Source organism: Haemorhous mexicanus, chromosome 17 (assembly GCF_027477595.1).
Source record: "Haemorhous mexicanus isolate bHaeMex1 chromosome 17, bHaeMex1.pri, whole genome shotgun sequence".
In the NCBI taxonomy this organism is placed as follows: domain Eukaryota; kingdom Metazoa; phylum Chordata; class Aves; order Passeriformes; family Fringillidae; genus Haemorhous; species Haemorhous mexicanus.
In genome coordinates, this window is record NC_082357.1 from 6488525 (window position 1) to 6747682 (window position 259158).

The window sequence follows — 259158 nt, forward strand, 5'->3', positions numbered from 1 at the left end:
AGAGGGACTGGGCAACATTTAAAATATCTGTGAACCACTTTGAAAGTGCCTGTCATGTGTGATTTCTTCCTCAAATATATGCTTTCACCCTCTGCCTCTTTCTCTGGTGCATTTTGCCAGTTCAGTATATGGATTAAATCCAACCAAGTTATTAGTTAGGTTCTTGTTAATTAGCTTCTACATTTATAAGAATTCATCACAGTCAATATACATTCCTTGGGAAATGTTATTTCTCAATATAGTCATTGCTCCAGAAGCTTTCTTAGGAAGAAATTCAATTACATTGTACCATCAAATAAGCAAGCTAGGTATCAGAGATGGGGGACAAGACTGTGATTTACTCTAACATGCAAATATTAAATCATGGTGTGTTGTGGAAAATGAGCTAAAATCTGCTCCTGGCAGCCAAACCTCCTGAATTTTGTCAGTAATACCACTTTAAGGATGCCAGTTTGTGGCCAGGAAGGTCCCTTCCTTCATGTTTAAAACTGCTTTGTGGTTCTGTATCCTGATGCTTCAGAACTCTTGCAGCCTTTTGTCATTTTTCCTGTGTCTCTGTAGTAAACCTTTCTAGACTCTAGACCTCTGGTCTAGAGTCAGATTGAGCCTCTTGAGCTGAGTTAATAATGATCAGAGAGGGAATGAAAGCACAGCCTCCAAACCTCTTCTCATGCTGACTGGGTTGAAAATTACCTGGACAGAAATGCACTGCTGCATTAGTCCACTCTTTTCTTAGTCCCCAGAAACATCTAAGTGTAGCAACTTGAACAGTCCTATAGTGGGTAAATCCATGTCTTTATCAGCAAGATAATTTCAGCATAGTTATAAAAATAAGTGAAACTCTGTCAATACACATGTCTTTGTCAAAGTAACTCCTGTCTAAGTAAAGATACAGCATTTGGAGATTCTCTTTGTTCTTTGACTCTTAACCTTTACTTCTGTGTCAAGGAGGGAACTCTTTGTGACTTCATGGATGCAGCTGTTGGGGCAGAAGAAACAGCATTTTTATTCTGCTATGTTAGAGTTTATGTGAAGACAAAAGCTGTCTTGGTACTTTCTGGTGATCTTGAATATGTGCTGCATACATCTGGGAATGAGAGATGGCTGTTTATATGAGTGTGTTCCCTGAAAATTCGACTGAATTTTAAACTCATGTGTTTAATCTCTCAAATAAGGAGAAATAGAGGGAGTTGCAGCACCTGGAGTTGCAAATTTCCAGTAGAAAAATTGGAAGAAAGGTTTCAGACAAATGTTCACACACAGTTAAGGCAGTTGAGCTGATGGGGAGTAAGGCAGTCTGGTTGGGTGGTGCTCAGTTGTGTGTCTGTGTAGGGGGATAGAATATAAGAAACTAAGTGTAGAAAGTAATCTCACCCCTAAGGAGTTACAGCTGGGCCAATTATCAAAGATGAGGAGCAGGCCTGACTTTAACAGGCCACAGCTGTAAGCAATGAGAAGAAGAGTGCTATAAAAGAGTGGGGTGGCTGGGTGAGAAGGGAGCTGGAGTCAGTTGGCTGCTTTGTGAAGAAGGAAGAGTCAGTGCTCTGAGAGGCTGCCCATGAGAAAACACCAAGAAGGTATGAAACTTTTGTGATGAGGAGACAACAGTATGGAACCCCTGCAATAAGATGACAACATGTCTGCTTTTAGCTGAAGGATTTTACCATCAGCTTATCTGCAAATATCTCTTAAAATTATTACTGATTTTATAAGGTAAATGGATTGTAATGGATTTTATAAGGTAAAGTTTTTGATTATTAAGTGCCTTATTATTCAGACTTGAGATTTTTTTGAAATAAGTTGAAAGTTGCATGTCCTCAGTCACTCAACTCTGCAAAGCTGAGAAATGTTGTGCTTGTTGAGTGGAAAATACTGATCTCAGCATTCCATTCTCACTGTCTTGTCCCCAAATGAAGGTTTATATTTCACATAGGCCACAGTTTAATTTTTTTTTTTTTTGGCCTGTTTGGATGACTGCTAAGGACAGATGAATTCTTGGTCTTCATTTCTTAGTTCCAAAACATTTTTCTTAGCTTTAGTATGGAATAAACATCAGGACACCGGATGGGATAACAAGCTGTTATTTTACTACAGAAACTAATTTTGTCTTTTGGTTAATTGAATGAAGACATCTTTGTGTAAATTTGTCCTCATTTAGGGGTCATTTATTTGAAGCAGTTCTAAGCAGCTGCTTGAAACTGCATTGTTGATGGACCAGTGCATTGAGAAGGAAGAGGGCCAGACAGGGTCACCACTACAGAGGTGTTCAGAGCTGTCTCTGCCTCAGCAGCCAGAGCTACCAGAGATAGAAAAAGGAGTTTCTGAAGGAGGAGAGAGGCAGAAAACCAGAATGGTTTAGGAAAAAGAATTTCTAGTCTGCTGGGAGAGATGGGGTCTGCAAAGGAGGAAAGTAGCCTCACTCTTTCTCATAGCTAATTTGAGGGACAAGAAAGAAGAAACATAATTTTATAGTACTTTATATGAAATCATTACTTCTGTTCAGGTTATCAGTTACCTAACTGATAATACAAAAAGCTCATCACCTGTAAGAATATCAGATACAACTATCCATAGCCACACCTGTGTTTTAAGTCTTACTCTTTCTCCACCACCACATTATCCTATGCAAACCCAGCTGGTGATGTGAGAGGGGCGTAGCTAATTCGAGAGTTCTTGGGAACAAGATGTGAGCAGCTTTGCTTTGCTACTTCTCCACCGTGCAGTTCACTTGAATTTGCTTATCAGAGTTTATCAGCTTCAAGGCTTTCCTGTGAAAGTGGAGTTGGTAACCACTGTCTGTTAGATACCTCGTCATTGTTACGTAGCTGCCAAAGTGCTTTGGAGGGAGATAGGCTCACTCAGCTCGCTACATTTTGGTGAAAAGAGGTCCTGCAAGCCTCTCAGAGAGTTTCTGAGCAGATCTTCAGATGAGAGGAGGGAGGGATGCTTCTCAAATTTTGTCAAACCACAGATCTCTTAGAAGGATGGTCTTGGAGCTAGGCTTCCTCTTGTTTTGTCTGAATGTGCAGAGAAAGCCAGAGCTGTTACGGGAAATCAGAGGTGCCTTTTCCCTCGCTGTGTTTAGATCAACTCACACTGCACAGTGTGTCTCAGGCTGGTATCAGCAGGCTTCACCTGGGCTTCTGCTTAACAGGACATTGGACAGGTCCTTCCTGTTCCTGAGTTCACCCTTTTTAAACAGATTAGTGGTGTACTTGGGAAGCCTAATTCATGTTTGTAAAGTACTTTGATGTTGATGTTAAGCATTAATCTTTTTATCACCTTGTCATAACGAAATGTCATTAAAAGCATCATTCCAGTCTTACTCCTTGCTCCAGTTAAGGTAGTTCCTGCTGAATACCTGTAATTTTCAAAGCAAATACTTCTTGGTTTTTTGTTTGCACTATATCTCTGTGTCATCTGAACAACTTAAAAGCTATAAGAAAAAAAGTCTTGCTTCTAGGAATGTTTGATTTAAGATTTGATCTTGATGTGCAGTGGTTTGCTATTGTCCAGAATGATTAGTTCACAGGAATGGGTTTGTCTGAAAAGAAGCCTGGTTTCTTTTAAATTTAGGGGGGAAAAAAAAGTGGAAGGGAAAAAAGTCAGTATATTTAAACCTTTTCAATCTTTTCTGCTTCATAACAATAATAGTAAGGAAATTATTAACTCTCGTAGAAATCAAATTGAATGTGTGAGTCAGTCTTAGAATGTTGAAACCGTTTTAAGTATCCTTTTATACGTAGGGTAAAAGAAATGTGAGACTTAAGAAAGAGAGAGAAATTGCTAAGAAAAGCAATAGAGTTTGCCTTCAATTTAACCATAGCAAAATGATGTACAGACCACCTCTGTAAAAGTCTCAGGTATTAGTAGCACAATTATCTGGAAAAAAAAAAATGGCAAGAGTGGCATCATTTAAGACATGACAGTAAAATGCCAAGTCACTAAAAAGGAACACTTTTTATCTGCTTCAGTGGCAGCCTGGTGTCTTATCTGAAACTGATGGGAAGTGTAATCTGAAATAATGTGGAGGGGTTAGTGTAGGTGAGTAGATGTTCCTTTTTGTCATCTCTGAGCTGGGACATGACAAACTTTTCTCCTTTGCTCTGTTAGAGGGAAGTGTTATGTGTTAGTAGTCATGAAGAAATCCTTAACTGCTTGAGTTACCTTGTTTTCAGTGGTGTAACTGTTATCTCTGAGCCTAAGAACCTCCAACAAAGGTCAAATACAATAAAGAACTGTTTATCAGAATAATTCAGCAATCCCAGTTGGGCTGTCTCTTGCACAGAGGATCTGTCAAAGACCAGAAGAAGCTTGGTTTTGGTACAATTTTTCACATGGAGCCTGTTTGTTAGAAAGATTTATCAGGAACTAGCTGAGAACAACTGGAATGGGAATAGAAAGTCTGTATGCAGAAAGAAATAGATAATTCCTTCTGAAGCTTTTTTAGATATCCCAAAATGAAGAACCAGGAGTGGCCAGTAGTGTGGGTCCTATAAGGCACTACAACAATGAGACCTAACCAAGACTCACTCATTAAGTATTTCTTATAACAGTAAATTAAATATTCCCTGAGTGAATGAAGGGAATGTATCTGAGGGAAACCGGTCTGATGATTTCTCAGTATTTTCAAGAAAACAAATACAGAAGTCACTGCAACCTGGTGCTAGAATGTACCCTTGGTAAGATTTCCTCAGCTCCTTAGCTGATAATATACCATTCATTCTGGAAACTGAAAGTTCTGAGTAGTGCTGTGACTAACCTTGTTAATGTGAAACACTGAATGATGTATTTTTTTTTAATTACTTACTGACTCTGAGTTGGGTAACCAGAAGTTGATTCAAGAACTCCTCATTCCCCACCATGGTATGTCACAGATATCCTTGCTCACACTGAAAAGGCAACCAAAAACCAGATGTGAATTGAGTCAAACCCTGTTACAATGAGTTTACAGTGTGTAGGGCAGGTGTGTGACTTGTGCAAGGCAGTGGCCCTATTTTTCTGTTAGAGAGAAGAAAAGCATATCACACACTGATGGCTCAGAATGTACATGGAGTCTGTGGATGACTCAAGAACTGAACACAAAGCCTTTACTGATGACTAGTTTGAATTTCCAGTGGCAAGAGAGATTATATGTAATATCTGATCTTAAAATACATCTTCTAGACAAGATCTTTTAACTAGTATGTATGAGGAGACTTTTCCATGTAATGCTAGTCCTCAGAATAATATGATGACTAAATAGATGTTTTAAGAAAAGTAATAGGGCAAGCCCAGAATGATTGTTCAGCTAGTCTGGATGAGAATCATCTGGAATATTGCCTCGGCTATCAACAAGAACTGATAAAAGAGCAGTTTTGCATGGTTTGGTTACATGTGAACTATCTAAACCAACAAATTATTTGGGACATTAAATGAGAAAAAGCTCTGATTTCAAGCTTTTTGGTAAGAGAAAATGGGAAAAAATATATTTCAGATTTTTTTAATGGGAATATTTAATTCAAAAGTACATTAACATATTTCCATGCAAGCCTTCCTTAGCCAGAATTACTAGAAATCTTGCAAGAAGTTATCTCTTCTGCCCAAGCAAGCACAGACACAAGGTGTCTTTCAGAGTTCAGTAGGATGGCTTTTCCTCTGAAGAGCTATTTTGGGAAATGCCACAGACACACAGATTTAGCGCTGACTGGGGATTTGTCAGTGTTAGCTCTTGTCATTCTGCTTTACCCAAGGAGCTGTGATGTTTCTGAATTGCTTCTGGATTAAGGAAACAATAGGAAAGAAAACCACAGCATTTCTCAACTCTAAGAAATAAAGTTCCTCAAATGGGCAAATTTCAGAGTTGCACTGCAAAACTCTGCCTTTGTCCGTGTTTGAGATGTGTCTCAGGCTGGAGTTCTGGGGCAGTTACTAATTTACCTTTGTGATGGTTTTTGTTGTTTTGGTTTGGCTTGTTTTTTCTCATTGTAAGAAAGAGAACTTAAAAACATAATCTATCCCACCTGAAAGCAGAAAGCTGTGACATACTTTGACAAGTATGAGCTGGTCCTTGTAAAGACACTCCTGTGCTCTGTGGTTTGCATCTGCAGCTGTATCCAGCCTGCCAGGAAAAGGAGACTTGCACCTCTGCACTCGGACACTCCTTTGTCAGAGCGAGCCAGTTTTGGCCCATGGTGTGGAGCGTTCAGTTTTGAGCAATTCCAAATCTGCGCACAGGAACATTCCCTTGTAAGATGGTTTATTTTTAGGTGGTAGATCCAGTACACTTCTGTATGGTGAACCCAGAGGTTTTCTAGCAAGTCTAACCTGACAGGCAAATGGGAGCAGCTGCTCCTTGTTTTCTTAGCTTTCCTCCATTCCAGGAGGCTTGGGAGGTTGGATTCTCAGCTCAGTGCACAATGTGAAATCCTATTCTTTATATTAAAGCCGGCAGTGAAGAAAGAGAATAAAGTGGGAATCTGTAATTCGGCCTGGTTGACCCAAGACAGCAAACCAAAGCCTGGATGTGCAAGGCATAAAATAAGTGATGGGCCCTCAATGAACTTTGCAATCTTGGAGCAAAGCAAACAGCTTGTTGCTCCCTGCTGCTTCCAGAGTCAGTCTGGAACACGAGGCAGTGGGAGGGTGGCTGGGAGCTCTGCTCTCTGAACAGTGTGCAGTGGCTGGTTTGTAAAATGAGAGGAAATTTCTCCCTGTGCAAGAGTTACCACAGGGCTGAGCAGCATTGCAGCAAGGAAGAGGCATCGTGAATTGTACTACCTACCCTCCCAGGGAACTCCTGGACCTTTCTGCCACCTCTTAGGCTTTGGTTCTGCAGGTTCCAAGCTCTGTGGCTGACAGATAATCTTGTTTACAGCTCCACTGATTACAGTACCTAAGTTTGTACTTTGCACTTTCACTCACAGGACCTAAGTATGTAAGAGAGTATTTTGCTGTCTCTTTTCCTTCACTGAAGATCTGTTGCCTGCCATGGAGCAGCATATTTGGAGTGGTCCAGCCATACTGGAACTGCAGAACCACATTCCTGCTTCCATGGTTTGGTTGCTGGCCTCCAGAGTTAGATCCAGGTGTAAGATTTTTGTGGGAACATTAATTTCAACAGTTTTATTAATAGAGATTCTTTATTTGTGTTTATATTAGTGCACTAACTTGAATAGCACTTATATTTTTGCCTAGGGGTTGTGTATCATTTGGTGCTTGCAGGAAAATCTGCACAGCTGCTTCCACTAAAAATACTGGGTTTTTTTAAGAAGTAGATGAATTAGGATGAGCATCAGGACATATATGCATATGGACTCAGGAATATTCACTTTGTATCTCTGACTCCATGTTAATTCAACAAGAGCTAAAGTAGAAAGCCAAGAGAGGAAGTGGATCTTTACTTGGTGCAGGTGTTTGGTACAGAACACCACTGGCCTGGGTCACTACAGAATGGAGACCTGTGGGACTGATTTGGGAGCCTGTTCTGCCTGCACAGCCACTCTGGAGTCTCTTGGTTTCCCTTATGCTGCTCCAGCTTCTCTAGGATGTGGTTAATTCTCCAGCGTTGCAGTGTGGCTGCAGGGCAATTACTGTTTGTGTGAAACTTGAGAGAAATGGGTGGTTAAGTCTGCCTCAGATGTAATTAAGTCTGAAATGTCTCAGTGGTCGCATTAGAAACACTAATTTTAAGCTCTCTTATTGGTTTAGCCATTTGTTATATAAAGAGGCAAAGGATTTTTTTTTTTTTTTTGTCCTTCAAATGATTTTCTGTGGGAACATGAAAAAAACAGTTCTTCAAAGCATCAAGACAGTAATACCCACTGCAGACTCCCTGGCCTGCCAAAATAAATGAGTTAAGAAACCTCAAACCATTTTTTTCAATGGAAAAAAAATCTGAAAAAATATCCTTTTTAGTCCATTGGTGAAACAAGCCATGCCTGCAAACTCATCCTATGGGTGACTATTTCACTACCTGTGGTCAGGAGTTGGAATTTTAATGTCAAGTTAGTCATGCAAAAGCTTAACTTGCTTGCTCTCAGGACTGTATCATTCAAATACATTTTTCCATGCAGAAAATGCATGCTTCTGCCTTTATCCTGTAAATTTCTATGTCCTTGTTTATGTTGATACAATTCATTTTGGGTTGCATGTGTTGCAACCAGTTTTGATTAAATGAGATGGATTTGAAAGGACAAAAACATAAAATATACTAGATTGGGGGGAAAAAAGGTAGAAGTAGCTGATATGAAATTGTTGATAGGAGTATTTTTGCCATATTTGATCCAGCGAGAACAAATTAAACAACAGAAACAAATTTAGGTAAAGTAGGTGAAACGGTGTCCAGAACTAAAATACCATAATTTCTGTGTTTTGAAGGAGGACCAGAGCAGGGGGAAGTCTGATTGATGTATTCCTGGCCTTTGGACACAGTGCTTATGTGTCAGGAATGTGCTGGCTCCTGGGAGTGTTTGAGGATTCCTCAGCTGGGAAGAAGTCCTTGACAGAGGAGGAGACCTACGGGTAAAGAGACCGTTTCTGAGAAACGGAAACTGAGCTCCTCCCTCCCGCTGGCACGGCAGAATGAAAAGTGAAACTACCACTGTCCCTTCAGGGAGTTCGACAAAGATGACATAGAACAGCAGTTTGAGGTGTTACCCGAGTTGGAACTCGGATCTGGCTCAACTTTCACAGCTGGTTATTTAATTCTTCCACCTCTGGCTCCCTGCTAATGCACCAGGTGAGGACTCTGAACACAGGAATCAACAGGTGGTAAAAAAACCTGTCTGCAGACTGGGCTCTTGCATGCCCACCACTGAAACAGGTGAGGCTTTTCAGAGTTAGCTCAGTTCAAAATTGGGGCTTTTCTTAAACCACCTATGAAAAGGTATTCAAACATATATTCCTTTTTAAAGTGATGAATTTCCTACCAACAGAGGACAACAACAGACAGACCTGGATGGGTTAGGCTGATGCAATTAAGTAGTCTAATTTCCCCAGCCTTTGCATAAGTTACTTTCACTTTTATATTACTCTACATCCTGATGTGGTGATACCAAAATGTCCATTTAACACATGTTACGGAAGTAAACAGAGTTTACTGATAAAATATACAGAGTTGAGTTGAAGTAAACAGAATTGAGTTAATAATAGTCCAGCTAAAAGAAAGACAGCCCTACAAGGTATCTGTTAAGCCCATGTCTGTAATGTTGCCGATACCTTTGAGAGATTAATCACTCAGGTGGTGGCAGCTTCTGTTTCCTTTCTCTGTCAAAATGGAATAAGCTACTGAATATACTTCTAAGAAGACAGCACTACCAAAATAGAGTGAGATAGCAAGTGGAGTTACTAATTTCCAGAGTGTTCTGCACACCTGTGCCATTGCTTTTCCTGTAGTTCCCCTGTGGATCCCACACACAGTTCCTCAAACTTCTGACAAGTTTGGGTGATAGGACTGGTGGTGGAGCTTGGTTTGTTTTCTCCTCACCCTGTATTCACAGGGTTAACTCCCTGAATTTGGCACAGTAGACTTCATGGAAGAAAGTTTAAGGAATGAGTGATTTTAATTGATAACTAGATTGATTGCAAGGAAAATTATTTAGTGTTGTTTTTTTGGAATTTTTCCTACAAATGCTTGCCATCAGATGGCTGCATGACCATTCACTCAGCTGATAACTTAAATTCAAGACATGTCTTCAATGTAACCTCCAGAAGCTGAGAAAAGAGCATTTTTAGCTATTGAGGGGGTTTAGATAATAAATATCTGAGGAATCTAGCAAACAGACATATTAATACTCAGTATCGTCCCCCTTTGCACCAGCACTCAGCTTTTTTGGAAAGTGAAACAGCAAAGCAAAGGAAGCCAACTAAAGTCTGAAGCCAGAACAACTGTTGAAGCTTTTAGGAAAACAGCCCTTTGATATCTCTCACATCCCTGAGTTGTCCTCTGCAGCTTTTCTCACTGATCACCATCTTGCTTTAGCTGCTTGGTCTTCTGTGCTCTCACTTCCACCCTCTGTTTAGCTAATGCATTGACATGGTTTCACAGAAAGGATTTAATCATAAACCAGAAAGTGCTTGGAGCACGTGGCTGCTGTCACATGGATACAGACCTGCTTGTCTTGTGCCCCTTCCCCAGCCCGAGGCTGTTCTGCCTGCTTGGGTGGGACATGCTGGTACAGCAGCTGCACTGACCTGTGATGGTTTGGGGCCTTAGGCCTGCTCCAAGAAACAGGGCTCTGAGTGATCAGGAGGGAGGGGGTAGCATGGAATGGAGAAGAATTGAACTTTCATTTCTCTTTGGATTTTTGCAGGTTTGTGAGTGTGAATTGACAATGGTCTGGAGTGGTAATGCAGGAAAGGGAGAGGACAGAGTGAGGGAACTGTGAACTTCAGGGCAAACAAGGGAGGAAGCAGAACAGCAGGATTTAAAAAGACAATGTCTTATTGTTATATGCCAGTCAGGATGTGCAGGTTAGTGTTGGAAACATCCTCCTGTATGATCAGTGTGCCCAGAAAAGAGAGGAACAGGTATTGATGCATGCCCAACACATACTCTTTGAGTCAACTCTTTAAGTTTGTTTTCTAGTCACTGAAGATAGGTCATAGCATTCTTGGGAGAGTAACATGCATGACATGTACAACTTTCATCACTGAAGGAAAAGGCTTAATAGCAGTGGGAATAGTTATACATATTAAATTCCCTTCTAGGAGTAGAGTTCATTCAAGTTCTTAACCAGGAAAAGTTCATTTATGCTGTTTGCTCAGGCAGGCATCCCCTGAGTGCACAGTTTCAGCTGACCTGTGTAACCAATTACATGCCATTCTCTGACAGCATTTGTTCTTTATCAGCCCATAAAGTGTGGGCTTTCAGCCAGTGAAAACATTGGATATTTGGCAAAGCATTTATAATTAGTAAATGCTGTGGCAGAATAATGGAATCTGAGGTCTCAGAAATGATCAAGTGTATCTGTTTCCAGCCAATAACCCCAGGGAGACAACAAAATGGAAAGTGAAGAATACCAGATTGAAGGAGGTAGCATGCAGTGTTTGGATTTACTGCAGACTACCCAGACTCTTTCCAGAGTTTGATAGTGCCTGAAGACCTTGCAGAGAAGGGTGTTCTCTCCCCCTCCCTTGCCTGTGTTTAACAGGCATTGCCAAGCCATCTTGCCTGTACCATTTATTCCTTCCCAGTGCAGTACACTTTTGTGTTTTGACAAGAGGTCACTTAGGGAACACACTTTCATAGTCTTGAAATGGTTTGATATTGAGGACACAGTCATGTTGCTGAGAAGAGAGGCTGACAGAGGCTTGAAGTACACTTTCTTTCACCATTTATAAAGTGACAATCTCCTTCATTTATTTTGGCTGATGATCTAGGATGTTTGTAGCCATCAGCCACTTTCTGCTCTCAGGCAGGAGTATCAAGACATAGTTGCTTTCTGTCAACCATATTTTTGTTTTCCTCTCTCTTGGCATGCATTTGACAAGCATAATTTGGCACCTTCCATGTCTTACAGCTTGTTTCCTAAGAACTGGCTTCCAAGCTTTTGACATTTTCTGGCTAGGTGTCATCTTCCCATAGCAGAAATTCTTCTCATGTCAGTGTCCATTTGGTGTTGAGAGCCAACCTGTACATCTCAGATGAAAAGCTTTTCTGCACTCAAATTGGTGAGTCTAAAGATAAAATATTGCAGTGGTTCAGTTTATTACTGCCAAGTGAGTTGGCAGTTTTTAAGATTTTTTTTCTTATACTTTTTCTAGTACGTTGCAAAGGACTGAGGTGAGGACTTTGTGAACTTGTTTACTAGCAAATAGTGCTCATGTGACTGTGGTGAGGGATATAATCTATCTGAACTCTAACTGGAAGAAATGAAGTTCCAAAACACTTAATTTCTTCTTTCTTTGCCAGACATTTTTGTTACAGAGCCACATGAGCTTTACTGCTGGCACATGAGAGAGGTGGGGAGGGAGGGACAGGCACAGGACCACAGCATCCAGTCTGAAATTCACTTAAACCTCCGTGAAATCTTACTCAAAGCTCTCAGGATATCCCAGGTCAAGTGCCAGGCATGTGCTTTCTCTGAGCTACAGTCTTTGCTGCTGCTGCTCTCTCCTTCTTATCTCTACAATAAAGCCAGTCATTCACTTTGTGACTCCTTCATCTGTGTCCAGTTCAAAGGAACCCCTTCAGAAATATGATTTAGCCCCTGTCAGGAGTTGGTATGTGCAGCAGTACTGTGGGCTGTAGCTTCCTTTTCTTCGTTTTATCTATTATACAAATATTTGTATAGAAAGGAACAGGTAATCTGTTCTGTTCGTAGTCTGAAGTGCTGAGTGAAAGGTGCTGAGCAGATCTGTGGGATTTGCACTGAGGGATCAAAACTGTATTTGCAAGCAGTCCTTAATGCCATGATCACAGTATCCTTTCCATTTAAAATGAGGGCTCAGAACATATGAAATAAATTTCTTCTAAATGCCTGGAAGGGGTGTGGGAGGAGACCCTAGGGATAGTGGAGTGGAGATGCCTTGGGAGGCACTCCCCTGTAGATGTCCGTCAACTATGGCTCCCTCCCAAAGAGCTAGGAAGTTCTGCGGTTCCCCCTTCCCCATTGGCCTGTATGTTGGTGCCACCCTCTTCCCCTCATTTCATTTGTACACCCCCAATCACTCCACTCCTGCTCCTCCCCTGGTCCCCTATCCCATTGGTTCTTTGTACCCTAGCCCCTCCTATTTGCTACTATGTTATAAACCCTGTTCCTGCCTAGCTCTGGGCTTCTTGCCACCTGCTCTCCTTCAGCCTGGTTGCATCCCTGCTTCTCTCCTACCCACCTTGCCTAAGATCCTCTACTGCTCCTTGAATAAACCCGGTTGGACCCTTCGCAGAGTGTGCAGAGTCCTCCTTCTTCATCTGGTTGGACCTTTTTGAGCTACCTGGGATTGTGTGCGCGTGAGGTGAATCGAGGAGACAGCTCCCCTGGGAGTTGGACCACCTGCCCAGGATTCCCTCCAGCGGGAGAAACCTGAGAGGGTCATCTCATCCCCTCTACAGCAGCCTCAGATCCCGCAGCTGGCGCCCAACGTTGGGCCTGGGCAGTCATTGGCTCGTCCAGATCCTTGAGAGCGACTCCTCAGCGTGGGCACTCCGTGAGCAGCCGCGACGGGAAACAAGCGCCGTTTGGTTCCAGCTCCAGGGAGAGCAAACTCCTCGATTGTGCAGAGGACTGCTCTGCCTGGCCTGCTGACAACCCTCTGTGCTTCGCTGCAACTTCAGTAGCTCCGAGGGAGCATCAGCGACCCCGAGGGACCGGCAGGAGCCAGCCAGCCCCCGCAAGGACCTTTCCTTTTGCCCGGTGTTTCCGACTTGTTGGGTGAGTCAGTTTGCGCCAAAGGGCGCTCCACCTGGGCTCATCCTTTTCCTTTTCACGTTTACCTTGTTGGGGGGAGTTCGGGGAGATGGGTCTCAAATTAACCCACCCCGAGAAGGAGTTTTATCTCCAAGTTAAAACTACCCTGGTGTTGGGGAACATTTCTTTTAAAAAGAAGGAGCTTAAATCTTTTGTTAAATTTCTTTTTGAACATTTTCCTGAGATTTCTCAGGAAGATGCCTCTTCTCTTTCGTTTTCGGGAAAAGTGGGGAGATGCATTTATAATGAACAAGTTATAGGGAATTATCGGGCGGGAAAATTCAATGTTATTTTCGATCCGATTTTTAAGTTATTAAAAGAAAGGGAGAAAGGTTGGGGTCCCCAGTTCTCCTCCCCCGTGTTCCTCCCCACATGACCCTAAGCCCTCTTCCCCTATGAGTGGTACAGGACCCAGATCCTGCCCAAGGGCACAGGGTTGCCACCTGCTCCCTGCTGCTTCCTGCCCCACTCAGTCCCTACACTAACCTGGGACTGGCCACCCCAGCTTGCACTCTACCCTCACCCTCAATCCAAACACCCATGTTCCTAGTTCACAGCCTTGTTCTGTCCCCAGTTCAGGTTCACAAAATGGCGTCAACCTCGTGGTGCCCCAAAATGGCTTCCCTTCACCCCCTCATAGCTTTCCCGCCTTTTCATCGATATCTCCCGCCCCTTCGACAGCTCCTTCCACCAAGTCGTGTTCCGCCCCTACGTCGGGTCCCGCCCCTTCCAACGCGGCGATGACGTGTCCGTTGGGTTCCATCCCTCCTGCCTCGCTTGCGCCTCCCCTGGGTGGGCCTTCAGTGGGTGGTTCTACTCCCCAAGAGGGCTCCGCCCCTGAGCATGACGTCAGCCTTCCACCTGGCTACACCCCCTCGGGCCACACCCCCCGGTCTCCAGCCTCTTCCGGTTCCCAGACCGGAACCGGAAATGGGTCAGACTGGAAGGCAGCCATCTTGGATCGCCGGGGTTCCAGTCACCGGGACCCTCCGGTCAGCCGGAGGCCCCATGTCTTGGCCTGCGCAGTCTCATCATCCGATGAGGAAGGCGCTTGCTACACTCCTGGCCATACTATCAGGCCGGGTAGTAGCTGGGCACGGATCCAGGAAGAGGCAGTCAGGGAGGGAGACCTCGAATTTGCGAAAGACCTCGACCGGTTCATAGCTCCAGTCATCGTGAGCCGAGACGGGAACACGCGGTGGGAGCAAATCCAGTACTCAGAAATAAAAGAGCTAAGAAGGGCGGCCAAGGACTATGGGAGGGGTTCTCTGTATTTTAAAAGTTTACTAGACCTAACTTTCACGGGACACACCCTAATCCCCCACGACCTCTGTTATATAATGACGGCGCTGTTGTCCCCCCACTGAGTTCCTCCTTTGGGAGGCTCAGTGGAAAAACTGTTGAAACCTTTAATAGAGAAACACCAGGTGGATGGGCTGGGGAATGATGCTCTGGACGCCTTTTCAGGAGACGGCGTGTTTGACAGGCCCGAAGACCAAGCCGCTCTGCCGGTGGATGTTTTAAATGATATCAAGTTGGCAGCCCGAACCGCCCTCCTGAAATTGCCAGACAGTTCCACCCCACTACAGAGCTTCTCTTCCATCCACCAAGTAGTCGACGAGCCTTTTATTAAGTTTGTCGATCGGTTGCGAGAAGCCATCGAGCGCCAGGTCGACAATGTAGAAGCAAGAGATGAACTGTTGCGGAAAATGGCCATGACCAACGCTAACCCAGACACCAAGAAGGTGCTCAGGGCCCTTCCTCAGGATCCCGAGCCCTCCATCACCCAGATGGTCACCGCCTGCACCAGGGCCAACTCCATCGAGCACACGGTAGCAGCAGCAGTGAGCAAAGGTGTCGGGGAAGCGATGGTTGCATTGCATAACACCCAGTGCTTTAATTGTAAACAGTATGGTCATGTGTATGCCAACTGCCCGTATCCCCTGTCGGACGGTCGTATTTCCTCCTTTGTGCCCTCGCCATCGGCATGCCTGCCTTCTAACACCTCGCCACACGCGCCAAAGCTCCATCATTCCCCTCGGTGGCCGGGAAACGAGTGGCAGAGCGCACCGCGGCCCTGTGCGACGACACCAAATGGCAGGCCATCCCTCCCCACCATCCAGGAGAGCCCACTCCAGGCCGAATCATCTCAGAGGAGCGGAGCCATGAGGACGGACTTAAATACTTCCGAAGGACAGGGACATTAGATCAACGCCTTTGCAGGGTCCTCTACAGCTCTGTTCATGTCATGTTAGATGACGAAGAGATCGTCCGAGTCCCTGCAGGCTACTTGCCTCCGCCATATCATAATCAGGCTGTCGAAGTACTCCTTTTAGGGGACAACAAGCACACCCCCTTTGAACTCTCCATCATCCCCGAAGTCGTGACGGTGTGGCCGTACAACGAATTCACAGGGACAGTTGCGTGCAACTCTCCACCTTTTATGCTTTGCAAGCACGCTCCTTTTGCTCAAATGTATGTGCTCCCAGGACAGGACAATGATAAAACTAACCATGACGTTTTTTATTCCCCAGCACTTACTAGGGAAAGACCCAACATTAGCACATTAATTTCCTGGAAAGACAAGAACTTTGAGCTGACCGTGATGGCAGACACGGGAGCCAATGTCACCATCATCCCCAAGGCAAAGTGGCCCCGCGACTGGGAGCTGGTGCCCTCTTGCGGCACTGTCTCTGGGATTGGTGGAACAGTCAACTCTCTGCGGAGCAAGCACCTTGTCACCGTAGAGGGGCCGGAGGGGCAAATCGCAACGGTAAGGCCGTTCGTTACCACCGCGAACATAGCCTTACTGGGCCGAGACGTTCTGTCTCAATGGGGGGCTCGTCTTGATATCCCTGATGTCACCTGGGATTTTTAGCTTGGGCCACTGCTGAGCGCACCACCCCACCGCTTGTTTGGAAATCACATAAGCCGGTATGGGTGGAGCAGTGGCCCCTTCCTGAAGAAAAATTGAAAGCGCTCAACGAATTGGTTGAAGAGCAGCTGTGCCTGGGGCACATTGTCCCCTCCCAAAGTCACTGGAACACCCCAGTCTTTGTAGTCAAAAAACCAGGCAAGAACAAATGGCACCTGCTTCAAGACCTCAGAAAAGTTAACGAGGTCATTCAAGACATGGGTCCTCTTCAGCCTGGTCTCCCCTCCCCCTCCATGCTCCCAAGAGACTGGCCACTCGCAGTCCTCGACATCAAAGACTGCTTTTTTTAACATCCCGCTGCACCCTGGAGACGCCCCCAGGTTCGCTTTTTCGGTACCTTCCACCAACTGATAAGAACCGTATAAGCGGTACCATTGGGTCACCTTGCCCCAGGGAATGAAAAACAGCCCGATGTTCTGCCAGACTTTCGTTGCTCAAGTCCTTTCCCCAGTACGCAAGCTCTTACCCGAAGCTGTCATCTTGCATTACATGGATGACATTCTTGTATGCGCGCCGACTGAAGCCTACCTAAAAGCAGCATTGGACAAGATGGTGGTTGCCGTGGAGCAAGCAGGACTCCAAATTGCTTCAGACAAGATTCAACTCTCCAGCCCGTGGAAATACCTCGGCTTTCGGATCACTGAAAGGACCATCGTGCCCCAGACCCTTGCCATCCAGAACGATCCACGCACTCTACACGATCTGCAACAACTTTGCGGGATCATCATGTGGATCCAGCCCTTCCTGGGTCTCACGACAGAGGAAGTGGCGCCGCTGTTCAACCTGCTACGCGGTGACCGAGACCTCGTCTCACCTTGCTCCTTGACCCCAGAGGCTCGGACAGCATTGGACAGAGTTGCAGCCGCGGTGGAGTCCCGCCAAGCCCATCGAGTAGACCGGTCCCTTCCGCTGGAAATTGCGGTGTTAGGTAAGGCCCCTCAGTTCCATGCGCTCATTTTTCAGTGGGACGCAAATTCAAAAGACCCGCTCATTGTCATCGAGTGGTTGTTCCTGCCGCACCAGCCACATAAAACCATCACTACACCACAAGAGCTGGTGTCACAACTTATAATTAAGGCTAGGAGTCGCCTCCGGACCCTTGCGGGCTGTGAGCCGGCGTGTTTTTACTTACCATTTACCCTCGATCATTTGGACTCTCTCTTGCAGACAAATGAACATTTACAGGTCGCTCTAGATAGCTATCCCGGACAACTTTCCACGCACTATCCAAAACACAAATTTTTTAAAGACTCATTACAATTAGCTCCTCGACCACTCAAAAGCAACATACCACTCAAGAATGCTCTCACGGTGTTCACTGACGGGTCTGGGAAGTCCCACAAGTCAGTGATCACCTGGAGAAACAATGACACTGGGAAGTGGGAATCCAATGTCAGAACTGTTGATGGATCTCCCCAGATCACGGAACTTGCTGCGGTCGTGAGAGCATTCAGGAAATTCCAACAACCATTAAATGTGGTCACAGATTCGGCCTACGTCGCTGGGATAGCTGAGCGGGCAGAACATGCCCTGCTGAAAGAAGTCCAAAATGAAGAATTGTTTAACTTGCTCTCCGAATTAATTTGGTTAATATCCCACCGAGAGCAACCTTATCATATCACACACGTCCAGTCTCACACAGACCTGCCCGGTCCCATCACTGAGGGTAATCGGAGAGCAGACCACTTAGCCATGACAGCCAGCTCGAGTCCCACCTTGGGTGTCTCCCTCCACACTGTGCCGGACACTTTTCAGCAAGCTCAGTTGAGCCACAAGTTTTACCACCAAAATGCCCCCGCCTTGAGGCGGCAATTTAAAATCTCTGTGGAACAGACCAGAGCAATCATAGCGACGTGCCCCAGCTGCCAAGCCTTTTCCCTACCATCAATGCCAGTCGGTGTCAATCCCAGAGGCTTGGGGGCTCTTGAACTCTGGCAAACGGACATTACCCACTATGCCCCCTTTGGAAGGCTCAAATATATACATGTGTCTATAGACACTTTTTCAGGCGCTGTGTTTGCATCAGCCCATGCGGGACATGCTCAAACATTTTTACATGGCCTTCGCTACCTTGGGAGTCCCCAAGAACATAAAAACTGACAATGGTCCAGCTTACACTTCTAAACGATTCAAGGAATTCACCCAACAGTGGGGAATTTCCCACAACACAGGCATCCCTCATAACCCCACAGGTCAATCCATCGTCGAACGAGCACATAAAGAAATTAAAAGATTGTTAGAACAGCAAAATGACCCAGCGATTACCTCCTCCCGTCCTGAAAAGTTGTGCACGGCTCTGTATGTAATGAACTTCATGAACTGCTCCCAGAAAGAGCCCAATCCCCCCATTCTCAGACATTTTCACAATAACACCCATGCACAACTCAAGGAAAAACCTCCTGTGCTCATTCGAGATCCAGAATCAAAAATGATCGAAGGACCTTTTCCACTCATTACGTGGGGGAGAGGCTTTGCTTGTGTTTCTACAGGGTCTGGACCGAAATGGATTCCCGGCAGGTATATGAAACCATACCTTGACTGCACGCCTGAAGACGCCGCAGCCAACGAACAAGTCAATTATGCTCACCACCGGACACACAACTCTGCTTACTCCTGGAAAAGGAGGAAAAACAAGGGGACGTATCCAAACCTCGTTGCGCGAGTCCTTATAACGCGCCGATACATCCCTTCCACACACTGTACCCACGTATCACACGAGGACATACCCCCACCCTTCCCAAGTTATTGTCACCCTTAAAGCCCCTTCCAATTCACCACCTTCCCTTGTCACTACCTTTAGAGGTTGATCTCCCCAAGCCCTCCTTCCTTTGACTCTTCCCCACCTGACCCTTGTCCCTTTGCTCTTCCCTGCATTCCGCCCCTTTTCCCCTGTTCTTTTTTCTCTAACTATAAAGAAGGGGGAGGCTCGATAGAGCTATGGGGAGAGAAAGATGGGCCACTTGCTGGCAGTTGAAATGAAACTCATGCATGTTTTCTTTCTAGAACATGTTTTATAAAACCAGAATTCCCTCCATGATGATCCCGAGACCCCCCCTTGACAACACTGGTGCCACCAAGAATGCTGCCACAGGTGCTGCCACCATCTATCTCCTTCTGACTATCCAAGTGGCCAGCGGTTGGATCATACCGCAGCTGAAACAGAACGTATGGGTCACCTTAGCGAAGTCCCTCCAACAGGAAAATCTCTGCATGACCATGGGAAGTGTGGATGACCCACTCTCCACGTGTCTGGTGGGAATCCCCCTGTCACAAAATGAATATCCTTACGTAGGTAAGAAACCCAACCCGGCAGACTCCTGGGATGAATGGACGAGGATTTTCCCACAAGCACCACAGGAGCCCCAGGAATTAGATCTACTGGGCTCCACCAAAGCTAGTTTCTGCGTCACCTTTGAACACAGGGCGAGACCGAATTGGCAACCCACTGCTAAACCACAAAGTACAGATGTCTCGCCCCATGATAAACGATACAATGTGGCAGAATGGTGCAATTACACCAGCACCACACCATCCAAGTCCATGTCCTATCCCAGGGTGCTCCCATGGGGAGTGTTCCTCATCTGCGGCGACAGGGTTTGGGCAGGAATCCCCTCTAATATCAAAGGGGGTCCCTGCAGCCTTGGCCAGCTAACTACCCTCACCCCAAATTCCACCTTAATAAATAATTGGAAGAAAAATAAATTGGCCCGCCAAAAAAGATCCTTGGAAGAATTCGACCCCAACTGCGACAGTCAAATTTATAATTGGGGTACCACTAAGAGGGTGGCAGTGTCCATTTTTCTTCCTTGGGTTGCCGCTGCCAAGGCCCTCGGTGAGCTTTCTCACCTGGGGTGCTGGTTGAGTAAGCAGGCCAATGCCACGTCCGCCGCCCTATCCGACCTTTTAGCGGACGAGGAAACCACCAGACACGCCACACTCCAGAACAGAGCTGCCATCGACTTCCTTCTGCTCGCCCATGGTCATGGCTGCGAAGATTTTGAGGGACTTTGCTGCTTCAATCTATCCTCGCACAGCACCTCGATTCAATCCAACATTAAAGGACTGCAAAACCAAGTCAGAGACATCCAAACCGAGAAGAAGGCAGCCAACTGGCTTGATAGACTGTTTGGACAATGGGGTGTCCCTGAATGGCTGATTTCCATCCTGAAAAGTTTTCTATGGATCATCATCATCTTAGTGATTGTACTTACGGCAATTAGTTGCTTCAAGAAGGCTCTGCAGAAAAGTCTGGGGGAAGCTTTTTTAGTAAACAGAAAAGGGGGAGATGTGGGAGGAGACCCTAGGGATAGTGGGGTGGAGATGCCTTGGGAGGGCACTCCCCTGTAGATGTCCATCAACTATGGCTCCCTCCCAAAGAGCTAGAAAGTTCTGCGGTTCCCCCTTCCCCATTGGCCTGTATGTTGGTGCCACCCTCTTCCCCTCATTTCATTTGTACACCCCCAATCACCCCACTCCTGCTCTTCCCCTGGTCCCCAATCCCATTGGTTCTTTGTACCCTAGCCCCGCCTATTTGCTACTATGTTATAAACCCTGTTCCTGCCCAGCTCTGGGCTTCTTGCCACCTGCTCTCCTTCAGCCTGGTTGTATCCCTGCTTCTCTCCTACCCACCTTGCCTAAGATCCTCTACTGCTCCTTGAATAAACCCGGTTGGACCCTTCGCAGAGTGTGCAGAGTCCTCCTTCTTCATCTGGTTGGACCTTTTTGAGCTACCTGGGATTGTGTGCGCGTGAGGTGAATCGAGGAGACAGCTCCCCTGGGAGTTGGACCACCTGCCCAGGATTCCCTCCAGCGGGAGAAACCTGAGAGGGTCATCTCATCCCCTCTACAGCAGCCTCAGATCCCGCAAAGGGGGACTGAGAAAAGCAAAACATCTTATTTTTGAATCGCTGTATCCAGCATTGGAGCCAGCCGAGTCTGTATCTTCTGCTCTTCCTGATTTATTTCCTCCTTTGGAGCATGGAGGATGGTCTGGGGAGCGAAGACACTGGCTCAGTGCATACAGGGTTTGTGGTCCAGGGGCTCAGTTCCAAGTGCAAAAATCATCTGTTCTCAAATGCTCATTTCTGCACTAACATAAGAGATGTGACTGGGCTGTGCAGCTACATTCAGGCTTTTCCCTCTGTAGTCTGAGCAGTGTCCCTGGGTGTGTTGGCCACAGAGTACAGGCCCAGGGCATTTGAAGTGTGCTGGGTTACAGAGCACCTGTATGCCATGCTGCCAGTACATGGGCACTGGAGATGTCTGGCAGGTCATAATGAGTATTTTGCAAAACTAAATGCAGGAGTGGCAATATGGGCACATCAGTAATGCATGTGCTACTGATTAGAGGCCAGGTTTCTACCACTATGCCCATAAATTACCCTTAGCCTTCTTTTTGTTCCAAATGGGGTGAAGCTCTTCCCCTGGTGAGTACATGGCCCCATGCTAGGTGTTGTGATCTGCTATTTTATTTCCAGGATCTGCTGTTTTATTTCCAGGACTCGTGGCAGACTGGCATTGGCACACGCAGTGGGGAAGGCAGTGTTGGACAAGAAGGAATTGCAGAAGTTTTTAGCAGAGTAGTTTCAATACTGGCCCTTGGGCAGCCTCAGTACAAACCATATCCACGGAAATTTGCCAGAGTGACTTTGCTGCAGCTGAACTGATCTCAGCGTTGGGGGCTTTTTTGTCCAACCCTCTTTTCTCCCTCAGCACCAAGCAATGCTGCTTCCATGCCAAAGTTTTTCTCAAAACTGAGGGGAGATTTGTTTTTCCAAGAGTTTTCTTTCTTACCTACTGATTAATTTAAGGTGTACCTGAAGTGCTTCAGCTGTACCTGTACTGCTGAAGTGTCTTACAGCAGCTTTGGAATGGGAAGCCATGTGAGCTCTTTTGCAGCTGTTCAGAGCTGCGCCAGTGTTCTAGTAAATATCCCAGATGGTGTTGGACCCTGAGATAAGGTAGCTCAGTGCAGTCATGTGACATTTTATGAGACTGTTTCCCTTTCAGATTCTTGGATTTATTGCTGTTCCCCGATGCAGTGAATGCATCTGGGAAATTGAAATATAATTTTTATTCTCCAGTTTTGAAACAGAAGTAGTAATCCTAAATTTTCCAGTTTAGTTTAAATAAATAAAAACTTGCTTTCACGAAAGATAAAGATGGGCCTCTTCTGAGTTCAGCATGCACATTGTATTTTTTTTTTTTTCTTTTAAAGTTTAGAAATATCTACTGCTGTGGTATTTTCCAGCTAGCTCAGAATTTAAACAAACTTTGGTAGCCTTTTATTTCTCAGTTGGAAATTTCTGAATAAACCTTGCGTTGTCTGAGGCCCATCTCACACTCTTCCTTTTCCCTGCTGAAAGGTATGGCCTCCTTCAGTCTCCTTGAGGGAATGGATGGAAATACTGATATCTTCATAGTTGTGGGAGAAGACAGATGGAGAACACAGAGACAGAAGCACAGACAACTTCATCAAGAGAAGGTAGTAGATAACCTTTGACGTAAACAAATTACTGATAGGATATGGGGCAAAGGCTTGCTTGAATAGGGACAACCTTGTGGAAAATGGTTGATGTAGAATGGATCACAGGAGATCAAGTGCTCCAGAGAAATAAATACACTGGTGCCTAACTATAAACACTCTCCCCCTGCTAGACTGACAGCACTAGCATTAATTCAGAACTCTGTTATAATCCCACCCTTAGAACCAGATCCAAAGCCAGCATGCTGTCTAGAGAGCATTTAAGTCTTTAGCAATGAACCCAGAAGTGATCTCTGCAGTTAAGAGAATCTCCAGAGCCCAAAAATTGTTCAGCAGAATCGCACATTTGTGAGCACAGTTTTGAATTTAGGAAACCAAAATCTGTCATAATCTTCTTTCATAAACCTATACTTCTTATCCAGCTTGCTGGGGGGAAGGTATTTAAATGTCTTATGAAAATGAAAACCTCATCCTGTGAAAGAAAAACATGGACATAAATTATGTAAGAATTCTGATTTTTCAAGTATGAGCCAGGAAAGAGCAATTATGTGAATTTTATTCTGTGACAGAGTAAGATGATATTACTACCCATCTCCATGCTTTTTTTCTTCTCAGTTTTAACATATTTTGGGACAAGGTTAAATTAATATCTGTATAACATGTAACAGAAGGACAGTAGGGAAGTAGCTGGAGAACTTAACCTTATACTGTAATGGACAAGCAGGAAAGGTAATTGTGAATTTTCTGTGTATTCAGGTATTTTTTTCCTCTCCATTAATTTTTTGTTACCCCAGTAAAGTGAGGAACTACAAAATGAGGCAGTCTTTTAGAACTGTACAATTCTTCTGACAGTGATGCATTGGTATTTATGTAGGAACTATTTTACCAGAAGTACATATGATGGGGAGGGGAGGGATACATGCTATATTATTCCCTCACAGAAAAGAAAAATCAATCCATTCTCATAAATAATATGCAAAATTCTCAGGCAGGTCTAAATTGAATACACTTAAGATGTCACCAGGGTTCTAAGCCTCACTGGCCAGAGAGCTGGCTGGGGAAGAGTTTTATTCAGTTCAATTACTAGCAGAATCTGGGTGGACCTGATCACCCTCACTGTCCATCACAGCCTCTGGAGAGAGAACAGCTCTTTTCCCTGGATGACTGAACAATGAGTGCAATTTGCGGCAGTAAAACATTTGCAGGGTGTGTGGGGGGATGCTCCTACCTCCAAGAGATTAAGCAGCACAGCCAGGGGCATGGACTCTACTTGCAGATTTTCCACCTTCAACTGAAACAATGTCAGACTTGTGTAAATGCAGGAATTGCCTCCTTTAATTAAACAGTTGACATTGTTGTCATTTACTTAAACCTAAAAGAAGTTTAATGTGCCAAGAGCTTTAGTGTTCCAAGTAAAAATTATATCAGATCTTGTTTACTGGGGTTTGGAACTTTTACCTTGCAAATCCAATGTTAATTCCCCTCTTTTATATCTGCCTTTCCACTTTTCCTCTGTATTTGCAGAGCAAAATAACTGAGCTACAGATTGTTATGAAAAGGCCATATACAATGACTATATTTAGTTGTTTTAGACTTGAGTACATTGAGATGACAAAATGTCGACATTTTGCTTCTCCTGGATTTCAGTGCCCTTATCAGAAATTTCACTGATTGCTCCATAGCCTTGTTTCTAATGTTTGCTTTTAGCTTGCCTTCTAATGTTGTAAAAACCTAGGAGTTTAAATCCAGCAGTATAGAGGAAGTCAGTGCATCATAGGCTTTCCATCACTTGTAGTTAATGTTTCTACTGATTGTATGACTAATGGCCTGTGATGGCAAACTGGGAGCACGTGGGCTCCCTGTGCTCTGTGAGTTCAGGTGTTCCTGACACCACCTCCTTTTAGCACTGTCTTGTTTGATGGTTTAGTCTTTCATGATTGCTGAACTAAGATTGTTGCTATTGGCGCTGGTCCCTGAGTGGTTAATCTATTGTTTGTGAGCAGAAGTTGTAACACAGCCAAAGTGACGGGTCATTAACTTTTCACGGCTAATTAAGAAAGAGACCGCCCTCTGCCTTTTGAGTGATGAGTGCAGTGGGAGAGCAGCTCAGCTATTAACAGCAGACCTGACACAATTGCATCTTTCTGTGACTTTGCCCTGCATTTCTGAGCTCTTCCTGTATAAATTCCTACACAGATGTATTTTTAACTCCCTTTCTATCAGTATGTAGTGGCCAAGCCTCCACTTTCTTTTATTTCACGTGCTCACAGGCAGCAGCACATCCTGTGGCTGGTCAAGAGCTAAGTAGCTGCTGGCTCTTGCCTCCCAGGTAAGAGGAGATGGGTCATCCCAGACAAATCTAAGTGGAGCTGTTTGTACTTTTTCCTCTAAGATTAGATGAGCAGAGAAAATGAAAGGAGTTTCTTCTCTCTTCTCAACTGTGCATATTCAGAGGGCTGGAGAGAGTGGGTAACTCTGGTGTTTCAAGGTTTGCAGCAAACTGGATTAGAATCAACCAATCCATTGAAGCCTTCATGGCAGGAATAGGAGGCAGAAGAGGCACATTAACATGAACTATATTTTCTCGAAAAATCAAGACAAAAACCAGCGTGCATTGAGAGAATTCTGCTATGTGTGTCAGCAGCTGCTGGATTTAAAGCAAGGGAGCTGTTCCACTGAAATTTCCTGGCTGTCCCATGGAACCACAATTCTGCCTCCACTGTATTCTACTCCAGCTGCTTTTCTATCCTAGGCATTCTTTCTATAGTAAGCTAACACTTCCCTCCACAGTCCCCTCCCAAAAAAACCAAAAACAAACAAATCCTCCATCATTTTCTAGAAGCAAGTATGCTGCAGGTGGTTTAAATTCTAAGTGTCCTTCTATTCAGAAATTAAAGCCTTTTCCTTATCTCTGGGCTGACAGATCTTTTACTAATGGACTTTTTTTCCCTACAATAGAAAGTTTCTAAAACTATTTTAAAAGACTTTGGCAACTATTTCTGTCAGGCAGTAATTGAATAAAGTCTCAAGATGCTTGATGCTGCCCCTCCCTTTTCTTCTGAGGTTTTGTATGCATTGCTTTTTGCCTATAAATAACACAGATATCTGAAAAGGGAAACCTCTTTTGAGAGGAGATATTGTCATCTGGCTGCTACCCAGTAAGGCCCTATTGGCTGTAAGTCAATGTTGAGCTTCCCTAAGAACAAGTCTAATGTTAGTTTAGGCAAAAAACCAAACCAACCAAAAAAAAAACCCACCAAACATAATCAAAACCTCACTGTATTGTGTTTGCTGTTTAAAGGGAAAGAAACAGAGAATTGTTTATCTTCCTGTATAAGCAGGCATGGACAGACTTTAATGCTGCAGCCATAAACACTTCTCAGTTCCTTTATCCACTGTAAAACTGAGGATGGTCCTTTCTGGCAGGTACCTGAGAGCCAAGCACCAGCAGCCAGAGCACAGAGAGCAGTGCCAGGATTTTGTCTGTGCAGGGAGCTCCAGGTGCTGGGACTAAGAACTTCTCATCTGCAGAGCCTAAGCCTGCCTCTTCCTTGGCTCTGTGCTTCAGCTGCACCACCACACTTAGAATGAGGAGCCCAGCAGGCCAGAGAGTTTTGTGATGTTCACCTGTGGGATATATCTGTCATGCCATTGTAACTGTGCTCAAAAAGAATACAGCAGAAAACTTGTGTGCCTGTGTGCAAACCACAGAATGTTGACAAGTGTGTGTTGATGTCATGGTTGAAAACATAGGTGGTCAGCTCACTGCCACTAGTTATTTTTACTTGCCCATGCCTAGGAACTGAAATTGTGCAAAAGTCTGTTCTGGCCAGCTAGGCATCCAAAAAACAATGCCTACTTCCCACATCTTGTCCTGTTGATTTCTTAGTTGCATTCATGCTATTTTTCTAAAACAGCCTGATCTAGTTAGTATTACTTCATCACATATTTGGATGTGATATTAGGGTCACAAAAATAGTCTTTAAAAAGACTCGTGAGTTCCGAAACTCCAAATTAGACTGAAATGGTCACAATAACTTCAGGTAAATGGCCTCCTTACACCTTAAAAAGTTAAGAGATGAAGTACATCTTTGCCAGATGAGTTTTTTTCCTCTTCTCTGTCTAAATATAATTCAATGGTATTAGCACTTAAACAGCCTGAGTTTATATGTAAGTTATTCAGTTTGACACCTCTGACCTCTCCTTATTACATGGAAGCTTATCTTGGATTTTCAGTTACATATCACCATAGATATTCAAAGCTGGTTTTTCTGTTGTTACTTCAAAAAATGTGCGAGGAGCAAATGGCTCAAACCTATTCTCCAATTTAGACAGGATTCCAGCCTGAAAAAACACTGTAGTTTGGATATAGCCAAAATTTCCTTGTAAACTTAGATAATTGTTTCTGTGTTTCTGGAAACAAAAGGAAACAAACTTGAAATGAAATGCTAAACATTAAGTTGATAGTTAGGTTTTAATCAGGTTTGAGCATAGTCAAACAGCAGTCCTTGTTAGAACCTGAACCCCTTGTTCTCTGCCCCATATTAAACTTCAGAAATCTGAAGCACAAATAGCATGAAGTATGCACAAGAAAATCAGGTCAGTATGTGCATATGATGATTTATGCCTCGGTACTTTCAAAATCTTCAAGAGCTCTGTAATTTCCAGATGCCCCCTCCTATAGCTATCCAGAGCTGTATGAACTGCCACCTCCTTTCTCCCAGCTATGTCAACTTTGATCAGCTTTGGACTGTACCAAAGCCACTCATACTTTGCCTATATCTTGAACACAGCAGGAAGATGTACCCCCAGGTTCTCTTAGAATGTATTTTCCCACTTCTGGTTTGCATCAGGAGCAGGGGAGAAGGTTCAGCAGTCAGGTGCCATGGAAGAAGGAAATAATAGACTGTGATGAGAAGTGTGTAGAGAAAGGTAGGCTCATCCTCATACCCAGAAAGTAAATCTGTTTTAGGAGATGGTTTGGCTGTCACTTGGTGAGACTTAACATAAAAATACAGAGGTTTTCATTATTTCAAAATTGAAGCATTGCTGCTGCTTCCTCTTTTCTGGTTAATATCACCAAAGTTTCCTAGGAAATGTTTCACAAAGACAAACTGGTTTCTGTTTCTGCTCATTTTTTTTTCCTTCAGTGAAATAAGCAGTTATTAGTTGCTCAACTGAAGCATTTGGAACCATGAAAGTAATATCTAATTCATCAGAAGGTGAAATTTGGTTTTCTTAACTGCTGTTGTGCAATGAAATGTGACTGTTAAAGTCTTTGTAAGCAAATCCCATTCCAGGATAAGCAAATAGGGGAAGGCCAGGGAATTGTTGGAGGTTTAGGCTGTCTTTTCCTGGAATGATAAGGAAATAGTTTTCTTGTTAAAGCTGGTACAGCTCAGGGGTTTGTAATGGTTCATGACATGGTAAGGACAGTGCTGAGACAGAACCATGGAACGGGTCAGGTTGGTAGGGAGCACTGTGGCTCCTCTGGTCCCTCTTCCCTGCTCGGGCAGGGTCATTCCAGAGCACACAGCACAGCATTGTGTCCGGATGGTTCTGGAATATCTCCAGAGAGGGAGGCTCCACAGCCTCTCTGGACAATCTGTCCCAGGGCTCGGTCACTCACAGGGAAGAAGTTCTTCCTCGTGTTCAGGTGGAACTTCCCTGGCATCAGTTCCTGCCCGTTTCCCCTGTGCCATTGCTGGGCCCAGGGAGCAGAGCCCGGTCCCTGCTCTGAGCCCTCCCTGCCTACACTGACAGGCACTGGTGAGGTCTCTTCTCAGCCATCTCTGGAGGCTGAACAGCCCCAGCTCCTTCAGCCTTTCCTCACAAGAGAGGTGCTCCAGTCCCCTCATTCTCTTTGTCACCCTCTGCTCCTAGAGCGCCGTGTCCCTTTTGTCCTGAGGTACCCAGAACTGGACCCAGCACTCCAGATGTGCCCCAGCAGGGCTGAGCAGAGGGGCAGGGTCACCTCCCTGACCTGGCAATGCTCTTCCTGATGCACTCCCAGATCCCAAGGCTGAGCTCAGTGTAAGCATTGCAACTAAGGGAGGAGAAGAGTTCCCATTCTTCACAAAACAAATGGAAGTGCTCTGATTATGTTACAGTTCCCTTCAGGATCCTCCTGGCTCCAGTAACCTTCAGTGTTTGCTCTGGGGTGATCTTCCTTGCACTGTGTGAGCATTCCTTGGGTTCCCACAGCCTTTTAGTGGCCTCACAAATGCTCACGAGCTGTAATTGCACTTCCAGAGAAAAGAAAGTATTAATTTTGAGGCATGGACCAATTTTCTTCTGATTTTTTTCCCTCCCTGCTTATTTGGGATATTGGAAGGAAGCCAGCAGAAATCACAGAGAATAATGCAAAGGATGTTTCTCAAATTGTTTTTAGGGGAGAAGCTGTGCTGGTAAGACTGCTGGAGAGTGTAGAGCATGTCACATTGGCCTACATGAATAGGAGATCTGCATATGTGCACATTTCTCTCTTTTCAACAAAGCATTTTAGCAACAGCAATGATCAGGAGAACCACATAAAGTTACTGAGAAATTATTTGACTGTCATCAAGGATAGTTTTACTCTCCTTAACCTTCTTTCCTCAGTATATTAATTGAAAAAAAAAATGTTAGAAGAACATTCTCTTGAGTAGAAGCTGGTGGATATAAACTACTAAGCAAAGTCAGTGGGCAGCTTGTTGCAGGCTGTGTCTTGTAAACTTGATATTCCATATTCTGTTGAATTGTTTTTCAGGAAGGAGCCTTGAACTTGGCAGCAGTGGTCAAGCTGCTTCTGTTAAAGTTCACAGAAAACTTCCCACCTAGTTTTACTTTCAGTTATGCTGAACACTGTTAAGTGTTTGAAAGAAGTCCTGTGAATTCAACAGGAGTTGCTTCCCATAAGTGGGAGCTCTGGTATCTTGATAAAGTAATCAGTGCAAACTGTGCAATTCACACTAAGCCAAGATAGCTGGGAAGTTATTTGTGCTGGCCATGGGGCTTCCCCACCCAGCTGAGAGCCCATGCTTGTGTTCAGCACCCTGCTCAGTAAATTAGTGCTGCTTCTCTGCCACCCAGCGCCTTCATGATCCTCAGACTGTTATCTCTTATGCTACAACTGATCTATTAACTTGCCCCAAAACCATTCAGTCTGCAGCCATCCTCCAGCAGTTAGTCCTGTATTAAGTAATTGACTAAGAACAAGGAGAGTGTCCAGACAATTCCAAAGAGCCATTGTGCATTGTTAATAGAGTGCTGATCGTGCAGCACTTCAGACAGAAATTGTTCTAAGGAGACAAGTGGATGCTGCATCCTTAGCCAGCTGCTGCCTCACACCTTCCTGCTGCCACACAGCAGCAGTAAGGGATCCCTGCATTCCCAATGACCTACTTTTGTTGCAGAGGTGTTTTCCTGGTAAAGAAATTAGCAGATGGATGAGATTCCCCTGGAAACTAGTAAAGCCTGTTATCCAAACATTCATGGATATCTATAAGATTCTCTATGTACATATTTTTGGGTTCTCAGCCTTGACAGTACCCATAAGTATTTTAACTTAAATTCATTCTAAAGGCAATTGCATTATTTGGCTCTCTTAGGTTTTGTTTTGAGTACAGCAGTTTTCTGATAAGCTTGATAGAATCTTTGGCACCACCATCATAAAATCAGGATATAAAACACTTTGTGGTGTGATATGGGTGTTTGTTACCTCTCTTATGCATCTGCTCTGATGGAATTCTGTCTGTAGGCATTACCATCCTGTTTCAATATTCCCTACATCAGGCTGCTTACAGGTGCTTTCTTTTGGAATTAGCAGGGTTATGTCATATTTACTCTGGTGAGCTGCAGAGCAGGATACACTCCCAGAACAGAATGGAGAAACAGACTGGGTGGGATGCAGATCCTGGGATCCAAAGCTAAAATTCCATGCCAAGCCAAATCAGGGAGACTAAAAGGCTGTGGGGCAGGTTGAAAAAAAAAAGGGGGGGTGGTGGGGTGGGGGAAGTGTCCTAAGACAGACAAACTGTTGCTTAAAATGACTGTGTGGAACCACCCCCAGGATGCAGGGTGCCAGAAATACCACATTGAAAGTGGCAGGCAATTCAGAGTTACCAAAACAAGTCCAAAGCTTTATTGACTAATAACTGTATCCTACTAAAATATTTGGAATCTGTCACTGCTGGAAGCAGTTGTTGCATGGCAGTTGTCTGGGAAATCAAAGCAGTCCATGATAAATTGGTTCCTTATATTATCTCTGTCTTTGATAAGAGAGAACTATCTAGAGCAAGTCTGGAGGTGTGTAACACCCTCAGTACTTTCCATATATCCACCTTTACTGACTTTCTCAGAGGAACTTTTTCTCAGGCAAACTCTTTACAGTTTATTATATAACTAAAAAGAGTCTTCATCCCCTGGGAAGAAGCAATTTCATTGCAATTCTGACATCTTCATGACATAATAGTGTATAGCATATTAAGAGGTGTCATGTCCTACCACCCCAAGAGACTGTGTATTTTGTGTTACATAGGTCTCACACCACTTTTAGTGCACTGACTCACCAGGTTTTTTTATGTCTCCTGATGCCTGCTGGATGCTGCTGTCCTGTTAAATCCTGTAGCCTTCATCTTTTAAATTCTGCCTTCATCTACTTCATGATAGAAGCCACACAACACTGTGCCAAAAAGTGTTGTGGTTTCTAAAGGAAACAAAAGGAATTTTTATGCCTTTATCTGCAAATCTAGGAAACTAATACTCAAATTGTTTAGAAACTTTTGGAAATCACAGAAACCTGGCTGGCTTTCCTGCAGGAGGCGGCACTTTTCTCCTCCCAGTGCTGCAACAGGAGACAGATTTTGTGTCCTTGGCTTTTCTGCATTAGTAATCAATGCTGCCCTTTGCCTGCCACCTGCATGGCCACATTACTCTCCTTCACCCTGGTGTCCTCATGTCCCACTTTCCCCACTCCTTACTCATGGCATCAGAGAGCATCTGCCTCAGTCAAATGTAAGTAAGATGGCCACGTTTCTGTTAAAATTCTTGTAGGTTTTTAAGAAGAGTTTGAAGGAACCATAGAAAATTCTGATTACTCTTTGAAATTAGACTGAATTACAAAAAAGCTTCTCATTTACTGGTATGGTGCAGCATCAGTGCAGCCACCATAGCCATGCAGGGCTGTAAGGACAGAGCATTGCACTCAACCTCCTTGTGTTGAGTGGCATCACACAAAACAAGCATTTTCTAAGGCTTCTTGCCATGATTTGCTTTATAGCAGCTCAAATGTGAAACCTGAAACATTCCATTTGTGAATGAAACTTTCTGAAGGAGAGGTTTAGAAGTCAATGGAGAACTTTTTTTTAACATCTTGCACCCAAAACCTGGTAAGTTTTCTGAATCTCAGCATAGGTTGTACAGGAAAGAGGAACTTGGGATTACTAGAGAATTGGTACTAAAGAGTTTACTACAATGCTGAAAAGAGGTACATTAGGTCAAAACCTAAAATACTTACTTGGAATTTTTTGGTATTTTATGGCATCTTCTCAGTACATTTAGTGACAAGTGGTTTATTGTGGTATGTGTAGGATGAGCCATGATGTCTGTGTGTTGGTGTCAAAAGTTGCTGATGGCCAATGACTGAGCCTTCTGCCTCCAGAAACAAGGGATATGTGACAGCTTAACTGAGAAATTAAACAGAGTGGTAGAAGGGACATCCCAGGCTCTGAACAAAAAGGCTGAACCAAGGACAAATCTGGGGCTTTAATCATGATTTCTTACTGATTAGTACAGTAAAGGTTCCTGGGGAACAAAAGTCTGATGATTTATTCAATAACTGACTGGCCTGCAGTGTCTTTGGTTTGCAATGTACGAGTAAGTGGGGATGTAGAGAGAAGCAGTGCATTAATCCCTCTCTGCTGCCCTCCTTGCAGCAGGAAGAAGCCAACAATGTCAGTCGTGTTGAGACACTGCAGAGCACAGGTTAAAGAAAGATTGCACAGCAAGTCCTTTGATTCTTGTGCTGCATCTCTCAAAATGTAGCTGCAGAGCAAGGTCAGAGCCAAAGACAACTTCATCTGAAGAAAGCAGCTGTGTGAGGGCTGCAGGCCCCCTCCTGTTGTGTGACAGGGCCAGCACTGACTCAGCCCCTCCCCTGGGAGTTGGGAATGTTTCCAAGGAGAAATATGTGGAGCCAGTGCTTAGCTTAGCTGCTCCCATCTGAGAACCTCATCCAAACACAAATGTTGGAGTTATATTGGTTTTCCAGGCCAGCAAGTTGGATCTATCTCTGCTCTGATCTGCTTCAGTTTACTGCAGTCATTCAAGGACAAGTCTGACAGCAGCATAACCTGGCAGAGCTGAACATCAGGTTTGAGCATGGGGAAATACGGAGGTGTGGGAAGAAGGGAAGGTTGGGATGGAGCCTTTTTCCTTCACATTGTGAGGCTGAAAGTGACCCCCTCCTCAGAAACAGTGAATCAAGGCTTTCCAGGATTACTGAGGCTTCACTTCCTCCACATTTGTCAAGTTAAAGTTTTCATGTTGAGGGGTGTACAAATAATGCTATGAATCATTTTTCTTCATCTTACTGTTGTGCTCTTATGGATCTCCCACACTAACAACACACTCTGCTTTTCTCGCGGGCTCAAGGTTTTGAGCCCTATTGACACCTCTTCTGAGCAAGGAAAGCACTGGCCTCGCCTGCCACTCCCAATTCCTGCCCAAGTGCGGGGCACAGGATCGTCCTGGTTTCCCTGTGCTTTGGCTGCAGTCGGCAAGGAATGGTTCCTTTGTGGCAGAGCATAAAAGACTGAAAACTCCCTTCTCCTATTTCAAATAAAAAATCTGGCTCCATACTTTATTTTTTTAATGGATCCAAGCCCAAAAAATGAAGATTCTAACCAAGAGTCTGATAATACTCAGTCACCACAAGTAAGAGTAGGAACAATACACTCACTAGTAGTCCTCTGTGATATTCAGTCCCAAAAGACTGTGGCCTTTTCCTTATTTTTAACAAGCATATTTGTGTGCTCCAGACCTCATCCACAAGAATGAAAACAGCATCAGCTTAAATTCAGGTGGTGTGAGCATGAATGACTTCACCTAAAAAAAGAATCAAACCGTTTAGGTTTCAAAGCATGTTTTACCAGTTGGCTAAAGAAATCTCTCTTGCAGGGGAGAGAGAGAAGGCTTCACCATTCCCCACCCCATAACACAGGCACAGATCTCCTGTCATGTGAATGAAACAGGCTTGATGCCCAGATGATAGAGATCCCAGCTTTTTCAGGATTTTCTCTTGTATGAAAAGGGACTTTCAAAGCATCTATGTTTTTGCAAGGATATGTTATGTCACAAGCAGGGAGAAGAATTCTGTGTTTGTCCAGGCATAACAATGACTTGGCATGGGCTCAGTTCTGCTCAGCAGCTTCTTGTCTGGGGCAAGCCTATAAACTCAGGAGCAAAATATCTAATCAGCTGGTCCAACTGCTGTAGGGTGTTTTTTTTTTTAAAACTGTCTTCATGTTAGAACATGTGATTTGTCTTCTAAAGAAATAACATCCCCACCCTTAATTTGTGATTTAAGGACACAGAGACTGTGATGAGCCTTTTATAAATAGCATTCATAAAATCATTTACACATGTCATAACTGTGCTGGAGGTTGCCAAGGCTTTGCCCTCCTCTGGAAGGAAAAGGCATGAGATAGGGTTAGAATGTGCATGTGTTGTCACACCATAAGAGTGTTGATTTGTGGTACATTTTTTGCATCCCAATCACCTGAACAGCTGTTGAAAGAGCTACAAAGCTCCATCAGATGAGTTCATGCACAGCAGTTTCAAGGGCTGTGTGTGCAGCACTCTTCTTTTTTCACTTATTTCCTTTCTCAATTAAATTAAAAAAAAAAAGGAGGAATCAAGGGATAAGTGACATTGTAAACACTAAATGAGCAATATTTTGAAAACAGGAGTGCAAAGGAAACGAGCTCGGAAAGGAGCAGGAGGTTTACAACACCCTCTGTCTTGCTTAAGCCTGCCTGTGCACATGATCAGTGAAGGTAATGTGTGACTGAGCAGACACCCACAGCAGTGTGCTACAGGCCAGGGGTTAAACTGCTGCCAGCTAATTATTGGAGCAGCATCCTTTGGCAGTGCCAGCTGCAGGAGGCCCCTCAGTCACTCGTGCTGCGTTCTGCTGGCACTGTTCCAGCAGCATGCAGGGAAGATTTCCTTGCAGAGCTCGAAGTGCCTCAATCAGGCATCTTCCCTCTCAAGATGGCCCATTTCCAGCCCTGCTCCTGGTGCCCAGTGCCCTTGTAGCTGATGCGCCACGGAGACCTCGAGTTTCAGGAAAAGGGAAATTCATTTGGCATTCCAAGCATCAGTTTTAGTCCCTGTAGAAACAAAATATACTTTCCACCTTCCCAAAATACAAAGATTAGAGGCTGAGGATCAGTCGGGTTATCATTAAGCCAGGAGCTCATCAGGTTGCCTGAAGGGATGCTGGTGTGTGCCAGGTGTACCTGTTAATGGCTTTCCAAGGAACACAAGGGATCATCAGTGTCTGGAGGGGCCACCTAAGGAGTGGATCATTGACACATCTTTGCCAGGAGCTCAGAAAACTTTTTAGAAGTGAGAGCAGTGTTAGCAATAGCAGCTTCCCTGGAAAGGAAATTTAAATTCCTGTTAATCACATGTTCTAACACAAAATCTTAAGTACACCACATGCCTCTCCTACCCATGTTTTTCTTCTTCATCTCAGTGCATTGTTTTTCAGAGGCCAAGTTTTCCTAAGGCTACTTTTTCTTTGCTTTTTTCTTCAAGTGGATTGATTCTTTGTTTTCTTCTTGGAAATTGCATCACTTCTCCTAATCCCATATTTTTTTTTACCCTCTTTCTCTTTTCCTTCTCAAAAAGTGCAGCTTTTTGAGCTGTGAAAGTGCAGTATCCCATCCCTGGCACGCAGCATGGATGTGTGTACCCTAAGCTCTCTTTGGAGTCAGTGGAGAGAAATGAGCATTTTGAGGGCAGAAATGCCCTGAAGTGTGTTAGATTATGCTTTAGGTTGATTTGAAACACACCTAGATTCTTTAGTGTCCAAATCAATCAGGGGCATGACTACATATAATTAAATTTACATTTAACCCCACTCTTTGAGTAAGCTAGTGATGTGGTGAATGACTTGGGCAAGTCACCAAGCTGTAAATGGAATACTATTGCAGTTTTACTGAAGGCTATAACTTGGTTAAGTTTTATTTTGGCTACAGAAGGATTTGGCTTTGTGCAGTGCTGTTATCCTATATTACTTTCCCTTCTGTTTTAACCTTTGGACTCTTATGCAATAGGAAGTTGTGTCATTTCTTTAATTGGAAAGGGCTGGTCCAACATCTGCAGGCTCAGAGATCAGAGCTGGAGTTTAAGACCCCTCTCTTAAAGGCCAGAGCTCCTTTGTCCAGAGAGCAGCTAACCCCTCTCTCTCCAGAGGGATGCTGCTGTTTTGGGGAACAGAGCAGCAGGGGATGTTGAATGCTGTCCTCTTTGTTAAGGAGCAGTTTCTTTTCCTGGCTACACGATGGCACTAAAAAGGTTCACTGCATCAAAACAGCCCTCCAGCCTGTGACTGGTGGAGGCAGTAAAGGCCAGGGTCTGCCCCTCTGTCCTTGTCTCCTTGAGGGAAGGTGGGGAGAGGACAGCTGGAAGCATCAGCTGGTCCCAGAGCACATGAACTCAGACAAAGCACAAGGCACAGGTGAAGGGCTGAGCAGAAGGCTCAGCAGAAAGCATGCCTGGTGCAGTGGCTTTGGCAGCACTACGAGCTCTGAGTTTCATTATGGATTCATAACATTTAGTGATATCAAATTCTCAGTCTGTTTTCAAAAGTAAACTAACAAATTGCCCAAACAAAACCAAGCTTTTGTTGAGGAGAAATAACTGGCAAGTATAAACCATAAAATTCAAACCTCCAGATCAAAAAAAAAATTGTTGGCCAGCAGGATCCAAAGTTAATTCTGAAGTTGCACAATTTTATGCCATCCTATCAATTTTTAGGGTCCAATTCACAGATGATGAGCACCTCCAGGCCTACTCTGTTTTCTGTAATATTGAGACATATCAATATATCTCCTCATGGTATTTTCTGTCTCACTCCCTGCTTTATCCCATTTTTGATTGCATCTCAAATCTGAGGTCACCAGATGCAACTCTGCTTGCTTTTGCACAATTATTGAACTTCACATCAGCATAACTGAAACTCTTCTGCTATTTTCATCTGTTTTGTACCCAACAACATTAATATTCTTCATTTTTATATCCCACAGCTTTACCAAATTCTTTTGCCATGCAGTTCTCTGCTAGGTTTGCTTCTACCATACATTATTTCCTCACAGGAACATCTTGACTTATAAAAGAAAGGACAATTCATCCTTCATCCTTTGCAGGTTGGGTTCACAGGCTCTATAGGTTAGAGGTGCTGGTCATGTCCTTGAAAAAAAACCCCTGCATGTTCAGTTCCATGCATGACAGATGAAAGAACAGGATATCCGGTTATTAGGTTATTAGTTTTCTTAAACACTTCTTGGTTTTGGTACAGTATGTACCCAAGGGAACAACCTTGCTCAGTCATCATTATGGTGACAGCTTCCTCCATCTGCCCTCTGTGAAGGGGGGATCTGCAGGGACTCCCTATTCTTTGACTTTTCCCCAAAAGCCAAGAGAGATGTTCACTTTGATGCCCACAGTCAGGTGCTGTGCTGTTTTAGCAAGGTGCTATCTGGCTCTTGTATGATGGAGCACAAGCATGAAAGTGGTCTTCACCTGTCAGAGCATCAGCTTTTAAATAAGACAGGATGGTTCTGATGTTGTGCAGTACTGTGGGATAGCACTTCTCAGCTTGTCAGTTGGATATGCAGGACCTTTGACCCTTGTTGCCCTCAAGATTTACAACTTTCAATGTGTGCTGCTGGAAAAATCTAATGCTGTGATGGTGTGAAAAAAAATTGCATGAGAAAGAACAGCTTCTCAATGCAAACCCCTTTGGTTACATCTTCTCTCCTTTCACTTCCTCCTCACCAGCTGAGCAAAAGCAAGCAAAAACAGCAAGGACCACAAAAGCAATTGTAGCACAGAGAAGCTGCCCATGGTTCTGTTGTTGGCAGCTGAGCCCCACACAGCCCCTCCTCACTCTCTCACAGTGGGAGTTAGAAGAGTAAAAGTGAGAAAACCCGTGGGTTGAGATAAAGACAGTTTAATAGGAAATGCAAAAGCCCCATGCAGAAACAAAGGGATTAATTCACCGCTTGCCATGGGCAGGTGGGGGTTCAGCCATCCCAGGAAAGCAGGGCTCTGTCATGCCAGTCAAAATGCTGTCATTCTGAACATCCCCCCTTTTTTCTTCTCTAGATTTATGTGCTGAACATAACACTCATATGGTCTGGGATATCCTGTGGGTCAGCTGGGGTCAGCTGCCCCGGCTGTGCCCCCGCCAAGTTCCTGAACGCTCACAACCTCCTGGCTGCTTGGGTGGGGTGAGGAGCAGAAAAGGCCTTGGCTCTGTGTAAGCACTGCTTGGCAATAACAAAAACATCCCTGAATTATGAACACTATTTTCAGCATAAATTGAAAATACATACCAGCTGACTAGTCAAAACCAACACAATTTCTAGCTCAGTTGACTAGCAGTTCTTTGTATCAGAGCTAAAGGAAAAGCTGATGCAAAAGATGTTTTCTATATCCTCAGATTTTTGAGTTACAAGAACTAAAAATACATATTAAAGAAGAGGACATAGTCTGAAACCAGCAAGGATTGCCTAAATTTGAGGTAGCAAAGTGACCGAGTTTCCCATGTATCATTTGGGAGTGGGAATCAGGATAGGCTGTGTCTGTTAGTCCTTTCTCCAGTTATATTTGAGCTTGTGAGTCCAGTTTTAAACATCAGTAGTTAGTCCTGCTTGTGTAATTTACTCTGCTCATACTAATAGATGCCTTTCCTCTTTCCCATTTAATTATGTGAATACTAACTGTGAATATAAGTTTAATTATATAACTCAGGGCTATTTGAAAAGCTGCAGCTGGCATATGGAGGCAGCCTTGAAATCTTCTGTCCTGAATCAACAGCTGTTTTTCCCAGGAAACATTCCTGGAATAGAATACATCAACATTTTCCTGCAAGACATTTGGCTAAATCATTTAGCACACACTGCATATGGTATCTTTTACCTTATCTGTTCAGAGTGCTCTAATATCTAGTGAGCTGCTGTTGCCTGCACAGAATGTACTCATTTGGTTGAAATTCTTGTTAACATCAGCTGAGCTCTGTGTAACTTGGGAACAATCTGTGTTTCCTGTAGTCAGACCCTGCTTCTTGCGCCTCAAAGGCACTTATGCCCTGCAAGATCTATCCCACTAGGACAGCTGGTGGCAACCCTGTGCTTTTTTTGTTCCTGGATCTCTTTGAAAGAGGATGTATGGAATGCTGTTGTAAATGTGAAAATAGCTTTCAATTGATACCATAAATCATTAACAGAAAGATCCATTCCATGCTTATGCAGATACACAGCCCTGCAGGCAGTGAAGAAAATGTTCTTTGAATGACAGTCCCTGACACAGGAGGGGAACGCAGGAGTAAGAAGCATTAAGAAAAATTTGGGGTTCAGGTAAACAGTTAAAGCAAAGTATTCTCCCAGAGTGATTGAGTCTGAAGTACATAGAAAGGTCATTAATAACATGCAAAGGAACTTGCAGCTGCCCAGGATGTGGGAAAATAAATGTGGGGTTTTTTTCTAAAGATTGTATCTATCTTTAATTCTGCAAGTATAAAGCCCTTGCTTTGTAGTTTAAACAAATTGGTACCAAAAGTTAAAAGGAAAAAGCTGCTCTCAGGCAGAAGCATGCTTGCATAAGAGGAGGTATTTACAAAAGTATGAAGCTATAACTCCTTTTGGTTTCTACCTCTTGTACTAGAATAGCAACCATTATCTCTCTAAAGGCAGAAGTCCTTGCTCATGATTGTAGGGTTATAATGGAGTCCAGCAGCATCAGATGATTAGAAATGAACCGAGTTGGAGGTGCCTTAAGGAAATTAAGGTAATTCCTACTGGAATGGAAGTGAACTTCATATTGGGGCGTGTTCTGGTATAACTATTTTGACCAAGTAATGTTAGCAGTGTAAAGCTGGGCTTGATTAGACCAAAAGTTAATGTGGAAATTCATTAGTAGTGGCAGACCTTTTAGCAGTTTGTGCTTCGACTCTTGGTTCTTGCACAATTGTCTTTCTGAATTGTCACTTCATAAAGTTCATAAGGCTCAAATTCAAAGACTTAGAAGACAAGAACCTAATGTATTTTTAATGTACACAGACTTTTGATATACTTTTATCTTTGAGCCAATTCAGATGGCTTCATGTTTCCTTGCTGTTTTTCCCCCCAAGGAACAGGGGGGATTGTGGTCTGTTGCTGTGTTGGGCCTGGAATAAGCCTAACACAGGTAAGAGATTCAAAGCTGTTAAGACACAAAGCTGAGAGCAGGAAGATGAAGAGAAAAAAGTGTCCCACATGAATGACAAGTTTGTGCTAAAGTCTTTCTCTTTTCACCCACAACCAAATCTCTGACCTGCCCTTTGCCAGCTGACAGTCTTGTTATTAAAGGAGGGTTTGGCTTGAGGGTAAGACTTAAGATCCTGGGATATCTGAAGCCTTTCAAAACAACTTTGATCTTCACTGAGGGGGGTGTAAAGCCTGCTTTCCATACCTATTATCAACAAAAGAGTATAAGCTTCATAAACAGTGGGCAGTTCGCTGGTGTCATTAGTTTTAGCCTAAAACATTGGTCCTTAGCACCTTGCCTCTGAAGATCTGGCACAGCTGTCACACACAGGATTCCCCTCACCACACAAGCTGCTGCCTGTGTTTATCGCTGCTGGTCCTGGTAGGTGAAGGGCTGCAGGCAGTGCTGCAGTCCCTGCAGCAGTCCCTGCAGCCCGAGCAGGTGGCTCCTTGAAGCAGTGGGCACTGCAGTGAGGCCAGGAGCTGAGCCAGCCCACAGCTGCTGTGGGAGCCATTCACGGTTTGCTCTTGCCCACAAGCTCTGCTGTGTTCTGCTCTCCCTAGCAGCAGTTTAGGAAATGGATTTGGAGCCATGTGTCACCTCTAGCATGTGATCAAACTTGTGTCAAAATGTGTTCTGTGCTTAGAGCTGGAGCTCAGAACCCCCTCTCCACACACAATTTTGAAGGTTGGTTCTTGAAAGGAGAAATGTCTAAAAGGAGAAGAAAATGTTTTGCAGCTCTATGATTCTTGGCAGTGTCTTGCTTAATTGGACAATACGTTCAGCAGATGCCACTGAGCCAACCCCAGCAGGCTGCTGAATGAAATTGTGCTTTAAAATCCTGCAAACAGGTATACACATTTCTTCTGGTAGAGTTCACAGCAACCCAATATAGCATTCCAGAAATTCCATTTAACTACACTCTGATATATTTTCTCCACCAAAATCTTTTATATGTCCCTTACCTAATACCCAGCTGAAGTTTAAGGCAGTTCAAGTGCCTGTGCCCTTTTAAGTTTGGGCCCCCGTGACAGAATTGTTTTGTTAATCCTCTTCCAGGATTCTGCAGTGTACATGTTTCTTTTATACTAAAACAAATAAAGGACACTTTTAGAATAAAAAAATAATAAAATATTTATACTAAAATATATGTAGAAAGGGAATCCCTGCATGGTTCATAGATGTGACATTTTACTAAGTGTTCTTCAATCAATATAGGATTTCATCTCAGATCAAACCATACCTAGTAAAGGTGCCAAAGTAAACTAGAGATAAGAGCTTTTCCATGGCTGTGTTGCTATAAGACACTTCTTCCTTATCCATGGATTTTAATTTTTTCTGCACCTTTCTTATTTCCTTCTTGCCCCTGTTTTCACCATACGGGGTTGATATTCTCTTTCAGCCCCCTCTAGCCTTTTGCTCTGGGGTTCACTGCAGGCACTCCAAGCTCATATCTTCCCTTTTTTCTCTTCAAACATTTCCTTTTCATTTCTCTCAACCTATGTGTATTTCTCCTGCACTTAAAATATTAAAGTGGTGTCCTTTTAGATATAAGTTCACTAAAAGTACTGCATGTTAGTTTCATTGACTATGCCCTATAAAAAGCTGTTATAAATACAGCTTTTTCCAAAGGAAGTATAAACAAGAAGAAATTATCTAAGAAATATCTAAGAAATTGAGATTTATCAGATAGAAGTTTAAATATCCACCTATATTAAACAGACTCAGGAAACTGAATTGGAGTCTTTACCATGTGAGTGTTTTCATTTTGTGATTTATCAAAGCTAGACTTTGTGCAGGTTTTCTACTCAATGTGATCTTGATACTCTGAAGGTGTGTGGTTTTTGTCAGTAGGAGTGAGTGGCACAGTGCAGCCTAGAGTGAAAACAGGAATTGTGTTCAGCTTCTCATGGTATAGCAGCAGGATTTCCCCTTCTCTCCAGCATGCTTCCTGCTGCTTTTCCCAATAATTTTAACTACCAAATAAGGGCTATTCTGGGATATTTTCCTGAGTTAGTTAAGCTCAGTGATATTAAATTATATTTTCCTTTGGTGATGTTGAATTCTTTGCCAGCTCTTATATTGCTGTTCAATATCCCCTCCATGCCATTCATCCTGATTGTTGGTTCATGTTTGCTACAGCAGGAGTATTTGTTCAGGACAGGAAGGGCTCTGTAGTCAAGGGGAGTTTCAAGCCCCAGCTGGGGGATACCCATCTGAATGAGCAGCCAGAGTGGTGTGGCTGGATGGCTGCTGGGTGCTGTGAGTGCCCACCTGGCTGAAGGACTTGCATGGGGACAGGAGAAGTGTGCATGAGGTAAAATCTGAGGTCATTCACTTCCTGTTCCAGAATAAGTGAGTGACATGAGTTCTGGGGGGGACATTGCAGCAATACATTTCTCAATATTCCTGGTAACAGAGCTTGTATAAAACACTCTATTCTCTAATAATGAATCAATTTCCTTCTTCCCATAATCAACATATGTGTAATCCACCTTTGAACCTTGTTATTGCTGCTAAGATGTGGATTGTGGGTCTGGCTGTGGCCAATTCCTGTAATTTGTACTGCAGCACTGAAGAAACCTGTCAGGGGATGACCTGAGAAGAACAATACTATCAATAGTATGTCTGCCACTTTCCATCACACTGAGTCAGTTCCACAGAGGATACGTTTTTTCCAGTCTAGCTTTTTTTTGATCATAAAGCAAACTCTTGTTTCATTACTGAGAAATTCTGGTGCTTGAGTCCAGTGTTTCTTCTCTCCAACTAGTGAAAGTATAGATCTCCAGAAATGGATAAGTGTTAACTGGAAATGGTGATTAGAACAGGGAATTTGAATATAGGAAGAAAGTAAAATGTGAGTCAAAAATAAAGTACTTTTTTAACATTGGTGAAGGTGGCACTTAGTCAAAATGCTTATCTTTGAAACACTGGATGGCATTCAGTGAGGCAAGAATTTTGGATGTGGGCTGAAAATAGCAGGAATTAAGTCCTGATTCATCTTAGAATCTATATCTTAAAAACTTCCAACAAGAAGCATTTCAGCTCTGCCCCAGTTAGACTGGGCTGCAGAACACTGGGATGCATTTTGTTACTTTCCATGATGCAGTTACCTCCAGAAGTAGGGGGAATTCTCAGTATATAAATACTCTGCAATGAGATTATTGCTTAAAGAAAAGTTTCACATGTCTGGATATGCTTCAAAATTCCCCTGTATTTTGAGGAAGAACAGTGTAAATATGAATCATTATTCTTAGTGAACATCAGTTCTGGAAGGCTGCCAGATGAGGTGGCTTTGGAGTTCTGCATTTGGCAGAAATCATCAGAGACATTCTTCCTTAGTTTGCTGAGCTTTAATGGGGCTCTTTTGGAGCCTGGAACTCCTGCTCATTATCCACACACATCTGGGCTAAATAATTCTCTCACCAGATTATTTTCAGTTAAAGCACTCTGTCTCTAATGGATTATGGACACTGTAGAGTAATTCTGATTTGAATGAACAGACACCCAACAAGTCACTTACTGCTATATCTGTCTCTAGCTTTATTGTATTTCTGATCTCAGATCATACAACCAGCCTGTGTGCAGGCTAAAGAAAACTTTGCTCTTTCTTTCTCTTGTTTTCAACCCTGAGCCTTCTCCCATCTGCTTGACAAAGATGAAGTGTCTGTACTCTCCCTGGACACCTCATCTGGAATTCAGCCTCATTTCTCTGGACTTAGGGAAACATTGCTACAATAGCCAAGGCACTTGTGAGTCAGCTTTAGCCTGCTTCTATTCTGTCATTTCTTCCCATAGAAGACACTGCAAACCCAGTAAAATACCAGGTATTACCTGGGCAGCCAGGCAGCACCATAATAGGGGAGAGAGAGAGATCCAGGGTTCTTGTGCCTGCCACAGGGAGGGAGGGAAGGAAGGAAGGAAGCAAATGCAGTCCATGTAGTCATAGTAGTGCCATCATGATGAGGGTGTCTGCTTGCACAGGAAGGGTCTGTGAGGAGGAGGGAGTTGGGACAAAACCAGCTGCAGTTCTCTGGAATGGGGGAAAAACCTGTCTGGGGTTATGTAAAGGAAGAAATTGTAAAATCCAAGTTGAGTGACACAGCTGCTGACTGGTCCTTCATGCAGGCAGAAGGAAGGTTATAAAGAGGTCACTATGCAGCTGCAGCAAAGTTTTCACGTACCCTCAGCTGCAGTGTTCCTGTAGGATGCAACTGTCTCTAAAAGGAAAAGGATGCCCATTCTCTGATCAAGACTGATATGTATTTTTCCCTTATTTACCAACCCTAGAGAGAGAGATCCATGTCTAAATCTGCACTCACCAGGCCTTGGTTTTGTTGAAATTATGTGACATCCTGAAATGCCCCAATATGGACTGGGCCATTTTCACTGGGGTTGCACAGGAGTTTGGGATCCTCCTTGTAAAGAAAGTAGTGTTCAGGACTCTTTACAGTACAGGTTCTTCAATGAGAACATTTTTTAGCCTGGGAATGATGGTGAAGATTTTGTGGTGACTGTCACAAGGCAGCCTCTTAGCCAAACAGCACTCTTGTAAATTTTGATTGGTTTTGCTCTTTGTTTTCCTAGCTCTCTGCTTATAAACCCAGGTTTCCTCTACACAACAGCAGAAGACTCTGAGGGAAAAGGAAAGTTATAACAATGTCTTCTTAAAAATCTTTAACCAAAAATAGCTTGATCATAAATTATGTTGTGTCAGTGTTGCATTCAGTTATTCTTACTAAAAGAGATGAGACCCTTAAAGGAAAGTTTTTGATATTTTTAAAGACTAAAACATCTGTCTTTAGCTGCTATTTCTCCTCTTGAGAGTTCACTCTGATTACAGCAGATAAGGCAACAATCCACATTAGCTGATGGTAGGGGAAAAGAAAAATATTTAGCAGGGTGACTTCTGTGCCATGGACAGGCCAAAGGGACAGTTATGCCCGTGTGTGTCTTACAAGGACAAAGTAGAGGGGCAACTAGTTGCATTTATATTGTGGTACCACAATTCACCACAAAGTCATCTCCATTTGTAGTGTGGATATATATATATATATATATATATATATATATATATATATATAAAATTCCTAACTTTCTTTTTAAAAAAAGACCCACGATAAAACAAATGCAAAAATTTGCCTTGCTGCAGTCCTTTGCCCACAACCCTGTCACCGTGTTTCTCAGAAATGCCACTTTCAGCTTTTCCATGTGTCACTTATATTGTGAACTCCTTTAGAAGTTTATAGAAGTCAGCTTCTCCACAGTGCTGACAGAAACCTGGCTTGTCTCTGAAGTGATCTGGTATTTCAGATAACTTGGATTATGAGACCTCTCAGCTGTAGCACATTCCCTTTCAGAGCTCAGGTCTTTCAGTCTGTGCTGTTCCCTTCCAGGGAGGGACCAGGCCACCCACCTGCACAGCAGCACCAGGGAGACCACCCTGGATCGTCAGGGCGTGAGGGTCTGGCCCTGTCTGCTGGGAAAATCTGTTACATTATGTCCAGACTTTTGCAATACCACCTCTTCCTCACAATCCTGACACTTCTAGAGGAAGAGGGAGGGGGGTTTCCTGAGGCCTTTCATGTATCTGTCATAAGGACAACTTTCTTAAAAAGGAGTAGGATTACTATAACCCATTTACAATCCTGTTCAAAGCAAAACAGAAACTTAAATTACACATGCAGTTCTTCTGTTAATGAGAAGTTTGAGGTAATTTTGTTTAATTCAATGATCATTCGATAGGAATGTAATCCACTGACTCAGCTCTTTGTTTATTTAGTGTCTATTAGATGAAATACTTTTTAAAAGCTTTCTGAGTTTTCTTAGCCATGCCACTAACATGTCACTTGAATCCCTTGATAAAAACCCAATGTTGATCTAGACCAATGTAAAAGGCTAAGAGTGAAATGCTACAAAAAGGCAGCTTCTTTACTGGAAACCCTTCATCCAAGGGCTATTTCTGCCACACAGGCTCCAAGCAGCTGCTGCACACTATGACGTGATGATCTGAAAGGCTGTACTTTGGAGTAAAAGGAGCACTATTGATTTTCATTGTGAAGAGTTACTGAAACCGAGGAGGAAAAGGAGTGAGGGATTGTTAAGTTCAGGTAAAGTAAAACAGAGATAATGACAGCTGCAAGGAAAGCAAGTGGATGGGCAGCCAAAATGTCTGGCTGCCTTTAAAGCTGCATAATTCTGTACCAGCAAACTTCGGGGAAACAGACAGGTTTGTTTTCCAGGAAGAGATAATAATGCAGAAACCTCTTTCTTGTGGCTTTCTTTAATCACATGGAGGGATGGTGTTAAAAGCCAAACGTGTAGAGAGACGCTCCCTTTGAACTACAAAAGCACAACGAATCCCAGACTCGGTTCACTAAACGGGCATTTTACTGAAAGTTACAGTCACTTCTCCTGCTGAGCTGACCTCCTGTACCTCTTTTAAAAAACAACTGTTTTAGCAGCCTTTGCTGCTACCGTACTGTCACGACAATTCAAGTGTGCAGAGAGCATGTCACTGGAACTGACATCAATGTGCATGTGCCACATTGAATGCTTCTCTGCAAACATGTTTGAGCATATATGACAAGAGCTGTGCAAATCTAGTTAAAGGACTTTTACTAGCTGAGTAATCATTTCTCCAGAACTACGCCTGGGAACATTTTGTTGATGTACACCATAATATCCTCTTTCATTTCAGATTTGCTTCTAGTGCAGATTGAGCTGGTGTTTTTTGTGAATGTGTGGGAACAAATAAATCCCTGTTGTGTATTCCCTCAGTGTTTCCCAGGACAGCCGAGTTCTTTAGTGCTGTGCCTGCTGCATCTGAAGCTCCTCCAGAAAGCACAGGTGTGCCAAGTTCTGCTACAGGCAGAGACACATGATCGTGGCAGGGATCTCTGTGGCACAGAAGCACTTTGCTAGTCAGTGAAAAAGTTAATTTGTCCTGCCTCAGCCCTGCCAAGGGTTGATTCTGCTGCACTGAGTTGAGGTGAGGCTGTGTTGTAGCAGAGCAGTTGGTTTATGGCCCCTTTTGTTCTCCCTCTAGCCTTCATTAAATCCATGCCGTGGATTTAATGAGGAGTAACCAAAGCACAGCAGGCTCAGCACCCAGCCTTAGCCCACAGCCCCTGCTGCTTCCCTAAGTGGGAAGAACATCCTCCAGGGAGAAACTAACTACTGTCCTGAGGGGTTCCTCTCACAGAGCTACTCTCTTACCTCAGGTATAATTCAAACACCGAGAAAGTTAAAGTTTTAAATAAGTATTCTGCAGCAAGATTAAAGGACTTAACAGTTCCTGTGCAAGAAAATAAGCCTACTGGTCTAAAGCCTACTCTTTCATTTCAAGGAATCACCAACAGGCAGATTGCAAAAATTTTCCAAATTATAGTAACCAGCCACATTTTCTGTGGAAATAATTTTGGATTCCAGTAAGTTGAAAATTACTGTTGTTTTTTCCCCTCCTTTTTTCCTTCCTCTTCCCATTTTTCCAAGAACTCAGTATTGTCTTGTACGCCTTCTTTGAAGCAGTGATGATGTGTATGTACCAGTCATCCGAAGGAATCCTTGTGGTAGCCCCTGCATGTGCCTGCTGTTGGCCAAGAGGCTTTGGTCCTTTGTGCACTCAGAAAAGACTCTGCTATTTCTTCCTCTTCTGAGATCTAGACCTCCACAGATCATTGGAGATGTTCTCTCCCTTGCCAACAGCTTTTGGATCAAACACTTGGCTTCTTACTCAGCTGCAGCTCTCCCCTGAGAAGAGCGTGGTTTGTGTAAAGTTAACATCTGGTGACCCTACCCATGAAATCACAAATTAAATCCAATATTTGGGTAATTACCCAAATAAAACTGCCTGCTTTTCCTTCAGCCCCTCAACTACTTTTCGCACAAAAGAAATTTCTTATGTTTTAGGAAGAACTCTTTTTTCTTTTTTTTGAGATTTCTTTGAAAATCTGTTTTGTGGTCACTGTCAACTTTCTGCAGCAAATTCAGTGAGAATTTTGCCTAATTTGAAATATTCTTTGATTAGTCAGTGACATGTTTTTTTCTCTTGGGCAGTCTTTCATTTTACTCCATAAGTATTCAGCCCTAATTACAGCTATTTTGTTTTAGTTTGGGATTGTTGGTTGGGGTTTGGGTTCTTTGGTTTTTTTGCTATGAAATCTAAATTTTGTATTTAAAGTTTTAACTTAGCCCTCCTGGAGAATTAAGAGATAGTACATTTGTACTCAACTTTTCTTCAGGATTTTCATATCAGAAAGGCATTTTCTGTGACAAAATTAGCAAAGTCAATCACTTTACATGTTTTTTGTATCCTACATGTCACATTATTAATAGACTCTGAATTATTTCTCTCAGCTATGGGGTATGTGCTTTCAGTTCAGCATTTTATTTCCAGTCTGATTCTGCCAAACTCAACAGCAGGGTCCTGCAATAGCTGTCCAGTGACTCTGGTCTGGAATGAGAAGTTTGTCTTTTACTGATGTTCTGCATGATGGGTTTGCAAATTTTGTAAACAAACAGGACCTAGCACATCCCAGCCACGTGTTCCTGCTCTGCCTTGCACCAGTTCCCACATTTCTTGGACTTTTTTTTTAGCCATTTTTTTCCTTACTGTGATATGACTGATAAAATAACAAGTTGTCTTGCCACAAGAGCCACCATAAAGGATCCCCATAGGATTCCATGGGCCTGGAGAGAGGATGGAGAAAGGCCAGGTTCAGGGGGAAGCTGCTGGATTGTTGCAGCTGTCTGTGACACCACACTCTTGAGCTCTTTAAAAATGCTCTGTCTACATTGTTTCTATCATGCAAAATACATAGCCAGCAGCCTTCTAGTTTCTGGCTCACAAAAAAGGGATACAATTATGGAGAAAATCAGAAATGCAAAATATGGATTGCGACTGGTTTTACTTATCAGACTTGAGCAGTTTTCATTTAGAGCAATACCAAGAAAGGTTATTACTGGCTGTTAAGGGTCCCAGCTGCTTGGTCTAAGTCCTTCAGGTTACCTTTAACACTTTTAAAAGTAAAAGTAAGGTGAAGGGTGGGGACAACATAAACAGTATGGATGAGTCTGGTTTTTCAGAGCTTTTTTTAACCTGCTTACCAGTTTCAGCTTGGAGGATCAACCACTCAGTGACAGGAACAGACTGTGGGCACTGCAGTGTTTTTGTGGGAAGTGGAAAGAATTATCTGCTACAGCTAGAAAGAGGAGTAGGATCTGCCATGTGTGAATGGTTAAAGGAATTACCATACAGCTCCCTGGATAAAATGAGATCCTTTGTCACTTTCCATGAGTAAATGCATTTGCTCTACCAAGTAAGGACTTCAAAGTGTAAGAAATCACCATTTTAAGGAAAATCATGGAAATTTCACATAGCAACATCATAAAGAGTGAGCAGGCACCACTTTCCCAATGGTAACTGTTTCCATCATTACTTTCAAACAGTCCAGGAGTGTCTGCTTTTGTTCTCACTTACCTGAGTATATTCATTGGCCCAACACGTGTCTTTGTGTGCTCACACCACACCCACCTCCTCTGTTTCCCCCAGCCACTGAGAGTGTGTCTTTCAGCTGACACGGGTGCCTGGCACTCCTTCTATCAGCACATGGCAGAGATTCAAGCTTGCCAAGCAGTTACTGGGTGGCTGCATTTAGACCATTATCAAAATGACTAATGCCTGCTGAGAGCCTGAGTAGGCTGGCTCAGAACCAGCTCCTCCTGTACTACAGAACTTCTTACTCGTGCCAGTAACAACACAGGGTGATAAAGTCTGCCTGCCTCTGTCCTTTGCTGTCATCCAGCTGCAGCAAGTCTGTGCTTGCTCCTTCCGACTGGAAGGGACAGGGCAGATTCCACAACTTCTGTAACAGCAATTTTGGAAATCACACAGGAGGAGACACACAGGGAAATGCCACAGTAGTTTCCTTATAGATTTTACCTTGGGAAAAAGGGGGAAATCCTCCACTTTTACTTACGGGTAAGGGCGTGATCACCTTCCCCTACCACTGTATTTTCCAGCTTTTTGAGGGTGAAGGAGTCAGGACAGCCGCACTTGTCAATTTTTCCTATCTCTTCCTTGCTTACTTGCAGCTTAGTTGCCATGTTGGAGTTTTACAAGGCTTCTGAAGCCAGCAGAGGTTTTTTTAAGAGGGCTCCCATCCCCCAGATTGTCTGTGAGTGCCAATACTCCTTTAGTGTCATGGGTTTGAAAAGAAGGCAAATGGTAGAGAAGAGAGAATGACGTTGTGACATGATTCCCCTGTGTTGCCTCTGTAGAAAGTTCTCTGCAAAGCCCTATTTGTTAATGAAGAGCAACTGAGCCCCTTTCCACAAGAACTGTACTAGGTATTGATCAAAAATCCAACTATTAGAATTACACTATATTAATGGAAATTAATACATTAATTTCTCTCTGATTCCAGGCCAAAAATTTTCCCAAGAGATTCAATAATCAGATGTGAAAATCTTGACCCAGTTATGACTATGGCTTTTAGCTATGTCCTTTGGGATTGTCAAAATAAAACAAAGAAAAGAGCAAAATCCTGAAAAGAAATTTCAGTGTTACTCATATCAAGTGCTAAAAGTCAGAACAGAGGCTCTAAGCATCTGAGCAATGGCAAGTTCCTGAAATATAAGAGCTACCACATTCAAGTTTCTTATTGGTGAAAAGGCAAATGGAAGACTAATGTTCTGATCTGCAAACTGATTCTCCTGAATTAGGTCATGCACTTTCTGTCTGTGCAAGAATTGGTGAAGAAGCACTTCTGACTTTCTTGTACTCCTGAATTTTCTGTCAGTACTGATACCCTGTTTCTGTTGCTGTCAGAGCTACACAAGCATTTCACAGGTAGAACTGACTGTTATGTGATGGGCCACACAGTGAGTAAACCTTTGTACTGAAATCAAGACTCTTGTCTCGTCGTAGGAGGGAGAGCACCTGTTGTGTACATGTGTGACCCAGTTCTGCTTTTGCTGCCTCTATGATCCATAGCAAAACATCCCCTTCTTAAGCAGAGTTTTATGGAAGTAGTTAGTTCTTGAGAAGTTCTGCTTTTCATCCTTTTGGTCTTGGGAAATGGTTGTCTTAGGTGTATGGATGGGCTTGGCCTTTCACAGCATTTCACAATCCTACATGACAGTCCTGATGTAGTAGTTGTGTTTGCCAAGATTTTCCTTCCCTCAGCAGCCAAATAGACCCAGTGCCAGGAGTGGATTTGGTTTCAGTCCTTGCTGTGTCCCTCAGAGATGAAGGTCCTGCACTCCACAGGTTTCTGTGGCAGAGGGGAATGCCCTGTGGCCTGTGAAGGCTGTGCAACAGTGGGGCATCCCTAGGGCATCTCTGGCTGAGCAGGAGAGAGCGGGGGAGGTCTGCAAGCTGCTGTTTCAGTTGCTCCCTGTGCCTGAGAAATCCTGTGATTTAGTCATTGCTCCAGAAATATTTCTGGATTTTATTTTTTCACTGTTAAATTCTTATTCTGTCTCCTAACCACACTCCTATGCAGTTTCCAGATGCTTAATTTATTTTCCTGGACTTACTCCTGGGTTATCAGCTCCATTTCCTAAAGTGGCTGAGCCAAAGGTCACAAACTGGAGTATTTCCAAAGCAGGACTAGTGTTTGCTAGTCTGAGCTCCAAGTTGATCATATGAGTATATTAATTTCAGTAAAATTAGTAAAACTGAACCAGATTTTGAACATTGACTTGTTCATCTTCCTCAGACCTCTTTGTATTGAACTATATAGAGTAGAAAACGTGAATTGATTCATAAAGCAGAAACTGAGTTCAGTGGAAAGATGGTTGCTCCCCTCCCCCCCAGTCTAATAACATTAGAAAGAATTGTTTGGTTATGCTCTTTCCCTCCTCAGCCCTTAATTTTCCAGAGAATCATATCTGACCAGCAAATTTAGATGGCTGTGACTGTGAGATATGCTCTTTAACTGTGGTGGTGCTGATATAGTTGTTTTACAGTAAATGTGTCATTTGTTGTACATCCTGCATGGAATAGGGCATGCCACTGTTTGTTCTGTTTAGATTTTTAAACATTATGTCTGTTTAAAATTATATTAATAGCAAAAAAGATTACCACATGCAATTTAGCTATTAGTAGTTACCAGGAGGAGATAATATTTATGCCAGCTTTTTCATGGCAGGTCAATTGTTTTGTTAGCACAGGCAACAGTATATTTGCATTGTGCAAGTCTTCCTAAGAACTGAACTGTGCTGGAGAACAGGAAATCATGGGAAGCCGGATGGATTTGAATTAAAAGGAAGGGATTTGTTTTCCTTGTGTTTGAATGCCAGTGCCTGTTGCACTAATGATTTACTGTACAATCTTTACTTCTCCATGTGCAGCTTAACTAAAAGAAAAAACTGCAAAAAATTAAAGTGAGTGGACTGTACCTACTCTTACTTTGAATTTAGTTTCTTTTCTCTTAATTAGTGATGTGGCACCACATGGTCTCCTCAAGTCAAGACTCTAGATTCTCAACAAATTTTCAAGGCACTAATTTGAAGAACTTTCCGAGCTACTTTTGGCCAGAGCCATCCAAGTACAAATGTACAAATGATCTCACATAACCCAACAGAGAGTAGTTAAAATCCAGCCACTTTCTGTATGTTTCAGAACTACTGAGACCAAGCTACTTCCATAATCTGCCTGCTACATAAACACTTTAGGACTCAGACTGGGGGAGTTTCATAAATACTTTGCTAATGGTTATTTAAAAAGATGCTTCCTTATGAAGGTTCTTAAAAGGTGTCTCTTTCTTCTCCTTTTTTCCTCTTCAATCAGCACATTATCTTAATTGTACCCTTAATGTGGATTAAGCTTCAATAAAAGGAACTGCATTCATTTCACCTCTAGCACTAGAGTTGTTAAAACTGACTTGCAGTCAGTTCAAGTTTTAAAAATTTGGACTAACAGTAGCATAAATTGCATGGAAAATAATTGTCTTCTTAATAATAAAAGTCTCAATAAAGGCTCAGGCTTTCCCTGTTGTCAGTGGAAGATGAGCATTTTTGGACTATGCTGGATTACCTAACAGGCCTGAATCTTAGAGTTAGAGGTTTTAAATTAGGTGTAGAACTTTTCTGCACCTGGGACTCCATTTTTGCAATGGAAATTAGAGCTGGCGAGAGAACTTGTGAGGACCACCTGGATCCCCTTGCAGTTGTTTGTTCCTGTGCAATTCTTTCAAAACCCAGCTCATAGTTTATCTGGCTCTCTCAAATACAGGGCCTCCTTCCAAAATTTCACAGCCTTCCAGAATGCTTTTCTCTGGCATGCTACAGTCTTCCCATATTTCACACAGAATTTTTCTTTAGAAAGAAAATATTTTCTTCCAAAGTTACTTTTAAGTGCAGTTCTGTTGATTTCGCTAGAGGTTTAATTAAGCCCCTTTAATTAGACCCTGAAGTCCACTGGACCTAAGTTAAACCTGGCACTTGCTTCAAGCTGGCCCTGCACTTTTTGGGTTTTTTTTTTTTTCCACCAATGACCAACACTCAAGCTACAACATTCATGGAATTACACATGCACTCATAAATTCACTCAAAGCCTATTTATACCAGCTTGGAATGTGTATGTGGGTTGTGTTTACCCTTTATATACAATTGCCCTTGGACTTCAGCTGGGCTTATATTCAACATTAACAGATAATAATTGGTGTGCAGCAGTCGGCTCTTCCCCACCATGAATCAGAAGTTCATATCTGGCAGATAAACTGTAATTTTTTAAACTCCAGGGTGTCAGAAGAGATTGTTCTTCCCCACTAGAAATGTCACTGGCAAAAGCTATCTATCTGAGCTTTCAGGCCCAATGTATATTTTGGAATGATGTGAAATGTGCTGCATTTTAAAATCACCCTCTTCTTAAACCTATATTGAAATTACAAAGGAAATGAAGTATGTAGGAAAGCAAGGAGAAAATAAGATGGCTGAGAAAGGCAGCCCTGGACTGTGTAGTCCTCCCTTGATACTTAGTATACAGAAATAGCTTTACCTGTACTCTTCACTTGTGTCTTTTAATGCAGATTTGGAAGTCCTAGCTAGTTCAGGATCAGTGATTGAAATCATCACTGTGTTTACCTTGGCAGTAAGGTTGAGTATGGTCTTGCACACAGTGCATAAATTACACTTATTGGGAAGAAAGATCACATGGTTTAATTACTTCCAAAGCATAATAAAAAGATACACAGTGCAGACTGTGCAGTTCACAAGGATAATGTCTTCCTTGTTAGACACATTCGCTCTAAAGGCAGGTATAAAATAATACTTGGATAGATGAGAGAATAATCAGCAAGTATTTCTTAATACCTAGCTAGGCCTTTGTACTTCTAGTCCTTAAAGACTTTTCCTAAATTCATTTGTGTATTACAGTAAGAATTCCAGGACTAGAGCATGCACTGATAAGGAGGTGAATGCATGGGGAGGTTTGTATCAAGAGACTTTTATTCTACTGTCAAAAAGATGTGAAGTTTGCTGTTGTTTCAGCAGGGCAGCTGTGAAAGGACTAGAAAGAGAATAGGCCTCAATGAACTGAAAAAAAAGCCAAACCTCTCTTTACTGAGCACTCTATTACTGAGGCACTTGTAGTGCTGTGTAAGTGTCCAAAAAAAGATAGTACACATTCTGTAATGTGCTGTGAAAATCAGACTAAATTATCCTTTTAAAAGCTGGGGGGAGATTGCAAGTAAAGTAGTATCATGTATAGAATAATTTGCTGGCAGAGTTCAAAATGAAACTCAAACTACATAATGCAAGATTCCAAAATCAGAGGGCAAGAGGAAATTTCCTTGTTTGGAGTTCAGAGTCCTAAGCCTCATTTCAGTATCACTTCAGCCAAGGGCTGAATTTTTCCAATTTTCTTTTCTTGTCCTAAGTACTTGTGTGCCTAACTGGATCATCCTTTGTGCTTTACAACTTCAGTAGGCCCTACTGATTCACATTCTCACTGCTCCTGAAAGAAAAGCTGACCTCCTTTATTTGCATTTAGACTCCCCACAAAATCCCTCTGACCAGTATGTACATGGCTCCCATTCCTAAAATTCAAAGCCACAGTAGGCTACTCTTTCCATTTTGCATATTAGAACTTACCATGTGTTGCAGGTGTGTTCTGTACTAAGCTGGGTACTCAGAACTGTGTTGTCCCTGGCACAAAGTTGAAGACATTTAGTTTCACCAGTGCTTGAGACCTTTACAACTGCAACACACTAATTAGGTGAGATGTTCTTATTTAATTCCCAAGGACAAATGACACTGCAGGCTATTGAGAAATCCCTTAACAATATCCCTAAAAGACAATGTGACCTGGACCATGACAGCCATGGCCCTAAAGACAAACAGGGTAGCTGAGAAGGTCACCTACACCACCCTGTGATGGGCTTACTGTGTCTAGCTTCTCAGGCTTTAGAGGAAGCTGGAGGAATCACTGTCCCTGTGTGCAAACACTCATCTCTGAGCATACTTCTAGACTCTTGTTGCCTCAGTTATCCACTCCAGAAAGGAGTGAAGTGCTTTTTCAGTGAGGCGAGGAGTTACAGCAGCACATGCACACTGCAGCTGTTGGGAGTGCACCACAGCACTGAGTGCTCCAACACTCTGCATGAGTTTTGGGGTGCTTTAGATAGCTCTGCCCCCTGGGCCAGTAGTGATTTCCCTGCCAGGTCAAACATTTCTCTCAGTGTAGCCTCTTCTCCTTTTCTTTAGAGACCAGAAACTCACAGCTGACAAATCAGAAGAAAAATATTGGTTGTAAATGCCATTGTACACCTAAACCTTTGTAATCAGCATCTCTAGAGAAGAAAACTGTAGCAAACTCAGGATGAACAGCAGGTTGATGGTATGGTTATCACAGCTCAACCTGACACAGCCTCAGCTTATTCTGTGCAGCAACAGTAATGAGAAAATTTACAGTAGCCAGAAACTTGTATGAAAATCAAAATTATATTGTCAAATGTACTGGCCTGAGTATACTGGAACTGAAATTTTTTATTTAAGAAAGGCACCATGTACTTTGCATATAATTACACAAATATGGTGCATGCTGAACACATACAAGAGGTAACAGGCACATGATACATTGCAGAGCTTGGGCTACAGGAGTGTACTTGTGCTCAGGACTACTATGCTGTTGTAATGTGAAAAACTGTTGGCTGCCAGTTTTACAGACATTGACAAGAATTTTCTCCTTATCCTACAAAATCACTGTATTTTCTGCTTTTTCAAAACAAAAAGACCTGTATTTGCATTAGAGAGTGAATTATACATAACACATTTAGTCTTAGGTCAGAGTGGATTTACCGTTAATCGCATAATTGTTGACTGACTGTGAGAGATTAGATAAAGAATATTCTGTACTTGTAAAGGGAAGATCCTATCTCAACCTGAAAAAGGCTTGAGGTACTGCAATGTAGTTTCAGTTTATTTTAAACAGAAAGCAGTTGTATATAACACTCGTAAAGCTTTCATGGCTCACTTAATTGTATTTTGTATAGCTGGCCTTGCTGGGAACTAGGGAGAAATGTGAAGAAAAGGGTTCACACAGTGTCCTTTAGGCACCTAGTTGGCAGGTCCTAGCAGTTATGTAATTTTCTGAAAGCTTCTGATTTTAATCTATTTCAGCTGTTTAAATTAGCTGATGTGAGCAACTGACCTGGTGAGAGCAACTGAGAATGTGTGACAGAAAGCAAAATAATTTCTGAAACATTGTCAAAGCAATTTCTGAGCAGATTGTGTATGTAGAATAGATGCTGGAAAAGTCTAGCAAAAAGGTTTATTGTTTTTTATCTGGGCAGAGCTAAGAAAATAGCTACTAACCTTACTTGTTGGGTAGCAGATTTATCTCCCAAATTTATCCTAATGATAAGGTTAGAAATAATACCTATCCTACTTCAGTTTCATGAGTCTCTAGGATATACTAACTCCAGGTCAAGAAATAGCCAAATGAGACTGTTACACTGAGAATTACAAAATCTGTAAGCTTCAGTCAAGTCTGTGTTGTAACATTTTGGGGACATTATTTTATCTTCTGTTTTCAGTGCTCAGACTGGGAACCAGAAGTTGTTCAAATTCCAGAGAGGAGACATAAAATCTCAGCCTGAAAGTTCAATCTGACTCAAATTCCAGTAATAAATAGTTTCTGCTGTAGGGAAGTTGATTTGGGGAAAGTTTGGTTTGAAGGGCAGTTTCAGTTTGAAGGGCACAGGGTTGATTTGCAAATACTCTGCAGAGCTGCAAGGAACAGAGGTAGGAAATTGCACATAACCTTGTGTACATACAGCATCAAAACAGAGCATTCTCAGTCTGTGAATTTGTTGAGGCTCTATCAAGTAAGAAATCTTTGTGATGCAATCATAACTCTTGCATTTAATTTTAAAAAGATACTTACTGTTATTTAATAAAGCTTTCTGCAGAGAAGTTGGTCATTCCCTGGTAATTGATTTCAGTGGACCTAAAATTTTGCTACAGATGTTTGGATGGTATCCTCTGCATCCCTTTAGGAGTGATTACCAGATTTACCATTCTTTTACTGGGCTGGGAGCTACAAAGAATAACTGAAATTAAGAGTAACTGAGATTAAAATGACAACACAAAAGTGATCCTACTTTGCCTTGCTAAAAAGAACAGAATGAAAGAAACTGGGCAAATGGGGCTTATGGTGCAGCTAGTTATTTGTTTTATTCTGTTTGGCTGATATTCCATCTTCACAGCTCCTCTCATAGCTGAAGACTATAGAGAATTGTTTTGGTATGCACAATCATCTATCAATCTTGCCTTCAACAGCTATATCCAAAGCATGTCACTGAGCTGCAGACAGAGGGGAAATACTTCTGGCATGTGGGTAACTCAGCTGTCTGTCAGTCAGGAGTTTATATTCTGACTCTGGCTTTTGCTGCTTTGCCCTACTTGAGCAGTGGTTTGTGTGGGAGAAGTTGGGCTTCTCTTTACACTTCCTGCTGGCCCGTGTTTCTGTTATTCCATGGTGACACAAGGAGCAAATTAGACTGGGGTGTTGCAAATTTGGCTGCTGTACTGGGAAACAGCTGTGGATGAAAACTACAGAAACAGTGACAGGATCTGAATTATGCAGAAGTATGACAAGTCAGAGGCAATGAAAAGTCTTGAATGGCACTTTGTGGCAATTGGGCGAAACTTCCGGGAAACTTAGGGCACGGGCAGTTGTTAGCTTACACTTTGCACAGAAAGCCATGTAGAGTCCATAATAAGTCCCTGTTACACTGCCTTTGTCTCAAATCAGTGGAATCAATGAATGAATACATTGCTCTCACAGCTGTTGGCACTGTGAATGGAGGGTGGCAGGAGAGCCAGGACCTGAATGCCAGCCCAGCACAACAGAAAGGGCTGACCCTGGATGTGAGGAGAAGGCTCAGGAGGTGGTTCCAAAGAGGGCTCAGTACCAGCAGGGTGAAAAGTATTGATGTCTAGATATGGGCAACGTGTTGCCCTAGGGGACACTTTTTTTCTTGTCTGTTGAAAATAGCATCAGTGCTGACTGCAGCTGAAGCCTCATTTCTTGTAAATGACTTCAATCATAACAGAATTAGTGTGACCACACAGCCGTGCTTGGCGTTCAAGCTCCTCCTCCTGAGCACTCAGTAACTCTCCACGGCTTAAATAAACAGCTTTCTGGATTTCTACAGGTCTGTTAATTTGCTCTGCTCGTTAGTGTTTTACAGCTGTTGCATTGTATGTAATTGAACTACTCAGAAAGTAAAACGTGTTTCAGCCTAAAGGGTGAGGAGGCGTCAGTCCTGCAGCCTGTGCAGTCCCAGGAGCAGGGCTGGGTCCAGCAGGGTCCTTCTCAGAGCCCACCCTGCTGCTCTGAGCACACAGCCACACTGCAAATGGCATTACCTTAAAGCTGTTCCTTCCCCACTAACTGTAAATATTTCAGCCTCTTCTAAAGCACGGCTTTGCTGGGCTCCTGAGGCTCAAATTCTCCCATAGGCCTTTAACAGATTGACTGTTTACTTTTCAGCCACAGTCAGAAGGTCAGAGGAAAGAGCTGGGTGAGAGGAAGGGACTGGAATCACCACTCTTCATGTACTATTTAGCAGGAGGGAGTAAAATCTGCTGCATGTTTCTATTACTTCAGGTGCAGAGTACTGCAGATTGCTTATTTGACCTTGCTACTGCTTTATTAAAACTGAGGATGAGAGATTTGACAGCTGAAATTACTACAGAAATCTTCAGGAGATTCCTGCTGTGCTCCTTAGATGTGACAGCACCCTTAAATCAGTGTACACAGGCAAGCAGGCATTTAAGAGAGCCCTTCATTTGCTCTTATAGAGGGAAAGTCAGAGTGATATTGTGAACACACATCCTGTGGGGTCAGGATTTCCTTACTGCATTGGAGCAACTCATATATACCTAATAGAAGGAGGATCTGCCTGGCCACTGTATTGTATACTAGGGAGAAAGAGAGAAGGAAAGGAAGGGGAAGAAAAATAAGGCAGGTAAAGATAATGTAATCTAAAAATACAAGTCAGCTTTGTCTCCTCTTAAGAGACATTTTATACAAGTCTGACCTTCTTGTCCTTATTTATAGTTTTGGTTATATATTTTTTCTGAGTTATCCCATATTTGCATTTCATACTTAAGACAAAATGAAGATATTTTGGCACCTCATGTGGGAGGACATTTCTGCTAAACTTACAATAGCAATAGAAGAGAGAAAGAAAATGTGTTTCTGCCGAGAAGAAAATGAAATTGACTCAATTCTTATGCTTTTTATTCCACGCCTCTCAGTGGGAAGCCCCTTATTCTATATCTAGGTCTAGTTTTGGTTGGTTTTCTCAGAGGTAGCAGAGAACCATCTAAGTTACATGGTGCTTGTTCTACCAGAAATGCTGTCATGTGGGCACTCTTCTGTATAGCAGGGCAAGAGCCATTAGTTCAGAGCCTGAAGGGTTAAAAGATACTAGAGTGGAGCTGGGAAAAAAGAGTATGGGGAAGGGATAAGAATCTGCTGACAGCAAACCAGTCTGGCAGCCTTCACCCTACAAAGACTTTTTTTCCAATTTAACAATGCTGTTCACATTCAGGCAGTAGCTTTGCTCCAGTCTCCTATCTGCTGCATAGCACAGCATTCACTACTTCCCAAATTTATATCCTTGCAGCTGCTGTGGGAAAATGCATCATTTGACAACTAATTCCAGCTTTAGAATTAAGCAGAAATGCTTTCTGCTGTTTTAGGACTGATCCAAAGAACATTTTTAGGGAAGCAACACATCAGAAACTCATGTGATACTGCGTGTTCTTTTTATCTTTTTTTGTAATCTTCAATCCACTGAGTGATCCTTAGTCATGTCTGAGGAGGAAACCTATTTATTCCAAAGAAATATCAATGAAGTAAGAGCTGATTTGGTAAAGGATCACTATAGAACATACACTCAGTGTCTCCTAAAAGTGGCTTTATCTTTCAAAGGAATGTGAATTACAGTAGGGGGAGAGACCTTTTATCTCCCAAACTCTGAAGATTACTTCATTTACTTCTTGCAGTTCCTGTAAGCCCTGTAGATCTGGGCTGATAGAGTACATTTCTGTGAAAGACTCTGTGCCTTCTTTGAAGTGATTTGGTTCAGCTGTTTTTCTAAGTCAGCTTTTCATGGATTTCAGGAAATGCTTGGGGGAGAGGAGAATCCCCTTCTCATAATGCAGGTGACACTTTGCCAAATCAGGCATTTCAAGTCATTCACAGCTGCAGTTTCTGGGGGCACTGTTTTTGTGTTTGATGAGCAGATGGAAACAGAACAGTTAATGTAGTTTAACTTTCTCTGAATGCAATTTAGCCACTAGAAAATACAGCTGCAAATGTAGAGGCTTATGTTCTCTGGATCCTGTCATGGAGCTAAGTCACAGATTCTTTTAACATGTCAAATCTCTGCTCTGTAGATCAGGAGGAATTTAAGATGAGAAACATCTTTTTTATGTGTAAGGATGTCTGCACCTTTGCCATTTGTGTATGCAAATTTACAAAGGGAACTAAGCCATCATTTCCCCAATGCACCACAATGATACAGGATTCACAGACTTTTAAAGTGTGTGAAGAGCATTTCTGGACAGTTTTATTTTTCCCCACCGAGGAAAAATAAAACTGGGTTTTTTTTCATGGGGTTTGGTTACGTCAGACAGCAACGTCTTCTAGCTCAGGGTTTTGCACCTTTCCACAGAAATAAGGCAAACCAGTGTTGGTGCGGCTTGCTCAGCCAAGGGTTTGATTTACTCTGTCAAAAACTATGCACCACTGCAGGCTTAAGACATTGTCCCTGCTCTCATGGATTTAGGAGAGAGGTAGATTCCTGGGCAGATTCACCCTGAGTATATTTTCTACTTGCTTGCCCTTTTTTGTTGTAGGCTTTTGCAGGCAGGAATCCTCTGCCTGCTGGACCAGACAGACTAATTTGCTAGGGCAAAGAAGCAGGACCATGTGGAGACCTCTCTGCACTTACACACTCAGTTAAGCAGTTAATCTGCCAGCAGGATAGGTGCCAGAGCCTTTAAAACTAAAATCAGAGATGCTATTTTTTTTTAAAAACTGTGACAATAAAGTTTATTATGTTAATATCATTAAAAATATTATAAAATAGTAAAATATTCTGCTTGGCAGAAAAATCATGCCAGGGTTTTAAAACCCCAGGTTTGTGCAAACAGTTTTTGTAAACATAAGAAGTCAAGTGTTGAGGTTCCATCACAAAATACAGTAAACTGCTACAAAAATAAGTTTGCTCACTGTCAAACATAATTAAAAACCCAGGAAGATGGATTTTGTTACACATGTCTAATGTGTCCCTATACAGTTAATGCTGCGCTTATATCTGAAATGGAAAGGATTTCAGATAGTCCTTTAAAACGGGATTCAGTGGGATCTGATTTAAGTTCTCTCTTCCAAAAGTCTTCACGATGCTTTTCCGGCAGAGCTCCTGCAGTGGCTGCACCCGGACCTTGCGAAGGGGGGTAACCAGTACCTTCCTCGGGGAGCTTAGGTAATGTTCCAGCAGCTTAAAAAGACAGTCAAAAGTCTCTTTGCTGCCATCCAGGCTGAAACGCCCAGTCTGGAAGTTAATCCGGATACTGGTGGGCCCAGTTGCAGTCTTAACACTGATGGCAAAGAAGCAATTCTTTTGTGTGCTGTCCCTGATGAGGAAGGTGCCCTCGGGCTCAGACTTCAGCTTCTCGTGGGCAGCACTGACAGTCAGAGGCCCCCAGTAGAAGCCACAGGCATCCAGCAGGCTGCTGGCTCGAGTGATGCTACTGAAATCCGCCTGGGAGCGAAAGGTTCGGAAGTGCGTGTTGCCCTGTGCCTGCAGAGTGCCGGGCCGGCCGGGGCCCTGGAAGCCTCGTGCCTGTGAGCGATCCCGTGCCGGAGGGTCAAGAAGCCGTCGTGGGTCTGCTCCAAGACCATTATCTGCTGACACCTTGCTGTGCGCTACCATCCTACAGCCGAGAGCAGCGGATGCGGTCTTCCATAGCGTCAGCGGCTACGGCAGGGAGTCCTTCCAGCAGCTACTCTGAAATGCCAAGGAGAGACACCACGTGAGATCGATCCCCAGGGACAGGCGGCGGCAATCGCTGAATGAGCGACTCTTCCATTGATACACCTCCCCCCATTATAAAATAATTAAATATTCATTTTCCAGTTTACACCAGGCAAACAACTGCTCTCTTTTGGACAGGATTAGCAGCCTATCACTATGACAAACTCCAAAGCTACAAAAATATTTAGCAAGGATCATTAACAGCTACAGAAGATAAGTTTCCCTGCTATGAGCCCTTTTAGGGCCTAGCAACTCAAATGACTTGTCAATGAGAAGTCATCTCATGGACACCTTCTCCCATTCTCAAGTTTTTAAAGAACAAATCAACAAGGTTTTAGAACTGAATTACCTTTTTTTCTGCCTTCCCAACTATAATGTCAGAACTCAGCACACAATGTTGTTATTTGGTGCATGCATTGTGTGAAAAAGAGAAAGAGGATGAAGGCTGTGTTCCCAGATAATTGGGGAAGAGAGTGAGGTGAGGTTCCATAGTACGACTGAAGTGTAACTTGGAGGGGCAGCCTGTAACATGGTCAATTTACACAGTAATCCTAAAACTTCTTTCCTCTCTCCTGTTAACCTGAGGCTCAGCCATAAAAGGCCATTTCCATTCTCCCAAGTTTCCCTTGGGACGGCAATGCTACAACCTACTAGCTTATACAAATCAACCTCTGTGAACCCTTAAAGCATTACTCCGCAGTCTCTCTCTCTTTTTTGTATCACATGCACTCTAAGTGGCCCAATCTAAATTGCTTCCTATTGATATATCTTTCAACATGAGGGACTAAATTCATCCCTCGTATTACTTCAAAGGAATTAGCAGTGCTGCACCAGGAATGAGTTTGGCCTGAAATGTCTGCCTCTGACAGTGTGGTTCAATACATCTCCGCTGGTTGCCTTGACCTTACTGGCAAGCATAGATTTTAGGATTTATCCCTATAGTCAGATATAGATCTGCAGCAGCAGCTTGTTGAGAAACCTTGAAGGATTCTCAGAAATGAATCCCTCAGCCGTCTCACAGTTCAGGGTAACATGCTAATGAGAATTTCTAAGAAAGTGTGCCGCTGGATTCCTGTCTGTGCTAATTTAACAACTTGATGTTTAGTTTCATTTAAGTCATATTAATTCCTCAAGCACCTACGAGGGTTATAAAATCCTTAAGCTGGTAAGTAACAGGCTGAAAGTAGCATTGGGCTTGCTTTGCACAGCAGACGGAAACTGATGCCAGTTTTTCCAATTACTAAGCCAGGATTATCGCTCAGTATTTAAAGTTCAAAATTCAGTTTCAGGACACCCTGGGGAGAAATAAGCACTAAGCCCGCGATCTAAAAATCAAAGGCCTCCCTAGCAGAAGCCGTAGGGAGCCAAGCGAGAGTTCGCAGTGCCTTTCCAAAGCGCAGAGAGCAAACAGGGGACACGCCAGTCTTCGGAGCCCGAAAGCCAGGGCAGGGATCTGGGACAAGGGTGCCACGACTGCGGCGGAGCGGAGACTTCCGCGGGGTCCGGGGCCCGGCCCTGCCCGGCGGGTCCCGGCGGCGGCGCGGCCGAGCGGGCACTGCGGGCCCGGGGCTGCCCCGGCTCCCACCGCCAGCGCGGGGCCCTGCAACCCCCGCTGCGTGTTCCCTTTAGTGCTTGTCCCACTGTTTTACACCAGGCACAACAGGTCTGTGAGAGCACGGACACTGAGCCAAAAAGGGAGTGAAAAATGTATTAAAAAATAAAAAGAAAATTAAAGGGCAAAGACTCCCGAAGCCACCACGCTCTTGGCACATCTGGCAGGACTCCTCCGAAAATCTGAGCTCATCGGGCTGAGGCGCCCGAGCCCTCTCGGTGCACGTCGCTGTTGGCGCGGTCCCCCCGGGGCAGACACTCTCCCTTACCTCGGGGTGCCGCGGGTGGGGGGCGTCCGCGGAGCGCAGCACACGCTGCCAGTTCCAGTCCTGCTGCTAGTCCAGGTCCTGGCCCCGGGGGCCGGCCGAGCATCCTCCGGCGGGGGCCCTGCCTGGCGCCGCGGCGAGCCGGGGCTGCCGCGGGGCGGGCGGGCGAGCAGCACCTCCAGGGCTCCCGGCCTTTCCAGCGCACTGTGGCGGCGCATCGGGCCCGGCTTTTTATTTAACGCGGAGCTCGGTTCGGCTCCTCCCCGCCTTCTCGGAAACCATGCGGCCTTCACTTTCGCTTTCCAGTGTGTGGCCCTGAGCGCCGCCTCTGGAGAAAGCCCCATGGGCTCCCTGCACCGCCACTGGGGATGCTCTTCAACCTTTCTTCTTCTATCCGAGTACGTCTGGGTTTAAACTTTGGTGGTTTTTTTTTGTTTTGTTTTGTTTTGTTTTGTTTTTTTTTTGTCGGACAGCCCCGTTGGAGCAGGCGGTGGCCGCGGGCAGGGTCGAGAGGTGCTGCGGGGGAAATCCGAGCACGGAAGCGCTCTGAGGCCTCAGGGAGGCCAGGGGACACTCGAGGTAGGTGATGGATGAGGCTCTGATGGCAGCTGCCTCAAAACGGGAGGGGAGGGGGGAAATGGGAAGAAAAGCAAGCAAGCAACCACTGTGAGGAGGTTTAACGTGAAAATAGCTGCTCTCCTCAGGGCTAACAGGTCAGCATGGATAGAGGAGGTAAGAGGACTTAATATATAACTTAAATGTTAAAGAAAGGACAAAATATTAGACCAATAATCTCGAAGTGCAAAAAACATTCAGAGAAGCTTATGATTCTTACACTGAGAAGACTATGCTACACTGGGGTTTGAGTTCTTAAAGCAGAATTTCCCTGGGGTTTTCTCCAGAGTAATCAGAATTAAAAGTAGCTGTTCAAATCCCAGCTGTATTTATAACCTTGCCCACAGCCAGTGCGGGAGGCTTAGAATGCTCTCCTGCTCACCCAGAAGGAGATTTGAAACCTCAAATACCACACCAGTGTCTTATGTGCTCCCTTAGGCAGGCCCAGTAAAGTGTGTTTTCTTCCAAACAGGATGTTTCTTAAATAACCACCACCTTTTAAAGGCCAAGAAGTTTCCCTGTAGTTAACATGATGTTTTGTGACAATGCAAAGGAATTGTCTCTGTCAAGTGATTAAGGGGAGAGGGGCTGGCAATGCCTTGTTAGTTGTCCTTTGGGATGAAGTTGAGGGGAATGTATTTCTTACCATGAGACTAAATATTCTTTTCAAAATCCAGTGTGATCACAGACGGACTTAACCTGATGGCAATACAGCACCTTACAGTGATGTGCAGCCAGTGTACAATGGGTGAATCTTGACATTTCTGACGATGTTTTAGCCACCAAAATTTACTGCTTATGTTGTCATGCAGGAGAATAGTTGTCATGAATTTGGAGAAGCAGTATGCCATTAATTTTAAGACCTTGCACAGAGATTCACTTTATGCTCAGACTCCTCTCTCAAGTTTTGAGCAACAGAGCTTTAGTCAAGGTTTGGCATAAGCTGCTGGGGGAAGCTCATTTGCTTTACTGTGTAAAGCAAAGGCATGAAGGACTGGTGGAACTGAAACTTCCCTTAGAATTTGAACATGCAATATTGCCACTCTTTGGCACAGCGTGCTCCATGCAGGAGTAGATTCCATGGCTGTTTTGGATGTGGCACTGCTGGTGTTCACACAGAGGTAGCACAGCCAGGCCTTGCCCTTACCAGCTTAAAGTCTACTTAGGCAAGACAAAGTCCCCTTCCTCCCCCCCACTCTTCAAAGAAAAGGGTTTTGAAGTGCTTAACTCTGTCAAGATAAGGCAAATCAGAACCAAAAGTTCAGCTCGGAGCCTCTTAACTCCTCCCCCAGCCCCCGGGGCGCCCAGCGAGCTCCCTCCTTGCTGCTGCAGCCTTGTCCTGCCGCCTGTGGCTTTTGGGGCAGAGCACTTCACAGCTGTAATGCAGCACAGTGGGGAGCGCGTTTCTCACATGAGACAGAGTTGGCTGAAGGATGCTGTCGATGTGCCAGGAAAGCTGTTTCACTCTCATGTAATTTTTAATTTTGTAAGATCACAGGGGAAAGAAAGATCCTGCAGGTGCACATGCAGTCTGTCTGCCATGGACTGAGTAGTGCAGCTGACAAAGTGTCCATCCAATAAGTAGTGTTCACTGAGCAGGAATGTGGTAATAATATTCAGTTGCAAAGCTTCAGAGCTTGGCAAGGCTCGAATGGGTAGGTGAACTCCCAGTCACAGAGGAGAGTGGAGTGAACCTGCCAGCTTGGACAGCAGAAGCCAAGAGTGTCAGGCTGCTGCTTATGGAGTTTGACACCATCCCCACGTCAACCACAGTGAGAATGGTCCAGGGAGCTCCACGAAGTGCCTTAGAAAGGCTTGCCCAGGAGAAATGGGCTTCAGCTGTAGTGTGTGAAGGAGATTTGCACAGTGAGTGAAGTTTCTGTGACAGGAGTTGAGGGTTTAGATGTGAGAGTCCCACAAGTTGAGCTTTCTTGGGAAATCTTCAGTGTTACCCACTCATGCTTTGGTTTTGCAACTCTCCATTCCCATCCTCCCGTTTCCTTTCCTGCATCCTCTCCCTCGCCTCAGCAGTGTGCGCCTCGGGAGCAGCTCCGGCCAGCAGGATCCCACAGGTCACTGCACCCAGCAGAGGGCACTGCAGAAAGGGGAACAGAGCACAGCTGCTGCACAGAGCACACGGGGAAGGACTGAAGGTGAAAACACTGCTGCCAGTCCAGGTGATTCTGACCCGTGCTCTGGCAGCTTAAGGAGCACTTGCTGCTTTTTTCAAGGTGAATTAGAGTCTACTTGGTAAGTAAAGCCTTCCATGTGAAATGCCTATTTTTCTCCATGTGGAGAAACAAACTGTGTTTCCTTCCCTGCTGATGGTCTCAGGAAAGAAAAGCAAAATCTGGAGAGAAAATTATTGGGAGACATTACTCCATCTTCCTTTCTCCCTTGTTTCTAGAGAAGGAAAGTAAATGCTTTTGCTCTGAAGGTTCATATCAGTAAAACTCCAAAAGTTAGGATAAAGAACAAACTCAGCTTTAGTTAAAAATGAAAGTCCTTAGCCCTATTTTGTAAACATTGTTTGAAAAATATCAGAAAATTCACAGGAATTGCTGGGCATTTGTGCAGCAGGAGCATGGCTTACTGGCTAGAAACAGGACAAAGGTGACAGGGAATCTGTTTTGAAAGCACTAGGGATGCCAGGTAAGGTCTACCAGGAGGCAGCAAGAGAAAAAACATGGCTCTGAAGATGGTTTTATACTCCCACCTGGAGAATACTGTTTCTGTTGGGGATACGTGAGACATTTGCCTGTTGGTTAGTTTTCCAAACCCCACACTCTTAGCCCAGCTAACAGGAGAATAATGCAGGCAGATCTTCCTCTAGTTGTGCTCCAAGCCTTTCTTCACCCTCTGAAACCACCAGGAGGGATGAGGTTGTGATACTATGTGGGGTATTCCCCAGTATTAATTCCATTATGGGACATTCCACACCCTGCTGAATTCATCCCCACTGCAGGGATAGTCCTCCAGGAAAAAAAAAAAAAACCTCAGAAAACCTGAAAGGCTTAGGAAATCAGCAGGCACTCCATATTTTAGCTTTTTCCTAGCTTTTGAGAATAGAAGCAGACATTGATTCTGTTGTGAATCTGGATTAATGGACAGGCTACTGTGTCTGTGGGACAGCATGTTGTTTAGAGTTTGGTACAGGAAGTGGGTGATCAGTGTGGGAATTAATACAGAATTGCTGTTTTGCAAAAGTGGTTCAGTAAATAGAGTCATATTTGACTATTAGTCTTTTGAGGTTAGAGCCTCTTCTGTGCTGATACTGTACATGATAGCTCTTACATGAATGTGCTCAGTATCTAAACTGATCAAATCACCAACATCATCTTTAGAAAAGGGGAACTGAAGCACCAAGAGATTCAGTGATTTGCTTGAAGTCAGAGAGTGAGATAGTCTGCAGAAGGGCTAGGAATGGAACATAATTCAGGTCTTCACAGCCCTATACTAGAAACTTAACCACAATACCATCCTTCCTGTTTTAGTGGGTTTTGTTTTCTTCTCCAGAATCTGAATTTTCATTTAAACGAAACCCTTGAAATCGGAATTCTTTGATTTTGCAAGTAAATTAGACACCACACTGTCTCTGAGTCTGCTTTCAGATGCAGTGAAACCAGCAGCACTGAGCCAGGTGTGAACCTGTCACCCACTTTGATGAAGTGTTTGGGTTAGAGTTTGATGCATTTAAACAGGATGTGTCCAGGAGATGCAGCCATTGTGACATTGCCTCACACAGCTCCATTCCCATACTACCCAATCAATCATTTTCTAAGAGGTAATAAAGTGGGCCTGATGAACACAGCCCATCTTCTTATCCTTTCAGTCAACCCTTCCAGGTAAAACAGCTACAGCTGTGACTCACTTTACACTGGTATTAGTTATCATGCTGGGTATCACTGAAGAACAATGTGTGTCGGGCCAGGCTGTCAGTGACAGCAAATTTGTCATTATACCAAGAACAAAATACATTTTGAGGATGTCACCAATTTGTTATCAAGCCTTGATAAGCATCTACCTAGACAAGGGCAAGCCAGTTGGTACAGCAATAATTAATTCTGTCTGAACTGGAATTTGTGCTGTTCTGCAAAGAATGTCCAAGTCAGATCCCATCCATATGGGATGGATGAGAGGAATTAGTGGTTTTGTCTTCTGAAAAGGATATGCACATGTGTGCTGGCTAGAATGGAGAATTGTGAGGTTTGGAAGTTAAGCAAATTAAGTTTAATAGTGGACTAAGGCTGAGTAACAGCTGAGCCTCTCTGTCCCTTAAGTTCCTTTGAATAGTCCATGTTGTCTGAAGTATTTCACTGTAAGAGATTTAACTGCTATTTTTCAAATAATCAATAAATAGACTGACTGAGGCTATGAGAAAAGCTTCTTTCTCAGCTGGCTATTCTGGAATTGTTTATTTTGAATTATGTTAATTACTTTCTCTGGGTAGTTAATGCTGGTTTCCTTGAGCCCAGACTAAATGGATCCTGTCTGATGTTCAGTGGAAGTTCCTTGTTGATATTAACTAAGTCAAATCAAGATTCACATTAGTCTCATGAATTCAAATGCTGAGCACTTAACCACATGAAAATGTGGTTTGGTCTTTCTGCATTTCAGTAGTTCTTTCTTCGTAATTAGTTGAGTGGGGGGAAAAAAAGGGAAAAGTCTCAAATTGTTGGTAAAAATATTGTGAAAGGGCATATTGTGATGTTTTTTTCATCCAAATGACAAATTTGTCTTGCTGGATTGTGTGTGAGTGTGTCTGTATGTGCATAGTCCACAACTGTTGAAGGAACTTTGGATCCCTAAATATAATGTTGGTGCTAATTGAAGAGGTAGCAGGGTGCTGTTCAGGGGAACTGCAGCAATAAATACTGGGCTGGAGACATTAAAGCAGAAAAATATGAAGCTAGTTTGGCTTGCAGATACATCTGCTGGACTACAGAGCTTTCAGTGCTGGCTAGAGGAGCACATTTTATTTTTGGGCATAATCAACGCATGGGGAGATTTTTATGGTTGGGCTGAGGTAAAGGAAATGATTCAAGTGTTCCCTCATCTTTGATTCTTAGTCCACAGAAATTGAAGAAAATTAATTCTTAGTATAGTCAAATGGATCCAAATCTCAGTTCCATTTCTTTGAATGTAGAGAGATTCTACAGTCCAAATTAAAAGGAAAAAAGTGGTCTTGTTCTTCAAGTGAATAAAGACTGTTGTGGTGCTGTTACAGGAGGTAGAATTAGCACACTGGAAATTGAGAAATGAGAAGGTGATGGCAAAGCAGTGTTTTGCAGCATCTCAGCCAGATCCAGGTAGGCAACTCACTGAGGCCCTTTCAGATGATTTGGTTGGATTTGGAAAACTTGAAGCCATCAAGCCTGGATGACTAAATCTGAATAAATCACTGTTGATACTTAGAGAATAGATCTTCCATGGGCATGATATGCTGACCTCTGTATTCCTACTGTGATTGTAATCTACCTTCATTGACAGATCTTTTTTCACAGTTGCAGTCAATTCCCAAATCATAAACCACCAAACTCTTCTGATGATGGAATACATTTGGTTCTTCAGTATCTAATAAGTCCAATACCAAACAAACAGAAACTACTGAATGTGCACCTTTTATTCTACTGTACAGACTGGTCCAATATAGATTTTATTATTGGCTTATGCTCTTCAAAGTATTGAGGAATTATCCACATTTCTGTTCCTCCTCTGTCCCTGGAGAAAGGATAAGTCCTGATAGGTGGGTCAGTAGTTTTCTTCAGAGTACCAATATTAATTCCTCATTTGCCAAGAAAAGAAAAGGAAAAAACCCTACCATAATTGCTCTTGTGGAAAAATAATTGGATTTTTTTTCTTCAGACATTTTCCCTCTCCAGATTTATTGCAAACCTCAGCCAATTTTACATGTGAACTCAACAAGCTGAGTGCAAAATGGATTAGTTTCACAATGTTCCAGCTCCAGGAAAATTTCTAGGAATCAGGAGCATAAGCTGACAGTTTCTGATGAAAGATAAAAAAGCCCTTTAAATGTAGAATTTTTGGCATCTGATGTTAAAGAAATATCATCCAAGGATATTAATGAAGCATTTTCTAATTTTAGAAATATCTTTATAAGTTATATACAGACCTCATCACACAATACTTTTGGATTAATTAAGAAGAAATATTATGTTATGTAAAATTAGTGTAGCTTAGCATGCAGGCCTTGATGTCCTCTATCAGTAAATTAGATAATTAAGAATATGAAGGTGGGAAGAGTGCCCAGCCTGGAGGATTTCCTACAGGAGTTCTGGAGAGACCTCATGGAGTTGCTCTTGTAGGGAGGGTTTCTGTCTGTGGTGACTCACTTCTCCAGGGCCACTCTGTCCTCTGAGAGTGCAAGTAGTCCTGTTGTCACTTGTGTTAAACTGGAAATGAGTGCTGTGCGGGATTTCAATTGCAGATCTATTTCAGTTCACAATACGTCACAAGAAAATACTGGCAAAATTTCTGATAACAAGTCTGGAGGAAGCCTTACCCTTAATCACATTAATTGAATTGAGCTTGCCAAGATCACCTCCTAAAACTTACTGGACATGTGGGTAGTGACCTGTGATGCCTGAAACCACCAGTTTCTAATACACCTTTACTGACAGAAAAGCCTTTTGGAAAGGTAACTGGAGCTATTCTTACAGGAAAACAGTTTAAATTTGTACTTCTCCTTCACTGGAGTATGGACTGAGTTACCTCTCAATTTTTGCAGCTGTACCAAAACTGTGTCCATGACCTTCAGGATTTACTTCTCAACAAAATGATCTGTAAATTGCTGACACTGCAGCCTCATGCAACATAAATTCATACAGCCTTCAGGTAGTTGCTGATTTAGTCCATATCTAAGCTGAAGTTCCATAATTAGATTTCTCTAATCACCAGTTTAAAAATTCAGATTAGCTGTGTGATAAGTTGTAAAGAAAAAGCAGGTATAATTCTTCCTATGCCAAGTGTTGGAGTCTTTTCCCTCAAGAGCTTTCATAGGCAAATAGATACAATTAAGCACCTACTACAGTACCAGCAAGAAATACCAATAAATGTATGAATGTAAATTTAGTGTAAATTTAAATACTGTGCTCTCTCTCATGGCTTCCCATATAAATAGGTTTACATACTCTCTTCCTGGGTCTGTAAGAAAGGTTAAATTACCAACAGGTTAAATTACTACTTTTTACAGTTAGATCCTTTGTAATCCTCATGCACTGCTCTCCTTACCCTTGGCAAATGTGGAGCAGCTACAGACAAGGTCCTGCATATCCTGAGAGGTTTGCTGAGCTTCAGAGGCCAGCCAGACACCCAGAATTTCTGGCTACATTAAAAATGCCCCAGTATCTTCCCAAGTCCATGCTCAGAGTCTGTGCTCTGGTCAGGAGGAAATTTCCTCGAGTTTAGACTTTTTTGCTGAAGATTTGGCAGGAGTTTCATCAGAGCCCTTCAGAAGATTTCCTGTTCCAGTGGTGTATAAACACAGCAACAATAGGACAGGGGCTGTGTTCTTAGGAAGTGTCTCAGAAATTTTTTTCTTTGTTGTGCAAAGTAAACATTTTGTTCTGTAGTTGGTGCTGCTGTTTTATTAGGAATGTGATGGATGTGCTGTGGCTATAGGAGAATGCAAATGTGACTTCATGTGCAGGCTTGACTTCTGCATCCAAAATGCTGCCAGTGGCAGTTGGGCAGAGATATCCAAGAAGATGCTTTTAGAAATATGGAAAAGCAGGATTGCACCCACAACAGAGCAGTCCTGACCTTAGATCTACTGCTAAAAATAGCTTATTTTTGAAGAGATTAAGGACAAAGACATTTAAAGCTCTCTTCTAGATACACTTGCATTACAAATTTTGAATTAACTTAAAGGACACTGCCTAACTCCTCCAGTTTAATTCTGGCTTTTTATTCCTTGCATATTTTATCCTTCCTTTCTTATTGTCCCATTTTCCCCAGGACTGTCATTGATTGACTACTGGGCCAGAGACCAGGGGAGCCCCAGGCAGGGCTGCCAAGAGATCCCTGGCAGGTTCCATGTGTCAGGGCTGGAAAAAGCAGCTTGCCTGGATCAAAAAAGCCCTCACTTGTTGCCTGCTTATGAGCCATACTAAAAATAGCTCACCACTGATAATGGTGCATTGTGTTATTCCAGCAGTAAGTCATAGCATTCCACATTTTTACTTCTCTGTTTCTACAAAATTCAATTAAAAACTTGGTCCAGTACACACATACATACATGCATACATACATACACAAGAATGCATTTACTCTCAGTGGCTGCATTTACCATCAAAGTTGGTAATGTTTCCTGAAATTGGTTTCTGATCCCCCAGAAGGCTGTGGGTTTTTCTTCTTCTTTTTTTTTTCCCTTTTTTTTTTTTCAAAGGTTAATGTCAGGGAAACTGAACTACATAAATGAAACTGTAAAATATCAATTGTGTAGATAAATTGTGGCATCATAGGCATAATGTGTGTGTGACCTGCCTCCAGTTCCATGAATTCCAGTGAATTCCCAGTTTCCACTTGCAGGTGGCAGGCAGATCTAAGTGTGGCTATTTCCTGTTCATTTCGAGCCCTCTGTGGTTGTGATGGTGGGGGAAGAGTAGGAGGGCTGTGATCTGGGGGGGATAGGGAACCCCTGGACTGGAGCCTGGAGAGGTAAAACCCATTGGCTGTTAGGGAGTTGCACTCACTGAGTTGTTACAGGGCATGTATGAATCCTCTTCATGTGACAGACCTGCTGCACAAAATGCCAAGAGAGATACAGCCTGCAGGGTTTTGGCAAACAGATCATCTCTCATGATTCATGCAGCATCCTTCCTCTGCTCTGCCTATGATCTCTCAAATGTGACCTTCAAAGGCAGGGCTAAAGCTGAATCTGGCTTCAAAAAATGACCCACAAGCAGAGTTTTTTGCAGCATAAAAAAGAGAAAGTGATCCTGAGTGTCTGAAGCTGCCAATGTAGGTTGCCAAAGCAATTCTTGCAGAATGAACTGCATGTTTGTACTGGTTATTTAGAAACAGCCTCATACCTTGAGACACTGACAGTGTCACTGCCCACTTCCCAGAAGTCCTGATTCTAATTTCCATAAACTATTCTGCATACTGCTATATGCAGACAGAAATGGGTATCTTCTTGTTTTTGTTTCTTCCCTTATCTCCTCCCAGCTCCCTTCTCAGGGCTGGGGAAATATGACAGATGCCTGTGCAGGCAGAAGCAGATTTGGGAGGGTCTGTGCATTTTTCTGCTCTGGGTTTACCACACTGAGGAGCACTCCATGACTGGAGACAATTCCTCATCACTGGGGATTTAGTAACCATTCCCCTCTGAAAATGGGATTTCAGTGCAGTCATGAGGCTGTGCAGCGAGCCCATCACTCTTCCAGAGAATTGTTACCCCATTTCCTCTTCTGTTCTCCTAATTAGGAGTTTGCACTTCAGTAGAGCACATACCACAGCCTTCCTGCCATCCTGTAGCCTGCTACACACATCATGCTGATGGTACATGGTTACAAAGCCAAGAACTGAAAAACTGGGCAATATCAGATTTATATTTGCATATGCAACCTGAAATCTGCCCACTCACACGTGTGTGCACTGACTGACACAGTGGTGCTGGGGAAATGTGTGACCTCAACTCTCACAAAACTAGGACAGAATTGGCAGATAACACAAGGTGTCTCAATTTTAAGGGCTGGAGTTTGTAATTAGATTTTTTTATATGGTTTCCTATAGATAATTCTGTGTTTTACTAAGAAGAAACTTTGCTAGCATTTCAGAACAGTTTTTTTTAATACAAACTTGTTGTTTTAATTATGTTAATAGCCAAAAAGATAATGTGCTGCACGTGGGAGTGCAGGACTCTCCCAGGTGCTGAATGTGGAAATCATGGAGTCAAGGCAGGATAGGCTGGCAGAACTGATGTTCCCCCCGCTTTTCTTGATCTTGGAACTCCTGCTTTACTTAAAACTAATCACAAGACACCAGAAGTGTTCAAATTTTGAAGATAAGTGCTTTTGTGCTACTGCATCTGCCTGTGCTCACACACTGCCAGCGTGCTGGTTTCTAAACAGAGCTGAGCAATGCAGAGCATCTGTGCAGGTCAGGGATGACTCAAACAAATCTGAGTCAATGGAGAGGAGGCAGAAGGGGCAATATTTCTTCCATCTGAAGTGAATGTATTGAAACCTCATGAAAAACCAACGTTAAACATATGAGGCCTTTTGGAAAGTGTCTCTTTGCAACTGCATCCACAACATGTGGAATGATAAAATCATCTCCTGAGCTGAGTGGAATGGCAGAGCTGAAGGAGGGCTGTAAATAAAGTGGTAGGCGGTTTCCTGCTAAAACTCCCCTGCATGTCCAAGAACCCACTGTGACTCAGCCGTTGCAGTCACTGGGAACTCAGCACAGACACCCTTTTCTGGTTGGGTGGTTTTACTTCTCTTTTTGCACCATACCAAGAGGGGCTCCATTCATCCATGGAGGAATCAAATTGACAAATATGACCCATTACTTTTTATTGTCTTAAGGTAATGATCTCACAGTAGACCCAACAGGACTGTTAAGACTTCTTGTCTGGTTAGCAGTGACCCCCACCTACACCTGCAAAATGATGTGTCTGCTTGGATCTTTCACATGAAAGTTCTTAGGACTTAAATTCACATACTTTTACTGGGCTCTTACATGCATCTCTTGATGGCCTAAAAATCAAATTTTTCTTGCTTTCATTTCATTTGCAAGAATACTCAGAAATTACCTTTCTTCTTTTTTTTTCTAAGAGTTTGTGTGTAAATATGCTAAATAGGAGGCAATTATGTATGTTTTTATAATACATTTTCTAATGTGCCTACTGTTCCTTCAAAGAATTAACACATATGGAAAGATGAACTGAGCTGGAAGAATCCCATATTAAAGTAAAGCAGTAGCAATGTCTAGTAGTTTTTAGATCAGCAGCATCAATTCTCACTTGCACTAGAATATTTTATGTCTGAAGCAGTCACATGTCATTTTACTCCTCTGGGCTCATGGTTTTGGAACATTCTTTGCCATTGAAACAATGCTTTCCATTGTCAATTTTGAATTTGTACAGACAGTTGCCTTTCCATCTGAAAAGTTCTGTACACACACAGCTTTAAACTTGGCATTGGGAATTAATAAAACAGGTTTGGGAGATCTGCAGGTTTACATGAACTGACCTAGATCAAGCTGTTCTTTTTCCCTCTTCATCCATACAATATTTATTATGCTGCTTCTTTCTTTACCCTTCTGTTTCTACCTTGTCTCTTCCCCCCACAGTCCTTTTCCTTATTTTATTTATTGTACTCCCTCTGTGCTAGTCCCAGCTACTCCTTATTGGTTTCTTCTATAACAGTGCTGAAACGTTGTCCCATCTGACCTTGTTCTGTGTGAACAAATACCTATGGCCCGGGTTTAAAATTTACTCTGCTCTGTTTTTTTCTGCTTTCCAGACCAATGTTATCTCAGTGACCCTTTAATTTCTTTTTAATATGTCTTTTAGTTTCAAGACAGTCTGCCTTTTGCTTTCTTTCTCTCTGTTATATTAAGAATAGTTTGTACAGGGCTTTATCTTTTTTCCTTCTGAGAACTGTCTACTTTCTCCAGAGTTTTCAGTTTGGCATCTGAAGGTTATCTGTGGTTCCTTGTTAGTGAACTTCCTTTCTGGGAAGTTCAGCCTCCTTGTATTCTGACTCAAGTCATTAGCATCAAAGTACATTCTTCTTTTCCTTTCAAATTCCTGTAACTGCCCACTTTTCTCCTCTTTTCTCTTCCCAGTCCCCTCCAGTGCCCCCCACAGCAGTGCTCTGCAGGGCATGGCCTTACCAAAGCTGGGAAAGCAAATCTCAGTTGCTTTCCCTCAGCCAAGGCCTCCTGTGCTGCCCTCAGGAAGGCGAATCATGGAGGACTTGGTGTGCTTTGCAACCCTCCCCTCTGAAAAGCAGGAGGAGGAGATACCCGAGGAGCTGGGGCCAGGAAGGAACTCAGATTATTGCAGAGGCCTGAGGGAACTGAGGGGTGCTGGCACTGGGGACCTGCCACTGGAGAAGTGGGGTGAGGGACACAAAGGTCACCGGGTCCAAAGACAGGGGGAGCTGACATCGATGGGTGGCAGTGCTGGAGATGTGGCATGGATGAGGGCACTCAAAGGCAGGAGGGGCTGGGGCTCACCGTCTTTCAGAGCTGGTGCCATCAGCTGGGATTCTGGCTTGGGGACCTAGGACACACAGTGACCTGCCCCATTCCCCTTCCTCCCAATGAAGTGCCCTAACCCCCTTTTTCTTCTACCACAAATACCAGAAATAGTGTCAGTACATCGTACATCCACTTCCAAATAGGAGGGTTAATAGACGACCTGATCATTCTGATATCCACACTAAATGATAATTTTATTTCACCAGGCGACCAGAACTCTCCTCCTCCTCTTCCTCCCCCACATACTCTCATTTTAAGTACAGTACTTAGGGAAGATTGTGGGGCTACGTGGGTGGCGCCCCACAAACAGAGTGGGTGCTGAGATCCTGCCTTCTGAGAAGAGCTCACCAGAATGACCAGTGAGGGCAGTGAGTGGGCAGAGCCCAGTGCTGGGAGTGTTGCACCTCCCAGCATCCTGCAAGGTGACTCCTGCCTGTGCCTGTGACAGGACAGCCTGTCCCCACCTCAGGGAGGGAAAGTGCTGCACCCTTCCTTACTGGTCATGGTGAGTCATTTGCACCTTTTGCTACATCTGGCACGAATTTCAGTTTGAGTTACTCCTGTGCATCATTATTTTCAATATTTCCTTCACCAGAAGCTGGAGCCACAGAGGTGAAATTACATTTACCAGAATCTATCATTAAAACTGACAGCTGGTTCTCATTAGAAGTAAAAGAATCAGGTTTTGAACAGCTCTAAACAGTGCATGTGGAGTAAGACTGTCCATCAGAAATAATAAACAGAATATAATCCCAGGTATTCAAATGCACCTGCCTGTACTGTTCCCCTATCAGAGCTGAAATCAAGCAAGGAACAGTACTTGGGGGACAAGTCCAATTAACCATGAAAAAGAGGAATTTAGCAGATGACTAGCAAGCCTGTTTTAATTTAAAGGGAAATCTGTGTCACTTTTTTGACTCTTATCTTTACATAACATTGTGTGCAACTAAACACTAAGCGTTAGCTTCAGATGGGCTTTTGTACCACCTTGGAGTACATCCACACTTTTGGTCTCATCCATATTGTGAGGTTGCCAGTGTCTCTTTTGACCATCCAGATTTATGTCAATTGTTTATGGCCTCAAATAACTGTACTGCAAACTCCTGGACTACTCAGAGGACATGCTCTGCCTTCAAATACACACCTTTGTTGTGCCTTGGAAAACTTTCCACCAGGACTTTACCTTATTAGTACCTTATTTAGTGCCTTCTCTGTTTTTTTCTTGTGCATGTATTGAAGTATTTTACAGGGACAGATTTAACAGGAACTTTGCACACTGCCAGTCAGGTATAACTGCAAGGGTTTTCTGCTGAAATAGAAAAGCCACACTGAGAAATAAGGCAAACCAAGATAGCCAGAAAAACACTCACTGGAATTGTGTCTGTTTATATTTAAATCTCTTGTTTGGAGGAAGTTCTGTTTTTACCTATAATACTATGCAAGTTCCTACAAAAGTCAGTTCAACGTTAGTATTACTCAATTTCTGAAGAAATCATTTGGTTTTGTGTTTAGAAAACTTACTGCCAAGCCCCCTCTGCTGGAGGGAAAAACCATGTTTTCATCCCTGCATGCTGAAGACATCTAGTAAAAGCATTCCAGCTTATTACTGTGCAAGTAATTACAGGCTCAGAGTTCACAAGATCTTTACTACCTTTCTATTATTATCTATCATTATCTGTCATAAGTTATGCTTTAGAGAAGAGTCTGGATGATCACTGCAAATTTGTTCAAATTATTCCATCTGAATGAGTCAGTGTGTTGAAAATTCATCTTCTCAATTGATTCTTTTATCATGCAAGTTATTTTCAGTAGTGTCCACCCTCTTCATTCCCTGGATGTATCATTTAGATCCTTTGTCAGCAATCATTACACACTGTTAGAGTGAACTCACATAATACAGCAAACAGGAAACATTTGACTGCAAGAAGCGCCCATGCTTTTCCAAGGCAATTCAAACTGCAAAGATGTGCTTGTCTTTGTGACTGCTCTCTGCTTGTCTCTCAAGTGTGACAAGAGCAGGTCACTGGGTGAAAGACAAGGTGATGTGCTGGTTAAACCACACTTGTCATTGTGTATGACAAACCCTTTTGCAAGGACCAGCTTTACACTTACAGATCAGGAAATAGGCACAGCAAGGAAAGACAAGCCAATAGCTTCAGCATTGAATGAGAACATGGATTTCAGCCCTGCTCTGAAACACACTGCCTGGTGAACTTGTTCTAGTTAATTAGGCTAAAAGCCAGAAAAGAAGTGTGTCACAACATTGAGCATTGCCCAAGAAAAGTTGGAGGTTTCTGAGACAAAGTGCGGGACCTGTTTATGGTCCTCTGTGATGTACATTGAGAGCACTGAGTTTCTTTGAAAGGAGATCCAGAGCAGCCAGTGTGCCATGCAAACAGCCAGTAAGGAACTGTTGCCTACAGAGCTGAAGCTTTTCCTCCCCCCTTGAGACTGTTCAAAACTGGGTCTCTGAAGAACGGCAGTCTTTTAAAAATGGAGCAAGCCAAGAGAGCATTGCTGGGGCAGCTGATTTATACTTAGACCTCCTCAGAATGTGGAAAAGTGAGACTTGTGTCCCTGCTTGGCAGAGAGCAGTCAAACTTCAGTTTCTCCCTTTTCTTGCAGTTGTTCTAACAAGTAAGTAGCAGTCTCCTGTCACTGAGAGGGAATGAGGAGTATTTGTTAAGTATTTGGGAACTTAACATCTAGAGCAGTCACTTTGGCTGGGAAACACTGGATTCTGGTGACCCCTCTGAGAGCTGTTAACTTACTGCACATTAATCAGTTCTTAGATAAGCTACTGAAGTGGTATTTGAAGCTGAGACAGAAGTCAGTGGCTCACCTCTGTTAAATAAAAGCCCCAACCTGCAGGCCTAAAGGCAAGGCCCATTCTTTCTGTAGGTTAATGGCTCTTGAAAGCCTTTCTGTGAACTAAAGCAAGTTCACAGCTTGACCGGAGAATGTTTCCTTCTATGGGTTTGTGGTGTGAGGTATTTTAATCTAATTTCAAAATAAGCTTGAGAAGCATGTCCTTGAGTCCATGGCAGGGAGGGGTTTGAGCCTGATTCCCCAAACTGAAGCCTGAAGCACCCACATTCCAACAAAAGATCTTACTAGTAAACTGCTGGATAAAACAGAGGAGGTTGAAAAAATAATGATACTCCTTTAAGAAAATGTCTCTAATGAAGTCTCTGAAGGGATGAGAAATACTTCAAGCCTCTATTATTAGATTCTGTTGGAAAAAATAGTGACAATTGTTCCATAAACATCCAACTAGCAACACTGAGGGAAGGAAAACCATACTGAATTGGTGTTCTATGTTAAAAAATATTCTTTTAAAAATGTAATTGTATTTCAGATGAAAACATGAACTAATTAAAGTTTCCTAGAATATATTCTAAGTACAACATATGAGGTTAAATGACTATTCAGCCTTAGCTGCAGTAGCCAAATAAATGTTAGAATTAACAACAGGTTTGGACCAGAAAGAAGTAGCCCTGAGTTCTAGGGAAGTTAGAAAACCCAGCCCATCTTTGGAAACTGATGCCCAACAGGGCAGAGGGTTAAAAACAAGTAGTCTCAGTTCTCCTGTATGCAACATTTCCTGGCTGATGAAATGCAGCTGCAGTACCTCCCAGGTGCAAGTCATCTGTTGCTTTATCATTTCAATGCAATAAAGAGTTCCCTTTCCTTCTGACTGAGAAGGTTTTATTGCAGGGTCTGTGTACACTGAAGGAAGAAGAGAGGACGGGGGGTGCGAAAAGGTACCAGGAAGTGCTTCTGTCCCAAGCAGTAGGTAACCAGAGTCAGCTCTGCAACAGGAGGAGCACCATCCTGCTGAGGCATTTGAACATGCCTAGGTACACTGCAGAGTTTCTAGGACTGCAGTCTAGGGGTCTCATCCCACCTTCACAGGACTCTTGTACTTTTATGATCAGAGCTAACCTGCTTCCAGAGGCCAAACTGTGCCCCGCCAAGGTGTAGCACTTAGTAGAAGTGCTGGAAAAACAAGGAGAAGTTCCCTCCTGCCACTCAGTGGGATGTAGGACAGGGACTGACCCAGGAGACAACTTGTTTCTTTCCAGAGGCCTTTTCATGCAGAGCCTGTTCATTTCTTACCATTTGAAATGCACAGTCTGCCCATTTAGGCAGAGCTGCAACATGAAGATACAACTTGAGAGCTATTGAGCTGAGGCGTTATATACCCAGACATTTATAGCCAATATAAGCGTGTGAATGAAAAGCAGTAAATGAAAACCATGAGGGAAACTTGTTCTTCAGTACGAGCTTGCAAGAGACAGGTACCAGGAAAGATGAAAGCATTGCTACGAAGGCATATATCTGCTACTTTTCTGATGAAATAATAAACAAATACACTCTTTCCTACTCATGTACCAGGAATTTAACCAAGTTTCGTGTAAGATTACAGACCATAAACTATAATTTGAGGACATTACAAAACATGAAAAATGCTTGGAATTCAAGGACAGAAATTTTTACCACAGTTTATCAGTAAGAATTTCATGGCACTGCTCCTTTTATGACTTAACAATTACTCTTTTCAAACGTTATCAGTTCACAACACTCCACAGCTGTGTGACGGAAATTGCAGAAGTACTGGTGGAGCTTTACTGCTTTACATCTGGGAAAGGCAGCCTTTAGAAGGAAATGCATCTATCTGTTGTACAGATCAAAAGATGAATGAGAAAGGTTCTCCAGCTACTTTCAGTTCTGTTTTCTTTGGCTGGAATTTTTGTTTTCCCCAGACATCATGTGTCCAGCCAGAACCCAGGGTAGCAGAATGACATTTCTAAGAAACAGAAAGGAAAGTTGCCACAAACAAAAGGGACATTCACCTTTCAGACAAACACTGCCAGTTTTGAGTAAAATGTGGCACTATTTAAATGAACACTCCTGTGACTGCAAACTTCAGAGATTTTCTTTATAAGGACTGTTCCTCCCAGCCTTGATTTTGGAAGTTGCTAGTGACCATTACTCAGGCTGATACCACAGGAGGCCTGAAGTGTGTAGCATTTTTCAGAAGGCACTGTGTACCCATCAAAACAGGGAATACACCTTTCAGTCAGAAGAATCAGTGATTGATAGTGAGCAGCACTGGTTTTATGAGCAGTATATACTGTTATTTAACTGGGCTAGCCAAAGTGTGAACTATCCACATTATGTATTCTGAATCTAACCTACATACCTGAATGCCTAATTTTTCCAGGCAGGGAAGAGCAGTGGAACTGGAGAGTGATTGGAGCCAGCCCAGTTGCATTTGCAAAATGTCTGCCCCAATGTATTAATTGCTTCATCAATATGCTTAACTGCTGTTCACAAACCTGGATGGATGTAAAAAAGGGGCCTGGAGACTATTTTTGGTATCCCCAGACATTCACTCAAGTATTTCATTTGCCAGAAATGAATGAAAAACTGATTCCATTAAATGGCAGCATGAAAGCAGTGGTGAGTGTGCTTCAGCCTCCTTAGCTCCACTGGTGAGTGCTGGAAGCTCTTGTGGTCTGCAGTGGACTGAAACACCACTGAATTCTCAGCAAAGGAAGACCTAGAGGTACCAGAATGCAAATAAACCAATGGTCTGTGTCAAACAGTAGGATCAACTGTTCAAGTCTCCCTCAGCCTTAGAAATGTACGAAAACAACAAAAATGAAAATGCGTAACCAATATCTTGTGGTTATTAGTAATCAGTATTATTTTTATAGTAGTCTAGATAACTTATTGGCAAATCAGAGATCTGTAGATAAGAACAAAAACCACGCACGTGCCTTTCACTTTCGCCGAGACAATTTCTCATAAATGAAGCTGTAACTGGCAGTGGAGCCCAAGTTCTGCCAAGCTTTGCCTTGCAAATCCAAGGTCATGTGTTGCCTTTTTCCGTTCTCAAGCGTCTATTGTCTGATCTCATCTATTGCCTGTTTGTAGTTGTTCAAATTGTAGCAGAGCTACAGCTCTTCAAATGCTTCTGTGTAAAATTTGAAATTACTTGAATATAAATGCTTGATGTTTGGGACATCAAAACTCCAAAGGTGCAACCAAAAATGTGCACACGGTGTCCTGCCAGCTCTGCACAGACACTCTGTGACATTTGCATGAGTCTGAGGCACCATCTGCACTGAACTGATGTCTCCTGGTTGGCTCTTACAGTATTGACAGTTTCTATTTTGAACAAACAAGCACTGATGGCTTTTGCAATAGAGTGCACTACTGCAAGTATGGTTTTATGGGCTTGTCAGGTTTTGAAAATAAGGTGTACTGGGTCTGCATTTATCATTTACTGCTGCTTTTCATGACAAGCTGAAAGCTTGGTAAGTTTTTGGCTTCAATATATTTGGATCCCTGATGAATCTTTTTTTTTGTTATATTTGTATTTCAAGTCCAAGTTTTGTTGTTTAGTTTGGAAGGCTGCCCTACACAAAGCTACATTCAGAAAAAACCATTTTGTTGCACACTATCTTCTAGCCTTCTATAAAAATCAAATATTTTCATATGAGTCATTAGTAAATACTTAAATATATTCAGGTAGAAAAATGTTCTTACAGTTGCCTCATTGCAGACTTCACACAACCTATAGTTTAGTAGAAAGGTCAGCTTACCTGTACATAAAAAGTTATTTTAATGTTTCTCCTTGAAGTAGGTCCTTTTCACAGTTTCTTTTTATGTTCCTCTGGTTTGTTTGTTTCCCTGTTCATTTCATACCATGAGGTTCTAAAGTCTCACTGAAGGAGCTGATTAAAATATTGGAGCAACAGTAGGTTTATTTGCCTTCACAAAAGCTGAGAACTGAGATGCTCATGGATCAGTTGCCAGTGATGGCTGTTCAATAACAGCAAATGCCAGCAATAAAATTCTGACTTTCATTCCATTAAATTCATATTTGACCTTGTATATTCTGGGCTTAGTGGAAAGAGATGGGTCTAAGTTAGAGAGTTTCAGCATAGTGCTTAACATAAGGTACTGTACAAACTACAAACTAAAACCTGTTATTAAAATTACTTAAATCAAGAGGTGGAGGCAGTTTGTGACATTTTAATGTCAAGTTGTATTTTAAAACATGACATTTCATATGTCTTGTAGAGGTCTTTCTAAAATGAACTGATGAGATGTCTTCCCATTGGTTCATGCAGGATTGTGTCTTTTGACTTTTTTAATAAAGAACCCTAAGAATGTTAAAACATACTTCATCAATTATACACTGAGTGTTCTGATTTAGGAAGAACTATTAAGAGATAAATAGGCCTTGTATATTCATATACCAATATGACTTCCATTTAAAATTACTGCTTTTAACATGCCAACATTTGTTCATTCATTCATTCACTCATGCCAGTAGTTGGGGAGCAGGCTGCTATTTGTAGGGGCTATGGCAATAAATTTATTCTACATCCAGGCTTGTAAGTACTTCTGGGTTTGAATCTTGCCTTACAGAATGCACACCACAATAAGAAACTGGAAACTCGAGCTGCTTTAGCTCCCAGTCCACCTAGGTACAAAAAACCATGTAAGTGCTATTGTTGAGCAGCTTCAAACAAAATTTCACTGCTGTTGATTTCCTCTTTATATTGTTTTTGCTTTTTCAGTTATTCAGTTGTTTGTTGTGAATCCAATGTGGTGCTGTAGCTGTGATGTTTTTAGTGTAAACAAGATAAAGTTCAGAGGGAGAGACAGTATTTTTGACTGGACCTGAGAAAGATCTTGCCTGCATGAAAATTTGACTATTAGGAAAAGCCTCTCCCTACTAAGCACCAGAAATTTATTTAATGGATTTTTGAATATTGCCTTGATTGAATCCTGCCAATGTATGCTCTGGAATGGCTGGACCTTCTCAGCCTACTGGCTTCTATGTAGATTTCTATGTGACAATTCAGACTTTAAGTTTTTGGAAGTAAAATGTCACTCTGTTGCTTACTGTTCTTTAGGAAAATTATTCTTCTGTCACATCACTGAATGAACTGCATGCTGACCATGCTAATCAGAGTGTAATTGTGCAAGAGCAGCAGCTGCCAAGGGAAGGCACTGTGATCTGTGTTCCCCTACACTGGTTATAGGGATTCTCCAGTGTTGCTAAGCTTTTGCTAAATATCCAGTTATTTTAAAAAGTGAAACTCAGTCAAAAAGGCAAGTGACTGAAGTCTCCTAGCTACTGGTCCAGCTTCAGTCAGGATGAAGATCTAATGCTCTGTATACCATTCATTTTTTCTTGTGCAGGAGTTTGAATAAGCCCATCTGGAAGCCAGCTCTGCAGAGTATTTCCAGCAGCAAAAAATACTGGTAACGTAAAGACTGATTAATTGATTTTTTCTTTAATCGTGTTATATTTCTATTCTATAATAGAACACTGATTTATTTAATTTACATGCCAGCATTTGTATACCATGGAAAGAAACCAACAGGTGACACCCACTTCTGCAGAACACAACTGCAGTTCTCTAAGTATTCTCTAAGTATTTCCTCTAAGTATTCTTTGTAAATGAAATGAGTCAGCTAAGCAGGACAGCATTGCCCTTTTCACAGCCTGCAGGCCCCATGGCAGGGATGTGTGGTGAGTGACAGGAACTGGGTAAGTCTGCATGCCAGTGGGAGCAATGAAATAATTTCTCATGCTAAGGCTGGCTGTACAAGCTGAGGTTTCCCCCCACTCTCTGAGGAGATGCTGTTTTTCCTCTCCACACACTGGGTGCAGCTGGCAGCTCCTAGCAGCTACAGGAAGGCTCTTGCCATAATCCTCCACAGATTCCACTAAGCACAAACTCCTGTGTGATGCAGAGCATCTATATTGGGTTCTCAAGGAAAAAGAGCACTTGGGGTGCCTTGCTCATGCTTTGGTTGATGGTATTTGCCACAAAATTAGGTCACCATATCTTAGAGTGACTCCTCTGTCACTCTAAGTGCAGGTTTTGGCTTGAAGACACCATGGGAGAGACCAGACTCTTCTTGTTATTGTAAGTAGTGAGGTTCTGATGTCTGTTGCTCACATTTACCTGCCCTGTCCAAGTCACATCTAAAATACCACTTATTCAGAGCTACCTCCTAATTAAAACCTTGGCAGGTTGCACCTAGGGGTCTCCTGTTTCACCATATGACATTGCTGGCTCCAGGTCTTTTGAAATTCCTGGTCGAACACAATTTAGTATCCATCTGCCAGACTGCTCTGCCCCAAAGCATAAATTACAAGCAGCTGAAGCTCATGTTAGGGATGTAAATACAACTGACTTCCAACCCATTAATTCCAACTCATTGATCCATTAATTTCAAATCATTAATTAAATTCAGTGAAAAAAACAACTTGAAGGATGAAGATGTTTTTCCAGACTTCAGTGAGCATGTCCACACTGCATCTTTTATGCAATACAAAACAAACACCAGGAACAACTGAATTTTATATTTTTGTGTTTGTGTTGTATTGTTCTGTGTGCAGTGTAAGAAAATAAGTCTAAATTAGGACAGATCTTTGGAAGGTCAAACCTGATACTCTATGTGCTAAAAGCTGTCCTTCAGTGAAGTTTCATATGAATACCAGGGAAAGGAAGACAATCTCAGAGCCCTCATTTGCAGAGTAATTATTGCAAAGGATTGTTTTCACATCTTCCTTCAGTGATGCTGAGCTCCCATGTGCTGCTTCCTTTTTCTGCATGAGGATATGAAAGGCTCAATCATACCCTTTTGCAGTTTACTCTGTGACTGTGAGCAGGCATTCTTGCTGGAGATGCCAGAATAGAGAAGGTGTTGGCCTGCTCCAGTCACATCCTCTGGTTCTGAATCCTCTGAGTTTCTGGACTGACCAGAGACAAGGGTTTTTTTACAGACCTGTTTTATGGACATTTGTGGGCCATTCAGACATAACTATTATGATCTATGTATTTTTCATTGCCACACTTTGTGACTTTTCTTGCAGTCAGCTGTGGAGCTCACAGCTAGCTCCATTTCTAAAGCAAGTGCTTACAAAATACTAAAAATAAAATTAAAAAAACCCACCCCCAACCTTATGATTACTTGGATTCCAAATCCTAGAAAAAAAAAAAATTAAAATTTTGAAATCCATTTTGTAACTTCTCAGTACTAGGAAAGAGAAATAAAATTGAAGAACTGTTGTGGTGTGAAGCTCTGCTTTCTCCTTGTTTCCCCCCTGCCCTCTTCCTAATGGCTGTCTGTCCAGTTCCACATTCCAGCTAGGGCGTTGTGTGATTGGCAGAAGTTCAAAAGATGCTTTTCAGACCTGGAGTCATTGGCCTGTCCAGGTGTTATTGTCCCCTGAGACCCTTCCCCTCCCACCTGGTTGGTGGCTTACCTATCTTCTCCCTCCCACCTCCCGGTGAGCTTAAAAGGCGTTGAGGCCATGTGGTCGGGGTCTGTCAGAACTGTGCTGAGATTCAGAACTGTGTCACCTTGGAATAACCTCTGGATTTAACTCTCCGGCAGAACCCGCTCTCTTTCTCTTCACCATCGCCTGAACTTCTTCCACTAGAGGTAAAACGAGTTCCTACTTCGTGTGGGTCTATTCCGAGTGCCTGCCTGCAACTGCCTGCGAGCTAAAGGTGTCTCTGAGGAGAAATATCCCCAGCAGTCATCTCTAGCACAGTGCAATCAACAAAGAACCTGTTGTGTACACACTGGCCAGTGGACTGGAAAAAAGGATTTTTAAAAACTCTTTCAGGTAGAATGAAAGGCTGTAAAAGATGAGACTTCCTAGTCAAGGGAAAGAAGGATTTTTCTGCTTCTGTAATATCAGCTTTTTACCAAAATTAGGAAGAGAAGCCGGGAATTGCTTCCATTTTAAGTAGTACTGTCAGTGGCAGCACAAAAAGGTCTGAGCTTGACAGAAAATTTCAAGTTGCTGCTTCTTTGGAAATCTCTTTTCACAGAGATCTGGGATCAAATTCTTTTCTAAGCTCTCTCGGCACCATACCAACAAAAACCCTGCCAGTGTAATTGAGGGAGCCCTTGTAACTGAGGGAGCCCTGACTCCTGCTCTCATCTGGACTGTGCTGTCTAGCTGTAGTCTGACCTTTTTTCACCCACACGGTGACCATCTCATGTGTGTGCCAGCCTGAGGAATAACGTCCTTGAAGACTGCTTTGAAGTGAGGTGCATATTGTAGTAGCAGGCAGGAGAGTGATTCCTTCTCTTTTAATCTGTACAAGCCAAAACTCTTGTATTCAAGAGTGCTCTCAAAAAATCTGCTCATGTCTAGAGCCTGAGTGTCACTTAGAGCCTGGCAGCCACCTGCTCTGTGCCTTTTCCAACTGTGTGCTGAGCTTCCTCTGCTACCTTTAAATCAGAGGATGACACTGTGGGGTCACCTCCAGATCAGTCTGTTGAGGTCTCAGACATTTTCCCTGCAGCTGCAGAATGTGTCTGTGCTGAGCTGCACCAGGTCTCGGGGGAGAACTTTGCAGGTAATTCAGCATAACTATGCATTTTACTGAAAGGTAAGGATTTTCTGGTTTTGGAAAACAAATCCATTTCTTGATGCAGGTTGCCAGTGCTTTTGCCCTTCTTATAACACCGTTTCTTTAAGGCAAATCTTTTAAAAGGGACCTTTTAGTCTCTCCTGAAGATTACACTCTTGTAGGGGTCTTGCCTTGATCTGTAGATTTAATGGCTTAATAAGCATTAGACACTCCTATTATGCTGTAACAAATAGGAATACAATACTTTTATCAATATTTGGCACAATTAATTTTTTTTTATGTGAAACTAAATATTGATGCTGTCAAGTGACTACAGCTTAAGGGCATAAATTACAAATATTCTCCTGTGAGGCTTGCTCAAATCGTGTATTCATATACAGTAACCATCTAATGTCTTTCTATTCCTGTAAGCTATATGATTTGATTGCCAGATTACATGGTTCTGTATTGTGCTTAGATGTCAGTGTTTTTATTGTTATTACCAATATTATGTTTTATTCTTACTGTAAGTGGTAACAAAAAATTAACTGCTTCCTTACACTATAAAAAGAATACAGTCTCATTTACAGAATGTCTCCAAACAGAAAATATATTTGGAAAAAAAAACTGAATAAATAATTCACAACATGATAAGTGAGTAGGTAAAAAGGTCTTTTGATGTATTTTGCTACTCAGGAAAAAACAGATTTTTAAAATAAAGTAACTGCCTATTTTAATGGAGAACAAAAGCTCTTCTAAAGAAGAATGATTGCAATCAGTGTATTTTTACCCATTCTGCACTTTTGTAGGTAATAGGACTCGTGAAAGTAATGAACCCATCTCTTTGGTTTTCCAGATTCTTGTCTTTGTTCCATCTTCCTGTTTCTTCACTAGATTATTTCTTGGCTTATTTTCTAAATGTCAACCCACCCAGCCAAAAGAAACCATAACATTTCAAGAAAACCAGACTGCAGCAAAGTGAACTAGCCTGTCGGCAGTATAAACAGACAGTTAATAAATTCGTTAAAGCCTTGGAATTCAAGTCTCCCATATTAAAACTGCCCATGGTTTCAGTGCATTATGCTCCGGATTTCCCCAGAAGAGCATTCCTGGGAAAATCAGCATGTGCATTTTCCTCTTTTGTCACGAAACCGGAGCTTCATGAGCTCGCACGTGAACGCCGTGGCCCCTCGCCGCTCAGCAGGGTGGGAGCCGGGCGGGCTCCCTCCGCGGGCCAGGGGCAGCGCTCAGCGGCACCCTCAGCTCGAACCGGAGCACCGGGCCACAGCTCACACTGCCTTTGGCACGAAAGGGGGCGGTCCTGAACTGAAACCAGGTAGAATGACGGCCAGTCAGGCTCTGGGCTGATCCAGGTGAGGGGCGGTGGCTCGGGAGGCTGGCACACCGTGCAGTCGAGAGGGACGAGGTGAGTGAACCAGCGGGGGTACCGCCTGCGCTCCGCACCCACACAGCCCCGCCGTGCACGGGTCACCAGCCCCACACGGCAACTCGCATTCCGCGTAGGCCGCTCCGCAGCTGCAGCGCTGCCGCCGCTCAGGGGCGGGGCGGCCCGCGCGCTTCCCGCCGTCAGCGGCTGCGCGCCCTCAGGCGCCCCTCAGCATGGCCGGGGCGGCGCTGGGCCCGCCGGGCCCTCCGGTGAAGGTGCTGGCGGCGCAGCTGCGGCGGGCGGAGCGCGGCGCGGGCGGCACCTGGGAGCTACGGCGGGCGGCGGCCGGCCGGGCGCCGCTGTTCCTGCGAGCCGTGTGGATGCAGGGTACCGTGCTGGAGGTGCAGCGCGGTGCGGAAGGCGGCACGGCCCGGCTGCAGGACAGCAGCGGCGCCTTCACCGTGCTGGGCGTGGAGCAGGTGCCGCAGGGCCGGCCGTGCCTCAGCGCAGGTACCGCGGGCGGGGGTTCGGCTCATCCCCTCCGGCCGACCAGGCCCGGCGGCCCTGCCTGGCCCCTTGCAGGAGGCCCAGAACAAGCAGAGAGATTTCTTCTCCTATTTTTCTTTTCGCTTTCTTCTCTTTCTTTTCACCAGAACTGCCAGTTGAAATGGAGAGGTGTTGCTCTGCAGTATTGCAGAAACTGTGGTACAAAATAGGCCCATTGCTTAAAACTTCAGCCCTCTGACCTATCGTCAGTCCACTTACACAGCAGGACAACTTTGTGTTTGTTTGGCTCTTAGCGTATGTGGAAATGAAGTTAAATATGCCGTAGAAGTGGCTGTACAGATAATGAAGCCTTTTTCTGAAATTTAGTTATAAGCAATCTTCATTCCTTGAGTTTTCTTACAAGTGTCAGCATCTTCAATTTGCACTGTTTACTTAGCTTTAAGTAATTTGGTTTATGAATTTAAATGATAATACAAAGGTTAATTAAATTTAATGTTTACTTGTTTTTTAGGGAAGTATGTAATGGTGATGGGTGTGGTGCGGTCCTGCAGTCCGGAGCCCATTCTTCGAGCAATAAAGATGACAGATCTCTCTGAAAACCCCATTCATAAGAATATGTGGAACCTTGAAGTGGAGGATTTGCACAGAGTCATCCCCTAATACTTTTACTTTCTGCCTAAAAGAACTGGAAATTTGTTTTCTTTTACTTTTTGGTGCAGAACATTGGACTATTCTGTGTAACCACTCCTGGAATAAGCCAAAGTGAGAAGTTGGGCTCAGTTAAGCATAGGGACCACTGCTTATCTGTTAATAATCACAGTTAATGTCTCCCAGTCTCTTTTTACACCAACATATTTGAGAAGTGCCTATTTGATGTTTTGATTAAGATGTCCACTCTATTAAAAAGGCTGTATGTTTGTTTCTCTGTGTGTTAGCTGCTGCTTGGGGGAGCTCTTGTTGAGGCAGTTGTTCTACAGCAGGGTGTTCATGGCAGCAAGGGCTGCACAGGACTGTTACTGAACTCAGTACCTGGCATCAAGGCAAAATGTGTTTCAATCCATTTAGGCTGTGCTTGGAAATAATCGTTTTCACCTGTGTTTTCTGTTTCAGTAATCACCATGTCTGTAAACTGCTTGTAAGACAGGTGTCTCTTGGTAACAATTAGCAGTGTCTTGTACTTAAAATACCTCTCTAGTTTCTGAAATACGGAAAGTGTACTGACCCCTCTGTTCTAGTGAAGTGAAGTTAATAAAAAGATGTGATGCTTGATTCCTTGGAATAGGTTCTCCAGATGCAAGATGTAAATACTTTTTACCTCCAGAAACAAGCATTTTGTCCCTAAGTGCATTTTTCTTTTTGAAGGTTTTTTTTCTTCCAGTGTATGCTATTTTTAACTGTTAAAATCTATATTATATTCTATTCTTATATTTCCTATTCTGAAAAAAATCAAACTATGAAATCACATCAAGAAACCTATAAAAAGTAGAAATGTTACTACTCATTGTTTTCTATCTTGTCTAAAGAGAATTTTGGGTCCTGACAAATGAATTGCAGTATCTGTGTGGAAGGGCTTCGTGATTGGGGACTGTATTGTCCAACACTAGTGTTATGTTAATTAGGAATGCATATTGGAAGAGAAGAGACTCTCTGACTGAATGCTCTACAATTTAAGATGAGAATCAAGTGGTGGTAATTAAATTTTTTAATCGTGGGACTAGGTTTTCAAATCATGTAGAAACTAACTAGCATCCTTTAAAGATTTGAGATCTTTGCAGACTAAGGAGTGGATTTCAGAGTACAATTCCAGTCTTGAGTTTGGTGTTCTACATCACAGGCAGTTGGATAGTGGAAGTCCTGTGCTCTTGAGATCCTGCTGATGAAATGCCAAGACATAAAAAGATAAAGACTTGTAGCTCTGGAAAAAATCTGCTTGTGGCGTGCCGTAGCCTTCAGAAATAATCCATGTGACTGCCATATTGGTAACTGGTTCATGTTAAAAATTATTTTCCTAGGAGTTCAAAGCAAAAAAGACACTTGTAGCCAAGGTGAGTGTTGTATTTCTAAACAAAAGGCTGCTGGAGATTGCTTTGACTCCTAGCTCAGTTGTACTTCACCTAATGAGAGGCTGATGGTGGCTGTTTAGAGCTGTGCTAGAGGGCCTTGCTTCTGGATTTCCACAGTGGGGCTTTACTGGGTACTGTGAATTCTCCCTTTTCCTCACCTTGTATCTCAAATTCTGCAATTAGAACATGAGTTTGTGATTTTTGTTGCTGTTGCACAGCAGAATATGTAACTGAGGAGTTACAGGATAAGGGGCTTCTGTAGCCCTGTGTTGAGGAGGGGGTCGAAGCTGAGCTCTTGTTACATCTCTTTTGAGGTTGGTGTAATGTGTAGAAATGGTGTGAACTTTATAGATCGTGGGGTTCTCTATAAAGAACATGTTGGAGGTGAGTTGTAAGCACTAAAACTACAGTGGGAAGCACGACTGAAGCTGTGTGTGCTCTGCAAGGACAGCTGGTGTGGGCAGGTGTGTTCATAGTGCTCTCACAGCAGGAGTTACAGAGGCAGCAGTTCCTGTGTTGTGTGGTGGGGAGACCCATGAGATATGCAGTGCATATTATGTATTTTTCATATGACAGGCTAGTTTAGATACTGCATGACCTGCATCTGAGGCATAAACAGTTTGGATTACTTCAGTCAAGGTGTTCAGTAATGTGCAGCATTGCCACTAGTTATTTTCTAAAAGTTTAGTCCTGGTAAAGCCAGGGCTAGTGCAGAGATAAAAGCCAGTTTTGAAATACTGAAGCTGATGGATTGATCTGATAAATACTTCAGTTAAATCCTTCCAAGGTGATTCTTCTCCAGAGGTTCACATCCATGACAAATCACAAAGGTCTCTCAGTTAGTCTGAGGGCTCTTCTGTGTGGAGCTGGCACACTGCCCTGCAGGGACACTGCTGTCCCTCCCTCCAGGTACACCTGGAATGGGCTTCCCCACATCCCCCTGTCACTCTGGTGTTGTGTTTGCTGATAGGAGCCACCATCTCTCTCTCCTCTGTTAGCAGGACGGTGATGTGTGGGCTCCATTTTTTAATTCCCCAGGTGAGACATTACCATGCAGTAAATAAGGCATACTTAAAACCAGTCTGGATGGATGGTTTTATTGGTTCATTAAAAGGTTTACAGAGTTCACTCGAAGAACCCCATGGCCTGTGACACTGCTGTGCCAGTTCAGTGTTGCTGTCTGCAATTAGCATTTAGTTAAATTCCTGTATTTCTGCATTGCTGACTGAGCTCTTCTCAATCTTTTCCTCTACTTGCTGATATTTTTCTTTGTTTCTGAAACTGTCACCGCAGGACATTTTTCAGATATGCTTGGTGTGCTTAGCTGGGGAGTGAAGTGACATTCAGTGACTGGGGAGAAAATTATGTGGTTTTTTAATCAGTAGCTGGTATAAATATTCTGCAGCTTCCAGAAATACTTCATACTATTTTGGCTTTTTACAAGGGTGCAGGTATAAAATTATTACAGAGGAAGATTCTATTTCTAGCATCTGATGTGTGTGGGAATCCTAAAATAGCAGGATTTTTTCCTGACTAGTGTAGGAATCATGTTTTATTTTGTATCAAACTAGAGAGTAAGTGTTCAGAAAGTGAGTGCAGCTGTAAGCAGCATACACAAGAGGCAGCTGCTTGCTTTTTCTGTAAGCCGAACACAGCCAGTGCAACTTTGTTGTTACAAATAATCAATAAAAATGTACTCCAGCGTAAAAATGAGGCAGTCAGATGTTTATTAGCATGATGTCATAGTATGAAACACCATTATCTCAATGCTTGCATATTATACAAACATTGCATTTGCAGCGTTACCTTTCACCAAAGAATAGCTGCATTCCAGGCACTGTGTAGAAAGGTGATGCAGTTTTTAAATTAAAGTGACCTACAATACAGAAAGGGATTTAACAGGTGAGACACTCACACAACATAAACTATTAACACCCTGAGGTTTCTTCATGGGTAGGGTAGATATTGGTCACCTTTTCCCAACACATCAACTGACTGCTGACAAGAGGTTTCTAAAGACACAAAGGGAAAATGTGAAACTGGTGCACAAAAACCAAGAGGGCTGTTTCTCATTTAACAGTGTGTACATTAATAAGGGAAAAATCAACCAGCATAAAGATGAGAAACTGCTTTTTTTTAATTATTATTAACTGCTTTTCATTATTTACCCATCTTATTTCTATCTTAGCCTTCTTGTGTGTTAGAACACTTCCCTGGAAAAAAAAGATAACTTTCTCCAGAACCACTGAATGGTGGAGTTTCATTTCTGGAGAAAAAAGAAGTCAGCATCTCTGCTGAAGATGCTGACTTCAAGCTGATGATGCTGCTTTTACAAAGTAGTCCACTTGTACTAATCTGAGCTGGAAGAGAACTTTTCTCAGCTTTTCAGTGTATTTGCGCTATGGTTCAAGGCTTGTGGAGAGGCAATTTTGCCACTGAATGGGAGAATTTTTTTAGAGTAATTGATGCTTTCCTGTCCAATTTCTTTTGGTTGATTATAGTTTCTTGTCAATATACTGAAATAATTCCTCTTGCCCTCAAGGGTTCTGAGTGGAAAGCTTTCCTTTTGAACTATATATACTTCACTATATTCACAGTTAACACTAATGCATTCACACTTCTACTGTTCTCTTCCTGTTCTTGCCTCTAGCTTGTCTGCCTAAAATAACTGTTCTGTTTTGGGTGCTGAAAGGGATCTTCCATCTTCAGGGCTGCTATGCCATTCAGAACTGGCTCGAGCTGAAATGAAGAAGAGATGAACTCCAGGTTAAGTGATAAGTAAGTACAAGTCACATGTAATGCAAGCTGTCATTACAGTGAAATACAAAAAAATCTCTTAAGGAAAAATATAATCTGATATATTTATGACATCAAAACACTGTGGGGAAAGTACTCCAGCATTTTAGATGCGGTTTTATCTTAGATCGCTGAACTGAAATAAAGATGTAAGGTTCTCCCATAAATTCACATTTAGGAGGAAAAGGGCAGCATTATTTCTAAAGTTTATGAGATCTGGGTAGTTCAGCTATTTCAGTGGAAGATCCTTGACAAGCATGGATTTCTAGGAAATAGTGCAGAGGTAGTTTCTGCTGACAGCCACTTTCTGTTTTGCTGTCATGACTGTTGCTGGTTATCAGTTACTGTGTGTGAGTAACCCAACCATTACAGACTCTTTCATTGTGTCAAACCTAATTCTCCCTTAGTTTGGTCTGTTCAACTTCCTTCTCTTTAGACTGTTTACATAATTAGAGACTAAACTCATGTCTTTCCTCAACCCTTCCATTTTTTCCCCAGGACTGTTCTCAGCTGGTTCACAATTAAAGTAAAACATGGTGTCCAAAACTGGATATATGAAATAAGCTAAATAGAGAAAAAGTATTTCTTGTCTTCAATATGTTGATTCATGCATACATCCCCAATGTATTTTGCTTCTTTACAGCATGTTCTCATTAACTGAGCTTGTGATCCACCTTCATTCCAATCCTTTTCCTCAGAAATGGGATAATGCAAACTAGCAGCACTAGCTGACTGCAATCATTCAGCTACCAAGCTATTCTAAAACTTTATTTTATGTTTTATATTCTGCTGACTCAGATTTAACAAAATTTGTCTCTGTATTTCATATTTATTTGTTGAAGAATTTTTGTAACTGCTGGGGCTAAAATGACTTGCTGCCTACAAGATGCTGCCTAGAAATGCTGATCATCCACTGCTTAGGAGCTGAGTGAACTGAACAGGTCAGGCAGATACTGACAGTCAACTGACAGTGTTTCAGTGTGTGGGAGTGTGATGTGATGCACTTACAGACACAGCGAGTGTTCTTATTCTAGGTTTTTATTTTATGGCCAACAAACCATACAAATACTGTGCAAATACTACTCCCTTCCTTAATGGGTAAGAAATCAGGTAATGTAAATTTTTCAAGGCATACTACAAATGGCTTTATAGTCGCCAGATCAGTCCTTTGAGATAGTAGTGAGTTTACAAATGCAAATAAATAATGTTTCAATACATATATTAAAAACCCCACTCTCTTTTCATTACTAAGCCTCAGCAAAGCATGGAGCATAAAAGGAATAAACCCAAGTGCTTTGTTTCTAGCAAAAGCATAATTAGCTCTTCTGCATGATTCTGTCATTTATTTGGTGGAAATGTTTCCATTGCAGTCTTGTAAAAATACAGTGAGTTACTACTTGTACAAGAGTATCAGTAATGGAACTCCAGTTAGCAGCACATGTGGCTCCGGTCACTTTCGGAGTACACAAATTGGCACAGTAACTACAGAAGTGGGAAAGGATTGTAATTATAAAAATTTCAAGCAAGTGCTACTGCTCTATTCAGGCTTTTCATCTTCCTTGGCTATATTCCAGAAATCCATTTAACGATGCAGTCTGGATGACAACTGCATTAAAACACAAGTATTGATAATCTGGATAGTTTTGGTTGGAAAAATAGATACATTTCATTATTAGATACTGAAAAGTACAAAAATAAGTCCCTGAGTATATGTATTGTTAATATTAATCCAAATGCATTATGAAGACCAAAAAATGATGGAACCAGAAATAGTGTCCAAGAGGAGGAACTTCTGGGGACATTACACAGTATTCTGCAGGTATCCTTCTGCCTCTGTTGCACAGCACATTAGGACAAAATAAGAAAGGCAGTAGAGAGTGTGCAGTAGATGGGCTCTGGTGTGCTTGTGAGTGAACAGCAGGAAGGGGAGGAAGCCAAGAGGCAAGAAGAACATTTCTGGGAATAGGATCAGTTTTGCTCATGGCCACGGTCAGATTCATTAGTTTTATTTTCTCAGGTGTTCTTGCATTACAGACATGTAAGTACTGGAGCAATGCAGTCAGAATATTCAGGGTGGTAAAAGAAATGAAACTTACCACTGTGGAGGGATTTCCATAGGGACAAAATTCCTGTTGCACAAATGAACAAAAGCTGCTGCTAAGCTGCAGGCAGCCCCCAAGGCCGGGGAGTCACAGGTGTCCTGTGTACACATGGTGTAGAATGGCTTGGGCTCCACCTGGGCACAAAGGGAGGGGTTAGGGGGGACCTGCAGGAAAACCCAGAGGTTTGGGTTGTGTCCCCTCCCCCCTGCCTGGTTAGGACCATTCATAAACCTTTATTTCCTTCCTAACAGTGAGGAGGTTATTTCTGTTTCCAAATTCTGGACCTGTATCCTAAAGAGCAGTGCAGTCATGCCACTACTCTGTGGATGTCAACAACCTCCACTTATATTTATAGTGATAAAACCACCTTTTTTTTCTGTCTGGATTGCTGTCTCGATTACTTCTAAAGTTCTCTGCAAGTAAACTTCTGTATCCTTGCAATGATTATGTGACCTCCATGGAAGTATGACACATAATTAAGACAGTGCTTCTGGCTGAGGTTCTACTTACAACTTTGAAGCAGTTCCTAAGAAGTGAATGTGGTTCTTCAAAGAACACTTTGCAGATGTTTTGCTTAGCTGTAATTGGACATGGCTTCTCTTTCTTCTGTACAAGACTGCACTTATTCACCTGGGAAAACAGAATTACTGAAGTTGGTGTATTTTGTGGTTTTTTTGCATACATCAGGGTAGGAGGAGTTCTTCAGATTGCCAGTGTGAGCTGGTTTGAGAGACGATATGGGCAGCTCAGTACCCTGCTCTCCTGTTTATTGTTCATTAATATTGAGGCACCTCACAGATTAGGTCTTGTTTCCTTTTGCTATTGATTCTGTTATTCACTGAAGGATTTTGGTGTGTAGTTGCTGACATAGTAGGTAGTTGACTAGTTCTCTTTTCTATAGATCTGACAGGTCAAAGTTGTGCTTTTACTAGATCTTTCTCATGTAGGAAAAAAGCTTCATACCCTTGCTGGATTATTCATAGCTAAAGGTGGCTTTAAAAAAAAGAACAATAAAACCACACCACCAAAAGGTTCTAAAGGTTCTTTAGGCAAGTGTAAACTGTAGTTCATTTACTTACTAAGGAAAATGAACTGGCCATTTACTCTGCTAACCCTCATCCTGCAGGAGTCAGACACTCAGTCCCTTCCTGTTGTGCAGCCTTGGCCTTGTGATGGTGGAGCTCTGCTGACGTCCTTTGCAAAGGCTGTGATAAAGCTCCTGGGAACAAGCTGCAGTCAGAGTTCACAGTTCAGTGGGAGCCCTTCCAATCAATGGTTCAAGTGCAGCCATTCTGCCCCTAAAGAAGGGCACTGGGGACTGCCCTGCTTCTGTATGACCCTCAGTTTCTTATATATTGCTTTTAACTGATTCTTTTGCTCAATGTCTCTGGGGAGTTCTGCACTTTCTGAGTATATTAGAAGTTAATATTGGTCACAATAAAGAAGATTGTGCCTATGGTCAGTCACACTGGGATCCTGCCCCATTATTAACATAAACATAGGCTGCAAGCTCATCTCTGCAACAGCAAGAAGTACAAGATACTTGAAGCAATTCTCTCTTTTAGAGTAAAGTACCGACATAAAGCTGAAAATGAGATTTCTGTTCCCAGAACTCAGACATCTGTGAGACAAGATAAATGGAAGAATCACAAAATCTTCGTGGTAGTAAGATGTGGTTCCTTTTCTTTTTGGTAATAGATTCTTAAAATTAGATTTTGAAGGGATTTAGAGGATCCTGTTAACATGGCCTGAGAGCATGTTAAGGCTATTTTCTTGGTAGGTTGCATTCACAAATGGTTCTGTACAACTGCACATTTGTGTATTTAGATTATTTGCAGCTGATGACTCAGTACATGAATTAAGCAGAGCTATAAACCAGAGTTACTGGTATAAAATTGTTACAACATTTATTTATGGTAGTTATAGGACTCTTTTTATGCAAGTCAGTAACTGACAGCAGCAGCTAACCTTCCAAAAAGGTCTGAATACTTAGTGGTGTGGGGATGGAGAACAAATTTACTTTCAAATACAGATTTGTTTCTAAAGTTTTGTTTATTGATGAGATGTAAAGCATGAAGAACAAAGAAAATTAAGAGGCTCAACATACCCAGCTAGAACTAACAGCTCTAAAGAAAACTTCAGACTGGGGCCTGAGTGATGAATGTACAGATTTGGCCCAGACCTAGTAGCACCTGTCCCTGCATTCCAGGAGAAGGTTGTCTAAGGAGGAAAACATCAAAAATACTTAGCTCCAGTATCAGTTTCTCCTAAAATCAACAGCCACTTCTATGTTTTACCTTACCACCTCGGCTAAAAATATTCAATGCCTATTTGGAGGGAGTTCTTGAACAGTTTTTAGCAAATACGTGGAAACTTTTCCTGGTTAGACACAGCAAAACAATGTAGTGTGCTGCTGTTTTCACTATTGAGCTTTGGTTCATCTAAGCCAACCCAGCATGTCAAACAGTGCCCTCTGTCAGCAGCCCTGCACACAGGAGCCCCTCAGCTCATTACCTGCCAGCTCTGGGTGAACTCTTTCACGTTGTCAGTGAAGGAACCATTAGGCACCATCCATTCGTTTCCAGCTTCATTATCATTGGTACCAAAAAGCCCAGCTGAAACACCTGGGAGAAAATTGGAATGGAGCAAAATAGGAATTGTCAGGAGTAGGTGCAGGAATATTACAGCAGCTGTCTCTGGGCTCTGATTATTCTGTCCAGCAGGTTCAGCTCTATTGTGGAAGAGGGGAAGCTGCCCAGCCTGCATTGCCATCTCGTGTCTCAGCTGCTCAAGGCCTTCTGAGCACATCACGGCAGCAGATCCATTCCTGGAGGGTGACTTTCAGAATAGTGTGGGGTACATGGGTGGTACATGAATGCATTCCAAGTATACAAAAAACTCTGTGAGGTTTTGGGCCTCCCTCTGTAGCTGTCTTGCAGGTCTGACAAGCTAAGCCTGCTCCAGAGCAGATTTCAAGAGAGATTTTGGGGCTGGGCTGAGTGCAGTACCTCTGCCTCTGATTTCTGTCTGCTTTATAGCATTGAATCAACAGTAACCCATAGCCTGCTCTTCTTCTAACTGGAATGGTGCATTCCATGCTCTATTTGGCAATTACTGAGAATGCCTAGGGCCCTTTCCAGGGTCTGTAGATGAAGAGGGGAAAAAAAAAAGTGAAAGCACAGATGCTGGTACTACCAGCAATACAGATAATTCAGAGAGATAGCAAAAATGACTAACAGCTGCATGATTGATGCTCACCATGGTGCCACCCAGCCAGAGTGACAGTACAGAGATCATACTGAAAGTCACAAGAGACAGAAACTCCTTTCTGATCAGATACTTCTATTTTGTTGGTTCCTTGCCTTGAATTCATGGTACTGTTTTCAAGGGATTGATCCAGGGCTTGGCAGTTCTCTGCCGTAGAGGAGAAGTTATACATCTTGGATATCTGTTTTAAAATGAAAATGCAGTTTCACACCTGTCATAGTGAAGGTTCAGTCACAGGCAAGCACAGTGGATTTGCAGGTGCAATGAGGCCAACTTAGCCCAGAATTAGAACAGGGAATAAGAATTAAGGGAATAAGAACAGAGTTGTGTTAAACTTCTGAAAGAGCAAAAAGCACAAGTCTCCCTTTCAGTGCCATTCTCTTAGACCATGTCAGAGGAAAGTTGAAAAGTTTACAGAGAGCAAAGAGGCAGCTCTTGAGTTAAACTGGTTTTGTTTTGGAGGAAGCTGTTACTTTAAAGTCATTGGCCGAGAGTGCTTCTGATCTATATTTTGAGCATTAATATTTTAAACTTTTTGTGTCAGCTGAAGAAAATTTTTGCCAAAAATAAAAAATATTTGACTTGATCTTCCTACCTTCAGTCGTGGGTGGATAGTGATCACAGTCTGATTCATCTCCACATACAGTGATCTTGAGTTCCTAGTTTCCTCATTTAGTATCACAGTGAAAGCACTGTGAACAAAATCCTTGGCAAGAAGTACACTGCACTTTGATGCCAAATCATACATTTTTCCATCAAAAGTCACAAGATGCTTGGTCCCCACTAACATAGCATGATCTGAAGAATGGTATTTCAGAAGAAACATCAGTGAGTTTCCCACAGAGCAGTAAATGCTGCACGTACTGTAACACACAGCTTCTTGCTGTCATACTCTTAAAATAATTTCTCAACTTACTATTACAGTGACATTACTACACTTACATTTTAATTAGTTACAATGTAGTTGCTCTGCAACAAGACTTTTCTCAGAAACAAAACAATTTAATGATTTATTTTTTGTTATAGATTTACCTGAGTGCCATAAAACTTTGATAAACTTGAACTGGGATTCAGAGCTCATCTTGATTTGTCATTGTACTACTTGACAGTCATATTTATAATCACACACACATTATACATTCTTATGCAGAAAACACAAGAATATTAATTTTCAAAAATGACCCTTCCAAATCAGTGCATCAAACAGCTGCAATCCAGGAAACCCTGCTGATAGATGACTCAGATTATTGGGTCACTAGCAGCTCTTTCACAGCTCTCTGTACTGGAAGGAAACCATTAAAAAAAGGGTTTTCTGGAAAGGCCATTCTCTCTAAGGGACAGTTGGGACTGTTAGTGCATTCCTTTAGCATTTAGCAATACTTTTACAGGCAGTACTGTTGATGAAGTTTTGGTAGGGCTGAGCTTGCTCATCGTAGAGGCAGCAGAGGTGAAGTCATCAGTGTCCAAACCTCTGTCCCAGGACAGAGAGCCAGCAGGTGAGACTGGCAGTGAACCATCGTATCAATTCACAAGAGCATATGGATAAGGCAAATAAATACCACCTGCTGTTTCTGGTCTCAAGAGTAGGAAGTGTAAGGAGTTATAAAATTTGCATGCATATTAAGTAGAGCAATGTTACTCCATGCCAGCCTTGCCCAGAGTGTTGATCTTATACATACCATCACTATCTTACAAGAAAGAGTATATGTTAGTTGATAGGAAAATTATTAATTAGTGATCATCTCTATGTAAACTCCTATTCCAGATACAATTTTTAAAATACAGTACTAAGTGGAAATAGACCCAGGTAACAAAACAAAGCTGAACTTTGAAAGGGCTTACATTCAAAGGGGCTCTCCATCATCCTCCTTTTGATTCTATAGTACTCTGCAAGTATGTTGAGATTGTAGAGGTCTTGCAGAGGCCTCATTAGTTTTTCTCCAATGAGGTAAGTGGTAACATTTGCCAGCTGCAGGGACAGGTCTGCTTTAGGTAGTACTGGCAGCTTTCCTGCCACAGAACAGTTCCTGCAGAATACAAAGAGAACACCCCTTATCTGCTGAACTGATGAAATGCTGTTGTTTTATTATCAGAAATGTTGAAGTGAAATATTTATAAGAACTGTAGTCTGGTTAGAACAGCAAAACACAACCCTACTCTGGCCAAGAGCTGCACTTCCCCAGGTCACCTCGGGCCAGCTATCAGTTACTGATACCCTGTTCGCTGCCCAGTAGCTCCTTTCAAACACATTGGGTCTGAAAGGATGCCATGTGACCAAAGCAAAGAGTCGTTGGGTGGCTGTCCAGAACCCTCAGCTACACACTGACAGGAAGAGTAACTATGCACACATCCTTTTGGAACACTGCACAGAGCAGGTATCCTGCAAAACCACCAGTTACCTGGGTGAAAAACTGTACAGGTTCAGTAAGGGCTTCCGGATCTTGCTCACAGCTCTGGAAAACGTGGCCTCTGCCCACCTGAGCACCTGCTGGGTAGCCTGTTGGAGAGTCACAGATTATAAAAGCAATTTCAGCATGACTTCAGGGCAGGGTCAGTACTTGCAAATGAGTTTTAAATCAAGAAATGCAAAATACCACTTCAGTGTCTCTTGCATTTGTCTCCTGTCTGACCGCATCTTGTCATGTAGAGGTTAATAATATCCAGAGGACAGACTCTAGTCACACCACCAATGGACAGAAATATATTCCTCCTAAATAACATGACTTAAAGTGTAGCAATGCTTAACTAAGTTAATGTGCTTCAGTAAAGGACTGGTAGCTTTAATAATATAAATTAGCCTTATGATATATCTTTTATGCTTTTCATTTCAACTAGAAGAGCCCAGATACATTTGTACACTTGTTTATTTGAATCACAATTTCTCCTCTCTATGCAAGAAAAGTAAAAGCTACATGAATGACAGATTACTGCTGCTATGATTCCAGAACTAGTAATACAACCTCTCCTCTAGCTGGAAAAGTACTCTTTCAAAGCAGGACAAATATTGCAAGAAATCAGCTGTGCACAAGCTTATTATGTGGAAAAGACAACTGCACTATTTCCATGAACAAAAAGGGTTAACTATTTTTGTATCTCCATAGTTCAAAATTTGTAGGCCTTGAATTAGAAATGGACAACGTAGTTATACCAACCATATCCAAGCCTGCTTTCACAACCTTTAATGCCATCTGAATTGGTTTCATTAGCCACACATCTTTTACAATCTTGGGTAAGAAAGCCAGGATTTTCTTCATGTGCTCTTCTGTCTTCTCTTTCCAGACTTCATCCAGTGGCTTCAAGGTTACATCGTAGTAAGCATCTTTCAAAGTTGCTAATGGCCCTGAAGCAAACACATTAATGAGACAAACCTTAGCTGGTTTGGTACTAAGTGGCTGTTTGCTTGTTTGTTTCCACCCAACTTGCTGCATAAGTGAAGCACAGAAAAGTACAAGAGGCAGCTGTGTTTCCATGGCAGTCAGGCACATTGCACAGCTGTGAACTGGAAGAGCCATTTAGCTCTGGTCCTGACCCCTTATAAATACATTGCTGCTGAGCAACAGGACACTTTGGTCACAACTGATTTCAAGCATGGTATATCAACCAAATTCAGCTTTTGAGAGGGAATAGCCCAGAGCTAAGTGGCCCCAAGGGAGGTTTTACCCTTGTGAGAACTGAAGGTTCTCCAGCTAATTCCAGCTGACCACATTTCTCAAAGGTTTCAGTATGGGCCACAGTCCAGCTGAACAGTGAATTAGTGGCTACCGGATAGGCTTGGAAAAAAACAGATCAAGTGAAATCCAATTAGTACAAGCATTAAAAACTCAAGGAGGGATATGAACAGCCCTTTGGAAGGAAAGGCTTGCCAGGGAACTGTTAGCAGAAATACTTCAGCTTAGGAATTAAGGACTCTCTTCTCATCCAACTGAACCCAGCCTCCTGCGACCGAGAAAAAGCCTCACTAGTGATTTCATTAGAAAGGTGCTCCCAGAGAGCCTTCTTAGAGCTTACTGCATCAAGGCTCCCACTCTGTACACTAAGAGCCAAGGTCAGCACTTCTTGCTAGATCAAAATAGAAACCCTTCTGTTGTTCAGTATGTTTTATAGTTTACAGTGAAGTTTGGTTTGCCCTGCACTGACATTGTCCCTCTTCTTGCTTTGCTCCATTTTGCTTACTTTGTAATTCATTCTGCATTTGCTGGACAACATCTTGAATTTTCTCCAGGTAAAGTGGAATCTTGCTTCTCAGAATGTGCCCAATTCCACTTTGCTTCCACACCTGGGTGACAGATGTAGCCCCATTTTGCAGGAATCCTGCTGCCCTTTGCAAGGCCATTGAAGGCCAGCCAGCTGCTTCAGACAGGAAACCAACATGCTGCACCTACAGTGGTTCCAAAAAAGAAGCAATTTAAAACACACAGTGATCTAAAGCAAAGCTTTGACTTCATTGGGAGGCAATTCTGACTCTGCAATTTTGGTGCCAAGACACACGATCTCCACCATTAAACGCTTTTTGTCTCTGTATACAGGTCAGCACAGGAGTAATCACTGAAATGTTTGAGCAAAACAAAACAGCTGCAGGCAATATAATGATGCTTAACTAACACTACATGAACACTTCATGGTGTTTTCACAGATCACGTACAGATACTTACTGATCTCCTGAATCTCCACAGGTATCCATCAAACTTCTTTATCTTCGCATTCAGTGTGGCTTTCAAAAGGCTCCCAATTTCATTAAGTTTGTTCTGTGAGAAGATTGTTAAAACCTTGAATTCAGTACTTAAAACTGCTTGTGCTGGATCCACATCATTCAAAGTTTGTACTAGTTTAAAGGCCGGCAAACACCCACACTCACATTTCTTAGGGGAAAATACTGCATTATTCAATGCAGACAAGGGAACAGAACAGACAAACGGTAAAAAGTAAAAAGCCTTCCCCAAGTAGAGAGTATGTGAAACCCTACCCTACTGAAAGTGAAAGTACGTTCAGGATTCTGATCATTAGTTTTGTAACCAACAGGCTGAGCAGTTACTGCTGCTCTCACTTTATTTTCTTGCCCTCCTAAGTGGATCCTCTGTTAGAAGAGGGTCCTATATTTCTATCTCTAGGCATGGCTGAATTTCTTAGTTCTCACCGTGGTAACTTCTCACATCAACGTGAAAATAATTAAAACATTACATAATTTTGCCTGGTTACTCACCAAACTCGCCTGCATGGAAGTGCTCCCTCAAAATAACAAATAAAATTCTGGGAAAATCACGCTGCAGTTAACAGCCACTCAAGGGTCTCACCTCAGCCTTAAGAACCGGATCCCCACATCCATGGGCCAGAAAACTCAAGCTTCCATTAGCAGCTGCTAGAGTTACTTGTCCCACGTTTTCCTGCCTTTTACCATTGATGCTGAGATAGGTGTTAATGGCAGCCATCTGCTTCCCATCAGAACAAGCACTGACTTCCACTCCTTCTTCCAAATCCCCTTAAGGAATGAAAAAAGAGCCTTCATTTACAGGAACAACATTGAGAGACATTGTTTAAAGGCAGTTTTTAATTACTTTGGTGATCAATCAGAGCTTGATTAGAGTTAGGTGTGGAGGAAAAAACTAAAACAAAACAGAAGAGATAAACAAGAGACAATTAGATCAGTGTCAGGATTTGATCTGTGTGGCTTGTTAATGAATTACACAGATTTGCTACTGCAAATGAAGCACTGGATTAATGTAAATCTAAATCTCAGTCATACTGATTTACAAGGCCTTTTTTTCTACTTTAGTCCTCACTGTCCTTTGTTGCAGATGTTTCAAAACTGCTCAGCCCTTAAATGAAAGCCTGTCAGTTCCACCCACCACACACACAAGTCGTTTCTACACAAGCACTGATGAGCATAAAAGAAGTAGTTGGTAAGGTGCACGTAGAATCTGGGTTAAGAGAGCTGAGTCATTTCTACAAACTTCTGACTTCAGTGATTCACAAACTAATGGTCCTAATCTCCAAAACATCATAGCATGTACAGGTGAGGACATGAACCTGAGAACCATGCAGAAGTGTGGAACAGTAAATCCATAAGTGAAACAAGGGCTGGGATTGTCAGCAACATGAGTTTGAGACAACTGGGATACCACCAAATCTATTTGGTTTGCACCCAACTCTAACGGTAGCTGAAATGTGGATGAGCCCCACTTCTTGCAGCTCATTTCACCTCACTTTACTCATCTAGAATTCAGGCAAAACTAGAAACAGCGGCCATTTTTTTCTCTCTATTGTCAGTCAGAGCTGAGTGCTGTGAGACAATCCCCTGCAGGCAGTGATTGCACACATCCCAGTTCACACATCCCAGTTCAGCTGTTCCAGCATGTGGTACAGTCAGTCTCTGGAGATGCCTCTCTCATTTCCTTTATTGAATTTAGAATTATTTTAAACAAGACACAAAACTTTAAGATGGTTAAATCAAGAGGAAATTAATCCTATATTTTGTTACCATCTATTGTAATCATACAAAAATGTGTCCCAAGCTGAGCTTTGTAACATATTTTAAACTTCAGCTTTTCTTTATCTGAAAGACCATAGCTTGAATGAAATGAGTAGCTCAGTGCTAGGGACACGACTTTCTTCCTGTGTCTTCAGAGCAATGACACTGGGAGTTGCAGAATAGCTCCAGCTGGAAAGGACCCATCAGGATCATCAAGTCCAACTCCCTGGTGTTTGCAGGATGACCTAAAATGAAGTCCTATGGCTGAGAGCATGGTCAGTGAGTGAGATACATACCTTGCAGATACCCCATGTAGTACTGAAAGCACTCCTTTCCTTTTGAAGCGGCTACTTTTACTTTCTCTTTCTGATCAATAATCCCCTCCACCAGGATTTGGCTCTGGACAGAGGAGGAAGCAGCAGTTCCTGTCAGGCCTAGCCAAACATCTTCAAAGGCTCTTAACTGCAGCCATAAAGAAAAAACATTTATTCAAAGCCACCACACAGAATTAATGATCATTGAGAGATGGTGCTCAAATATCAGTGCTTCCCACAAAAGGATAAGCGGTGAGGGAAATGTTTCCCAATGCTCATGCACTATGCAGGAGTTACACTGAGAGAGGCACAAGCATCAGAGTGATTGGCCCAGGAGCTGAATGATTGGATAGCACGAGAATTGTGGACAGAATTTTAATGGAAGCAATGAAAGAAACAATATCCCAGTCAGTTCTCTGTGAAGCTGCTGATTTGTGCCATTTATTCCAAAACACAGAAGGAAGCAAGCTCATGCAGAGCAGCTGATACTCATTTAATCTCTCTCTTCTCTAAAGAGAGAAGAATGGAAAAATAACTTAGTATTTGGTACTGATTAAATCATCATCATAATTTTGTTAAGGGATGGTCTATTGTCTCAGTTAGTGCCTAATTATCCACATTCCTACTAATGAAGAGTTTGGATGGTGCCAACCCCGTTCGTTTTTTACCTCACTCTGTTGTCTCCATCTGCCTCTCCACCATTTTAATTTCACAGGAAATTAAAAGTAAATGCAAAACTAGGGGGGGGAGAGAGAAAAACGAAGATATTTGTCTCAGAATGAGCAACATAGGAGCTGTTTTGTGCCTTTTTTAGGGTTTGTTGTTGTTGTTGTTTTTTGGTTTTTTGCCAGTTCTTTTTTTCTGGCAAATTATGCTTTGTGTAAGCATTGTATTTTGTTTCCCTCTTTCTTCTGACGAGGTGAAAACACCATAGCTCACACAACAGAGCATTCATGCTGAAGGGGAGTTAGAACAGCACACAGCCTCTTAAAATTGATACACTCCACTAGAAAGACATTTGCTTTACTTGTGACAGCTCTACAGAGAACTCCCGTTGGTGCCTTCCTTTGTCAGTCACACCACGTGGACGCTGCCTAACTCCTCCTTTAGAGGCAGCACTACAGAAACCAGGAGTGTTTTATGTTGCCTGTTGTTTTACAGTCACTGCCTGCACCTGACCTCTTTGGGAAATAGATGGCAGCAGGCCTTTGAAAACCAAACCCCAGTGCCAGTAAAATAAAATAGAAGCTCACTTCAATTTCCAGAGAATAGTTCTTCACATCAGCAGTGCTCTGATTCTTTATAGATAATCCAATCAACCCCTCATCTCTCCCATGATCAGCAAGGTGGAATCTGCCCTCTGACAGCAAAATGATGTCATCTTTGTTGAGCTGGTGCTTTCCAGATAAAACAATTACCTAAGCATGCACAAAAAAGGTGTTAAAGCTTCCAAATTCTTCCAAACAAATGGGCTCTGCTTTGAGTAGCAAGAAGTTGTACAGTGGCAGCACTCTCATGAAATTAGACCACAAGCAGAACTTTTAGTTTCAGAAACCAGCACATCTTCCTGCTCCTCACAGCACTGTCTTCATTACATCTTCAGTCTCTGTGCTCTAACAAAGCATGTTCAGTGATTACACCTAAAACCAGAGGAACAGCTGCAAATAACTATATTTTGTTAAAATGTTCAATGTTTTTTGCTCCTACTCTTCTCAGCTGTTCTAGGCAAACGTTTTGATAAAGTTGGGGATACATGGGAACTGAGGTGAATACTGTCCTGGTTTCGACTGGGATAGAGTTAATTTCTTCTTAATAGCTGGTACGGTTTGGGATTTGGAATGGGAATTCCACTGATGTTTTGGTTTTGCTCAGTTGTTTACCCTAAGTCAAGGACTTTTTTTGTGTGTCTCTCCTGCTCTGCCAGTGAGGAGGTGCACAAAAGCCCACCTGGGACAGATGTCCCAACATGGCCAAAGGGATTTTCCAGCCCACAGAATATCATGTGCAGTACATGAACTGGGGGGAGTTACCTGGAACAGGCAAACTTGGGTTTGGCAAGGGGGGGGAGGGTCTGGCATTGGGCAGAGGGTGATGAGCAATTGTTTTGTGCATCACTTTGTTTAGTTTTTTTCCTTTTTACTAGTAGTAGTAACTACTATTTTACGTTGTACAACATACAAGTTTTACTTTTAATTGTCCTCCCCATTCCACAGGGAGAGGGTAGGGAGAGGGGGTTGAATGAGTGGCTGTGGTGCTTAATTTCCAGCTGGGCTTAAACCATGATACTTTTGAAGAGAACAATCCAAAATCACACAGGTACCTGCTTTTGGAGTGACAAGCATACACATCCTTTGCATTATAAACAGGTTCTATCACACCTTGGTCTGGGAAAAAGTTTTCCTGTTGCCAACAGAGCGTGAGCTGCTCTGACAGTAAGTAAGGAAACCAAGGTGTCTTTCAGCCACTGGGAACTGGAGAGAGACATTTATTGCAGGTTCCAGGTTCTGTGTGAGTGTCTACAAGCAACTCTGAGGACCAGCATGCACCTAACTAAGATAATGGGTGGGCCTTCAGTTTGTGTGTAATGCAAAAATAAGGTTTCATAACGGTTCAAAAATCCATCAGTACCAGCAGAGCAATCATAAAAATCAGCAAACTTTTACCCACAGGGAAAGGAAAGCACTTTTACTCCTCTCTAGTCTCCTTTTTGATCACTTATGAGCCTGTTTTGGTATTCTTCAGAAACATAAAATACCTCTGAAAGAGGAACGGGAAAGAAAGAACATGGAGGAAGTGAGAATGTTTACACCATAAAAGGACCTATAGAATACACTATAGTAGCAAGCAGAACCTTTCTGCCTCAGTCCATCAAATGACACTGTTTATTTATTTAAGCTACAGGAGTATGGTAAGACTTCTGAAGAGTAGCAGCTGAGGAAAACTAAGTCTCCAAATGAGGAATTACATTTAAACTGAAGTAGGTTCAGTGTGTTTAAGTCAGACTTACATTTGGAAGGTCACAGAACTCAAAGCTCGAATAGTAATCCAGGAAAGAGTAGTAGTTGGTTTCTGTTTTACCCAGAATCTTCTGTTTGGCACATGGGGTCAGGAAAATATTTTCCAGAACAGCTTCTAACTGAAACTTATCAGGATACAAGAGTTGATTTCTCTGCAATGAACCAAGAAAATTAAAAGATGACAGCAAGACCTTGGACACTCCTTGGAGCTCACTCATCCCATCCCTAGGCTAGTTTTGTTATTTCAATAGCTTCAGGATTTTAAGGTAACATTTCCAGAACATAACATTTCCATTTGTCAATGTTTTGGTTTATCAGCCTTGTTACCAGTCGCCATCCTACAAGTTTTGCAAATTTAGGGTACAGGTAAGGCCTCTAGTTTGGAATAACCCTTTCTTTCTTAACTATGCTCCATTTACCTTTCTTCCTGTGTAGAGAAAATGAAAAAGGTAAAGTGAAATAATGGTATTTCACAAAAAACAATGCTCTATGGAAGTTTTCTTAAAATCCACTCCACAGTACATCTAAAAACCAAAATAATTCCTCATTTACTGAGAACAGCTTCCATTAAAATGGTGAGTCAACAGATACAACTGCCTTCTCTTACCTCATATGTGAAATTGTGTTTGAATTTTTTGTCATCCCACTTCAGATCTAGGTATTCATTAAACAATGTTGGTCTTTGCTCTAGAGACCCACATGCATGCAGGTGTTCCATGCTTAATATTCTCTGAAGCTGGTAAAGTGGAAAAAATGGACACATATAAGTAATATTTTTTAAAAGTGTTCAGTATATCCTTGGGCAGTGGCAAAACCACACCCTGTGAGAACCCCTGGATGGTCTGTACCCATGAAACCTAAGGGGCTGACAGCTCTGTCCTGAAGGAAAGCTGCAGCCCAAGTAAAACCATGTCTGGCAACATGAAATGGAATTTTTCACAGCCTTAATTTTTCTTTCTCTGAGACACCAAAGGTTGACTTCAAGGCTTTAATATGGTAACAAGTACAGAAAAAAAAAAATCATTCTTTGAGGATCAAACACAGAAATTCAGCTATACTCATCCCTTCCAAGGGATGTAAGACTCATACCTGGCCTGCAGAGAGTGTCACACAGCCACCCCAGGCAGTGATGTCCATCTTGGATTTATCCTCCAGCCCCAGCTGGAGGTGAGCAGGCTGCCCAGCATTCCCTGAGACCTGGAGCTGAAAGCAGAGAAGGATTTGTCCAGCAGAACCAGCAGAATGATCCCCATCCACTGGAGGAAAACAGAGCCACTGTGAAAGCTGCCACAGAGCCATGCTCAAACTCTGTGGAACTCAGTGGTTGGAAGCTCCGGGCCTGAGACAAACCCAGGGAAGCTGCACTTCTACAACCAAGGCCATGGAAGGCTTTTGTCATCCTCTCTGGAAGCTGCCTGGAGTCTGTCATGCTAAGCAACCAATGGCACAACTGCAATAATGACCCTGCAAGAGAATTTATTCCTCTGAATATGATTCTGGAACCATAGTGAGGATTGTGCAAACCCCCCTGAGCACCAAAGGGCTTCAGATGAACAAACACTGCACAGCTGGCACAGCTTATTGCTGAAAGTCTTCAGCCTCAGCAGCTGCAGTGTCCTGACCCACACAGTGCATTGTCAGACAGAAATTATACTGTAGCATTTGCTCTGGAAGGATGATTTGTGGAGTTCCTTCTCCTCTTTTTCCCTATATATGCTTTGCAAGTGCATTTCAAAACTATAGTTTAAAGCCTTTCTAGTCCTGCACCTTTTCACATTTGTGTTACAATTTCCTATACAATCTAAAAATTTACATTTTCTTCTCAGGGGTATCAAAGGGTTTCTGGTTTGGTTTTATTGTGAGGTTGGATTTTTTTGTTTTGTTTTTCTTGTATGTGCAGGCTGGAAGTTTGTTCATTGCTTTATGGACAAAATGTGCCTCATTTTCATTGCTTGGAGGTTCCTGGGCACTTCTGGCTTCCTCCCATCCGAAATGGGTCAATACTAAAAGTGCAAGACTGTTGGCTACGAAACAGTGCTGGTGCTTTGGACACAAGGAGATCACAGCACTTGGTGCTCTTTACATTTTTCAGAATGATTCCTGGTTTTGCAGTTCTCAGGGATGAAAGGCACACTCACAGTAAATGCAGTATCACAGCTGTGTGTTTTGCAGCCCAGCCTCATGATCTCACCTGCTGGTTGTACTTTCTGCCCCTTCTTTCTGACAGGGAATGCACCTCCAGTTCCTTCAGAGTGTAATTAAATGGGTGGGCAACAGTGGCTCTGTAGCTTGTCTGGTGCCTTCCAATCTTCAGAGAAGATGACACTAATATCTGAGCCACATCAACAGATGGAAAAGGAACTTGTGAAATAAAACACCTCTCACATACTGACCTCAAACATGCACCCAGTAAGATTTCCCTGTACCTTGTCCTCAGATCAATTATGTGCACAATAAAGACCTTCCTGAAGAAGTGAGGCAAATTAATAGTAAAATTAGAACAATTTTTGCAGCTTGAGTTCAAAACAGAACTGCTCTGTATTTTACTAAAATAATGAACAATGATTAAGTTTGTTGAGACTTAATTTTGATCTCATCTTTAGGCACTGCAGGCTGCACTGCCACAGAGTCATTGGACATAGCTTGCAAACTTAAAGCACAAGAAAAAGCATTTGCTTAATCAGGAACTAAATTCTGCTAAGTTATTGAGAGAAAAATATTTTTGTGGTAATTTAGATAGTGGTGGGATTTTAATAATTGTGGTAATTTAAGAAGTACTAAAAAATACATTCTATACAACTGCTAAAGTAAATTTTGGAATTTTAACACTTATTAAAGAAATAAAAAAAATTAGTGCTCTTTCAGGCACGTTTATGTTTATGTGTGTAGCATACTTTATACATTGTCTTCTATCTTTCCATTATTCAGAAAATAATGCAATACTCAGCCAAGGTGCTGCATTTCAGATGCACATGTAAAGATAGCTCAGTTAGCAGCAAGTCAGGAAAGTGTCCCCAATTAATCACATCTGGAAATCAACCTACCCTCTGTTCTCCAAGTTCTGTCCTTTTCACTCTTTATATTTTTAAAAAATAGTGATGACTTACTTTATGAAAAGAGAGACTGGTTTCAACTATTCCACATTTGTCAGTCTTGCTAATAAGGAGGAGAGTGAAAGAATGAAATACAAAAGAGCTCTGACTGAATCAATAAAGCTGAAAATGCTAAGCAAGGTATGTGTCCTCTTCTGTGTGGGTAAATCTAGTATTATACCCATGCAACAAGTTCTTCATCCTTCTCAGTCTCAACTAATGCTCACACTTGCTCACTTGTCTTTGATTTTATTTCTTTGTCCATAAGCTGCTTTAAGCATGACATTTGTGCTGTTCTTCCCACCTACTCTCAGAGGCCTTTACCCAGTGCTTTGAAGCTTATGCATTTCATTACCTTTGGTTAAGCAGCAAGGTGTGGGGTTATTGCAAACAAAAAAATACTATGGCCTGAAAATACTTCCTACAAGATTATCAGATACTTAGCTTTCACAGTGAGAACTTTTATACATCCAAGAAGGGGGATAGTTTGTCTTACAGTCAAGTTCCCGGCTTGCTTAGTGCCTTTTTTAATTAAAAAAAAAAAAAAACCAAAAAAACACACACACACACAAAAAAAACCTCTCTTGATACCCTCCTGAACACCAATTTATTTGCTCTGGGCCACTGACTGTACCTTGTCCTTCTCATTCCAAATTACAGTAAGGACATCCTGGTGACTGCGTGCTGAATGTTTCACATACAAGTTGGCCCAGGCATGCCGTGGAAAAGGGATGGAGAGAGGATGGAGAAGTTCCACTACAAGGAAAACAAACAAGTAACATTTCACGCCAGGAATCATGACTCTTCCCAGGACATTTTCCCACATGCAGCAGGACATCCCTTGGCTCCCAGGGAAACGTGGTCTCTGCTCACACACACCCCCACCCAGCAGCCACAAGGAATTCAGTGTGCTGATGTCAGCTCAACACGAGGAAATGTGAGAACAGGAACCCTCTCTCTATTTACCAGCAGAACAGTAGCTACCTGCAATAACCAAAAGACTGACAGCTACATCCAGAGCAACTTCAGCAACAACAAGCAGGTAAATAATTTGTGTGAAACTGAGACGGCCTTAAACTGGAAGAGGAACAGCTTACAACACTCAAACAGGTAAGTGCAGTAATCTTCCCTATTTTCACATCACGAAGTCTCAACAGAAGGGTCTAACACCTCAAGGTAGCAGCCAGTGTGACCAGTGCTCCCTTCAGCACCCAGTACTCAAGTTTTATGTTCCATATTCACAAAGCAGAAAGAGAATTCTGAAGTGGATGTTTCTAAGAGCCAGACCTATCATGAATTTAAAGCAAAGACCTTAGAAGACCTAAATTGAAACCAGGATTGAAACCCTTTGGACAAGCATTTTGAATATGCATTTTGTAGTTTATTTTTTAAGTCTGCTTTGAACACTTGTAAAAGACTCGAGAAACCTACCCTGAATGCCATGGCCTCCAGACAGCTTTGGGAAGAGTCCAGTGTAAGTGCCTGTTAGCTTTATCTCTTTGCCATCCCACAGGGCAATGTGCCTCAGCAGATGAGTTCTGTTGCCTTTTTGGTAAATTGTCATAAACAAAAGTTGCCTTGGAAGAATTTTTAACTAAGAATAAAAGAAGACAAATATTAAACCCCAAGTTCTCTGAGAAGGAAAACCTGAGTGTAATTTTGGTACCCCAAAGTCCTGTGGGCCTGTAGGAGTATGTTTTTAAAGGTCTAGTACAATGATACTCTAAGCCCACTGCTCTCATATGAGCTATTCATTTCTACTTGTCTTCATTTCCACAAAAGTTGTCTTTGCAAATAATGGAACATACATAAACAACCGAGTATTCCCTTGACAACAGTCTTTGATTATTATCCAGTTTGATTTTATCTCACAGAATAAACCTTACAACATCAAGAATCCCACTATTACAGAATAAATCCAGCAGATTGCACAAACAACAATAGGTATGTGGGATGTCTTTTCTTATTTAGAGAAAGAAATGTGTGGTACCTGCATGATAAAAACTGGTTCAGTTTGTAGCACATTATTTTTCTTATTTCCTATAAATCCTATATGAGTGCTCCATCTATAGGAGCAAACAAATATAAACTCAAACTAATCCACACTGCAATGTTTGTTCATGCTACTGGAGAAATCAAGGGCAAAACAGCTCAAACAGCAGGAGCTGCATTTGGCCTTTACTGCAGCCACCCCCTTAGTGCCCTCCTGTCACAGCCTGCCTTTGCTATCAGTGGGTGGTACCAACCTGGGCCATGGTCTGTGCCACTTCAATGGCATTACTGTAGCTGCTTCCAGTCAAAGTTAGCTTTGCTGAAACGTTGAAATCCCTTTTTTCCATCCTGAGGTAGAGTTTGCCTTTTGCTTCACTCATATCATAATTTACCTTTTTAAGTTCCCATTAAATTAAAAAAAAAAAAACTGGAATTGTTAGCATTTTTAAAAACAGGAACATCCTCGAAAATAACAAAGTGTTAGAGATACTAGTACTAGCAATGAAGCAGCTAGACTCCTAACATATTAGACAAGTCTACTTTGCAGGGATGTATGCAATGGATTACTTGCAGATAGTTACCTTAGAAGACAGTTGTGCTGCACAGGGGAAGTACTGTAGAAAGAAGGGATGAGTCTGGAGTGCTTTTATATTCAACTCTTCACTAAAGGGAAGAAATGTTCTCTTGTTCAACAATATTTTACAAAGTCCACTCTTGCTGGCAGCACAAGCTCATGTGAGTTAGCTCCAAGCCTGCCACTGCTTTTAGAGTTAAAATGGCAGCACCTGTCACTGAACACTTACCCAGCTCCCAGTTTTTGATACATTCACGCAAAATAAGCTCAATAAAAAAATCTGTGTATGCATCCCAGGGACAGAATGTAGCCCACTGGACCAGGAATCATTTTGCCATAGCAAATGCATCAGCTTTTTTAAAATGAGAAAGGTATTTTGGAATCTGACTTTGCAAGCACTGTCACGGTTTACAAACTTAGAATTTACAATGACTAGAGATTTTAACAGAACTTACAAAACTTTTCAGTGCAAAGGTCTTTTGCTAGAAACTTAAGAAATATCTGAAATACCCCAAGGCTAAAAATATCACACCTCTAAAAACCCTTAAAAGCCTACAGTTTTGTGCAGATACAGCCATACTGACACCAACTTAGAAAAACAAGTCACCATAATTTTAAAAGTTTCAACTGTGCCAAAACAATTTAATAAGATTTAAATATTTATGTCAAGTTAAGTTATATTTTTAAGTACTTGTCTGGTCCAGGCCTAGAGTTTTATGGACTCTTTCACATCTGCTACTTGGATTCTGTGTGGGCAGGCAGAGACAGGTCCCAAGCCGTGAGGGGAAGAATCTGTCTGCAGCCCTTCAGAAACTCCCTGAGGTTTACAGAGTGTTTGGTGTGACTACTCACTTTATCCAAGTTTTGTTATCCATTTCACCAGTGATTTGGTGATTATTACAGTAACTGTATGAAAATGGAAATCAGTGGCCTAATGACATTTTTTATAGTGCTCAGAATGACCCTTTTACCCTTGCTGGTCTTTTTTTCTACTGATGGAAAAGGAGAAGTTTTTGTTTTGTTCATAGGTCAGCCTCAGAGCACCTTCAGTTTCATTTTCAGTCATGACTTCTTGAATTGTCATCTGTGGAGGGGGAAAATAAACAAATCACACGCTGTAACTTCCACCCATCATTTCACCTCAACTGAGCACAATCTCTTGACTCATTTAAAACCATCATCTTGACTGAAGTTTATCTTCCAGACAGGCCTTCTGGATGCTTCCTAGATGTAAACCAAGAGCCTCATGAGAGGTTTTCCTTTTTTTGTGTGTGTTTCCATAGCTACTCATTTGCATTATTGACAAATATTAGTGTTACTTTCAATGTACCCTTATCTAGTTTAAGTCTAAAGCTACTGGTTCTTGTTTATGTCTCCCACAATCTCATGTTTCATATACCAGAAAGAAATTGTGCCCCCCCCCCTTTTTTTTTTTTTTTTTTTTTTTTTTTTTAAATAAACAGATGAGGCTCCACCAATTTTTTGGTCCAGGGCATTCCTCCCACAGCTGCTGCATCATCTACAGCCTCATCCTGAAAATGCTAAAGAACCTCTCTGGCAGAGATGAGGGCCATTTCCCACACTTCAACAGCAACACTGGTATTTGCCAAAGCCTGTGGGAACAGTAATTTCAGAAGTCCCCTGGTTACACTCATACCTTATAAATGAATAAGGCACCACAAGAATTACCATTTCTTTTTTTTTTTTTTTCATTTGAACATTTACAGGATAAAAGACATTTCACTAAATATTAATGGGGAAGAAGCAGTGAAAATATCTTATACCTTTCAATAAAATGTTGGCAGTAAATATTCCCTTGAAACACTGATACTTCATATGCAGGTTTAGTACTGCTCTAATATTTATGTTCAGGGAAGTTGACCTTTACTCTTGCATCCTAGCTACATGTCCTGTTATTTGAAGAGAAGGTGGTGGATCACTTGGAAATGTTTTTCTGTGTACTACCCTTCAAAAAGGAAGGGGACATTGCAACTAATGCTTCTTTCTCCCAAGGGATAAACAGACATAGCCTTTGTTGATCCTATCAAGTAGTTTGGAATATAAATCTACTTCTGTTTATTCAACACTGAAGCATTTTAGGTATTTGTGCTACAAGTGGTTTAACCAAGGCAAGGAGTTCTCTAGATGTGAAGGACAGCTGTTTTCTACCAAAAGTTCTTTCTACTTTTGTGAGCCCTATCAGCTGCAAAGTGACAGTAAATACATGCCTTCCTGAAATGATTAACTCTGAAAATGGGCATTTCAGGTACCTGACCAGGTTCCTTAGAAACAGACCACTAGCTCTGTACTTAAGTTAAATGAGGATTCAGACAAACTGGGCCAAGTCAGCTCTCAGCTGCACTTTATATATAAACCTGGAGTAATTTCACTGAAGCCACTGGAAGGGCTCTGGATTAATGCAAATGTAACTCAAGTGACAGCTTTCATCAAAGCACAGCAAAGGTTATGAGGTGCATTACCTTAAAATGGAAGGGAAGTCCCAGGTGATGGAGAAGTGATATTGAATGCTTCACCTCTGCCATGAACACAAATATGCCAAAGAGTTCAAAGTCTGTGTCAACATCCACAGTCACAGTTATATCTTTCTCATCATACTGGATTTCACAGACAGTCTTGGCTTTGTTTTCTATATTGAAAGGACAAAACAGTTCCAATATGAGCAGCTAATTTTTGAGAAATTTTAGTACTGCCTGCATAACATCAACCCAGCCAGCTTTTAGCTGGCTAAACACATTCATCAAGACGAAGTCATCTTTCAGGATTACAAGAACTTCAGCCTGTGGTTGGAGGAGGGCAGAGTTTTTCTGGATGTCCTTGAACTTTGTCCTTACAAGGTCTTGTGGTAACAGAGCTTGTGTACCCACATCCAGTGTTAAGTGGCAAGTTAGTGCCTGTCAGGAACGTATTTGTGCAGCTAGAGCAGACTAATCCATACAGCCAACTGCATCCCTGGCCTGCAGCAGCCTCTTCCAGGCAAGAACTCTGAGCTGTTCTGACCTCCAGTGACTCATTTGGTTCCAGCTGCAGCAGCTCAGCAATGCCCAAAGAGCATGACCCTAAGACCTTTCCTAACTGTTCTACCAGCTTTTCATTTTTGAAAAGGAAAAGACGAGAGTGCTAAAAGATCAAAGTGAGATAAGAGATGTGAAACCCTGCAAATTCTTTAAGGTAAGACAAAACCCACAGAAATGGTGGGTTTGTGGTAGAAATCACACAGTGACTGTGGCTGTCCTGAGAACAACCTCTTGTCCTGTTGCTTTTTTCTGAATGGGTGAAAGGAGATGATGCCACTCACATTAGTGTTGATTCAGTGCCTGCTAACCTCAATAATTCCTGCCCTTTTGTGCTGTCACAGTTGTTGATTTTTCTTCAACATGAATATATTCCCCTGGGGGCACTTAAGGTACCTGATCACAGTATAAGAGAGATATGCAGATAGGATTTATGCCAGGGCAAGCTTTGAGGGTAGGCTGGCTCCATCAACTCATCACAGATGCAGTTTCAGAATGACAAGTTTACTTACAAACAAGATAAAGCCTCTTTTTAGGTACTACCAGCAAATCTTAGTCAGTTTGTAGCCTGTTGAAGAACAGCTGATACATCCTCATAGAGCTATTAGAGAATAAAAACTCTGCCAGGAATGGCAGGTACCCACCTGATTTCTGTAAACTGAAAATCAAGTTGATTGCCTTAGGGTAGCCAGATGCCTGGAGTACCTCACTGCTGTGCACACTCTGGCAGAACAGTTCCATTTGGTGGCCAACATAATAGGAGTTTATGATGTATGTGATTGATGTTTCTCCAGCTGCAATGTGCACATATCTCTCTTGAGTAGTGTTTCTCCCTTGAAAAACCACATCTATCTAAAAATGACATATAAATATAAGTTCTCAAAACAATATTTAATTATTATTTAGATTTAAGACAGGAGAAAATGGAAGTGAAAGAAAGTTCTGTCTAGTCTACACTTATGTCAAAATTTATCCATTAACAAAATGTCTCTTGGCCTTTCATTAATTATCTTTCTCTTTCAAGTATGAAGCTCATTCAACTGAATGAATGTCAAGCCATGCAAGCCTCACTGATCTATGGCAAATTTTCATTAGGTTCTTTTTTATCCCACAAACACAACTTCCTTCTTATAAAGGATACTTAATATACACCTAGTGACAATATTTACCAGATAGTAGGTACTCCAGTACTTCTCTGAAAATAGTACCCAAAGAAACACTTCATTCAGTATTAAATTCTCATTAAAGAGTATAGGAGCAATACTCCAGTCCCTGGTGCAATGTGCTCAAGCTGTCCTGTAGAGTTACAATATCAACAGTACCCACTCTGCTACCACTGATCAGAATGGAAGAATCTTGTTCAGAAAGCAGTCAAGGAGAAACTTTCTATTTCAGTAGAAAGTTCAGGTTTTAGGCATCCATAGTTTTTAAATAGGAGAAAATCACAGCTTCCATCCTGGACCTTACTAAATGGGAGTTTTCATTCAAGCCATGAGCTTGAATTACATCCTTATACAGGACAATAGTCATAATTAAAAACAGAAAAAAAACCCAGACAAAACAACAAAACCACCTGTAGAGATGATGGGACTCTGGCTTGTAGCAGCCATGGCAAAGAGTGATGGAAATTCCCTGTTATGTTGGTACTTGTTTCAAACTCCTCAATTTGTCCTTCAAGAACTGTTAGGTGAGCACCATAAAGCACTTTCAAACTAAAGCTCCTGGTGACTTTGAGGTTCAAGATAGCCTGTGTGCAACAAAAGTAAATTGTGAAAAGACAGAATTGTAAAAGTTAAAGCTCCTGCTGGTCAGGGTTCTTTCTTTGGTTGAGACAGTGTAATCTCAAAGATATGTCAAAGATGCATCTTGTATCATTTTGTAACACAACACAACATAGTTATAACTGTCTCTTTTATTTTAGAATTCAAACATTTAACATGTATTCTCAAGTATGGCCTTGCTTTAAAGCTATTCAGTTACATGGTTAGTAAGTCTTGTGTTTCTCAGAAAAAAAAAATATGCCAGGTAATCAGAGTTCAGAAGGAAAATACCATTTGGAAGGGCCCAGTGAAATGCCAGCAGCGCTCCCCTCTGCCCTGTGTGTCCAGGGGACACTGCAGCTCTGTCAGACCCACAAATCCCTCCTCTCACTCCACACTGGGAGCAACCTCCAGCCCCAGGCCTGTGGAAAGTCTTGGTCTAAACTATTCTCCCATGAGAACAAACTGAACTTCTGGACTCCCCTTCACCAAAACAGCAAACATGTAAAGTCCCATCTACACCTGCTGCTTTTTGCCATCTCACTTCCCCAGCTGCTGTCCCCCTCGTGCCATGGCTCCTGGTTGATAACCTACCTGTAACTCAATCCTGTCTTTTATTTGCAAAGTCCTCAATGTGTCTATGTTATGAGTAAGTTTGTAGTTAAGAGACACAACATCCAACTTCTGGACAAAGTTCAGCTCTTCTGTAATCTGCTCAGTTCAAGTAAATATGACAAAAGTTAACTGCGGCACATCTCTGACGTGGAGACTTCCCTGAATAACCATAATCATTGGACTAATTACACATTAGAATAAAATTATGAAAACTACGAAAACTTTATGGTGAAGAATTGTCTAATTTTTTTAGAAGTCACAGCTTTGTACTGTAAAAGAGAATATGCTGCACAGAGTGAAGATTCTTGATAAGGAAGGTTTGAGATCATTTACAAACGAGAGTCAAGAATCTTTGCTGATGTCAAATTTGTTGCAAGGAGCAATTGCACAGAAGGACTGGCAAAAGATACTGCCTTCATTTAATTAAGGCCTTTAGAACTAACCCAGCCCTGCCTAAGTTTTGCATTTGGATTGTCTGCAGAAACAATATTTACCAAATCAATTAGCTCATTTCAACTTCTATTTCACATATTACTGATATGGAGAAGACACTTACTTGCTTGTTGTTCACACAGAAATGAATAAATCCTTTATAGAAATCACTGTTTTTTTCTGATATCACATCAAGTAACATCTTCATGGGAATGCCAATGTCAGCAGCTCCTTGGATGTTATGGGTTAGTGCTGCATCCAGCTCTTGCCTTTCCTGTTAATATTTCACAGAACAGAGAGCAAAGCACATGTAAAACCCAAAGATCACCGCAATACAGAGCTCAAACCAAAAATCTGTCTGTCCTACATTTAACAGGAATTAAACTCCCACTAGCTATGCTGTTTCTCTATGGCACAGAAACATGCAGAAATTACCAGTTATGGCAGGAAAGTGAAGCACCTGAGGAAACAGGTACTTGTGTTGTTCTCTGCTCTCTTGCTCTGATGACAAGAGAATCCAAACTTGTAATTGTCAACAGAAAAGCAAGAAATTCACAGCCTTCCCTGTGCTGCTGTCTCATTGAATAAACAAACAGCAGTGTCTCAATTAATCACTGCCTATTATTTTGCAGGCTAAATCACAGTGATGTAAAGAACATCCAACAGTAGAATACAAGCAACAAAAATTTACACATAAAGAGCATAACAAGGAAATTATTCAGGAAGTGCCAGAGCCTACATCCTATTATCCTATGCATCAGTTACTGCACATTGAACGGGCCAGAATTTCAAAGATTTTATTATTTCATTTTTATTCTGGCATTTATTACTTAAGCTTGACTATTTGTTCCAAATAACATAGGTTAGAGTACATTACTCAGCACTTTGTTTACACACTCCAACAGCCTGCAGGGTACTCACATCAGTGACTTTTAGTATAAAGAGCCCTCGGAATTTACTTTCATCAACAGTGATCAGTGTCTGTGAATCTAGGTTCATTTTATCCATCAAAAGATAGCCTGAGCCATCAATTTTCATTGGTGCTCCAAGATCCTGTAAAAGAACGAAAAAACTTTTAAAAATCACCACTTTAGCACTTAACCACAAATGCATTATAGCTCTGAAACTTAATTCCTAATAGTAACTTTAATCACCTAGCTGTAAAATCAAGTATATCAGGCAGCATAGACACAGGATGTTTCAGAAATCTTGAGATACAACTTTGAATAATCATAATTTCTGAACAGAAAATCCCTTCAGAGTTCTCAATCATCTTTTAGAAAACACATCAGACCTAGTACAAGCAAGTCCATTATCTGCAGGCACTGATTAACAGAAAATTTGGCATATGCCATATGAAAAAAACAGTGAATGACTGGCTCCAGAAGTAAGATGCAACATTTAAAGAGAATGTTTTTATTATTTCTCTGCTACCTCTTTGAAGTACCTAGATTATTGTCTTTTGACTTTAGCAGGTACAAAGCATTATACTAGCTTAGATGTATAAATTCAACATTAAAGGAGAAAATTCTTTTCCATACCTGAATTGTTTGGCATTTGTTTTCTATAAGCATTTTCCACTGCAGGTTCTTTTCGGGGTCAAAGTCCCCATTCATCTGAAGCTCACAGGCACCCAGTTTCATTCCAACTCCAATAAGATATTTTAAGTGTTTCCGTGCAGTGATGGACAGCTCATTTTCCCTTGGGATTTCCCTCAGCTGGGGGAGGTCATGCCTGAACTGAATCTCCAGAGCCATCTTTGGCTTGCACTCTGCTCTCACTTCAAGACGGGCAGTTTTGCCTTCTGTTTCCAGGACAGAGAGCAGCTCTGCCTGGCACTTGTCTTTCTGAATGGATCCTGTGAGCCGTGACTGAGTTGGGAAACTGAAATCCTATCGAGATTTAAACAAAAAATCCTTTGGAATACACAAACACTTTAGGACAAGTGTATATTATACGATACAATTTCAGAAACAAAACATACAATCTCCAAGCTGCCATTTTTCTCCCCCTCAACAAGAAAGATGGCGATTTTTCCTGAATAGGACCTGATGGAAGATTAAAGCACTGTCCTGCAGAATTCACAACTTCTGCATTTTTATGATGTTTTTACATTTATAAAAACCACCAAATACCTGTTTCTCCATACTGGCAAAGTTTACTAAACATTCTATGCTTCATCCAGACCACACAAATCTCAATTTTCAAAAAAATTACGTACAAAAAATCATAGGCCAATCAGACACTCTTGCAGCTGGTTGTAGAAGGTTTGTTTTTTTTAATAATTAAACTTCCAGTTTGTCTTATGCAACATCCCAAATGAAACGTTTCTTCCCATTCTGTCAAAGGATTTCTACAAACACTGAAAATTCTACTACTTTTAATAATTTAAGGGGTTTTCATTCCCTTTTCTCTACCACTTTGCTGTCATTTTTATGTTGCCACTTTGTAGTTGAGGAAGTTACTCAGTTTGAGGATTTGAAAGCAAAATATAAATGCCCATGAACATCTAGGAAAAAACCCTGATTTTGCAATAGTCGTTCTTTCCAGTGTAGTCAGTGAGGCTGATTGGAAAAACCAAGGAAGTTCTCTTGATATAATGCTCACAGACCAGGGGAATGAATTTCTGACAGAGTGCAGGCTAATACTGCTGTTCAGCCTTAGAGGGCAGTGTCGGCCTGCGAAGGCAACAGTCAGCAAAGGCTGAACTGATCTCAGCCTTCAGAGAGCACCTGGGAGCAGGATGTGTGAGACACTGCCTTTGCCTGATGCTGTGGGACACGTGTGCCTTTAGAGTGCCTTCCCAACACTCCAGCAGTGTCATGTTAGCTAAAACCCACAAGGCCTTCATTTGATCCCCAAACTCTCTGTAAAAGCTTCCCAGAGCTACCTGCAGAAGTTGACATTCTGTTTCTGTTTCCAGTGTCCAGTCAGCTTTATTCTGAATACGGAGATCCCCTCTAGCCCTCAGTCTGCATCTGCCAGCCTGCAGCAGGAAAATGCCTTCTGTGGTGGAATCTGTGGCTGCAGAGAACAGGACTGAGTTTTCAAAAGGCAGCCCAAGCTGGCTGAGCCAGGGAAATGAATGCCTGAGGATCCCTTGGAGTGTGTATTCATGCTGGCAGGAGGTGTCTATCTGCACATCCACTGCTCTGCCATCACACTGCAGGTTCATTAACAAGCCCACGTTGCAGATGTTCTGTTGAAATGAGCCCCCCAAGACTGCAGCATGAGGCAACCCCATCCCCTGAAACAGAAAAGATTACACAATTTAAAACACACAAAGCAAAGCAACTGTCTTCTCATTTGTTCCTAATTCATCAGAAAGCATTCCTTCTTTCTGAAACAATCTGTATTTGGGGAGGACCATACAAGACAGCTTGTTTCATAGAGAAATCAGAAATTTCTCTGTGAAAAAACTGAAAAAAAGCTAAATGGGGGGAGGGGGAAAAGAAGAATAAATCCCCAAATAATCTTTTCATAACTAATGTAGAAGAAAAAAACCTTAACCTCCACAATTTCAAACTGCAAGGACATGCTTTTCACTAGATTTTAGGACAAAAGTTTATTTTAATTAATAAACTATTATTAAACAACATTTTTATGGCAAGAGCAGTAACACCTACTATTGGAATATTCCAAATTACCACCTCCCCCTGCAAATGCTCTGACTCATTGCTCTGTCAGAACTTTAATGATCAAATTTGGCCTATGCACAAATGTGTCAGGAGACAGTTTTTGTGAGTCAGTGATCTGAAATACACAGACTGGAAGGGCATGCAGAAAACAATCTGGGCTTACCTCTAGACTGATGCACTTGTTTCTAAAAGCAAGTACCCATCCTGTCTCATTGCCTGCCAGGCTCACTTCCCCATCAGCTTCCAAAGTGCAAGGCCCAAGGACAATTCCAAGGATGCCCTTGTACTTGTCACTTCTCATGGCTGACACCTTCAGTTGGTTCTCTCTGGCAATTCCCAGAGAATGAAGTGAAGGCAAAGAATGCTGGAAGTCAATTTCTAAATGAGGATGGATGTTACTGGTGGCATAGAGTTGTAGGCAGGCAAATATTTCGTGAAAAGAAATATGTCCAAAGAGGATGACAGTGAAGTTGCTGGTAAATATTGACCCATTCAGTGAAACTCTTGCTGGAGTCTGAAAAATTACAGAAAACTGTGGTCAAGTTTGCTTTCCTGTCAGGTCACATATTGTTTTTAAAAGCTCATATTACTAGAAGAGAACTATTCCCTACACCATTTTGTATTCATCCTACATAATTATAAATGCTGAAACAAATGGAGAGATGGACTCAAATCTTTATTTTGGAGTTCCATAATAGAAATAATAGGAAGAAAACCCAAACCAATTATTAATGAAAATATTTGAAAGTGCACACAAAACTTCCAGGAAGCTCAAATCCATTTCTACATATCTGACACTTTCAGGACTTATTCCCTCCATAGTAGTTAAGACACTATGCTGTGGAGAACAAAGTTTATAAATAAAGCAAGTACCTCAAAATGATGAAATGCAATTGCACCATTGCAAAGGCCAGAAAGTTGTTTGTTAGCAGACTCTCCACTGCAAGCAACCTGTTGATGTTGTCAACAAAGCACATTCAGAAAATGAAGAACAGTAGGGAGGACTAAAATTCAAAGGCACAAGTTACGAGGCTGCTTTAAGGATCAAATGGATGAAGGCACCAAAACATAGATTAAAGGTTAGAGTTCTGTTTCAAAAAGATGAACAGTTTAGTGTTTAGTGCACTAAATACATTAATATAAATGGCAAGATTTCTGCAAACCTCTAGTACATGTGGAACAATGTCCATCAGTCCTCCCACATCATGGTGAAGTGAAAGAGAAATTTCCATAGCAGTGTCAGTGGTTTTCTTCTTTATTTCAATCTTGAGCTGCTCTGTCTCCACTGTGGTTGTTATCCTTGCAGCAATCTTTCTGGAGAAATTCTATGCACAAAAGAAACCAAATCATGGAAAGAAACAAACAACATCCCAGCAAGAGCTGGGAAAGGCAGAGTGTGTTGCACTGTGCTTAAACATCACAGCTGATGTCAGGGTGGCAGCACTGGTAAAATAAAAGTGTAAAGTCATCAAGGCAGCCTCATTTCAAACAGAGATTTTAGTGTTATGCTAGACCTTCTAAATGCAGTGTATCAATAATTCCTTCTGGCTCCAAAACATATTGAGAGCATTCAGTACCCTGAAGGATTTGAGCCCTCAGGCACAAACAATTAAAGCACTGGAACTATTAAAAATCAAGGCAAAGGAACTGTTTAGAATTCTTTGCACACCTCTGTGTCTCACCCTACCACAGTGGTTGAAGCCACCCAAATATAAGCATGTGAGTTACTTGAGCCTTTCAGTGGATGTCTGAGATAGAAAAGTATTTGAACTCTTCTTTTATGGACCAATAATCTGCAATGCAAAAGAGCTGTAATATTAACAGATCTATAGCAGAAATGCAGAGACAGAGAAGAGCGGCCAAGCAACACCGTACCAGGAATCGTGGTCCATAGTGCTTCTGTGGGTAGGAATTTCCAAAAGGGAAAGCCATGCTAAACACCAGGAATAGTTAAATCCAGTACCAGATGCAAGCCTTAAGCCTGCTGGTCCACTTCCCATTTATAGAGGAAAGATAAAATTGGACAAGACCTATATTCATATGCAGCAAAGCACTTCACTTAAATGAGAACTGAATGTAGCATCTCATTTAGTCTAGATTCAGCTCCAAGAGCTCAGATGACAGGTCCACAGTATGGCAAGGAGCCAGACAACACCTTTCTTTCACTCAGTAATTTAATACATCTCAAAAACAGAGCAGCTTCGAAAATAAACATATAGAGTGCACAGGAAAAGCCTAGAGTTATTATATATACACAAATTGTCCTGCCAGAAATTAAACTTTCCCAGGCAGATCTCTTCTTACTTCATAATAGCCAGCAGCTTCTAAAACAAAAGGGATGCCATGTTTCTTTATCTTTGAGATGTTGTGCTTTAGGCTCACAGACAGCTGGGATGTTGGAGGCTCGGTGGCCACTCTGTGCCCCTCAAACACAGCAACCATCCTTTCACTGCCACTCTGCAGGGCTACGGCAATGGTGTGATTTCCTGTGCCATGTTCACATGTGGCAGTAAGAATGCCATCCAAAGGCAACCCTATTGACAGGGAAGGAAATAATAAATAAAATCAACACAGCACTTCTGGGTTGTCATTACAGACCACAAAGATGTATTACAGATCAAAAGAAGCCTTCTGTATTTTTTACACACCTTTATATAGAGTGGGATCACTTTATTGATATTTATAGAAGGACATTACCTACCAGGTGAAAATCATATTGAAAAGGGACTGCTAAATTAAAATGTGGCATGCACTTTGGAAATCAAGAACTTTCCTTTTCTTAATAAAAGATATTTATCAATTGGTATTGTGTCCAACTCCAGTAGTCAGCTGTCAAAAAGATTCAGAAAAGATTAATTCTGTCCAAAGGAACTCATGCAAAATTACTGATAACTTCAGTTCATGAAAATCCACAGCTTTTCTTAGGAAACACTTGGCATAAAGCTACACTTAGAGGAACTGGTCAGCTTAGATGCTGTGCAAGAACACAGATGTACAAGAGAGAAATAATTTACTCTGAAGTATTTCAAAACTCTTTGAACTATGTCTGTGTCCATTTTATGGTATTTTCTCAACAATATTAAAAAGAATGCTGCTGTCTAGAACACATTTTGTTCTGGTGTCAGTAAACACAACTCATCTGTTTCCACTGGTCAGCAGTCATTTAGATAAATTCACCTTGTTAGACCACACCATCAAGTCAGATTTTGTTCCTACCTGCATTTTTTAAAAAGTCGACATTATGTGTGAAAGTCCCACTGACTCTGTTGTGCCTACAATCCATGATAGTGAAAAAATCTACAGAAAGAGCCTTCTCATCCACCTGGAAGCTAGCCAGCCCCCTTTTCTTCTCTTTACTCAGTTCCAGGTGTCCTTTCAGTCTTGTCTCCCCTGGGATTGCCTGACTGCCATTCTGAACCATGGCAACAGTGAGATTGTGCACAGTGGTATTCCCAAACACATTCCTGTTCCTCACATGCAGTCCATACAGTCTTTTGTTGACCATCACATTGATGTTACCTGTAACAGGCAGAAATCATTAATGTGGAGAGAGATTCTTGGGACAGAAATAGCCACAGTTTTAGAAGTAATGTATAAATTAACCATTACTTTAATACCAGGAGGAGGTAGAAAAATTTCCATTTATTACACTAGATAATTTTGCCTAATCTAGAGAGCAAAGCAGTTCAGTGTTGAGGGTTTTTCTACTAGTGAGTGTCTGTGTTTAAAATAAATTACATTATAGTATTTCTGGCAGCTGTTCCTTTTTATTCACCAAGCTTCTTGTGCCCTTAGGCCCTGTACTATACTGCACTCCCTCTGAAGGAAAATTTACAGATGGATTGTGACCTAGTACTTGTGTAATTGCAGGCTAAACAATCCCTCCAGAGCTCTGCAGCGACCTACTCCACCCATGGAGCCATTCAAAGGAGTGGGACTCTCACGTCAGCCCCCACACTGCAGAAGAGGAAAGAGGCCTCCCACTATTTCCTTTAATCCATGAGAACATGAAAAAACCAAACTATGTTAGTTCACTGAAAAATACTCTCAACCCAATCACCCATGGTTCATTTTGCATACTAAGTACTCTGCTCTGCATTATACAGAATCACAGAACGGTTCAGGATAGAAGAAACCTTAAAGCCCATCTTGTTCCAGCCCCCCTGCCATGGGCAGGGACACCTTCCACTGTCCCAGGTTGTTTAAAGCCCCGTCCAGCCTGGCCTTGAACACTCCCAGGGATGGGGCATCCACAGCTTCTCAGAGCAACCTGTTCCATTGTCTGATCACCCACACAAGAATTTCTTCCTAACACCCAATCTAAACCTGCCTTCTGTCAGTTTGAAGACATTCCCCCTTGTCCAAAGTGCTTCTCCAGCTCTCTTGGAGCCCTTTAAGTACTGGAAGGGCTCTAAGGTCTCCCTGGAGCCTTTTCTTCTCCAGGCTGACAACCCCAACTCTCCCAGCCTGGCTAAAGAGCAGAGGAGCTCCAGCCCTCTGATCATCTCTGTAATCTGCTCTGGACTCACTCCTGCAGGTACACATTGTTCTTCTGCTGGGGGCCCCAGAACTGAATACATTGTGCAGCCCAGGAAGGATTCCATTAAAATTAAGCAGCGTCCTTAGAGAGCTGCAGGTTAAAACAAAACACAAAGGAACAGAGTACCATCATGAACGTTGTTTTTGCACTTCAGTAATCCATCCAGAGAAAGGAGATGAGGTATGGCCTTTAATCCAGTAAAAGTGTGTTGGACTCTTCCATTTAGGGACAAAACAAAACCAACTTTCTGCTCCCTGGCTCCCATGAAATCCATGTGAAGCCTATTTTCATTAAGCTTCAAGTCAGAAGACAACAGAAGTCTAAAAAGACAGACATAAAAATTGCTAGTAAGATATTATTATAGTTGATTCAGGATTGTCAAGACACCCCTCCTCACTCAAAGCAGGATCAAGGAGAGAAGAGTGCTCAGGAGTGTGTGTGGTCAGGTTTGGAGTATCTCCAAGGATGGAGACTCCACAGACTTTCTGGACACTCGTTCCAGTGCTGTGAATCAGGCAGTCAGATGCCTTGCAGTCAGCACACGCTATCCACCAAATGTTGATAAATTCCTCAATAAAGCTTCACAGATTGGCAGACTAATTTTTCTTTAAATTTCTTGAATGCTTTGGTTATGGTTCCTAATAAAAGAAAGAGCTGGAGAGGCTTTGAGTTGGAAACAAAGCCTTCTCTGTCACAGTATGGAATATCTCTGGTGCTGATTTAAAAGCAGCATTTGAGAACTCAGTTTAAAAAATAATTATAAGTGTCACCATCATTTGAGTTTGGTAAATGAACCAACAATATTTCTTTGCATCTTGGCCCTGAATTGAACAGTGTTGGAGAAACACATCACAGCTTTTTAGGGAAACCTGCTGGAGCAACAAAAAGCTCCATTTTCAGTGTTGTAATTATAAGACTGAGCCACAATTTTCACATGGCCTTCAACAAAATATCCACTAAACTATCTGACTTTCTAGACTCAAATATACTACACAAAATACCTAAAAGTGAGGCAATCACTCCAGTTTTCATAGTGTTAGACATCCCTCCTAGAAATTGGAACCCTGTTGAAAGACTGATGACAAGTAAAACCTCAGTGAAAATCCACTCCATGGGAAGAAAAAAACTACATAGTTCAGGGAAATAAGAGTCATTCCATCAGTGAGCAACTGAAGTCTGTACTGACTGCATCCTTTTAGCTGTTCTCCAGAAACATTTAACAGTTTATTTTTGTTTGTATACATCTGTATTTGTAAAACAAACCCTAAACAAACTGTCATTCCAAAAATTTTAAGTGCTCTGTTTTCTTTCCTGTGAACTGCAATAAATTGCTCTCTTATGGCTTACCCTGGTATTTAAACAAATTAATGCACTTTTGGAAGCCCAGAACCGCAAGCATACTGCAGAACCACATGAAATACCTTTTTTGGAATATTTAATATATTTTTAGTATTACTAGTAAATCTAATGTGCTTCATCTAAATTGTAGTAACTTCTCATTTCTTTAACTCTTATTTTCTCATTCTCCTTATCCCATCCAATTGGTAAACACTGGGACCTCTGCAGAAATTCTAAAATTCTTCATTGCATACTTTTGTATTTGTGAAATTTGAAAATTCAGCTGAAACTTGGAGGGTCAAATTTCTATTTCCCACCTCTGCCACCTCAGAGCTTTCTCCAATACTTGAAAAACCTTATAATAAAGTGCCCTTTTACACTGGTATAACTTGTACTATCTTTCACTCTAAGTTCTCTATATAAAGTCCTTCAAAAGCATCTAGAAGACATTAACACTTATACCAACTTATGAAACATAAGGAGCAGAAGTATTTCAATAATAGGGATAACACATGAACTGGCATTTACTCAGTGGCCTTGCTGCAGCCATAGGAAAGTAGTTACATTTAAATTTGTATCCCAGAACACTCCTCAGTTCCTCAATTAACCAACATTCTGATTTCTCTACCTTGATGGAAATATCTTGCCCATGAGCTGGAACTGTACTGATTCTGGATTTGTCAGGACTGTCTGATGGAGAAAAGCCCTCAGTTCAACAATTCTGGCATTCCTCCTCTTTTCATTGTTCACATCGACCTCCAGCATCAGCATTTCCCTTCCATTGGAATGAAGGTGAAGGGAGCCATTGACATTGTCTTCACCGTAACTCTTCAGGGCTGCCTGGGCCTGCACACAGAGAAAAAGGAGAGCAGACATTAAGGATCTCAGATTATCATACACAATACTGAAACATCAGTCTGAGCAACGAGACTGCAGACAACAAGTTGGGACTGGACAAAAGTGGAAAGGGGAGCAAAGGGGGAAAGGAGTTTTTAGTTCTCATCTTTGTTTCTCATCATCTAACTAATTTTATTTGGCAATAAATTAAATTAATATTGCCCAAGTTGAGCCTGTTTTGTGAAGGTAGTGAGAAAGCGATCTCCCTGTCTTTATCCCAACCCTGTCACAACAAAATGCAAGCTACATTTAACTTTAAGTACAATTTAACTAGACATTAAGAGTTTTCTAAATTTCAGCCAAAATACAAGCCAACTATGCCAACCCCACTAAGCTATCTAGCCAGAACAAAATCTAACCATCAAAAGTTAACCGTTTCCCTAACAATTTACAGCTCTCCACTATAGTCACTGAGTGTACAAACTGCAAAATCTCGAAGCAACAAGACTGTGATGATCAGGGGACTGACCTGTGAAGACATGTTCTTGTTGATGATGACTTTCACACTCACACCACAGTCTAAGTGTTCCAGTTTAGTCTGCCTGGAAAACAGCTCCCCACTTAGGGCCATTGCTTGTGGAAACTCAAGCTATTTGACAAAGTAAAGTATCAGAACAGAACATTACATTCCCCCCAGTTGCCTCATGTGAATAATGTCTGAACTACTAGCACAAAGTGAGTAATGCATATAAGCTAATGTATCAAATTTTACCAGTTATATCCCAAGATACTGAAAATATATTGAAAGCAGTAAAAAAACATGAAAAAAAAGGTCAATGTGTGCCTTACAAAGTATTATTGACACAAATTATTGATACATAACTGAACCTGCTGAGATACCTACAGTTATTTGTCAGGGCCAGGATTTGATTGGATTAGGACATTAATCAGCATCAAACAATTATAATTCTAAAGACAACACAGTAAAACAGTCAGCAAGACATAAAAAATATTAAAAATTAAACCCACCCAGTACCTGGAATGAGTGTGTCACATCCAAGTGTACAAGATGTCTAAAATCTGCCTCGCTGGATTTGTCCTGATACCTCCCTAGAAAACTGAGAACATCTTCCTTATTCACCTTTAAGACAGTCTCAAGCTCATGCTTCACCTGTGTGTTAAGAATGGGAGTAAGCAAAGTGCACTGAGTATTAACCCTGTGTATAATGGAAGTTCAGAGAAGTCATCCCTACACATCATGAAAAATGAAAGAGTTTCAAGCTATTACATTTTGGCTCAGAATGAAAAACAAGAGAATGAGGAAAAATAGCTTAAAAAAATACATTTGGTAAGAAAGATGAATAGATACACCTAGATAAGGATGAGAACCTGGAATCCATTCCATCCCACTACTTGTTTTATTAATAACATTCATGCATAATAATATTCTAAAAAATAATATCCGAAGTATTCTTATCATAGATTACTACACAAATTAAGGACAAATTACTACAGATTACTACAAAATTAAGGAGATACCAAGGACATAATCACCCTCTGAACATTTTGGTTGCAGCAGCTATGTGGTGAGAAACTAAAGACTTATAGCGAGGTCTGAAAAGACAATAAAGTGTAAATAAACAGGTAATGAATGTCTCCTAACTGAATCTAATGGGAAATTTACTCACATTTTGATGACTTAGAGTTAAAATGCACATTTCAACATCTTTGGGAAACATCCTGTAGTTGTAAGGATGAATTAAGCCAGCACAAATCTAAAAAGAAGTTTGAGAGAAAATGCAAGGAACATAAGTAATATGCAGTAAACCACTCATTTGCAGGTTGTTTTGGTATATCAGACTAAAGGAAGTTTTTGGATAACTCACATAGGGGTTTTCAGGTTGGTAACCAAGTATGAGAGTCTGAACTGTTTCCTCCACTCCATTTATCAAAACTCTTGTTTCCATGAAATAGTGCTTTTGCTTTTTGTCAACAGTAAATGTCTCCTGCAGAAAGAAGCTCTGCAGAAAGGGCACTTTAAAAGGATGCCTGGAAAAAAACCCAAGAAATAAACATAGTGTAAAAGATCCTAACAGACAACTACAAAAAGAAATCATGCAGAGTTCAACTTGAACTCCAAAATTATCTGTTACCACCAGGGTGTCAGGTACGGAAGCAAAACACGTAACCAGACATTCAGGAAACTACAGAGCATAATGACAGCTTCATAAAAACTCCACACACTAACTTGAACTTTGGATAGAATTTCCATCCTGGATTTGGTAAATGCCTGGAAGGGCATGGGAGAAGGTGCTGCTCCAAAGTTCTGACATGCATAACCAGCACATACACCTTCTATACCTGCATGGCCAAGGCTTCATTTCAAATAGGGAGTGTCCAAAAGCTCCTGGCAGGTTTGAAAATCTCACCTATCCACATTTTATGCTTTATGTAGAAACAGTATCTACATGCCAAGAATCCTGTGAAACAGATGTTCAGCACTACACAGCTCTAGGAGTAGTTTACTACTTCATTGTAATGGTTTATGGATTTTATTAAATATTTCTGCACATTTACTCAGTCAGACCTCTTGGAAACATGCACGAACCTTCATAGGCAGACACTGGACTGCCTTTATACATGTTAGAATATCTGGTACAGCTCTTGATTTACATATTTTTCTACTGAAAAAACACCATGCACTGTTTTAGTTATCTCTGAGCTGTACAATGGCTCCTAAGGCAGCCTGTGCACTCCTGTTGATGCTGCTGTGCCTTAAGAAAGCTGAGATTTTTCCAGAAGTGATCCAGATGTCTCTCATCGGAGCACACATTTTTACTAAGGCTTTCAGGCTGGGCTTTAGTAACGGATAATTAAGAGAGAAATTTCAGGGACAGCCAATATGTAGGAGTAGCACACTCATTCTCATCAGAAAATGGAAATATATTTCAAAATCTAAACAAGACCATTTGTTACATGTTTTAAGAGGATACCTCTGGCTTTAGAATGACTATATAATGCCTAAGGACTAGGAAAAAGGCACATGGATGGCACAGAGAATCAGATCTGCATTTTGGAACTTCTCACCACATACAAGTTTGGACACACCATAAATCCTGCTGTTTTCAGGAAAGGAGGCTATATGCCTGGCTGAGTTGCCAGCAAACATGTCACAGCACACATGGTCTGTTGCCTTTGACAGCTTTGTTCACTGTCATTTCAACAAAGAGGCCAAAACCTAATGGATGTAAAAAAACAGCCCATGAAGCTGCTGTACTTGAGCAAGTTCAGGGAACCAGAAGGGACAAAGAACAGATTCTGTGCATGTGGCACTCTCACTTTGTAAAGCCCAGAACATTTCCTAAGAGCATCAAGATGCACATTAAATTTAGGCCAAAACATTCTTAAAAGAGAGAAATAATAATACTAAACCTGAAATGAAGGGTTGCACGTTTTTGATAGAGCATCTTCTCCTTCCTCAGCTCTTTTATCTGACCTTCACACTGCAGTATAACAGGCAGACTTTGATAATCTCTCCATTTAATCTTCACAGAAAAGTTTGTCTTCTTAGGCTGCACTCAGATCATGAGACCAGAACAGGAAAGGACAGTTGCATCAGATTAACTGCATTTATATTCAGGAACCTCAATATGGAAACCATGTTGTTCAACAGGGTGCAGCAAGGCTGTCACTTCACAGACAAACCATTTCTGCTGCAGTTAAATCCAGATCTCCATTAATCTCTCAGAGGATTAAGTGCCATCAGTAGAAAACTGACTCCAGCAGAAGACAAATGCCCCTTAATGTATAACTTGAGCGTCACCTACTTGCAACATAAGCAAGCTCTGGTACATAAAAACCGAACTGGATTTTCAAAGCATGGAAAAGTATTTTCAAAGCTATGTTTATAAAAACACTTTTTAAGACTTCCTGCAAAGTGTGAATGGACCAAAGTAACTGATCAAAGAACCTCTTTTGAGGAGAAACTGCTGATTACCCTTCCTGTGCCACAGACATCAAGCAAAGCAAAAATTATTTTAAGACTAGAAGGGATGTAGAGATTAAAATAGCCTATAAACTGGGTTGTTACCATGCTCACTAGCAGGCAAGAGATTCTGATTCTCCAGGAAAACAGAATCTTCTACACCTCTCATACATCTTCATCAAGTTGAGAGTAACCACATCTCCAGCTCTCTTTCTAGTCACGATGTCTCTCTTCAACCCCTCCTCCCTGACTGACTGACTGGGCTCTCTAAGAGGTGAGAAGTACCCCAAACTATGCCACACAAGTTTTTGTTTTCCTTTTGGACCTAGATTTACACTGCAGCCTGTCAAAACAGAAATAGATGCAGTATTGGAAGGGTTTACGTTTCAACACTAGCAATAACATCTTTCAGGAAGAGAGTGCTGAGTCAAAAAAATTCCTTTTGTTTTTCTTTCTCACCATTGGCAGATTCTGATAGCTGGCTGTGAAGTTCAATTCCTGTTTTGTACTCTTTATCTTAAAGCAGAGAAGTTTGGCTCGTTCATTATTCTCCAAATGAATCTCATTCTTCACAAGCTGATTCCACAGAGAGATCATTTCACTATAGCTATGCAGAACATTCCTCCCAAGATGATTAACTGTGGATGCCTGAAAAACAAAGACATTAGTCTGGCTGAGCCAGGACATACAGCATTCCATTGTGTAGCAGCACAGCACAGAGGTGACAGAATGATCATTTACAAGATCTATTAGAAATGTGTGCCATCTTTTCCAGTATCAAAATACTCCAAATTACCATACAGAGTTCAAACTTTATTTTATCTCCTCCAAAAAAGGGAGAGACAAAAAGCTAAATAGTTGATGAACACTCTTTTCTCATTCAAGAATGTTTCTCACATTCCTCCATGGCTGTGCCTGAAGCAGTAGTGACCTAAGGAGGAAAAGCTCATAAAGGAATATCCTAATCATAAACATAAGTCAAATTGCATAGTGACAGAAGTCTATCATATTGCCTAATGAACAGCAACTATGATTAAATCAGTTTTAAATCTCTACTGCATAGCACAGTCTAAAATAAATTAGGAGGAAGCTTAGAAACCACAGAGTCAGGGCATAGTGATAGCACAGAGCCCTGTCCCCAAAGCCATACACCCTGCAAAGCACCATGTCACCAACCTGCAGGTATGTGGTAGCTGGTGTGTAAATGTGAACTCTTCCTTCCTTCTCATTGCCTTGATCATTATAGAATAGTTCCAGTACAAGGTCTTTAATGGAGAGAGCTTTTCCAGCTGTCAGCTGGGATGTCAGTAAATAAGCAGAATGCTGAGGCTGGTGCAGTTTGTGAGCTGTGTACAGGTAGAGCCATGGGGTGTCTATATTGAACCCACCTGCAAGGGACATATATTAAAGCTGACAGAAACACGAGATTTCAAACTACCTGGATTCTAACTCCACTTCAAGACTGATAAGATCCAGGGGTTCCAGAATGAAGCTAAAATGCTACTATCAACCTTTTCTCTTCCAATTGCTAAAATCTCTGGGTTAGATATAATGAAATTAATGTCCTTCACTAGTGTAAATGGAACTGCTGGAAGAGGCCAGCCAACCAGGCCATGATAGGTTGGAGATTATGAAAACTCAGCCAGACAAAGCCACAACAGATGTGATCTACTGCTAGAAACAGTCCTGACTGGAGCAGGAAGATGGGCTGGACAACCTCCAGGATTCTCTCTCTTCCAACAAACATCTTGATCATTCTGTTGCACTCATGCAAAACTGCTCAGAAAAATCTGGCAGCAGCTTCCAATGCCTGCTTTTTAAATCACAGACTGGAAATGGTTTGTGGTACTTCACCTTCCCACTTCTGCAGGCCATTTCTGGATGCATCCTTCCACTGCAGCCCAGCCACAAATGGTACATGGTCATTATACTGCACCTCAAAGTTGGTGCTGCTCTGCAAATACACCTGAGAGGTGTGCAAGTGCTGCAGCTGGGTTCTATAATTCATCTGTTTTTCCAGGACTTGCATGGTAAACTGGAAAAGAAATGAAGCAACTTTAAATAAAAACAAGATCCCATTTTCAGGGCTGTATAAGTTACTCACACACACAGAAGCAGGAAGGTCACAGCTTCTGCTTTTGCACATTTGCTGTTCACTCTATAGATTTTCATGCAAGCTCACCAATTATAGACTGAGGTTTCCTTAAACATGCATTTGTTACAACTGTAGGAGATGCAAAAAGAAAAATGCTGTCATATTCTGAGTTGTGCCCTGCTTCCACATTGTGTCACCAAAGCAGCATTCATAAACGTCTACAATCATTTTATATGAGTTAACAATGCAAAAACCTCAGAGCAAATTACACCCCAACTTTTCCAGTATTTGCAAAATTTATCTTCTAGCAAATGTCAGAGATTCAGTGTCTCTGAGCTAAGACCTCACCTAGCTCAAAATTATTAGGTCTGGGTACTTGCCTTATATTATTAGTCCACATCATACTTTAAAAAAAAAAAGGTTGTAATAAAAAAAATTTCAAAATTTATTCTTAGTCTGTCTGTCTGCTAAACATTTGAAGTGAAGGTCTTACTTTTCAGTGTCACTATTACCTCCATGAAATAGCTGACTACAGATGAACTGGAACTGTTCTTAAAGGCTTGGCTGACCAGCACTTTCTTCTTGTTGTTTATTTCATCCCAATGTTTCCCATAGTTCACTTCCATCTGGGAGGAAATCCAAGATGCAGTCACTTCATGTTTCAGGTGAACCTAAAGAAGAGGACATTGCCTTTTTGCTGTGATCTCTTGCTCATGTTGAGAGCTCTGAGTACAGGTGACACAGGGGTGCCCAGCACACCGAGTGCCTGGCTCAGCACCCACCTGGTGGCTGTAGGTGGGAGCCTGCACACAGTGAAACTCATGGCCCAGCTCCAGCCTGTAGAAGCCCCGTGCACCCATCTCCACTTGAACTTTCTGCTGCGTGCTGCACTCGTGGCAAGGGGTTTTTGCCTCTCCTGCTCAAGTTAAATCACAAAGTTACTTATTCAAGTAAACCAGAATTAATATTTCAAAATGTTAATAGTATAAATCTGGAACTGGCTTCAAGACTTCTATTTATGAGAACATCAAAGTGAGATATGTTTATTTTTACAGCTATATACTTGTGGATTTATCCTATAAATCCAAAGGAAAGCACAAACTTCATTACTTAAACAGAATTTTACCTGGTTGAAGTAAAAGAACTACAAACTAATCATGATCAAGCTTTGCTTTCTTGGTATCACAAAATATTTGATGATTTTTCTGTTACCACCTAGCTCCCAACATCATGACATTACATGACATTTCATCTTAAAAAAAAAACCAACCAAACAAAAAACTTCCAGCCCTTCTGGACACTGAGAAGAAAATTAAAATAATGAATTTGAAGTTCCAACTAATAAGTAGAATAACTTTTTAAAATTAAAAATCCAGTACTTCTGCAAGGAAATATTTGCTGAACACTTCAGGTGGAATAGCTGTCAAACTGGGTTTAAACTAAAGTGTAACTATGCTCCAAGTATCTAACTGCACAATTACATAGCTATAGCCAGGCATCTTAAGGTAGTGTCCAAGTGTTCAGGTATGTTTTGATTGCTGTTGATAAAATACTGTGATCAGCACGCCATTCTTAGCAGAATTATGGGGTCATGCCTACATAGGTTTAAGAAAACTTTATTACTCATATGGCTACACACTCTCTGAAGGTGCAACAGAGTTAGCATAAACAATCCTCCTATAACATTTATCATGATTAGCTACTACAAGGATTCAATACTTTGATATAACTGCACTGATGTTCACCTGCTTTGTCCCACAAAATTTACACAATTCCTATATTGCAACCAGGGGAGCAAAGCCAGCTGCTTCCTAGAAACCACCCCTCATATTACTGAGTGCATGCATGCAATCATTTGAAAACACAAATTAATTAGGAGCAATTCTCACTGAAAAAGTGATTTTTAATCTAATGATGGATATGTTTGTGAAAAGCCCATTTAAAAAAAATTGCTTTTATATGCAGACTCAAAGAGTAAAGTATATCCAACTGAAACAGAAACTTGTTCCAAGTTTCAGATCACAGTTTAAAAATTAACTGAAATCTTTCGACTGTATTCTAAACAGAGGCAAATCTTGTAGGAAAAATGAGTAATACAGAATACTTTTACTTTCCCTGCTTTTCAGTGTACCTAGGAGTCCATATTTTATCTGCAGACCATGAGACCACAATCCCTCGCTCTGCTGGAGAAGAGCGATGGCATGAACTCCAAGAACACCCGGAAGGTGAGCCTCCCCTTCCAACGAGTATTGTCTCTGCTTATCATCAACTTTTTTCTCCAGAAGTGCTACAGAAAGAAGAGAAATTATTATACAGTGATAGAACTTGAAGTTACTTCAGCTAGTCAAAGGAATACTACAGTGGGGAAACCAAAAGGGCATTCAGTCTCTCCACCACTATGAATTCCCTGTGTAGTGAGCAGATAGAAAGACATACAGCTGGGTGTTCAGCATCTTTCTCCATCTCCACAGACAGCCTGCAGATGGCACTTCTCACAACCTGCTTCAAGCTTATTGAAATGCATGCTGCCAAAGCTGCTTCTCAAAGGAAATAAATTCAGACAGACAGATCTTTTAATTAACTAAGCCCTAACGTGTGAACATGTGGATGTTCACCTCTACATAAAGTCAGAGCAAGCCTGTGGCTTTGCAGCAGCACAAGTGGTGCAGCCAAGTTCTTAGGTGCTAGGAGCTTGAAATCAGACCAGAACTGGCTTGGATGCAGTCACTGGCAATCCATGTGAATAAAAATTTCTCCAAAAGATCATCTCCCAAAAAACAAAGTGTCTTCAGCATTCCTTAGTTCTGTTAGTTAGCTCCGTTTCAAAGTACTGTGTAACCCTATGACATTTCAGTCAATAATGAGAGCTTTAGACATAAATTACCTGTTTATTTCACTGTATTATTTTAATTTAAATGTATTGATGTTATAAAAACATTAAGGCTCTCTTTCTGATACTTTCTCTTGTATTTTCCTCTTAGCTTATTTATGAGAAAAAAAGTCTTCAAGATTTTTAGAACAGCAGGTCTTAAGAGACATTCAGCTACAAATATGTGTCTCTGCACTGTTTTGTAGTAACAAAAGTGAAAAACAGCTGTTATTTTTTGGCATGTTTTTATCAAGTAATTCCTTTTATCTTATTTCCTCTACCCTTTCCAACAGTAATTCAAAACAGACTTATTTAAAAATTTCTTTTATTCTGAAATATATATATATGTATTAATTGATGTAGGATAGTAATTTTAAAAAGCAGTCTTTATGGACTTGAAAGGAATTTAAGGAAGAAGTGTCCAAAACCAGGCAACCCTAACAAATAATGGCTCCAGAACTTGCATTTATATGGCAAATACTTACTGTCCTCTAACCTGAAAGAAAGGCAGCTTCCTTCAACAAATTATTCAGAGATACTGAAAAAGCTATCTTCTTGCCAAGCTGTTTAGTGATGTTTCCTGACAAAATGATAGGACTGCTTTGCTTTATCAGCTTTACCTCCAGCTGGGTCCTGTATCTCTGCTCTCCACTCAGCATCTGCAAATCTGCCATTCCCTAGAACAAACAAACAAATCCAAAAGCAACCCCCAAGCCACTGAACAACATAAGTGAGGTTTTAAGAAAGCAATAGTATAGACTTGGGTGTTTCAGAAATGAGATGAGAGGAGGAAGAAAAGACATGTTTTTCTATACATCTAACAATAAACCTTCCACACCCCACAAAGCCTAAAACTTGTCATTGACAAAGAATGGGGAGGAAGGATGGATTTGTTTTTCCAGTTACACAGAGGTCACAGTGGTGCAAGATGCTACTTCCTTCAGTTTCTGCTGGTTTTAGGACTGAAATCACTACGAATGTTACAATACCAGGCCAGAAATTATTAGGGTGTTACAGAAAATACTGGCAGTCTCACAGAAATTTAGGTTGAAAGTTAGCACTGAGTCTATCTCAAAAATATGTAATAAGGAGAACTGGTAATTTCTCTGATGGATTGCTCACAAAACTGTTTTTCAATACGTGTATTTTCTCTGCCTTTCTTTTCTGTGCTTTTATGTAAGTATTCATGCTAGAAGGAGAACTCATGAAATGCAAACATACCTTAATGTAATACACATCTTGGTCATCCACTATCAGCTCCAGGTGTCCAACTCGGGAAGTTTTAGAAAATTCAATTCTCCCTTGGAGAAAAAGAAAACTCTTTACTTTTTCTTTACTGTTCAGTGATGCTTCATAAGATTGTACTTGAAATTATAGATGTTCTTGTTATAAACAATAGATATAGAGAGATTAAAAACATAAATATCAGCTCAAAGGAAAAAAAGGATCAGAATTTGCAAAGGCATTTTGCAAAGTGTCTTCAGAATAAACTAATAATTTTGAAAAGATATTCTGAGGAGAATAATTGAGAAGAGGCAATGAAGCTTTCTCCAAGAAAAACAGCTTAGTTCTGGAATTGATTTAGGTACTTTCCTTAGGCCTGTGCTAAAACTTGTGAGTTGTGCTGTGGAGATATTTCAGGAGCTCAGAACACTGTGCACACAAAGCTTTGCCCAGTGTTGGTACAGCTTCCTTGCAATCCATTTGGAAATAACCAGGATCAAAAAAAAAAAAAAAAAATTTGAGTGGAAAATTCCAAATACATCATATGGTAGAATACATCAACACAAAACATCACTTGACCAGCATGCCAAAGAAGCTGAAATATGTTGTCTATATTATTACCATTAATTTATCAGTTTATATTTCCTCAATGGATTTGTAGATTCAGAATTCTATGTTACACTGTGATTAAAATGTTATTTGTTATTATAATGCATGACAATATCATAGTCAGCACTTCACTGATTTAGCAACAAATAACTTTATCTCATAACTAACAGAACACAGCAAACTGAAACAGTAAGGCAAGATCAGCATATGTAAAGATGTCAGAACAATGCACTATATTCTTTAGCTTTCAATTCATCAATCCTGGTAACAGCTTTCTTCTCTAATATGACTTTATGAACCAGGTACTGAACCTCTGACAGTGCAAAATGTAGTCTTAACCAAGATGCAAACCCCATTGGGAATGGCTGCTATCTGAAGCAGTAAACTGAACAGTTATCGCATAGTAGTTTCAGCATTAGATTAGTGAGTGAAATATGCTGATATTTCTCAGTTAATTGTAATGAAGTTCTCCTAACTGACATTAGCTGATGATCAGGCTCTTAGTTGAAAAACCCACCATCAATCTCAATTTTTTTCTTAGGTTGCATAAATTGGATTCTGAATTTCTTCTGTGGGACACTAAAACTTAGGTCAACACCAACATCTCTTTTCATGTCTGACTTTGGAGTCCCAAGGAAGAAGTGAAAGACACCTTCACTAGGGATCCATGAATTCTCCTGAAAGAAAAAAAGGATAATCACATTATTCATTGGCACACCATTTACAAAACAGTCTCTCACACTGAGACAACAAATTGTGTGTGCTGTTTTGTAGATAAAAAGAGTATATTCCTCCAATCAGCATCAGGAATTTGTGTTCAACATATCTTCCCATATACTGGGAATGGAATGAATAATAACAGAGTTGGAATGCAGAGGGTTGAATATGCAGTACTGAGATACACCAGAATAGCAAACTGTAACTAAAGCCAGAGTCCAGCGGTACCTGAGCTATGTGGTTATAGGCAGCTTCCACCACGTACTGCTGCAGGCCTCGGTCTTGCTTAGTTAATGTCACAGCCACTCTCAAAGGTCCACTGAGGGGGAAAACCAAACCACTGGCTGGGTCAGGAAAGGACATTTCAGAGCACAGCTGCCAGCCAATAATCTCAGATACTAGTGGAAGACAACAGTTGAACATTCAATTAGAACAGCAAACAAAGAAAACACAAAAATGAACATGGCACTGTAGACCTCTTAGAAATAATACATGAAAAAAGAAACTCTAGTGAATAAAATGATCTGGTACAATATTTCAGAATGCCTTTCTAAGACAAACATAATAGCTGGACTCACCTTCCTCCCTAGTGCAGGATCTAGTTTCTGTGTGGTCTTGGAAGACATCTATATCTTCTGTTTCATCCACCATTCTGAAGTAGAGTTTAGAGCTACAACCAAGAATTTTGAACAATAACTTACAACCAATATAGCTAAAGTTACAGCAATATTTAAACAAAATTATCATTTATATTCAAGAAAATTAACAGTTACTGTTTTTGAGGATGCCCTTGCTTAATCTTACCTGAAATTAATTATCTCCATAGATTCTTCTGGAGTGTTCAAGAAAACTTTGAGCTCTTTCCCTTTCTTCACCTGGATTCCCCCATCAAGACTAGTAGAAGTCCTCATTCCTGTTAACCACTTTAGGCCAGCTTGTCCCAGAGTCCCCACAATTCCCATTTGGACAGAAAGCTGAACAAATGCACTGTTGAAAGATTCACGTACATATCCTTCTATGACATGCACTTAATTTAAACCTCTTCAATAAATACACAGCATTTGATGCTGTAACACAGTATATTCTATGATTAAAATCATAAACTATTTTGTTTCAGGAAATAACTGAGAAGACTGCATATACACCAACACACACTTTCTAACATGAATTATAGCTTTACTGTAACTCCTAAGGAGGGGATTTGAATGAAGCGTTCAGCATGAAATATTAAGAAAGGGAAAACAATTAGAACTGAGTATCACAGGGCAAGTTTCTGTCTGTGCAGCACTTAGTAAAGTTTAGTAACCTATTCAGTATGTACAAAAGCTAAAATAGCCAGGTAAGGAAACACAGGGTTAAATTCTCCACTGGTTTGTGCATCCATAACCTGTAACAGCATTATTTGATCCCAAGAAAAATCCACTTGTCACACGTAAAACATTCCAAAAAAAATCAACTGCATGCAACAATTCAGGAGTTTGATTTAGAGACAGAGAGAATTAGTCAGCTTAAACCAGTACTGTAATAACACAGTGAGAGTTCAAAATCAGACAGGCAGGACAGGAAAGCACTGCTACCCTTACACCATGGCAAGCATTCAGCAACAGAAAGATGATGACTGCTTTTGTTCTTCAGGAGTCGCCTAATTAATTAATAGGCATTCACACAAAACTTTCACATTAGTAATTGCTACTTTACATCAGGGCTATGTGAAAGGGACACATTTGCAGCATTTAATACCTTGGCTTGATATATCCATTTAGAAAGAAATTGGACTGTTGTTTGAAATCGGCATTCCCTTTTATTTTTATGTTGATTGCTGCTGAGGCATTGACTGCCAGTTGAACAGGAAAGCCTGAAATTGCTGGAAACTGGAGCTCTTCAGTGGCCAAGCTCATCCTTTTATTAAACTGTACTTCCTGCCCCTGTGGTGAACAAAACCCAAACAAAACCCAGAATATTATTTTGCATAATAGAGTTAGCATTCAATAAATTTGCCAGATATAACTTTTGACTGCATCTGTCTATTGTAAAAGTGTTTTTACCTGAGCTGATCTGGGACATAAAGAAGAAAGCAGCCCAAAACCTGCCTATGGCCATGGCATGAGTCAGACACCAGTCCTACTCTAGTTAAAAAATGAATTTGCATTTAAGCATGGATGGATTTGAATGACAGAAGCAAGAAGTAAGAACCATGAGACAGCAGAACAAATCTTGGCCTAATGTACTGAATGCTGTTTAAACCAAATATACACTGGTGTCTTTTAGAGTTCAATTTAGAGAAATAACAAGTAATATTTTGTATCTTTAACATTTCTGTCAGAAGGCTGTTTCTCAAGATATTTACTTTCAAATAGAAAAAAGGTTCCTTTTACCTTCAGAAGTTTGACAGCCAACTCAGCCAGATTTAAGGAATAATGTTTCATTTGTTTTCTTAAATCTTCACAATCTAAGAAGCTAAGTTCATTTCCAAAGATTTTCATGCTTAGCTCACATTTCAATGCCTCCTTTCTTACTGTTCTCTCAGTGAACTGACATGATTAAAAAAAAAATCAAAAGGAAGGGTGTTATAATTTCCTTTCAAACTCACAATAAACAATTCCTCAATGCAGGCTATGCTATTAGTAAAGAAACATTATGCTCCCTTTTACAAGTACTTTGGAGACCACTTAAGACCCTGGATCAGTAGCTGTTCTTTGCAGCTACACTTCAGCTCCATAGCAAACAAGCTGGCTGCCACTGTGAACACTGGTCATGTCCAGTCCTAAGAGGACAGCCAAAGGAAAAGCATTACAATACATACCCACAAACAGATGAAGCTTTGAAAAATACAATCTCAAAACAACATTAGGGGTGCCTTGATTGCTAAATAAATTGCTAGGAAGTAAAAATTTTACATTTTCTGTCCTTACAATTCTACAATACCACAGCAACACAATATCATGAGCTTACTCTCTAAGAAGAAACCCTAAGAAGATGAGTCCAAGAAGAGTGATAATCTAAGACAAACTAAATGAATCACAGTCCCTGATTTTTCCAGCTAATACATCAACAACTGAAGTCAGTTCTCAGAGCTTCCCTGTTGTGTACATAAAACATAGCTCTCTCCAAAAATGAGTAAATTCTCAAAGCCTCAGTGTAACATCTGACATCAAACTGGGAAGTCAGATTGCAAACCACAGGACTCAGGAACTCAACATCAAGCAGTTTAAAGTGTTACAGCAGTCAATCGACAAAAGGACATCAGCATAAAGGGACCTGAGCTCAGAATAATGAGAGGAAGCCCAAAATACAGGCAACATAATGCCATGGCTGAGTGTCATTGTTTTGAGACAATAAAACAATCTGAAAAAAACCTAAAGATCTGGCTCTTTGCTGCTCCATATTTTCTGCAGCTGTTAAACTCCCTGCAAGAATGAGTTACATGTGCTTTACACAAAGGAGTCACAGTAATCCAGAGCACTTGTCCAGTGTGAGATGGGGCCCAGTGTTTGACTGGGAAATGTCATTAATTTTTCCAAGATCTACAGATTCAGTTACCTTTTTGACTAACTCATTCATCCTACTGTATTTTCTACCAAGACAATTTTGGTTTGCTTTTCTCAGCTTTGGCTTGCTCACAAGATGATCAGCGGGGCTATATCGCTTCAAAGTCGGGTTCTTCTGCTTGACTTTCTCTGCTGCTTCCACTGCAATTTCTGACTTGTGGTTTCCTTCATTAGTGTTTCCAAAAAAATAGTCACTGAAAGTAGAAGATTTCGGCCCAAAACCCTTCTCTATGAGAGCTTCAGCATTCTCCAATCGTACACCAACCTAGTGAAAAGCATGCAGCAGTGAAAAGCCCAACAGTGGCCATGGCCAGTTCTAAACAGAAAATCAAATACACAACCAGATATAACCAACACAAAAGATTTGCCAAGCAAGATCACAGTCTACAAAGTTTTGCATTCTACCTCCCTCAGCATTCAATACTAGATATTCCAGTATTAAATCTTCCCCAAAAAATTAGATATGTAAAGTTCAGTCCAAAATAAAAATCCTTTTTCCTTCAGGTGTTGAGGTCCATTTACACCATAATGGGCCAAAAGGGGATACTGCTATTTTGGCATGCTAAAAACTGTATTTTGACTGGAAAACACTAACACATCCTCTTCATGCTCTCAAATAAGATTCTGTTTGGAAGTTTGCTTAAAACAGAATTACTAACATATACAAATCCAGAGTATGTGGCACTGAAAAAAAATTTTGTTCTCTTGCAAGCTTAAACTTGAGATCTGAAGGCTACATTAAATACTTTCTTTCTTTCGTGTGCACATTGCTACCTGGCACAGCAGGTAAAGATGATGAGGTCACAGGCAGGTCATTGAAATGTGCCAAGCACTGGAAGGTCAATGGAACTAGAACAGTGACTTCAGCTAAGTACAAATAAATCTATCTCTGAATTAAAGCAATGGTGTACCCAAGTCAATCCATTTTCCACTGTACATCAAGAAAAGAATCTTACCATCCTAAACAGGAGCAGTGTCTCAGGAAGCACAGACTTTAATGTTTCATTTGAATCAACAAGAGCTGAGTATAAGTCATTTTCCTAGTGCATGGCACTAGCAGAGTAATAGTGCTTTTATTTTGACTAAGCCCATTACACAAAGGACTCACCAGACTGAAGTAACTGTGCTACAGCAGTGAAAAGCACATTTTGCTAAAGGAACTACAACAGGAAAGCAAAAAATGCTTTGTACTTCAATATTCCAAGTGTCACTTGAGGAGGGGGATAAAAAACTCCCACAATTAAAAAATCCATAAACTTGCCTCCAGGAGATTTATAGCCTGTCCCATGAAGTGAACAGTCAAATTTGTCATGACTGATCGTGGTAGAAAAGATGTAGGAGAAAAGATCACTGATGCTTCCATATTTGCACCTGCACCAGCTGCAATGAAAAATAGATGTCTGTCAGCTGGAGATCAGCTGTTCTCATATATTTTGCGAAGTCCATAATTCTTCAGAAAACTGTTACTCCACTCAATAAGAAGACGGTGGACAAAACATTGCCAACAGGTGAAAATACTTAACTTTTTAATACAGCAAAGTCATTACTGTAAGTAACTTCCAGTTATTGAAATTCCATATTTACTGGATATTACTGGGTATTAATCTCACTAACATCAAAAAGAAAGGATTTATAATGCATAAGATACATAAATGCACTGAAGGAAATGGACAGAAAATCAAAATGTAACTCTGAAAAACATCATCTAGCATTTTCACTGAAAACAAATGAACAGATAGTAAAAGAGAAAGGAACTAGTTTGACTCTTTTCTTATACTAAGGAGAGCACATGGATCAGGAGAAGAAAAAACATCCCAGTCCCTTGTTGCTGCAAAGGAAGTTAATTAGGGAAGGAATTAAAAGTTGATGTTCACAAAAATAATCTTAAGTGTTCACTGGTTCTTAGTCTCCTCTCTCACAAGAGGCAAACGTGTATGGTATCTGGTTTGCAGGAAATACATTTCCTATGCTCCAATTAAGGTCAAAGCAGAATCAAGCTTACATTTGCATATTTGGATAGTATTAAATCATAAAAAAAATCAAAGTTCTCTGGAACAATATGTAAAGGGTTAGAAAAGCCATGTTAATAATCCATATGCTACAAAGTATTAAGTTCTAAAACTCCACATACCTGAGTGAAACGTGACGTCAGAGTATGAGGAGTATTTCCATGTCTCCCAGTCAAAATCTTTGCTAAGGATTTCATCAGGAATAGCATCTCGAAGGTGCTCCTTCAATGGGTCATCTGTCTCCAGGAGCTGAGAGAGATGACTCCAAACAAAGGAGCCCACTAAAATTAAACAAAAAAAAGGATGTGGAAATCAGAGAAAAATTACAGGAGTCTGAAAAACAAATACAGGGATTTTTTTTTTTTTTATATACCACCATTAATTCTAAACCATTCCCCTGACCACAACAGAATCCATTTATTTTCAGCATGATTAAATCAGTCTGATGCACCTACTGCAACAGCATCTTAAACTAAAAAAAGGCACATACAATCAAACAATTGTGATTCAGAATTTGTATTTCTGCATGACACTGTGGAGTCCCAGTTTGGCCATGTATGTACTGTGTCATGGGGAACAAATATTTCCCATATGTTCTGGAGTCTGGTTCCTAAATAGGGGCTTTTTTGTCTCCTGAAGATAAAAGATACTAGGCTCCAGTGCTAGTTCAATGCACAGACACTGAATACTGATGTAACTGCATTTTTCACAACATAACTTTTCAAATTTCACTTTCTGAATGTGGAACTAAAAACTAACATGTGTCCTATGCCTTCAAAAGCACTTGTTATTCAAAAGTTTATTATATAAATTATTTAGCTGTCACATCAACAAAAGACAAAGGAAAGAAATTAAGAATATTAATGAGTACTGCATTAAATAGTTTGAAACATACAACATTCTGGATGGACTTGTAAAGCTCCTTCATAAATCGGACAAATTAAATTTTCTGCATGGAGTCCCCAGGAGGAGTCACTGAGGGTACACCTTGGCAGGATTTTGGAGGTGGATGCAATTTCTCTCTGTCCGAGCTCTGAACAGAGAGGAATGAGTGCCCTCCAAACCACAAGCCATATCAGCAGGTGAACACAATGCTGAGCCTGAACTCACAATCACTGCAGGAGACACTGGTCCGGACAAAACATCCCGGGAAATGGATACCAGCTCCAAGGCAGAGCTGGCCAGGATCCAGACACAGTGCAGACAGAGCCTGCGTTCATCTGCCTGCAAACAATCCCTTCTCATGGCTGCTTCTTCTTGACAGATGTAAATGCAAGGATTAGTCTAGAGGTATCCTCCACTGAATGTGGTGATACCATTTCAGAATATCATAACATTTTTTTCTGCCACTTGCCTCTTTCTCAACTTGAAAAAATGCAATTTGCAGTCATGAATTTGTATTTCTAATGCACTGAGCATCCATACATCCTTCTCAAAAGCCTTCAGTGAATGAAATGTTGCCAGTAGAAGGAACTAATTCTAAGAAAAGTCCCTCCTTATTATTGCTAAACTAACAGTATCACAATTTCAATATAAAATGTCACAATCATACAAACAATTATTTAGAAACAATCTACAAAGCATTGAGATTAAATAAAAACTGACATAGATTGGTACCATTACACCTGCAAAATAAATGTCACATTGAAATATCAATTAGGAACATGTAAGACTTCGGGAGATGCTTGACTGACCTTGGCTGGATGTTTCTTTCAGCAAAGTCTTTTGTACTTGTTTAAATAACTCTTCATGTGGACATTTCATTGCTATATAATAAGCAGCAATTCTTATTTCCACATCTTCGCTGGTTGCTTGATACAGCTGAACTAATATAGCATTCTAAGAGAAAAACACAAAAAGATAAAGACAATTTTGATTCACTCCCCTGGAACACCTCATGCACTTTCAGGTCCTGGTGAGTTTTTTGTACTCAGAGAGCTATTGCTACATTTATACCTTAAATAGCCTTATACGTGACAAAGCCACTTTGTGTAACATGGATACAAATGTATGTACATATTGTCTATACTACCTTATCCACAAATTTCCTGAACAAACTGTCATTGTGATCTTGAATCCTATACAGACAAATCTATACATGACTCTGCAACACAGAGCCTCCCTTGTAAACACAACTGTTAAGAATGGTTTTATTCCGCCACATGGGAGACCTGTCTGTTGTATCTCTCATGTGCTACAGCCAATACACAGACAACAATGGCCATGGTTTTGTTCACAGGCTATTAAGATCATTACTTTTGGTCTCAGTCAAAGAGCAGGCCAGCAACAAATTTATTCTGTTCAATACTTCCCCAGTATCAATCAAGATAACTTTTTTGGTGAACTAAGAAACCAGTGACTGATACTACTAACATTTTTATTTGCATTTAACAGCCCCAGTCCACCCAGTTCAGCAGTTCATTTGCTAGACAATGATGGAGTATATGACAATATACAGACTTGATACTTTGAACACGTCTAAGGAGTAACACCAAGCTTCATAACTGCAGAACAAGTGAATCACACTAATCCATACTGAAATTAAAATTTAAAAAGGCACAGAAAGGTGCTTCTCCAAGTGCAAGCCCACGTGGAGATTCTTGTTCTTCTGGAGGACAACTGTCAGCTTTGTCCTTGCTTTGCCATTCTTCTAAGTATCAAGGGATTAGAGATAAAAAAGTCTTGAACTTTCTTCCATTAAACCACTTAACAAAACGTTCTAACTATGGCAGTATATTGCAAATCACAACAAGCTTCTCACATTAATACTTTAAGTTTCAGAGAATGAAACAGTGAAACAGACTATGGGAAAAATCAAATCCTGTGGGTTCTCAGCCATAACCCTTGCAGACAGAAAGCACCCAACTGCAGTGCCTAATTAAGAAGTCCCAAACACTGGATGTGTTACCTCAACTGCAGCAAAGTTCATTAGAGGTTTACTCATCTGGGTGGTTCTACCCCCTCCTCCAACAGCAGAGGGGCTCTGCTGGAACATTTCTATACTTGTTCCTTATGCATTTGTGCATTTTGTAACTATTCCAACAAGTCCCAAATGTGTGGCAGTGGCAGGAAGCCATCAGTCACCTGTGGCAGTAAATCACTCACCCTGCGCGAGCAGGGAATGCGGCGGAAGGCCTGGACAGCAGCGAGGCGGATTTCAATGGGATGGCTCCTGAGGGCAGCGCACGAGCTCAGAGCAGGAGCCAGCGGAGCTGCTGCCAGTCCCGCATTCCCGATGGCTTTCAACACCAGCTGCATCTGGAAATGCAAAGCAAGGTAGAACAGAAAGTTCTCCAAGTGCTGGCAGCTGTACATTGAATTTCATGGCACTAGCATTTTCTGTGCAAAAATCTGTTTAAAATGATTACTGGTGATTTGGGGAGTTTACTGCAGCCCCTATTGTACCATCTATACCCCGGCTTTACTGGGAGGACAAGACCAATATGGACCACGTGGCACTTGTAAGTAGAACGTGCTTTAGACCCGGGGGAATACAAAAATATTTTTAAAAGACTACATTGCAACAGAAAAGCAAAAGTCACAAATTTTATGTACTGGAAAGGTTTTTCAAGTACTGGAAAGGTTTTTCAAGTATTTTGATATTTTATCCCTTTTGATCACAGATATTTTGACATTTTAGTGATTCAACATAGAGTTCTGGACACAATAATTTAATTAAAATAATTTGTCAACAGATATGTGTTCTTCATATTGGTCAATGGTATGAAGTTGGCTGATGAATAATGATATTCATCAGCAAATCCAAGGCTTTTCTTTATTTCCACACACAAGAACACCCGTACTGATAGGTTCTACTTGTTGGATTACAAAATTTTATCAGCTCATTCCAGCAAGGAATTTTAATTTACTAAGCTTGTATTCGTGGCTGTCTGGAAATCCAATGAATTCCATTTTCATCAAACAAGTTCTAGATCATAAAGGGAACAGAAAGGTAAAGCCCTGTATCATGTGCCTCTCTACAACCAATACCTTGCTGAGATGTTCTGAATCTTGCACTGTACAGTTTCCTCCCAAAAATTTCCCAAGAATCCTCATCACACTCTGCACAGCAGGTACAACACCACAGGAGCCGTGAGCTGAACAAAACCTATGTACAAGAGCAGTTACTCCCAAGAAGCAGCTCTGGCTTGCTCTAGGTGACTTCAGCAAAGGCTGTAAACGACCACAAAAAGAACAAAATGTTTCGGAAAAGTAATGAGAACGACTATTGTGACATACCACAGATTATATATGTATCAAAATATTTACAAACTCAAATTCAACCTCAACAAAATTACCTGGACAGAGCTTTGTATAAATCTGTGAAAGAGACTGTTCCTGTAAAACACAAAAACTATAAGCCGCCTAAATTAATTACAAATTAAAAAAGAAAAAACAACACCCACTCACAGCAAGAGATTCAATCATGCCCAAGGTGGGATTAGGAATGAATGCAAATGACCAGAAGAAATGTTCTACTTTGTCTTCCTCAACTTCTCCAGAAGCTATGAGGTCTTTCATTAGGACAACACATGCCTCTGTGGCACAAGATGGGAGAGCATCTATTAACGGTTGCCTATAACACAAGAAAAAAGTACAGGAAACTTAAAATGACCATAATACTTAAGAATCACATAACAAGTACATTGAGACTGGGCTTCTTCCAAAGTAAATAAATGTCCAGTGGCTTAGCAAATTCCAGATTCCACAGAAATCAATATTATCTTCTGGTATAGTGGCCTTATAGAAATATGTTTCAGACAGGATGCAATGGAAGTGCATTGGTGTCTCAATAGTACCTAACCAGATTTTCAAGAAAATCTGTTGCTTTTTTCAGTTGCTTTTTCTGAGAATTAAGCCACATCATATCCCAGGTTTGACTTCTAAAGACTGAGGTACCTTAAAGCACTGACTTTTTATTAAGATGGTTTTTACCTTTCATTTCACCTGTAACATGAGTAACAAATTAAAATATTAAAAGATTAAAACTGAATTGACCAGCTTTTACTTCCTGAGCTTTTTCAGACCTTATCTAAGGGGAAAGCTTACACCAGCATGACAGACACTACATATTTCAGGTCTTAAGAGTCCCTCTGTAAATATTCTGTACCTGCCTCTTATAGTGATGGAATGACACTTTTGCATTTACTAGAAAGCACTTAAACTAGACGGGGTAAAAGCATCAGAGTGGGATCTGCATGGGATTCTCTTTCACTCCTAAATTTAATAACCATGTCCTGAGTAAAATTAGTCTAAAGGTAATATGAAAGAGGCAGAGTAGTTTAATTACTATCTAATACTGACAAACATTAGCTTGACTATTTATCAAAGGATGAGAATAAACCTAACCCAAAATAAAATTTGCCCCTTGTTCATCAAGTAAAGATATTGTTGCAAACATAAACCTTGGGATTAGATAAATTTCAAACAGGGTGATGACATTTTGTACTGAAAACAAGTAAAAGAATTGTGACATTATTTTCAATTTTATGAAGGGAGAAAAATGTACTGATTTTAACTATACTGGATTAGTATTTCTGATGGTCTCAAACCATTGGATCAGAACTATTCCTGACTGCAGAGGAGTAGGGTCTTGATCGTCAAAGCCACAGTTCTACAACTGACATAAACCTTCCTGAGATTGAGCTGCTACTGAAAGATGCAGCTCCACCACGTCCATACTTCCAGCCTAACATCTGTCTCCTCTGCCCCACGACTACTAAAGGCATTGAAGGTACAGATCCAGGTAAGCTTTTTCATAACAAATGGCAACACAAGTTTAAAAGCAGCAGAACTGATTTCCATCCAAGCCATGACTCAGGTTTCCCACTCACATTGCTTCGGAAACAGGAAATCTGGCTGTGGGAATAGGTAAGTCTATTTTGTACATAGCATTCATTCAGCGAGGAGAGAATGTCATCCCATTACAGAAACAATATCTGCAATACAAATTATTCCCTTAAAATGCTCCAAATTTAAATCCAACATTTGGGCACAGATTTAAAACATTTAAATATGAGACTTACCAATTGTCTCTGCACTTAAATGATGATCTTTGCCATAGTGCTCTTAAGGCCTCAAGAGAAAGGTGCCGAAGCTCAAACATGAGACTCATGAAAAGGTCTGCAGTCTGTAAGTGCACAACCAGAACTGTAATATTCCTGCTGGGCAGAAACCAGCTTCAGAGAACAGAGCATGAAGTTATGCTGGCATTGCCATTGATTTACAATGTAACCTGAGACTGAACCCTCTTTCTTCCCTGTGTCCTTACATTCCTTCCTCATTTGCTTTTCTCTCCAGACTGCAAATGTATATGGAGAAGGGCTTTTGCTCTGGATGTCAGTCAGTCCCTCAGACAACAGTTCTCAGTGACCACCACACATACCACTGGCATACAAATGAATAATAAACCAAAAGGCAACAGTGTGGCAACAATCCAGAAAAGCAAGTCAATCTTCTCCAAGTTTGTATGGCAAGATCCTGATTTATGATCAGAACTGCTGACAACTTTGATACAAATGAAAAAATGGTCAAGCTAATTGTATATTAATCTTAGGTTTATGTGAAAGATCATTTAGCTGAGATTTGGGCAACACTTAGAAGTTTCATTTAAGAACCCTTGGGCTGTGAGAAATGATTCCATCTTACTGGGAAAAAGCTCAGGCAGAACTGCCCTTACCTCTGCAGGCAGCACAGGACTAGCTAGAAACATAGAGGCAGAAGAGCTGCTCTCTCTCACTAAGAGGAATTGCTACATCATACAGCAGCTATTTTACCTGGCATTTTAAATGCTAAATAGCACGTGGATGTATTCCTCTGAGATCAGATCCAAAGTTCAAGAAAGAAGAGAGGTCTCATTACTTGAAAAAATAGCACAATGTTCAATACAATATCCTGTATGTTCATGTTAACCAAACATTATAATGTGTAAGTTTTAAACATGATCCATGTCAGATTCACTTCAATGCTTTATTCACCTCAGATATGAAAGGCTTATAAATAGGACTAAATTTATGGTTCCAAAGAAAACATTTTTCTTTACATAAAAATCATACAAACAAAGTCTAATTTCACTAAGTCACATTTCCAAAGGTTTGGGGACAGACCTAATTTCACCTTCTGACCTTCCTTCCAGGAACCACTCCCAAAAACAATGAAAACATGGAATAACCCAGTGCCAGCATTCAATTTTAATTTAAGACTGCCAAGCCACTTTCAGTAAGCCTGAGTAATTTCTTACTATTTTGTTTGCTAGGCTGAGGGAGCAATTTGTCAGATCCAATACAGATATAGTTTATGTTTTTATTCTTTTGGGATTTATATTTTTCTTAGAAATAATATATAATTTAATCAAATTAAAACCTGTTCTCATATGTGAAGCCCCACCTACCTATTAATTCTGTTAACATTTATAGTTCCATATCTAGAATTAAGATAGACCCACATGCATTCCCTTCTATTCCATTCCATCCCCTCATTATCACTGAGATTTATTTTAAAAGAAATTCCAAGCCTGGACACTATCAGGCTAATGAATAATAATAATATTAGTTTTTTTTAAGCATTTTTAAAGCATGGACCCTATGTGCATTTTTCCACAGGCAAATCTACTGGGGGGCAGGGGATCCTCACAGATCTCATCACAAAGAGCTCTGTGTGCAGCTGCTGCTCAGCTCAAGTGGCCCATCAGCTGGAGCTGCAGCATAGGTCAAGATAAAACTGCCAGACTGATTTACTTTCAGGTGATACAATTTTAGACTGCAAACTGACTTCATCCTGCTTCACACCTAATGACTAGACAAGCTCTCATCTAATAATTCCATGCAAAATTTTGCAGAGAAGCAGCTATTTTTACTCTCTAATAATAAATCTTTAGAATGAACTGTCTGACCAGGTGGGTTGTTTTCATTTTTTAAGGTTGGCTGCACTGAAATTGAGTTGTCAATGCAAATTCCTCTCTTTGTAGTATCATAATAACTATGTTCAAATCTGACTACCGTTCCCACCTCTGAAAGAAACATAAGAAAGCCTGACTTTTATTCTACATAGAAGCTTGATTATCGTTCTGTCTGCAAACCTGCCATATTTTAAAAAAGAAATTAGGTAAAAGCAAGCAGGTAGAATGCCCTACAAGGAAAAAACCCCTAAAAACCAAAACCAAACAAAAATGAAAGATCATGCCCTGAGAGTAAAATTTTTGGTTCAGACTGGGGTCCAGGAGCAAGGCAAAGCAAATCTGACATACTCTTGCATACACAGCCACATTCACCAGAGCTACTGACCAAGCACCAAATCCCAGTCAGTCACTGGAAATGGAGCCCCAGAAAAAGTGGTGTGACAGGCTTCTCTCCAGCCTCCCTCAAGAGAGGGTCCCTTCTCCCCATCCCTTTTTCCATTCTTTGTCAGCAGGCAGCTTGTTCACTTAATGGTCCATTAGCTAATCTACATCCACATTGAAATTCAATCTTGTCTCATAATAGCATTAAAAAATTAAACAACAACTTGCTTCCTTGGAACTGACACCATCTCCACCTCCATTTTCTCATCCCTTCACTGTTTTCCCCAGAGTTGGAGATTTTCCCTTCCATTTATTCTTGGTTTTGTGTCCTGAAAGAAATGCATAACCTCACCTCATTCAGAGTCAAACAATAAAGGGACAAACAAGCTCTACATGCATAACAGTGCAGCTGTCTCCCAAGCAACACTGTGGGCATTCCCATAACTTCTTTCTTGGCCCAAAGGACATGTCATTGTTTGAAATGAGGGATGATAAAGATTCTCTTTGAAATGTCTGGTCACACAGAAAGAACACCCTGAAACAATGAAAATGGTTGACAACCAATCAAACCCTGTGCTGGGACAGGCACATGATGAATAATTCACTTCTCTTTTAGGCTGTGGCACAGACAGCAGCCACTTGTGCTAATCTTAGTGATTGAAAAAAAAATCCAAATTTCCCACACATGAAGCCAGTCGGCCTTTCTGGAGGCAGAAGTGACATCCCACTGTTACTGGGAAAAATCATCTCCCATTCTTTCAAAGATATTGAATTAAGAGTGTTCCATAGAAGGTAGGATTTAGACAGTTTCTCAGGTCTCCTGCAGTAATTTCTTTCTTCAACATTTTCCAGGCAGTATGGGACCCTCTAGTCTGTGTCTAAATGCTATTTCATACTGCTGTACAGTGACAATCCCATGGAATTAAGCATTATCCCTCCCCAAGAGGAAGGTCTGCTCTTATTCTATATTAGCATCAACCATTATTGTATGGCTCTCTTAGCCCTCCACAGCCCCAGTCTCCATAGCACGCAGCTAAAAGAGATGGCAGACCTGCTTATAACTCAGAGACAAGAAGCCTGACCCAAATATTGCAACACCCACAAAGGCTACCTGCTGCTTTCTCCTCAGCCCCATGCCCAGGCTTTAGTCAGGCTGTGATACCAGGTCAGCTGTGACCTTACTCCCAACTCCTAACAGGTTGGGAGCAAAGTCTGGGGCTGGAATTTATCACAGCTGATTGAAGGTAATGGCTTCAGCTGCTGCGACTTATCATGCTCCACCCTGTGCCCTGCCCTGAAGTCTCACACACAAAACATGAACACCTACTTGTGCTCATGAATCACAGGGGACACTAAGAGAAAGGTGAACACACCCAGGATATCACTGCAGAGCTGCAATCCAACACTTGTCTCCAGTCCCCATAAAGCCTCTCTTCCATCCCTCAGTATCTGTGTATAGCCCAGGGGAAAGACAGGAAGAGCTTCTGTTCTTTGACATAGGACATAATCTAAACAAGGAAGGCGAGTGTCTTCCATGCTGGGTCTGAAGATTTCTGTTAACATCACCTACACGTACATGCATTTACAGGAGAGATCTCAGCCTCTCTGCAGAGGAAATAACCTTGCTCCAAAGTACAAACAATCTGACAAGAATCTCAGAGGACAGGGAATATATCAGCAATGAGATGACTAAACTCACCAGTGGCAAATTCATGGAGGCACCAATGCCCTGTTTAGTGCCTTTCCCATTACCATACTTGTTTTCTATAATATCCTGACCAAAAATTAAAGAGTGTTTTCTTCTGTTTTCACATTTACATTTTTTCCCTTATTTTTCTCTGTAGGAGCTTCACTACTAGCAAGAACCACTCTATTTGAAGGATAATGGGATATGAAATGTCCTCTGATTGCCCTCAGTTGATCTCAGTGATTAAGCACCATCATCTGTTGATCCTTCTGTATTGTACACAACAGGTGTTCTTTATAACCTAGCAGGTGTTCTTGACGACATCTGAATTTCAGAGATAGGGAATCTTCATTTCAAACACTATTACTGACTGCTTCAGCTGCTGCCAGTATCAACATCTAGAATGATGGTCATAGTAAAAAATATTTAAGCCACTGCCTGTTCCACATGACAAGAAGATTCCACCCTATCTTAGCAGATTCACCAATGAGAATGGTCTAGGGGGCAGAGATTCCCTCTGGACCCAAGCAGCACCCCCAGAAAACACGATGGTTGCTAGAGCTCATCAGAAGCACAAGGAAGCTACCAGCCAAGACCAAGAGGCAAGGGCTTCATGAGCAAACTGTTTTGAGGGGATGAGGCAATACAAGGATGGCAGAACTCCAACAAGCATGGAGACAACAGCACTGCCAGGGGTAGTATTACACACCAAAGCTGTAAAAGACATGTTTTACAATAAAGTATCAAAACTGACAGTGACAACCCAAACTAGACACTTTATATGCTTTTCTTTTTTCACAGCAAAACAAACATGTGGGACATTCTCTTTCAGATTAATTTACAATATAGTTCAAAATTGCTTTTGCCTCATATTCAGAGGGCTACAGGATGTTTTAACTCCTCAGTGTGATTTACTGCTTAAATAAGAAAACAACATTTCAAAGCATTTTCTCTTTTCTAATTCCACATTTTAAAATGTCCAAAACAATGGAAGGCTTCAGTATTCCAAAATTGCTGCTCTCCTGGTCACTTCTTATCTGTGCAGGAGAATTCTCAGCCCACGAAGAACCTGCCAAGGAAGCAGAGGCTGTACAGCTTACCTCATAACTTGCACTGTGTGCTAAGCAAAGCTTCCACACCAGTTCAGTCACTTCTGCTCCAGTGACCTCCCTCGTAGTTACCTCCCTTTCATAGAGAATGTCAGTCACATACAGATCCTCAGAGTCCCCTGGAATAAGGAACATAAAGCAAAAATCACACCTCTGGTGATTGCTGGACATTTGCTATCATTAACCCTATATGCAAGGGGAAACTTTCTTTTCTGAGTCTTTATTTCCCCCTGTATGAATATTAATATGAGTGCAGTCAGCTTGAAATTAATAACATAACAGAACAAAGATAAGTGTAACCCAAAAGAAAGTGTGAGAGAAACAAGACAAAGATACACATGAAAAAAAGCCCTATTTTTCACCTATCCATCTCTTTGTATGGCCCTGCTACTTTACATTGTCACCTTTTCCAACGTTATCTAATCACTAGTCCCACACTTCAGCCACCCGAAAAGTGAACAGGAGATCTGGGTGCAAAGAAAAATAAATGGCTTGCCTCTGAACCTCTTCCTGAGGAAAAATTCTATCATCTTATATTTGTATAATTACAAACAAAGTGTTCTGGAAATTTGGGGGTTCTTTCTTCTTTAAAAAAGGAATAAAAAGTTATATAGAAACAGACAAAAAATATGTTCCTCAGCATTTAGAGTTCAACTTGGAAATCATTCCTCAGGCAAGCCACCTGTTGACTTCAGTAAGATAATTTTCCTAAGGAGAAACATAGAGAGCAAAGAAGGAGCAAAAATTAAAATAGTTCTCAGACATGGCATGTCCTTGGTTCCATTAGGACTTAAAATTATATAGACTCCATTTATATAAAAACTAGAAATTGTCCACAGACCTGGGAAAGCTGATGGTCTGCATACAAGGGGACTAGGTATGTAAAGTAGACAAAGGGGAGCTAGCCATTACAGACCATCACTTTTGGAAACCTACCCAGTTTTGTAGTCCCACACAGTTTTGTTATGGCAGGCCCAAGCTCCCAAAGAAGGGAAAACTCAGGCCAGACTGTAAAAACACCTACATTAAAGCAGTTTAATACATTAAAGGTGAAAATAATGGGTGCAAAGAGCTCTCACAGGCAAGACAAAGTCACAATATTTTTCTAGGAAATGAATTTACTTGACTTTAGCAGAAGCACAGTTACCTTTATTGTAGAGTGTCTCTGTTTCCACGTGGATGAGTTTGAGTGCAGACTGGGTCTGTGTCTCTGCCCCACTGCCCTGCTGAGGGAACAGCGTCACGCGGTCGGACTCGGTACATTTGGCCTCCTCCAGGACCCCATCCCTAATGCTCTGGACACATTCCAGCTGGGAGGACAGAATCTGCTGTTCAGACTGAGAAAAACAGATACTTCAGGAAGATTTTTGATGACCTGTGTCAGCCTATCCCATCCTTCCTCTCCCAACTTCACAGAGGATTCCAGTTCTGGGATAGTGGGAAGTCTCTTGTCCGCACCTCTGACAGTGCCCAGCCTGTGGAGGTTAATGCATTCCTAATTTCAGCCTAGTTTTTCAACACCGAAAAAACCTGCTATTAACTGTCAGCATCAAATGGCGTTAATTCATTTCAATTCACAAAGCCTCAAAGTTAATCAGATATTTTTAGTCAGCAAAGTAGAAAAAAGCAAAAGTCTAGTAAATTATGAATAGCCACTACAATACAAGAAACAGGTGATATTCACCTAATAAAAACAGCACAAGATACAAACATTGACTGTATTTTCTGTCAACAGTGGAAAGTTGTAAGTCCAGCATTTAGAAAATCTTCCATCTTTCCAAAGTTTTCTACAAATAATAACTTTCTTTTTCTAATGTATTTTTTCTTACATCTCTTGATTCCTCCCTTCCACAGACTATTTTCCATTAACCTCTGTAAAGTATTTTAATGAGAGTTTAATCCAGGTGCCTAACAGCCTCTTGCATTTATACTGTAACATTCATCAACTACAATGCAAATTTGCATTGAAACAAATTCTGTGAATAACAGACATTACAGGGAAAAGAATATTCACCATTTCTTTGCTAAGAACTCAAGTTTGGGCAGATACTGTCTTCAAACGAGTCAAAAGCAAGAGTCAGGGTCATTCTCCAAAACTTACTGACACATGAGGAAGAACAACAGACTGCACAGAAGTCAAACCAGAAGAGCGATGGGAGCAGAGGTTTAGGTCCCTTGTCTTTACAAGAACTGGACCCTTCTGCTGATACCTGGTTGGGCATATTCCCAGGACATCCACCTAGTAACAAACATACACTGTTGAGTCACATGTGCACACATAAAATACAAGGAGATAGAGTAGGTTATTGCAAATAGTTTTAATAATTACTTTTTTTGTAATAACAACAGAGACCTAAATTCTCCATTGCAGAAGACCAGTTTTGCCACAAAAAAGACCTTGGTCAAGCTTATAGTAGCTAGGCACTGTTGGTTTGTTTAATTTCACTGTGTTATTCTGAATCAGGTAATAACAGACATATGCTTTTCCATTTAAAATTTTGTGGGCATGCAGGGAGGAATTAATTCACAAGAGCATTACTAGGCAGAGAAACTTCAATTAAGAATGGGTGTGCCAAGCCCTACTGCAGAACATCTCTTTAAGCACTGACACGCAACAGTAGCCTGAGATAATTTTAGAACATTCACTACAAGAAGCAATCAGATGACTGCCACTGTCTGCTGAACCAAGTGGTAGAACCCTTTATTTATTTACAAGTGGAGTAGCCTTAACATGTACAAGAGCTAGGAGTCACCTCAGAGCATGACTGACAGTCTCACCTCCTCAACAACAGCACCAGCAGAGAATTCTGGCACTGTCTGCAGGACACTGAGAATGCCTCGCTTGATGTTCAGTGCCCAGGTCTGCTCACTCCTCAGAGGACAGAGCTTCAGAACTTTCCCATCATGGAAAGAAAAGCGAAGAGGATGCTGTTCTAGTATTTCCCTGTGATAAAAAAGTTTATCATTTCTTGCTCCAAAGAGTGTGAGTCAATTTATGACATTAGACTCAGATTTTCCTCAACAGAGCTGTTCTTCCACAATGGATCTGTCTCACTCTGCATCTATTCTTTACAGCAAGCCTCTATTCTTCATAAACTCAGCCTAACCCAAGGAGTCCTTAAAAAAAACCTGTGAAACCCTAAAAACAAATCTGCTCAAGATAATTACAGCATCCTCAACATAACTGCAATACTTAATAAAAGCAGTCCTGGCAAATTATAAATAAGTAAATGTACTTAATGGCAGTGATTCTTGTTTGATTAAGAAAGAAATTCCATTTTATTATTCAAGGTGCCTTTGGTAGGCATGTCTAAATTGCATAGCAACTGCACCACGCCTCTTCAGCTGTGATGCACACCAGAACAACTGCTTCCCAATTAACCCATATCTTCCTGCTCTGCTAGGTGTGAATACTCAGGCTCTACCCCAAACTTATTCCCCTATCTCTGCTGTTAGTACAATTCCTAATGGCTTTTACTATCCCAGGCTGAGAGTACAGTGTTTTCTACCTTTCCAAGGGATCACTTTTTAACATTGATTTTCACTCCTAATGTAACATACTTTAATCATATATTTTCCCTCTAAATGGGGAAAAACAAACCATCCAAAGGAAGAATTTAGCCCAATGGTCAGCTCCCATACAGGGAGCTAGACAGGTCATCTGCACGTTAACTAGGGCACTAACTATTCATCTAGTCAATCAGTCACAAAGGAAGAGATAAAACTTTAATATACAACATCTGGATAAAGTCCTTCCAGAAGAGACTGGGCATATAAGATAAGGTTTCTGAACTCCCAGGCAACAGAGCCTGGTTTTGCTACTATCTGTAGAAATTACATGCATGTTCAGAGGACAAGCTAGACTACTGTATATTCACAATAGGCTGAGGCAAATGCTAATAAGGCTCACTTGTCTGAATAATTATTCTGAATAGTCGAGCTTCACTGAATGCTTTCTTTGCTACCTCTCTTTTTTGGCTTCTTGGCAAAGAAAAATACACAACTGCTCTTACTGCTATGAAAATCTTGCAAATAACTTCACAGAAGATGTGTCTGTACACTCATTTGAACTCTGATACCACTGCCCATAGAGAGAACACAAAGTTCTTCCTGATGAATATAAAAAGCAATGCATTTACCCCAAGCTTGCTCTTTTTGACCCTTTGAATTGAGTCAATTACCTCAGCTCTCAGTGTTGTTTAAAGGCTGAGAATCCAAGTGGCAGGACAAAGAGGAAGATTACAAGGCTGAGCTTAATCAGACAACAGAACTGCTTTTTTTTTTTGATGACACAAGAAGCATCAGCTCTCTGGGAAAATGCCAGACTTCCACAGTTTGAGGAGATCTTTTTGTATAGCCATCTACACTAGACACTATACCTTGGCAAGTCAATGAGAAACACTGACATATGTTATGAATGAGCTACTAAACCCAAAAAGAAAAAGGAAGAAAATCTCATCGGACAAACAAATGAAATATAAATACCTTGGAAGGAAAAACCACAAAGTTTTGCCTTACAAGAATCTTTTAAACCAAGAACTTCTGAAATGTACTGCAACACTTTACAGTCTGTAGAAGTAACACACCTGCAGCTCTGAGAGCTGTGATCCACACGTGCTGCTAGAGGCCTGGTGATTTGTACTCAAAATAATTTGAACTGTCTTCTACCCAAATGGTTTTACATACAAAGGGATGAAAGTTAAGCTGAAGAAAAACCTGCTTGGACCAAATGTCTGTCATTCTCTCATTTTTGCTTATGGTGCTCCTATCTGGATCCTCATCTAAAAAAACTCCAACCAAACAAAACAAAGAAAACCCCTAAAACTAAGCAGAGTGCAAAGCAGAGTGAGCAGTGTCCAGTCAAGCTGCTGCTAAGCCATATAGTTTCAAAAAACCCCAAAAAACAGACCAATTAGAAGGTTTTCTACCTTAGACGGTCCATTTCCATCAGAGACTCCTGTCTGGATGCAAAACTTTTCTTAATCTGTACATCTTGCACCTAGGAGCAAAGATTATAGGCAATATATTTCATTGTCAAGAAGAACTTGTGGATTTATCACATCAGGATATCCACACCAAACATCACTATGAACAAACATTCAGTGTTGCAACAGAACTGCATTAGCCCTATCTTCAGGGGGTATATCTGAGGCAGTTTCCAGAAAATTCTTCTGTGAAGAAGTTTCATTTACTATTAAATCCATTTTATACAGCACTATTATATCCCTTTTACCATCAAATCACTAACCAGTTAATTTTTATCCATATGCTAGGACAGGGATAACTGTGCTCTTCTTTGTTGGCCTTGTGTGTGTGTACTTAGTAGACACATGTCTACTAAAGCAAAACCAGTGAATTATCCCCTCTTAACCTGAAGGAAAACCCAGGCAGCTGAGAAGTTGTTTTTCCTTGCTGCCCCTGTAGTTCTCCACCTGGCCTAGCACAGGGCTAACCCTAAGAGAAGCTCTGTAGTTTGAAACTGCCATGTTGCTCTTGTCACTGAGAGACAGATCTCCTGTTGTGATGAATGGAGTGGTACAAGATGGAATTTTACACTGGGCTAGGAATGGCACCAATCCAGCGCATCACACAAGTTTCTCAAGTTCTCTTTAAAATGCTTGCTCTTTTAAAATTATTACTACAGATATGAAAGTCCTTTAAAGTAAACCAAGTTCCTTTCAAGGACTGCCTTTACCTCCAGTTCTGTACTTCATATAACAAAACCATGAAACTGTTGTGTCACTTAGAAAAAAACCCAATTATTGCTTAATCTGCCTTTTAAAACTGGCAAATATCTAATTTCAAGTTGTGGTGCATCAAAGAAATACTGCAACTCTAATTATGAGATCCAGAATCAAACTGGCTTTTAATTACAAGAAAAACAAATGTTTGCAATGTAGCAATAATACAAAGAAAAATAAGATTCCACATCAGCTCATCTCAATCGCTCAAACAATTATGACAATACTTACTTTCAAAACCATCTGGCAATTCCCCAACACTTCAATGATCACTGTGCTCTCCAGAGAGATGCCACTGCTTTTGTAACTATTTCCCTGCAGGAATGTGTTGGTGACTGCTGAATACCTGTAGCTGTATCTAGCTCTTTTGGGGAAGTATGATGCACTGTGTCCTAGGAAATAAACATAAAAAGGGGGTGTTTTTTTAGCCTATTAAACTTCCCCTTCTATTTTTTTCTATCTTTTAATCTTTCAGCCATGAAAATCAGCTAAGTAAAGGGATGGATATTCAGACTGTTCCCACTTGGACTTTCAACTGAAAGAATTGGGTTTCTGATAACACCCTGCATGGCAGCCATAGCTCCTGTAGGGAGGGTGAAAAGACTTCCCCTCTCCCAAGCACATAACCTCATAATTTCCTGCAAGGCAAGAAGTTAATTTCCAAGGGCAGAGCAGAAATGTAATGCATTTACAGCATGATGATCTTTTGACACCTTTCAGAGAGCACCAAAGCAGGACCTTCACCACAGCAAAATGAAATAGATCTGCTCTTCAGGCTCATGGGTGGGCTTAGTCACACACTGGTTTAGTCCTTTGCTCATCTCTAATGCTTAGGAGTTTTTCAGAGTTCACAGAATGCAAACTTCAGGCAGGTGTGGACCTGGTAAACCTTGGTGGAACTTCTCTGCTACTTCCATGAATGCTGATCACTCAGAGATAAGTATCATTCTTCTCAGAACACAATATCCCTGTGCAAGTTTTCAAATTCCTCTTTCCTTATCTTGTTTTACTCACCTGCACATTCTGCAAAACAGGAAGCTCCATGACTTAACCTCTCTGAGGATCCTGCAATGACAGGTAACAGAACAGAAAAGTGATGCAAATTTGTGTGCAGCTCAACACAGCCCTGCTGCTTCTGAACTTCAGTGAAATCACTGAAATCAAAAGCATGGTCCTCAAAACAAATTAATAAATCCATGAGAGTTTTTTCTATCAAGTATACAGACTGACACAATCTCACTATTTCTGTTGCTTTCTCCAGAATGCTGAAGGAAGATGCACTATTTCATGCATCCTCTCCAAGGGGGGTGCTCTCCCACCTGCCCAGTACCACCCAAAGAGCTCAGCAAAGCAAACTGCTACACTACACCAAAAATCCAGACAAAGCTGCTACAAGAATTCCTGCAAACCTCCAAGCTGTAACATAATTCTCTGAAGTTTTGCCAGTGAGAACATTTCTTAGTAGGAATATTCTGCATTGAGAGAGATCAATCTTAGCAGAGGAAAAATTTCTTCTACTTACTCCCTGAAGCTCCAGCCACAACAGCAGACAGTAAAATGATGGCGAGCAACCCTGCGGCCATCGAAATCATCTCCTCAGACCAGAAGCTAAAATAAACACATCAGTTCTGCTCTCAAAGGCACCTCTGAGCAAGGCACTGAAAGAAAATTTCCTTCACAAAGCAGGAGCTCACTATTTCAACTCCCCTCTTCCTGCCAGAGGAGGGGCTCTGGCAGGGACAGCCTGTGGAGGGGAGGGGGAGGTTGTGGTAAGGGGGAGAGACAGATACATCACCACTGATCCCATTCCCAACAGCATTTCAGCCTTTTTGCAAAAGAGAAAGAGAAGTTAATCTATTAGAAATCCCACAAAACTGTAAGGAAGAAAAATTAGGTATATGGCATCATAATGGAGCAAATGCTCAGAACAATCCCATGTACTGAATTTTAACTAAATTAACAAATGTAAATGCCACCCTAGCAATCACCCCTTGACAATCAACCAAAAAGTACACAGGATGAAAGCCAAAGCTTTGGGAGTAAAGGGAAGGTGTAAACAAGTTCATGGGAGGCAGCACATCCCACCAAACAAATCCCAAACTTCAAATGGGTGAAATTGTGTGTGAATAACACACAAAACCACTGAACCATTTCCTTCTGCTACCAATCAGGTTTGTACAACACATCAGACACAGACCTTCCAGGCAGACCCCTCTTCCAGGCCCGGGGCTCTTCCCACACTGCCCATGCACTCTGAGCCCATGTACCCATGAGCCATGGCCACAACTCAGCTGTGCCTGTGTGCCAGCACCTCCCAAGGGAACCTGTGGGCAGGCAAATACTTTTGCAAGCCCTCTGGTCTAGGCTGAGCTACTGCTCACTGCAAACCAGAGTCACAAGGAGAAATCTCAATACAATCCCAGTCACTGGTACTACTCTCCCCTGCTAGGTTTGTGCTGCTACAGCCTCTTTCCTGCACTTGCTTCCTCCAGCATATAACATTTGCTCATGAAATGCTTACAAAAGTTAAAGGGAAAGCAACTTGTCAAGTGAGCTTTGCAAACATCAATGACTAAAGAATGTGAGAGCAAGCAACTCCAGTCTAAAGAGTTAATAAAATACTCTAAGATGTAATCTGGGCCCCTCTATCAAAATCCCTGACCTGCCAAATGCCAAACTCAGAGTCAGTCTAGGTTTGAAACTCAATTAAAAAAAACAAACAAAAAACCTACATATTTCACACAGCAGCTCAAATTTCCTAGAACCAACCCAAAGCATTAACTGAGAAAGCCTTCTGCCTTCACAGTGATTTCTCAGAAAATTCTTATTCTGAAACTGCTTCAGAGATTTCTTTGTGGAAAATTACTTGCTGAGTTTGCCATTTTTACTCTGCTAAGCTACTCAGTCTGGTACTCATTCTAATTTTTCATTTAAAACTACCGCTCATGTGGGCACAGTATGTCCTCCCTGTAAGCAGCCATCTAGCTCTTGGTCTACTATCAGCAATATGGATAGAAGCAGGAAAGTTAATAGCTGGGCAGGAACATAAAAACATGAAGAATTTACCAGAAAATTGCTATATTGTGACAATTCTTTTCTTAAATCACTACTATTGCCCAGGTTCCGCACCAGTCTGACTTTCAACTGTTTATATAATAAGATTTTTCAACATATTTCACATAGCTATGGAAAAAAACCTTTACAGCATAAAACTTGCATCAAAGACAGTAAAACAACACTGAAGTTAACAAGAATTTCTGTTTTATCTTGGCACTGGTTCCAGTGCAGAGAGCACCTTGGGCTTCTAAAATAAACTAATTTACATTTTAATTTCAAGTTTTAGCCTTGTAGCTTCCCATTTCTTAGGGAAGAAACTATACTAATAAAAAAAGAAGAAAAATATCTTATGGGAGGACTATGAGAACAGTCAAGAATTTATAAATTTGAGCTTGCTTGAATCTTGACAATTTCACAGGCCCAAGAACAAGGAAATTTACAAACAAAATTCTAAGGCTTTTTTTGATAGAAATATTTCAAACAGCTGTTTTTAGCAGAGAACAGATTTGGGGCAGTTTTTATTGAAACATCTAAATACCGAATTAAATGCCTGAATAGCACCTAGGATCTAAATGCACATTGAAGTCAAATCTTTAAGATAAAATATCACATAAGTGTCCTGTGCACTTGACTCAGGTGCATCCCTCATGCAGTGACTGGCTATTTTAGGATGGAGCCCAAGACTCAACATCTTTTAAGCATTTTTTCCTACCTAACTCCAGGTGAGCTTTTTCTAAAAAATCAAAGCACCACCCCCAAAACAGGCAGAAAAAGAACGTCCTGAAGAGAAATATCCAGCACACTGCTGTCCTAGATAATCGTAAAAAATTGAAGAAAATCTGACACACATACTGCAAACACACTGGTTTAATGACACACTAGAGACCCACTCTGGCTGTAAGTCTCAGCAAAGTATCCATCCATTTTAATGGATATGGTACTGAAGTTTGGAAAATGAATTTAATAAAAAGTACCATCTATCACACAACAGGGTAAGCCTGTCTGTGGACACAAGAGAACTGTTCACCATTATTGCCAAGAAAGCCTGAGCTTTTACAAACTGGCAAAGTCTGCTTTGTATAGGCCCCACAAATAATATTAAATTAATATTATCGTAACACTGACGTTGGCCCTAACAGGAGGGAAGTGCCCTTGCCCAGGGTCCCACACCCACCTGTGCGCTCGCCGCACCTCCGCCTCCCTGCGCTCGCAGACCTCCCATGTCCGGGAGCTCTGCCTGGTTACGGCCCCGAACCCAGCCCGCGGCCGGGGTGCCCCTCACAGCGCCGGGCACCGCCTGGAGCCTGCGGCCGGGGAGCCCTCACAGCGCCGGGCACCGCCTGGAGCCTGCGGCCGGGGAGCCCTCACAGCACCGGGCACCGCCTGGAGCCTGCGGCCGGGGAGCCCTCACAGCGCCGGGCACGTCCCGGAGCCCACGGTCGGGGGCGCCTCACATCTCCGGGCACCGCCTGGAGCCCGCGGCCGGGTACCCCTCACAGCGCCGTGCATGTCCCGGAGCCCCCCTCACAGCGCCACGCATGTCCCAGAGCCCGCGGTCGGGGGACACCTCACAGCACCGGGCACCGCGTGGGGCAGCAGCACGAACGCCCCCCACCTGTGGGGAAAACGCAGCGAATGCGCTGCGAGGCACCAACGCTTTCCAGGGCGCTTTGCCAGCCGAAGTTAAGCGACGGAGGGGCCACCTGTCCGCCCCAGGCGTCTGGTAGCGGCCGCTCTCCGGCGGACCCTCTCCAACCTCGGCCTCCGAGGGCCGAGGAGCGGCCGAGGAACCCGCGGCACAGCCAGGGCAAGGGCGGGCAGAGCGATGGCTGTGGGGAAACGGGGTGATGGGGCCGCACCTCCAGTCCGGTGTCCCGTTCCGGGCCTCTCGCAACAAGAAGGACATTGAGCTGCTGCAGCGTGACCAGAGACGTGCAGCGGAGCTCCTCATCGAGACTGATGAGCAGCAGCTGAGGGAGCTGGGGGCCTTGGCCTGGAGAAAAGGAGTTTCAGGAGGGACTTTTCCCTCTCAGCTGCCTGAAAGAGTGGTCAGGCATTGAAACAGGCTGTGCAGGGTAGTACTGGACCCGCCATTCCTAGAAGCATTCAGAAAATGTCCAGGTGGTGCTTAGGGACATGGCTGAAAGGTGGAGCCAGCAGGTTGGACTAAGCGATCTCAGAGGTCCTTTCCAACCTTAGCCATTCTATGATTCTGTTTTCATAGAGTAAAAAAAAAAAAAAATCTTGTTACCAAGACACAGAGCACTCAGAGTAGCATCAGAAGAAGGTACTTCAGAGGCTGTGTGGAGCAAGAGATGAAAATTGCTTTGAGTTTGTTTTTTCCCCCTAATGATTTTGTGAATCCCTTGCTGTCACGTTCAGGTGCACTGTGGCTTTAAGTCCTAGAGCAGTGTCCGTCATACTCCCTGTTGATGCCACGGTCCTCCGGAGCTCACTGAAGCTGCTTTTTGGGGGTAATTTTTTGTTACAAAGACAAAGCTGTGGTGTGAAGCAAAACAGCCAACCACAAAAGGACTTTCAAAAAGCCACCTACCCACTCTTGGTTTATTCTCAGCTTAGGCACAGCTACTTTCAGCACCTCCAGACCACACAACTATCTGTTCAGATGTTACATTTTCAAGTTCTTAAAAAAAGAATAAAAAACAAAACCAAATTATCAACCCAACAAAAATCATTTTTAAGAGGTTATAAGTACTTCCTTTGACATCAGTAGGTTTCACATGCACCTTTTAGTGTCCTGGTTTGAAAAAGTACTAAGATGCTCATTGCCAAATTTATATTGGATTCACACCCAGCATATTATACATCTCACAAAAAATACATTAAAAGTAATTCTAAAAAAATAAGTTCATATCACATTGCAGGATCTTATGAAGCAAACAGGAACACAGAAGTTAATTTGCTATAAAATGCAATAACCTGAACTACAAAAACTACACCTTGGTGACGGGACTTGCACTTCTTCATTTTTTACTCTGAGGATGACATTATTGCATACTCCATTACTGACCTCCTGCTGTTCAGTTATGAATAATAATTAGCTAGGTTTGATTTTTTTCTAAAATTAACTAGAATTTCTTCAAAAAAAACATTGTGGTTAGACTGCCAGAAGTGCTCTCACAAACACTGCAATAAATAGCAGCTTTTTGAAACCACTCTGAACTCACTTAACTCCCTCTTGTAGGGCTACCAGCTGCCTTTTACTTGTTTTAGGATACAAAGTACAACTTTTATTTAGGATCCTCTTTGCATGACAAAACAAGTTTTATTTCTTTCTGGATCAAGCCTCATCAGAATCTGAACATTGTGCAAGTTCTAATAAAAATAGAAGCCTAATGAAATTAACACTGTCAAATTGTAACAGAAAGCAAAGTCATCCTGGAAAGCTCATGAAGGTGGGCGTAGGGGAGGTTTTACCTGCATCTGTAATGTGAGGCTGGAGGATTTCAGGTGCCCTGTGCTTCTTCTTTATGTGAAAACAGCTTGAGTCCATAAAGCCAGCATTGCTCCTTCTGTATCTTACCTTACCAAGGAAAAACTATTCATACAAGACTCACTCACTTCCAAAATAACCCTAAAATTGCTTAACAAAAATAATAAATATTAATGCATTAAAACAAACTTGTTTGAAGTTCTAACCTTGCCTTCCTGTGCTTTCTGCACCTCAAAAAAAAAAAAACCCCAACCAACCAAAACTATAAAAAGAATATTGAAAGAAATATAGAAAATATTGAAAGAAAGTAGGGTATTCTCACATGATTAACAAGGATTCTTTCCTACTGAATACAGTGATATTTGATATATATTCCTGGTATGTGAACGTGGATGTGTTTGTTTAGTTGCATTGCAAGTGAAAGTTTTACCCAGAAGCTTTAACTGAAAAAATATTTCTAGAGCCTGGGTTGCAGGAAAACAGCACATTTTCAGTGTGGCTCTGTGTGGGACAGTTGGTCTGCAAGGCAGATGGTGCCATATATCAGAGACTTGGTGAGACTCAGAAAAATTTCTCCCTGTAATTACTTTTCTTCTTTTAACATTTCAGCCATCCATGTGTTTGGAAACATTCCAAATATTATAATTTTCCAATTACAAACAGTAGATAGGAAAGAAAAGGTTTTATTTTAAATAGAGTCAGTTTTAAAAATAAACAGTAATTTCAACATAATCAAACACAAAGTGCTTTCACACAAAGCAAGTTATATCCTGCATTTGTTTGTCCAAGGTGGATTTAACAAACCAGGTTACTTTGGCACAGTCTGTAAATTATTCCATACACAAGAGAACAAACACAGGCTTTGCATTTAAGAAAACACAACTACAGAAGGGGCAGCAGAAAGCCTTGCAGAATGCTGAATTGGAAGGAAGAGCTGCCAACACTGTGTCCTATTCTCAGTCCATACAAGGAACTTAAAGAGAATCAACAGACTGTCCACATAAATCAAAATTAATTTCTTTTTGGTGTTTTGCATTCTGGTGCCACCACCTCGTATTTTCCAACCATCACTTTGGAGAGAAAAGGGGAGCTAAGGTAATAACAACTAGAAGACTTACCAAATGAATATATAGCAGGATTATCCAGACCAGACTGACATGGGATTAAAAGAATTAAAAATCCTTCCTACCATGCAAGCTAATCCCAATTTTGGAAACAGTGCGAGCTTCATTCCATCTTTCTGTCTTGCTCTGACAATAAACTGACAAGAAGCACATTTTCTGTGACATCCAGTAAGGCACAGGACTTGCTTGCGTCACCGGAACAGAAAATTCAATGCAGCATTGCCCAAGCCCTTCAAGAACACAGAGAGCACTATGGTGGTGCACCAGCAGACAAAAGCACTTGTTGGTACCATGTCATCAGCATGGAAAGCTACAAAACCACCAGCTTTTTATCTCCATCATCCTCTTGTACATCAGGAACCAGTGAGTAGCTCCTGATGTACATTCTTATGGCATGAGGAGACCAGAAACCTTTTCCAAATACACAAGGAAGCTCTTAAATCACTTGCAGACTGGCTCACAACAGCATCAGTTTACAAAACCTAATTAAGACAAGGCCTAGAGATTGTACATGATTTACAAAATTACAGGATTTCAAACATAAAGTGTTGAAAGACTTTTGAAAAACTAACTTACACCAAATATATACAGAAGGCACATCTGGCGAGAACAGTACATGCAGTATTTTTTATTTATATTTATTTTAGCTTTTTACTTTTACAGATATTAAAGCAGTTTTACCAACACAGCCTTGTTTAAACACCTGTCTGCCTTTTCTAGACAGGTATCATTTAGGTTGGACATTAGGACGATTTTTCCAGAAAGGGTGATCAGACTTTGGAATGGGCTGCCCAGGGAAATGGTGGAGTCACTGTCCCTGGAGGTATTTAAGAAATGATTGTGTGTGGCATTCAGTACCATGGTCTGGTTGATAAGGTGGCATTAGGACACAGGTTGGATATGATGATCTCAAAGGCCTTTTCTAAACCAGCTGATTTTGTGATTTGGATTCTGTAATACGCATGAAAATGTTGTTTGATCTCCAGTTGCTTATGCACAGAAACTACTTTGACCTTCAGAGCCTCATTCCCTAATTTTTTGTGATTATCATCTTAAATAAGCATATCCAGCTAAAGTTTCTAAAAGTAGAACTCATCTTTCATTTAATTTAGAAAAATCAGAGAAACTCCTTAACACACATTTTACCTTCTTAATAAAGAAACAATAATTAATGAGCAGATCAACAACTAAAAGCCTGGGTGTTTTATTTATGTGTTTCAGGTGGAATTTGAGCCTTAAGATAAGGCTGAGGTTTGTTTATGGTCAATCAGCTGACTTACGTAAATGTACAAGGAAGTTTTCCAATGCTCTAACCAAGGCTCTCTAGGCATTTCCACTGGCGTGAAGAAAACACTTCACAGACTTTCAATCAGCAGTTAAGAAAGCCTCCAGCCTAACAAAAACCACTGAACAAATACCTTCTATATGAACATCTTTACTTCAGATTACAGACATGACTAGACTTGAAACTGGCAAGAAAATTCAGATACTAGATTCATTCACTATTTTTGCATAACTACCTGAATTGTCCATTTGGAAAAGCTACCTCCAAGAAGGAAGAAGCCTTCAGGTTTGGTTCTCTTCAAGCTACAAAAGTTTTAAAATGAATTCTAGTGCTCATGAAAAGATGACAACATGAGATTTCTTTTTTCAAAGAGGAGCACCTGTCTCTGAGGCAACTCCCTGCAAGTTTGTAAACAGTGCTGCTGCCAAAGCATGAGCCTGAACAGTTCTCCATACGTGTCCTCCTCTTGTTCTGTGCTGAGACTTTACATCTCAATGCAAGCACAATGTGCATCACGCCTGACACAAGATTAACTGAAGAATATCACCAACCTGTTCTGTATTAAGCAAAAAGGGAAACACTCCATTGCTCTCCATTGGTGCTGGAGTGAGTGGCCCATACAGATTAGGTATGCTTCTCACAGACCTAAGTGAGACTCCTCTCAAGCAACTGTGTATTCAAACCATCTAGCAATAAACATTACTTTTTATTGGTTTCCAGTGACAGGATGCACAGAAAAAATGGAAAGTCTCCATAAAGCTTCAGAGAGGGCTTGTAGAGGTGCTAAACAACTTCATCAATCAATGTAAAAACACTGCCTATAAACGTTTGTAAGAGCCAACAAGAGCACTGCATTTTGGACAGGTGTGATCCACATCCTTTAGGGCATCAATGCAGAAGGGAATTAAGCAGCAGCCTGCTATACACCTGCAAAGGCAAAAAAAGGAGAAAAACACTGCTTTATCACTTTTTATACACACAAGAAGGTAAAATGTATTTTGTTCAAAAGCAATCAGTAAAACGTAGTGCCATAAGCTTTAGGAAGAACACACATGGCTATGGAGTCCATTACTGTAATGTTCCAGAACTGCTTTAAGGTCTGGTAGGACACAGATGCAGATGTAGGCTAACTGAAGCACGACGGCTCAGGTCCCACACAGAGAAAGAAAAGCTGAGAGCTCTGTTTAGCTCTATGTTAGAGCTAAAAAAAGTCAAGGTAAAAGTGCAAATTGGAGTTGACTTACCCCAGCAGGCAGAGGCCACCACATGACAGCCAGGTCAAAGCTCCTGAGTCGTATGAGAGACGTGTCACTATCACCTGGTTACAGGAAGGGCAGCACATCTGAACTGGGCGGTCATAAAACATTACTGGCTGCTGCACGTACACTGTCTGAACAGTAACTGAGTAGAGAAATGGGTGGTTACTCCATGAGGAACAGGAAAAAAGAATAGCAATCAACTTCCTCTAAACCAGGTATAACTGAAATATTCAGGGCTCAGAACAATGAAATCCACAACGACACACAGAAATAACCATGGCATTTCCTAATGCAGAAATACACTGTCTAAAAAATAAAGCTGCACTAAAAACTGCAGAAAGCCAAATGATATTACTGATATCACTGCACACTGTGAGATTCACAAGAATGGATTCGTCTCATTCTCTTCAAAAGTATTTTTGGCAGGTGTTGAACACCTACGAACCACAATTTTTCATCTTCTAACAACACCTATTATACAACCACTTTGACACCACCTTAACATGAAGTACAGAAGAGTTCTGGAGGCTTACTGGGGTTATTTGCTGGTGGAGGCTGTCCCATGTGTGGGGGAAGGTTTGTTCCCTTCCCATCTGGCTTCTGTCCAGGCCCAGGGACGGGATAGGGGTGAGGATAGTTCACATTGATTCCTACAGCTTCCTCATAAGAAGGTGGTGCAGATGGGATAGGATTGGCACTTGCAGCAGACATTATATCTAAAACATAAAAGAGAGAAAATCATAACAAAAGGCATTTTTTATTAATGGCAATTGACAAATAATTAGGCTCAACTCAACAGCAAGAAGATAACTAGATTAAAAGGGACTTTTACCAGCATAAAATTAATTGGCTGGTATTTGTTTCTGATTGTATTAAATATTAATCTTGATTTCACTGTTGTTGTTGCCTACTTCCCAATTCCTTTTCACTGGGAATTTTTTACACTTTGCCCCAACACCAATTCTTCCTTTATAAAGTAAAAATACTAAAGCAGGGAGGTGGGGCATCTTTATTTGTATGCAAAACAGTCTAAGTCTCATTATTCTCCAAGAACACCATTTCTAATCTCTCTTGTTTACCTGAAAAACAGAACAGTATGATAGGCCACATGGTAGTTGCTAACCAACATGAGCCTGGTTTGTGGGGAAACTTCAATATTTTAAAAATACTATTTACCTCTGCTGTAATTTGAAAGAAGAAGTAATTGTATTGATGGAGAAAGAAACCCAAACAATTAAGCATGTCCAACTGAACTCAAAGCTTTTACAACCATCAAATATATCTAATATATCTACCCTTGCCATTTTTGCTTCTTAGCAATATTTAAATGAGGGCAGGGCAAATTTTCCTCCACTAATTGTTATTTTGTTGCAGAGGATAGGAACGCTGACCACCGCCAAGAAACTACTGTGGGTTCAATGCACACTTCCTCTCCTCCTCCCCACCTACCCACTTCCTGTAGTCTGCCCACCATTTTCTTTGTGGAACAAGGTCTCGTGGCATCAATGCTGACCAAGCATCTCCCTTTATCCCTTCCTCCTAGGGACCATCAGACAGCTCTCCAAGAGCCACACTCCATTCTGCTGCCACACACACGATCCCTCTGTACACATGCACATCTTTTCACTCAGTACTGTCTGGGAAAGGCAACCCAGTAATATTTGGAATAATACTTCTATGGTGCTGTGAAGGTTATCTAGGAGCTCCAATTACCCATAGAACTACTGTGAATAAAAGAAGGGAAGTTGCACTGATGCAATTTGCAGGTACAAAAGACAACATGCAAAGAGAAAGAATTTTGGGTGCGTCTGTTTAGGACTGCTGTCACTCCATCCACACAAAGCTTGGATGAGACCCAGCACATAAGTCTCCAACAATGACACAAGCCTTTCCACTCTCCCAGAGCATGGAAAAGTCCCTGGAATACTGTTGATTACCTTCCTCACACAATACAGCTTTCATCAGGATTTCAGTGTAGTCTATAAACATTCCTATAAAGAACTTGTCACAGGTTTGTTCATTCTTCCAGGTTACACAGGACTAATCAGCTACACTGGACGCATGGGGATACACCAGCAAACACCAACGTTTATATATTTTAGGAGTCCTACAGTCTTCCCAGTAGATTTAGCAGAAATGCGGAAAGGTGTATTACAAAGAAAATTGTGTACTCAATCAAGTGTGGGTTTTATAGTAGCCCGGTGGCCAGGAGCTGGTACAGAAGAACAGACATGCCGACAGGTGCTGGAGCAGTAACTGTGGTAAGCCTGAGACAAACATTCCTCCCTCCCACTTTTCTCAAACTCACACTGCAGCTTTGGCAGAATGAAGAGGAAACAGGACAGCAGTCGAAGATGTTGAAACTCGGTAAGTTTTTGTAGCAACAAGTATTTCACAGCTATACCTTGAAAAAACACTGATCCTCTGTTTTCTTTAGAAAAGAGAAGTTTTCTCCTTGTGACCAAACTACAGAGCTGAATCACAATCTACTGCTCCCACTTGGTGTGCTGGTGTTGGCTGGGGATGTACAAGAAGCCAGGAGGGGACACTGCCAGAACAGCTGACCCCAGCTGACCAAAGGGATATTCCAGACCATAAAGCATCACACTCAGCAATAAAACCAGGAAGGTTTTTGGGAGGGAAATACTACTCAGGGACTGGCTGGGCATTGGTTGGTTGCTGGTGAGCAATTGCTCTCATTTGCTTCACTTGCTGGATTGTATTTCCCTCTGTTAGTTTCCTCTTCATTACAACTATTAAGTAATTACTTTTCTTATTATTTTATTTCAGTTATGAAACAGTTCTTATCTCAGCCCATGAGTTTTCTCACACCCGTCCAGTTTCTTCAGGGGCACAGTGAGTGAGCAGCTGTGTGGTGCTCAGTTGCCAGGTGGGGTTAAACACACAGCTACTTCAACTGCTCAGCTCTGCTTCACTGACAAGCCAGTTGTAAGAAACTGAATGAAACCCTTTCACAGATTTCAAAATTATATAACTTCCAGCATGAGTACTTCAAGTATTGATATTTACTTATTTTAAATTACATTGCATGTTCATTTCCTACCACCAAATGGTTTTGAACAACCATTTCAGTTTAAAAGTGATCACTGTGCTTTTTCTGCACTTTCTTTTCCTTTTTCTGTAGACAAACATGAACAGGTCTCAGGTCCTCACAGCACTTTGTGGAATTCCTTTTCTTTTTTTGAAGTTTCAAATCTGTAGCACAAATAACATGTACAAAGTACTACAGTGGATGGTAAAAAACTAAAACCATATATGAATTTTTTGAAGTTATCTATTGAAACAAAAATTCCTAATAAACATCAAGATGACATTGGGACTACCAAAAAAGCCTCTTCAAATTACTGAATATTGTAATGTAACCACAACTTCAGCTTTTCAATTTCATTTTTGTAAAGTCCCCTCTGCTTTAAATGTCAACTCTGAAGAGATATTTGAACCATCACTTCATACAGCCTGTGCAAATGTGTTTCACACTCCAGGTCTTGAAAATTAGGCTGGGGAAGAGGGAAAAAGAACATAATAGTCCACCTCTCTGCTTGGTATGTAAAAACCAACCGAACAAAAACCCATCCAGTAAAGAACTGCTTACAATTACAGCTACCCTAACCTAGTCTGGCCAAACAAATCTGTTGATGCCCTTCCCTTAATCTCTTGCTACAATTTGACTCAATTTAATCCTTAAATTAAACAATTCCTATGCAGTCCTCTTTACTAGAAATCCCAAACTGCCCTCCAACACCAGGGGTAGTTTAGAGGGCTCCCTGCACATCAGAGTCATAGACAGCCACCGGTCAGCAACACCGAGAACGAAATACAGGCTGAAGGCTTGTAACAAGCCAGCAGGATATACAAGTTTATCACAGCACTCGGATTTTTGCAGAGCAAAGCTCTAACACAGCACCTTCTTGGACCACCAACTTTGTCTGAACTCTGAACGACTTCCAAGTTTACCAACTTGCTGAGAAATACTATCTCAAATTTGTTTAAATTTCCCAGGCATTTGTGAGAGAATAAAATCCAGTAATCACAACAAAAAAGACTCTGACATATTATTTCAGGAAGAACCAATGGCATTGTGGTCACATTGAATTCTATACTGGAGAAGTATAGTAGTAAAAGTAGAAGAAGTAAAAGAAGAAGCACGGTGTGTTCCAGCGGCAGGAGCGATTTCAGAGGCTACAGTATTACTTTTATCAAGTAATCAATAGTTTTGGAATAATCCTGTGAGTGGTTTCATCCTCCGAGTAACCCCCTCCCCGGGGCAGGGCAGAGCCGCTCCGAGAGGAGCTGCTGCCGCGCGGATCCTGAGAACATTCCCTAAGGAAAGGGCAACCTTCCGCCTGCCACACTTGGGAAAGCGAAACTCCGGCCTCGCTCGGCCCCCGCCCGCATCGCCGAGGGCAGGAGACGTCGCCCACGGCCTCTCCCGGACCGTCCCGGGACCGGGACCGGTACTGCGCTGCTCGGGACACCGCTGGCCCGCGAAGCCCGAACCTGCCCTCGGTGCCCCGGGGGCTCCTGCGGGGCGGGACCAGCCTCAGAGCCGCGGCTTCTCCCCCTCCCCGCAGCCGCGTCGGAGCACTGGGAGCGGCCCGGGGAGGGCAGCGCTCGGGCCCGGGAGCGGCCCCGGCAGAGCAGCAAAGCCCCCCCGCCGCACCGCCAGGCTCCGGGCAGCGCGGCACAGCCCTTACCGTGCCGAGCCGTGCCCGCCACCCCTCCTCGCTTCTCTTCCCGTCTCCGCTCGCCCGGGCGCAGCCACCGTCAGCAGGGCTTGTCCCGTCCCGTCCCCACCCGCGTTTCCTCCTCCCCTTCCCCCTAGAGCCGCGAGCAGGCGCCGGGGCGGGGGGGTTGCACGGGCGGGCGCTCCGCTGGCCCCGGCCTGGCCCTGCCCGGGGGCCTCTTCGGCCGCTTCCCCCGAGCCATCGGCTCCTGGCAGCGGCGTGTCTGGGCAGGAAGGGAAGGAGGAAGAGTCTGTGGAAGTACAGGCACTCTTGGCGCATTTCGCAGTCACGGCCATCGTGAGCTCCGCGGCTTTCGCCAAGAGCTCGCTCAGCTTGAACCAGTAATCTTCAACTGCCCCGTCAGCAGCGCAGCCAAGCGCCACGTTCTGTAACACTGCAAGGAAATCACTTCTCTAATTCTACAGTGGCCTTTACCTTACCAGATCAGATATTTCAGACAACATACAAGAATACATAAAATTATCAACAAAACTTTCAAGTTCAAGATTCAGTGATTTTAGGTAGTACCTTTAAAAGCAATTGAATTGTATTCAGTCTTTGGAAAACACGAGAGTATGTCAATTGTTCCTCTATCCAGCTCCAGGATAACACAAAAGTAAATTATGGCCAGATCCCTAAACGGGCTTCAAAAGGGACTGCTCCACACGCTGGTTTGCGTGAATCTACCTTAGACTGAAGGGACTTGATAACCCCTGTGGGTTATCAGCAGGGACAGTTCATAAGACCTTTTGGCTGAAAACATCTAAAATCCATCCAAGTCCTAGTTTGTGTTTAAATCTCTTCTTGAACCTTGCCCTAAGGAACACACATAAAGCTTTAATTCAAATCCATCCTGGAGCAAGGAGTCAGGTTTCATAGGATGAAAGAAGTTTACCCAAAGTGATGATAAACCCTACAGGAAGCTCTGCAGTCACAGTGATCTGTTGAATCACCTGCAAGTATGGGTGCCTGGGGATGTCATCAGATGTTGAGAGTATTGAGGGCATGAATGCTCCAGTTCCCCCGATTTAGGGAGAGGAGTGTGGAGTGTGATTTATCAGCACTGAGATTAGAACTAGACTTAGAGATGTATAAATTTACACCATTATCAAGAAATCACATAATAGGAGGCCCGTCCTCCTCCTTTGGGACCCCAGTAACATTTCTCCTTTTTGCCCTACTACTGTTTCCCCCAAATGTCCAAGTAGGCAGTTGGCATCCATTTACTGGTACGTGAATGTGTTTCCTCTCACTATCCATCCTCCTTCTCACCCTGCTCACCATTTGCTAATTCTGCCTTTCCAGTCCTTTTGCTGGATGGCACTGGGTGAAAGAAGCATCAGCTTTAGCCAGCCTGTGGCTGACCAGGTCACCACAGCACTTGTGAGTGTGTGGAAAATTACACAGAAGTCACAATTAATGGAACGTTGTGTAGTGGTCAGTGGAACAAATCAGCCCACAGGCAATGGGCTCTGTGGCCACCTAAAGTAACAAACTGTAACACTTTTCTGAGGAATGTGTATATCCTTGCTAATAAATACTTGCACCACCTTGAGCCAAGTGTGCACCTTAGGCAGAGTTATCCTGTCCATCAGGAGCCATAAAAAGTAAAGCCCTGCCTCTTAATACTACATTGGTGTTAAGGAGTTTTATTCCTGATTCTCAGTGACAAGCTTGTGGAAAATTGGCAGGTTTGCTATGGAGAATTGATGAGGCTGGTTGGGCAAGGATGAATTGAGGCACTTGCTTATATTACACCTGACTCGAGTGAGGCTTAAGCCCTTCATGGTGTCTGGGCTAAAGTGTAGAGCTCGCAGCCCAGTGCCTTAGTGAAGTAGAGAGTGTACTCACACACTGGTATGGAGACAGGGCCTCAGCCCCCTTGTCCACACACAGCAGGTTGTAGTAGAAATCTGGTCCTGTGAGATGTGTGGCCAGCAGGCCAAGGAAGGGGATTCTGTCTCTCTGCTCCACTCTCAGGAAACTCCACCTGCAGGGCTGCATCCAGGTCTGTGGACCCCAGCATTACAAGGGCATGGAGCTGCTGAAGCAAGTCCAGAGGTGGCCATGAAGATGTGCCAAGGGCTGCAGCATCTCCGCTGTGGAGACAGGCTGGGAGAGCTGGAGATGTGCAGCCTGCAGAAGGCTTCAGAATGACCTTACTGTTCCTTGCAGTACTTGAAGGGGACCTATAAGAAAATTGGAGACAAACTTTAGTAGGGTCTGGTACAACAGGAATATTATGATTTTAAATGGAAGGAGGGGTCAGTTTAGATTAGATGAGATATTAAAAAAGAAGGCTTTTATAATGTGGGTGGTAAAGCATTGTCACAATTTGCCCAGAAAGGTGGTGGATGCCCCTGAAAACATTCAAGGCCGGGTTGGACAGGGCTCTGAGCAACCTGGTCTACTGAAAGGTGTCTCTGCTCATTGCAGGGGCTGTGAATTAAATGACATTTAAAGGTCCCCTCCAACCCACACTATTCTATGATTCTGTGATGATGATGTGCAGTTGTAAAATGCTGATGGGAATAAAGATGATCAAGCAAAGGTCGGATGATCTCTACTGCTGTCTCAGCTGAGTGGAGGAAGAAGCAATACTGAAGTATCATGCCTCTATTCTGCCTTTGATTCAACCATTAATCTTAACTCAACCTGACCAAAGGTAACTGAAATCTTCATTATCCCTCATTTACCTATAAAACATACACCAGAATGCACCTGAGAAAGTGGCTTCCTCCCCACTATCTAAGATGGAAGCAACAGGTAAACAATTATAATTGACTCCAGTCTCACCTCTATTTATCTGAAAATATAAAATTGATATTTAGAATTCTCCATGTAGAGGATGAGAATATGACCCCATTTCATAGACAAGTGGATGGTTTTGCTCCCCTCTCCTCCCCAAAGGAAAGATGCCTCTTTAGTAAGTTTTGTGTTTCTGTGTCAGCCCGTACATGGGTGAAACTAAGCTTAAATAACTGGGAAGTGTAATGAAAAACTGAATTTTTAATTTAGCTTGAAGCTAACTTAGCTTAATTAACCATTGGCTGGTGCTAATGCACTAACAGCATTTATCAACAGCAATTCCAAATCTGTATTCCTGTTGCTTCAATAAGTAGCACTATTTGTGAATCTGTGATTGTGGATGTTCTTATTAAACACAACCAGACTAGAGTGCCAAATTAATAATAACCAGAAATTAAGGCCAGCTGCATTCAGCCCCTTTGATCTCCAACACAAGTGGGGTTATTTTGTGCCAAATTTCATAGTCTAATGGAACGGAGCTGTAGACCTACCTGGGTGAGGCCCAGGAAGCCCACAGAGCTTCCCCAAAGCTGCTGCCTGCACGTTGGCACCCACAGAAGTTCCCTTCCTGCGGCACACCGGTGACTGGGGGGGACACAGTCAGTGCCAGCTCAAGGCATGCATGAGGAAATGTGGCTAGAAACTGATACAGCTTTTCATCTCACCCCCCACCCCTGCTTCCCCATGAGCTGTGTACCTGAAGATTATAAACATAACTAGTTGTTAAAAAATCATAAGGAAAAAAAGGCCCCGTGGCAGTTTCAGAAGCCTGACACAAATGCAGCAGGATGTAACCACGAGAGCTCTGCTCCATCCCAGTCCCATGGCACAGTGTGATCAGCAGCTCCACCTGCTCTAATCACTGTTCAGCTTCTCTCTGCTGTACTGAGTCATCACCAGGGCTGCTAACAGCACCGTGGAAATGTACAAAGAATATAGTGGATGTTTTGTCATCACACTGATTGCACACACGCTATTGCAGAACACCAGCAGATGTCAGTTTAGCCCCAAAAATAATTGCATGCTGGATTTACCAGCCTTTGCTTTTATAGGAGTAGCCTTCTGTAAAAGAAGCTAATTGAAGTTCAAAAGTTGATGTACATTTAAAAGCCTGTTAGCCATATTTTACATACTGTAATATGTTCTCAATAACGTGTAAAATAAGTAAACCTTCATCTCACCTTAAATTTCTCCTGCCTGGAAATCACAGGACTTGCACACATACAAATAAATCTTTTTTTATGTGTGTATGTCATTTTGCATATACTGATTTGTTGAAGGTAGATATAATTTCTATGACTTTTGATCATTTCAGCAATACTAGATACTTATGGGGTTGTACGAGAATGCTGTTTCAGAGCAATGATCAATGTACAAAGAGAAATTTAAAGAGAAGCAAGGTAGATACATTAAGCCAAATAATCTGAAAGCATGTTTGTCTTTTTCTTCACTGCTGCAATGGCTGATTCAAGTTGCTAAGCAAACAGAACAAAAACTCCAACACAATTTCAACAGTTAGTACAATGGTACAAGTGTTGAAGTTCACATGAGAAGCCTCAAAGAGGACAACAGGATCCCATACTTCAGTGTCATCTATCACATTAAACAGAAGCAGTATATCTAGTCTAAAACTGCAGATGATTCCCCAGGAATGCAATTGATTGACAGAATTGTGAAATTAATCCAAACCTGAATACTAACACTTTGCTGTCCTTCTAGTACTGCTTCCTTCTTCATTACCAACTCCTGTAGTGTTATTTGATCATCATAACAACTGATAACAGCTGCCAGACTGCAAAACACAGTACAGCAAAATATTTAAGTATGTAAATCATATTATCTCCCCTAGAGAGTGGGACAGAAGTGTGGTGTCAGAAGAGGTAATGATAGATTTTCTTTTTTTCAGAACACTTGGCACTTCGTGTAAAGGATTATGAGAAGAATAACCACTCACTGCCAGTAATGGTTCTTCTAGTATGAACAACCAAAAAGAAATGGTTATGATAGAAAAGCTTCACCTTTAAAAACAGCAAGTCTGTCCTGATTAAGTTACCCATTATTTGATGGATTATCTATTAATGCCATGACAAAATAGAGAGGAAAATTAAGATTCTCCAACCATTTACCCTTCAAATTCATCTTCCTACTCCTTTGACAAGGTACAGGAATTATGTGATTTTAAAAATAAAGCTGCTTGATTATTTTTCCTGTAGACAGAACTGAAACATGATTTCCACTGCTCTGATGTCATTGCTGAATGAAGTGGTGCAAAAATCCTTTCTTCCTACATTTCCTCCAGAATAATGCCTGACTTGCTGTTTGGCCAAGCTGTGGTATAATCTTGGCATAAATCAGCCTTGCCAGCTCTTGTATCTGACACTGAAATCACTCATCTGATCTTACAGTGAAGCTTCCTGCTATTTTGCTTGAGGCAGCAGCCAGACATGTTTTCATGAAGTGCTTTGATCCAACTCTTTGGATCTGAAGTGAGTAAGGAATGATACAGGATTCTCTTGTGCATAATTCTGATAGAATATTCACACAGCTGCCATCTGGAATCCAGGATTATTGTGATCTCGTTGGGATATAGGCAAGAAATACAGAAATATGTATAAAGACTGAGACCATATTACTAAAAATTCATAGTTATCCAATAAGGCTTTCCTTCAGGCCTCAAATACTCCCTTCTCTTAAAGTCTGTTTCTAGCATCTCTCACACATTATGTGCAAAGATGCTTATGGATTCCTGTAAGCATTTGTTTTCTTATGCTTCTCTCACTTTATGAGTTATTGATATTGAATTATGTATTGGGTTAGAATTTCTAGGTTTTTTTACTAAGGTTACATGATTTAAGGATAGCTTTGACATCATGTTTAGCACTTCAGTTGCCCACCTCTGCAGGACTGCCTTCATTGAAGCCACTTCAGCGAATCTCTCAAGTCTCAGCTTGGAAGGGGTCGGTTCCTGTTTCAGAAGCTCAGACATTATATGTCTTATCTTGTCACTTGATTGTCTGTAGGAAGCAAGCCAGGAAGCTTATCATCTGGGCACAAATGTCACAGCTACAGAGCTAAACCAGCAACAGCAACCTGAGCATTGACAGCCGTTTACCAAACAGATGACTGACTAATCATGGTGAAATGCAATCTCGTCAGCCGTTGCTACACAGTAAGGAAACACTTCTCCAAATTTGCTGTGCAGCCTTGCGTGACTTGTTACACTGGATGCCAAATGTTTAGGACACTCCTTGTTTGAAATGAAACCTTTGTCTTTTCAGACCGATCCGTCATGATAAACAAAGCAATCAGTACACAATTGAACATGCTTACAAAGACTTGTAATAAAGATAAGTGAACTAGAAAGCCTCAGGTAGGCTGGTGAGAGCTGGCTGATCTGCTGGGTGCGGAGATTCTGCAAGTCTTGATTGTATGCACAGCTCCTCTTGAATTTGCCCTGCAGCAAAATCATGTGGTCTGTGACACAATCACAACAGAATCTACACTAACTAAAAATAAACTGCTTCTCTGCAAATTTATGGCTGAGTTTAGTCCAGCTTATAAATAACTGTCCAGCACTGGTCAGCAAACACAGTTCCTTATGATTATCACATTGTGCACAGCCTCATTAATTGTCATTAGAGCCAGCTCTTTTAGGACCTTCAAACACTTGCAACACGTGGGTTTAATCTCAGATGATTGTTCAGTAAGTCATCAGTTCTCTGAGCAGCTTGTGTTACCCTCATTTGTATATCTGACCCAGCTGCTTTGCCACTTCCTTGATGGCTTTCAGCACTCCAGAATTGCCTCACCAATCTATTGTAAGGAGCTGCCACCTCTGTGGCTCTAATTCTGTTAAACCTGGCTGGTGGGAGGGCTTGGTAATCGGCCACCTTTCCAGGAGCAATTCAGAACTGAATTCAGAAATCTGCCCTAAAGCCAGGAATGGCTCTGAGCACCTGTAGGGCAGACACAGCTACCAGCACAATGAATCTTAATGTTTCTTTAATCAGATGGGAGTGACAATAGTGACAATTCGTCCACTAACTTTTATTAATTAAATCAAATTTGAATTACAGTCTAAATATAATTTCTAAAATTATTTTCTCCTAACTGTTTGCATGTAGCAATTATGCTGCTTTGACAGACTTCTCAGAATTACTTCTGACTGGTTCTCAGATAAACATTTTAGGTTATTGATTTAAACTTACTTAAATAGAAAACTGCAGAGAATTTTACATTTGATAGTTTTAACAGGTGGAGCAGATGAAATCAAGCATCCTCAAAAGTAAGGGAACCATGCAAACTCAAGTAACTTCAATTGAAAAAGAAGTCCCCAAGAAGAAAGATTGTTTGCATTGAGCTACAAATATCACATACACAAAATATTATGGTCTTTAAATATCCATCTCAAGGATTCAGAGTGTGGCTCGTCCACAAGATGGCAGGCACTGTTTCCAGAAGGTGCAGACACAGAAATGTGCTTTGTAACATCTGTGCAGCAAAAATTACCTTCATGGTAATTATCCTTCTTAATTTCTTTGTCCTTTCAGGCAAGCACAGAAGAAAACATGCCTGTAATTATTTTCTTGGTTTGTTTATATAATTAAAAAATCTGCTTGCTTCAGAGATAAGTAGATTTCAGTTCAGATGGAAAACAGAAAATGCCTGTCATCCAGGGGAACTCGTTTTTCTCTTTGAGATTTCAGCTGGCTGGAACCAAGTTAAGTCATACATAAGAGGCAAAGGCATTGTAGGGAGAAATATTACAACCTTACCAAATATCTGGTTTTTACCAGCCTGCTGCCTAGGAGAAGCCAGCAAGAGTGGAAAAGGCTGAGGGTTTAAAAGACTGATCAAACCTGAAAAACTGAGAGTGAAGGCAACAGTGCTTCATAGGAAGATAAAATTAATAACAATCCAGAAGAAACCATTCCATGTTCAGCCACTGCTGATTAGTTCAGACACAGGGTTTGCATACCCAGAGGAAAGACACAAATGTCAGCTGCAAGAGCAGCCTAGAAGAGCAATGTTAAATCAGTGTGAAATCAACATCTAGTTTCCCCATGCAGAGGAATGTGACATATTTTTTAATTAAATATCAGCCTGTCGATATTTTTCAGATTAGTTATGAATTGAAATATACCCAATAAAATGGAATTAAAATGGGAAAACTGGTTAAACTCCTGCTGACACATTTAATTTTTATTCTCAGCGCCCTACAAGGAGCATTCTAAGAAATTAAAGCTTATCTTTTTATTATAGTAATGAATCAATTTTCAGGTTCTGAATGCAAAGCATAAACCAAAATATTGCATTTATTCCAGTTCAAACCCTATTTGGAGGCTGGATTTTGTTTATTTGAGGCTAGAATTCAACATCAAACATTTAAGCTGCAATATTATCCTTCTGGAATTGAGGCTGTGTGTTCAACCATACATTATTATTCTGGGGACCACTGACCTAAAAAAAAAGGAAAAACCTGCTTGTCTTGGCTTCAGTACAAGCATACTGGATGCTTTTAGCTGTGGTTATCTGAATTACTTATGAAATCTCAATGAAACTCAAAAAACTCCAACTTTCTTCAGCAAGAGCTGCACTGAATTCCCAATTATACAGGGAAAGCAGGATGGGTGATAACAACCCTGCCAGGATTGTAACTGACAATGCTGCACTTGCAATTCTGCTCTTTCAGCAGCTGTGCAAAAGCAAATTGGGAAATAGAAATGCTTCCCTGGAAACTGCAGGATATACTAGCTAAAGCTGCCCTGTTTGAATTTGCAAACATAAAGCAAATAGGATCATGAAAATAGGCCTCCCAGGTAACAATTAGAAATCATCATACCACCTTTTATTGCTTGAATTAGATAAAACTTGTATCTGAGAAATACAATAGTGCAAAAAATAGAGCTACAGCACCTTATCAGGACAGTCTATATCAGAGTCTTACCAAAAGGACTTGAGCATCAGCTTTTAGGACTTTCATTCATTTATGTGCTTCACAGCATTGGATGTCCTCTTAAGTGAAAGGGCAGAGTGCTGCTGTGGTCTAAACTCCCAGAAGATTACTAAAGCTCACAAGACAAGTATGAGATCAGCACTAAGAGAAGGGTGTGAAAGATCCTGGACAAGGCATGCTGCTAAATGGGAAGGGCATGAGGCTCCCCAGGCAGGTCCTCCCTGGGGCTGCTGCCCTGCATGGATGTACCTGGGAGACCTCTGTGTAGCTTCAGACTTCACAAGAATGTACCAGCACAATCCATGGCAGGATCTTCCTGTGACCTCAGAATGGTCACAGGCAATATCCACACAGTTAGAGAGGCAGACAAGAGGTACTTAAACACCTGTGCTGGAGCAGCCTTTGACAAGGCTTACAGATGTAAAGGTACACCTTTCACCTGTGTAAATACCCAAGTCAGCAAGGTATCCATGCTCTCTCTTCTCACAATATGTGTTTACCTTCTATACAAGGCAGATGAAGCAGCAGTAAGTCATTTGCTTATCTCAGACAAAGAGAGGCTGTACAAAGAATGTTAAGACATTCTGGTTGAGGATTATATTAATTAAAATAGCACCCTGCTCCTCTCCTCTCTCTCCATATTCCCTCAGAGTTTTCATTGTACAGGACTGCTTCTGTCTAGTAAGGAGAGACTCAGAAAAAGCTTTTGAGATGTTTACTGTCATTCTGGTCATTTCTTGTACACCCTCGTATGGACTATGCATCATTTGTTATCTTCCCTGGCATGTGTCAGAGTACACTCCTGCTGTAACATGCTGGTGCTGAAGGTTCAGTTACTGTGTGCCAGACCATGGGGTGAGGAACAGAAGGAGCCATGTCTGTAAAAAAGCCAAGTGACACATTGCTGCCAGAAAGAATAACAGCTGAAAAAAAATGCTTCTGCTACTTATTCCACAATGAAATGTGGCTGGAATTCTGGCTCTCATCCTCTCACTAGACTGGACACTGTGTCCAGTACACGAGCATACAGTGTCCCTGACAGACAGCTCTACAGGATCTGTGAAGTTTTGCTACTCTGGCTGCAAGGTCACACAGCCCAGAGCAGCCAGTCCAGTGTGTCCAGTCCTTGTGTATGCACAGTAAATCCTGTTAACTCTCTGCAAGACTGCAAGCAGGACAGATGCACCTGCAGCCTGGGTTGCAAAGCTTACTGACCATTTTTATACCTTCTTCCCCAAAAGAAAGAAACAAAACCCAAAAAACACCACCTTCAAGTCATCACATTAGATGTAATTATTAAGTAATATATTGTAAACAGATTGCTTGTCTATGTTGAAGAGAAATCACTACTAATGATTATGGACCAGCAGCACATACACAGCTGCAGATTCTCTTGTCTATTTTTTCCCCTATGAATTGCCAGACAATGGCAGTGTGCAGGGCACACAGCTCCTTGCCAGCTCCTTTCCCTGTTTTAAATACAGCTTCACTTTCTAGCAAAGAGTTTTCTTAGAACTGATGCTTCTGCTTATGTGGAAAATAAGATTCCTTTATGAGAGATCCAGGTTTTTCAGGCTCACCAAAAAAAAAAAAAAAAAAAAAAAGCACCAGAAAAGGGCAAAAGTTCATTTCATAACAGAAACTTGCAGTTATTTCTGCATTTGAAATATAATTTCCAAAAGAAAGACAAACAAAATACTACCTATAGACGGCAAAGATTTATTAGGACAGACACTACCCACATCAACTACCTTGCTGCAAAACATTGTTCTCTTCCATATTATCCATGCTCCTTTTTAATCTTTTAAACTTCTACAAATAAATTAACTCCAGGTGTTTCAAGCTGGTCCCTCTATGTGAACTTGGTTATATTTTCCTTCTTTCCATCTGCATCAGGATGCAGTATCACCCTCTTTCCCTTTAGCTCCTTTATTAATCAGACACAACTGTATAACAACTATTAATAATTAGAGTATGGCAAGAAAAGTGAACCTAATTCCACTTCAGTGCTTTCACTATCCATGAAATATTATTCCTCCTCCTGACAAGATCTTTCATCAACTCCAGCTTCTCCAGTCAGCCTTCTCTTCCACCTTGTGCTTCCATGCCATCCCACCCGTGGCACCACAGCAGCTCTTCCCTGGCTGGCTGTGGGAGAGCCATGGGACCCACAGGAGGGACAGCCTCTGGCCCTGCAGCCTTGTTCTGCTTCATCTCACAGCACCAATCTTCTTTTTCCATTACACAGAGTCTTCCTGGAGCTACACAAACCATTGTTGTTGTTTCTTCAAACCATTAAATGCATGTCCTGAAGGGAATTTATGCTTTCAAGGATCCCTGCTGTCAACAGGATTTTCACAGGTTGCAAGTTAAAGAACCCATTTGCAGAAAATTACTGTGTAGCTCCTGCACAGTAATTACTCTGACAGCTCCCCAGTCTTCTCTCAAAGTGACACTAAATACACCAAAGTTTAAGACCTGCTTTAAGACCATGAAATTTTATATATATATATATATATATATATATATAAAGTAAACACACAAAGGCCTTCAAGATTGCCAGTAGTACAGAATATTATCCTCCACAGTGGATGAAGCTCATCAGATGCTTCTGAGTAATTCAGAATGCTGCTTGACCACATCCAAACTCAGTGCTAATTTATAGCCTTGCTTTTCTCTTGATTAGCATATAACTGAACATTAATTCAGTGATTAACCTCCAGTAGATAAAAAATAAATAGTTTGAAGGGGAAAGTAACATGGTCACAAGTGGGCTAAACCATGGTAGTGAGCAGTTGTTTACCAAGAGCATTCAATCTCAGTTTGTTAATCTTTTATTTAGATTCTCCTGAAACCACATACAAATATCTTCCTCCTTCTTTCCCTTTACAAATCTGTAGGGTAGTCTGGACACCACACCCACAGACACAGCAATTTAGAGAAACTCTGTTGTAAAGAGATACTGAAAATACACATTCTCTTAAACAAAACATTTGTCCAAAAGAAAAAAAAAAAGCCAATGTTTTGAACCTTAAAATTATTCTGGAAGTACCACATAACAGTAGTAGATGAAAGAGAAATGAAGATGAAAAAATATGCTAATGAAAAAAAAGCAAGTTTTACTCAAAGCGGTACAAGAAAGGGTTAAGAAACATAGGGGTGAAAAATACTTAAGTTTGCTTCTGCAGATTTTGCAATTTAGGAAGGAATTTGTGTATCACACACAGATGGATGTTTACCAATACCATGCCACAGTGAACAAAGTGGATGAAGCCCATGTATCAAAAGTAATGGAAGTAACATTTCATCACAATCTTAATATAAATGAGCTTCACACTCCAGTGGTGAGTCCTCAACCAAATGGCTGCAGGAGACATATTTTAAGTCACAAGAACACAGCATTTTATGGAACTTTGCTTGTACTGCCACAAAGAATGGCTGCATAAAACCACTTTGGATTCTTAAAGTATGCAATATAAATGCTTTTTTTCATAGCCACTTTGCCAGCATCACTAAAAACTCTGCTTCTCACCTGCAGCTCCAGTATGAATATGCCACTAACCCAGCAGCCCAAGCTGCAGCCAAACACTGGAGTCTGTCCAGCCAGCCCCAGGACACACTCTCTGAGCTCTCCCAGAGCTGCAGGCCTGGGCAGCTCTTCAGAGGGGATGACATAATGGCTTGCAGCTGAAAGGTTCCCTTTGAAACAAGCTGCTTTCTCAGAGCTGTGTACAGCCTATTTACTCTGCTTCAGCTCATCTGGAAGAGATAATACAAATGTTCCCACTCTCCCATGAATTGCTTGAGTTATTGAAATTCTGGATGTGACCCAAAAAATGGACTGTGTAATTTTAAGTGTTAGGATTGCATATATTAAAATATGTGCTTTTTAATCTCAGAAAGAAGGAGGTAGAGAATTTAGGAGTTGAGAGCAGATATCTTTATTAATTTTCTTTCTAGGGCATGTAATTCCCCATCAAACATGCCTAGATAATGCCTTGCAGCCAGCAGCACCACAACATGCTGAGCTTACATGTAAGGGAAGAACTGGGTAGTTTGTATCTAGGACATAATTGCTCAGCAATGTTTTAAATAAGATTAAACCTTTCCATAATGTGAAAACTAGGCTAAATGTATTAAAAGCTCTTTAAACTTAAAAATTCCAGAGAGCTACAATCTCTTTGAAATTTAACAAAACATTGGCAAATATCTTTCCTCTGAATACCTTATAGTAGGTGTGTTAAATTTCAGACCTTGCATTGCTTTCCTCCCACCGGAGACAATATTGGATTGGATGAGCTGTGCTAGCAAATCCCAGGGCAGAAATCTCCAGGATCTCAAGGAGTGTGGATGAGTCAACCCTACAGCAGGGCTGTCAGATCCTGTCCTTTGTCCCTACCTCACTGAGAGCAGCACACCATGAGGGATCTTTGCTGCCATCAGTAGTGACAGTAATGTATAGTGGATATGTATTAGCCTAGAAAAGCAAAATCTACTAGGTTTGCTTGGTATTAGGAAGACTTGACAAAATTTTAAAAATGAACTTCAAAGTCCTGAAGAGTTGTCTCTTTTCATACCCATGGCATTCAGCTGATACTGTCAAATACAAAAACCAGAAAGAACACTACAGAGACATCTCTGTTATGTTTCAGAAAACTATGCTGGTTGTATATAGGTTAATACCTTACCCTTTCCAGATGTTTAGCCATATATTTTCATATGCATTTTCTGAACATAGGAGTTAGAGAATACTAATACTCCATGAAATAGCCCAACAAAACGTTTGAAAGCAGAAGGAAGAGCTACACTTCCAAACCCAGTACCCAAGGCTAAATAGCTAAAAAAACCTCTTCTAATAACCTATCCTCTCTACTAAATGCTTGGTGACCATAGGGAATTACTGGCATGGCTTTTTTAGTGATGCCCTAACAAAAACAGATGATGGCACTACAGCTTGGACCATAGATTAATGAAATCAATTTAAGTCTTACAGAATTTTTTTTAAATTACCAGATTATTTGTGTAAGCCACGCCATAGTTATGGCCTACAAACATTTTTGATTCTGCCCAAAATAGCTAGGCAGCATGGTATATGATGAAATCACAAGGCTGCATTACTGGCTGGGTGTACTTTTTAGATTAGAGAAATTACTTAAGCTTTTCATAAAAATGTTGACGCTTTTCTGGTGTCAGTCCCCATTCACACAACCACCATCACTGTACAGACAGCTAGAGCTCTGCTGTAAGTACATGCACTTGTATAAAGCACCAGGACTTACTTATCTACTAACAGAACTCATGGTAATGGCAGGGCTCTGCTTCCCCTTCTCAGTCAGTTCAAGTACCTGTTCAGTCAGAACTCACTGTTCATTCCCCTCCCACAGCAATTAGTGCTGACAGTACAGAACTTGCTGCAGTGCTCACACTGCACCAACACTTGGACCTCAGGCAACGATCCAGCATGCAGGGAAAATGGTAGTGACTCTTGATTTGACATAAACCTTAAACATTGCCTTATTTGTTGGAGCCTCTCTCTTTGCTACAGTTATTTTATGTGTTAATAGCTGCAGAAGCCATAGCAAATCAGGTAATTGGCTAAAACAGTTTTAGACCCCTATTCATCCCACCTAATTTCAGGCATCTAAGGTATCTGAACTGTTAATACAGTCACCCAAACTACACAGAACAGGTGCCCAGAGACAGCATCCTGTAGCAAGTGCTCGGCTTTGTAATTTGTTATTTCCTTTAACGAACTCTGTTCTTCTGTGTTTCGTTTAATAAAGGAGGGAAGCCACACTTTTCAACAGCAGTTCCATTATTTGCAGTCACAACTTACTGCATTAATTAATGACTGGCAGGTTTGAAAAACACTTGAAGTCTGTGCTCCAACAAAACACAGGTGCAAAGTGCCCTGAAGAGAGCACACCCAGCCTTAAGCTCAGAGCACAGTCTGCTTCAGGGAATAACCGGAGTGTGTCTGCAAAGAAACAGAGTAAAACAGATGACACTGCCAGTTTCAGTCCTGCCAGACTGTAGAGATGCCTTAACCATGGGTCTTGTGTTGTGACTTGGCACTTCTTTAGCACCTCCTCATCCTATAAGAAGAACGATGCGATTTAAAAACAAGTGATGTTGAATGTGCTGGGCCAGGTGAGATTGAATTCTGATGTACCTTCAGTTCTGAGTCCTCACTCACACAGGAAAGCTACAGAGTCTAAACTGCAGTTTAAATTAAAACAAAATGAATCATATCCAATCTAGTTTAATCAGTGGAAATCACTTCAAGGATACTAATTCAATTTCTACAGATTGTCTCATTGCAGCTACTGCAGATACTCATGGTTAAACATTAAAAGCTGCTTCAGACTCTTAAAAAATTATTTCAGTATGATTTGAGTAATTTCAAAATTCCATTTATTCTAAGCTATAGATATCAATACCCCTTCTGGTACTCTAAATGCTCAAAAATTACAAGCTGAACAAGTGTAAACAGCTTATTCCTTGTAATAACTAAAATCATAACTGGTGGTTTTTCATTAGAAGATCTTCCATTTTTTCTGACAACACTGGCTTAAACACATCTAGTGAACCTGTGTCACTTGACTCGGACATTCAGTATTTCAATTTACTGTGAAAGCTGAACTTTGCACCTGCAAGTATGGAAGACATGAGTACAGAGACTCATGTACAGCATAATTGCAGAAGAATACCTGTTAAAATAGAAGGTATTGCAGAAATGGACACAGGGTACAGGAAATTAAAATCTATATATAGATGACATAGCCGTATCTGCAACTTGAACAATGGGGATAAATCCCCTCTCTCTCTTTCTTCCTCTCTCAATAATATGACCTCAGCCTGCTAGTTTTCACCATGTTTTTGGTTTTTACTTGATTCTGATTTTGTTTTTTCATATAAATTTCAAACTGAGTGAACTGGCTACAACAGAGGCTAAAAGGGGTAGTGAGTACCTTCTTCCTTCTACCAGTGCCATTGCAATGGTCATAGCAGATTGTGTCAGGATTCTTTTCTCTCCTCATTCCTTCATTTTGGGAATGAAGAGAAAGATTGTGCTTGATTGCATCAATTTATGTGCAATGGTAGCTCTCCTAGTGCTGACAGTATGACTGCAGATTTCCCTCTGCAAGGCTTTAGAGACTAAAGGAGTGTCCAAAAGACCTTCCCTCCCTTGTGTCATTACACTAGCAGGACTCATGCAAGGCAGTAGCTGCCTGCCCCTAACACAGGCAGGAATTGTTGGGGAATGAGGGCCAGCCTGTCCTGGAGATCTGCGTGGATTGAGGAAGGGAATGAATGTTTGTGAGATACATAAGAATGAGAGAATAAGAATCTTCTGCTACTAACAATATCTCACCCAACTGCAATCTTCTTAGCTTTCATCAGGAAAAAGTACTACACAGAAGCAACAAAGCCTCTTCCCCAACTGTAACTGCAGTATGGATATAGTTATATATACAAAGAATGTGTGCTTTTAGAAAAGATGGCAAAAAAGAAGTACAGCAGCAAGTCTGACTACCGGAGTGGGAGTACGTGGGTAGGGATGACATCACACAGAGGTGTAAAACAGGCCTAAAACCATAACATGGAATAATTCAAACTCAAAGGAATTCAACAGTAACATACTAGAGAGGATTATCAATTGGGTAGTGAGCAAATTGTGCCTTTTCCCAGAATGTGCACAGGATTTTGACAGGAGGATTGTGCATATTCCTTAAGGCTCAAAGAATTTCACCCCAGAATTGACAAGAAGTGTGGCATCCTTTATGTGATGTCCAGGACACACTCTCTGGGAATTGAAGGAAAATGTATACATATAACTAATTTCTCCTTAAGGGAAATGAGTTAAGGGAGTTGCTATTCAGCAACTCTTGCATCATATCTGTAGCACTTAATTTCCTTAAGTCCTTTGGATTCTCTGGCAGAAAGAGGGCAGTACAGTAATGTTGGAGATCTAGAAGAAATGAGATCACTTTCAAAAACACTTCATTGAGAGGTTTAAGCTCTTCTATTTCATATCCAAAAAGCATATTTAAATGGGAGGAAAAAAAGAGACTACTAAATCCATAATGTACTGGGTTTGCTCCCTATCTGACAATTTATATCTTCTGTTGAGCCATAATGAGATCTGATGTTAAATGACAAATTTCATTCATGCTGCCGAGATTCTAATGAGCTGCATTCCCAATTTTCTGAATGAGGAACAAGATTCCTTTCCCATAGAAAATGCTGGGGAGTGAAGAGGCAGCAGACACATGGCAGCAGTGGCAGAAGGACTGCATGGACTGCAGCACTGCCCAGGGAACTGGGAAAGCAGTGGAAAAGGGACATTGTTCCCCTCACAAAAGAGGCTGTTATAATGCCAGAAGTCTCACAAGTGAGGATTGGACATCCCTGCACCACACACAGTGCTCCATTCATTCCTCTGGAAGGAATCAACTACTCTCACCCAAACACAAAACAAAAATTGGATTCCCTACAAGAAAAGCTCAGTTTATGTCAAAATCTACATCACTGCTTTGTGATAACAAGCCTTGAAGTATCAAAAGGCACATACATTTTATTCAGCTGATGGATTGCAGAAAGATTTCACTTCCTACATGAAATGCTAAACAGGACTTTGCTTCCACCCACACACACACATTCATAAAGACTGGTATGTTGTGCTACCTAAACTCCACAGAAAACTGGCCAAATGCTATAGGAAAAGTGAGGATGTACCAGTTTATGGTAAAATCTTTTCTTTGTAGAGCTCTTCTTCAACTGTATAGAAGATGGCAATAGGAAGAAGACTTGAATAATATCCCTAGAAATTACAAATGAAGGTGGCCTCCTCTTACTGGTCTTTATACATAGACTGTGGTGCTCCCCTGCCCATGAGTTGTGCCTTTGTTCCCTGAGCATGGTGGGCTTAGATCTGTGGGGATTCTTACATAAGAGTTTGATTCCAGGTGTGTCATGAGTTCTCTGGAGAAGCCTAATATGCAAACTGAACAAATAAAAGCAATGAGTGCACTAGACATTGGCTAAGATATTCTATCTCCCTCTGCTTTTCACAGCTTGGCTGGGTAGTTCTGAATGTAAAAACAGCTTTTTAAAAAACAGGCAAGGAATTTATGGAACAGTATTGGACATTACCTCAGAATTTCTTACAGCTTTCAAACAGGGACTGTTCCCTAATTCTGCTGGGCAGAAAGGAAAGATGCTGCAATTAAACTGTAGACATTTTGTAATATCACTACAGAGAGTGGAAGAGAGGCAGCAATACCTATTGCTATACCTACCCCAGAAAGTAAGAGATGCCCAGCAGTGGGAATGAGTTGATATCTTCCTTTTTTTTCCTAATGGTCTGTAAGTAATTTCCAACACAGTCCACTGACTAGCAACAATAGACCTACTAGGAATTATTTTAAGGATGGACACATCTGGTTTAAAAAAAAAATTATTTACCACAGCATTTATGCAAAGAAACAACTCATATCAGCATTAAATTGTAGGTTCTGGTAGTATTGTAACCCCTGCTGGAAAATCTGCATTGTGCAGTTCAGTTGTTAATCAGATCTTTAGTTTAATAAAATTGTTTCCATTTAAGGTTAATCACATTTGCAATTTGCTGCTGCCAGAGTTTCTAATTGCTGTTAGGGCTTTCAGGACACTGGGGAACTGCACATTCAGTTCTTGATCTGATCCTGTTTTGTGCTCTATCATACAATGGATTGCTCAAATAATTATTTTTAAATAATTCTGTGACTATTCAGCTGGAGTTCTATGTCACAAGCTATAGGAAGACTGTATGTCCTTTGAATACAGATGCAAGACCAAGAACTCTATTTAGCTGCAAAAGCCTTTATGGGAAGTGAATTTCAAAGCAATTGCAGCATGCTGACAATCTGTGTGCAATCATTTAAATCACTGAAGTACCACCACGAGATGCTCAATTAAGCATTAGTGCCTAAATGTAGAGATTGTGATTGAAAAATTGGAGAAATACTTTGGAGCTATTTCAAAATTGCAGAAATTTTGAATATCTACAAAATCATAAAAGTAAATAAATAAACATCAGTTCTGTGCAAGAAAGTCACTATGCTGGGAATAGTTTTCTCAAATAATTGTGTTTGGACCTCCACAAAACTGCAGCATGAGTTTTCCCTTTACACAAGAACTGTGTGATGAATAGAACAAATACAGCTCTCTTCTGATAGGGGTACTTTTGAATTCAGAAGTATTTCTTGCATCTTATGCTTGAAAGCGTATGACAAAAGCAGAAATCAGCCATGGAATGCTGCTGAGGGTTTTCTCAAAATACCAAACTTCTCTATACCTTTCTTACTAAAGCAGTGATATTTGATGCACTTACAGAAAGTAGATGTTGTTTTGGATATACAACCAGTCCTGTGTCAGCAGTGAAATAATCTTCTACTTTGTTTTTCCAATTCAGCCTTCAATAGTGGTTTATTACAAGCACATAATTGTAGAAGACTGATGCTTTGAAACTGGTGAGAATGCAAATATTTCTACAGGACTGCTAGCTCAGCCTATTTACTGCTGTCTTGCATACAAATTTCTGAACAAGCAGAGTTTATTTATGTTAGAGTCTTAAATTTTGCTATTAAGACATTGAATATCCTGTGACTAATTCAAAATATTTTTGGTTCCTCGTAATTTCAAATGTACAACCTTCTCCCTCTCTCCAAATAGTGGAAATAATTTTGCCCTCCCTCATCCATATCTATTCAGTTTCCATATATTATAACAGCAATTAGAGCTGCTAGGCCTTGTTTTGCTCCACTGAAATCAATACTAAAATAGCAGTTTAGTTCAGTGACAATGTGCCCTAAATTAAGCCTCAATCTTTGCTACCTATTGGAAAGAGAGGCTGGGAAATGGGGTCTTGCAGCTCCTGGGCCCTCTCCCTGAGCAGCTCCTGTAAGACTGCTCAGATCTTCTGCTTGATGCCATAATGTCAAGAGTATTAGCAAAGAGATGGCATTAGAGGCAGCCTGCCTCAAAGTTCCCTCAAAATGCTTTGAAAAAACTAATGAACTTTCATCCCCTGCACTTAGCTGGTTGATGTACTTAGATGTCATCTTATCCTTATGTTTGTGGAGTTTTTCTTAATTTCTTGCCAAGCAAGAAGCTTTAGAAGCTCCATACTAAGTACAGGTGAAGTTGACAGAAATTTCCCTTTTCCCTTTAATTTGGTTTTACTCTGACAAAGCACTTTCAGTACCTGTCAGGTGAAAGTCCTCACACATTGAAAACTACCAAAATATGTAGTACAGAATGCTAATGCAATCTTAAAGAGATTAACAAAATCGTGTGAACACAGACCTTATTGCACTACAGCAGCTGCTAGTTTCTCATGCTTCAGAAATTATTTCATTGCCACAAAAACTACTCAGGATTCCTTCTCTTGAGGACAAGAGCCAAATCTACAGCTACAGCCAGTATCAGATCTGCCAGCACAAGATAAGCTTTTCCTGCCTAAAGGAGGCAGCTACCTATATGCCTCATGGTCTGTGCAGTAACTCCAGAATGTTGATGCAAGTATAGGAAAAGTGACAAACTCAGGAGGCAGAAGATTTTAAAAGTGCTGAGAACTAACATCAGAGCTTGAGTTTGAAACATTGTGATGATAAACTGCTCCAGCCACTGGGGCTAGTACCAGACAGCAAAAATAGGCCGGATAGGAAATGAAAAAATAATCTAGTCTTTGGGTCAAAGAGACAATTCTGCTCCTGCCTCAGGCAGTCTGTGAGTGCAGCACAAACACACCAGCCTGGGCTCACAGGGCACTGCAGGCTGCAGCTACACACACTGCCATTTACTGGTTATCTTCAACAATCACATTTTGGCAATACTTTTTTTAAGGCTTGTTGAGTACAGAAAATCTCCCTCTAGGAGTGGAACAAGAACACTTAAAAATATGAAGAAAAGCAACTACACTTTAAATTAAAAACTGCTGCAATCAGTTCAAGATAATTAGGAAGAAACTAAGACAACTGTTTTACCCAGCCTGAAATGCAGTTTTCCATATACAAAGGAAGTGTAAGAATTTTATTCAAAGGCAAATGCTATTTTTTTTTTTTTCTGGCTTTACATTTTTCCACACAGAGTAGTGGATTAAACCAAAGCAGTGGCATATATTCTCCACAGTACAGGATGGCCAAAGTGGCATTGGCTGTATACAGATGCTGCATAGCAGGCTTGTACCACAGGTAAATTTAGTTTTTGGTGGAGATGGAGAAGAAACAGACACAGAAAATGGAAGAGTATCCCTCAAGCAGCTGGCATTTAGAATGTTATCTGTAATTATCCCATGACAATGTGTGCACATGCACTTTATCTGAGAAAGATTCAAACAGCAGCAGAGCTATTATTGGTAATTACACGTTCAGTGTAGAGTACAAAGTGTCTAATTTAGAGTCGTTCATTGTGATTTGGTCTGTTGCATTCCTATAAAGGTTTATTCACTGAAACAAAGCAATGCCAAAAGTTAGTTATTTCCAGCTGTGAGTGTGAGGGTTATCCTCTTCAAAAGGGGGAGCCTACTTTCATCCTTTGCCCATCTGTGAGATATCCACTGTCTGCTTACATTAGCTGAAATTAGCTGTCACTTGGGAGCCACAAAGAACTACCAATTAATTTTTCTCTCTCGCGCTAAATGAGCTGTGGTTCTTCATATTATCTGAGGAATAAATTTATATCAATACATCTGTTTCAAGATTATTCATATTTATAATTTATGCACAATAACCTGCCTATGATGCTTTGGATGCAAAAATATTTCAAATGTCAAATAAGTTGATACCATAATGCACCAGCACTTCTGATATCTAATAATTTATAAAAGTTTTGTCAGAAATCTGAAGTTCAAGATGGCTTCATCCTGATCTTGGACAGTCAGACTGGAGATGAGGCTTTCCAAACTCAATGTGCACTTATATGTGTTTCAGGTACTGTGTCCCAAAACAGCTTCCAAATATTTCACAGTTTGAATGCCACAGGCTCTCGAGCAGAGGCCCTTCCTGGATATACCTTGGCAAGTTCCAAAGTCCATTGGGGCAGCGTTTGCACCTGGAGGACCATTACAGGTGGCAAGTCTTGAGAAGTTAACTTTTTAAAAGCAATTCATATGATGATGGATCTATGCACATAATTTAAAAATGAAGGCCTCATTTAAATGAAAAGATACTTTTAAAATGTTTTTTAATGGAAAAAGTGTTGAAAATCTACCCAAAGAAGTTATTTCGCTGAAGATATAATACAGTGCACTCAATTTTAAATTTTCTTTCCACATCTCAAAAAATTAGAAACTCAGAAATGAAACTTCAACAAGCTGAGCAGGTCTTTTGTGATCTTTAGAAACAATTTGGCAAGTGGTTTAAAGGGCTGCCCTCAGTCATGCCATAAATAGAAAGGAGCAGATGAAGATATTGTCCCTTTAGGCACTGACTGAAAGCAAAGTGCAGGGCTGATGTTACTTTTCACAGAAAGCAAACTGCACAGTGATAGTACCAAAAATATATGGCAAACTTTCTCCTTGATTTAAAAGACTCTAGACTCCTTTGTAGCAAAAATAGAACAAATATCTTGATTCTGCTGCCTAATCCTCTGGTCCTAAACTTCTGATTCCTGTAAAGAAGGGCCAGGCAAGTTCTCAGCACCTTCTGCAGACCGAACATTCTCTTAGCAAGTTCTGTGGAGCAGAAAATGCTAATCCATTCTGCAGGCTAAGATATTTTAGGCAGTGGATGAGGAGAGGGAAGACAATAAAAATAGCTTTATTATCCCAGTCCTTGAAAGTGACATACAGCAGGCTTTAAAAAATTCTGTAGATAAATTTAAAAAATGAAATATTTTTTCTTTCACACTTTTTTTTTTTTTTTTTTGTAACTTCTTTTGGGTTTGTTACATATTTTAAGTTAATTTGGCAAGTAATACCCTTCACAGGAAAGCCAATTCTTTTACACTGGCCAAGTCCAAATTTTCTAGGAATCTTATGGAACAATCAAACTTTTTCCTATGGTCACATGGACAATGTTAGCAGTAGACTCCATGTTGTTCCTTCCCCCTCCTTTCTGCTGCCCTTTCCTCCCCTCCATCAAGTTTAAGGGATGGGACTGTCTTCAGTCACAGACTGATGAATAACATTTCAGATCTGCTCTGTCATTGTATTAGTGCAGATTATATTTACAGTTCTGATCTGACCTGAATGACCAAGAGCTGTACTCTGCAAATGAATTGTCAGATCCAGTGCAGTATTTTAGAAACTTATCATCACAAGACAGTCTTCCTTCCAAATTTACGAACTTAGATATTAAATCTAGAGATAGATGCTCTCTAAAAATACAAATGAATCATTTTTATTTGAAAATATCAGCATCTGCTGAGACTGCAGCATTAAGGTTTAGTCTGGAACTGGTCCAGGCAAAATAAATCTTTAGAACTGAAGGATAATATGACAGGAGAGGTAGATCTAAGCATTAGGAACCAAGTAGTTATTTTTCTGTAAATTACAGAATTTTGTATCTCATACAAGTACTTTTTGATCTGGACTTTTCAGTACATTGGGAATTAAACATTATATAGACAAGAGAGGAAAAGGAAAAATAGCTAACCTTTGAGATGTGTTGTTCAAAAAGGCAAAGTCATAACCCTCTAAAAGACGGAATTAAAATACATTCTTGAAAAAAAAACTGAGAAAACTACAGAACTGTGTTTGAAATTTGCATTTTATTTTACTAGTTTATCTTTGATTTGAATCATCCTATGTTTTAATTAAAAACATCTCCATTGCCTGAGTGCATGAAGGTCTATTGAACACAGTATCTATATTGGTAGAGCCAATATAGCTTGACCTACCCTCTGTGTATAGGGTAGATGGAATACAACCAGAAAGCACATTAGAACAGCACAGCTCAATATTTATTGGATTCCAAGTCCAATCCAGTTCCCTTCTTGCATCAAATATTCTGAAAAACTGAAGTGAAACTGGCTTAAAAACAAATGAAATTATGCATTATAAGACAGAATATTTAACAAATATGAATCTACTGTGCTCAGGACTGAACTATTATCTTCACATCTATTTGGATGACTTTTTTCCTCTATTCACCCTGGTTTTAATTCCCATAGGTAGGATTATAATAAAGAGCTGCTCAATAGAATACATTTATTCAGATTTCCTGGTCATTAAGGAATAAGAGTGTTCTGAAGCTTACAACAATTTAGATTATTTGTATTTTATGTGGTCATAGCAGTCATTATGTGCTCATAAAAGCATGTTACCTCATGATACCTGTGAAATCAGCATTTGAATTTCAAGATATTCTTAATATACACAAGAAACACCAGATACATGCTCACTGAAATTACTGTAAAGCAGCAGGAATACACCTTTCACATTTCATGCATCTGTTAGTGTTGGTGGACTGACAAGACAAAACCAGTAAACCTATACTTTGTACTTTTAATCTGAAACTTTAAAAATAAGCATTATTTTATCATAAGTATATTTTAACAAAATGTTTTGCACATTTCTAATTTCAATGCAAGTAAACATTGCGGTTTACTAACACCTCACAACAACTCCAGGAAAGGGCAATACTGATGGATCACCTGATTTCAACTACATTCATGGATGGTCACATAGAGATTGTGTTAGGAGCAAAATGAGAAGACCTGTTCTGCCTCAGTGTTAGACAAGAGCAATGCCTGCAGCAGAAGGGAAGGGGGTTTCCTTACCATTTGCCACACTTGTAAGAGAGGCAAGTTAGAACATCTCTTGGATACATCAAAAGGGAGGATTTTTTGCCAGTTATCTATGAATGAGACCCATTTAGGTCACAATTTCTGGAAATATTTAATAAGAGAATAATTTAATTGGATAGTGTGCCTATGAGTACCTATCCAAATGAAGAGAAGTGACCTACTTTCACTTTTATTTCAGGCCCCAAGGAAGGATCACACTGTTCTCCAACAGTACAGCAGGAGCAACAATCTTCTCTATTCTTGTACCTCCTCAGCAGCGAGGAAGCTGTGGGTGCACAGGAACGTGGGAAGGGATGGCTGATCCCACTGGACCCAAGGCAACTCCCCCCACACATCCTCAGGAAAGCATCCTCTGAAATACAGGTGTGGTATCCACACCTTTGTGGGCCACACAGGCTTCCACAGTGACCGTGCCTGGGTCAATACCAGAATTCCCCAATGCTTGTGGCCAGGGATAAGGAATGCTGTGCTGAAAGATGAGTTCCTTTCAGGTACATCACGTTCACTTCTGGAAACAGAGGTACCCAAACCATTAGTCCCTCTGGGAAATCATTTTCCCTGGACTTCTCAAAACCTGACTCCTGATGCACATAGGGACTGACCTGAGCAGTTTGAGCTCAGAATTTCTTAGTGGAGCACATGGAATGTAGAGCTAATGTCACATGCTTTTGTGTTCTCTGTATGTGTTTGGGGGATCCTGGCAGTGTCTTTGCACAAACACCTTCCCCAGTTCACTGGGACCAGCAGCCAAAATCCTGCACAAGCACCCACTGGACCTGAAGTCTTCAGTGCTTGGCCTGCTGAGCCAAGCATGCAGTTTTTACAGTGTCCACTATAACCCAAATTAAAAAAAGCAAAAACCTAATCAAACCAGTGAACAGCATTATTTAAGAGAAGAGCCTCTCATTACCCTCCCTCACTGTAGAGGAAGTGTCCAGAGAAATCCTACACTCTAGAAGACTCTGACCAGAAATAACACTCAGATACTCTGACATAGTATATTTTTCTAGACAAAACTTCCCTGTTTATACAATAAATTTCTGCCTTTCTGATGATGATGTACAGGTTGCAAAGCAGCTGCTTTTCCTAGGAGAAGTCTGCTCCCCCTGAAGACTTTCCTATTTTTTCAAATAAATTTGCTGTTAATTTAATAAGGACAGAAAAATTCTTCACTGTAAAAAGTCTGCAGAGGGGTATGAGAAAAGCCTATAAACATTTTTGAAGGATACATTAAACAAATTAGATACATAGATCAGATTTCTGGAAAGAAAAAGTGTTTGCTTGCTTCTCTTCATTTTTTATTCTCTTTTTACCCAGAGAGCTTTGATCATGACAAACTGAATCCAGTTGGATCAGCAGAAAGAAATAAGTCATTAATAAATTTAAATCTTGAGGAAATTCTTCAGGCTTCAAAGATAATATTAGAGCTGTTAGCACTGAATGCTTTTGTATTGGCTATTATTTGTTTATCATTCAAAATTGCTAATTTTGATAAATGTTAATCAGATTGCTTTGGATACTTGGTAATCAGATCACCAGGTATTGTTCAGCAGGAAATTATGAAAGCACTCCAACTCCTGTGGTGGACTGGCTGTAACCAGCCACTGAGAAGAAAGGTCAAACTTACATCGACTTACCTCTTGGGGAAAAAAAGGTAATGGAAAGGGAGATGAAATGCCGGTAAACAAGTTTTCCTCAATACTCCCTTATGCACCACCACGAGTGCTTGGATATACAGATGCTGCCTTTATTTCCTTCAGCGAGCACTGCTACAGCCCCAGAGAAAAGTGCGTAACATTTTATGTGTATAACTCAAAGAAGGAAATTGATTAATGAGGTCTAGAGGAATGTGTAGATTTTTCCCCCTCACAACTCAGTCCTTCTTCTGTGCATTGATTTTTTTTTTTTTTCTGTGCAATCAATTTCATTTTCAATTGCTTCTAGCAGTTGTTTTGTTGCTACAGGAGCTTCCACAGTTTCTCTAAGCTGATCTCACTATTCAGCTCCTACTGATAAACCTGTGACACTGAAATCACCTTGCTCCAAATATTTTCATTTCTCCCACTTTCTTTTCCTTGTCCCTTGTAGCAGCACTATAGAAGCCTCCCATGTACAGTGGTCTTAAAACATTCTGGACTTACTTTATTTACTGATTTTTTCTTTACTTTTGTTTTCTCCCTAATATATTGGGGGTATAATTAAAACTGTCGTTTCAGTCTGTTTTATGCTACTGACTTCCTTCAACAACACTTTTTACTCTTGTAGTTTTTAAATGATTCTGTCAAAATCTGCCTGAAAGATCTTTTTTTGATTCTCCTACCTTCATTCTCCAAAACCTTTCCTAATCTACCCCTACCTTATTTTCAGATCATACTCCCAACATATGTGCTCCTAGAGCTGATCTGCTGTTTGCTCATATTGAGCTGTTCAGCAAGTTTCGCTGTTCACCTCTGCAGCCGGCTGTTTCCTTCCTTATGTGTTTATCATGAACAGAAAGGATTCTTAAAAAATTCTTCAATGGATATTGCTAACATTTACTTAAAATTCTACCATGTGGTTTTAAACCACAGCCAGTCTCTATAGCTGCTGCTGTTGCACCCACACCACTGCCTATTGTGCTGATTTTTCTTTTCTCATCATCCTCTGTTGCCTCCTGCCTTCAAGAAGTTGGGGGCAGCCATGAATTTACAGCATTTAAGATTCACGTGTGGACCTTCTGAAGCCACCAGAAACACAGTAAATAATACTATTTAGCAGGACAGAATAACCCTGCTATTACTTCTTGGTACAGAAGTAGTTAATATTAGATTAAACAAGACCTGCTTTTGAACAGAGTCTCAAACCAGCTTCTCCTTCTGCCTTTCCACCTGAGTTCAGAGATAGCTGATGGTTTGAACTCTTGTTCAAACCTCCAAATTATTCTCATAAATGTGTATGTCACTTCCAAAGAGGGAGACAAACCAGTTAAATGCTTACTAATAACTGCAGGGTTATTGAGAACACCAGTGTTTGGATACTTGCTGGGGCCTTTTACAGAGGCATGCAAAGGAGAAACAGAAATTAGCAGCAATATTTAGCCAGAACATGTGCTAATATTGAACTGCCAGTATGTCAACCTTGACTAATTTCCAGTCAAAGAAAAAGAAAGCACAATTCTCACTTCCTCCCTTGAGTTTGTCAGCACACTACTAACTTGAGAATCTTTTAAAATTAGCAATCAAATGTTTAGTCTAGGACAAAACAAGGAAACATCTGTCAAAATAATAACTGCAATACTCAGTCTTTGAAATGAATTAGCAGACTTCTGGAAACCTATAGAGTCCATTATTCCCTCCTGTTTTGCCTTCTTCTAAAGGATCATGGTAAGTAAGATTAATAAAAATTAAGGGTTTGCAGTGGATATATGAACTGGAGATAGGCTGCTTACTTGCACAGAGCTACTTATGGAGCTGTGACATGCTACCAAGGTAAAACACTCCATACAACTGTGAGAATGGCTGAAAAAAACAGATGTATAAGAACTAACAAGTTGCAGGAAGGAAAATTTCTGTTAAATTGTTAAAAAGAATTTTTCAGTGAGGGGGAAACACTGGAACATATTGAAAGTGAGGCTGTGCAATCTCCAGCCTGGCAGATACTCAAAACTCGACTGGACAAGGCCTTGAGCAATCTGCCCTGCTCTCAGCAGTGGGTTGGACCAGAGACTTTCTGAGCTACCTCACAGCATGAATGATTGCCACTGTGTGTCTGTTATGGAGTGAAGGAACCAGCTCCTCTGTTTGATTTATGATACTCTTTTATATGCTCTAGACTGGTTTGTCTTTACAATCACTTATTGTCTGTTTCCTCAGCTCATGCCAAACTACAGACTACAGCCCCACCTTCCTTCTCTGGAGCTCTATTGCCTTTTAGAAGTTTCTCATTTCCACATGTTTAGAAGCATAGTTTTTAACCTACTGTGCCAGATACCTTGACTTCTACCATTTACAGTGAACAGAAGCAGAATTAATTGTACTGGAATACCAGAGGTAAGGTGTCCCAAGGAAGGTGACTGTAATTGACAGTCCCAGGGGCTATTCACACACTAAACAAGCACACAAGTTACAAACCCTGCACTGCACGAGGACTGTCTCAGTTGTCTCTAGTAAGATCAGCCTCAGGTGTATAATTTAGGCTCTTTGTCTATTTGGTCTACATGTTCTTTGCTGACATTGACAAGAATGGGAATTACTGCCCACTGTGATGCAGCCAGTTTAGCAGACTGAGGCTCCTGGCTAGAAGGCACTAATTCATGTGTTCACTTGATCTTAACTTGAAGCCAATCCTGCAGCATTTTTCTTTACACCAGTTGAAAATAAACTGTATGACACCGAATGTAGCTCCATGAAAACTCCCATCTTGTGCTCTGAACAATCATTCTGAAAATGTCATTATGTGCAGTGCCACAAGGAAATGATGCCACTTTCCCCTTGTAGGCTTAGGGAGAGGGCAATTATTTTTAAAAAATATATATCCCTATATATCCAAGCAAAAACTAATTTTGCTTGTCATCATATGGAAGACAGTCTCTGCACCGTTCCACTATCTAAGTTATTTTGAAATAAGGCGCTTAAGAACTATAAACTTAATTTGAACTGTCTGTGGAGGTAAATCCAGACTACTGAGTAGAAGTGACAAGAAACAATTATTTACATGAAGAGAAAGATAGATTGAAAAGTTTGAATTTTAAGCTTTTGAGCTTTTCTTGTTTGGCTTATCAGGATTAAGAGGTTGCAAAAGTGTCTGAAGTGCCCTTGTGGCATTTCCCGGGCTGCTACAGACTCTGCCAAACAGTTTTGTTTCTCTTTGGTCTTCACACCTCCTATCAGATTCAAGTTTCAGGGAAAAGGAAAAGCACTTCCACACTCTGCTCAGTGCAGAGGATAAATAAAAGAGGCACTCTGGAAAGCATTTTGCAAACTGACAGTTCAAAGAGAGTCAGACATTCAAAGCTGCAGAGTCATAAATTAATCATTTTTCATCCAGCACATAAGTGCTATATTTTTATGTGTTTCTTCATTTGATGTCAGCAGTCTACCATATCTATGAGGCACAGCAGCACACAAGTTCATTCCCCATGATAGTAATCTGACACTATTCACTTTGAATCCTATTGCACATTTTAGAATATAAAAATTTCACAGTTTCTTTGTATTGCCATTTTGTTTAAACAACTGTGGTGAAATGAAAACAGTAAGTTGCATTTCCGCCCCTCCAAAAAAATACTAATCTTGGTTTTCAACTCTTTTTCCTCCGTATGTTGGTGTTTGCTTTCCTGATTGTGCAAGCATTCAGACCTGTCATGCTGTAGGAATTGAGGCATGCATTTCCTATGGAGCCAATTGCTTTCCTTAAATTTAATCTTCTTTCTCAGTCTTTTTAGTAGCATATGGCCAATAGTAATCTAATACAGTAGGAAAGGGGATTCTATCAGAACACATGAAAAACTTTCACAATCTTGCTGTTAATCTTCTGAAAATGTAAAAATCCCTGTTTTATTTTGAAACCATGCAGGCAAAGATTCCACTTTTATCACCTTTCTGCCACACACAAAATTGTATGTAAGGAAAGAAGTCAGCTTATTTGAGGGAACACAGCCAGCCTATACTAGAACAAAAGGGTTTCTGCCAGGAACAGACAGGTCTGCAGAGATGGGAACTAAAGTAAAGAAAAGGAACTCTGGCTATGTAAACACTCAAGCAAACAGAAGTAATCATGACTACATAAAATAGAAATATGAGATCCAAATAATCACACTAATCACATCTCTATCCAAATATCTGATAAAAAGCTCCAAAAGAAGCCACACACCATATAAGGCTAGACTGTTTACAGTTATAACTGTGAGCAGATCTAAATTACACCCTAGTAATACCTATCATGTTTGAATACCTACATGTTTTCTTGATTTTTCTGTTAAAAAAAATGTGTACCTAAATCTGGAAGACTATTCCCAGAAGACCTTCATATCTGATATCCTATATCCCACCTGAAGCTACAGTCTTTCCATACAGTGCTTCAACAAGTAAAATGGAGAGGAGCAATGTTTGGGATAATCCCCAGAAGTTTCTGGAGTGACACTCACAGTGTCTCCCAGTGCCCTGTATTCTCCTTTAGCTTTTAAAGCATTTTTCTTGTCTTTCGGATTGCTTGCTCTCTGATTTTCTTGCTGATATTCTTACCACAGAGTCCTTGACTATTCAGAAGACTAAAGGAATTAAAGGAATTGCCCTGGGTTCATAAGTAACTGCTCTCCCAGCAGCAGCATTCCCTCTAAGTCCTCTTACTCAATTTGCAATACCCCACAAGCCCCAATACAGCATGTTTTTGCCAGCACTCAGCCAGTGCCATGGCCAGCTGCCAAAATGGGAACAGCTACAGTGTCTAACTCTGGACAGTCTAGGCTGTCCAGAATATCCATCATTGGTATAGCTGCAGTAATGAGTAATAGCAGAGAGGCTTCACAGGAAAGTCCAGCAGACACAAGACACCTCAAAAAACAAAGAGGTCTCTAAAATGGAGAGCAAGTATTCAGATGGGGTGTAAGAGCATCTAGAGAACAGACAGGGGGGAAAAAAAATGTGTCATTCTATTTAAAGGCTTATATCTTTTTCCACGTAGCACAGTGAATCTGATTTCTTACAGCAATTAATATAAGCTTCAAAGAATATGCATGTCCAGTTTTGGAATTCTGAAATGCAGTAAATGCAGTGGAAGAAAAAAATTGAAATATTTCCTACAAAAGTTGCCTTGCAGGGAATAACTGCTGACTGGAGACCTCACCATAAGGAATACCATATAGGTTTTCTTTTACAGAAAAATGCAGTGCTGTTTTGAAGCCCTGTGCATTCACCCTGGGGAATCTCCAGAGCATTTTGTACTGTAAGAAAGATATCTTGTCATTAATGACTAATGACTGGTGGGTAATCCTGCAGCAGAGTCTCTTTATCTGACAGGGCTGCACACATGGATGACTTGCAGCACAATTACCCTATTATGGTTGCTAGGTGGCAAATGTAGTGCCTAGAAAACATCTGATGCTGACAGCTACTGTAAACTGTTTTGCTTTAGCACTGCATAAATTCTGCATTAAAGTTTTCTAAACTAGAGCTATTCCAACCAAAAGCACCACAGAAATCACATTTATACTGAACTTTTGACATATACGACTTAACCCACATTTCTCAGGATAAAAATTTATAAAACCAGAATTTTCTAAAAGCTGAGTCAACAAAACAGTCAGATCACTAGAGAAAAGGCTGTTCTGATCCTCCCACAGTTTACAGGCACTCGTAACTCTGCCCTCCCAGGAGGGACTTGGCACTGCTCAAATAAGCATCGTAGCTGATGAAACCAGGACGTAAAATTTTACTTGCAAACTACTCAAGCACCAATGCACTTCTTGTGCACTGCTCACCATGCAGAGTTAACACCTTGAATTCCTTGGTCTTCAAACTCCCCCTTCCCTAAGGATCTGCATATGTTGCTAGCTGTGGTACTCTCCCAAGATGCACACCCTGAACTCTGTGATCCTTGCAGCTTTGTGGCCTTCTTCAGGAGACGTGTTCCTCACATAGTGACCTCACATAGTGCATCCTCTACCACTACAAACTTGCATTTCATACCCTCTTCATCTCTGCTACCCCTGTCTAAACTGGTCACAGAATGCTATCAACAATTTCAATGCAGCAAAAAGCACATACTCTGACATTTAGGATTTGACATAGCACAATGCAGCTACTGTTGCAGAATCAATCCAAATTATGTCCAGCTGCAGATATTGAGAGGGAGAGTACACCTAATCCTAATAAAGAGAAAAAAAATCTTTACTTGACACTTGAAACAATGGAAGTAAATAGAAGAGGGGAAAGTTACAGATAGATTAAGTTGCAGGAATCTGAAGGAGAGTGAAGGCCTTTGAACAACACCATCAGAACAGCTTGTGGCTCAGCCTGTAGTATAGTGTGTAATTGCTGGTATTCAGGAAATTAATCTGAAGATCTTAATTGCAACTCAAACAATTACTCATAATCAGACTGCTGTAATAGTCTTCCCTACTAGTAGATAAAACAGCTCCTTCATGTGTTAAATATTGCCTATATTAAATGTTCTAATTGCTCTGGTGCAATATTCCTATCCTGGGTTTCACAGGTTGTGTTTACTTCTAGGAAAACAGGAGGAGTAAACAACATCCAGGCAAAATTTATCAGGAAACTTGCAGAAAAAAAAGATGACTGGAGTTATCAAGAGACTAGATGAAGTTGAACTGTCTGAGTTGATTTGTCAGTTTGGGCTTAGTTTTCCAGATTATTTCCATCTTCCCATTTACATCACTCAAACCCCCATTTTGTCTCTAAACCATCCCTACCTTCTCTCCCAGCACCAGGCAGTTCATCCTAAAGTGCAGTAGCAAATGTTTCATTAGATTTCTGTTCAGGGTAGGTATCAGCCATGTAGTGTTTTCTGGTTTCCCCAAGAGCTGACACTTCCAGTTTGAGCTGTTTGCTGTGATTTGTTTTCAGAAGTGCTCCTAAAATTCAAAGCTAAGTCAAGCAAATTGGCACAAATGTTGACATAACAGGGGATTTCTTTTTCTCTTTGCTACAGTAGGGAAGGTTCAAACTAGGCTTTATCTGGAGAGATGTTTCACTGCAATGCAATCTGTCACAGTAAAAGCAATGCACTGGGAGACACTGATTTGTGACACTGCTGTAACACTGTTTCAGGAAGCACTTGCTGTGAAAAACAGGACTATGATGATAAAGTCCAATAAGACAGTCAAGAAGTTACTAAACATTTGACTACTCAGTCTCAAAACAATCCTTCTCCAATATGAATGTTGTAAACACACAAATTTGCAATCTAAACAGATTTTCTTTGGGTTTCCCCAGCTAACACATGCAATACATGTCTTGGAGACAGGAAATATGGCTACAGTAGGGGAAGCAGTAAACAAGGAGAGAGCTAAAAATCTGTTAATGTTCAGAGTCACTTTTTTTTATTGGATCAAATTCACTTAAAATGGTAAACTTGATAAAGAAAGCTTAGTTCCAGTGTAGAGGATGGAGTACTTACTTATCCATATCTCCAAATTGGCCAAGGTCTAACAAGATCCATACATAAACACTAAAGACTTCTTTACAATTGGATTTTTTAATACCTGGAAGAAAGAAGTTAGTTAACAAAATTAGTTCATGTGACCAACTCTTCCAGAAAGTCATTACATCACTCAATTTTTCATTAAATGTTTCTTCCTAAAATAAAGAAAACAAAAAATCCAACCACACACATAATGGTTAGCAATGCCATTTTTAAAGACAATTTCTATATTTTGGTCCCTGTTCCTCTGGACTATCTGCAGGCTATGAAGGTTGCTAAGCTTGTGCTTATCTAATCTTCCATTTTTGCAGCTGTTCAGCTTCCTACTAAGAAATCAGTCAGAAGCTGATTGCAGACTGTTTGTCCTAAGAGACTGCTTTGCCAAAGGAAAAGCATATTCTGGGCCACACTATTGATGACAGAAGGAAATAAGAGCATTCTAAGTTCATCCAAAGTAGGAAAAGGCTGCTACACACAGGAACATAAAATATGTGGGATTTTATCCATGGATGAGGAATGAAAATCCAAGGAATGAAAATAAAAACTTTTTGCCTCTGCTTCCAGTTTTGCAACAGGGAACAGCCTTGTTGTAAATCTCTTTGTGGCAAAGTTAAATTGAAGGAAATGCTGAAACACTCTAACAAATGTGCTTTCCAAATGCATATCAAGGAATCTATTTTTCAGCATAACAGAGCTACCTATAGTGCCAAGCAAACACTATTCCTGTAAAATTTGTTACACTGCCAAATCTCTTAACTAGAAAACCATCCCCTCTCCTATCTCATACAGATTAGGCCTGCAGCCTAATTACAGAGCAACATTTGATTTTGCTAAAACCTGTCTGTTCTCAAGTTTAAAATAACATGCTTTAAAATGACTGTTGGATGCTAAGTAATAACATGGAAGGATGGAGAACTGACTGCACCCAGATCCACGGCTTGAGCCTGAGATGCTGGCACTCTCACCAGATGTCTTTTTTCAGTAGGCTTCACAACTCTGGCAGAGAGCTTTAGAAATAACTGCTGCACAAAGGAAATGCTTTGTACCTTGTTCATCAGTTTTCAAGTACAAAAACAGTCTCCAAAGCATGAGACAAAGATGTTCAACACAGCAAATTCATCTTTTTGCATATTTTGAAGCTGTGGAAGTGAATAGGAGATAGCTGCAGCTATCTCCTAGTATTGCAGCAAAATAAAGATTACCCTTTTCATTGTGACTGTGATGTATAGCACTGTTTCCACCTTTTATCATCTATGGAGTTATATATAAAAGCTGTATTTTCAGGGCAGAATGCAAGGCATCCAAGCAGAAACACCTCTTGTCCCAACTTGGGTTCTATGCCAAAAAAGGGCTACAGCCTTTAGAATCCTAACTTAAAGCTTATGCTGAGATGGGTTTTAAACAATCCATTTTTCCTGGCCTGGATTCACAGTCTCTCATCATGAAGTACCACTAACAGCACTAATCACAATTAGAGAATGCATCATTCAATTATGCTGTCATATAAAAACTATCTTTCGAGGGTTTTCTTTTAAATAGGTTTGGTGGGTATTCTTAGCACTAATGCAGACGTGGATTGATTCTACTCTTCAGATATACAGTGAGTCTATTCTCACACTAATCTTAAAAGTGCTTTTACACTTCATGAGTCACACCCATAATTACAAATAGCTGAGTAAAAAACCCAACAGATGCTTTCTTAAGCAGAAGGCTAAGGAAAGCTGATAGGGTTTCACAGCAGAAGAATACAAGAAAAGATTTGGGGGCATGTACAGCATGCTCTGATAGAGGAAGCAAATCTTTGTTTAGTATTACCCTGAGGTTTTGCAAAACTTAAAAATAATTAAACTTTCACCCATAAAAACTCTTCATATACTTTCATTTCTCTTCGTGCACAGAGCTGGATTAATAATTTCTCCTGCATTTTCTTCCCAGGTGAAATAAGAAAATATAAAACCTGCTCAAGTTGCTGGAGTGGGTCAGCTTGGTCCCATTTTCTGTGGAGGTTCTCTCCAGTGACCTGTAAGCAAAGGTGCAAGATGCTATTTACACCTCCTCAGATAGAGACAGCAGCAGTTTGTCCTTTTTAACAATCCCCCTACATACCTGCAAAACTGTTCTGTATGGTCTCTTTCCCTGATAAACTTTCTAGAGTGCACAATAATTACTGAACACATTTTGCACTAAGGAGTGCTACAGAACAACAGGAAATGGAACAGATATTATAGGTGTAATATGCATCTGCTGCATATTCTCTCTCTTTCCCAATGGAAATAGAGGGAGTGGAAATAGATGGTTTATTTTACTGGCCACCATTTCAGAAGTAATACAACATATGCCCCTAATTAAAGACTAAAGGAACAAATATTGACAGTAGTTGTTCAAAATTAAGGTATAATGAATATACAAGGAATATACTTAGAGGGACAGGATATAACTGACAGAAGGAAACTCCAAAAATAAGTACTTTTAAAATAGCTACATTAGGAGACAAGGAGTGTGTGATGTAAATTGCAACAATGGAAACAATTTATTTCTAACAACAACAGCAAAAAAAAAAAAAAAAATACAGGCATATCATAATCTAGTAATTTATATCTCTGACAGTGGTATAGTCCCTGAAGAGAAACAAAAGAATCTTTATAATTAGTAACACTTAAAATCAACACTGCTGGAAACTATGCTTGAGTCAAGGTAGCTCCAGCAGAGAGCCAGATGATGGTCACAGTGGCAACCACAAGTGACCCCAGAATTGTTCTGTGGATAATTCCCAGTGAAATCTATGAGCATATGTAATGGTTTAAACTCTTGAGTGCTTGTGATATGAAAGCATCAAAGCAGAAGTGTGTGCTTTAAAGGACATCATAAATTTGGAAAATTGTCAAATCTCTTTATGTAAGTTATGAATATTGAGGAAGAAATCATACTGATAAACTTGTAATTCTTCTCCAAGGAAGAGAAAAACATCTCCTGTAGTAGCATGTTGCATATTTACAGTTGTACATTACTTATGCACAGCTAAGGAGCAACAGTAAATCAATGAGAGAAAACTCTCATTTTCTCATCCTTAGCACAGCTGAAAACCATATTACTCAATGGCTGTAACTGAGTATGCTTCAGCAGCTCCTGGTGAAGCATACAGAGGGCTCTTTGCTCCCCATGTGTGGATCTGCGATCATTAGACCCTTGCCCCTCCTAAAGGCTTTAAGCGTTAACTGGGGATGGGTGAAGGTGGGAAAAAGGAGCTTTTAAAGCAATTTTGAAGGATTAACAGCCCTGCACTTTCTCCACAACAGACTGGAAATTTCCCATCCAAGCCTGCACAAAGCAAGCAGCCCATTTACAAAGATAAGAAACTGATGTGAATGAACCCACTTTGTTCTCCGTGCCATTTACTAAATATGAGATACAAAATTACTATTAAAACTTTTTCAAAGGCAAAAAGTTTTCAAATTATACCAAAAGAGATAGCCAGTTTTCTTCTCTTAAGGCTGTGCTATTATTGGATGGCTTTTACCAGTCAGCTTTGTCGTAATTGCATTCATGATTTTTGTACAAAAGAGCATGACCCTTCTCACTGAAATGGATTGGGACATTTATATACAGTGGAGACTCTGTCCATGGTTACGTGAGTAAAACAGGCATCTCTGGGGAGATTCAAGTATCAAAATGAGATTTAGATATCTTCTTAAATTACTGGCCCAAAGGCTACCTCTGCATCTGCTCACCTCACAGAAGGTTACAGCCATGGACAGACTATTCAGACCATTAACTACTGACAGTGGAAGTAAAGAGTGTCTGTGCTTACTCTTACACTTCTTTCAAAAAAGATTATGAGCTTTTAAGGTTTAGTAGTGTTTTATCATCTTTTCTATGGTAGTTGATTCGTAAAGACAGTAGAAACTGATGTTGCACTACATTTATTAGATCCAAAGCTTAAACTGCTAATCTTACATTAAACAATGACTTCTATAAAAATGTTCTTAACTGGCTGTGGTATCTCAGATATGCCATGCCACCACAGATTTTTGATTAAACAAAATACAGGATGGTGTGCTTGGGGCAGTGTGTACCATGAAACAGCTGCTCTGCTAATGCTCTAAACTGGCTAGATAGGATTTGAGAGCAGTTCAGAGTTACCTGTCATCTTAGGAAGGTCTCTGGACACACCAACACAGGTAAGGGGGCTGTACAGCTCCCAGGCAAAAGGTGACTTGTGTCTGGATGGCTTAGAGAGCAAGCAGAGGAGGTGAGACATCCATGGGGGTCTTGGGCCATATTTAGCTTTCCACTGAATGAGAATAGAAAGAGACCACGCACCTTGTTTCATGCTTATAGAGGAGACTGCATTTAAAGAAGGAAAAATTAGTTTTACCCCACTGAAAATTTTGCAGTTGTGCTGGTTTTGGTTTGAATACAGTGAGTTTTCTTCATAGTTGCTGGTGTAGGGCTACGTTTTGGATCTTCCTTGAAAGCAGGGTTGATAATTAAAAGTGAATAATAAAATGAAGTCATCTGATTCTTTCCCCCATCCTGCTAATGGGAAGCTTGTTTGCTGACTGGGGTTAAACCAATATATAAACTGTGTTGTAAAACAAGTTTTTCTGTAAGTCATTGTGACTTCGTGACTTCCAAACTTGATCTTCTGTCACAGTTTATTCCCTCAAAACTCATTCTGCCAGACTTCAGATGAACCTCAAACAAGTTGGGATCTCTGTTACCAGTAACTATACCACATCAGAGGAGTGGCGATATTCTTTTCTACTCCAGTAACGACCGGCGATATTCTTTTCTACTCCAGTAACGACCAACTTCAGCCGAAGTGTGACAAATGCCTGTATTGGGCAACTTCCTAACTGCATCTCCGAGGCATGAATCGCCAAATAAAATTGGTGTACTGGGAATGCGACCTTTCTGGAGGTTTGAGGCAGACGCTCTCAGGGAGGCGGGGGCTGTCTGCTCGGGGCCACGGAAGGAGTGCTGGCCGGGCCCGGCGGGGCCCTCAGTGCCACCAACACCGCGGCGGCTCAGGCGTGGCCTCCGCTAACAGCGCCCCTGTCCTGTTGCTGCCCGGTGAAACGAGAAGCCGCCTCTTGCGGGGTCACCGAGGTGTCTGAGGGCTTTTAGCCCGGTGGGGCTGGCGAGAAGAGCGCTGGGGCTGGGTCAGCGACGTCCGACGCCCTCAGTCCCTGGCTGGGCCGGCTGTGCCCTCACGCCCTCGCCGCGACGCCGCGCGGGGCTCAGGGCTGAGGCGGCGAGGGGAAGGAGCGCGGCCCTTCAAGAGAGCCGTTCAGCCTTCCGCGGGCCGCCGGCGCCGAGACCCGCCAAGCAACGTCTGGAAAACATGTCCTATGGAAAGTGGCTGAGGGAGCTGGGTTTGCGTAGTCCCGACGAGGCTCCGGGTGGACCTCATCACTCTCTACAACTGCCTGAAAGGAGGTTGTAGTGGGCTGGGGGCCGGTCTCTTCTGCCATGCCCACGGTGAGGGGAGCAGAGGAAATGGCTTTAAGCTGAGACGGCGGCTGTTCGGGTAGTCAGGCAATGGAATAAGTTGCCCCGGGCGGTGGTGGCACTATCCCTCGTGGTGTTTAAGAGAAAGAAACGTCTGGATGTGGCGCTGGCTGATGTGATTTAGAGGTTTAGGGGTGATTCTGATGGTGCTGGATTGACGGTTCCACTGGACGGTATTAAAGATCTCTTCCAACGTCGATGATTCCACGATTCCATGCCTCCGTGATTTCTCCGACTCAGTGATTCTCTTCCGTGATTCCATTCTCACCCCTTGCGGCGCGGGGCGGGACCCACCGCGGTTGTCACGGGAAAGGGAGGGAAGGGCTGCGGGCGCCCCGCCCGTCAGCTGTTGCTGCCCGGGCCCCGATTGGCGCCGCGCGGCGCCGCCCGGCTCCCGCTATAAGGCGGAGGCGCGGGCGGCGAAGGAGCTGCCGCGGCTGCGGCGAGGCTGGTCGGTGCGTTGGGGTGCTGCGGGATGGTGACCGGGGACGGGGGGAGGCGCGGCTCGGTTCTTTGCGGGAAGAGCTGGCTCGCCGTGCTGTGAGCCGGGGCTGGGGGTCGGTGAAGCGGGCAGGAACTCGCGCCGGGGTCGGGGCCGCCAGAGTTTCCCCCGAGTTCCCCCGCCCTGGGCCGGGGCCGCCACTTCTCGCTCTTTGTGTCTGCCCCCGGCCCTGCTGGGTTCCGAGCGGTGCTGAGCGCCCCGCAGGCCTCGCGTGGGCCCCGTGGGTGACTCGGGGCTCCCCCGGCCCGTGCTGCCTCGCCCGGGGCTCGGCCCCGTCTCCCGGTGGTTTGCAGCCGCCCTGCCGTGCTGCAGTCACAAGGCGATGCTTCACGGATCGTCGGTGCCCGCTCGGGGTGGGCGCCGGGCTCCTCTCGGCTGGAGAGGCTCGTCCCTGCTCTCCCAGTGCGAGGAGTTCGGTACGTGCTGCAGGGTTATGTCCAAACCGACCTTTGCAATGACAATCCGGGAGTTTTCAGTAACGCAAGTTGTTCAAACTGAGTCTTGCTCCTTCCTCAGAGTATCTGCAGTGTGCCGTGGCATCTCGTGCTCTTCCTTTTCCTGACGCAAATGTAGGTGTAGACATTACATTTGTCACTAGATACTGCTTTTGAATAAACCTAAAGAACTTGAAACCACTTGTGAGACTGTTACCTTGATTAGCAGGTAGGTGAAACAGTAAGGGATCTTTTCCCTGACAGCTTGTGCCAGACTGACTAGTAGTTAAACATGATTATGTCACTGGAAAGCCAAAAGTGAAAGGCACTCAGGATGCAGAGCAGCTAGAGACCAATGTGATCACTCTCCACAGGGGAAGAGCAAGAAGGAAGACTTGCCAGACAAGATCCAAAACCAGGATGACCTTCGCCTTTAATAAGGTGATTCAGAAACTGTGTGCATAGAGGACTCCTAGCCAGAGCTGCTTGCTGCAGGTACGTGACTGACTCCTGGCATACTTGCTGTCTAAAGATATGAGCTGTGTATAAAAACTGTTTGACTGTCAAATATCAGCTGCTGTGTAGCTGCTATTACACAAAGCCATTAAAAAAACCCCAAAATGACACATTTGGAGAGCTACCTTGAATCCAAATAAAAAAACTTGGTTTTATCAGCAAACTTAATGTTGGCATCTCAGTAATTTTTCTAATATATCAAGAATTAAGCTATGCCAGGGGATATATGCAACTATATATATAGTACTTCTGGTAATGGAATGTCAGAAGTGACTCTTATCATGTCAGGAGAGACTTTTCATTAGAGCACCATGTGGATGTGACACTGACAGATAAAAATCTGGAGTCTGACAGATTATTTGCCAGCCATGCAATTGCCTCTGAAGTCAACATGGTCTTAACACTGTAAGCCTGTTTCCAGTGCTGCATTAACTGGCTGACTTGCCTGACAGGCAGTTACAGCATAAACTCCTCCAGTTGCTGTGCTGCTGAGAAAGTCTGTCTGCTCTTTCAGCTGTTGTCATGTCTGGAAAATATCTCAGACTACTGCACTCTTATCTCTTCATCTTGCTGTCTTCTGTAAACTGCCAACTTCTGTGTGGCTTAGCTTGGTGCTAAGCTTTAAAAGTGAATCTTGATTAAGGTACCACTACACCTCATGTGGGAGCTAACTGCTGTTCCAGCCAATGCTGTTAGGTATTGGCTTTTGTTCTAGATTGTCTAACAATTGCCTGAATGCTAAGTTCTTGGAATTCTGTCCACAGCTAATTAGCCACAGAAAAGACCTGTTCTTCTATTCCTCATCAAAACTATGGTAAGGGTGGGAAAAGATGAATTGCATTGAAACCTTCTACTAAACAGCTCCCTGCTTCTAAAATAGCCTCTGGCCAAGCCCCAGCCTCTGCAAGCTTACTTGGCATTATCACAAGGTGGTATTACCTGGAGTTAATGAAGAATAACAGTGATGCCATTTTTTTAATGTGCAAGTGGTGAAGCCTGAGCACTCCTGTATTGTAAAGGCCTTACTTTCTATGGGTTGTGTGGGTGCCACTTGTGTGCCAGTGGTTAATGTACAGCACTGATCTTCCCTGTGGGTTCTCCCCTTGTCTTCCATTGGCAAGAAGGGTGTTACTGAGATGAGTATGCAGCATTCCTCAAAAGGGATTTTTTTACTAGAGAAACAGGAGAAAGCATTTTTCACAATTAGAAGCTGTTGTTGGAGGCTTTTTAAGGAAATAGTTCTGATTTTTAAACAGAAATTAGGCTGAAGGTCACTCTTTTAGTTTTATTCTCATTTCTTTACTGTGCCCCATTTAACTTACTTTAGGTGGAATACTATAATACAGTAGGTCCCACCTCCTCCTCTCCCTGCCACCTCACCCCTCCCTCCCTAAAAAAAAGCCGAAAGACTTAATACTTGAACCTTGAACAGAAGTGTTTGATGAGGACTTCAGTATATCTGGGTGAACTATAAACTGCTTTTTTGCCTCTCCCTACAGCTTTGGCTTGAATGGTAGCAGTGAAACATGCCTGTGGGCATTAAAAATAGTGACCTTAGCAGCATAATGCCTGTAATAATGAAAAACTTGGTTTAGGAACTAATTTCAATCTTCCACTGCATTTGTCCCCTAGCAGCCGTCTGCAGTTCAGACTGTCTTTCTGTTTGTCCTTTAGTTACAGCTTTTCAATTGGATAATAAAACTTCACAAATGAATTTTTGGGTAGAAGCTGGTATTAGGAAAAAAAAAAAGGCAAGTTAATTACGGAAACATGGTTTCTAGCTGATGTTTTCACTGCTTGATTGCTGTAAGAACTAAAATAGGCTATTTGCAGTTCACACCAGTCATCTGACTAATCTTGCTAATGAGTAAATATGCTTAGATGCTTGATTTGACAGCAAGTGTGGTGGGAAGGGACATAGCTCTACAAGTGCCACCAAATATATGGATGGTGCTGGCAATCCCTTTGAAGATCAGGAATTTACAGCCTCTAATATCTTCCAGTAAGTGATGAATGAAGGCAGTGCTGCTACTGGTATGCTTAGAGGGGCTTTTAACTCAGGTAGGCTTTAAGGGGAAAGTGAGTCTGAACAGTTAGTGGCCTTTAAGTCAGTTTAAGGGGATCTACAAAATGCAGTATTTCCCCTGGAAGGGGAGTACAGAGACAGCTTAATCTGGATTCCAGTTAGTTGCTGGTGGAAAGAACAGCAAGGTTGGAGTTGTGTGTCCAGAAAACAACACAATCCCAAGGCTTCTTTGAAAGTTCTTGCTAATATAGTTACAACATGCAAATGTACTGTGCTAAGGGTAGAACTAAGACTGCAGGAGAGCTTTAGTTCTAGCTGTACAGTGACCTAAAGCCAGAAAAATAGCAGAGTGAGCTAGCAACAACACTATAGCTTCCAAACTATCTAAAACTACTGTCACACACTACTAACTAGTTGTTTGAGCTATCTGTACAGATGCGTAATACCTGACTTTATATAAGGTGCTGGCTCCCAAGTCCCTAAGTGGGAAGAAGATATGCCTGAAGGAAGGATGCCTGCACTTTGTCATTGAGAGGTGAAGTTTTTTGAATTCTAAATCAACTAGAAAACACTTGGAATTTTAAAGGTAACCTATGGATTTGACCAAGAAAGATCTTTAAGAGGAATCTGTAAGTTTCCGTGTTGGACTCAAAATTGTTAAGTCATCATAAAACAGTCTCGTGCATCCTGAAACAAGATTGCCAGAAAATCCTGGTGATAGAGAGGCTGGTGATGTGAACAGTTTCATACTTTACATAGTTGATGTTGTCTATTCACAGACTGGCAGAGGGGTAGCATCTGCAGTAGTTTCCACTATGAAAAACTATTTTCTAGGTGACAGTAACTGCTTAATGTAAGGCTGTATGCTGACCTAAACTGCTGTAGAGGAACAGTAGGCTGTCACAATAGTGCAAGCTGCAGAAGAAGCCTCAATGTGGCTCTGCAGTGTCTGCATATGAAGCAAGGTAAATATCTTTTATGCTGATGCTGTACTGTTTTGGCTGGATCAAACAGTGCTGCTCTTCAGACATGCCCCGAGGAAAATGAACTACATGAAAGTCACTCTTAATCACCCTCAGCTGATCACCCTGTGTTGAATAAGCATTGCAGAACCAAGGTGATTATTGCAAATCATACAATACTCTGGCTGCAGTGGGCACACAGCCCTGCTGAGTGTGTGTGGTGTGGTCAGGTTTGGTTTTACTACTTAGGCAAAATTGGGTCTGCAGAACTTGGCTGGTTGTATCAGATAACACTACAAGCTATGGATTGCTGTAGTTTACAGGGCTGGAAATGTAACCAGAGTGTTTGCAAGTTTTGTGACACTGGATTCTAATGGCACGTGTTAAACGCTGTAGTAGTGTCCTTGCTGAAATGGTGATACACATGGGTCTGTTATTCCATGACACATGAAGGAACAAACTTGGTCTCTGGCTTCAGCTGTCTTGGTAAGGATCCTGCACTGTAATTGCCTTGACTCGTGTTGAAATGCAGTTGAGACTTTTGTGCAGATGGGTGACACTCACTGTAACCCAGTGGTCCTGGGTCAGGGTGGGTTAAGACTGACTCCTTCTGTAGGGTTTTTGTATGAAGATGCTGTACTTGCAGCTGAGACTGCAGCAGTGATGGTGAGGAGGAGCCTTTCCTGGATAAGTGTATGTGACCCTCAACAGACTGGCAGCCAGAAGATATTCCTGTTACTGCTAGTCAGTGGGTACAGGTCCAGAGAAAGGCATGTGTGCACTTAGAGCTGGCCTTAGAGCCTCAAAGGACTGCACCTTTTGTACCTGAAGTGGCAGCATTGAGCCCTAACCTGATTTTTTCAGTAGTACAGAGGTAAGAGATGTTCCTGGCTAGGACTGGCTCTGGTCTCTACAATAGTCTTGCATGAATTTGTGTTCTGTTGAAGAAGTAGGGTAGTAGGAAAGAAGCAAGTCGTTCATTCATTACCTTCTATGTCCTAGTTGAAGGAAGGAAAGTGAGGCTATCACCTTTGTAAACAGTGACTTTGAAACTAAAGACAAGGCTCACATGACTTTATAAAACAGGGTTGTGAATTTGGAAGAAGTAGCAAAAGACATTACCTGTATTTTTTTTTCCTGCTCACACTACAGCATACTAAGGAAGTCTTGGAGCTCTTCTAGTTTCCTGCCGCTGCCTCTCTTCCAATTCCAGCTGCAGTCCTAACAGACTGTGTTTCTCCTATGGTTTTAACGCCACTAAGAGGAGCAGAAGCTTCCATTGTGCTTTTTTAGTCTTAAATGCAGCTCTACCCGCTTTTTATTAAAATAGCAACAGATGTTTTATGTGCTTAATGAACAAACAATTAATTATCATATACCCAGCCCTTGTAAGCAGGCCAGTGTTATGGAAAGACTTACAGTAATGCATTAGCACTGCAATTACCTTCACAATTAGCTTACCAGTCCTGGAATTGTTAGTACATAAGAAGGATGCTTGTAAATTAGATTTTAAAAAAAGCCAGACACTCAAATGTACTGTTTCTGCAGGATTCCTTGAGGAAAACTAAAGGTAGCTAAATTGCTACCTCATCACAGATTTGAGATTTCACTTGTAATACAGCATTTGTATGAACAGTCTTAAATTCCCTGTGCTAAACTGTAATTCCATAGAGCTTTCAGTCTTGTATTGTACCTCCTAGTGAAAACTGTTACCTCTTAATAGGTTGACCATGTGCTATCATCAAGCATGTCAGGAGCCAAAACATGGTTCTGTGATTCTGTGACTGAGCAGCACAAAGCACTGGAGTGCAAGAGGATCACATGCCCTAGTGGACAATACCAGCCATATAATCTTGCTGAGTGCAGTAAAACTGCAGAAATTCATTATTTATTTTTAACTCTGCAGGAGTTTGAAGATGCATCAAGACTGATAGTGAGGACAAAAAAATCTCCTGAAGAAGAGTACAGCCTGAACTATTGGTCATGTCCATCACAGATCACAGCCCCACCACAGGAGTGGTGACTGTCATCGTTATCCTGATTGCTGTTGCGGCTCTGGGAGCCCTGATTCTGGGCTGCTGGTGCTACCTGCGGCTGCAGAAGCTCAGCCAGTCTGAGGATGAGGAAAGCATTGTGGGTGAGGGAGAAACCAAAGAGCCCTTTCTGCTGGTGCAGTACTCTGCTAAAGGACCCTGTGTGGAGAGGAAAGCTAAGCTAACTCCAAATGGCCCAGAAGTACACAGCTAACTCAGAGCAACACCTGCAGATGCGCTGTGCTCATGATGTGTAACCAGCAGAAACATCTCAATACTGTGAAGAATCTGGTCACGTGCACACTACTCATCAGAAAACACCCTGATGAGAATTAAATAAGCTTTGTTTGCAACTGCATGCACTGAGAAGCTGCACTCTGCATCAGCTGTGTATCCTAATTCCTCTGTGGCAGAAGCTGACTCGCCTAGTGTAATGTCCATTGCTGGCAATGGGCACAGGGATATACTGGTGTGAAGAGACTACTACTGGTTTTTGTTACTTGAATGTTTAGCTGAGCCTGTTTTGATGGAGCTACTACTGTAATGTGAACTACTTTTCAACTGTGAACTGTAAATAGGCTGCCAGAAACTTCTTGCTTTGTGTTCTGTAGCATACAGGAATATGATGCAACTGTATAAAATACACAGGGACTCCTGAACCACTACTATGGATGGGACTCCAGACCTTCAAGACCAGATCTGCAGTTAAAGCTTGCTTCTGCTACTAGATTGAGTGTGCAGCCAGACCTCTTCCTTTGAAGAGCTGATTGGATTGATGCAGAGTACTTCATTTAAAAAGAAGGGATAAGCCTTCAGTAATATACTGAAGTAGGAAACACAGGAGCAAGAAAGGAAAAGATGCTTTAGCTGTTGGTTAAGTTTCTGGCTGCTAGAACTGAGTACTCTATGTAGCTACTGCTAGGAAACTGCCATTTTGATGGGTTCCAGCCTGGGAACTTATGATGGATACTGAACCCTCAGAGAAAGTCCAGATGGTTTCCAGGTGTTTGAAATGGCAGTAGAGCAGGCTTCTGTCTTCCATACGTCTGTGTGCTGAAACTGCATAAGTGGTTACGTAGCAAAACTGGCTTAAGTGCAACTAGTATAAATTCTTGCTAGAACCCTGGTTTGTGTACTTAGGGTGTATGTTAACAGCCTGTTACAAAAAGGCATTTTGTAATACATACAGCCAGACAACTCTAGAATTCAGTTAATGTGTCTAACTTTTGATGGAACTGTATTACAACAGTAGTCTTCTCTATTGTTGACAGGGGCAAGGGTTATTGCTGGTCAGTTTGTAGAAGTTTTTAGATAGCAATGGCCAAGGCCTTCCGGATAACACATTTCCTGCTCTGTGGGAAGTTCTGAACTGCAAAGGTTTGGGGAGAGGAGAAGGAACAACACTGAGCAGCCAATGGCAGCTTATGTATTCTTAAATTCTTTGTGTAGGCACACATGTTTAGAGCTTACTGGCCTGTTTTCTATGACTTTGTACATGGCCTCCTTTGCATACTGATGTTTTTAAACACTTAATTGCCTAGCCTTAATTCAGCTTCAGAGGAAGCATTAGGCTTGCTTCTTGTACTTGTACATATGGAATAACCTAAGGCCTAGCAAGCTTGCTTGAGAATTTCAACTATATGCAAGACAAGAATGGCCCAGACAAAAACTTGTCCCCTTCTTCTACACTAAGATGTCAAATTGCTTTGTTAGTGCTACATTTGCCTTTTTAAAATTGAAAGCTGTAATTTGAAGCAAAAAAATGCTGTTAGCAGTAAAAAGCTGTTGCCTCTTGAGTACAACATATGGGGTACAGCTGATAATGTTCTTACCCTGACACATGCTTTTTAAAATACTGCTCTCAAGAGACCTGCATGTATAGTCAGACCAGTCCACTTAAATTGCTGTATTTGAGATTTCTTAAAAGCAAAGAATAAAAGGATTAATCCAGTAAGACTTCCTCTAGTTTGCAGTAGAGAACAGTTCACACATGGCTCTTGTGGTTTCCAGACAATCAGAATACCAGTATACAAAGTGATACAAAGTGCTGAAGTTTGAGAACAGAACAGTTGTAGCAAGATGACTTTGTCCATTCAAGTTTACCGATTACACAGATGAAGTATCTATTTTAATTCAGCAAAGAGAATGCAGTGTAAAGGGCAAATTTCAGAAATTATGGAAAAGTATAACTCAAAGGTCTGATTTCCCTTCTAGCAGCTGTAAAAGAAAGCCAGTGAAAACTAACTCGTCCTTAGTCAGAGGTGCTGCACACTGCTGCCCCTACAAACCAGTAGCTTTCATTTTAATGGATAGGTGTTTGCAAGTTAGTGCAATAGTAAAGTGCAGAAAGTGTTTTCCATTCTCCTCTTCTCTTAAGATGGGGGTATCTAATAAGTTGTTCAAGTGTACAAAAATATTCCATTTGATTTTTCTTTTTCTAGATCATGTGGGGGAAGTCTTTATTTACAATGAATGTCAATAAAATTTGCATAAATACCTACCCAATACTGCATCACTTGACTTTGTGTAAGCAATTATTCTGTCCTATTTCTACTACTGTGCTCTGTCTCTATGGTATCAATACTATCAATCCTTTTTTCCTCTAAAGCAGCAGTAGCTGTTGAAAGTGATATATCATTATCTTCAGAAAGTGTTTGCTCAGATTGAAGGGGTTCTTCAATTTCTTCTTTGCTCTGTAGCTTTCCTCCTCTTGATGCCACCAGAATTCTCAGTAAAGCATTTTCTTTAAGGAGATTTTCTGATGCATCAGCTAATTCTTGAAGCTTTTCAGCCATTTCTAACAATTCTTGATTCTTCTGGTCATATGTGGCCTGTAATTGCTCACTGTGGAGCTGCAGAGTCTTGTGCTGCTTTTCCAGTGTGTGTTTTTGCTGCTGTAGTCTCTGTTCCTCTCTCCTGGCTTCAGAAAGCTGTGCTTCAAGCTGGTCATGGGCCTGATGAAGGGCACTGATTTCTGATCTTAACTTCTGAATTTCTCTCTCCAAGTGTGAGATGTGTCCTTGCTGTAGAACTGACTCTTTATGTAGGCATTCTTTGGTACAGGGTTCTGACGAAGAAAGACTTGAGTGATGTAAAATAAATTTCAGGAGATTTGGAAGGTTAACTGAAAAGTCTTCAGGGAACTTCACACTTTGCTCCTTCCTAGAAGGACATAACAGGTTAATAGTAAAGTACTCTGGAAGGTTAAGCATAATTTTACCTAAGCATCTGCTGTTAACTCCAACCTGATACCTTATTTTTTATCAAGTATGGTTAGTAGAGCAGCTAAGAGAAACTCATGTAATAGAGATAGATTACACAGATTTTCTTTTGATGTTCACTTTTGCCTGTGTTCCAATCTGAATGCTCTAAGCATCTCTGCATGGGACTGGTATTTGAAGAAAAAATTCTGTTAAATCTCACAAGACAGATTTCATTCTTAAAAAATAAATATTCATGATCATGGGTTATGAGCTTCAAGTACATAGGGAAACATCACTGTATGATCAGAGTACAGTGCCATTAGTATTTGTAAGTTGAAGGATGATATTTAAGTGTTCTCAAGTCTACATATATTATTTAGAATTTAGGTCCAGATATATAAAGCTACACAATGGGAAATCACTATTTTGAATCTGTTTTCCTGGAAGCAGTAGCTTAGTGAGTTCCAGCACCTGAAAGCCGTGGCAAGGGAGCAGCTTGCTTTTAAACAGTAAGTCACTTTAGTCAGAATTAAGGCCCTGTGAAAAAATCTCTTTACTTGTTCCTCTTCCTGCTTTGTCTTTATGTCATAGGTGATGAAGGAAGCAAACCAAACAAGGTGTTTCTGTTGGTTTCTGTTGGTGTTTTGCCCCCCTCTGAAGCTGTGAATACTAAGCCCAGCATATGGAGCAGGTAAGCCTCCTTTCTTTCTACAACAGCATAAACTGTTACAAGAGAGGCCAAGAACAGCAAGTACCAAATTTCTTCAAGACTATGAGCCACTAAAAAACACCAGCTCCAGCTGTGACAAATGTTACAATTAATTACTGCCCTTTGTGAATCCTGTGCACACATATGAGGCTAACTGTCCTCTAAGGACTAGACTGGAACTCAGTCTTGCTCTTCTCTTTCTGAACCAGTTCCACCTTCAGCCTTTCACTCAGCATGTTCCAGTATAACACAATTTCACGTCCTCGTGCAGCACAGCCACTTCCACCTCACCCTGTACAACTGGGAAGTCAGCTAATAGTTTATCACTTTGGCTCTGCTACAGCTTTGCCAGTCAGCAGTGTATTCTCTCTTTCCTGAGGCAGCTGTCAAAACAAGAAAAGCTTAGTTTGCTTCCATCTGGCTGTCAAATTCATGACTGGAGTAATGGTAAGTAGCATACATTCAGATATGGGTTAATTATATAAGTGAGAAAAAGGACAGAGAATAAGCCCCAACAAAAATGATTGCAAAGCAGGAAAGCCAGATTCAAGTAAAAAGCCTAAAGCCTCCTGGTGCTCTTGTACAACATACACCACGGACAACTCTTATGTCCCCTTGTGTGTGACATCATGTCCTGAATTGGTTACAATGTGCATCCGGAACAGGGGATTTCCTTCCTTACCAATTACACTTCCCTCAAAAATGCCTTCTGTAAAATCCAGCTCATAAACATGTGGGACATAAAAACATTTCATTTCATTTACTGAAAACTACTTACTGTACAGCAGGTAAAAGAGAGATACCATCTTTTATCAATAATTCAAGAACTTCAGTCAGATGAGGCTCCTGCTCATCAAGATTAAGCTATTTCTGGCAGAGTGAGCACCATGAGTTTTCCTCCCCTGCAGATTCCTGATGATGAACCAAGTTACTCCTCTAATTACCATCAGCAGTTGCTCAGCTGACTATCAGCTCCCATCCCAGATTAAAAAATCATGACAATTTAGGCAAAAAATAGTCTACGCTAAATCAAAACGGACTCACTATACTGTGGTAATGTTTTATTACATCATCATCCATTTTTATTGATCAAAACCACAGCATGTATCAAAGAAGCTAAAGGGCTATTTAAAACAAATAGCAGAACAAAATATTAACAGCATGTGGTGGAAAGAAATTGAGAACAGAGTTAATTTGCAAGAATTGTCTCATAAGGCAAATGGATAAGAAGCTGCATAAAAAGCCCTAATATGAGGCACCTTTATATCCAAATGAATATGTGACTACTCTAGTAGTCCTACAGGTACTACAAATACTATCAGATCCCAATTTTCTTGATTACCTATATGCAGCAAAATATAAAAAACACTGGAGAGGAAAAGCAGGAGCGAAAACAATGACTAGAGGTAAGGTACCTTTATAAAGCCAGCTGGAACATTATAAAAATAATCTTAATAAAAGTACTCAGTCTGTCCCTCCAAAGACTGTCTAGAGCATTACAGAGACCGAGACAAAATGACTATCTAAAAAATAAACAGGAAACCAAGCAGTTGGGGTGGCTCAGAACTGATGTAAACAAAACTCAGTCTGCACTGGACTAAAACATCAATGGCAAAACTTAAGGCAGAGATTCTGTGGTATGTAGCTTCCCAGTACCAGCTGAATGAATTCCCATTTGCTGATGGTCAGAGCCCTTGAGGGAGAAGGGTGGAAATCTGTGAGTGCTGGTTGTGCTATTTTGTTGTTTTCCTGGTGGTTTTTTTTCATTAGAATATGCATGTGGTAAGAATGCATATACAGAAATTAATTACTCTTTGGCTTTTTCTTCTACTAAGACATGTACCAGATACCACATAATTACTGCAGCTCAGTAAAACAGAAGTTAAAAAGCCACAGGGACAAGAATTACATTACCTCTGATGAGGAAAAAATAAAATGGTTGGGAGACGGTCTGTCATAAATTCCCAGGGAAGGTCATTTCGAGTCACATCAATTCTGTGAGGAAAAGACACACTGATGAGAGCAGGCAGATGAACAATCTGCATTTTCTAGTAAAATGCCATTTTAGGGATTGGGAAAAAGGAAATCTAAGTATCTGTGAAAGTAAGTCTAAATGTGTTCTGCCAGAAATACATTGTGCATATGAGTCAGCAGAATTAATTACCAATATTCAAGCTGATGACTCTCAGTTTAACAAACATCTGTGTGGGCTTTTCTCTAGAATAATACGTTCAATACTGCAACTGCTCTCAGCCAGCAATTAAACCCCAGTTGCTCACTGTGTACACACAGTGCACACATTGTGTACACATCTTCCTTCTGAGATAGACACACCAAACATGAGACAAGTTATTTTTAGTCCTTAATTTGTTCCTCAAGTACATGTCTTAATATTGTCCCCTTGAGAAGTTTTGGGAGTAAATTATTTTGCTTCTTCCAAGGACAAGCACATGCTTAAAGGCACTTTTTTTCTTAAAGCTGTGAGTAGAAAGGAACACTCGGTTCAACTGTTTGTTACTGTTTTCTTCTGCATTTTAGGGCTTCTTTTCACAAATAAATTTCTTATTAATTACAAATTATTATAGAACAAAACAGACAATCACATCAGTAATACTGCTGTGAAAATAATGGAGCAAAGGAGAGAACTTCAAAGTCAGGCAAGAGAATGGATGTAGCCTTGGGAATAGCATCACATCTGTGGCAATAAAGCCACAACTACAAACAGGGGATAAAAATCCAGATTTTCAATTGCTTTATTTTTTCTCTACATCTCATACTGTCTCCTGGACTAAGTTCAGTCAGAATCAAATAAAGATGCAATCAGAGCAGATGTTTTAAGTATTTAGGCATTACTATCACATACATGAACAAGAATGTTTCAGTTGCACTGAAATCTAAATAACCCTGGAAACACCACAGAAAACAATGTTTTTTTTACATAAAATATGTATTTAACATATATATATATTAAAAATGTACATTACACACATGCATATATAGATATAAATATTTTTCTGTAAACTGGTTTGGCTGGGGTAGAGTTAATTTTCTTTATCATAGGATGTAGGTTGCCATTTTAGATTCGTGATGCAAATGGTGTTGCTAACAAATATATATATATACACACAAATAGCATATTACTATTTGCTACAAATCCTCACAAAGTTATGGATTCACTTCCTGAAATTAGGAAGTTTCAAGGTTAATTGCACAGTTTAAAAATTAATTTAAATGAAAGTGGATAACTACTGCAGTGAGATTGAAAACCACCAAATATATACAAAGGAAAACAAAACAATGCATTCAAAGAGAAATGAAGCAGTTGACATTCACATCTATATTGCACAGTTGTACAGAGAAAAAAAGTATTTCTCTTCTAGGCTGATGACCTCAATGATCTTACATTATTCTGGAAAGATGAAATTAGAATCTTTTTACCTTGCCACAGTGAAACTGTCAGGAGGCAAAAGCCGAGCAAGTTGAATAAAGATGTGATTAAGAGAAGCACAGAATCCACACCACTGTGCATAATACAGCAGCAAGACATTCTGGAAAATGAAATGGAGAAGAGTTTGATTATCTGTTGGAGATAATCTGCAGAAAGGAGGACTACTTTTCACACCATCTAACATGGGAACTCTTGGAATGTGAAAGCAAATTTTTTCCTAATATTAATGAACTCTATTGTAAGTTATTCATTGCTGCTCTCTGACTACTGAGTTAACACACAAAAAATTACTGGGGAATTCTCTTTCCATAAAGTCAAAATGAAAAGATATTTAGTTTAGGATCATTCCCTTTAAGTGAAAATGCACCAAACTTTACTACATTTCCCAAGATTCTTTTGCAATCTAAATTCCTAAATATCTAACACGGACTGTACACTTCATATGGGGGGAAAAATGATGTCCAGACTTTCTGCCTATAACTGGCAAAGAAGGGCTTAGGGCTGCTGGAAACCAACTGAAGATGCAGACATTTGCTGCAGACTTGAATGACAATGGATTTTCCTTACTCAAGGCAATTTAACTGCACTCAGGATGACATCTGTTTTCATGGCATGCAATTGGAAAGCTTTTGAATTCTTTCAAAACACTGTATTTTATGTTACAAGTAAGAAAAGCATGTCAATATTAAACACCCCCTCCTTAAAATCCGTGCCATGATCTGCGAGAAGCTGCTGAGTGACGAGGGGTTACCTTGGCACTCAGGAACACAGTCTGGTGAAAGGTGCTCGTGGTCACTTCAGTGACCACCTGCTCTTCATGAAAATGGACTGAAGGGTCATCAACCAGATGCCTTTTCAAGGGACTGTAGAGAATGCTGAAATTTTTAATGAAGTTCTCTGAAATGAAATTGATACATACCAAAGTTATTACAGTTTTGCAGAGGTGATTTTGGCACTTTTTGCTTTAGAATTCAGAAGAAATTACAGAGAAAATATAGACTGAAATCTGGTTTCACGTCATTGATTTCTGACAGTTTGGTATCAACTCCTGAGTAACCACAACTGATGTGAAAACAGGATAAAGCTTCACTGTTTTTTATTTTGCTCATTACAGTCTTGTCTATTGCCACACCAGACTTTAATCTTGTGTCAATGTGCCATAATAATAACATTCTATTCTCCTAATCACACACCTGCTAAATCATAACTAGTAACCTCTCAATTTTTTAACTTCTACATATATAGTCCCACATTTATTTGCATTTTTTCTTCCATTTTTAATTACTTTCTCTGTAATTCTTTTCTTTTACCTTTAAATATCTGCTATTTCCATGCCAGTATCACCAATCCCCTTTTGTCTACCAGTGACCACCTTCCTCTTTGTTCTACTTTCTCCTTAATTTTAAGATATTTAGCAAGTAGCTAGCCACTGGTAAAAATTTAAAATAAGCTCCAAAGCCCTCAATTACCTTCAGCTATACTACTCTGAGCCTGAGCTACATTCTCGAAATTGCTGCAAGGTCCCAGCAATATCCTTCTTTTCAACTTGGACAGAGAAGTATTATTCTGTGCATTAAGAAATAAGCATATTTAATAATCAAGAAAAAAAGGTAAAACATGAAAAACATTAAAAATAATTGTTTCATGAAATAGAAACGACTTTGTTCTTGTATTTCCAGCATAAAAACTAGGCCCAAGTAAAACTGGCACTTTTGTACAGACACACAGAATACAAGATCATCAAGTTTATCTCTGAAATGTGATCAGCAGTTCATTTAGTTCCTTATTTACTATTCAGCATTTCATTTAATTCTCACACCAGGCCAAAAGTGGCTTTTTTTTTTTTTTTTCAGATCTTTAGACTTGGAATATCTATGCATGATAAAACAGTAATGAAAAAAGGGGTTAATTAAAAGAAAATAGGTATTCCTGAATTTCTAGAAACCATCTAGAAAGACTGAGATCTGACAAGGGTATTAAGCACCCATCAATATGCTTTGATATTATGAAATATTAAATTAAAATCTTAAGGAATTAAAACAAAATAAAAAGCACAAAACCCAATCATAAATCAGAGACTCTTTGATAAAATATGTAGAAGCAAAAGCTTTCTGGATGTTCAAATGATGGAACAGCAATGTACTGAATCTTACTCTGCAGAGAAACTGTCATCATGCTCAGGAAATCCTGTGACCTAAAAAATGTTTGAGACAGAAAGTACTGGGAGCACAAAGGGGAAGGAAATTTCTATGTCCTCATTCTGATCTTAATATTTCCTAAGTATCCTTTTATGGTCAATGAGGTATTTGTTTGTTTTTCCAGAGTCTTTTCCTAGGGCTTGGGATAGACAGGGCTGCATGTGATCCTTAATAAGAACATGGCTATTTATTCTATGTTGTGCATCTTTTTGTACTTAGATTTATGGCAAAAAGGAAATGTAATTGGTGCTATAAGAATTATAGTGATATATGTTCTTGTGCAATTTATTTTAATAGCTGAATTTTCTTCCATGTTTACTTACATAGCCAACATTAGGAAACTCAGTATTTTCTGAAGGTACACTCAGTTTTGCACATCAGCATGACAGAGAATGCACAGTTAGGAATATTTTGTCTTATTCACAAACTTGCAAATAAATCAGAACTGCGATCCTTGAGTTGTTTTGTCAGGTTGTTTTGTTTGTTTTTCTGGTTGTTTTGTTTGTTTTTTTTCCTCCTCCAATTCAGACAGGAAATAACAATAATTGGCAGATTTGGCCACAACCACTTTCTACATTGTTACCCTGAAAACAGACACACTTTTCAAAATAAATTTAAAGCAATTTAAGTTGGTTTCAGAGGACAAGAGGATGCGGGAAGTCTCTGCTGCTAAGTGGTCTCCCAAAATTCGGTGATATTTTAGAACACAGAATAGCTGAGCAAACACCAACACTGCCATTAATATACAAACATCTTCTATAATCAGGTATTTTAGATAAACAAAAATTTTTTTTCCACACACAAGTTAATTTAGATTTTTTCCAATTCCACCAAAGCATGCAGTCAAGAATCACACATTAAGGTTCAATTCTTATAAAGCAAATTACTTATGGTATAAGGAACTTAGCTCTTATGTTACCTAGAATATGATTCTTTTCTAGCCAACAGAATCATTCATAAATGCTTGGTTAACTAGTAAATAGAATAGAATAAATTATAATTCACAATGTTAACTTCACTAAGTAGTCTCACTTTTAAAATGGCATTAAGTTTTCCATTCCTGCTTGGAAACACAATTTTCTGAATGCAAGCATTTGTATAATGAATACTGTACCCAGGGTAGGTCCAATAAGTGACTGATTCTGATCCAGGACATAGTGCACTTCCTCTTTCAGGTCAACAATGGCAGCAAATTCCTTAAGATGAGTAGATCTTGATGCTCCTAGTCTCTCTGCATATATCCAAAAAAGATTTGAATCCAGTAGATAGAGATTCAAGGTTTTGTTGGTCCTGCAGCTCAGACCAGTAATGTTCGTGCTACTAATATTAAGGTCAGGAATAAAGCAATTCCTATCCTCAATGTGAGGAACAGAAAATTGAGTGTTATCTTTCTTCCCATGGGAAGAAAATGCTACTTTGGGGGTCTGAAAGATGGTCTTCTCAGAACCAATGAAACTTAAAAAATGCCTGTTTACTGTCCTGCAACATGCAGTGTAATAGCTAAAGGGACTATAGAAACTTAAGAAATTGCTGCATTCTATGGTATTTGATATTACTTGAAAAAAAGTATCTTCCTGGAGGTAGAAAGAGTCCAAAGCTGCTTCTATCTCTAAAAAGTTACAGTGTGGCACATGGACTTTATTTGGTTTGACACCAAGAGTCTGGTTGACACAGAGCTCACAGACGTTGTGAGTTCTGGAGATGGAGTGCCACTGCGGAAGCACCACTGTGTTACAGCACGGGTACTTGGCTATGGGAAACGTTTCCGAGAACTTCAGCTGTGCATCTGTTACAGAGGAATCAAAAGCTGGTGAATCAGAGTCTCCTGCATGCTGAAGCTCTGCCTCAGCTGCCTGGCTTTTATTACACTTGTGGTATTCCAAGGCCACTTTGGTAATCTATGGGCAAGAATAAAAGAGAGAGAAAAAAAGTCAAGATTAACTGTACATAGTTCACCCAAATGCAGTTATCTTTTGCAGATTTAACAACATTATATGCAATTAGAGATGGAATTTCAGAAACAGTAAGCTGACTAATCTTTGTTCTTTCAAAAAATTACAGGGGGCTCTGACTTGACAACAAAGTTAATTTTTCAGATATTTCAGCATATAAACATTGAATATATAAAACAATGGAGTCAATTTAAAATATTATTCACTCCACCACACTGACTGCAAGGTCCTCCATGCAACATATTTACTACAAGTACTGTACTAAATGTTATGGCCAAACCCCACTACACAAAGCATTACTAGAGTAAAGGTTCCTGAATTTCCTTCATTTTCCAATAGGAGGAGAAAATACATGAAAGCATTCCCATATGAAAAGGGAACAGAGATTTCTTCTGGCATAGGTGGTACATGGATTCTGTAACAATCACTGAGAGTGCTGAAGCAATGTTTGTATTCCCCAACCACAGGCATATAGTTGTAATACTCCAAGTGTACTCTGCACATTGTAACTTACTGGGAGAAGAAAGAAAACAAGAAAAAAACCAACCTGCCCCTCCACGCAAACATTTCCAAAACCAGTTTGCTTTTCATAACCAAGGGTAAATAAGCAGAGAAAAAGGGACATATATGGACCATATAAGGAACTCCCATTCTGGGAGAAAAGTAACAGAACATGCAAGAAAGAAAAATGAGAGAGGAAGTTTCCTATCATTCTTATTAGCACACTAAACAAAATACATATCACGCACTGCTTACAGAAGAACACTTCGACAGAAACTGTTGAAATTATCAAAGGGATATTGAAATGTCACATCCAGGAGGGCTGTTGTGTCACAGGACCCTCATTATTAACGTGGTCTACAGCAATGCTTTGTTACAGTCTTTTAGAATTAGCTGTTAGAAATTTTCATCCTGAAAAGGCTTAACTGAATATTTGAAGCAAACTTGGCCCCTCACACTATAACCCAGCCTGGAGATCTGGATGGACTACCTACAGAAACTGGAGAAGACATTATGAACAGAAAACCAGATGTGCAGTAAGAAATCTCATTTCAGTGAGCTGTAATCAGAAAAGAAATTCTGCTGTGAGATTTTTCAACATTCAACTTGAGAGCCTTGTTCTCTACAACTGCCTTACAGTCAAGTGGTTTCACTGCTTGATGAAACCCACAGGCTGGCTGCAGAAAACAGCTCTTCCCAGGGTAAACAAGTTGCATATTATCTCCCTGTCAAAGTGAAGCTATACAAGGACAATGGGATTATTTTGTATCTCATATCACATTTTGATAAACACTGTTATTTAGTAGAATGAAATTTGAAATGGAACATCCACCTTATGCTGCACTGATTTGGTAGAAATAAGTGGTACCTGTTACTAGAATGTTTCATCTGCGACAAGCACCACTGAACAAAGCCTGCCAAACAGAAGACAGGTTACTACAAGAGTAAAGGCAGTTCTCCTCCAGGCATAGACTTCACCAACCCTATTTCATAGCAGTCTAGTGTACCTCTTATTGTGTCTATTTAGCTTGGCTAAATATTGTACAATAAGTTACTTTAATTTTTTCCTTATTGTTTCAGATACTGCAATATTAATCAGGCCTCCTTGTGGAAACTACACACTCCTGGACACAGATGCCATGTAAGTAAGTCAGCACTGTCACAAAAACTCAGCCCTGCTTTTGGTCTTTCACAAATACATGACTGTTCCACACTGTTTAGAGCTACATGATGACACTGGGATGTGCAGCTTTGTGTTACAGTAAACGGCATGATGGGTTCCAGCTGAAAAATATCCCAGGGACAAAAAACTAATTTTCATCCAAGTTAGTTTCACTATCTCATTTCTGCACAGCTCCACAAACTCCTGTCCTGGGTAGTTCAGAGGAAGATAAAATTAGAAGGTGACTAAGGAACACACAGGATATAAAAATCAGATTGGCTCTGAGTAGTTTGATTGGGCTGTATTTTAAATAACACTGTCTGGTTTTACAAAAGATCCATTCTTCGTTGCACAAGCACCCCTGGAAGGACAGAAGAGGAGAAACAGAATGGGGTGGACAAAACACACAAGTCGTCAGTTATAGCTAGGAAAGATCTGAATCTCTTACACTGCACCCACCACATAAAGTAGGAGGTCAAGGAAGAGTTAGATGCTTGTTCTGAACAGTTGTTGAGTGACAAAGGCATGTTGTGTGAGATGCAAACCAGTGTAAGGGAGTTGTGATAATACAGCTTGAAAAAGTGGTTCTAAACAAAACCAGATACCTCATTTTAGCTCACTGTTCCAAGTGTCTGTCACAAGCTCAGATCCCTGACCACAGCTCTCAGGTTTTAATATTTTTGAAGTTTAAAAAAAAAAAAAAAATTCACTTACTTCATCTAAAAGAGGATGAATTTCTGCTAGGGGATTATAAGGTATAAATATGAGAAGTGCTGGTCCTTTCTTCAGCTCATTGTTTAGAAGAAGGCTTTTCCCACCATGTGGTCTCAGCCAGCGTATGAGCATCTCCCGATTTTCCAGAGCCCACTTGCAAATATTCTCAGCAGTGAAGTTCATGATGTCTTTTGGATAGATCTTGGAGGGGGGAAAAAACAGTTTTGTACTCACTTGATTTAGTAACAAATGCAGTTCTTCAGTATGGTATGAGTTGTTACTGTAGTGATTAGAACTTCCTTTCTAAATGCAGTAAGTGTCAGCAAACTTCAGCATTTCATACAAGCTTTCCTTTTGGGAAAGCTTTCCAAATGCTCATCAGATTATAGAAACATCCACAAGCAAAAAGGATTCTACCATGGAAGCTCCTCTTTCTTTTACTAGATCTTTATAATCTTGAGTTTTCTCAATAGTACAAATTTTCTTTTTAAGTGAAAGAGCTTTAAGCTGGTATCATCATATATCTAACTTATGTAAAGTTAGAATGTTCTTTTCACTATTCAGTCACCATATTAACTAATTTTAAATTAGGCTTTTAAGACTCAAACATCAAGGCTGCATTTAAAAGTGGTATTTCTCATTCCTGAATGCAAAGGAAAGAAATATATAATAAAAGGTGCTCACAGGTTCTAGGATCAATTTTAATATATTCAGGCAAGTTTATCTTATTTCACCCAAACCCCTGTTTTCTGTAGTCTTAACTGAATAAAATACACATCACAATACCTGTTTTACACTCATGGTGCCAGTGTGGGTATTTAATGTCTCTATGCCAAATAGTAAATCTGAAAGTTAGTATTTTCAGCCTTATCTTTTCAAATGCAGGGCACATGGATTAAGAGTTATTATAAATTAATTAAATTTAATTTGTGTGATTTTTATAATCAGTGCCATGTTATACCTTTAAGCCAAAATGGAAGTTTTCACCGTTCCTACTATCCCTCCACAAAATCTTTGTCAATATCCTCATTGAAGTAGTTTTCTACTTCTGATACCTGAGCATCCCTTCACCACATGAGAATCCCTACAGGACACAGCAATACTCACAAGAGATGTATTGGCATGTCTGTGCAAATACACACTGCCAGAGTGCACCAGGGAGATCTCCTCTGCCACACGTTTATCCGTGACCACGCCAAAGCGGATTGTCCCAAGGTAATCTGAAAGGGCACATTTGCAATCTTTGAAAACAATTACACACACTGAACTCCCCTGGACCACCACCCTCAAACCAGAACACAAAACAGTGCTGTGTAAAGGCACAGAAATCTGTGAAGAGCTATTGCCAGCACTGGTGATTACAGCAGAAGAAAGAAAGGTGGCAAGAAGCACGAACATGTTCCCCTTCTGCACTCCAGGTAGAGAGACTTGTCTGCGTAACCTCAATTGTCCAAACTCTCCATTTGTTTAGGAAATACAAAATCTGGTATCACAGATGCACCTTGCTGTGGTTTATGGCAACTCAAAAGCCAAGATGACACACGTATGGGAAAGGCATGAACATTAAGTGATGCATATTTACAGTAAAATTGTATCATTTATAAATATATATTCTACACTTTTAAATATGTACACATAAAGACAGACTGCTTATCTTTATGTTGCAGAGAACTAATACCATGTACAAATGTGAAAATCACAGAAAAAAATATAGAACAGGCTCTTTATCACATCAGTGGCATAGTAAAAAATAAGAATGAATAAGTATAAATAAAAAAAATAAGTATAAATCTCCTTCATTTGCTGACAGGAAGGAAAATTCAAAAAAGTGTTAATTTTTTACTTTAAAAAACATTTTAATTTTTTACTTTTACATTCAAAAAACATGTTAATTTTTTTGGGTCATGAATTTGGGATAGACCCTTCTTTTACTTTAAGAAGGTCTATCCCAAATTCATGACCCAAAAATGAGGTATTAGTCATCACATGTTTAAACACAATCAAGAGGGTTTGTATTTTAGATTATCAGTGCAAAGTAAAAGGGGGAGAAAGGCCTTCTCAGGCTGCCTTGCAGCAGCTCTGTAACTCTACCCATCACTGAATTCAGTTTCCAAGGGCTGACGCAGTCCAGTCCATCCCAGTGCCTCTGACACTGCATGGGACAAAGACTCCTGGATCCCTTTAAACCAGTGCCAGTCTGATCAGGGCCCTGGATGGGCTGCAGCTACACCTGGGGGTTTGAGGGAACTCTATCCTGGTGTAAACCAGGCTGATCACATCGTAAGCTTTTTATGTAAACATTCCTCAACTGTAATAAGACAGTCCCACAGTTAGATCAACACCAAGAAACACTCAGAAGGGATTAATTCCTAAGTTACAAAATATTGCAAAAAACTACTGAAGTACTTGGACATAACTCATTCACAGACACCTTAAATTATGAAAATGGAACTTTTACCTATCTTTAATGAATGTAATGCTGATGTGAAGAATGTTAAATAACCAGGCGGTTGAGGTGAAGCATTGAACTCAAAAAATCCCACAACTCCAGGCTGAAACAATAAGAATCAGAGTTAATTAAGCCATTTTCAAGTATAAATATATGGGACTACAGTAACACAACAGACTCTTAAAAGACAACAACGTTTACTGAAGAGCAGTCACTTTATGCTGCAACAAAAATTTTCATATTAAAAAACTGAATGGAAATCACTTCTCATTCAAAGAATGAAGCTGTCATTCAAAAGCTTACCTAAGAGAGAGGGGCTTTATGGATGCTACATTTCTAATGATGTGTTTCCCATGCTGAAGTTCACCAAAAACAATTACTATTTTCTTTGCAACTATATTTTGAACCAGTTCCAGCACCAAGGTAAGAAGCATACACATCATTAAGATTTATTTAGAACTGTAATATCTAATACAATTTTTCAGAGTATAAAGGGCTTAAGCAGTAACACTTTAATTGCTTATGTTGCACATAATTAGTATTTACATATGAATTCACACATTCAGTGTGTCAATACCTGACCTGCTAAGGATTATCCCATCTTTAAGCTACAGTCACTGTAAATCCTTTCAGTATATCCTAAAGAGTCAGTGAGAGAACAGCTGCACAAAAATCTTGAGAACTCCATATCCCATCTGCATATCCATCAACCTCTTCAAATTGCCAGACAGACAATTCCAAATTTAAAAGACACATCCCAGAACAAGCCTACTGATTTTTCCAGGTGAATGACTTCCTAATAAACTCAGGAGAGAATCCGGGAGAAGCTGACTTGGAAAAAAGAGGTACACACTCTAGATTTTTTTCATTCCAATGTTTCAGTTAAACTTTGGTTTTAAAATTTTAGAACTATAATCCATTAAAAATTACTATTAATTATATTTTTAACTCATCACTCAAATGGGCTTAATAAACTTTCAGGACAGAGTAAGTGATGGCATTTTGGTTATTTGGTGTTATTTGTTCCTCATTTCCACCAGTGCATACAGAAGGCATTTGACACACAGCAAAGAGCACTCCAGGGATTGCTGTGGAACAGAAGATTCCAGACTCACCTGGCACCCATTTGTGTGGCAAATACATGCTCACATGAGGATTTTCATTTGGTACTTCAGAGGCTGCTTTTTGTTTGGTTTTTTTTTTTTTTGAGCTCTACATATACAATTTTTAATTTCTTTTTAAAACATGAACATACATTTACCAGTTATTATTAATATGAATTCAGTTATTCATATCAGCCTAACACACTGATCTAATTCAGTACAATTAGCAATCTTGAAGATGTTCACCAATAACAACATTGCCCATTCTAGTTCATGACTTCTCTTTTTAGGCAGGAATCCTCTTTCATGGATGAATGCTAAGCATAAACCCCTTGTTCATAAGGATTCTTTGTGAGGTGTCCCAAAAAAATTACCAATAACAAAAATACAAAAATGAGTTACAAGCAATCAGGGTTAATTTTTGCAACAATAATTACCAAGAAGAAAATAAAAACAGAAATAAAATAGTAGCAAAAAAACCCACAGCAAAATAATAGTACTCAGTGTTCTTTTTTAAACAATATACTGGTTAGTAATTAATGATGAACTTTTTCTCTTAGTTCCAAACTAAGACAGTAAGAAAAAACAATCTCCTAAAAAACTTTGAAAGCATTCAACTGAATGAAAATAAGGACAGATAATCAAAATTTTAGCTTCCCATTTCCTAGGACCACTTTTGAATATTAATCCTGTACCAAGTGAATTTAGGACACCAAACAGTGAATGAAAGGAGAGTCAAAAATGACAGTAAAATGTGGCAAGAAACCAGAAGTCAGATGAAGAAGTATTTATAATGTTATTTAAAAGGTAACATTCTGATTCAGAGTGCCAGTTCTGCTTTACACTAACAGAAGCTTAAGATTTCCAGATTGTGAATAATGTTTCCCAAAAGATAATTTTTGTAAATTGTTTTTCAATTAAAAAAAAAATTGTAGTTGGAGAATATATGCTACTATACACTACCATATATATTAGTATTTACTAATGGTCTATGACTTATCAGTAATCTGGTTAAATAATGTCCTGTTAATCATCATCCCAGACCAGTTAAAGTTTTTGTCCTGTTACAGGGTGCAATTATACACAGGAGTAAAGGGACTAAATTACTGTACTTCTTCTCAAGTACCAAGAAAGTTTTCCTGTCTGTAAGAATGAAATTTTTAACAAGACTGAATGCTTCCAGGTATTTCAACTAATAACAATTTTTGTTCTGTACAAGCGAGATTCAACTCTCACAGAAGAGGTATCTCAATGTGAAGAAGAAGTTCTTGGTTTGGAATAAAAGTAGGCCAAGAAGAGCTGTACAGCAACAGCTCCCACCTTCTGTCATGTAAAACCGTCCAAAACTCAGGAACAGCTGCTAGCAAAAAGCTCAGGAGGACATTTACATCCAATCTGTTACTGATGAGCAGCTGCTCCCATCAGTGTGCAGTGCTGGGTACCCACCTTCATGTGAGCACTTAGGAGCAATCAGCTGAACCTGCTGCTGTCTGAAGTCAGAGGAATAAACGCTGACATGTGACACAGGGATGCTTAGGAGCATTAGGAGCATGGGCATTGCTAGAGTGGAGCTTGCTGGAACTTTTTTTTCCAGGAAACAATTTTCTGTCCCTGTCTCAAACCAAGTGTCTTGAGGAAGGGCTTTGGAGCAAACCTGAAGATGTCCATTAGTGAAGAGTTCTTAGTGCTATCTCCTAATGAAACTCATATATGGAAATACAAAATCATTATTTGTACTGAAGCCTATTTCTTGCTTGGTCCCTACACCACAGGAATGGAAAGTCTTATGGGATGCAATTAAATCAAGTAACAGACTTACCAAGCATCTCAAACAGCAAGTTCATGGAAACTTTAAAAATGGACAGAGATTTTCAGATGAGTAATTTCTATTGGAGAAAAGCTAGCAGTGTTATTACTGAACCATGCCTCAAACCTATCACAACTCTTGGAAGGAATAAGCAAGCATGTAGATGGCTCCATGCAGCACGCTGTAATACCCTGAAGTCTAGAAGAAGTTACCAACCACTCCTGAAGAAACTAAGGTGATAAGAAATAATATGGAAGGCCCTTTTCCAGACTAAGAAAGTAGGAAAGACAAAAAACACTTAGAAATTAATGTTTTTCAGCAGCCAAAAATAGCCAGCCCGGATGTGTACTGATACTCAAGCAGTTCAATATTTCCATAAGCACTTTAGAAAAGGGAGAAAAAGGTGAGTAACAACACTTGCAAAGGTTGATGGGAGTCACTAAAACTACAACTGACTTGAAGAGTTTTAGAAAGGCAGTATTAAATGACTGTAAGGGAAAAGCTATGAAATTTAAAGGCCAAAAAAAGTGAAATAATGGGAACAGAGGATATGAAAAAAAACCCAGCTACTGATTAGTTTATAACTGCATAAATGTTTTTAATACTCCAGTTACTTCTATCCCAATTTGTAATTTTAAAAAAATGTTTCGGTGATATTGCATTGAAGTAAGGGAGATGACTTTTTCAAGACTCTCAGACTTGTGCAGGCAGGCAATTCCTGCGTCATTTTATCTGTGAACATGGGAAAGCCAACAGCAAGAGGAAAGGAATGTGTCTTCTCTGGGGAACAGAAGAACCAATATTACATACCATTATATCTGTACTGTAGAAATGCAAAGACAATGTTGACTGATCCTAGATTAAATTTACATTTAACATCCTTTTCCAATGATGTTAAAATCATTGTGTACCCAGACCTGAAAGCAAATTTTCACACCATCATTTAACATAGACACCACATAAAAGCCATCTGAATCTCTGTCTGTGTCAGATCTACCCAGCTGCTGATGCTGTAGGTAGGAAGCATTTCTACACAATGAGAGCAAAGCAGAAAGCTGACAGCACGTTAAGAGACAGAGCAGCCACCATCCAGAGAGACCAACTCCTCTCCTACTGCTCCTGAAGCCAGGAAATGATAAATTCCCTGAGCACATTTAATATTCATAAATGAGTGAAGCTTTCTGTCTAACTACAATGGCTTCCTGTTTCTTCCTCTGTGCCTCGGGAGGCCGAGGCCATTTCTAGCAGCTGGGGCAGTCAGATGAGGAATGAGACATGCCAGTTTGGATTAAAATGAAACTGTTTCTCTGCAGTTAAGAAAACAAATTTGATTACAGGTACTCACAGGTACCTTGAGTTATGGCAGAAACCACATCTTTCTGCTCATTTAACTTAGGTCTTCCATAGCATTCCAAGATTTTAACTGCCTTCCAAATGGCACATTTTCCTTAATCTCAAAAATTAATTCTTATCCATCTCTAGTTTTACACTAGTATCATTCCACAACCCCAGAGAAACCAACCTTAAATAGTATCAGAGAATGCAGGATGTCAACTTTCGAGTCCTCAACCGGGTTTTTTTTCGTGGGGATTGAGCGCCCTCTAGTGAGAGTAACTGGCATGTCACGACAGTCGTGATGGGGTCGAGGAACGAACCCAAGACTAAGTAAAAAACACCATCGGTTCTTACATTGAACTGGATTCTGTTCATCAGTATCTCTTCTAGTATGCAGAACCCTTTTACTATCAGAACACAAGACTGAAAATTAGATAGTGATAATGGCAAATCTTGCCAATTATTTAAAGCTTGAAATTAATTAGCTTTTCAATGAAATCACAAAAACACAATCCACCAGCAGAGAGTTGCCAAAGTGCCCAACAGCAATCCTTGCCAGTCTTCTGTCCTTTCCCTTCTGCTAAAAATTAGTATTTTTTATACAGAGAAGATCAAAAGTGAAAGGAAGACACTAGCCAAGGGTCTCAAAATAGCAATTAAGTTTGTGCCATACAGGTCCCAATTAACCATAATCTACTCTATTCCCCCAACCTTCTCACTTCTTAAACACGGGACTAACCCCTGGATTGTTTCTCCTACAAAAGGTATCAACTTCTAAACTCACAGGGAAAAACTCACATAGTACAACGTTCACATTTCTGAGAGAAGTGATGAAACAACCTTTTCAGTTTAAAACTAACTTTTCCTTTGTGTCTATGGTTTTCTCTGCATCCATCTTTAGAAACAATTATGTTTCTTTCATCTTATCTGTATTTGTTACTTTTGTATCCCCTCCTCCCCCTCTTGCATAACTTTACAGAGGCAAGAAAGACATTGAGCACCACTAGCCGTGGTCTGGGACAGAACTTCAGGCAGGAATGACTGTGGGGAAACGTGAACAGAAACAGCCTCTGCTCTTGGGCCATTTCAGAAAAAAAACCAAACCAACAAATATGCTGAACATATTATGCTGTTTATGCTGAACATAAACAGCAACTCAGCACTTGGAGCCACAGAATTTCACGCACAGAAAGTGGGGGAAAGTCTGAATGCAGAAACAGAAATATCTGTTCAACTGCTAAGCAGTATTTAAAAATATCTTTGCTGCTCCTAAATTTGTCTTTTATCTAAGTCTTTTTTTCAGTGGAAGTGCACCTCTAACTGTAAAGCAAATTTAAGCTTAATGACAATATGCTCATTGGTTACCTTCTGCAATCTACCAAGAAATAACATAACACAAACCAAAAACCAAGCACAGCTTTCTTCAAATCTCTGTAAGAGGCAAAGAAATGTTTTAGAATTTTAGAATAACAAAACTGAAGCAATGGAAGGACAACAGAATTCCTTGTGATCACAGAAAGTACCAGCACCAGAGACAGGCCACAACACTCTACTCCCAACTCACAGTCCCCACTTAAAACACTGGAAAACCCAACCCAGTAGTAGTTCCTGGCATGGAACAGCACAGCACCTACCCAGGGGAACTCCCAGTGTGTGTCCCCTACACTGTGGCAGCTGCCACTGAACAGCACAGGTCATGCTCCATCCTGCAGCAGAAGCAGGCACTGCAGTGTGCACCACTCACACAGGATCTGCTCCAGTCCTAGACACTGGAGGGTCCCTCCTGTGTTGTGCCCACTGCCACAGCACTGATTTGATGATCAGATTTTCCACACTGCTCTCACAGCTTGGGCTTTAGTAAGATTATGGTACTTCTGCACTGTGCACTGCAAGAATCAACAGTTATAAAGGGATTTTAAATGGCTGGCTCTGTTGTAAGCATATTTTGTCTGACTGGAAGTTAATATTCCACCAGTATTGCTACCAATCTCATCACTCCTGAACATAAGAGACAAAAATGAATGAAACAACATGTACCAGTGGATTAAAATCATCAAGTTACCACATACAAAGTGACTAGGAGCCCTTGCTTCTACTGGCTTCATATTTGTTCTCAGTTAAAAGACCCATCCTACTAGAAAACCTTACTATTCTTTAAAAATTAAAGTAATGATTATAAATTTCTCAAATGCTGTCCCAATTCAGACTGCAAGATTTTTGTAAAAAGATTTCTCCCTTCTTTCTTGTTTGTACATAACTGTTTGGTGAGATAACAACTTTGACTGTTGTCTCTACATACTAAAGTAATGTACATTAAGAGCATCACTAGATCATAATAGTAACTACACAGGGAATCAACATTATGAATTTGTCATTTCATATTTTAATGATTTTAACAAATTTACAGGGCACAGATTTCAGGATCCTGAAAATAAACTAGTACTTTGGAGCAGATCAAATTTAATCCTTAAACAAGTCAAACTCTTTCTGAACCACAGTGGTAAAGCTAGAGAAGAGAGACAAGTACCTCATAATTTGAGAGGAAATCTAGTAATTTTGGTCGAGACGAGATGTAGAGTAGTGGTGTCATCACCCGGCGAACAAACTTTTCAATATAAACAGCACTCATAGGGCCTTTGTATTCAATTGGTCCAAAACTAGTACCAAAAAAAATAATAGAACATTAAGACTTAAATTAACAGTAGAGAGTCCCTCCTGGGGGTGGCAGATAGGAGTTATATAGACAGCATGCTCAGCCTCTAGGGAATTGCTCTCTGCGTTTTACCAGCGGCTTCTGTAAGTGACGAGGGAGTTGTGTTACCAGAGGGAAGTGCCAGAGTATCTGTGGAAGGGGCAGAGCGTTGGTGAGCTTGGAGACCACTTCTGAGTCCCATTAAAGAACTTGGTAAAACTCAGATATGAATTACATGACCATATACATATCTTTCCACTTTTTCTGAAGTAAACACACGAGACTTAAAAATCTGAAAAACGTCACTATTTCCCCTTGTTTTTTCAGTGTCTCAAACAGTATCAGTCTGAAAAGGTGCAATATTTTTACACAGGTTTTAATGAGCAGCAATCAGTAAAGCAGTGACAAATTCACTTGCACTGCTGATGAACAGACTCAGCAAAGCTCCAGTTTCCCCCCAGCCATACAATAAAACAGCTCACATTATGTTAGTGCTAAAACATAAGGTGGGCTGGAGCTTGCAGCTGTGAATTCCAGAGGTTCTCCTCCTAATTATAAATGGATTGGACACAGCATCATTGTCCCACATGAAATCAAACACAAAGAGCATAAAGAATTAGTCCATTTCCACTGAAGAATTTAATGTGATGCATTTTTACTATAGCTTGTACAGATACACTGGAAAATACCCAACTCACACTGAGATACCTGCATTGAGGTGCTTCAAAATGGTCTCCTAGAGCCCACTAGATCATTCTACATCCTACATCAGTTTATTACAAACCTCTGTCTTCACTGCAATACTCACTGCTCAGCATGTCACATGCCCAGGGGACCACATGTGAGGTTTAGTATCTGAGGCATGAGGGGTGCACTGCCCTTCAGAATTTTATGAAGTATCAACAGGGATTTACAACTCATCTTGTTACAACTCCGTTTAAGGTTACTGATGACATCAAGTGCATCCATCTACTGTGTCGTAATTTCAAGGTCAAGTAAGTTTCAGTCAAAGTACATCCAAGTGGGATTGTAGGGTTCTTTTATTACAGCTTGAATTATGCCAGTGTCTCGTGTCTATTACACGTTCAGCTAACAAAGACCAGGTCTGTTCCTCCTCAATGCATAAATTCCCCCCAAAAAACAAAATCAGCCTCTGTAATGAAAGAGAGCTGCAGTTCAAGACTAGTAAAATAAAAAGTAAAATATAAGGGATAAACACTTTTATGTAGTGTTAGAAACTGTTTCCTTACCTTCTGCTCCACACAGAGAAAAAAACCAGATAATACATACAAATACTAAAAAATAAAAGTGAGGGTATCTAAAATTTTATACAATGATATCTTAGCTTTGGGGGAATAAAAAAGCGAGTGCAAAGTTCAAAATTAGAACAAAGTCTTCACTATGTAGTGCAATTTAAATATGTACTTAAATTCCACTAACTTCAACAACCCTTAGGTACATTCTTTAATGCTGTCATAAATTAGGACCAGTTGTTATAATCCATCCAGAGAGCAAGCAGACATCTGAAATTAATATGTAATAGTGAATTCTTTTCATTGGAGGCAGAAGTTCAAGGAGATGCACAGGCAACCCAAAATTTCCATAAGGTTGAAGAATTGCCCAGCGTGTCATTTAACTGACAATTACAGCCCTATCTGGCACTTGAGTAGCATACAGGATGAGCTCACCTAGAATCTACCCAAAAACAATTTACTGTAGCCAGAAATGTAATGTTTTCAAAATGCAGCACTTTATATGATACCTCTGTTTCCCAAACGAACAATAAAAAACCTAGACTGTACATATGAAATCTTACCTCTGATGGTACAAGTGTATCACAGGAAAATAAAAGAAATGCTTCTGCTTCCTGCATTTCCCCTGGTTCCACCAGCAATTTACAGCCACAAACAGCACCTGCAAAGCAGGTAAAAATTCACAGCTAACAAAGTACATTACTGTGACCTACTTTATCCAAGATATACTTGATATACTTTTTCCAATCCATTTCATCTGATATTTTCAGGGCCTTTTCAACTCAGTATTCCATATCTGTCACAGACAGACTTTTTAAAAAATCTTTTTGTCATTTTGCAACAGCAATCCTTTTGGTCACTTTTCTTTCTAGCTTTTATACCTCTTAACCTAAATCCTTCAAATTTATTAATTTAATCATAACCCACATTAATTACTATTTCTGCAGAGTGGAGCTCAACAAGTGGAGGTTTAGGACATCTGTACCTGTGAAGTATTCACAGACATTCAACTGTTTGAAAGCACTGCTATGGTTACAATATTTATATGATTACCAGTGTCTCCAGGGATCCCAGAACTGGAAGCAAATTCCATAGAATTTCTGTCTGAAGGCAGGTGAATAAATCTGAAAACATTTTACAACAAGAAAGTTGTAGGCTTCCCCATTTAAAAGCAGAAATAACAGGCAACTGAGCAGGAACTACAGGCTGTCTCCATTTATTTTACCACTCTGTATGCTAAACTAAATTTAAGGTGACTGCTGAGTTTCCCTAAAATGTGAGCATTCAAGTCCTACTGTTTCTCATGAGAAGAAAGAAAGCAGCATCAGCTTGGACACTGAAAAGCCACCAGGTCATGTTTAAGATTGGTATTTTCTCTGGAGTTACCTGGTCTGACAATCTGCTGGCCACACGTTCTATTTCTTCTCTTGCTGCAATGGACTGCCCGCACCACGGCGCGTAGAAGAAATACAGCACAATCTCTGAGTCCTGACGGAGCTGATCTGCGTAGTCCAACTGCCCCCGGAAAAGATCAATCACTGGAGATCTCGTGGAGAAAAAATTCACTGGAAGCTTCGCTGGCATTGTTACATCCTTTGCTCGGCTGCAGGAAGAAAATTAAGAGTGGTTATTAAGACTGTACAGCAGCAGTTAAAAAAGTGTGCCCAAAGCCTGAAGTTTTATTCTTAGCAAAAGTCACGCAACGACAAAATTGATGCAGAATGACTACAATTTATGTTATCTGAGTTAGTTTCATGAAATACTATAAAAATCTAAAGATCGCCCTTCACAAGCTTTAGAAAGTCACACTGATACCATGCACTGTGCTTATGGGTATGTTAGCTCACACTCTAATGGCTGGTTGCTGTAGAGAGCATAAGATTACCAGGAAGAGTGATTTCTTTTGATTTCTTCCTTGGCTTCATCCTCTTTTAACACTTGTACTTTAGGTAACAGCAGCCTGATAAGAAAAGAGATACTGGTCATAAAGTTTTGTGATGTGTTGTTTATATAAACAGAGCCTATTATCCTGCTTTATGCTTTGTTTTACAGTATTCTATACTTCCTTTGTTTTAGATTGTATTAGGAAAAGATATATAAATGTGGACTAGTTTATTTTACTGATCAGAGCAGGGACTGCAAACTGCTCAGGGCACATCAATGTAAGAACAGTATCAACAAATAGTCTTAATTTAAAGAGATTATGACAGATTAAGATTTTTTAAGAGAAATCAGACTGGCCGGTAAGTAATACGAAGAAATAAACCAAACTCGGGAAACCCTTTCTATCCAATCAGCAATCAAACAATCCAGAATTTGGGACTCCCCAGATGTTCAGAAGTTGCCATGGTATAATTCGCCTGAAATGCAAGTGAATGATCATACTCTGGTTTTATATGGTCTTCATTTTAAAATTTTTCCCTAGTTATATTTACACTAGAGTAAGCCAGACTGAAAACTGGACAACACTGTCATGCTCAATTTTGCCATGGTTCATAACAGGACTGGAAGTTTTAGGAAAGACTGTGCATTTACTTTGTGTGCATTTCTTTTACTTTCTTGCAATAAAAAGCTAATACAAAAATCTTTTCTGATATTTGATCCTTGTTAGGTTAAAATTTTATTAATTGTAATAAAATTATTGAGCCCTGAACACTGTCAAACTCATATATTAAGCAACCTCCGAAAAACTCTGCCACACTTTCAAACTTTACAATCTGTCTAGTTTTTAAGAAGTACCTTTGTCTTTATAATACAGCACAAAACTGTATTGTAGCTTGTCTCTCATTTCCAGGCTACTCACTTAAGCTTTAACATTTTAGAATTGCCCTCACTATATATCACAAGTTATAAAACCTCTTAATTTGTATATAAAATTGCCTCAAAATCAAATCTTCAAAATCAGAATTTTGAATATTTTAAATGCTTCCTCCTGTTTATAATTAATTCATCCAGTCACAACATTATGTTTTTACACAGATTATACAAAAATCTACTTTCTACTCTGGACTTCTACCTGTGTTCCTTCCTTTCTCCCCCAGCCACCATCTCAGCACCTCCTTCCCAACCCTCAAGTTCTTCAGTCACCTCATAACCAAGACATCTGGTTCCCTGCCATTCCTGCACCCCATGCCTATCCAAACTGCAGCTTCTTCCCATGATTTCTGCCTGCCAGCTGGACAGCACACAGTGTGAGCTCTGGCACACACAGCCTGATCAGCTGCTAAAAGCACAACACTTCTTGAGAGACAGCAGCTAGAATTTCTCCTCTCCATATAGTTTAATGAAAAAAGACAATGTCAATATGTTTAAAACCTCTGCTTCCTCTACTGAATTAAACAGAAAGAGGATGATTGATTCAAGAATTCCAGCATAAAATTTAAAAATTAGATCATGAATTGGCTCCAAATTTTAAGAATGGATAGAACACATCAGCAGAATTCCCATGACATGAGTGAGTCAGAAATTACATGACTACCTTCAAATATACAAAAAAAAAAAAAAAAGGACAAAAAATGGACAAAAACTCCAGTAACTATTAAAGACCAAAACATAGTAAATCAATAGCTAACAGCTGCTTAAGGAGCTTTGCTAAGTAGTGTCTTCCTCTGCAATACCAAACATATAACAGAATACCCTGACTTAATTTCACTAAGAAAATCCCTAGAATTTACACACATATAAACTGAAGATTACATAAGAAACAATTACACAAACGTAATAAGCACAAACTGTTTCTTAAAACACTGATTGTGTTATTTAGCTGCTGCCAGAGCCTACAAAAACTTAAACTTTCTATGAGAACACCCTGGTAATAAAGGGAAGCATATGCAAGTGCCAACAGGACCAGCAGCCCCTTTGATTGCACAGTCCTGAGAGTGGAGCTGTTTTAAAGACATTTGCATAGTGCCAGAAATAATTCAGGTTCCAGACCACAGGCTTTCCATACCAACCCATCCTAGGTCAGGTCTCATTTGGCTATTCCTTCAGTCACTCTAAACTCGCAATTCATCAAATCCCACTAATGGACTGCCTTGCAGTACAGGAATTTTCCCTTTCTGTACTTTTTATCCATTGATATCTAAAGTTATATATTGTAAGAGCAGTGGTAGTATCTATGCCCTGGTGCTGTGTCTTGCTAGTAAATCATACTGTGATGTGGTGAGAAAGTATGTCCTGTATTTATAGTTAACATGTGCAATTAACCATGCTCCAAACTTCACAAGGAATTTTTAGACCTTAATTTTCTATATTTCTGACAGCAACCAAACAGGGAATACCTAACTGATATTAGTCTATTTAATCACAATCTGAAAAGCTGAACCTCTTTAATCAAACTTCTAGATTACAGGGTAGTGAGAACCACATTCCACTGGTGAGCTTTCAAACACAGTTAGCAGTAAAATGAAAGGAATATGCAGGTTTTAAATAGAGGAGAGCAGGAAGCATCATTTTAAGTACAAAAAAAAGGCTTTATTTTCTTAGTAATGTAACACGAGGGAGGTGATTATGTTCAGAAACCCTTCACCACACATTCTAAAATATGGCAAGAGCTTTACAATTTCATCTACATTATCTGGTCACTGTGAAGTACAGTCTCCTGGAATGGAGGCACAGGTACTCTGAGGCACTCATTTACAGTCTTAAAATTCACTCTGATTCAAGTAACACACCCTTTGTGGACAGGTAAGCAAAGAAAGCCTTGGCATTTTTCAGATGCATTACCTGTGAATCAAGTGTTTTGCGGAACAAAATTTGTCACATGCTGAGGAACAGGGACATAATCAGCACCTCGTAGCCTTCTCCTAATCTCAAAATTAAACCCCAAGTGCAGTAGATGTTCTTAATATAGTAGGACCTGGAGCACGTAACAGTCACCTTGACCTAATACCCATCCAGAAGATTTAGACCCTGGTTTAGGCTCCAGAACCGAGCAGCCTGTGCCCACCGTCCATTGCCGCTGCTCCCCGGCCCTCCGGTACAAACATCTCCTGGCTCCACGTACACGAGCTCCGGGCAAACAGGAACTGGAGAGCCCTTTGCAGAGAAGGAAGTTCCAGCTCCCAAGAGGAGCACCAATAGACTGGGAGGGAAACCACGAAACATCTTTGTGTCCGAAGCAGGTGCAGGCACAGGGAGGTTATGACATCAACTCATGAGCCAGGAGAGACTCGCCTGGCCCCGCCGATGCTGAGGGCAGGGCTGCAGCCCAGAGCCCCCTCCGCCGTTCGGCGGCAGCGCGAGGTCCCAGCTACCTCCGGAGATGAGCAAAAGCAGCTCCATCTCAAAAACGTGCCTCTCACAGAACGGGTCAGATTGGAAGAGACCACAGTAGGTCCTTTGGTTCCACCTCCCCGCTCAGGCAGGGTCATTCCAGAGCACATGGCAGAGGATTATGTCCAAATTAGTGGAATATCTCCAGAGAGGGAGACTCCACAGCCTCACTGTACAATCAGTCCCAGTGCCCAGTCACTAACGGAAGAAGTTCTTCTTCATGTTCATGTAGAATTTCCTGGGCATCAGTTCCTGCCCATTGCCTCATGTCACATTCCTGAGCCCAACCGAGCAGAGCCCGGTTCACCCTCAGACACCGCCCTGCCAATCCTGATACTGCCCTGAGAAGCGGGTGCCCCCGCGAATCTGCCGCCACAGCACGACACCCACGGTGGGGCAAGATGCCTCCTAAAACACTCCGTTCTCTCCCCAGCCACGTTCTTATCGCCCTGCCATCCCGCTGAGGGAGACACCGCGTCCCCCCGACACGCGACCGGTCGCGGTTGCCCTGAGGACCGCATGTGGTGGGGCCCGGGAGGAGGATCCGTCCGGGGGAGCCCGAGGATGCCCGTACCCGATGCGGCCCGGCCGCAACGGGTACACGGCGCCGCTGGGCTATCCTGGCCCTCCAGGCCCCGCCGGAGGCTCTGCCCCAGGCCCCGGAGCAGCATCGCCTCTTGGAACGGCGGCGGACCGGCGGCCGCTCCCCCCTAACCGAGCCCCGGGTCCGCCCGCTCCCCCGCCGATACCTGCAGGTGACTTTGAGGGCGATGAGGAAGGCGCAGCCCAGCACGATGGCCGCGCCGCACAGCAGCTCGGGCCGCCGCGCCATCAGGGCAGCGCGGGGCCGCAGTCGCGGAGCCGCCGCGTCGCCGGGGCCGCCACACACCGACATGGCCCGGCCGAGGGGGGCAGGGCCGCGGGCCCCAGGCCGCTCCCGCTTGCACACGTCTCCCACCGCCCGCCCGTGAGGCGCGCCGGGCCGGGCGGGGCGGCTGCTCCGCCCGCCAACCCGCCGCCGCCACGTCCACCCGCCCGAGCAGGCGCACAGCCCGCCCGGCGCTCCAGGTCCTGCCCGCGGCACCGGGGAAAGCGGGACGGGGCGTACTGTGAGTGCCTCCTGCGCTCGGCAGCGGGGGGAGCGAGACGGCGATTGTCGTGCTGGCCTCCTGCTCTCGGCATCGGCACCGTTACCAGTCCCCTGGCCCAGATCAGCCGGTGGGTAATCCCCGAGCCCCCTCCGACAGCTATTCCCCAACAGCCCCACCCCGCAGCAGGAAAGATTTCACACCGGCCTTAGAGAACAAGGATGTCATGTTTAGTTTTGTCTAGAATTACTTCCAATGATTTACAGAGCACTTACATTAAACAATGAAGGCATAAAATTGAGAAAACAATTCAGAAAGGCACACGATACAATCAGGTTTTGTCACACAAATAACAGTGTCCACAGTACTCTGTCTCACACTCACTTTATTACAAACAATGTAAAAAAATCAGCACTGCAGCAGGTGGCATTTCAAGCACCAAGCTAGTGTCCTACTCCAGTGTCCTGCAGCCCAGCCCGAGAGGAGCAGTCACTTCCAAGAGCCCCAAGCCAAGGCTGAAGCACACACGAGATGTTGGTTTCAAGTTTGTTGTGCTTTTGTGAAGTGAAAGGGACACAGCACCCATGTCATGTACGGGTTATCACTGAACTTTGGTTCAACACTTTTTACATAGCCAATGTATGCCCTATGACTACATTCAAACTACTGAGGTCATTGTTAAAGCTCTTTTAATTATGTAAAGTCAGACAGGAACGGAGAAAAGTATTGGGGGAGGGAGGAGGAAGGAGAGAAGAAAGAAGAAACCTAGTTTTAGTTATTTTGAATGAATGGCTGAAAGAAACTAAGTTGGGGAAAAAAAAAAAAGGAAATGAGCAAACACAAAGAAAGCAGAATGCAGATCTGCAGAGAAGCCAAAACACAACAGAAGCTCCAATGACTGGAAAGCCCAAAGGCTCAGCAGTCAGGAGTCACCTCAGCCTCCCAACTTGTTTTCCATTTCCTGTGCTCTGCAGGAAAGGCAGAGGGAAGCACCATCCACCGTGCAGC

The 259158-nt window shown here is 41.2% G+C and overlaps 7 protein-coding genes across 14 annotated transcripts; 3 read left to right on the top strand and 4 right to left on the bottom strand.

Annotated features, from left to right (window-relative positions):
- The first annotated feature begins 12563 nt into the window (after window positions 1-12563).
- LOC132335432 (uncharacterized) lies at window positions 12564-21001 on the top strand. The gene is made up of 2 exons (XM_059861989.1): window positions 12564-13352; window positions 19327-21001. The coding sequence occupies exon 2, from the start codon at window positions 19330-19332 to the stop codon at window positions 20668-20670; it is 1341 nt and encodes a 446-aa protein (XP_059717972.1). The 5' UTR covers window positions 12564-13352; window positions 19327-19329; the 3' UTR covers window positions 20671-21001.
- Window positions 21002-60596: 39595 nt separating this feature from the next.
- Window positions 60597-64968, bottom strand: SOCS1 (suppressor of cytokine signaling 1). Its single transcript, XM_059861227.1, has 2 exons — window positions 64767-64968; window positions 60597-62859 (listed from the first exon to the last, which is right to left on the bottom strand). The coding sequence occupies exon 2, from the start codon at window positions 62782-62784 to the stop codon at window positions 62161-62163; it is 624 nt and encodes a 207-aa protein (XP_059717210.1). The 5' UTR covers window positions 62785-62859; window positions 64767-64968; the 3' UTR covers window positions 60597-62160.
- Window positions 64969-90625: 25657 nt separating this feature from the next.
- RMI2 (RecQ mediated genome instability 2) lies at window positions 90626-92193 on the top strand. Its single transcript, XM_059861228.1, has 2 exons — window positions 90626-90917; window positions 91426-92193. The coding sequence occupies exons 1-2, from the start codon at window positions 90641-90643 to the stop codon at window positions 91572-91574; spliced, it is 426 nt and encodes a 141-aa protein (XP_059717211.1). The 5' UTR covers window positions 90626-90640; the 3' UTR covers window positions 91575-92193.
- Window positions 92194-94058: 1865 nt separating this feature from the next.
- LOC132335482 (uncharacterized) lies at window positions 94059-171055 on the bottom strand. Its single transcript, XM_059862059.1, has 73 exons — window positions 170892-171055; window positions 167675-167725; window positions 166892-167052; window positions 165848-165918; window positions 163698-163863; window positions 163021-163158; window positions 162067-162256; window positions 160911-161038; window positions 155872-155975; window positions 154256-154421; window positions 153836-154018; window positions 152951-153103; window positions 151540-151684; window positions 149968-150126; window positions 149098-149216; window positions 147829-148101; window positions 146664-146819; window positions 146029-146213; window positions 145093-145275; window positions 144867-144958; window positions 144517-144686; window positions 144089-144248; window positions 142960-143039; window positions 142235-142415; window positions 141001-141156; window positions 139652-139785; window positions 139382-139540; window positions 138629-138809; window positions 137951-138162; window positions 137234-137422; window positions 136222-136361; window positions 134676-134838; window positions 134478-134564; window positions 133826-133960; window positions 133319-133438; window positions 132581-132798; window positions 130741-130934; window positions 129291-129593; window positions 128379-128608; window positions 127238-127399; window positions 126948-127025; window positions 126238-126588; window positions 125327-125683; window positions 123978-124328; window positions 123358-123489; window positions 122561-122710; window positions 121984-122100; window positions 121203-121376; window positions 120274-120481; window positions 119078-119244; window positions 117569-117681; window positions 116605-116686; window positions 116278-116415; window positions 115463-115625; window positions 114666-114787; window positions 113131-113271; window positions 112029-112142; window positions 111547-111675; window positions 110930-111091; window positions 109176-109340; window positions 107905-108070; window positions 106434-106618; window positions 105795-105887; window positions 105316-105520; window positions 104295-104482; window positions 103542-103639; window positions 102985-103169; window positions 101738-101940; window positions 101134-101323; window positions 100390-100499; window positions 98386-98505; window positions 97870-98009; window positions 94059-95716 (listed from the first exon to the last, which is right to left on the bottom strand). The coding sequence occupies exons 3-73, from the start codon at window positions 166901-166903 to the stop codon at window positions 95701-95703; spliced, it is 11310 nt and encodes a 3769-aa protein (XP_059718042.1). The 5' UTR covers window positions 166904-167052; window positions 167675-167725; window positions 170892-171055; the 3' UTR covers window positions 94059-95700.
- A 2783-nt stretch (window positions 171056-173838) lies between these two features.
- Window positions 173839-181687, bottom strand: LITAF (lipopolysaccharide induced TNF factor). Its single transcript, XM_059861337.1, has 4 exons — window positions 181555-181687; window positions 177373-177555; window positions 176825-176981; window positions 173839-176507 (listed from the first exon to the last, which is right to left on the bottom strand). Exons 2-4 carry the CDS (start codon window positions 177548-177550, stop codon window positions 176399-176401), a joined length of 444 nt encoding a protein of 147 aa, XP_059717320.1. The 5' UTR covers window positions 177551-177555; window positions 181555-181687; the 3' UTR covers window positions 173839-176398.
- A 37800-nt stretch (window positions 181688-219487) lies between these two features.
- SNN (stannin) lies at window positions 219488-229767 on the top strand. Of its 6 annotated transcripts, none has more exons than XM_059861870.1 (4): window positions 221135-221244; window positions 222100-222220; window positions 224703-224802; window positions 227136-229767. In XM_059861870.1, the coding sequence occupies exon 4, from the start codon at window positions 227213-227215 to the stop codon at window positions 227474-227476; it is 264 nt and encodes an 87-aa protein (XP_059717853.1). In that variant the 5' UTR covers window positions 221135-221244; window positions 222100-222220; window positions 224703-224802; window positions 227136-227212; the 3' UTR covers window positions 227477-229767. The 6 variants fall into 6 exon arrangements, 5 of the variants coding, with proteins under 5 accessions (XP_059717853.1, XP_059717857.1, XP_059717856.1 ...); XM_059861873.1 differs by having other exon boundaries at window positions 221220-221240; XM_059861871.1 differs by lacking the exon at window positions 221135-221244 and adding an exon at window positions 221426-221954.
- TXNDC11 (thioredoxin domain containing 11) lies at window positions 229343-257984 on the bottom strand. 3 transcript variants are annotated; one of them, XM_059861867.1, is made up of 12 exons: window positions 257812-257984; window positions 253175-253391; window positions 252352-252449; window positions 250371-250500; window positions 243608-243701; window positions 242257-242369; window positions 241150-241350; window positions 237935-238718; window positions 235374-235519; window positions 234613-234722; window positions 233089-233169; window positions 229343-230424 (listed from the first exon to the last, which is right to left on the bottom strand). In XM_059861867.1, the coding sequence occupies exons 1-12, from the start codon at window positions 257955-257957 to the stop codon at window positions 229797-229799; spliced, it is 2748 nt and encodes a 915-aa protein (XP_059717850.1). In that variant the 5' UTR covers window positions 257958-257984; the 3' UTR covers window positions 229343-229796. The 3 variants fall into 3 exon arrangements, with proteins under 3 accessions (XP_059717850.1, XP_059717851.1, XP_059717852.1); XM_059861868.1 differs by lacking the exon at window positions 257812-257984 and adding an exon at window positions 253674-253789; XM_059861869.1 differs by lacking the exons at window positions 250371-250500; window positions 257812-257984 and having other exon boundaries at window positions 253175-253309.
- Window positions 257985-259158: the final 1174 nt, after the last annotated feature.

Bases quoted from the DNA above. Each gene is read 5' to 3' on its own strand.
- LOC132335432 (XM_059861989.1), top strand. From the start codon at position 19,330: ATGTTTTATAAAACCAGAATTCCCTCCATGATGATCCCGAGACCCCCC.
- SOCS1 (XM_059861227.1), bottom strand. From the start codon at position 62,784: ATGGTAGCGCACAGCAAGGTGTCAGCAGATAATGGTCTTGGAGCAGAC.
- RMI2 (XM_059861228.1), top strand. From the start codon at position 90,641: ATGGCCGGGGCGGCGCTGGGCCCGCCGGGCCCTCCGGTGAAGGTGCTG. The intron at 90,918-91,425 runs GTACCGCGGGCG...CTTGTTTTTTAG, and splicing joins CCGGCCGTGCCTCAGCGCAG to GGAAGTATGTAATGGTGATG.
- LOC132335482 (XM_059862059.1), bottom strand. The intron at 123,490-123,977 runs GTATGGAAAAGA...GTTCTTTTACAG, and splicing joins ACAAATGCCAAACAATTCAG to GATCTTGGAGCACCAATGAA. The intron at 103,640-104,294 runs GTTGGTATAACT...ACTCTCCAACAG, and splicing joins TGAAAGCAGGCTTGGATATG to GCTACCCAGCAGGTGCTCAG.
- LITAF (XM_059861337.1), bottom strand. From the start codon at position 177,550: ATGTCTGCTGCAAGTGCCAATCCTATCCCATCTGCACCACCTTCTTAT. The intron at 176,982-177,372 runs GTAAGCCTCCAG...TTCTCTACTCAG, and splicing joins TCCACCAGCAAATAACCCCA to TTACTGTTCAGACAGTGTAC. The intron at 176,508-176,824 runs GTAAGTCAACTC...TTGCCTTTGCAG, and splicing joins GGTGGCCTCTGCCTGCTGGG to GTGTATAGCAGGCTGCTGCT.
- SNN (XM_059861870.1), top strand. From the start codon at position 227,213: ATGTCCATCACAGATCACAGCCCCACCACAGGAGTGGTGACTGTCATC.
- TXNDC11 (XM_059861867.1), bottom strand. From the start codon at position 257,957: ATGTCGGTGTGTGGCGGCCCCGGCGACGCGGCGGCTCCGCGACTGCGG. The intron at 238,719-241,149 runs GTAAGTGAATTT...TCTTGCCCATAG, and splicing joins TTCATCCTCTTTTAGATGAA to ATTACCAAAGTGGCCTTGGA. The intron at 234,723-235,373 runs GTAACCCCTCGT...TTCATTTTCCAG, and splicing joins CTGTGTTCCTGAGTGCCAAG to AATGTCTTGCTGCTGTATTA.